Source organism: Podarcis bocagei, assembly GCF_964188305.1.
Source record: "Podarcis bocagei genome assembly, chromosome: 3".
Classification (NCBI taxonomy): Eukaryota; Metazoa; Chordata; class Lepidosauria; order Squamata; family Lacertidae; genus Podarcis; species Podarcis bocagei.
The window spans coordinates 59,285,153-59,547,803 of NC_138127.1; the positions used below are offsets into that span (position 1 = coordinate 59,285,153).

At 42.0% G+C, this 262,651-nt stretch overlaps 2 protein-coding genes and 2 long non-coding RNA genes across 23 annotated transcripts; 3 read left to right on the top strand and 1 right to left on the bottom strand.

The window, feature by feature from the left end:
- Nucleotides 1-72,560: 72,560 nt before the first annotated feature.
- LOC308583907 lies at nucleotides 72,561-99,686 on the bottom strand. Of its 3 annotated transcripts, XR_014006479.1 has the most exons (5): nucleotides 96,547-99,686; nucleotides 87,051-87,206; nucleotides 80,806-80,886; nucleotides 75,713-75,930; nucleotides 72,561-74,236 (listed from the first exon to the last, which is right to left on the bottom strand). It is a non-coding gene; the product is annotated as an uncharacterized lncRNA (long non-coding RNA). The 3 variants fall into 3 exon arrangements; XR_014006478.1 differs by lacking the exon at nucleotides 80,806-80,886; XR_014006480.1 differs by lacking the exons at nucleotides 72,561-74,236; nucleotides 80,806-80,886 and having other exon boundaries at nucleotides 74,889-75,930.
- Nucleotides 99,687-99,925: 239 nt separating this feature from the next.
- AFDN (afadin, adherens junction formation factor) lies at nucleotides 99,926-189,995 on the top strand. Of its 17 annotated transcripts, none has more exons than XM_081188166.1 (35): nucleotides 99,926-100,343; nucleotides 120,814-121,009; nucleotides 123,207-123,322; nucleotides 124,301-124,461; nucleotides 126,441-126,601; nucleotides 126,842-126,999; nucleotides 129,098-129,209; nucleotides 130,126-130,293; nucleotides 135,705-135,749; nucleotides 143,357-143,451; nucleotides 144,657-144,916; nucleotides 146,935-147,004; nucleotides 147,931-148,043; nucleotides 149,999-150,060; nucleotides 151,416-151,621; nucleotides 154,740-154,760; nucleotides 155,508-155,653; nucleotides 156,803-156,897; nucleotides 158,012-158,277; nucleotides 158,930-159,073; nucleotides 160,097-160,295; nucleotides 160,698-160,801; nucleotides 161,102-161,188; nucleotides 169,409-169,474; nucleotides 169,607-169,680; nucleotides 170,536-170,654; nucleotides 171,753-171,947; nucleotides 172,799-172,890; nucleotides 172,996-173,184; nucleotides 174,577-175,605; nucleotides 177,072-177,107; nucleotides 180,339-180,473; nucleotides 182,420-182,933; nucleotides 186,030-186,111; nucleotides 187,865-189,995. In XM_081188166.1, the coding sequence occupies exons 1-35, from the start codon at nucleotides 100,227-100,229 to the stop codon at nucleotides 188,007-188,009; spliced, it is 5,778 nt and encodes a 1,925-aa protein (XP_081044292.1). In that variant the 5' UTR covers nucleotides 99,926-100,226; the 3' UTR covers nucleotides 188,010-189,995. The 17 variants fall into 17 exon arrangements, with proteins under 17 accessions (XP_081044292.1, XP_081044303.1, XP_081044304.1 ...); XM_081188177.1 differs by having other exon boundaries at nucleotides 180,345-180,473; XM_081188178.1 differs by having other exon boundaries at nucleotides 171,759-171,947.
- LOC308583911 lies at nucleotides 164,582-169,294 on the top strand. Its single transcript, XR_014006485.1, has 3 exons — nucleotides 164,582-164,931; nucleotides 165,880-168,034; nucleotides 168,455-169,294. It is a non-coding gene; the product is annotated as an uncharacterized lncRNA (long non-coding RNA).
- A 2,212-nt stretch (nucleotides 189,996-192,207) lies between the features above and the next one.
- KIF25 (kinesin family member 25) lies at nucleotides 192,208-239,337 on the top strand. 2 transcript variants are annotated; one of them, XM_081188247.1, is made up of 15 exons: nucleotides 192,209-192,374; nucleotides 194,796-194,861; nucleotides 198,678-198,800; nucleotides 209,223-209,361; nucleotides 211,046-211,149; nucleotides 211,727-211,815; nucleotides 215,651-215,693; nucleotides 220,224-220,291; nucleotides 223,413-223,487; nucleotides 225,598-225,747; nucleotides 228,358-228,534; nucleotides 232,783-232,937; nucleotides 233,508-233,711; nucleotides 237,550-237,705; nucleotides 239,058-239,337. In XM_081188247.1, the coding sequence occupies exons 1-15, from the start codon at nucleotides 192,300-192,302 to the stop codon at nucleotides 239,213-239,215; spliced, it is 1,782 nt and encodes a 593-aa protein (XP_081044373.1). In that variant the 5' UTR covers nucleotides 192,209-192,299; the 3' UTR covers nucleotides 239,216-239,337. The 2 variants fall into 2 exon arrangements, with proteins under 2 accessions (XP_081044374.1, XP_081044373.1); XM_081188248.1 differs by lacking the exon at nucleotides 194,796-194,861 and having other exon boundaries at nucleotides 192,208-192,374.
- Nucleotides 239,338-262,651: the final 23,314 nt, after the last annotated feature.

Here is a 262,651-nt window from a genome sequence, read left to right on the forward strand (position 1 = left end):
TGCTCTGAGTTCACAAGGTAGTTCTTCTTGCAGATTAGGGGGTCAAAACTTCAGCAAAGTAAACTCTGTACTTCTGAGAAGATTTCCAATGCAACTTGCTACAGCCGGGCAAAACCAAATTCTCTTTGAGCATCTGGAGATGGTGTTTCTTCCATGTGCTTTTTATTATCCCATGTGGGTAGCAGGGAGTGTTCTTTCTCGAAACTGGCTGACCTTCCTAATAAGGTTAAGTAGAGGATGCTTAAATCACTTTTCATTTGGGTATTGTTTCTCAGCTCTTGTGCAAGAAAAGAAACCACTCTCTTATTGGAAGTAGGGCAGCCATAAGCAGAGCTTGTATGACGATTTTTAATTGACATATTAGTGGCCTTTTGGACTGTGGTCTATGATTTTGGATTCTGTCTCCACCTCCTTTGACATTACATTTATCAACAAATATTTATTTAGCAGCATGCTGGGTAGTATGCAGAATACAGAAGTACTATGAGTTGGCCAAAGATGGGTGGAAGGGGCATGGTTTGATAGTTTGGGGTAAGATCTGCAATATGAACATGAGTGCCTACCTTACAGAGTTGTTGTACGGATTATTGAAGAAATTGTAAAGCAGTTTGAATATATAAAATTTGCCTTGTAAATACTATTTCAGTGGTACCTCGGGTTACAGACGCTTCAGGTTACAGAAGCTTCAGGTTACAGATTCCGCTAATCCAGAAATTATCCAGAAACCTCGGGTTAAGAACTTTGCTTCAGGATGAGAACAGAAATTGGGCGGCAGCAGTGGCAGCAGCAACGGGAGGCCCCATTAGCTAAAGTGGTACCTCAGGCTAAGAACAGTTTCAGGTTAAGAACAGACCTCCAGAATGAATTAAGTTCTTTACCTGAGGTACCACTGTACTATAAACTGGTAGAAAATTGTCACAGGTAGAACTGAGATGCTTGGAATGCTCTACCCAAGCAAGAAAAGGAAAAGGAAAACACAAAAAACCCACAAAAACTATGAAGAATACTGTTTTGCACACTTTCATTTTAACTGATCAGCATTTGGGAGGAATTTTGCTCCAGTTCACTGATAAGTCTTGGCAGCAGTTGCCCCTTTCTATAACACATGCCATAACATAAGGTGTCAGAATGGTCCAAATGGCAGTCTAGTCTTGTTTTGTTTGATGAATTTTAGTTATTGACACCTGAAAGACATGGAAACAGTGGTTGGAGGGAAGTATATGTGCCCCTCCTTGCTTATAATATGCAGCTGGAGAAAGATCACTGGTTAGGTCCAGAAAATGTTTAATGCTTCTTTGAAAGAGGTAATGGTTCTAGCTGCCTTGCAATATGCAGATGTGAGGCTGCTCCCAAAAAAGATTTTCCCGTCAATCCTGTTCAAGCAGCCAGTCATAAATCTTCCTTTAATAGTGTTTGAGCACTTGGTTGCAGAGCATCTCCTCTAGACCATCTTGGATGATGCTGAATACCTGAATCCATTTGAATCCGGTTTCTGGCTTGGCTTTGGTACTGAAACTGCCTGGGTCACCTTAAGGAGTAGCCTGTGCTAGGAGAAAGACTAAGGGAGTGCGACTCTGTGGAATGCCTCCTGACTACTTTTGATGCAATAAACTGTGGTACCCTCCAGCACCAGCCATCTTGGACATTAAAGATTGGAGTTTAGGGATGCTGCATTCTAGCGAGTCTGTTCTTATGGTCTCTTCAGAAAGGTGGTGCTGGGAGACAACTGCTCTGCTCTGTGATACTTATGCTGTGAAGTCTGTTCTTACATGCTGCATGAATGTAGAAAGGTGCCTTAGACCCTTGGTCCATCTAGTTCAATGTTGTCTACACTGACTAGCAACAACTTTCCAGGGGGCATTCTCAGCCCTGGGGGCATTTCCAACCCTACTTGGAGATGCCAGGAATTGAACCTTGGACCTTCTGCTTGTAAAGCAGATGCTCTATCACTGAGCACTGAAGCTGCTCAGTGATGTTAGCTGGTGATGTGAAGTACCATCAGTTTGTTGGTAACACCAAGCTCTTCACATTTTCATCTAATTCAATTGAGGTTGTTGATGGAGTTGACTCCATGATGGACTGAAGCCCAGTCCAGGCTAGGCAGGTGGAGGGCACACCTGCCTGGGGAGGTGGTATTCAACCCATTCTGTATGGACTTGGACTACTACTAGAAGCTTGCAGGTGCTTTCCTATCTAGTCCTCAATAGATGCCTAAATGGCATCAATGCTATGAAGCTCTTTCTACCAGGTGAGGTTGGTGCACCTATTATGATTCCTCCTACACATAGATAGCCTGGCCACCATTATGCATGCTCTGGTAACATCCAGATTGGACTACTGTGACATTTTAAAGGGTTTCTCTTTGAAGACTACTCAGACTGCAGTTTAGTTCAGAATACAGCTGATGTGAACTGGGAGCGGCAGTATGTAACATGTCTTGCTAGTTCTTAAGTGACATCACTGGGTTTTTGAACACAATTCAAACTTCTGGTTTTGAGACGCCATATGGTTTAAGAGCTGGAAGATTGTTTACTTCCACATTAAGCTTCCTCACTGCCAATTCCTCCAGTACATCCCTCCCAGTACATCCCTCCCAAGCTGTTCTCTGGTGCCCTTGTTTTCTGAGGTTAGGTGGAGGGCTTAGCAATAAAAAAACCTTAGCAGTCCTGGCTTCTTTTAATGTTTTTGTGATGTTTTTGGGTGATTTCCAGGTTTGGCGTGATGCGCGTGTGCACTGTCACACACATAAATGGGAGGTTAATAATAATAATAATAATAAATTTATTATTTATGTGACTCTGTTGTGTGTAGTATTTTTATTTGTTGTTGGATTCGTATATATATATTGTTCTTTTTGAAAAAAAATCCAGAGCATTTCACAAATTAAAAACTATAAAACACAAATTAAAAACCATAAAATACAATAAACAAACATGTTCACAAAAACAACTGAAGCCTATGCAAGACACACCATCAGTCTATATAACACAGCAAATCCTACAGCTATATACCAACAGAAAATGGAGTGTCTAAAGCCCAGGTCAGCAGGTTCCCTTTAAGCTGGCACTGAAACAGAGTCACTGTTGACAGCCTGGTGCATCCCCCAGAGGCCAGGAGTTCCACAGATGAGGTGCTACAATGGAGAAGGGCCTATTTCAGGTCACCAGCTGGTGAGCATTTCCCAATGGCAGCACTACAAGAAGGGCTCCCTCTGCAGTTCTCAACTGCTAGATCTGCACATATGGGGAGAGGCACTCCTGCAAATATTTGCTCCTTAAGGCCCTCCTTAAGGACCTTCTGTGTTGATGTCCACATCTTAAGTGGGCCCAGAAATGAAGAGGCTGACAACACTGGTCACTGGAGAGTAGGTTTAATACAATTTCATTTTAGCTGACCTCTCAGTAAATGGGTGGCTGCATCCTGCACTAGGCAAAACTTCCAGACAGTCATCAAAACCAAGTTCCAAAACCAAATGTTGAAGTATAAATGTGTCTACTAAAAATGAATGAATGAATGAATGAATGAATGTGTGCTTACTGTACCCATGCATAATGCTAAATTAACTTTAGGCTATACATGAGTGGTGCATTTTGGTTAGGGATGAGGAAGAAATGCAATTTCAGTTCCTGTTTAACAGTGAACCCACCCAGTTTCTTTTTCCCAGGACAATATGCAAACTGAAAGGTCATATTTCAAAATTCCTACTTTTCTGAATCTTGCAGTGGAGATCTCCAGCCAAGTAATAGTTACATGATAAAGCGTGTATAAAATGCACATATTAGTGAAAATAATATTTAAATGCAATATATCAGGGAATATTATTTTACACAATGTATATTAGGCAAAGGTGCATATAAAAGCGCTAATATCAGGGGAATTTTACATTTAAATGTTGATGATGGCATTTGAAAAATTCACAAACTGATGTGGAAATGTGAAGAGCTGAGCTTAAGATTGAAAAAAATGAGGCAAAACCAAAATTGACAAAACCAAAATTTACTTTGACCTTGACTCCTTTTGCAGGCACAAAATGTTGGGGGTGGCACAGGTTAAAAACATGGTATGTTGGGCACAGACAGTTGTGTATCAAATGGCCTGGATGGGCCAGGGTGCAGGATGCAGAAGACACATAGCACAAGACAACACATGAAACAAAACAAATGCTTGATTGGGAGACTGCCTTCGAGAGAACTCTCTTGAGAAACAGCAGGGTAAGAAATAAAAAAGTTGTTTCTAGAGATTCTATGGACCAGATTTCCTGTATCTGCTGGGGATAGGACTGGATTAGCTCGTGAAGTCCCTTCTCATTCTGATTCTATGGGTCCAGGTATCCGGCTCTCTGCTGAGGCTGCCAACCTCCCAAAGTTCAATAACCTGATACAAACCTCCAATTCTCCTGCAGCTGCACTCCCACACCATCTTTTTCAATGCCATTACGGGAAATTTGCATGATGCTGAGCTAGTAATTGGTACATGAATCAGCTCCACATTAGCATTCTGCTGCTTCAAGCTTTTAAAGAATTACAGAAATAGAAATGGCAAAGGAGGAGTAGCCCTAAGTTCATCTCGCCCGCCCGCCCCCACAAATTTGCTCCTTCTAGACCCAGTACACTGAGCGGAGAACACAGCTGCCTAATCTGAGCGGGCGAGTCAAGTTTTAATATGCCAGCAGAAAGATAAAATGTCCCCACTGGCAGCTGAGGAGGCTTTTATAACATTGAACTGATACGGAATTTTGTGGAATTAAGACAGGAGGACAGTATGTTGTAAAAAGAGATAATTGCACACAGGCCACACGTTTTCCAGAATCCACTACAAAGCCGAATTCCCCAAAACAAAAACAACCTGGTTTCTGAGACAAGTCTTCAGGCCACTTGGTGGCTTGTGAACATGAAAGACATTGCTGGTTAGTGGCATACCACTGCTGAGCAGTGCATTTCCTGTGTACAAGTCTTCAAGCGGCTTGTACATTTCCTCGGATTTAAACTATGTTGTATGCAAAATATATTGTGCAAAAAGAGTGCCATACTTTTTGCCGCACAATGGTTAATTGAACAGCAACAGCTTTTGGATTAACACCTTGTGTTAAGGCGAGCGTGGCGAACCCCTCCAGATGCTGTCGAACTACAACTCCCAAATAACCCCCCCAGCAAGCATGGCCAATAACCAGAGATCATGGGAGTTGTAGTTTAGCAACCTCTGGAAGGTCAAGCATTCTCCACGCCTGCTTTAAGGGCTTCATTTGTTTACTCAAGATCCAGAACTCCAGGAAACCACAGCTCTTAAGGGCCGCACTCTTAACAGATGCATTATTTAGGCAATATTGATGTGGTACAGTATCCCACGCTGTGGTTAGCTCCAGTTCCACCGCCGTCTTGAAGCTGGATGGTTGTCAGTGGTGGATCTAAGCCCCGGATTTGTCCATTCACTGGACACATGGAAGCCTGATGGGCCCCAACCCCAGTGACTAAAAATAAATGAGTGGTGGCAAGAAAATAGCTGCATGACTGTAGAGACATTGCCAGTGGGTTTCCTTATTGGGTTTGTGCTGGAATGAGGCAGTTGCCATTCATGGCAGGGTAACATGAGGGTTAGCACGCAAACTGTCAGGAGCTTGTCCGACTCTCGAGTAGGACCCTGATAGAGACACACGGCCGACTGGCAAGTTCCCTCCCTCCTGGTGGATCGTTTGGGAGCTTCAAAGCTTTCTCCAGCCCGAACATCACAGCAACCGATGCCAACAGACACCGGCACACTTAGGGACCCGCAGAGTCTTCGCAGTTTGTGTAACAGACCTCAGCAATTCAGCATTTTAGCTAATCTACTTTATTTACATATAAACACACACAGAGCACTGCAACATGGCTCCCTCTCTCTCTAGCATCAGACAGCAAGGAGAGTGAACAAAGGACCACTTCACGGAACACAGTAACACAAACATCCTGTCTCTGTCACATCCCACTATGTGGAGTCAAAACATATACCGTCATGTGATAGACAAAAATCCCATGACTGCAGACATGGGGGATGAATCTTCAACACAGACAGGGTACGTAATATGGAAGAGGTTCTGCAGTCCACACAAACAGAAAAAGGCACATTGACCCAAGTGAAAACAGAAGGAACCATACGAAGTGGAAGAAGATGGCCCTTTCCTGCAACTGCAGCAAACCTCTACCTCTGAATCCACAAAGTCTAATCAAAAAAGGCAGTGATGAGTTTTAAAATAACAAACAAGACACCAAGCAGTCCTATAATTAAGCATGTCCTGAAGGATAAACAGAAAGCTGTGGAAATGAGCTTTTTTACTGAGAACACCCATACTTCATACATAATGTTAAATAGCAATCTATCTTGTGCATGATGAAAAACACAGACGTTCAAGCATGGATTCTGATGTGGACCAACACACAAGACAGTAATTTGCTAATCAGGATGTGTCATGGTTACCCTTTTCTTCCCTACCAGCACAGCAGAAACAGTCAAAGAATTTTGTGGTTGGGATCCTCTGGTGTTTCTCCCCCTGTTTTATGACTGGCTGAGTTACATTTTCTGAAATTCCTTTCCTTTCCTTTATAGAGATGCTTAGCTACTCTTCAGATTTACATGTCAAAGGCTTCATGGAAATGGGAGTGGGGAGTAATTTAAAGGATTTAATTTTAAAAAGGAGTTTTCAAAGTACAAAGTGAATATTAAAAAAAACCAAAAACTCATTGGGAGTGTCTCTTGGGAGTGCAGAGTTTAATCTTTTCTCCTTAACTGACCATTACACAATTGTCCTTGTCCTCCCAATGTTAGCTAGCCCTGTCTGCTCAATCCTGTTCTGTTATCAGGCTCGGAATACTAACTCAAGGAGAAGGTTGCCTCTCCCCACACCCTGCATAAGAGGAAAAAACCACATTGCATCAAATTGTGGTTCCTCAGGGGCCATCCTTCAGCATTAAATGCCTATGAGAGTGCCAAAAAGCCTGCAAAACAATCCAAGGGGGGGGGGGAATCTGAGGTATTATGAAGCCTGCTGTAGCCTATTTGGTGGTGGTGTGTGACCCACAATTATTATTTTTTAAATGGAAATTCATTTTCTTTTTTTGTGCTAGCCAAAGGCCATGGCAACATCCCAAGAAGGGAGGGGGTGAAACAGCAGTCGCTACATATGCAGTAAAACCATGGTCAAATCCACAGAAATTATAGAAAAAATCCAACACGAAAAGGAAAAAATGAAACAAGGAGACAACAATGAAATAGCAGCAACAATCATAGTAATACCCCACCCCATCTGCTGGTTTCCCCAGCAATGCATACACTGGGCCCACCTTTTAAAATAAGATGGTAAGGCAGGTAACGGTAAATGTTTAATGTGTGTATGCACTGAAGTGTTTTTTGTCGTTTTTTAAAACTTATGTAAAGGTTTGCATTTGCAAAGAGAGGTTTGCATTAGACATACGAGGTTTGTCTCTAGGTAAATGCAGCAAGGGCACTGTTTAAGCCTAATTGATTACTCATCCCTGGAAACACCAGCATATATTTCTCAGTCAGAGATGAAATCTGAGAACTTTGCATCTTAGCCAGTCCTTGGAGCAGTAGAAGCTCAGCTCAGTGATCCGGAACAAGGAAGATGCTTGTTTAGGATCTCTCTCTAGGACCAGAGAGAGGAAAGTTACAGAACTGTATTAAGGACTTGAAGAAGATGGGGCTGCATTGCTAGTTTGTTTAAGAGCAATGTGTTACTTTGAATTTTTTTCAATGTTTCATCTTGTAACTAGTTCAAGACTGTTTCCAGCAAAACGTTTCGGAACTCATTCTTGTGGTGGAGCTCATTCATTTCTACTCTGTACAACATGGGTAGGGAAACTAAGGCCTGGGGGTTGGATCTGGCCCAATCGCCTTCTAAATCCAGCCCATGGATGGTCCAGTGTGCATCAGCGTGTATTTACATGAGTAGAATGCGCCCTTTTATTTAAAAGGTATCTCTCGGTTATTTGTGGGGCCTGCCTGGTGTTTTTACATGAGTAAAATGTGTGCTTTTATTTAAAATGCATCTCTGGGTTATTTGTGGGGCATAGGAATCTGTTCATTTCCCCCCCCCCCAAAAAAAATATAGTCTGCCCTCCCACAAAGTCTGAGGGACAGTGGACCGGGCCCTGCTGAAAAAGTTTGCTGACCCCTGCTGTGCGAGGTTCAGATCAGGAATTCCACCTGCAGCAACTCTGCAATGCTGCCTGCCGCTGAATGCCACCTCTGAGTATAATACCAATCATGTGCAGAGAAGCCCCCAGGAAACATCCAATAGGGAAGAAGGGGTGCCATCTTTTCCTCAGGATTGTGGGAGCCTGCCACCAAAACGCATGCCATGCCATGCACACACCTGCACTTAGTGTGTGTGACATCACATGCACAATGTGCAGGCATGTGCATGTGACATCACACATCCACATTGTGGTGGCGACTCCTCTTCCTCCTGCCTCCATGTCCATCGGAGCCTCACTCCCCAGAAAAGGGTGCCTCACTTTCGGGCTGAGCTGAGCTGCTTCTCTTTCTGAGACAACATTGTTGCCACCTGCCGGCTTTCTTCATTGACTTTGGGGGTGCCTGGCCCCCACAATTATATTATTGTGGGTGCCCAAGCACCTACAGCCCCCTGGAGCTGCCTCCTATGTAGGGAAATGTGGACTGTGACAAAATTATAGTGGGGTTGCTTTAGACAAAGTCTTCTGTTTGACCCATTGAAATGTGTGTGTTTCTCTTTAAGGTACCACCCTCCTCTGTCACTTTTATCATCAGACTACTTGTGACATTCCCCACACCATGCATGCAAGACAAAGCTGCATTTGTGCAGTCCACCTTATGTGCCATCCCACCACGCATCATGGGTGCCAACTCTTTCTTGAAGGGAAAAAAACTTTATTGGTTATTATAGCCGAAGGTCATCACAACCCACAATTAAAATTGTAATAAAATGAGATAAAATTATTTACAAAACCAAATAAGCAGAAAATAACAAAAAGTGTGAATGGGAACCCAAGATATATTTGCTCTATAGATTAGAAACCAAATGCTAAACCGAGTGTACAGATATTCTACCATAATATTTAGCACTCAATAAGTTATTTGACATCAAACAAGACGGTTAAGTATGCAGAGTACCTAGTTTTGTAAACAACTTCTTGCTGCTATTTACGCAGGTGTAGGGCATGCTGGAGTAAAATCACAAAAACAAAAATTCCATCCCGAGATCAAGGGTACTTCCTGAGCACAAGTAACTGGCATGGCATTCCTTATGTACAGTAACAGACCAAGACAGAATTAAACTCCGGCCCTTTTCATTTAACTTTTGGGTTGTTTTCTTTGGAAGAATCATGCAGAAATGCTGTCAGGCTTATTAATCAATCTAAAAGAAGTTCATTTTTCAGAGATGCTGAGCTTACTAAATCAATTTCAGGTTCTTGGGCTGACTGCATAATATTCAGCTTCATGTACCTGAGCAGCTGGTAGGGCACAATGCTTTCCTACCCTCCAGCACTAACCTCATAAAAACAGGGATGCATGCTGCATTACGGTACGTTGTAGGAGGTCATCAGACTTGTCTCTGTGTTCACCTGTCATTATAGCAAGGATGGGGAGCCTGTGGCCCTTCAGATGCTGATGAATTCCCCTCAGCCACAGCCAGTGTGGCCAATGGTCACAGATGATGGGAGTTGTGGTCCAGCAACATCTGGAGGGCCCAGTAATAATACATATATTTCCAGCTAAGGCAGTTTCACACATAGTTGAGGGAGCCAGGAATAAGGCTGTGCATACAGCATTTCCCCATGTGCATGTGTCAACTGTAATAATGCTGGATCTAAAAAGGAAGGGAGCTATTTTTAAATTATAGGAACATTTTAGAAACAGCAGGTCAGCTTCTGTTGTATTCATTATGGTGGAGTCTGCCTAATTGCTTATTTACTGGTATCTTTTTATTCAGCCCTTCGTCTCATGATCTCAGAGCAGGTTATGAATCAATTCAAATACAAAGAACCTCAATGACAGACAAGTAGATAAAACATACCTAAAATCTATCAGAGATCAACCATAAAAAACATCCTATTGGCCTGACACACAACAGCAACTGATGCTAGCAACTTTACAAAGGTAGAACTTAACTTGGCACTGAAATATCAGCAGAGTCAGTGACAGGCCTACTCCCCACTGGGGCACAACCACAAAGCACAGCACTCGTCAGGCAAATGAGTAGGATGAGCCTATTAAGTTGGTCTATTTCCAGAGCTTGTTATTTCTTCTTGTGTTAATCCATAAATGTTTTCCATCCCAGTTATTCATAGACCTGTGGGTTTTAAAAAGAGTTCTGCACACGGTGCATGTCTTTAAAATGGTATTTTAAATGTATATACTCTCAAAATGTGTGTTTTTAAAACGTTTTTTCTCAAAATATGCATAGTAATCACATTTTAGGACTGCACGAAAACATCGCAGTGTTATACTCTGAACATTTTTGGGAGGCAGGTGGTGGATCAAGTCAATTCATGTTCATGACGGTCAACTTAGTCAAGGATTCTTACTCCAGTGTTACTTTCTCTTGCCCAGTTGTCTCAGAAGTTCTAGTCAGCCCTCTCATGGTGGCATGATGGCTTCAAACACTCAACCACATGTAGCATAAGAGAAACCCCTGAACTGGAAGCATTTTGGTGTGTTTCTATCCCTAGGTTACAAAATACAGACGATGAAGAATCTAATTTGAACCATCTGTAACTCACTGGTAGAGCACATGCATTGCAGATAGAAGATCCCAGGTTCAGTCTCAGGCACCTTCTCTGAAGCCCTGAAGATTTTCTGCCAGTCATGGTAGACAATACCGAGGTAGATGGACCAGTGATCTGACTTGGTGTAAGACAGTTTCCTATACAAAGCTCGTTTAAGCAAAGAAGTGATGCATTTCCATCTTCATCCGTAATTCATACTTAAGCCTTACATTACACTGAACTACATTTTATTAAAAATCTGTGCCTGTCCTTTTCTGTCCAACACTGACAGCTTTTGTAAGTGGCTCATTCCAGTGGTACCATGAAAATACCCAAAGAGTACTATAGCAACTTGGAAACTAATTGGTTGATTATTTGAATTCACACTGCCAAAAATTATTGCAACCATAAGCTAGTGAGTCTCTGTAGGCACTCTTTCTCTCTCCATGTTGAAGGACAAAAAGCCAAGCAACACAAAAGAATCACACAGAGATCCAACCATGCTATCTTCAGCTGCTCTTCTCCCCTTGTTTACACATTGGGGGACAATTTCCCCTTTGTTGGTGATCACCCCGCCTGCGTTATGAAGGTTATGAACCACCCACCATTACCAGGCTTTTCATTGTTCCACCTTCCAGCACCCTCTCCACCGAAGCACAATCTCTTTCATGATGGAGAAGTACAAACAGTGCTAAGTCTTTGTTTATTATCTGTCTGTGTTGATACAGATCTCATGTTCTTTTCCCTCTCCAATCTCCAGAGTCTGGTGGGAGGGGGACGGGACATGTGCTTGCAGATTAATAAGGGTAAAACGTTATTTAAGCAGAAACACTGCCAGTGTTTTGTTATGTGGCTCTAGAAACACAACAATACAGTGTGTCATCACAGCAAACATTTGTGAGGGAAAGATAGCTGTGCTGATCTATCTGAAGGAGATGAGCAAGTCGGTTTCAGGGTATTAGCTCATCATTTGGAGTCTGTCACTTATGGATCCCGGACTTCGCCTTAGTGGAAAATGCATATGCTCATGCACATCAGGGCCCCCACTCAGAGCTGGATTTAGGTTTGATGAGGCCCTAAGCTACTGAAGGTAATGGGGCTCTTTATATGTCCAGCTGTCCTTTGTCAACAACAAATTGTCATTGTTTTTTTTTGTGTTGAATATATGCTATATGGTAATTTATGGACCTAATTACATCATAGGAGCCTACACAACACAAAACACTGTTGCTGTATGTAGGTTTTATTTTATTTGTTTTTTATCTTATATTTTGGAAATGTACATCCAGTTTCCCCCCCCCCCGGATTTTTTTTTTTGGTCCCCCAAGAGAGTGGGGCCCTAAGCTATAGCTTGTTTAGGTAAAGGTAAAGGTACCCCTGCCCGCACGGGCCAGTCGTGTCCGACTCTAGGGTTGTGTGCTCATCTCACTCTAGAGGCCGGGAGCCAGCGCTGTCCGCAGACACTTCCGGGTCACGTGGCCAGCGTGACGAAGCTGCTCTGGCGAGCCAGCACCAGCGCAGCACACGGAAACGCCGTTTACCTTCCCGCTATAAAGCGGTACCTATTTATCTACTTGCACTTGAGGGTGCTTTCGAACTGCTAGGTGGGCAGGAGCTGGGACCGAACGACGGGAGTTCACCCCGCCGCGGGGATTCGAACTGCCGACCATACGATCGGCAAGTCCTAGGCACTGAGGTTTTACCCACAGCGCCACCCGCGTCCCTTGTTTAGCTTATACCTAAATCTGGAACTGCCCCCACCACTGATGCCCCCCAAAAACTGCTTCTGAGGGATGGAAGAACAGGATGGGATATGGTACAGAGGGTATGAAGTAGTTAGAGAGCCAGTGTGGTGTAGTGGTTAAGAGCGGTAGTCACGTAATCTGGGTAACCGGGTTCGCGTCTCCGCTCCTCCACATGCAGCTGCTGGGTGACCTTGGGCCAGTCACACTTCTCTGAAGTCTCTCAGCCCCACTCACCTCACAGAGTGTTTGTTGTGGGGGAGGAAGGGAAAGGAGATTGTTAGCCGCTTTGAGACTCCTGAAGGGGAGTGAAAGGCGGGATATCAAATCCAAACTCTTCTTCTTCTTCTTCTTATGGGGTGGTGGCGGCAAAAAATAGGGGTCTCGATGGAAGATTTTGTGCTATAGTGAAGCTCCCATTGGTTTCAACCTCCTGTGGTCTGATATTATATTAGGCTCTATACCATGGGACTAATAATTAATATCATCCCTAGAAAGACTAAAGATGAAAACCAACTACCATCTGCCAAAGTGTACTAGTGACTTTCTAGTAAAGTAGCAGTAAAAGCTAAAGCTTTGCTGCAGCAGTACAGGGATGGAAAACTTTTTTCAGCCCCCTTGGGGAGGGGAACTGCATTCCCTTCTGTGCAACCTTCCGGGGTCACATTCCAGTGGCAAAGTGGGCAAAGCAAGGAATGTGAAGTTTATGTGGCAGGCTAGTTTCTACCCGCACATCCCTCTTGTTCCTTCATCCAGGCAAGCAGGAAGCATGATCAAAGTTCAAGGGCACATTCCAGGCAGGCAAAAACACTCAAGGAGGGTGCCAAAGTAGAGCCAGTAAAGGCTGTGGCCTGGAGAGACGGGTTTGGTTGGGAAGCAGGTATGTCTCCAAGGGACAGGTAAAAAGGCTACACCTGGCCCCTGGGCTTTTTCATATTTTTATTCAGCTTATTTTCCAGATAATTCAGTGTTTATTTTTTAAAAGAAGACAGCTTGCCTAAAGCATCAAAGGGAAGGGCCAGACACATAGCCAGGGTTCAGTTTGCTCAACATCCTGTATCTCCTGGTCTGTCATTTCAGTTGTGAGGCTGGACTCACACCTCAGCTGAAGAATTTACTGTGAATTCTGGTTTTCTATTACAGCTGTGCTCACCCTGAGATGAAAAGAACTCACCGGCATCTGAACTATGTTTGACATGAAGGTTAATTATAAGTTTCTAGTAAAGTGAGATTGATCGACTAGGCCAAAGAAGAGCTGTCATATTTCTTATTGTCAATTAGGCAAAAGGTTGGTTACACCCTCCCATATACTGCAGGGAAGAATTTCTTTCAGCAGAAGGCATATCCATCCCAGTTTTGGCATTTTTCGGTATGCTCAATCTTTACAAAAGTGAAGACACCCAGGTTGCTCCCATGCCGATCCCATCTGCCACTCAGTAGTCCACAGGTTGTAGGCATGTGGAAAATGCATATGCTCAAAATAACTCCCAAGCACAGCTAAAACTGATATTTTTATTATTATGCTGTCTGGGGGCATCAAAACAGGAGTGGGGCAAGTTCTCATATGGACATGCCCAATGTGGCCCTTAAGAATGCAAGAAGGGCTCTTACCAAAGGCTTATCTAGTCCAGCATTCATTTTGCACAGCAATCAGCCATAAGCAGACATAAGAATAAGATGCCCATAAGCAGGTCCTGAGGACAACAGCCCTCACCCCCTCTTGCTCCCCTGCAATCCAAATTCAATCGCTCTACAATAGCTTTATGTGATGTGGTCACAAAATTGAGAGTGGATTATAGATTTCAAATGAAGACATTATGATACCCCTTTCCCCATCATCCCTCGCTTGAAAGTAATTGCTGATTGAGTTGATGTCTTCACTGAGCTACCCACTATGATTGCAAGATTCATATTTGGGATAGCTCAGTTGGTAGAGCATGAGACTCTTAATCTCAGGGTTGTGGGTTCAAGCCTCATGTTGGGCAAAAGATTCCTTGCATTGAAGGGGGCTGGACTAGATGACCCTTGTGCTTCCTTTCAAACTCTATAATTCTATGATTCAATTCATATCACACGTGTGCACACTGTGAAGTTAATATTTATTTTATTTTCTTATCCCAATGTGTATCTTTTTATTCTTATGCTGAGATTTACAGCTCATCCATGCTCCCGTTTCTAATTTGTTGTTGTTATTTGATTGTAGCCTAAACCTTCCCTTCCATTCCCCAAGGTGTTTGTGTGTGAGGGGAGAACGTACCTCACTGGCAGAAGTTGGCAATAACTGGCATGCCTCTTTCCCCACCAGGGATTATATTTCAAGCCTACTGTTACTCCTTTCTCTCATGTTTTTTTTGTTCCCCTTGAGGAGCGGAGACTGACAAGGAGCAGCAGAGGTGGCTCGTAGGCCAACGGGGTGCCAATCTGAGGCAGATTGGCTCAAGAAAATTTGTGCACATTTAGAATCATCATCCTGGATAATTTAATGACATCCACAAATTTGGCCACTTCATTAAAGGTAAAGGTACTCCTGACCATTAGGTCCAGTCGCGGACGACTCTGGGGTTGCACACTCATCTCACTCTATAGGCCGAGGGAGCCGGCATTTGTCCGCAGACAGCTTGTGGGTCATGTGGCCAGCATGACTAAGCTGCTTCTGGCGAACCAGAGCAGCACACAGAAAAGCCATTTACCTTCCTGCTGGAGCGGTACCTATTTTTCTACTTGCACTTTGACGTGCTTTCGAACTGCTAGGTTGGCAGGAGCTGGGACCGAACTTCATTAGTTGCTCCTAATTCTATATCACTTATGAACACATTCAGTCGCACTGGTTCAAATACAGATGGTTAAGGGACTACATTTCTTATTTTCCTTCATTGTCTATTGATTCCTACTCTCTGCTTCCTGGTGCTTAACCAGTCACTGATCCAGAAAAGAACTTTCTTCATATTCCAGCAGTGCTGCTTACACAGGAGCGTTTGATGAGGAGCTTGGTGAAATGCTTTTTGGAGGCCCAAATATACAATCTTTGCCAGAACCTCCCAATTGACGTGTGTGTTGATACCCTCAAAGAACTCCAGAAGGTTGATGAGGACGGACGGATGAACAGACGTCCCTGTGCAGAAGCCTTGTGATTTGTAAAAGGAATTTGAGATCACAGCAGCTTGATATAGTGAAAACAGGCAACGTAAAAGCAACTATAATTTCCCTTGTTTCCAGATGACACTTCAAAAGCTTTCCTGATGCAAGAAGATTGCCAAGGATGTGGACATGGCAATCAACCATTGCCAATGATTCATTTGACTTGTTTCTTGAACTGTAAGGAAATGGAGTGCTTTTGGAGTAGTGCCTTGATTTGTCTGTCGATTGGCTAAGCTCACTTCTTCCCACATGGCTGGGCTTTGAGCTATTAGTTAATGACTACTTCAAACCTTCTGCACCGCCATTGAAACAAAAGGACAAAAAATGGAATGTTGCCGTGACATTGCCAGGTAGGATGGGAGAGGTATTATGGAGAATGCCAATGAGTGGGGTGGGTGTGTGTTTGTGTGTGTTTGTAGGGGTGGGGAGAGAATCTGAACAGAAACCTGACACACCAGTTTCATTTTCTTCCAGCTACTGGGTTTATTACCTCAGAGGGGAAGAATGGGCACTATTTCACAAAGCTATTGTGTAGATGAATGTGACTGCATTCAGGCTGCATCCTGGCTAGAAATGAGTCATGCAACAAATATTTACTAGTGATACGCCCAAGTCAAATAGTTCAAAATCAAGTTCAGAATGAGTATCTGGATGCTCCCAGAAGAGAGGAAGTTGATGGATTGGGGGGGGTGTTGTGTTGCTTCAGCATTCAGCAGAGGAAAGAGAACAAAGCAGAGATTGATTTCTCTGTGACTGCACCATTCAGTGGGTGTGAAGATACAGATTCTGATGACTTCCATTTGCTTTCCACCATACTTGATGAATGAAGCTAGGCTGATTTATTGTCCGCGGAAGCAATTGCATCCCTATGTATTGAAGAAAGTAGATTCAGCATAAAATGCTGTTGGATGACGAAACACTAAACGTTCCGGGTGGTTTTTGTTTATTCCTTTATTATTATGTTTCTTCCTCCAAGGAACTCATTTTAGCCATGCAACATCTCTTTGAAGCCAGTTAAGCAGAAATGTAAGCTGCACACGCCCTGTCCTTTTAAAGCACACGCTTTCCCACAAAGAAAGGGGACTGGAGTTACAAACCCCTGCAACATAGTTAAGCAATGGAACTCACTGCCACAGGAGGCAGTGGGGGCAGTGAAGAGGAGGGGGGCTTGTTTGGCTGGTTTATGCCCCTCCTTTCCGTCTCATGGTGGAGGGTCTAGTTGTCAAAAAGCCCATTAGCTCTATTCATCCTTGAGATGCTTATGTCCCTGTGCAGTTATGGAGTCACTCCTTCATGAGAAGAACGGAAAGAAATCATTCAACTTTGTCCAGAAACATATCAAATCCTCACTTGAATCCTGAGATGTTCTTTGCCCAATACAACTGTTCCAGGGAAACCGGGTCATTAAAACAGAGACATCATGTAACTCCCCTTGAGGACACAACACTGGGGCCAAGGCACGCACCCCAGTACTATGGGCCACAGGCAGCGTGCAGTGGTACCTCGGTTTAAATACGCTTCAGGTTACATACGCTTCAGGTTACAAACTCTGCTAACCCAGAAATAGTACCTCAGGTTAAGAACTTTGCTTCAGGATGAGAACAGAAATCGTGCTCCGGCGGCGCGGCAGCAGCAGGAGGCCCCAATAGCTAAAGTGGTGCTTCAGGTTAAGAACAGTTTCAGGTTAAGAACGGACCTCCGGAACGAATTAAGTACTTAACCTGAGGTACCACTGTACTCTTTTTGTCCCTCCACAACCGAAGCCACCTCATCTGGCTATGTAACTGTGCCTTGACAAACAGGCCCTTGAAAGCCATGGTTTTCTCACCTTATCTTTTTGACAGTTCCAAGAGCTCTGCAGGCCAAGCATGCCTAGCAGATGCAGAGGGTTCTCCCATCACAGTGAGTCAGGAGACAGAACTGGTAGCCGAAGGGTTCACACAACTCTCATCCAAAGTGAAAGTACAAGGGAAAACGAGGGCTCTAAAAATATCCCCTTGACAGTGTTAATTTATTTGAAAAGGAAGCTCCTTTGGCTTGAAAACGGAGACTTTCAGGATTTTTGAACAATGCATAATCACGGTTTCACACCTGTCCGGCCCTATATTTCTCTGCCTTGTTAAAGCAGAACAAAACAAGAATCCCAACGTTCTATTCCTAAATATAGGATAATCGCTCTGTCGGCTCTTGTTTCTTTCTGTGTGTATTATAAATGCCCGCACGAGCTAGGGGGGGAAATAAGCTATGACATGGCAAGGCAATGACTGCAGCGCATTAGGTGTCCCAGATTGACCTATCGGGCCTCTCCAAACTAATAAAAAGCTTTGCGAATGATTTCTAGCCTTCAGTGCTGCTACATGAAAATGAAAGGGGACTCAAAGTTGTGGGGTTTCCATGAAGCCACAGACCAACATAGCTGATATGAGACTGGCCTGGTTAATGTTAAGCATCTTGTACCATCTTCAAAGGTCTCTTGGAACCTTGTTGACTTGTCAGGTGTAAGAAGAGACAGGAGAGGAATAGCCCAAATAGGACCCCTGGAAAGGGGAGGAGAGGCAGCTATAGCAGTCCCTAAGATTAGCGAGGAGCTCAATCCCCTCCACCCAGGAATGATCAGGGGAAAAACGGAAGAAGAGGAAGAAGCTGTTGTTATTTTTGTCAAATCTAGTTGACAAAGAGGGGGAAGTGTGTGCAACCCATTTTGTAGGATTCACATCGCCTTGCTGTGCTTCCTTGGGAGCAAAGCTGGGCTTTGGAGAGAGTCAAGTTTGGCTGAGAAGAAAGACAATCTGTGGCAAGAGAAAGGGGGGAGGTGGTGAGGCAGAAGTGAGGCTGAAGTAGGAGATGCTGAGCCCTGAACAGTGAGAGACCTTCTAGAGATCTTTTTGGGTGTCGATGATAAGCAGAACACTAAATATGTGAAAGGGGGGAGGAGATGAGGAGGCCAGCTCTATCTCTCCCCCCTCCAAAATTATCTTCAACTTGTGGAGGCAACTGTCTGCTCTGCAGTGTTGAGACTTATGAAAACTCCTAGCACATTTCAGGCCCTGGGGTGCTATTCAGCTAAGCTTTACTCAGAGGCAGTGGCGTAGCGTGGGTTGTCATCACCCGGGGCAAGGCAAGTAATTTGCGCCCCCTAACCCGTGGATTTTGCGCCCCCTAACCCGTGGAGCGCGGGCCCCCAGATGTTGCGCCCGGTGTGGCCGGCCCAGCCTGCACCCCCCACGCTACGCCACTGTAGCACAGAACACCATCCCTAATCCTGCAACTGCAAAAAGTTCTGCAACACAGCACAACAGACCGTGCAAAAGGATCGTTGTTGATGCTTTTATTAAAAAAATGTAAACAACAGCCATCTTTATTTACACTATGAGCTAACTGTCTGAGATGGGTAAAACCAATCCCAAAGGGCCCTTACAAACAGTAGATTATGCTACATTTTCCTTGTTTAAATCCACAATGTTTTGGTTTTTTTAAATGCACTCTACCTCCCCACCCTTATACCCTTTCCACCCAAGACGTACACCTGATGCCTTTGTCACACATTAAATGCACCCAACCCCTTCCCTGCAGTCAGCTAGATTTCCCTCGCAATAAACGTGGGTGGGTAGGTACCGGAGAAGGGAAACCTGAAAAGAGGAAGTGGCTGCTTTCCTGCATTCTGCCTCAGGGTCTTACTGCCCACCCTGCTCTGTTTCGTTGCTGTGTTTGCTCAAACGGAACAAAGAGCAGGGAAAGCCCCTCCCCTCCAGGCAGAGAGAGAGAGAGAGAGAGAGAGAGAGAGAGAGAGAGAGAGAGAGAGGCGCCCTCCACGAGTTGTCGAGCTTGGGCAACGGCTGCGCCGCCGACGGCGAGGCGCTAAGGTGCCGGCTCCCCAGGCTGCAGCGCTTGGCCAGGCGCTGCGCTTGCATGCCTGGCCACGCCCAGCTCGCCTCAGCGCAGCGGAAAACAGAAGCAGTGGCGGAGACGACGACCCCCCACCCCAACCAAGCCTCGATTGCTTGTCCCTTCCCTCTGGACTCGCGCCCCCCCAGGTGTTGCGCCCGGTGCGGCTGGCACCCCTGGCACCCCCCACGCTACGCCACTGCTCAGAGGAGACTCCTTGAAATTAAGAAACATGACTAAGTTAGGCCCATTAATTTCAATGAGTCCACTCTGAGTAAAACTTGGCTGAATGCCACCCCTGGTTTTCCATGGTTCTTACGAGTTGAAGAGAATAATGATGGGAGCAGAACTACTGCATTTGACCCTACTGCCCCCCAACACTGATGTGTTAGAGTGTACTCTTTATTGTAACAACTGAGTTTTGGCATTCTGCAAACATTCACAAGCTGTGCAATTTAGTATATTTTGGATCCATTTTGAATTCAAGTTTTAACTTAATATTGGGCCACCTTAAGTTTTCCCTACATTAAAAAAACCACTTCCGGAGTTGGACTGTGATGGGCAACAGGCAAGATGGCTGTCCACTGTCCAGTGGGTTGTGCCACACGAAACAGCTGCCTTGCCTGAGTGTACAGTCAAGCTGGCTTTGATTATATTGTTAGATAGCTCCCTGCATTCCTTGTGTTCAGTTTGTTGAATGTGAAGGACTGAATTACTGAAGAAATGAGTTGCTTTCCAACGGAGCAGAAGACCTGATAAACCTGGTGAAAGGAACCCTTTGACAACACAAGCTTCATATTGTGAGCAAATGTGCATCTTTGTTCAATTTGGTGTAACTATGCAATTATTGTGGCTTCACATTATGATCATTACATTGTGAATCAGACCCCATTACTGAACCACCACATTTTTTATTCATGTGGCTTGTTCATTTATGCATTTTAGATCTCTTTCACCGCTGGAGTATTTGTAAATTTGAGCGGGGAGCCTGTTGTTTCCTCACAGCACATATTTTATGGTCTCATAAAGCAGCAATCATCAAGCATCACAGATGAGGATATCTTGGTTTCTAGGCACATTAAGAAAAAGGCTATAAGATTAAAGGCAGCAAGATATAATATGGCAGAACACCACAGTAAACTACTACAGGCATGAAGATTGGCACCATCTTGCCCAGGTGCAAGAGGGGCCACTGAGAGTGCAGGAACTGGGAAAGAAGGAAATCCAGGAAGTAGGGTTCAGAGAATGAAGGGTTATGTGGCAATGGACTTGGGCTAGACTAAAGCAGCCCCGTGCACAGTTATTTCCCATCAGTCCCAACAGGCATGTGGGTTACTTCCAGACAACCTGTTTACTGAACATTCATACCAATTTATTTTCAAGGAGTAGGGCTGGTTGAGAATTCTGATCAGTTTGCATTTAAAGCCAGAATTATCAAACCCACACTTTCTGAAAGATCCTCTGCTGATTGGCTGCATTCATGTGATGGTATGGAATGCTCACAATTCAAACGTTCCAGCTGCTCAGAGAACAAAGCTGTCAGAATGTACACATACTTACACTGAACTACATGTGCCATTTTAATGCCCATTCATGTGGGATTATTATTGTTTTATTGAAGCAGTCAGAGCTGCCAATTTTCTAATTGACATTGGGTTTGCTACAACATACAATAGTCACACAGGTCCCATTGAAATCAATGGAATAAGTTATTTACCGGTACTTATTTCAATGGGAACTAAGTGCAACTAACTTAGTCTGGATCCAGCCCAATGCCAATCTGAATTTCTGGTTTTTTGTTTTCAGCTGCCAGGATTAAGATTGTGATGTTGCAAAAGCTTGCAATCTTCTTTAAACAGAATCCCTTGGTTCCTGTTTATATTATTGCCAAATTATTTATTGTGAACCTCATACATAAAAGTTCTATATCTCATGCATATGGCAGATCAAATGCAGAAAGCTATGAATTTGAGTGGGCTGAGTGCTAATTTACTGTTACTGCCAAAATAGTTGCTGTTCATTACTGCCTCCCACTCTGGCTGGAACAGGCAGCCTGAATATCACATATACTGCATTTATAATGCCACATTAAACTCTGGAGAAGGTCATCTTCATTTGCAGATGCTGTAGACAAAGTGGCTGATCACTTGAGATGCAGTCATTGCAGGGTGCTAAATAGTTTTGAGATTATTATTTAAATAAAGCAGTCTTTCAGAGCTGCCAGTCAAAATTCTTCCATTGGCAGCCCTCCAGATTAAAACACCTGGCAATTAACACTTAACCAAGGATAGCTAACACTTAGCAAGGGGCACTCAGCTGATATGCTTTCTTGGCAACATTGCTGGGTCACCTGCTTTGCATAAAATGGAGCAGTTTAACATAATCTTCACCATGGAGACACATTCTTCAAAGGCTTTATATTCCAGTTTGCAAGGCAGCATCCAAATCTAGTCATATGTTGGACTTGTTCCAAATGAACCACATTCGTTGCAGAGACCTATCATCTGATCCTCACAATACACTATATCATTTTCAAACATTTAACATCCATTAAGAATCATTGAGATTATTAAATAGATTGTAACATAGCATAGTTAAAACCAGTAACTGAAAATATATCATTTTTGCAGAATTTGGATCCACTAGCAGCTTTTACAGCATGAGTGATGGTCCATCTCTTTCTATACTGTATTTACTCTAGATTATTGTCACACTTTCCCCCCAGCTTCTAAAGGCATTGGGTGGGATGCTTCATTGCCACAGCTGTGCGGTTGTGCATGCTATTGCTTATGCTGCAGGTGTGGTGCTCCTGCAGATCGGGCCTGGCAGCCTCACACAGACCTCCTCTGCCAAAGCTGTTCTGCACAGCTCCCTGGAGCCATGCCCAATGCGAGCCATGAAAGGGGGGGCCTACAGGATGCTAAACGCATATGTGCATCCCATCTCAAATGCACAACAAGAGATACACGGGAGTCCAGTCCTGCTAGAAGTCTCATGATTAGGCCTCCTTTTGCTCATGGCCCAAACTCCATATATACAACACAACACAACACAACACAACACAACACAACACGCACAGGGCAACATCCCTTATTTATCCAGTTGATCAGCTGCCTCACTTCTTTCATGTTTTCTGAGTTTCCATCAGGAACTTCTGAAAGAGAGGCATGTAGAGCCTGTTAGTGTACAGCAGACATCCACAAACTCGGCCCTCCCATCATCCCTAGCTAACAGGACCCGTGGTCAGGTATGATGGGAACGGTAGTCCCAAAACAGCTGGAGGGCCAAGTTTGGCCATGCCTGGTGTATAGGCTCTATTGAGACTTCCAGGTGAATGCATGGAGGCTGAGAGAGTGGGCTTTTGATGTTAACATGCAAAACGATTTATGTTCAAGATAGCAAGTGATATTTGCAATTAACAAAGGGCAGACATAATATATATGGACTATTTGCCCATGACCCATTCAAGCAAAACAGTTAACGGGGAGTAACTAATGTAACACAACTGAAATATATTTTCAGACATATCCCTCAAGATGGACTTAGCACGGAAAATTTGTTCATGCCCAGCTCCCTGGTCCCACCACTCTATAACAGTGGTGGACATACAGATAGAAACGTAGTTTGTCCCATTTGTAGGGCTGCCTTTTAAAAATTATTTTTTTTATCATTATATTGTGGAGTGGTTTTGCTTGATGCCTCAAGGTACATGCAAAATGCAAATGGGCATTCCTAAAACTAACACCTATGCCCCTGACCCCAATTCAGATACAATTAGTTGCATTCAAAGCCCATTGCTTTAAATAGGAGTTAAACATAGCTATCTCTAGACTAGGGCTGTTGAAATTTTATAAATTAAGAAGTTGGAACTGCAATAAAATGCTTCAGTTCTCCCTGTTCTGAATTCCAGCTACTCTATTCCCCTGCCCCCATTTTTCTGCTGCCCCCCCCACTTCAGTCAACATTTTATGGAAACAGTGTAGCCTCAGGACTCATTGGGCTTCTTTGCAGGGATGGTGGTGTAGGAAATTTCCCCCTCAGGACTTTTTTTTTTGGCTAGTAAAACTGTACTTTTGCAAACCCTGCCCCCCTCTCCATCTGCTGATATTGTCCACTTGTATGTGGCTGTCACTGTTTGGGATATAAAAGTAATGGCACTTGGAGAATTGAGAAAGAATTAGGATATATGATGGCATTCTCCCTGGGAAGGAGAGGGCAGATTCACATGAACCATTTGCTCGCCTCCCCCTCTTCTTGAAGGTGACAGGACCAGATCTCCTCATACCCCAGCAGTTAATTAAAAAACATGAATCAGCAACGAATGGTGTTTTTCTCACATGACACAAAGTCTGTAATTTAAATGCAGTGCTGTCAGCAAGAATGAATATTCAATGTGAAAATAGCTTTCAGTCTCTTAGTGACAAGAGTTGTTCCTCACAAATCCACTGTGTGCATCGCTACAATTGAAAGGGAAACATGAATCAATTAACTTGGGTCTCCAGCAGTTTTTGGACTACAACTCCCATCATCCATAGCTCACTAGTGATCAGGGATGGTGGAAATTGTAGCCCCAAAACAGCTGAAGACCCAAGTTTAGGAAACACTGATTAGCACATGGGGGGACACAATGTATGAGGAAGCCATGATCCATGTCCCGCCATTCCCTGCTGTAGTTCAGGGGTTGCATTTCCTCGTGGGCACCTTTCTGCAGGAAACGTGGGCAGAGAGACCAATGCAGTTCTGACCTTTGTTGAGTAGGCTACATACCAGGGTGTGGAATTCCTGAAGTCCAGACAGAGAGGCCTGGAGGGTTGCATCCTTGGTTAACAGAAACACATCTGCGCATAAAACATTGTGGTGTTCATGATGCAAAGTAACGGTAAAGGCATGGAGCAGAAAACACACCTGCTATATAATGTATTGTTATGAGTTTGGGGTGCCAGACTCCCCTAAATTCCTGGCTCCATTTAATGTTAGAATTTAATCAAGCCTCCTGAACCCCTGGATCCAGCAAGGGTTAAAATGCAAGCCTGGTCAGTCTCTTGATGAGGTAATCACCTGGGAGATGTGCCATTAAGAAGACAAAAGGAAGGTCATGGCTCATTAAGAAAGCTATGGAGAGGGGCTCGGTGCCAGATGGCAAGTGGGTGAGACCCCTCCTTCAGCTCTTAGATAGTTAGTGAGGAAACAAAAGCAGAGTCTGAAGTAGAATCTTTAGAGTTGTGTGATGTGACCAAGGAGAAAGGCAACAGCAGCGACCTGGAGAGAGGGTCTGAGCCATGGCTGATGTCTGTTTGAATCCACAGCTGCAGCTATGGGAGAAGCAAGACCCACTTGGGGCGTTGATGCTGTGAATTCATCCATCATAGACTCATATATGTTGTATGTATGTGGGACCATGGGTGGCACTGTGGTCTAAACCACTGAGCCTCTTGGGCTTGCTGATTGGAAGGTTGGCGATTTGAATCTGCGTGAGGAGGTGAGCTCCCGTTGCTCTGTCCCAGCTTCTGCCAACCTAGCAGTTCAAAAGCATACTAGTGCAAGTAGATAAATAGGTACCGCTGCAGCAGGAAGGCAAACAGTGTTTCTGAGCGCTCTGGCACTCGTCACGGTCCTCCGTGCACCAGTAGTGGTTTAATCATGGTGGCCACATGACCCTCAAAGCTGTCTGTGGACAAATGCCAGTGCCCTTGGCCTGAAAAGCGAGATGAGCGCCACACCCTATAGTTGCCTTTGACTGGACTTAACCGCCGAGGGGTCCTTTACCTATATATATGTATGTAAATAAATCATATATCATAAAGAAACCACAGTCTCCATTGTGCTTCATTTCCAAAAGGAAATCCAGGCCCTGGGTATCGCACACTGTTCGGAGATTGGGGTAGCATGCAACACTATACAGCTGATGCTGATGACTGCCCAACCGTTTTGCAAATAAGTACAAACTTGGGGGACATCTTCAAGGCATTCTGCTAGCTTTGCATTAATTTGCTGCCTAGGAGAAAGACTGAAAAAAGGCAACAAATGGCACACAAATCCTAGTAGTTAGTGCACTTTAATTATTTCTTTGATTGGCGCCTGTGTGTGTGTGTGTGTGTGTGTGTGTGTGTGTGTGTATGCATATGTTGTTTTGCTTTAAGGAAAGAAGAGGCCAAAATGTCAAGAGTATTTCCATTATTGTCCCTGGAATTTAGATTGGTTTTTTTGGAAGCATTTAGCGTTTTCTTTAAATGAGCCTGCACAAACTTGCATTTTAACCATCTGGAAGCAAACTGAAGGCAGCAACAACAACAATTCTAAGAGGCACAGAAGTATAATATGGGCAGGAGCTGTTTTTTGAAGGATGAATTTCCGGAGCAGAGCCAGGCTGCACAGACTCAGCCTCTTGCATGGAGCTGTCACCATGATCTAATTACTATACGTAAAGTATGTGACATCTGGAGATGCGCCAGAGCTTCAAAGTGACTTAGGCACTCAGTGAACCATACAATCCATGGTTCATGAAGACTGCCAATACTTACTCATCTGCAGGCTGCACTCTCTAGGAAGGAAGGGCTGATTTAAGCACAGGGCATTTTTACAGCATGCTCAGCCGTCAATCTGTAGCCCAGTTCCCTGAGCAAGTTCTCTGAACTACAACTTTCTGCAATTCGTTTTCCCCTGCACAGGAGTCTGCTGAAGGGTTTTACCTTTTCCTTCCCTAAGGGAGCACTATGTTCAGCAATGAATGCAGGTCCTGTTTTAAGACACTTGCAAGGACCTTTCGTAGCCTGGTACATTCTGCATTTAATTCAGAGAGTCTCCGTGACAGATATAGTCTCTAGTATCAGAAATCAACCTCACCACATGTTCAAATGGGGAACGAAGGAGAGGCAGAGAAGAACTGCCCATCCTTTCTGTGTGTGCCCCCCCCCCCGCATTTTTGTTACTTACAGCCTCAATTAGCTCCCCAGTTCTTCTCCTTATGGTCGTAGGAAGCTGCCTTCTACCGAACATCTAGCTCAGGCACCTTCCACATGTTGTTGAACTCCCAACTCCTATGAGCCCCAGCCAGCATTGCCAATGGTCTGGGAACTGATGGCTATTACCGTAAATTATGCTCTATGACACGCAGATTTTTTCTCCTAAAAAGTAAGGGGAAATGTCTGTGCATGCTATTGAGCGAATGTGTGGTCCCTGGAGCTGACTCGCCGGAGCGCAAGGGCAAAAATAGGCAAAAATCAGGCAAAAATAAGATTGGGCGGGCGGAGGGAAGGCGGAAGCTGCTGCTTTCCTGCATTCTGCCTCAGGGTCTTACTGCCCACCCGCTTCTGTTGCTGCGTTTGCTCAAACTCAACAAAGAGCAGGGAATCCCCTGCCCTCCTGGCAAGCAGAGGGTTAAGGAAAGGATCGAGTCCTTCCTTCTAATTCTTTCCTAGTCACACTGCGTGCAGGCTCCAGCCCACCACCTCCTCCTCTCCGTGCTCTAGGGACTCGCAGGCAGCCGAAAAACATGCAGGTGGGAGAGAGAGAGAGAGGGCTGGCTTGGGTGGGTGGGGGAACTTTTGCTTTCCTTTCCTCCCCCCCCCACCCCGTTAAACCCCTCTCCTGCATTGTTAGCCAGCTGCTTCTCCGCACACCCCTCTTGTGCTCCTTGTCCCTTCTGTGTTTTTCCTTCCCTCCCCATTTAAAACGTGGTGACAAAGCACGGATCCACATGGATCCTCAGGATTTTTGCATTGGGTCACCCCAAATTCACCATCAGATCACATTACATGTCCATGGCTACAGTCTGTACCAAAAAAATCACGCACCCACTGTTGCCTGGGGCTGCAATGGTGCAAAAACGTGGTTACAAAGCATGGATCCACAGGATCTTTGCACTGGGTCACCCCAAATTCACCATCAGATAACATAGCATGTCCATGGCTACAGCCTGCACCAAAGAAATCACGCACCCACTGTGGCCTGGGGCCACAATGGTGCAAAAACGTGGTTACAAAGCACGGATCCACATGGATCCTCAAGATTTTTGCATTGGGTCACCCCAAATTCACCATCAGATCACATAGCATGTCCATGGCTACATCTTGCACCAAAAAAATCACGCACCCACTGTTGCCTAGGGTCGCAGTGGTGCAAAAACGTGGTTACAAAGCATGGATCCACCTGGATCCTCAGGATTTTTGCATTGGGCTACTCCAAACTCACTGTCAGATCACATGTCTGTGGCCACAGCATGAACCACAAAAATCATACATCCACTGTTTCATTTAGAATATTTTTTTTCTTGTTTTCCTCCTCTAAAAACTACGTGCGTGTTATGGTGTGGTGCGTGTTATAGAGCGAAAAATACGGTAAGATTTGGTATCCAACTCCTAAGAGTCATTCATTCTCATAAGGCTAGTTTGGGGGGACAAATCCATTGAAAGGATGCCAGTCTCTAATGCATGATGTTTCATTGGCAATCAGTGTGTGGGGGTCACATGTTTATCTATTTCCAGTTTAACTTTTGAGTTAGTGAAAGTCACCTGAAACTTAGCTAAGAATAAGCCTGTGAGAATATGTGCAGAATTTATCGAAGGAGCTTTTTTCTATATTTGCTCTGTGGAAAGGAAGTTAATATGTATCAGTATGTTGTTTTAGTTACAATGGCTGCCTATTCATTTGCATGTCCAATTCAAAGTGCTTTTTTTAACCTATGGAGCCTTGTATTGCTCAGGACTCCAATATCTAATGGAGGACCTCTGCTTTAAAACAATGGTGCTCTTCCGCAACTGAAATTATTTCATAGGGTTCTGCAGTCAAATGGCAACCATTTCCCCATCTTCAGGGTTTGTACATAGCTGATCTGCTCATCCACAAATTCCATTTTCATGCTGCTTTCTTTGGCTATACCTTACTTCAAGCCAGTTGAGTGCAATGATGTATCAGCAAGTGATGGATTAATCAGCCTCTCAACAAGTCAAGATGTCTCATCAAGCCAGAATATATCTCAGAGCAGTTAGGTTTCCTTTTGACTTAGACTCCCTGAGAGGTGTTTAATTAGGAGCTCTTGATCAGATGAAGCTCAAATGGAGCCTGAGAGGAGAGAGACACACAGATTGGATTAGATGAGAACTAGCAAGCTGCTGTTTGCAAGGGGTAGTAAGGCTCGGAGGGGTGTTTTCCTGCAAATGATTCAAAGATCGCATCTGGGAATTGCCAAAATGTGAACGTTACATTTGTCCCAGCCTCTTTCAACTTAAATTAGCAAATCTGAAATCGGCTAAGCCAAAATTGCAAATAGGACTTGACAGCAAGCCTTGCTGCAGGGGTTGAACAGTGTTCAGTAGGAGGTCACATAACAAGGAATTAAAATTTTGTTTAGAGGAAAGAATTCATTTCTTGAAAAAGGAAATTGGAAGAATGGAATGACGCCCCAAGTTTAGGTATGGAAGAGGAAAGCGATGGATGTATATTATATGGTCCAACAGACTGAATGAGAACAGTTTTGAGTAAGGCACCACCATATAACATGATCAGGCAAATACCAGGACTTAAGGCATAAGAACATAAGAACATAGAATGGCCCATCTACTCCAGCACCCTGTTCTCAGAGCAGTCAACCAGATATCTGTGGGAAGCCTGCAACCTGGACATGAGCACAACAGACGCTGTTGACACCAGTGAGAGGCCCACTGTGGTCTCCTTGATGGCCACAGTTTCAGCTGCCATCATTATTTCCCCAAAATACCATGCAGCTGAAGTTCCCATCACACCATATTGTGAGTAGAAAACATGCATGCAGTCACAGAAAGTTTAAGGAGGCTTTTTATGGGTCTTCATCTTGTTTCTCTTCCTTTCAGTTTATTTCAACCATCATACATCTATGGATAGTGAACTCAGCTGCAGAGCGATGACAGGGTTGTAGCCAAAAGAGGGCCACAAGGAAATGAAAGGGAGGTGTCTGCATGCTTACAGGAACCTCAAGATTTGCGGAACGAGGAAAAAATATTTAGGGAACGGAGCCTATGGAGGCAAACACACACACACACACACACACACACCTCGGTGAGGACTGAGCATGCTCAGTCAACATGGAATGCTGACTAGAAGAGAGTGAAGGAACAACAGAAAACAGAGGAATGAAGGAGAAGTAGAATGCAGCATTCTGAAAGAAAATATGGCTGGCACACGTAAAAGTCCATAGTGCAAAGTTTTGTTGCATGTCTCTTGTATCTTCAAATAGCAACAATTTCTTAGAAGAACTTGAGCACATTATTTGTCTTTTTATAATTCTCTCCTCAACCTGAAGGGTCACCACTACCCCCCATATTATTTATTGTACTCCACATTGGTTTTACCTACTCAGGTAAAAACATCAAATGATTTTGTCAACGAGCTGCCATGAATGACACTGAAACTGATGAGACTTCCGGGATTGATTACAATTGCAAACTCTCCATGGAATCAATGTCATCCTGGTGTAGTGTTAATTGGTTGGTTCTTGAGGTTTGCATTGAAATGAATCAGGAGATCAGAGTGAACATTTTGAAAAGCATAATAATGTTGATTTGTTTTTAACATTTCATTTTATCAGTATTTTCAGTGAATATTTTATATTGTTTTATGTGCTTAGCTGTTTTTGTTAATTAAGAGGTATATAAATCTTAAGAAATGAATAGATAAATAGAGAAACCATTTTGATCTGCAGGTGGGGCTCACATGTTGGAAGACTCCAGCCCAAAACACAGTGCCTCACAAAGAAAAATAGCATGTCAAGGGGAATCCAGGAGAGACCATTCTTCTTGACATCTCGTTTTCTATGTGGAGGGGATTTATTTGTAAATGAGCCCCCCATGTGCAGACTGATGTGGTATAGCCAAAACACAAATATCCTACCTCAGGGACAACCAGGCCCTTAATTAAGTACTTTTTGCTGACATGACATGACATGATTTTTGTTTGCTTCAGGCTAAAGAAAAACTTGCCTGTGCCATTGTCATTCAAACCCAATCAAAAGACTTACAAAATCCCATAAGACTCAAAAGCTTGAACTGCCAGTAGTTTGGCTCAAGCTGAAACAATCCTAAACACACTTATTAAATAAGCCTGAATACACAGTGAGGATTACTTCTGAGTAAAGGATTACATTTAGACGGCCAGCAAATGATACTCTTTTTCTTGCCTTTACGTTTACCCTACGAGTTTTCACATGTGATCGCTCAATAGTGATATTTAAATACTCAATGGCTACTAGCCGCCATGGCTCTGCTCTGCTTCCACAGTCAGAGGCATTATGCTTCTGAATGCCACAGACATCTGACTGGCCAATGTGAGAAGAGGATGCCGGACTAGCTAGGCCACCGATTTAGAAGCGCTATTCTTAGGTTCTTAACCAATTCCTGAAATTCCCATATCTGTGATTTGAGGAAGATTATACATTCAGTTTAGGGCATATGATTATCAGGGGCCTGCTTGAGCACACCAAAGGCCCATCTCTTCTCACAGTGGCAAAGCAGATACTCGTGGGAAGCTCGCAGCAGGACATGAGAGCAATGGCACTCTCATACTCTTGCTCCCCAGCAGCTGAAATCCACAGGCATACTGCCTCTGACCCTGAAGGTAACAAACAACCGTCATGACAAGTAGCCATTGATTGTCATATCTTTTATCCACTTTTTCCATACTAGGCATAATTTTATACACCCCAGTCATGTCCCCGACCCGTTGCTCACCTGTGTCCTAAAGTAAAAACCCTCAGAGGTGTAACCTTTCATCATAAGGGAGCTGCTCCAGCCTCTTGATCATTTTGGCCACCCTTTTCTACTCCTCTCTTCTGCTTCTTTCTTTTTATTATTGTTATTCCACATTAACAACCATCATTGGTCTTGCTGAAGGTCATTTGGCGACATTCGATGAATTAGAAGTCTTAAAAGGTTAGTGCTAGCTATTTGTATAAAAAATGGAACTCTCGTGTAAGCCAATACCCACTTACCTATGAGTAAATCCCATTGAACACAATGAGATTTGCTTCTGAGACAACCTGTGTAGGTTATACCATACAACAGCTTAAATGAAGAACGTTTGTCCTCAGGTGTTCTGGCTAACAGGTTGCAGATTGTAGATTTTTTTTTTATTTATGTAGCAAATTGGTATTTTAAATCCATTGACACTGTAAGAAAATAATCAGATAATATTAAAAGAAAGCTAAAATTCAGAAAGTCAAATGCTATGCAAGTCAGTTGTGCATTGTATTGTTTTACTGTGTACTATTTTTCTGCTGTTTCAGGTTTTTTTCATGTGAACTGCTTTGTTAAAAAGTGATGTGGAATTGTAGGAAATAAAATAGGATACAACCGTTGGCAACCAGTGGCAGCCTTCCACAAACAGAAGGAGTTCTTTGATTTGTATAGATGAGCCTGTGACCTAAAAGAGGACTCTGCAAATAGAAGCAGGGAGGCAATTTTTGCTGATTTCCTCCTTCTCCCCACAGCTCCCCTTGCAAACATCCATTCTGTTCTGGAAGGTCTCCAATCCTCTTGAGCAGATTTTCAGAGCGCTGCAGGGGGAAATATAGGGGAAATGTATCTCTTCTCTTCCATCTTCTGTTTATTAAGGTGTCTGCTAGATCAAAAAATCTTCCACAGGGCAAATTTGGATCCAACCCAATAATTAGAAGTGCTTTTAATCAACAGAGCTGTACAGGAAATTATCAGTATAGAGAAGAGGATTACTTATTTAATATCGGTGCTAGTAATGTTATCGCCTACAAATTATTTCTTGAGTATTTCCTGTAGTGAATTGTTATGTACAGATGCCCCAAGGAGCAACAGGGAACTGTTGTGGGCAAGTATATTGATAAATTCAGCAGATGGCACTCTTCTGTTTGATTCAAGCACAAAGCATTGCTTACTTGCATCCTAGGAAGGCCATGCTAGCCTTTGGTGAGTAAAAGAAATGTGTTTGATGGCACCTTGAGAGTGTTAATAGGCTTTTCATGACAGGGTGACAGGATTTTTTTCACTGGTGACAACCTACGGTACTTCTTCAAGTGCTCAGTTGGAACAGGGGAAAGCAAGGCAGAATAGTTAGCTGGAAGCTGGTCAACCTTGTAAAGTTATTAAAGAGGCAGTGACAGTACAAGTTATACAGAATTTTACAGCATTGTGGGAAATGATGCCACTTCATTGCAAATGCTTACTTTGGGCCCAAGCTATAAATCAGCAACCAATTTGTTTTGTTTTGTTTTAATTAATGAACAGTAGTTGTGTACAGTGCTATTTTTCTAGAAAAATAGGTGCTGGAACTCACCATGAACACCTCCCTCATTCTCTTACAATGGCAATGGTGCCCACCTGAGAGGTGCCAAAACTGAGTTCTGGCAAATTCTGGCTGGGAAATGTTATCACTGGTTGTGTACGTTATCACTAGGGGTTGTGTGGAAGGGGGATGGACCACCAAGAACCTCTCTCATGGCCTTGACTCTGCTGGCACCTTTGATTATGCAAAGCTGGCTATGGGTCAAAGTGCCCCACTGTATTTGTCTTTCTACCCCAGTGGGGAAGGTGTCTGAATGTGGGGGCAGTCTAGGCATACCAGCCTTCTTGTTTCTCTTGAGGCCCGGCTTCTGCAGAGAGCACCCTTGTCTGTTCCTCCTGCAGAGAGCAATGGCATCCACACAACATAACCAGTCCAATGAAGTTGATGTTGAAGAATCATTGCTTCGACACTGGTGATATTTGCTTCTTCCAGTACACTGGCATTAGCTCACCTGTCTTCCCAAGTGATGTGTAAATTTTTTTGGAGACACCGTTGATGGAATCTTTCATGAAGTTTGAGATGGCGTTGATAAGTGGTCCACGTTTCACAAACATACAGTAAGGTCGCTAGTACAATAGCTTTGTAAACAAGCATTTTGGTTTCCCTTTAAATGTCCTGGTCCTCAAACACCCTGCACTTCAATTGGGAGAAAGCTGCACTTGCAGAGCTCAGGCGATGCTGGATTTCGGCATCAGTGTTGGCCTTTGTGGGAAGATAACTGCCTACAGCAGGTAGGAGAAGTGATCAACATTTTTCAACCTTACACCATTGAGTTGGAGTTGTGGTGCTGCAGAGGGGTTGTTTTGTGCTTGTTAGTGCAGCACTTTGGTTTTTCCCTATGGCACCATTCGCATAACAAAAACTACCATAGATATCAACATTTTCAAAAGTAGGGAGTTCATGGCTTGGCTTTTGAAAAACAGGGGCTCCACACAGTACTTAGCTAATTGGGAACCACTAGTATAGGGAGAACATAGCCCTAGGCAGACTTGAGTCTGGCAACTTTCGCTTTAGTAACATAAACACTGGCAAAAAAAAAAAACCAACCCCCACCAACTTTACACTATCAGGGAACTGGAGAAGTAACTGAATTTCTCTCTCTTTCTCTCTGTTGTACATACTAGTAAGAAAGTTCTAAATTATGCCTTTTTTATATTTTAAAAAAATCAATGGAACATGATCTTTTATCTAAACTAAATTCTAACAATAGTTCCAGGCAGTCACTGAGACCTATTGTTGTAAACTGTAAACTGACACAGCACATTTAGGTTAATTGGTCTGATTCTCTGCCAAATCTAATCTGTCTACAAACTAACAATAGGGAAACCAATGCAGGGAAAGGTATAAGAATGTAACTGTTGGCAGCTCACAGCAATCAATGTTTGTACTTGTGTCAACTGTGCAGTTCACACAGCAGAAGAATGGCAATAGCTTTATCCCATATTCAGTAATGGTAGATGAAAGCTCAGTTGAATTTATTTATTCATTATCGCATCTCTACCCCAACTTTTTCTCCAAGGAGCTCAAGATGGCATACATGGTTCTCCACTTTGTAAATTAATCCCCACAACAGCTCTGTGAGGTAAATTAGGCTGAGAGACAGTGATTGGCCCAAAGTCATCTAGTGAGCTTCATGGCTGAGTGGGGATTTGAACCCTGGTCTCCCAGGTCCTAGTATGACCCTTTAACCACTGCACCACACTGAGACGCTGGCCTACAGCAATGGAATATGAACATGGGTGGACTTTGGTCTTTCAAATTTCAGTGGCACTCAGTGCAAGGCCAAAATTCACTGCCCACCCCCACCTCTCACCCTTCTGTTCAGCTCAATTCACTACATCATTGTTGCAACGCCCCCTAGATTTGTTGCCCAATGCGGCAGAATCGGCTGCGCTGCCTTAATTCCGCCTCTGATACGAAACATTTCACTCATTATTGGAGGGGGGGCTGGAGGGAGAGAGGCAAAGCGATACTGTGTGCATGTGTAAAAAGATTTACATCAGGATTCAAAAGCTCGCTTTTTATTATATTCAAGATTATGTTGCAAAAATGGTGCATTTTGAGAACTTTATATTATCTTAAAATACATACTGCAAAATCATCTGCACATGACAATGGCAACCACATGCACATTTTTTACACAAATGGGGTGTGTCTTTGGCATTTCTAGAATTGTGCAACAGGAGCTGTTCTGTCCAACTTCCCCCTCAGTGCAGTAAATCACCAACAGAGAGAGTCTCTGCTTGAAGACCTTCAAAGGGAGAGCCCACCCGCCCACCCCCCCACCTCTTGCACTTGGTTCCATCTTGCCATTAAGAAGTTTCTCCTGAAGTCCAACCAAAATCATCCCTGCTGTACCTTAAGGCTATTACAACTGTGCCTGTTGAATGCTACCTCTAGAATCAGAGACAGCTCATATACAAGCATTTTGTGGGAAGATGATGTTCTTCTAGAGCATGGGTAGGCAAACTAAGGTCCGGGGGCTGGATCCGGCCCAATTGCCTTCTGAATCTGGCCAGCAGACAGTCCGGGAATCAGCGTGTTTTTACATGAGTCGAATGTGTCCTTTTATTTAAAATGCTTCTCTGGGTTATTTGTGGGGCATAGGAATTTGTTCATTTCCCCAAAAAAATATAGTCCGGCCCCCCACAAGGTCTGAGGGACAGTGGACCGGCCCCCTGCTGAAAAAGTTTGCTGACTCTTGTTCTAGAGTCTCTAGATGGCTCTGTGGTCTGTTCCTGTAGGATGCTTCTTACATTCTATGAGAAAGCCCTTTGGGTATTTGAACAGAGTGATCATGTTCCCACTCAGCCTCCCTTTCTCCAGAATAAACATACCCAGTTCCTTCAACCTTTTCCTCACAGCTCTTGTTTGCCATACCCCTGACAATTTTCACTGCTCTCCACTGAATCTGTTCCAATTTCTCTATATTCTTCTCCCTGCAGACAAGACGCGACTAGAATTCAGTTACGCCTCATCTACAGTCTTCATATTCCAGGTGAGGTGTGCACAAAATGTAAAACGGAATGACTACTTCTCATGACTTGGGAACCAACCATGGCTCTATTAATGCAGCCTAATATTGCATTAGTCTTTTTCTTTTTCTTTGGGTAGCCCCTTTGCACCACTGACTCACGCCCAGTTTGTCACCAACTGCAACTCCAAGACCTATGAAGATGCAGCTACCTACTAGGTCCCTCCTTTTTGTGTCATTTCTCCTTTTTCTTATGCCAGCTTCTTTTTCCTGCCTCATGCGCCACCCGCTGAAACCCCAGAAGGCTCTAGGAACCTCAGCCTGACCTCAACTCACCCTGGGTTGAGATCTGGAGCTATCTCAACTCAAATGAGGCTCAGATTCTTCCACATAGGCCCAATTTGGCTCAGGATTTGGGTCGTGGCCAATCCAGTATGGAGTCCTACTGCAAAGGAATAACCAGGAGTGCGCTCTAATGCTTGAAAGTATTCTCCTATTTGTTTCTTTGCTGATATAGCTTGACTTTTCTGCAGTTTGAATTGAGGGGCTTTTCTGTTGCACTGCTTCTGGCAGTGAGTGAATCTGATCCCTGCAGCATGACAGAAAATGGCACCAAATTCACACAGCATCAAATTCAAGCTGTGGCTGCAAAGGAAGAATGGGGAGTGCACTCTAAGCCACAATTGTTCCATTACAGCTGTGGCATTACATTTTTTTATACCAGCCATCATATGGCACCTGGTGATTGTCCCCACCCACCATGAGAATGTGGCCATCAGAAGGCTGGTTGGCCCTTGGTCCAAAAGAGTTTCCCCATTCCAGGTTTTAGATGAACCCCTGTAGTATCCCACTTCAAATGACTCTCTAGTGTTATGACCAGCACTCTTTGAGTACTGTTTTTCAAGTAGCTGGCAGGATTTATTTTTGACAAAATCTCAGTGGTGTCTACTGATCATTGCATTGCTGCCAGGATAACTATTTGGGTCCTAATAAGGACTCCAAGAAGAAGATGCTATGAGAAGAAATAGGTTAAATTCCTTGTTCTATCCCACCATATCTTGCCTCTTACAGATTAAAAGTTTCATATACTAAGCACAAAAATACATGCGTCTCAAAAGCTTCTCAAGAGTTTGAGGAGAAGGAAAACATTGATTGTTCCTTATGGGTGAGATGAGAAATGACTTTGACCCACTTTATGTAAATATCCCTCAACCAGTGGAATGTTCACTGAAGGATGAAAAGCGCTGTTAGCTCAGGGAATTAGCAAGTGTTTGAGTTGGAAGTAATTGTAATGATTTTGGGTTACTGTTTGTTACCCTTTACCTTGTTTAATTGAGTCAAAAGTTATCGATCCAGAGTCTGTATGCAATTCTTTGCTGTAAGAAAATATTTGAATCCTTTATTCAATCAGTTCGCTGAGCGATTGAACTGCAACAGGGTTCGAAATATCTGATCAGACTTTGAAATAATTTGAAAATAGCAACTTGTGTTTTTCAGCAGAGGGAACATCATGCACATCCCTGCTGCCTTTCAAAACTACATTATATCCCCATGTGTCTGCCTTTCAGTCATGAACAGCAGAAACCCCAAGGGTCAAATCTGACAGTACATGAAATGTACGGCAACTGCTGGAATGAGTAATCGGGGCTGGAACAGCACCACAAAGAAGAGAGTTTAATTCTCTCCTTCTACATTGCTGTCCTGGTGAAAATTTGTCACCTTGCTATTTCTCCCAACAGGAAACCTTTAAGTGGTGCTAATGGAAGCTTCTATTCTGACATGAATCGCAACTTCCAGAGGCATTTTCATTAGGAAACAGCACTCCCTTACATGCTGTGGTCCTTATCCTGTTATTTGCCTACCCCCATGATTGCTGCTGAATCAGGGACATTGAATGTATATGAATAACTCATTTCATTTCTCTCTGTAGTTATTTAGTTGGGAGGGTGTACAAGAAGTGGCTATTGGAGGGATGGGAACATCTCACAAGCTATTAGCAATGATGTGATTGTCCTCCTCTGTTTAGTACAGAAATGAGTCACAAACTAGCTTGGGGGCTATAACAATACTTCTAGAGGAGTGCTACTTATGGATTAGGGTGGGTAGGCAAGGTAAGAAGAAGATGATAACAAGGAACAGGGAGATATGTTCATAAAAATTAGACATTCTAGAATGATAAATAAATATTGTTTAATAAAAAAACCACCTGCTTTTTGAGAACCTTCTTTCACAAAGCATCTTATAACCTCCAGTAAAAACCAACTCCACCTGACTATAAAATACTAAACTATAAAATACACCTAACCCACAAATGGTATCTTATCTCCAACCCCACAATGATTAGTTATTCACAAGTTGCATTTTTTGTCAGCTTCTGCTGCCAGAGAATGAAAAATGTGTATTGACTTAAGGAAGTAACTCCTTCAATGCAGCCTGTCCCTGGTGCTGCACTTGCTGCTAAATTCCATAGAAACTTTTTCATACCACAAAACTCTCTGTCTTTCTCCTCACCCATGAAGTCTAGTAAGTAGCCAGCTTCTTAGCAATATGTGCACCCTTGGGATTGCACTTCAAACGCAATTTGCTTTATATGAGCCACCAGACATCCATCAGTACCTTGGGCCATTGGTCTTTAACTGATAGACATGGAGATGAAAAGGTTTCCTATTATATTTCCATTCTCTAGAGCCAGACAGCTCCCGCATATGGATTTAGGACTGTCATAACAGTCCAGCATAATGCCTTGACGTGATGCATTGCAATAGTCAGCAGCCACTGCAATGCATCACCACCCAGAGCAGCAGATTAATGGATCTTTGTATTAAGAGCTGCAGTGATACTTCACATTGCAGCAGAGATACGCTGTCAGTGATCCCATGGCTTAACAATTCCCAGAGCAGGCATTACTAAGCAGATATGTGCCAAGTCATGAGAGCCTAGACAGATGTATTGTGCCAATATGTAGTAATAATGATTTATGCCTTAGCCTATCCAGTTATAGTTCTGCTTCTTGAGTTAGGAAATATGAGAGGATACCATAGCACAGGTGCCTTTTATTATTAAGAAGTGGTTGGACCTGGGCATGATACACTTGAATACGAGAAACAAGGGATATTCACACATGCATGGTCATCACTCCATCACTCCATCATCAAATGGGAAACTGCATATGCGCTGGTGGAGGAAGGGGGGTGCGGTACCCCCAGGGATGCTTGCTGCTTGCCGCGGGAGGCACCCCCCCGGGACTCTCGCTGCTCGCAGCACACACCTCCGGGATGCTTGCCGCTCACCACGGGTGGCACCCCCCCCGAATGCTCGCTGCTCACCGCAAGCAGCTAGCCCCGCCCCCGTGGGTGGCTAGCCCCACCCCTGCGAGTGGCTAGCCCCGCCCCGGGTGCACACCATGTGCGCCACTCCGGGTGCCAGAGCAGCTAGCTCCGCCTCTGTGCATATGTTAATGAGCTCAGACACAACAGACAAACCTTCCACATCCCCTCCAACACAATGCTTTTCAATTCAGTCAGTTCACACATTTGACTGTGCGGCATCAAGCACCAAGTAATCAAGTAGCACATGCAAGCATGGGTCGTTATCCGAGATCACTGAAAGGGCTTGGAAATATGAATGTAGATCATCTCATGTCCTCCCACCTCCTGGAAAAACAAATAGTTAGAAATACCAAGGCTGATTCCTCTTCCAATGTTGACTGTACAGTTTAAGATTTCCCAAACCGCAGGGAGTTTTCTGAACGAGCATTTTGCCAGAGATCAAAGCTGTGTTTTTTAATTGGACAAATGATCAAGACAAAGTGCAAGGTTAAGAAGAGTTGCATGGCAATGAAGTTGGGATATATGAAACAAAACCCCAAAAATGTCGAGTCGCTTACTATTATCCTGAGTAGTTCATTCTTTCTTTCCCAAGGCAAAAGTAATTTATGGCCTAACTGGTCTGATCACTAAACCCAAGTCACAATGATGCAGCCACACATTCCTATTACTGAGCTTGCTATCCATCATAATTGGTTGATGGGATGTTTGGAAACTGCATTAATCATCATGTTGGCAGAAAGCAAATTAGAATCTCTCTTTCTCTCTCTCTCTCCTACAAGCCAGCCTCCCATACAAAGCATATGTCACCGGTATCAGTGATTTCAAAAGTGGGTGTTTCCCTTGAGCTACACGGTATTTAATAACGTTCCATCGCTGACTGAAACCAAGGCACACCCTTCCACAAAGCTGCACCACAGTTTAATTAAATTTTACTCAACCTTAACTCAATAGTATCAGATGACTTTCAGATTAACTCTTCAAACAGTCATAGCGGGACACTGTTTGTCTGTAAAGGAAAACCTCACAGCAGGTGCCTCTGAGGTGATTTCATCTCTCATTGGCCTAAAAATGGATCTCCTAAGGCGTTCCAGCAGCAGAGACAGTTACTGCCCCTTCCATTGCTCAATATAACTGCAACAGACATTGGGAAGGACCAAGAGGGCAGAAAGCCAAGAGACTTTTGTCAAGAGTTTTTAATCAGCTAGAATTGTGTAATATTCGAATCCAGCCAGAAGTTTTCATGAAACACGCATTCAGGTCAGAGGCACGCTGTTAATTATTACCGTCCTCATTAGAGCTTGCGAGTTACTCATTACACAAATAGGTTTCCAAAAAACTTGCAACACATTTAAGAACATTAGAATGCATTATCGTAAAAGCACATTTACACAAAACAAATGCCATTCATAAAACACACATGAAGCAACTCCTAATAACAGTAGCAGAAAGCTTTGGCAACATGACTAACAGTAAGCAACATCATGGAGGTACATCAAAAGCCTGAGGTGAAGGTGAGTTGTTACCCGGCAACAAAAAGGTGCCAGTCATGCCCCATTGGGGAGAGTGTTCTACAAATGGGGTGTTGTTGTTGTTTAGTAGTTAGAAAGTCTGCTCCAAGCCAGAAAATGTCAGAATGCCATTATACAAACCAGTGGCGAAGCACATTACATATTTCCCAAGTGCCCTGGAAAAAAGGGACATCCTATTTTTCCATGCAAGGTCTCAGCAGCCATTTTTGGTGCCGCAATCTCTTGCACCCTCATACCACATTTTCACCCAAAAAAAGCACTTTGTTTTTTTTCCGATTTAAAAAAGTTTTTATTATAATCCAACATCTAAAAAGACATATACATTATTAATAGTAAAACAAAAACACAACAAAGATAATAAAATAATTCAAGAATCAGTATACAATATTTCCGTTCTTTGACTTCCCACCACCACGACGAGACCTCTATCTCAGCCGTATTTACAGCAGTGTCTTTTACTAACTATCGTGTTTTACCTCGCAGTTTTTAAATTATACCTACTGTGACTTTGGTGCTTCCTAAAGTCGTCTCTATGTATGAAAAAAATTTGTTCCAGTCCTTAATAAATTTAGTGTTTTCCTGATGCCTAATTTTCTGCGTCATTATTGCTAAGTCAATGTATTCAATTAGTTTAGTTCGCCAATCCGTGATTGTTGGAATACTGGGGTTTTTCCATTTCTGCGCTAACAGTACCCTAGCGGCTACTGTTGCATACTGGAATAGAGTTTGGTCGTCCTTGCTGATCTCACTACCCGCCATTCCTAAAAGGAATGCTTCGGGCTTTTTTGGAAAGGTATACTTTAACATCTTTTTTAGTTCATCGTAGATGGAGCCCCAGAACTTCTTTACTACATCACAGGACCACCACATATGAAAGAAGTCTCCCTCTTTCTTTTTACACTTCCAACAGGTCTTATCTCCGGTTTTATACATTTTAACTAATTTTGTTGGGGTGATGTACCAGCGATACATCATCTTCTCCATGTTCTCTCGGAGGCCGACACATGCTGAAAATTTCCAGTCTTTGGTCCATAGTTTTTTCCATTTTTCATATTCTAAAGGATGTCCTATATCTATGGCCCACTTGATCATAACTTCTTTGACTTCCTCATCCATAGTGTCCCAGTCTAGTAGTTGGTTATACATTTTAGTTAGGAGCTTAGACTTCCCTTCTATTATTTCTAACTGGAATTGGGATTTATTTTTACTCATACCAGCTTTTTTGTGTTCATTCCAAAAAAAGCACTTTGGGGGGTGAGAGAGAGGGTCACATGATGCACTTGGGAGTGCGTCCTGGAAGACGCACATCCTGGTTTGGGACTTGAAAAAGTTGGATGGTATGACATGGACTTCTTGTCTTAATGCCAAAGTACACATTATGGTAAATGGGTACATAGCTGCCATACAAAATGGCAGCCCTGTGTCTAGTTCTGCCTGCCCCCACCTCCCATAATGACTAGTAGAACATATTGTGCCATGTGTCGTGTTTGTTTTCAAGTCATTCCAGTTGAATTCAATAGAACTGAATACTGTAGCCCTAAGCATGCTTAACTGAAAGTATTTCACTGAAGTTCTGAGTAAGTGGGTTTCACACAAAACTAAAGACTAGATTGGTCTGGTATAGCCATGTCCACAGAATAGAAGATGGCAGGATCCCCAAGGACGTGCTGTATGGGGAGCTGGCTTCAGGCACCAGGCCCATTGGCAGACCAACTCTGTGTTACAAAGATTCTGCAAATGTGACGTGAAGGCTGGCAACATTAACCCCATCATGTGAGAATCCCTTGCAGATGACCACAGTGGCTGGAGACAGACAGTCAGGCCAGCATCCATAGCAGTGACCAGAGGTGGAATGACAGCTGGGAGGAGTGTAGAGAGAAGAAGCATTGTGCTGCATCTGCAACAGCTGTCTCACCGGCAACAAAACATGTCTCTCCCATTTCAGTCTCTACACCCACAGCAGGTACTGTAACCTTCCAACAGTTTGACTTCACCCCCAAAGGCACACTCTTCCATTGTCTCCCAAGACAGATGGGTGCCAATCAAAAACTAGATTAGAAGCGAGTTTTTCACCATCCAAACGAGGCACAATAAATGACTGTCCATCTGTCATATTTTAGTTGGGATTCCTGTGTTCCAGGGGGTTGGAACAGATGATCCTTGGGCTCCCTTCCAACTCATTCTATGATTCTACATCATACAACACTGAGTTCAGGAAGTGGTTTCAAATTCCTTGATCTAATTTTGTGACATTGACATCTATGTAATAGGTAAAAGGATCAGTCCAAACCTAATTAAAGTAAATGTATTTTCCACTCTCTGGCTCTAAGATTTTCATCAAAACTGAGTGTAGCTTGGACTATTTCGTGGGTTTTAATTTTTGCTAATGCACTTCTAATGGAATCCAGCTATTAAAAAGAGCAGTAAACTGCTTGAAAGTGTACCACTTGCATCTGATTCATTTTCGCTAGATTTCAAGAATACTGAACAGTCTGCTGATAAGCTCCAGGAGCCTGTTGCAAGGAAAATTTTGAAAGGCTGAGACTGTCATACCTACAAGCATCTGACTAATGAATTTTCTGGGATCAATCAGAAAGAGGCAGAGTGTTCCAGCAGTTAGTATGGTCAAGAGGCTACAAGGAACAGCCATGTCCATTTAGTACTTGAGGAGGGAAATTCCCTCTCCTAGTAACTATTCGCTGCCTTTCATAACACTCAAAATCACCTGCCCAAGGCAACTGCCTCACTCTCCCTAATTTAGGGCTGGCACTGCATGTGCACCATTCACATAAAAAGCAAGGGGGGGTGCGCCTTACTTTTAACACTTGTCACATGGATAAAGGGGGAACTCATTCTCATGCGTTATTGTCTCCATTCTGTTTGTTGCTTCAGCCCAATCTAAGGGCTGTCATCAATGAAGCCCAGAGAAAAACCACTGAAATTAATTAACCTGAATTAGTCACCTATGTTAACGTCCGTAGGTCTACTCTGAGCTATCACTGAATATCACATGTGTGTTGTGACCATAGGGTGCGATTTAGGAAATCTCCTATCACTACCATTGTTTAAATAAAGACAATAGTTTAGTGTAGTGCTTAGAGTGTCTGACCATGACTGAGGAGGACCCGGGTTCGTATCCCACTAGGCACTGAAGCTCATTTTGGCTCAGTCACACTTGCGCAGTCTAACCTGCCTCACAGGGTTGCCCTGAGGATGAAATGAGGGGTGGGATGCGACCATTTATGCTGCCTCAAATTTGTCGGGAGAAGGGTGGGATTTAAATGTGACTAATAATAAACAAACAACCAATTATTCATAGTAAAAAGAAATAAACTGTGGGGCTACTTCACTATCACCTTGTCTTTCCTTATTTTTCTGCTTATTGTTTAAGAACATAAGAACATAAGATGAGCCTTCTGGGTCAAGCCAATAGCCCATCTAGTGCAGTATCTTGCTTTCACAGTGACCGACCAGATGCCTATGGGAAGCCCAGAGCAGGACCCAAGCACAACAGCACTCTGTCCAAGTGGGGAAGTAGAAGAGAGCCATCGTTCTCACCTTATATTAGGCCAGAACGGGATGTGACAAGAGTGATAGGACTGCCACTGAAAAGAGTAGGGGAAAGGATACAAGCAGTCCTGTAGTGTCAGATAATGACACATGGTTGCATTCGATGCTAGTTCTACTTAGAAGAGACCCAATGAAATCAACAAACCTAAGTTAGTTATATCCACTAACTTCAATGGGTTCATTCTTAGTAGGACTAGCATTGAATACCACCCATGGTGCCCTGTGGTGTATTATGATGCTAGGACTTTGGAGACCTGGGTTCAAATGCCCACTCATCCATAAAGATCACTGAGTGGTATTGACTCAGTCGCTATCTTTCAGTACAATAGACCTCACAGGATTACTGTGAGGAGTAAATGGAGTAGTGGAGGGCAAGAACTGCGTACGCCACCTTGAGCTCATAGTGTGTTTTCTAATTCTAGCTGTTTCCAGGACAAAGAGGAGGCGATGCTGAGTTGCTGGTTGTGACACCAGCCAACTATCTGCCATTATGTCAGTTCTGGCAGCTCGAATGTAGAACGGACACTTTATTAATCTGAAGACACTTTCTCAAGCTCATTTTTCTGATTTTTATCTATTCATCTGTAGCGGACTCTGCTTCAGAGAAAAGGCTCCCTAAGCAAGATTCAGTCGAACCAAGCAGGGCCTTTCAGCCTTGAGGTTATTTAAAACGGCTTTCACCTTTCCAAAGAAAATGTGTTCTTGTCTACAGTTGCAGGCATTGCGCCCCCAGGTGATATCCACATTCCGTTCTGCTGAAGTGCAAGAATTTATTCCTCCCCTTCAGGGTAATCCATACCTACTCACTCCTTTGACAACTGATAAAAATAGAAAGCAGATATCACATTCTCCCCAATGCCGCGCAGGTGGAGAAACAGCGTAGGGACACAGGCTAAGAATGGGACATTTCTTTCTTCGCTTTATTGAAATAGTTTGCAGCACATACATTACTATGGATGTCAACTCAGACGTAAGCCCCATTGAATTCAGTGAGACTTGCTCCCAGGGAAGTGTACGTGGAATTGCAGCCTTAAGGTGGCACAGTGAAGCAGGTGGAAGAGGCCTGGGGGTGCCACTGAGGCACCGTGTTTCAAGTACCAGGGGAGCTTCTTGAAATGTGAAGAAACTGTCAGATCTGATCAGCTGGTTTTGTGAAGGTGGGGAATGTCAAGACAGTGCTGCTAATTTCCCGGGGACTGAGGCTGTCAGATAAAGGGCAGTTGGGGACAGGGACACCTGTGCATCTGAGAGAAAACACTTTGCAGTTTGGACAGAGGAATTGGCAATCCTTTTTACAATGCTCTGTAAATCAAGGATAGGGAGCTCCCATCACCTTTAGCAATGTTGGCAGGTGCTGAAGGGAACTGGAGGCAGAGGGCCACAGATTCCCATCCCTGCTGTGAGATTCCTCACTTCCATTCTGCAGTCAAAGTGGGAAGTATTTATTTAAATCTAGGGCTGCCTTCTCTCACTTCTCTGTCACACTTGCATCCCCACACTTTCTCCAAGGAGATCAGGGCAGCATTTACAGTGCAGCCTCTACTTGTGACCACAATCAGTTCCAGAGGTCTGTCCGGAGGTCGGAACGGGTCGCTGGGAGAGGCGCTGTTATGTGCAGGCAGGGGCAGCGATTGCCTGCTTCTGCGCATGTGCGAATGGCAATCGCCACTTCTGTGCATGCATTGTCATAATCCCCTATCAGATAATGGTATAGCATTCCAAGAACCCCAGGGGGCAGGTTGGTCTGAGAGAGAGAGAGAGAGAGAGAGAGAGAGAGAGAGAGAGAGAGAAATTTGCCAGAGGCAATCTAGTGAGTTTCATGACTGAGCAGGGATTTGAACCTGGGTTTTTCCAGTACCAAAACTCTGCCCACTGCACCACACATCTTTGCTGAACTCCATTGTCTGCTTCAGTTATGGTATAAAACGAGATGTTTGCTTATAGTGCAAATGCATATACAGCTTCCCCACGGAAAATAACAAAGTGAAGCACAATACAAAATGTGCCATAAAACTCAGTGCAAAGATTCAAGTCCCATTTGTCAATGGTATACATATCTGGGTCACACTTCAGTTCAAATACAGAGTCAATAATGAAATCAGCTTTGCCTTGAGCAGGGTAGAGAGCTTCACAATGTTGTCAGGAGATTATACACTATTAACTGAGCTGCACTGCTGCTACCACATGGAATATCCCTTGCTGGGATAGTTTTGGGGTCGACTGGTATGGTCAGTGCTTTTTTTCTTTAAAAATGTTTCAGGGTACTCTCATTTTGACTCAGGAAAATCACCATTTTTTTAGTTCAAACCAGGGAAAATAAATACAGTAAATGGACAAAAGTACAAAGACCATGCATTACCTCATATTACCTCATATTATCACACATCCACATTCCACACTGCTTCACACATTAAACGCTCGCTTCCGTCTGAGACTCAGGAAACACTGTGACAGGAAATGAGGCCACTATCGGGGGTAGCAGCGGAACTGACGATTCACCCTGCTAGAGAAGAAATTATTATTTTTTTAGTTTCTTCTCCTGTTAGATTCACAAAATGTTTAGGGGTACGCGTCCCCCCAGAAAAAAGCACTGGGTATGGTCAACACTTCATGTTCACATTTACCAATGCCATCATAGAAACCCTACACAAGATGAAGCAATTTTGGCAGCCACAGTATTGCAGTATGTATAATCTGAACCACACTGTTGCATGTGACACAGCTCTCAGATAACAAGGTAGCACAATGCAGGGAGAGGCGAAGCAGACAGTAACCCCAACTGCCCATAAAAACACTATCTTCCTTCACTCTTTATAGCCATAGTTTTCCTGGGCTGCAAAGACAGGGGCCCCTTTTGCTCCCTGCTTCTCCCTTCATCAAAGAGAGCTCCGATTCTTTGAGATGTGTGATTCATCCGTTAGCATCTGCTTCAGAAACTGCAGTGACAGGCTGATGCTGTTAGCTGGTGATGAAACAGCAAAACAATCTCTGCTTGTCGTGTTTAGATGGCACAAACCGCTGGGTCAGCAAATTCTGCAGAGTTAAGTCTACACAGGTACTGAACCAGAAAAACCAGCTTCTCCTCCTCCTCAAGATTATAGAGTGTTTCTCTGCTGCTTGAATGAAATGTCCAAGACAAATGTTTGTTTTGGAGTCGGTGTGCGAATTTGAATTTTAGATCTTCCCCACCCCACTTAGCATACAGTAGAATCTCTAGGACTGTGTCAAAGAATAGCCAAGTTACGTCTGGTTTGGGGTCATGCTACAGCCATTCAGAAAGGGACGAGGGAGAGCTGTCTTCAAAAACGGCTTTTCATTAGGAACACACTATACGAGCAAAATTAAAGAGTAGGCGCCCAGTTTTGCAGGTTTATTGCCTATCTTGCTCTACAACCAGAATACAATGCTGACTGCAAACGTTGGTGATGTCAGACCATACTTAAGAGCAATTCCCTCCAAGCTTCAGGCAACTCAACATATGCTCAAGGATCAAAGCAGTCCATTGCACTGATTTATTACATTTTTGTCTCACCCTTCCTCCAACAAAGTCAGGGAGGTATGCAGGGATTTATGCTAGTTTATCCTCACAAAAGCTCTGTCAGGTTGGTTAAGCTGAGATACTGGCTCACCCAAGGTTACACAGAGAGCTTCCTAGCTGAGTGAGATTTGATCACAGGCCTTCCTCACCCACACCTCTCTAGTTGGGCAAGCCAAAGGCAACCAGGAAGAAAAATGAAAACATTCCTTAGGGTGCATCCATTTCAAAGGATCTTTGGGAAACAGAAACCCCTTGCAAAATTTCAGCAGCTTCTCTGAAAAATGTTTATATCTCTGCATGGGGAAATAATAACTTGAATAGGGCATGAAGTGATATTATTTACATTTGCTCAGCAAACGGCGCAAGAAACGACTGTAGATGCCAAACTAATTTGTCACAAGAATGTGCCCAGTTTGACTTGGGCTTAGTTCTGGTTTGGCAAGCTAATTTTACATAAGTACAGAACCCCACCTCCATTAGCGGAGACACTCCTATGTCTCACCAATAATGGCTTCAGATGCCCTGATAGCCACCCATTCAGCTGTGATCATTCATCCTGTGGGAGCTTTCCTTCCATTGCTGGTAACTGCCTACACTGCTAGCCCAGCCCAGCCCAGCCGAAATGCCCCAGTTAACGGGGCTGCCAGGGCCACCCTTGCTGCCTGCACCTGTATTATACTGCGTCTTGGGGCCAATTTACAAACCGTTCTGACTAAATCTGGCCTACTGGTGTGGAAAGGAGAGCTGTTAGGGCTGCTCCTTCAGCATCATGTAGACATGCAGCTGCTAGGTGGGCAACAACTGGACCACAGATACCATTATCTCAGCACATCCTCAGGGCCATTGCTGCTGGAGCTCTGAGCAGTTCTCTCGGAGGACTAAATAGACTTGGCTTAATTTATACAGCAGCATTTGCCAATTGCACAGAGATTCCTTCTCCAGTGTTTATAAACAGCCCTGGGAACCTTGCCACTGAAGGTGGAGTATATAAATCATTTAAATAAAATAAGTAAAATCAATCTGAGTATAACATGCTTAGAATTAGGATCTTGCTCTCCTGCTATTCACCTCAGAATGCAATTTCGCAGGATTCTCCCGAAGGTTAATTTCATGAATATCTGGAAGCTGAGACTTGAAATGAACTCTGCTTTCTTCTTTTTGTACGATGGTGGGTTCATCGCATGACAAGCACGATTCCAGCTATAACGCTGGTGGCAGAATTGCTGAACTGCAGATGACCTGTAGTTTGAAAGAGACGTGGAAATTGCCCTGGCATGATAACTGCTTGTCCACAAGTCTTAGCCACTTGCATGACATTCTTGGGATCCCTATTTCATTCAACTCAACAAAGGATTCAAAATCTGGCAAGTAAAAAGGACTTAGGTGAAAGCCTTTCCAAATGATTGATATGCAGAGCAACACACACACACACACACACACACACACACACACACACACACTACACATTTGATTGGAGAAGGGGGAAGCCAGTATTTCCCTGAAATGTACATTGTAGCATTTTTATTATGGGGATATCTCTGTTTACCTGGCCCTGAACTGCGACATGTATCTGAGCACAAGGTGTGCCAGAATATCCACTACTATTCTCAGCACTATGTGAGTGGCATAATCCCCTATCAGATAATAGTGCCCACGACATAATTGTAAGCAAATTTCAAGATGTTAGAAAAGACAATTGTATAGCTTCGTATTAAACCGCGAGAGCAGCAATCCTATGCATACTTCCTTACTAAGGCATAAGTCCCGTTGAACCTGCACGGGTCAGGCTGCCGGAATAATCCTTACACTGTAAAGAAGGATGTGGTATTGATGCCGCAGTTTTAGGAGAGCTGCCTGTTTAATTCTTGAAATAAATACACAGGCTCATGTTCCTTACAGAGCATTAGCCTTCCTGCTGCCTTCTTAACACTTATGCAAGAGGACGGTCCGTGGACTTTTGCCCTACCTACCAAGCCATTGCACCACACTGATCTCTGTGACATCTTCTTTAACTGTGTCTTTAGGTCAATTTGAGGCGGTTCTGCCTGACGGCTAATTGCAAGGTCATATGACTGTCCCAGCGAATATGCAGCTGAAGTGGGTGGGGGTGGGTGGGTGGGAAGTGACAAGGCAAGTCACACAGCCTGGGATATGGGGTCACTGAGCTATTGTCCTTTTGGTTTTAGTCATTTCCTTTCAGAACATGACACGGGCATGGCTTGATGCAGTGGTGCCTCGCACCATCTCTCTAATTGCATTGGTTCGTTCTGCACCACTCGATTAGGCCCCAAGTGACTTTTTTTTTTAGAAACCTCCTGTTTTGTTTTTAATTCCACACTTTCAAGCAGCCCACACCAACCTTTAAGCAATGTGGATTGAGGGAAAGGGCTTGATTGGATCAGGATTCGCATTGCTGGCAGTTGCGAGCCTTGATCCTTTCTAGGCAAGTGGTACTGTAACCCTCCAGATGTTGTTGGAATCCGACTCCCACAACTAGCGTGGTCAATGATCAAGGATGAAGGGAGTTGAGAGCCAACAACTTTCTTCCTCGGAGAGCAGCTCAGCGGTACTGAATCTGCTTCACATGCAAAATGTACAGTGGTACCTTGGGTTACAAATGCTTCAGGTTACAGACTCCGCTAATCCGGAAGTAGTACCTCGGGTTAAGAACTTTACCTCAGGATGAGAACAGAAATCGCACGATGGCGGTGCGGCGGCAGTGAGAGGCCCCATTAGCTAAAGTGGTACCTCAGGCTAAGAACAGTTTCAGGTTAAGAACTGACCTCCAGAACGAATTAAGTTCACAACCAGAGGTACCACTGTACCTGGTTCAATCTCTGGCATCTCCAGGGTGGGGCTTGGAAAAACTCCCCATCTGATACCTTGGAGAGCTGCTGCCATTCAGTGTAGACAATACTGAGCTATATGAATTTCTGGTCTAATTTGTTCCTAATAACTGAAGGACCAGAGGCTCCCCTTCCCTGTTTTCCAGCTGCCCCTGTAAGCTCATTTGTGTGTACATGTGCGTTATGTCCCTGAAAGACATTGCAAGACATTAAAGCATTAGCACCCTTTCATACCCTCCAACATTTCTCCGATGAAAATAGGGATGTCCTATTCCATCGTCATCATTTTATTCTTTATATCCCACCCATCTGACTGGGTTTCCCCAGCCACTCTGGGCGCCTTCCTAAATATATAAAAGCATAATAAAACATTAAACATTTTTTAAAAACTTCGCCATAAGGGTTGCCCAGATGTCTTCTAAAGGTTGTATAGTTACATATCTCCTTGGCTCAAGGGTCGCATAACTCCACACCCTCCAATATTTCTCTGATGAAAATAGGGACATCCTAAGGAAAAGTGAGACATTCTAGGGTCAAATCAGAAACTGAGTCAGCTTCTGTAAATCCAGGACTGTCCCTGGAAAATAGAGACACTTAGAGGGGCTGCCCTATAGGCTGAGGGGGAGAGACAGGTGGGTTCAGGAAAAGGGAGAAAAAGGTCAGGGACAGAAAGTGGCTCTGTCTCCACCTATCACCAGCATGGTGTCCCCTCACCCTACCCCAAGGGTATTTGACAGAGACAGAGTTAAATGTGGTTAAAAAAGTGAAATACCTAGGGGTTAATTTGTCTGCTAAAAATTTGAATTTATTCAAAGATAATTATGAAAAATGTTGGTCAGAAATCAAAAAGGATTTAGAAATTTGGTCAAGATTAAAACTTTCCTTGTTGGGTCGAATCGCAGCTGTAAAAATGAATGTATTGCCAAAGATGTTGTTTCTGTTTCAAACCCTACAGATTGTGGACAGAGTGGAATGTTTCGGAAAGTGGCAGAAAGATATCTCTAAGTTTGTCTGGCAGGGCAAAAAGCCCAGGATAAAATTTAAAATACTAACTGATGCAAAAGAAAGAGGGGGATTTGCCCTGCCGGACTTAAGGTTATATTATGAAGCTGCAGCTTTCTGCTGGATGAAAGATTGGTTTCTATTAGAAAACGCTGATGTCCTAGATCTGGAAGGGTTCAATAATGCTTTTGGATGGCATGCATATTTGTGGTACGACAAGGTAAAGGTTCACAAAATGTTTAAAAACCATATTGTCAGAAAAGCATTATTTATTGTCTGGACTAAATACAAGGACTTATTAGAAAACAAAACCCCGAGGTGGTTATCACCAATAGAGGCTAAGGCCCGAAAAAGACTCAATATGGAGGCCGGTTGGCGAAAATATTGGGAGATAATAGAAAAGATTGGAGACAATTGGAGGCTGCAGAGCCTGGACAAATTAAAGAACAAGGTGCGAGATTGGTTACATTATGCTCAAATCCAAGAGGTCTTTAAAATGGACAAAAAAAATAGGATTCCAGGTGGAAAAATCGAAGTTAGAAACAGAACTGCTTGAACCAAAGACTAAGGTACTTTCAAGAATGTATAACTTGCTGCTTAAATGGAATACCCAGGATGAGACAGTCAAATCAGCCATGATAAAATGGGCGCAGGATATTGGGTATAACATCATGTTTGAGGACTGGGAAAGGTTATGGACCACCGGAATGAAATTCACGGCATGTAATGCCTTGAAAGAAAATATTATGAAAATTATATATAGGTGGTACATGACCCCAGTCAAGCTTGCAAAGATATATCACCTGTCTGATAACAAATGTTGGAAATGTAAGGAGGCTGAAGGGACATTCTTTCACCTCTGGTGGACCTGTCCAAAAGTGAAGGCCTTCTGGGAAATGATTTACAATGAGTTAAAAAAGGTATTTAAGTATACCTTTCCCAAGAAACCAGAGGCCTTCCTCCTGGGCATTGTCGGCCAGAAAGTGTTAAAGAAGGATAGAACTTTCTTTATGTACGCAACTACAGCAGCAAGAATTCTCATCGCTAAATACTGGAAGACACAAGATTTACCCACACTGGAAGAGTGGCAGACGCAATTGATGGACTATATGGAATTGGCTGAAATGACTGGCAGAATCCGAGATTTGGGAGAAGAAACAATGGAGGAGGACTGGAAAAAATTTAAGGACTATTTACAAAAATATTATAAGTTATATGAATGTTAAGAATTTGCATGATTTGGAAAATCTAGCTTCAGCAATAAGATTTGGTGATATGGGAAATTAAGTTACAATTATGAAGGGACTAAAGTTTAAAGTAACACTATATTTATTTTAGGGTAAAAGTAAATTGACAACAAGTATTTTAAATCTAAAATATAATTATTTGGAATTACAAAGAAACGCACGAAACAAGGTAATAATTTGCTGATAATTTTATTGTAAAGAATGCAGGGTGAGGGAGATGTGGGGAAGTCCGGTTGGTTATGAAAAAATGTCTTGGAGATATGGATTTCTTTTTTTCTTTTTCTCTTTTCTGTTATTTCTTTTATATATCTGTCTTTACATCTGTACCTGGAAAAAAGCAATAAAAATATTTTTTTTTTAAAAAAAAATAATTTCACAATTTATAACCTGCTTTGCATTCAGAGAATCCCCAAGTGATATACGGAAATGAAATATAAAACATAATAAAAATAACAAAACAGTATTTTAAAAACCCCAACCAGAATTAAAAACAACAGAAATGCAACCCGGCCCTCAACAGAGGAAAAGTGTCCAATTGAGCAGCAGCCTTCCTCCAGGATATTGCTAAGCATCCTCACAGTCTATAGCAATATTCATTCATCTGAGGTTTTAAGTTTGCTAGCTCACCCAACTCAGTGCACACAAATCCTTTCGAAGGTGGGGGTGAGGAGATAGTTTATCCCCCCACCCTTCTTGCCATATGCCTGCAGAGTACAGAAAAGAACACTGGCCCCAGGCAAGTTGGTGACCTCTGTCTGTAAGTCCCTAAACTGGGATTTAATCTTCAGGTATGCAACCAATGCCCTAACAAAACCCAGTGCACTGAAACCTTAGAGAGAGGGCTGTCTCTTTAATCTTCCATGGGTTTTAAGAAGCATTATAATAAATCAGGCACATCTGAATTTTGATAAAACTAAAATAGCAGAAGGCATACCGTATAAATGTACTTGCCCCTTCAGGAAGAAATATATGATGATGATTATAATTTTTAAATCTTTTATCTTACTACTTTCATTTTCTCTGATAATTTAAGCATATCATCAACAAATCAAATTCAGATGCTTTTGGTTTTTATATATAGATAGAATACTTTTGACCAGCAGCATGGTAGCCCAAGGCAAACTGCCTGAAATAGTCATTAGCTAATGGAGATCTACATTTACTTGTGAAAGCCTTGATAATGAATACCTAGTCTATTTGCTGTAGAAGCAGGTCCCTCAAAAGAAAATTGCACTTGAGACCTGATAAGCCTTATCAAATCCACTCCTATAGTCAGATGTTTGCTATGCCACACATTTGTTAATGTATACTTAAAAGCCATTCCGTTTATTGGTCTGTTCATCTGAAAATAAATATTCCTCTGCTCATGCCTTTAAGAAAAAGAACAAGGTGTTTTGTCCTGAAATTGTGTTTTCACATAGGTTTCGATCAAGCCTGATGAGTGATATAATCTGATGAATGGTAATTGTGAATTAACTGAAATATTTTTTCTTTCTTTACAGAATAACTTACATTTAACACTCATTGATTCTCTTCCTTCCTAATTTGTGTCAATTGGGTCGATCCCTATAACAAATAAATTTATGATGGCAGAAATAAAGAACAGCCCATGTCAAATCAATGTCCATAAACACTGGTGAGCATATTGTATGCTTCACTGACAGCAATCCATTTTAAAATTGCAAGGGAAGGGAAATAAGAAGGGGGCATCAGAAAAACACAGCGCTTCCAAATCTCCATACCATATGTTCATAATTTATTCACCTGTTTTCTTTCATAGTTTGGCCACCATTCATTAGGGGGCAAGTCACTTGCAATGGCTTAGATCCAGAGAAATGCCAGTGGAAGAGGGCTGGTGGAGCACTGACTTTCTTGCACCTCCCCCCCCCCCCACATCAGCCCCCTGAAAAGCTTCTCCAGAGGGTGGAGAAACTCCTTCCCACTCATTGGGGTGACCTGTAGCCTGGGGAGGAAAGGATGCATAAACCTTGGGTAGATGTGCCGGTACTTTCTGAAAGCAGAACATCTCTGGAATGAAGCCTACGTTTTCTAGATGTACACCTGAGATTTTAAAGTGTACACACCTAAACAGATGCTCTGGCTGCAATCCAAAATATATTTCCTAGGGAGTGAACCCTGTTGAAGGCATTCAGATTTAATTTCCCAATAAACATGCATAGGATTGTGCTGCACATGAAGGAGACAAACACATGTCTTGTAAACACATCTATTACACAGAAATCCTCGATATTCATCAGATAGTCAGGACTGACACCATTTCGTTGTTGAGCGTACAACCAATGGAATATCCAGGCTTCCTCAACACACTGGCTTCAAAGTGTTGCTTCAAAGTTTAAACCTTGGCTTACTGCACATGTTTGGGGAAAGCGAACTATAAAAGCTGCCTTTCATAGAATGAAACCACAACCTCTGATTTGTTCCCTACTGAACACTGAAGGAAGGAGTGGGTAAGGACTGATGTGTGCATTCCCCTTAAACAAAAGTTTATTTTAAATCAAGGGTGGTGAACCTGAGCTCTCCAGATTCCAACTTCCATCCACCCCAGTCAGCATGTCCAATAATCAGAAGTTATGAGGAAGGCAGTCCAACAACATCGTGGGGGGGGGCACAAGTTCCCCATCCCCATCCCCCTTTTAAACTATAATTTTAAATGATCTGTGAACCAGGCCAAAAGGTTGAGTGGCTTCTAGTGGCACATCTCTCCTCCCTACATTCTTTTTAGGTAATCTATAGTACAGTGGTACCTCAGGTTGCAAACGGGATCCGTTCCGGAGCCCCGTTCGCAACTTGAACGGAACGCAACCTGCATCTGTGCGTCTGCGCACACGCAGGTCACAATTCGCCGCTTCTGTGCATGATGTCATTTTGCGCGTCTGCGCATGCGCAAGCGGCGAAACCCGGAAGTAACCCTTTCGGTACTTCCGGGTCACCGCGGGAGGCAACCTGAAAATGTGCAACCTGAAGCGGACATAACAAGAAGTATGATTGTAATAGAATCATACATTTGTAGAGTTGGAATGCCCCCTGCAATGCAGAAATCTCAACTAAAGCATCCATGACAGGCGGCCATCCAACATCTGCTTAAAAACTTCCAGTGCGTGAGAGTTCACAACCTCCTGAGGGAGTCTGTTCCACTGTCGCACAGCTCTTACTAAACCTGTCCATTAAGACAGTTTTTTGAAAACAACAACTAGTGTACCTTTTTCTAAATGGAAATAAGAAGAGGAGGTTGTTTTGACAACAGTGCTATATCATGTTCTATTCACAATATTTGAGAGATGGAAATCTGAAACCCACCGTAACAGAAGCATCATTGCAGCCGCTAACCTGAGTAGTTAAGTCGGTGGGATTGTTGGATGAGTGGCAGTGAATCAGATCATGTTGTGATATCATTTCCTAATGGAAGTAGGTCTGCTTGGAATGTTCCAATTATGTGTTCTGCATAGGGGTTCTGGAACCTTTTCAAAATTGGAAGCAAATGCAGCCTCTTCCCTCCAGAGGATCACTAATAGATAACGGCTATTCCAAAAGGTCGTTAGCTGCCTTTCTCTTTCCCTGAAGACTGACAGCTGAATAAGACAGAACTAAGGGATCTTAGACCTTTCAGCCCTGAATTATCATTTTGGGATTACAGATTATCAATTATTCTCTCACAATTTAAGGCTGAGAGGAGTATATTCCTCATATACAGTGAGCATCTATCCCATTACGTAGTGTGCTAAGTTGTGTAAGTTGGAAGGTGGGACTGTGACCTCATACATGTGGCCTTAGTCAAGCCATTGGTCTCAACCACAGTCCTTCACCAACTCAAAAGCTGCTGTTGGAAACTAACATATCTTATAGGACTTTAAGGTTAGAAGGTAAAGTACGTGAAGTGCTTTGAACAGTGTGGTATAAATACTCAGGCTGGTATCCAACAAAGTAGTTCCATTTGGATGAGGATTTCTGACTGTTCAAGGGGACTTCACTTCCCTCTACTCTCTCCTCTCTTAAATCTCTTATCGGTCCCCGCCCCGCCCCCCACACCTTCAGAGAAGATCTGGGGATGGTGCTGGGAGATGTGGGGTAAGGAGAGGGAGGAGAAGTTCCATTGCACAAATGGAAATGGTGGTACAGCTCTGTCTGAGGTGAACCACCACAGATGCTTTCTTTCCAGGGCAACAGAGATAATAACAAAGGTTGATGGCTCTGTGGAGCTTTATGGATATGCCTCATGCCTGGGACTCAACTACATTAGTCAAAAAACAACATTTGAATGTGTTATGAACATGTAACACCAGATGGTGCCGGAGAGCAAAAAAAATTCTATGTGACTTTTTGCATAACGTTTTTTCTTCTTTTTTGAAAATAACGATTTAACTTATGGCTTATTTATAGCATTTCCCCCCTGTGTGTAGATCCACCCCTGGCTGATTTTTCAACCCACTGAAGTCATTGAGGTCATTCTCATCTTCTCAGTACAGCAATTCACTTCGATCGCCTTGGTACTTAAATGGAAATTGGCTCAGACTAGAGCACTTCTATGCAGTGCTTTTTTCCTAAAAAAAAAAAAAAAAAAGTTTAGGGGTACTCTCATTTCCCTACTCATATTGAAATACTGCCCCTCAATGAGGCCAAACTTAGATTCCCAAAATGTTTAAGGGTATGCGTACCCCCAGAAAAAGCACTGCTTCTATGGAACTGCAAAGCAGTATTGTGAGCTTGCCTGTGGTGGGTTGCACCAACAGCATCACAATCATTTTTCATGTACCAGGAACAAGGAGACCTGTCCCTTAAAAAGAGGTGTGAGGAAGTTGCTGGCCCCATTTTGCAATGTGCATTTGATGAGACTGCACACATCACTTCTGATTTCTGTTCAGGTCAACCAGCCAGTTTATGTAATAGGGACATGGTCTCTCCCCTGTGTCCACACATGTAACACAACTGACTGTCAGCTTCTCTTTCTTGTAAGCTAGAACACTGCTGATTTTAATATGGCCAAACCAGCCCTAATTTTGTGGGATTAGCTAGTATTATGCCTAAAATATTCATCTCACCATTAGCAATTAATGTGGATTGCTTAATATAGCCAACATTGAGTGATGTTTTACCCTGCTAATTTCAGGGTCAAGAATTTTAATAACAGCTCCCCAAGTCTGAGGATGCAACACATCATTTGCCTTTCTAATGAGTGGATAGTGATTAACATTGTGACCCCTGTGTATGCCTACTCAGAAGTTAGCCCCACTTAGTTCAATGGGACTTACTCTGAAGTAAGCATCAGGGTGAACCCTAAGTAGATATGCCAGTGAGTTATTCCTATTCAACTCAGAGGGACTGACCTGTAAGTAAACATGTTTATGATGGAAATGCAAGTGTTACATTCTTGCTTGTCTGAAGATGAAGTTGATTATTCGCCCACGGAGAGAGGAAATGTTTCATGGTTGCATCAACACTAGTTTATCCCTTTAAAGTATTATGCTTTCAACACATTTCATATTTCAGATGCAAATAGGAGTACATAAATTACATGTTACAATCTGGTAATCTCCTCCCATTCTATCTCCTGAGAACTGAAACATAGCCATGGAGAAGGGGTGCTGAACATAAAATGAAATCTATGCCTGAAAACTTCATAATGGGAGTGTCAGGATTATTGCTAGTAGTAAGTGCTTTTCATTAGGCTCTGTTCACACTACTGTTTAATGTGCATTCACCACATTTCCAGTCCTGTTCACGTGACGCTCTTAGGAAATGCCTGTGCATTCTGTTTCTTTTTGAAGATAGCAATTGAAGCATTTTCCCCAAAACTGGCTTCACAGCGATTGGAATTCACAAGCTGATACATATTTGTCTTTAGCTAAGATGTGAACTACTTTATCAAAGCCACCTCTTCTGCTGTGGCTGGTCCTCTAGTGATGATGTCATCACGACAGTGAACAGAACCAAACACATTGGATGGGGTAGAAACAATACCATCCCATAAACGCCTCTGGGTGTGAAATATTGAAACGAATCAGAGACTAATCAGCAACTGGGGGATGCAAGGGGATGTTTCAAAGCACAATATGAAAAACAGACCTCAGTGCGTTCTAACGTGAACATGCCTTTAGTCACCGGGGAAGTCAATATCAGGTGGGGAGTGTCTAAAGCAACACAGTGCCTTCTTTAGTGGAAGTGGGTTGGTGGTTTTGGTTCACTGCCAACCTGTGCAGTGACTGGCACCCGCATTAAGTCACAGTAGTAAGCTTGGCTGAGCAAAGCACTCATGCTTCAGTGAACTTATTCAGAATATCTGCTGAGAAGCCAAACAGCAGGCTCCTGAAGCAAAAACTGACAGGCCAGGGGGAAGCGTCTGCCTTAGTCCTCTTTTCTAGGGTTGCAAGATCTCTTTTCCAGATGGTCTTTGTGATGAGCGAGTGTTTATGCCCTGACCAATAGACCCTTCCTACCCAGCCTGTTCCTGTTCAAGGTTTTAAGGCAGACAACAGCAAGAGGGCTGGGAAGAAAAGCTACCAGTTTGACGTCTCATCTCAGGAGACATCTGGCAACCTTGGGGTGGTACCTGCCCAGGAGCAGCCTATCAATTATGAGTTTAGCAACTTATTTATCTGCTCCATCTGCAATCCGGCCTTCTTCCAAAGAGCTCAGAGCAGTGTTATAGCTTCATAGCAAACCTTACGGATTTGAGGCATTCTTGATGGAATCCTAAAACTTGTGAGACTTTGTCTTGGCTTAATATAAGAACAACCCTGACCAACATCATGTTGCCCAAAGAGATGCCTATGGGAAGTTCACAATTATGTATCTTATTTAATGTGGTGTGTCACTCACCCCCATTTAGTTGTGTTTTTACGTTTATTTCCCATCTTTTTCCCCATCATGGAACTAAAGGTGGTATACGTGTGGTTCCCAGGTGGCTTTAGCATCACATGACCTCATGTGCCCCCAGACCACACCTTGTTGACTGCAGTTACCTGCCCAGCTGATAGATTTCAGAGACACAACATGAGAATAATGAAATTTCCTGTAAATACAGGCTTATTTGGCAGATGTGAATTTTGCAATCTAAAATCTACAAATTACTTGTCAAGCTCTAGAGTAGCAAATATGAGTTCTGCTATTTCTTGGTGTTGTTTCTTCTTCTTCCTTAACCACCTTGTCAACACATGGGTGTGAGCATTCTTTCGACTGTCAGACAGACACAACCTAATCTCTCCACCACTGATAAAACAGGCTGTGTCTTTGCTTGCCCCACTGTGTCATTCCCCTTTCTATAAGGTGATGTTCGTCACTCATGGGTACAGCCTTCAGGTCCCTCTCAGAAATTTCCAAATGGTGCATTGAATATAAGGCTATAAGAAACCTTAGCTGGTCCATCTCTGCCCCACTGGTTGGCCTGAAAGTGGAGATTTGCTGATTCCCCAAGTATAAATTATTCAGTACCACATATTCTCATGAACACCTCCATATGTCATACTGAGCACAGGTAACATGACACCACAAACATGCAGTGGTATGTTATCTGTACAAGCACCACCTGATAAGTGTATTGTGTATTGGTGCATGGTACAGTATATAAGAACAGAAGAAGTGCCTGCTAGATAAGGCCTATGGGAAACCTACAAACAGGGCATGAGCACAATACTATTCTTTGCTCATGATTACCATTACCTGGTATTCAGATAGGTTGGTGAGCATCACCACACCTGGCATTAGCAGTTCCCAGAAGTCTTCTGAATTTCAGTGATAATCATTTAAGTCCTCTGGTGAACCTCATTTTGAGATACAGAATACTGTCATAAGCCAGAGGGCCAGCTCACAACATTTTGCCGCCTGAGGCAAAGAACAAGATGGCATACTACCAGCACTCATTCCACATACGGAAAGCAACTGGACTGGCAGCTGAATCTTACTTCAATGCTGGCAACAGCATATGCCACTTAAGGCAACTGCCTCATTTGACCTAATGGTAGGGCTGGCCCTGCAAAGCTGCTTTAGGTGAGAAGTGTGTTCCTTAGGTTGTCAGGTGAGCCAGATGTCTCCCACCCTAGAAAAGGAGGAGACCATCTTCAAAGAAGCATCATGGATAACAGAAAAGCCTAAACCTTTCATGTCCAGTAGGCAGGATTTGATGGGCTGTTTGGCTTCTCTTCTCTTCCCCTCTCCCCCCCCCCACCACTTTTTTTAACCTTTTCCTCTTCTCCATTAAAATATCTGGCAAACCAACAGTTTGTGCTCTTTCTGCCAGTTCTTTTGAATAAAGAGACTCAGCTTGCATTTGGCTAAAGAATATGACAACTCTATAGATATATTATTTCCCATTGTGCTGAAAACCCCCTCCGGCATGTGTACCTTGGCATTCACTTCCCTCTTATTGTAACAGCTAGGGCCAAATGTATTTGAAGAGAAAATAAAAGTTAAAGAAAATGAAATAGGTAAAGCACCATAGTTCTTTTCCCTGATGAGAGACATAAAGGCAGCTGCAGTTTTATTTGTGCATCTTACATGAAATTATCAGCTCCAAATGCAGGTGCATATCCTCATTCACACCAATAGATAACGGCCATCAAGTTCAGCAGAGCTCAGAATGGGTATCACATGGCAAACAAACATCTGCACCAGGTATACATGTAGATTTCCCTTCTTGGGTCTTGGCAAGTGTGCAAGAAAACTGCAGAGATGTTACACTGACTGTGGTGATGGCTACAACTTAGGCAGGTCCATGGAGGGTAAGGCTGTCAATGCCTACTGGTTTATGATGGCTATGGGTTACCTCCAGAATCAGAGGCAGCATGCCTCAGTGGAGAAACAGCAGTTATGGGGAACAACGGTTGCCCTAATGTCCTGCTTGTGAGCTTCCAATATCTTGGTTCAGCACTGTGGAAAACAGGATGCTGGATTAAACAGGTCCGATCCAGCAGTGCAGGGTGTTTGTCATGGGCCAGGAGCCAGCTTCACCTGCTGAACAGCAGCCTGAAGGGGGAAAGGGGGAGTGACTCCACCTGCAGCTGATCAGCCTTCAAGGACACAGAGGAGAAGGTGCTGATGAGAACCAGCTGGCTTCAGCCTTCTTAAGCAGAGCTTCCAGCAACAGTTAAATGCTTGAAACAATGCTTGTAGTTTCTGGTCTTGCTGCCGCCTGCTCATCTTGACACTTGATCATTGGATTCCCTGATACCTGGACCATTGGACCATGTGGGTTGCTGTTTGCCCACCCTTAGGACTGGACCTGACTTTGGACACTGAGCTTGTCTCCAGGCAAGTATAACTCAGAGACTCTTCTGGTCAGCTGGCTGGTCTCTCAAGCCTCTGAGCTCTGCACATTGCTGCTCAGCAATGAGACAACAACAGTGTTGGACATTGTGACTCTCAGGGTCCCTTCCAACTCTACAATTATGAATCTTTTTACTTTTTTATGCTGTGTTCTTAAGTTCTTAACTCAAAATGGGAAGGTAAAACCCTGTTTACTTCCAATGAAATCTATATTCCACCGTTCTTGTACCTGAAAATTGGTTCTCAAGTTTCAGTCTTAGAATCTGGGATTTGGTTGGTTTGTGTGTGGAATTTAAAGCTTGGCTTTTGTTGCTTCCCCCAAATGTTTCTTTGAATCATGTTCATTTCCATGCTCCCATTAAAAATACAGCACAGAATGACAAAGGCTATTTATGTTGCAAATGACTAAGAGCCTAGGTTGCCATTAGCTTCTTGGTCTCCTAGTTTATAGATCCTGCTTGACAAGAAGCACCTAACCAACATGAAAAAGAGAAACAGGTATTTTCTGCCTGCCAAATATTGTCCAGACTACCCTGATGTTTACAGATGAGAATACAAAGGCTTGGCTCAAAAGAGCAGGAAGCTGAGAAGGAAGTCAAGACCTGCAGATATCAACAGATGGGAATGAGATCACTATTTCTAGGAAGATTGGACTGAGTATTTTCACAGGAAAATAAATTAGCTATCTGAATAACACCCTCAGAATGTTCTGATATGCGGGGAAACAGAATGAAATGGTGCATTTAAAAATGGCATCAAAGTATAAGAATGTTTTTTCTATCAGCATGAGACTCCAAATCAAATTCATTTGTTGACTCTTTGCTAACATCCTTTGGCATGGTGGCCAAAATGGACACGGCTGCAGAGAGTACGTTTTTGGGCAGATAATGTATTGGATATTAGAAAACTTGGGAAAACATTTACAGCACAGCTTGAATTCAGTTCAGATATATGCTTCCATTCAGAGTTTGAGAAATGATTACTGGACCTAAACAGGATGCATTTGAGTAACACAGATGGTTCAAATATTGGCCCTGGATACATGGACTGCAGATTTGAATTCTATCCAGCACTGCCTGGACAACTGTATTTTCTAGGGAAATACGGGTTTCAGAACTTGAAACCAAATTTCAAAAATTTTAGTTGAGGAGTTCTACCCAAATAAAAAGTGTCTAGAATACTAGAATCTAGTCTTGGGTTCCAGTGAGTCGCGTTTTTTATCCTTTTACTGTGACAGTTGAAAGATGAATACTTTCCTAAGTATAAAGTAGCACGTGTTGCTTCTTTCGGGGCTTTCTGAGTTTGCTAATATTGTATGCAATATTTTCCACTGAAAAAGGTTCAGAGAGACTTGTGGCAACCTATCAGCTTTCATGAAACACTAATTTAAACATAGGCCAAGGCTGTATTCAGTGTTCCTACCTACTTTTTTTTTTTTTACTGACCATCACATTATTCTGCTACAATAAATTAATGCACTATGATGTTTGTAATTTTTTAAACCTGGGGATGGGGAAGTCTGTGGCCCTCCAAATGTTTTTGGACTAAGGGCAGAAGTGCTGCTTCCCCTCCCCATACCTAGGTTAACAAAATTACAAACATGGCAGTGCATTAATTTATTGCACTAGTGTAATGTGATGTTCAGTAAAAGGAGCAGGTAGGAACACTGAAGTACGGTGATTCATGGTTCACAGAATAGCATAACAAGAAGGTTTGGGCATGATGGGTTTGTGGGGAATTTAGTGCAATCCGTATGACACAAAGGGCACTTTCATCGCACCCAATTTCTCTGACTTCTTTCAGGCACACCCAGAGTGGCAGAGCCAGTCTTTGGTTTAAGGAAGGAACACCCACCAACCCTCCCCACTGTAATAGGATACAAAAACAGCTTTGCCTTCAGTCACTTACTCTGCATACACATCATACATTTAAACCATGGCTTTCCTCCAAAAATGTATTCTGGGAACTGTAGTTTACACCTCAGAGAGCTACCATTCCATTCCATTCCAGGCACCCTTCATAAATTACAGTTCCCAGTAATGGGGTGGGGTGGGCCTGCTTTAAATGTGTGTGGTGTGTATGCAGCTTTAGAGTATTTCCTTCCACATAAACCAGCCAATAGGACAGAAGAGAATTACGTATTCAGCATACTGGTGATTTCGGTAGAAGTGAATTAATATTTTGCATGCATTAAAAATTTGGGAAATCATGTGAATTCAAATGGGACGTGCTGCGGGTGGCGCTGTGGGTTAAAGCCTCAGCGCCTAGGGCTTGCCGATCGAAAGGTCGGCGGTTCGAATCCCCGCGGCGGGGTGCGCTCCCGCTGCTCGGTCCCAGCGCCTGCCAACCTAGCAGTTCGAAAGTACCCCCGGGTGCAAGTAGATAAATAGGTACCGCTTACCAGCGGGAAGGTAAACGGCGTTCTGTGTGCTGCGCTGGCTCGCCAGATGCAGCTTTGTCACGCTGGCCACGTGACCCGGAAGTGTCTCCGGACAGCGCTGGCCCCCGGCCAATAGATGTGAGATGGGCGCACAAACCCCAGAGTCTGTCAAGACTGGCCCGTTCGGGCAGGGGTACCTTTACCTTTACCTTTACCCCGAGTTTTACTTCAATTCCGCTTACAATAGTGAGCAATAACTAGAAATCAACACCATCATCTCTTATACCTTTGTTCCCCATGAAGATCAATGACTCAAAATATCCCTGGAAAATATTTCATGGGAATATTTCCCAAAGCTATTTTTAAAATGCAATCTAGACATTACTGCCAAAGTTTGTTTGTGTGCACACAAGCACACACACAGAGCTGAAATCCACACAAATTACAAAAATTCCAGTCAAAATGTAAAAATGAAGTATCCATATCAAAACCCATCCCATTCCAGGGCATATGCTACCATGAGGCACAGAAACAGTCAACAGAAAACGTCTGGCAGCAACTAACCCCTGAGGCATAGTCTAGAGGTAGTTTTTAGTCAGAATTTTCTTCTTCTTTGGCAATCACTCATTGCCGAGTAAGATTGTCTTTCATAAACACAGTTTTAACAATGAGTCCGTAAGTGACTGTGAAGGCCAATTACGTCCTTCCACAGTGGGGACATTGGTTCCTGGGCAGGAATTGATTACAGTGTGGATTTGCCAAATGTGCCTTCCTCCTAGCATGTTTCTGCCTTGCATCCTGAGTTCGTGTTTCTTCAAAGCCCATGGCACCTTTGGTAAAGGCTGTTATCCAACTGGAGCACTGACAGTTAAGTCCAGTTGTGAACAACTCTGGGGTTGCGGCACTCATCTCGTTTTACAGGTCGAGTGAGCTGGCATTTGTCTGCTTCCGCAGACAGTTTTTCCGGGTCATGTGGCCGGCATGACTAAGCTGCTTCTGGTGAAACCAGAGCAGTGCACAGAAATGCCGTTTACCTTCCCACCAGAGCTGTACCTATTTATCTACTTGCACTGCGTGCTTTCGAACTGCTAGGTTGGCAGGAGCTGGGACCGAACAACGGGAGCTCACCCTGTTGTGTGGCCTTGAACTGCCGACCTTCCAATCGGCAAGTCCAAGTGGCACAGTGGTTTAAGCCACAGCTCCACCCGCGTCTGTACACATTCTACTCATGTAAAAACACAGATTCCTGGACCATCCGCGGGCCAGATTTAGAAGGTGATTGGGCCAGATCCGGCCCAATCTTGGCCATATTGAACTTGTTTATTATTTATTTTATTGGCTTACTTTTATTGGTTGCCTCATGACATAAACTCTACAGGTGGCATGCAAACATTAGATATAAAACAGGATTGAAAACGCCAACCAAACTACACTGAGTTCTGTGCTACGAAGCAACATGAAAAAGAAAACACTAAAACCGAGTGCCAGCTGCAGGTAAGCAGAATCATTTAATACATAGGAAGGGGGGGGCACACATAAGAATAGTTAAAAAGCCAACTGGATTCAAAAAGAATTTGGGTTCACGGATGAGTACGGTTTGTTTGATGTTTATTTTTCTGCATTTTGGAGCACTAAAGTATAACTCTGCTTCAGTTCATCGACCATTAACAATGACTGTATTTACTGTCATAGGAGTCTCTTGACAGCTCTCCTATTGATGCCAGAAAGTGATGTGCCTGTACATCACGAGGATTTTAGCTTACTGCCTTCACTCATAACCTCTCTGTCAGGAAACTTTTCAGATTTGGCAGTCAGCTCCTCTGTTCGACTCTGCCTTTCATACATACAGAATGAGAACAGGTCAGACTTGATTTCTGGGACACACTTATTCCAAAACATAACACTGCTATCTTCCCCTTGGGAGTCTACCAGCAGAACAAAAATGTGAATAAAATTACTGGGTTGCAGTTATTCTACCCCCAATCTCTTTCCTGCCTGCTCAGAGAATGGATTTTATGTAGCTTGACTCCTTGGTATAGTTTTAATCAGAGTCTGTTATTCCATGTGGTGACATGTGTCATTCGGGGTCACAGCCATGTCATATATTTAAAGCACTCTTATCACTTTAATGATCATGTCTTCCCACCCCCATAAGAATCCTGGGAACTGTAGCTTATTAAGGGCGCTGAGCTACAATTCCCAGCACCCTTAACAAACTACAGGTCCCAGGATTCTTTGTGGGGAAGATGTGACTGCTAAAGTGGAGTAAGAGTACTTTGAATGTATGGTGTGGATGTGCTCTAAGTGATTTTCCTGATTCCCAGAACCACCACCAGTTGGGCTGACTATTGGTGGTTCAGATAGGTTCAACTCAAAATGGCAGCCAGTGAATTAATTTGGGTCTTGCACTCTTGAGTGAACATGTTTCTCAGTTAGAAGGCATAAGAGAAAACAAAACTCTGGATTCCAACTTAGTCATCTGACTCATCCCTGAACATTCTCAGAATGCAAACTTCCACCGTACAAGGTGAATGAGCTAATTCATTCATTCATTCAAGAGAGGGGCATTGCATTACATCTGCTGACTCCCCCCACCCCCGTATCAGAGGTGATTCATATTACACATGGGGTCTGATTCATAACAACCTGTGTGATAACTGAACACACGGTATGACCGTCACATCAACATTAGCTTTGCACAGGAGCATTTCCTTTTTCTCAGCTCTCATCTTGTGTTCAAATAAGCCACATAGCCTGGCACTTCCCAGAAAGTCTCAGTATGGTTTAAAGGAGCATAGCCAGCCTATTCTTTGCAAGTTGCATTGACCAACCAGTTACCTTCTGGGCCCAAATCAAGATACAGTACTGTTTGAAATGCAACATCCACTGTAGTCTAGGCCTGGCAATTCTTCTGCAGGAGCATAAACATTCTTTTTCTCATCTAAATCACCTTATCTGGTAGCTGCTTACAGCTATCAGCCAATTGTTAATTATATAATTTACTATTGTATTTTATTTTTTGCCAGGGAGAGGTGATTGTGGGAATTTCTGACTCGAGCCAGAATGACTTAGCTGACCCATATGCTTTGACATTGGGGGTTGGGCATTTCTGCTCCACCTCAGGCAGCGAAATGTCTTGGGCTGTGCCTATGCAGCACTAACACAAAGTTCCATGCACATGGACCTCAGCGTTGGAGAAAAATCACATACCTAGATTCATCAATCAATCCTGAACCCACTTTCATTAAGTCTCATTCATAATCGAGAGAGCAAAGAAAACATGGCATCTGTGTTTGATGAAACTACTAAGAACTATGTTTATAAGAGGTTATGATGAATCTTTAGAAGACTTGTGGTAAATAAATGGCTGTCCTACGGAGCTGTTGGCTCTTGCTTTCTCGTGCTCAGTTTCATTCTGGGGTTTTTTTCAGTTAATGCCTAATAATTATCTTCAGAATGATGATCAAATGTAAGTTACTATTTTAATTCCTTCATGGCAAGAGCTTGTTATTATTATCCAGTTTCACATGTACTGCAAACATCTTTCACAACTCTCAACCCAAATGTGTGACTTTGACTGACATTGCCAAAATACAGCAGAGAACGTTTCTCCACAGAAAGCTGTCTAGGAAATTCTATTTCATTTATCAAAATGGTTCTCCTTTCCAGTTCTTATCACTCGTCTTTTGAAGGTGATGCCACATTTCTATTAGAAAAACTGAATTAAGAAATGCAATTAAGATAAGCTAATTGGCTATCCTATGGAATGAAGAGGCACACATATAAAAATACAGGCGTCTTCAGGGAGAGAATACTATTGCTTATGTAGGCAAAATAGTAGCACACACACCCTGCAAGAGGGAGATATCAGCAGGCTTTGGGGGACCTGGAGATTTGCAGAAGTACCAAAGCATCTTCAGAGCCTCCCTCCCTGCAAATAAACAGACCAATGAGGGCTGTTTGCTCAGCAGCCTTGCCTATTGGGACTGGGATGGAAAACTGTCACCAGGGCAATGGAGTGGAGAGGCTGGGATCCCAAACAGGGAGCATTTCACACAGCAACATTTTGTTGTTGGTCCCACTTATACAGCTGGTGGTTGTGCTGATGACATACACAGAAATTGCAATTAAACTTATCAACTAGCATTTGCAATGCACATCGAAAAAGGGAAGGCTTCCTTGATCAGGTACCATGGTTTCTTTTCTATTGAAATCGCATCCCCCAAGGATGAACATGATGGATTTTATCGGCTGATCTATCCTGTCAGGAGCAGATTTTCTTTCCTCGGGCTTCTGCCTAATACTGTTCAGAATGATATGCTGCATGTGATGCCTTGTGGGACACCATATTGCCAAGTAATATTCCCTTATGAACTGATGCATATGAATGTGAAAATTAGCCCACAACCTTTAGGCTACTAATGCATTTGCGAGTTATGGGAAAGTGACTAAGTAATGGATGCAAATAAGATCAGAGCCTTAATTTCCCATTGAACGTCAACCTTCCAACCCTTTTAGGTGGCCCACAGGCTTTTCATTATAAACTTAAGAGCCTCACTTTAATAAATGATTGTGTGCCTCAAGCCTTAATGTTTTTTGAAGACCCAAGCCTTCATGCCTGGTCTGAAGAGAGATGAAGTCAGAAATCAAATTTAAGGAGCACCCCAAACATATGTTACCCACTCTGTCCTAAACAAATAGGATCAGGTTGCAGCATATATTCTTCATCTCTCTATAGCTCTGTAAGCAGTACTGTAGCTCGGGTGTGTGTATGTCCTACAGAACTCTAGCCCCCTCCAGGGATGATCTAGCCTTCTCCTTCCCAGAACTTTGTGCTTTCATTTCAAAAAGTGCAAGTTCTCCATCACTTTGCCTACACCAGGGTTGGGAAACCTGTGGCTCTTCCAGCTGTTCCAGGACTACAACTCCCACCATCCCTGACCATTGGCCATGTTGACTGGGACTCATGGGTGCTGGAGCCCACCATCATTTGGAGGGCGGCAGGTTCCCCACCCCTGACCTACAGAGAAACAATAGAAAACATGCAAGCAGTATTCGACGCCTATAAATAATCATTAACCTGTTCTCCCATTCCAAGATGATGATGAAGCACTTTTTTTAAAAAGCATTTACACTGGACTTGCATGTATTAGCATTATTTATTTATTTATTTATTTATCTGGCGTGTGTATAACCTCCGACTCATTAACAAGGTCCTTTTTTTATTGGCTTCAAACAGATCAGGCTTCTTATACTTAGGCATTTGCTATTTCACATTGACATCCAATGGGCTTGCTTTGTATTATTTATCTTATTTTTCACTGTTGGATCACCCACCTTAAAATGCTACCCTATGAGATAGGTTAGAGTGTTAGTCTAAGAGATATTATTATTATTATTATTATTATTATTATTATTATTATTATTACTATTATCTCAATGAATGTTTCAGAAGCAAGAAACATACACTGGGTGGATGAATGGGAGATAGAGGCAAGGAAGTGGTCTAGGCTAGCTAAGATTATTGAGAAAGGCCAACTCCTGCCAACTATAGGGGTGGGCTACCTGAAAAGTAGCAGAAAGGAGCCTTCTGGGATGATTGCAAAAAGCCTAAGAAAACTAGGATCTGAGGTGCCCTTTTATGGGAAATCTTATCATACAACCTCACCCTCAAAATAGCTTTCAAAAAGAGTCTCCTATACTCTAAATCTCTCTATTTTCTTTCACATATTAATGGATGCAATGTGGTTGTTTTGCTGTTTTTACTGAGTTGCCAACTCAGCCACGTTTAGAAAAATAGTTTTCCTTCATATTCCAATTCTTGCAAGTTTTATTATTTGTGAAGGATGCCCGTTTTCAGTTTCAGGTTTGAAAAGAAGAGCTTGGCAATGGTTCAAAATAGGACACAATCACCAGCGATTATAGGAGAGAGTAGATCTTAGCTCCATTTCATCTCTCCCTCTTTCTGGGACAAGCATCACAACAATCCTCGAGGCCAAATTTCCCGTAACATGTTGCCTGTGGTTTCTCCTACCTGGATCTGCTTCAAAGGAGACTCCTCCTACTTCTTCTTCTTCTTCAAAAAGGCATGAGCAAGTGACAACAAATGTTTATGATGAAATGCACCTTGCAACTTGCAATGGAAGTGTTGGTGTGCTGACAGCTGCGTTATTGTTGAATGCTTCTGAGATTTATAATAGAAACAAACTATTGCATGAATGTGAGTCACTGAATTTCAGCGCCAATCTCGGTCCAGTTCATGGGTTAAAAATACATACTGCTGAAGAGACCACTGGGTCCTGACTCAGTGCTTTGTGAATCAGTGTTGTAGCTGTCAGGTGCTCAGGCCTGCAGACTGGCTGGCTCTCAGGCAAGCGGCCTAGAGGAATAGCCGGGTCAGCAACAAGTTGCTCAGACTGAGAGAGGGACTGCAGTGGCTCTGGGAGCTTAATGGGAGACAATGCAACTGGAATCGCCTAATTCACAAGACCAGGAGGATTCTGGGCTGTTATGCTATCTCCCAAACAGCCCTCATGATAAGAAATAAGAAATCATAGAATCATCTAGTCCAACCCCCTGGACCCCCCTAGTCCAACCACGTGGCTGATTTACCAAACTGACTAGGTCAAAGCCTGAGGTGTCTGATGCTGCTCTAGATCAGGGGTGGGAAACCGGTTGCCTTTCAGATGTTGTTGGACTCCAACTTCCATCAAACCTAGCTGATAAAAAAGGTAAAGGACCTCCGGACAGTTTAGTCCAGACAAAGGTGACTATGGAGTTGCAGCACTCATCTCGCTTTCAGGCTGAGGGAACTGGCGTTTGTCCACAGACAGCTTTCCGGGTCATGTGGCCAGCATGACTAAACCGCTTCTGGCACACTGGAACACTGTGACAGGAACCAGAGCGCACGGAAACACCGATTACCTTCCCGCTGCAGTGGTGCCTATTTATCTACTTGCACTGGCATGCTTTCGAACTGCTAAGTTGGCAGGAGGTGGGACAGAGCAATGGGAGCTCACCCCATCATGGGGATTTGAACCACCAACTTTCTGATTGGCAAGCCCAAGAGGCTCAGTGGTTTAGACCACAGCAGCACCCGTGGCCACTAGTCAGTGATGATGGAGTCCAATGATGACTGGAGAGAGACAGGTTCCCCACCTCTGCTCCAGGAAATCTTCAATGCGGCATTTTAAGCCAGATTGTTTGTGGACCATTTATGGCTTTCTGGCTATTCCTCTCTCAGGCTCCATTCCCACCTGAAGAGTGAGATTATTAGTGACTTGCTTCAAATGACTGTTGTAAGAAGGAATACTACAAGAAAATGTTGACACAGTGTGTGTGTGTGGGGGGAGGTGTCCTGTGTAATATATGAAGCAGCTAAACATTTTCTCATGAATGAGGCATGGCAAGTCCATAAAACAAGCCTGACTCTATGGAACGCTGCTTTTCCTCTTTGAAAGCTTCCTTTGTGTTTTGTGCAGGAAATCACAAGAGTTCTTTGTTAGTACTGCTTGCAAAGTTTTCTTAGGTGTGTCTTCATGTCTCTCTTGGCAGCACAGTTTTAAACCTGTGCCACACTGGCTGTCTAATTCAGAAGTGTATTCTCTACAGAATTGCTCATCACTATTCTGCGTTGGTGGCGCTTTGTCATGGAGGTTAGGCTGTTTTCACTGCTACCAGGAAGCAGCACGGTGATAGGAACAGAATCCTTATCTTATAAGTCTGTTTCATGCAGCAAGTGGTTCTTATGAACTAGCTCATCACACATCGCTTCCATCTTGCTGCATATTTGTATTGTTGCATGCTACCCCAATCTCCGAGTGGTGGTGTATTCCTGGGGTTCTCGGTGCTTACCCAGGGTGGTTTCCTTGGAATGAGGGTCAGCAGAGACTGGAGTCTTTAAGATACATGGTTTATTTGCACATACATACAACCTGAGCCTCCAATGGAGGGCCTCCTCCAAGATCTTGCTTCTCCCTTAGTCACAGCCTTGGATTCAAGCAGAAATCAAGCAAGACTACCTGCTTCCAGCCCAGCTCACAAACACAACTCTATGGCTATTGTCCTCACTACCAGCCAGATCCATTTGCCTTCTGGTACAGAGCAGCTTTCTTTCTTGTACTAACAACCCATGCTTAGGGGCCATTATGGCCCCTGCCTGGCTAATTCAACGATGGTATCTTCCATTAGGTTTTAATCCTTGCTAGATCCAGGAATTAGAAGGGGCTCAGGCATCATACATCCTAACCCGCCTCCCAAAACTCACAACACTATTTATTCATTTATGAAATTGTTTATAGGCTGCTCAAGTTGGGCCCATAAAAAAACAACAAGAAATGAAAACAATCCTAAAGTGACAAAGGCAGCAATATTGACAGCTGTCTAAAAACATATATCTGTTCAAATAAAAGACTTGACCACTAACAGAGCAATGTTCTCTAATACATATACAGTGGTACCTCAGGTTAAGTACTTAATTCATTCTGGAGATCCGTTCTTAACCTGAAACTGTTCTTAACCTGAAGCACCACTTTAGCTAATGGGGCCTCCTGATGCCGCTGCGCCGCCGGAGCACGATTTCTGTTCTCCTCCTGAAGCAAAGTTCTTAACCTGAAGCACTATTTCTGGGTTAGTGGAGTGTGTAACCTGAAGCGTATGTAATCTGAAGCGTATGTAACCCAAGGTACCACTGTGGCTCCTTGGAAACACTCTTATTTTTTTAAAAGGTAGTTTTTAAAAGGTAAAACACATTAAAAATAGCTCCAGTAAATGGTACAAATATCTTTCAGGGACTGAGAATACTCTCCCTGGTGTGAGTCATTCCTTGCATGAACTTGGGTGTCATATGAAACTGCCTTGTACTGAGTCAGACTATTGGTCCATCCAGCTGAGTATTGGTTGCACTGACAAGAGTGGCTCACCCAGGTTTCATGCTTGAGTCTCTCTCAGCCTATGTGGAGATGCTGCAGATGGAACCTGGGACCTTCTGCATGTGGTGAACATGCATGTGGTGACCCTGAGCTCTGGCAGTGTGGCAGAATATGGGCTCTCAAATTTCAGTGGCACCCTGCATGATGCTAAAATTTGGCACCACTCCACCTCTTGTGCTCGTTCTACAGCATTGTTGTGGCGGCCCCTGCAGCATGGCGTCCAGTGCTACCCGAAAACCACCTCTGGCTCTGACCCTTGGATGATTACATTCCGCTCTCCATTTGCCACATCTCTAATTTGAATTCTCTGTTGTGGTTGTCTGTGGAACAAGTACAACCCTTTTTAAGGTCTCTCTCCTGAGGGGGTTCTCTCATGTACAAACAGAGTTGCACTCCAAAATCTTTTACTCCCAGGCTTGTTTCCCTTCTCTTTTGAGGCTTATCAAGGGACAGTGAAAATGGCCAGAGAAGGCCGGTTCACACATACAGTGCAATGTAAGGGCCAGCTTCTCCATGTCTTCGTTTCAAGCCACAAGAGACTGCTGTTTTGTAATATGTTTACACCGTGTACATAAATAAGGTTTTAGAGTATGAACTCTTAGAGGCTAATACTGGGTGGTTATATTTCTGAAAGACTAAGGGGTGGCTAAACTTTCGACTCCCAACTCCCATCATCCCTGATCACTCTGGCCGGAGCTGATAGTTAAGATTAATCACAGTCTGTCCATGGTGTTCTGACATAATGAAAAGCTGCAGTCAGTCAAAGACAGTAGAAGTTGTTTCTGATCTCTTCCACATGGCCACGCCAGGCTCGCTTAAATTAATTCCTGTAATGACAAACCATAGAAGCTTGTGTATAGTGTTACTACCTTGACATTATCCCTTCAGGATTTTTTAAAAAAGTTTCATTTGATTGTTTCCAGCAACTGGTAATTAACATGTATATCTTTGTTTGTTGGTTGGTCATGCTTTCTCCCCAGACTGTAGCCACTACAGTCTTTGGTATGGACAATCCAGGGCTGGCACAGTGTTATGACTTAAACCATGTTCACAGTTCGATTGAAGTCCTGCTCTTTGAGGAAAATGACTCTTTTAGCTGGCCACGAGTTTCTGAGCAGTAGGGCAGTTCTGTGCTGCAGCTAACATCACTATAAAAATGTTCATGAGAGCTCTGCATGAATAAAAGTGAGGCATTCAGCCTGTGGCACACCTTGCACTCTTGAATACATTACAAATCATTCCAAAGTTTGGAAGACATGCTTAGCCAGCTTCTCTGCTTTTACTGCTTGGTGTGAGATGCTAGCTAATTACGCCTAGATTATGATGTTGATGCATAGGTTAGATAAGAGAATAATTTGCTGCTACTTCCCCACCCAAGCCAGTATCCCAGACATTTCCCTTCAAGTTATGGCCTATTAAGCAGGCTTTATATCTAAATGTTAGCGTTGGTTAATTCAGTGAGACAATGAAGAAGGGCTATTTGCATTTTGCTCTTTAAAATATATGAATGCATGAAAATGCAGAATAAATGCATCTCTTTTGAGAAAAAGTTGTCTGGTTGGAATAGTGCCCGGGCTTTTCCTGCAGTAATGCTGCTATACCTGCAGCAAACATGATTGTAAAGTGTTTATTGGAGTTGCTGTCAGACATGTGCCCAAAAGCACTGTCTGTCTCCATCTTGAAAGGGCAGATGGAGGTCTGGTTTAATGAAAATGCAAGTCAGTCAGATTTTTGTTAGCTCTAATCAATATTTCCAATAAGTTGTAGGGCTTCTCATCTCTAGCCAAGTGGCATACACTCAAGCAGGTGAGAAATTCTATCTTGGTGCGTAAACATCCCCAAATAATTGATGTGAAATATTTTCTCAGACTCCATAGCTCTCCACAGAATAATACCGTAGTTCCAGAATATCTCATCTAGGATACAAATCAGTCATGACTATGCTCACATTGTACCCCACAAGAGATCAATAACTTATAAAGTAACAAAGCAAAGCTTCCATTTGTGGCACTAATGCTGCAATGCTATGAACTTTCCGGAAAGTAAGCCCCAGTTAACAGAGACAGACTTTCTTCTGAGTACACATGCATAGGATCACACTGTAAATTAAACCCAGAGAGTAATCAAGAAAGTGGACTTTAGAAACAGGTGCTTGTACTGGGAGGGAATAAGTGCAGATGAGAAAATGACTGCAATTCATTAACAGGCAGGAATAACAACCTGTTCTCCTTCTCCAAGTTGGGGTGTGTTTCAAAAATAACTCATCACATCATCCATCAACATATTGGCGAAAGGTTTCATACCATTCCTCCCACATTATGACAGTGAAGAAAATGGAAACGTTGATATGACTGCATGATTTGCAAGTTACACCCGAAGCTGTTCCAAGGTAAGTATGCTCTTTGGTTAATTATAGGAAGCCAATGAACAAGGTCCAGTGTCTAATGCCAGGACAGAAAGATGTTCCTACCACTTTATGAACACTGCTAACTTGTAGATCCTTTCCAGCGTGTAACTGTGTCTGAGGAGGAGAAAAAATGTAAAGATGAAAGCAAATACCAGTGACTCTCAATTTTGGATACGTTGATCCAATCTATCAAAAGAAATCAGTGGGCATCTTCACATTTCACCATCTAGCCTCTCTTGTACTCTGTGAATGCTGTTAATGTGCAGAATAGAGCTAATTTTATACTGAATGAAGAGCTTTTGCACTCAAATTGCAGAAGCAGAAAACGCAAAGAAAGTTGATTTAAGGGTCACTTAATGGTCCAAATTAAGCCTCTCTGACACAGATTGGAAACCCCCTGAACGATTGTATGATTAACTCAGAAGTTAAGTCAGAGTTAACTCAGAAGAACATTTGCATAATCACAAGCAGTAATAAGGAATGTGGTGATGAGCACTGAACAATGCTAAAATCATCCTGCAGACTACAGTACAGTAATCTAGCAGTTCTTTAATAAAAAAGTGGGAATGGCAAATGTTTTTAATTAATGAAAAGTCTGACTCTATTCTCTTTCAGGCAATGTGGTTGCTCATCGATCTGTTCCCATTCATTTTCTTAAATAAATCACCCCCTCTTCCTTCTCATTTAATAATATTGATGAGGCTACTGATAAATGTTGATTAGGGTGTGCCTGAACCTTAAGATTTGTCTTGTATCAGTTTTGGTTTTTGCTGTAAAAAAAATTAGATCTATTTCTGAGTCAAAACTGTTTCTTGATCTAATCTTATATTTCCCCAATCCATTCAAGTGCTTATTAAATCAGTGCATATTTCCAATGAATAGAGAGCATTCTGGCAATTTTCTTGGAAAAAGACACATTCCCTTTTGAGAAATGCATCCTTGACTCTAGTCTCTGGAAAGTTTATTAAGAGGCTTTATATCTATGATCTCCTTGATTTCTGACTTATCATCCCTAGTTTATTGCATACATTGGTGAAAGAAGGGGATTTCTTTATGAGCACGTGAAAGGAATATATTACATGTGAGGAAATATAAAGCCTGACCTTTTAAAGGTCTTCAGTGAATCCATAAAACTGAAAATTCATCCGAAGCCTAAGAGGTCCAGTTTGCACTCCCCATGCAAAGCTCAAATAAACATGGATTCTATATATATTGTAATGGGTCACCAGGTAAAGTCATTATTCTTTGCCCTCATCTGCTGCTTTATATAGGCGACACTGCTAGACAGAAAATAAAATTGTACCAAGAGGATCCAAGCCTGCAGGACTGGGGTAGGGAATCCTACTAAGAAGCTGCAGGAGTACAATTTTTTTTAAAAAAAAAAAATGATCACGAGTGAAGGCCTCTCCTATATATCTTCCCTGAAAGTGAGGCATCAGTGATGTTCTGATTCACATAGGGTCATAATAATCTCTTGCCACAAATTACACTACAGTTTTAAGAATGAAAAGCTTAAGCCCCCCCCCTTCTGTCTTGTGTCTACAATAATAACAGAGTTTTACGTTTGGTGCCTTTTCAGAGCGCGCAGATAATCACAAACAATAAGCAGGTTTTCGCTGGTTTAAGTAAACAGTAACAGAAAGCCAAACCTGAAGATTACACAAAGGCTGGAGGATAATAACGGGTTCTCTGATCTCAGCTAGACCATGGAAATCAAGCAGCAACAAGGCAGAAGGTACCATATTTTTCGCCCCATAAGGCGCACCGGCCCATAGGATGCACCTAGTTTTTTTGGGGGGAAATAAAGAAAAAAATTTTATTTCCCCCCCCCAGGCGCGGGGCTGGGGCGGGAAGCTGCCCCCCGAGTTTGCGGGGCTGGCGGTGGGGAGGAGCAGGCTTCTCACGCCGCCAGCCTTCTAACCAAGTCGGCGGACAGCGGGAAAGGCGTGCCGCGCCTCTCCCGCTATCCCCCAAGTTTGCAGGGCTGGCGACGGGGAGGAGCAGGCTTCTCCCCGCCGCCAGCCTCCAAACCAGGTCGGGGGACAGCGGGATGGCGGCGCTCTGCCTCCCCGCTGTCCCCTGAGCTTGTGGGGCTGGCCGTGGGGCTCTCCTGAAGCCTGCATTCGCCCCATAGGACGCACACACATTTCCCCTTCATTTTTGGAGGGGAAAAAGTGCGTCCTATAGGGCGAAAAATACGGTAAATCTATTTAGGAAATAAGACTATGATCCCCCACCCACCCATTTACCTAGGCACATTATTTTATAGCCAAAATCTCAGTTTTTGTTTCACTCATGTATGTGAAAGCACATCCCGCCTCCGAATCTTAGAAACTGTAGTTTTACACACACAGAGGTAAAATTCCCAGCACCATTAACAAACTGCAGTTCCCAGGATACTTTGGTGGCTCGGAGATGTGCTTTAAATGTACAGTGGTACCTTGGTTCTCAAACGTTTTGGTACTCAAACAACCTGGAACCCAAACCCGGCCAACCTGGAAGTGTTCCGGTTGTGAATGTTTTTTGGAAGCTGAACGTGTTCCATTTTGAGTGCCACAATTCCAATTTGAGTGCCACACTTTCATTTTGAGTGTTACTCTGAGGTCTGTCTGTTTTTGCTATTTATCTTGCACTTTTGTGGCTTTTTTGTTTTGTTTTTGTGACTGTGTGGAACCCAGTTCAGCTACTGATTGATTGATTGTGTGTGTGACTGCAGTACAGTGTTTATTCCTTTCATTTCATGGATCAATGGTCTTGTGAGATAGTAAAATTCATGTAAAATTCCTGTTTTAGGTTTTTTTTTTAAAGTCTGGAACGGATAAATCTATTTTGCATTACTTTCTATGGGAAAGCGCGCCTTGGTTTTGGAACACTTTGGTTTTAGAATGGACTTCCGGAACGGATTAAATTTGAGAACCAAGGTGTATGGGGTGTACACAACCAAGATGCCAGTCTTATCTGAATATGGAAACATTTCTACAAAATCTGTTGGAGGTAATTACACAGCAGGTAGGGGACACTTCACAAAGAGTGGAAGGGTGTAGTGTTGGGAAGAAATTGTGTGGAGGGTGCACCACAGGAAGTAAAACTGTAGATCAAAGATGTACAAAGCTCCAGAGCCTCATGGCATTCCTATTGGTCGCTTCAGCTTGGCGGGTCACAAGTTGTGCAGACACGTGATAGATTATATATATCACCTAGGTTTTGAATATATCAAAATATGTTACAGCCTTTCTATCTGACGGACTAACACCAATATAAATACCAGTATCTTTCTCCAGATGTAAAAAAATCCACATAACTTTATAACCCTCCTCAATGTAATGGCTTATTCCAACAGTTATTGTAATATTTATCAAGAACAGTAATCCTTCTGGGTGTTTTCTGACTGTCCTTATTCAACTGATTGCCTTATTTTAAAAAAGGCCGCTTTCCAGTGTTTTTTATGTTATCATCTCAGGCCCAATCGCTTATCTGCTTCTTAATATGCTTCTTAACTAAGCATATTCTGGAAATATTTGTTTGAGTGAAACAGATTTGCAGTACATGTATGCTTACAAAATAGCTTGGCAGGGAAGGATCACACTTGCTCCTTCCATGTGGAAAGAATAGAGCTTGTCACCAGAATGTTCTAAGCACAGCTAACTGGAGGTTGTGCCGTGCGGCAAAATTACACCTCACAGCTGGAGCAGCCCAAGGCTGCTTACAGATGGCCAGGTGTGGGTGGAACAGGAGATGTGAAGCAATGGTGGAACAGTCAGATCATTTAGTATCCAGGATTAGACCTCCCCTCAAAGCTGAAGGTGCTTTTCTTGAACATCTCCCCCCCCCCCCCCGTTTCATTGTCCAGTCTAGTCCTTTCTGTCTACCTCTCTGCCCTTCCTTCCTGCTTGCTGTCAGAAGGGGGTGAAAATGCCTGCATATTCAGAATGAGGGCAGGCAGCCTGAATTGGCTTCATTTGTCCTCAGTGATGCCTGTAGCTGTACCTAGCCAAATCTGGCTATGTTGCATCACTATGTGAGTTCCAGGGAGCTCAATTAATCAAAGAAGAAGACAGTACATAATCACAAGGGAAAATGGCACCAAATCGGCAGCAGAGAAGGAAAATAAGGACAGAGAAAAGGACTGGTTAAAAAAAAAAAATTACAGTCAGTCAGGAAATATTTCATCTGCCCTGAAAGCACTATTTTTTACAGGAACATCCACAGAGTAGAATATTTGGAACCCTGTTTAAAATGAGGGAGAAAAATGTGCATGAAAACCACTGCACGTTGTTTGAAAACAAGCTGCCCCTAACTAGTTGTGAAATGTCAACAGGCAGCAACTTATGTTGGTTATACAGTGGTACCTCGGGTTACAGATGCTTCAGGTTACAGACTCCGCTAGCCCAGAAATAGTACCTCCGGTTAAGAACTTTGCTTCAGGATGAGAACAGAAATCGCGCGGCGGCAGCGGAAGGCCCCATTAGCTAAAGTGGTACCTCAGGTTAAGAACAGTTTCAGGTTAAGAACGGACCTCAGGAACAAATTAAGTTCTTAACCCGAGGTACCACTATATAACATACACTTAATGCATATCTCCCTTCCCCCACATCCTGGGTTCTATGGTTTACCTCTCAGAGCTACAATTCCCAGTGCTCTTAATCCTCATTGGAGGACAGGATGTGGATAAATGCAATAGCCAATTGTACCAAAGCAAGCAGGAATAAAGCTGTCAACCCTAATATAATGCAAGGCGCCAGAGGGCTCAGTTTGGGGCTAATGGTAAGGAAGGACTCAGCTGCCTTCCTTGCTGCATTGCCAAAGTAGGTTGCTGCTAGCCTGCTTTTCCTCTGCGCTTCAGATGACCAGAGGATGTCATTCCAGCTAGGGAGCCTACATTTCCTTATAAATTCTAACTCTGGCATGGTTATTCAGTATCAACTGTGTTCAAGCTGTCCATCATTGCTTGGCAGCTTGAGGGCATGATAGCCGTCCCAGTTTGGTTACCTTCCTGATAAGTTGCTTGCTGACACCCAGATTTCAATCTGTGACATTCAGGACCGTTCACAGCCAGGCAACAGGCTCCTTCTAAAAGAAATGTAATAATGAAGTTCATATTTCAAGTCTTTGGTAATAGATGTGAACATGCTAGAGATGCATTTAATTAAAGGAACATGAGAGATTTGAGAGGGAATCCTGCAGAGTTTGCAGTGGCTGAACATAATGTCCTCTCTAGCACTCTTTCTGCCCTAAAATGTCAGACAGTAAAGTCAAAATTGGATCCAATAGTAATATAGTGGCTGGTACAAAATCTGATACATTTGAAATTCAGCTCCTTTAAGTGACATTCATTGACTCTGCACAAAGAGATTGCATAGGTTGTCAAACATCTTCAAGTAGGTCATCTTTTGGGGATTAGACTAAGTTGCTATCTGTTGACATTTCACAACTGACATCATAAGCTTCTTATAAATTGAATGAATTCTGCTTCTCTTTTCTTGGGGGCTAAAAGCAGATGATAGCTGAAATTTTGCCATTTAAAAGGGTGATTTGGTTTCTTAAAAGTAACTACTGTAGCAGTTTGGGGGAGCCCAACCTCTGATAAGTGCATCTCCCCACACAAATTTGCCACCCAGTAGGTATGAAGATCTACTCTGGAAATATGACACACATTTCTTAAACAGAGAGGGGCTGCTGGGTTTTCACATGGGATGTGTGGTTTGAAGTCCTGACCAATGACCTGTAAACCTGCACCCCTAATCCCAGACTCATGGGGACTGTCTGGCCATGATTACACAGTAGCAAGGGAAAGGCATTCCTTTCTTATTACATCATTTTTCATGTCTGAGCCCAGAGATGAAAATAGGACGTGAATCCTGGGGAGCTATGGCTTTAAAAAGGCCCTAGGTCCTGATAGTCACAAACACAATCTGTGACACCAACGAGTCACTCATAAACTTCAACCAAAGAGGTATAAGCATGGAGTTTCAAAAGTGTTTAATTTTGACCTAAATCTGCTCATATGGCAACCTTTTGAATGCAAGGCGTGTACTCTGCCACTGAATTACAGGCCATAATTCCTGGGTGTTTCAAATAAAAGGCAAATGTCTGGTTGTCCTTAAGTTGCTTTGGCCTATGGAAATTTTAAGAGTTCCAGTCTGGTCTCTTACTATAGGCAGGGCTCAAATGTAATCTTTTTTTTTTTAAGGGCCATAATTGCAACTTAAGTATGGTTAGGGCAAACTGGATAATAAGTGGCAGGTGCAGAAATTAAGCAGATGGAAAAAGAGAGAAACAGACAGAAAGATGTCAGCAACATCAATAGATTTTGTTTATTAAGAGGATTTGTATCCCACCCTTCCAGTTGCCCAGAACAGCTTACATTAAATAAAATAAAAATAAAATAAAAACAATAGTATGGAACATATAATATTAAACAATATTTCTCGGTCACCCTATAGCACTGGGCTCAAAGAGGCTTACAAATATAAAACAATGAAGCAAATATAGGTGCAGCGAAAAACGACAAGTTTGGGTTGCTTGGTGACTGTTCTCCTATGTGAAGTGGCACTATCTGAACATAGTGGGTTACACATTCTGTTGAATTTGTGGATTGTAACCATAGATGTCCAACTTATGTAATCTTTCAGGCTTCTTTGCTCACACATCTGGAGTCATGTATGTTTCTTTCGTGTATGCATGCCAACCGTATGCCATCTTTCTCATTGCTTATCCTATTTTGTCAAATAAGCAAGAGCAACGATGTATGGATGATGAATCTCCAATGAGATTATGAGAGCTGAACATATTTGTGCCTTCAGTGTAGCATTCCGATCTCCACATTTCAATCGCATGTTTAGATTCCTCTTTAGTAACTAAATAGTTTTCAAATCCTGCCTTTCATGATTATAGAGCATCCGTAAGGGCAGAGATCCTTTAAATACCATGCATATTTTTCACCTTTAAAACATGTTCATAAGAACTGTCTTCACTGCTGTCACAACTTTAAAAATAAATAAATCACAAAAATACTTAATCATAAGACATTTTAGTGCGTTGGCCCGTTAGAGCTAATGAGATGACCTTCAAGTCTCCCTCTTCCTGGAATAGTTTAACTATTTGCCTCATACTCCTTTTGCATGCAATTCTTCACTCTCTGAGAGACTGCTAAGATCAGGTGCAGAGTACCTGCCCACTATTAATACTATTCACTATCTTATACCTAGCTCTTCATTGGTATTGATCAACTGAACATTCACTCTTACCATTTTTAACAGATGGTCTCCTCTCTGCCTTTAATTGATTGTTAATCCATCACCATTTACCCGTTGTCTCGTGCCATTTGCTGCCTGTAATTAATTGCCTTTTCTACATTGCCATTAATTGTCATTTATCTACATTGTATCTCTTTTTTATATTCAGCAGCAGGAAAAGAGAAAAAGTTTGCTTATCTCTAACAGCATCTGCCCCTTCCATCTTTGCTTATTGCAGCCTCCAGGACTGCTTCCTGTATTATATTTAGGAGCAGGGAAATACCACCATGTTTCACTCCTTTTTGAAATCTAGTTCACACGTGTGGTTTCACACTAGTCCTCTATTGCAGCAATTTATATAAGATAATCACTGCCCTTGTTTTCCAGAGGGTGCCATCATCTGCGGTACTGTCCATAAAGAATCATTTGCAATTGCAGATCCATGATTAGCAGCCTTCCAGGAACATATGGCTGTGTTTCATAAAATTCCTTCATAGTCAAATTGAAGGACATATTTTGTGTGAAATGGCCCTCCAATGGGTGCTCAAGTAGCTATGTAGCAAGAGGAAGGATATTGCAATCACATGCTGTTAAGTTTACCATTTTGTGTCTTGGGGGGGGACACAAACATTTCTATGATTCCAGGTACAGTTTTCTCTAACGTTGGGAATGTTTAGTTTTGGCTTGAAGGCTGCTATTAATGGTGAAAAGCCTGCATGAAAACGGGCTGCGATACTACCGGCTATACCCTAACATCATCTACTGGGATTTGACAATCTTTAATCATTTAACAATGTGTATTTGGATGATGCAAGGGCAAGAAGATAAATGTGTTTGAAAAAAGAGTGAAATGTTTAAAGAAAAACATTGGAAGTACAAGTGTTGAAGTGAATTGTTTTCCTTTACTGCCATTATAAAGCCAATCAGGAGGATTACAGTACTTTGAAAATTCAGGATGAAATCCTATATTGTACACACGTACTTTGCAATAAATCCCACTAAACTCAACAGGATTTACTACTGAGTAAACATGTATTGGATTGCATCATAAGCATGTTACCTACGTAAGTCTTATTTTATAACATTTGGGAAAGTACAGGCCCCTATCCCGAGAAACTTGCTATCTACAATTCAACACAGTGGAGACCAGAGAGAAATAAGAGAGATGGAGTCACAGGAGAAGGACATGTGTTTATTTCATGCATCCATATGATTAGCCTTATTTACAGCAGGCACAGGGTAGCCAATGTGGTGTTCTACAGATGTTGCTGATCTAATCTTTTTGTCATTCCTGGCCAATGATCATGCTGACTGAGGCTGATGGGAGTTATAGTTGAACAACATCTGGACGGCCCCAGGTACCCCTGCAGTACCATATGACTAAGGGACTGGGCCAAAGGACTGTATCCAACACTGCTCTTCCACTTGTGCAGAAAACTCCAGTTTACACAAGGGAACTCCCCCCTCATCTCCCCTGCATTGCCCCTTGCATCTTCAAAATCTGCTCCAGAAGGTTGGGGAACCCTCTGCATCAGATATTGGGGGTCTGAAGAAAGAGGAGAGGAAGGGGAACTCCCTATAGTGCGAAGGGAACTCTGCTTATACAACATTGGATGCAACCCACAGAGAGAAACTGGAAGGAAGATTTGAGGGAATATTCTTCTGAATATAATGTCTCTATCCCATATAATTTATCAATAAGACATGAAGCTACATAATTTTAAATGGTTAAGACGTGATGCTCCGAAGGAGTCTATTTTTTGGGCAGGAACACTATTTTGCACACACTGAGGCCACATGCTGCTTGATCCTTAATCTTGCACCTGTTGTTTAAGAGCTAAACAACAATTGAGCCATAACACGATGCTTTAAAGCACTTGTAGATATGATGCAAAAGGCCACCATGCTTCGGAAAAGTACTGAGATTGGGGTCAGGTGTCAAAATGCATCCAACATGAAAGTGCACCTGCAGCAATGTTGTGTGAACAGAAATGTCTCTGAGATTATGGCACTGCTGGAACTGATGCCGAAAAACCCAGTACATTATAAAAATTTAAGAGACGGAGAGGGATTAATTATAAACAGCAGGGACCCATTGGGTGGTGGTCCCATATTTATCGAATTCTCTCGCTAGTGAGAAAGATATGGGCTAGCTACTACTGGTGTAAAGGACTGCAGACTGAAATGGGTAAGGAATCAAAAACAAACCATAGCATTTACACTTTGGGAAACTGGTTTCTGACAGTTGGAGCAATGTAATCCTAGTTTGGACAAAGTTTTGTTGACGGTATGTAAGACATGGGCCTAGAGTCACATGAAACATCATACCCCATTGTTATTGGATAAATCCTCCCTTCCGTCTGCAAACCTATTTTTAAAAGTGTAAGTTGTCCAGCCTCCATGACAGACATCTGTAAGTTACATAAATAGTAAATTAAACAATCTCTGTTGTTAGGAGTTAATTCTGGCCATAAAGTGCTCCAGGTGAACTGGAAGGGGGATATTGTAAATAGGTTTTGTGATGGCTACATTACATTTAAAGTACAAAATATCCGGGCAAATCCTGAATGATTTAGGTTACAATCCTATAAGCACATTTACCAGAAAAGTAAATCCTATTGAATGCAGTGAAATGTATTTCCATGTAACTATGTTTGGGATTGGTCTATAAATCTGGATTAATACGGTGCAAGAGTGTTCTAAGAACAAGGTTAGATTGAGTGTGACCAAAAATTATGGCATTTCGGTTACATTAAGCAGAGTGTTCTGCAGGGAGTTTCATATATCCCATCTCTTATCTAAACTGAAGCTTGTTTAGCAAATTGCCTGTCAGAAAGATAGGCTTTTGGTTCCACAGTTCTGTAGTTAGGAATAGCTGTCTATGTTACACACAGAGGGACTTGCAATTTTGTGGGGTTCACCAGCAATTCTGTGCTCACTTAATTAGTTTATGTCATGACTGAAAGCCTTTAAGTCAGTGTATAGGTGAACAGCCTCCAAGCCTATTTCCCACCTGCTCCTGTTGCTAATTTCTTCATTAACAAACTCTAAGAATTTATTTGTTTGTTTAAATTTGTATACCAGAATTTGTATACCTGAAGATCACAGAGTGGTTCACAACATAAAAATATAAAACGAGAACACAAAATACATAATAAAACAAAAGCAAACCAATAACTTGATGCATGCTATTGAATTAAGAACATTAAAAATTAAGAACATAAAAAAGTAAATATGATAGTTAAAAAACAAAGAGGTTTTGCATGCAACAAAAATTCAATAAAAAGTTGGGGGGACTCATAAGTAATAATCCACAGGAAGTTTTTGTCTGAAACCTCTTGCTTTCTCACAAATGAGTAATGGGGCAAAAAGCTCTGCACTGCAATATTAACCCACTGCAGTAGACAGGAAAACGAAACTTCAGTTGGTTATTATGGTTTCCTGCTGTGGCTTTCACTTGTACATGGATTTATTCTTGTCTAAAAATTTTGAAGGCAATCTGGATTGCTTACTTGACGTTATCATTTACCTCTACTTTTCAGTTGATTCAAAAGCGCCATGAACTAAATGGTTTAAATGGCAAGTGGAAACAGAGAAGATGCTGTTCTCATTTAGTTATTCCTTATACACATGTGCACATATTACAATCCATAAACTTATTCTAATGGCATGATTGGTCCCTCCAACCCTATGGGCTTGAAACAAATCTTTATAAAATGAAAGTGGATCTTTTTGGATGTTCAGTCCTGTGCCTGGAACCAAATTACAGTGGAATCTTGGGTTGCAGACGTAATCCATGACGGAGGCACGTCCACAACCTGCAGCGTTCACATCCTGAAGCGTCGTGTCTGCGCAGGTGCCAGCGCGATTTGCCGCTTCTGCGCATGCGGCGAAACCCGGAAGTAACCCGTTCTGGTACTTCCGGGTTTCCCACGGTCCGTAACCCGAAAGCCTGAAGCCTCCGTAACATGAGGTATGACTGTATGTGATTTTGCTTACATTGAATACATGGCATCTTAATGGCAGAAGTGGCTGGGTGCTGACGGCTCAGAGATTCTTCTACACCTGTGTAATTTTGTCCCATGTATCCAGTGGACAGCCTGGTCCTACAGCTGAAGCGAAGAGAGGTAGGATTGTGCATAAGCATGGAGAGTCCTGAAAGAAAAGGAATTTGCATATTACTTTATAGGGAACACTTAGTTTTGCTTAGTTTTTTATGGGTTAAATGCCCGTTTTTATATTGGAATACTCAAAGCAGAACGTGAAGATTTGGAGAAGCTCTCAAAATGCACGATTCATTAATCATGTTTATTTAGAATTTGATTACAGTCATACCTTGGGTTACAGCTGCTTCAGGTTGCATTTTTTTGGGTTGTGGACCGCCGAAACCTGGAAATACTGGAAAGGATTACTTCTGGGTTTCGGTGGTCACGCATGCGCAGAAGCGCCGAATCGCAACCTGCGCGTGGGCAGACGTGGGTTGCGAACGTGCATCCCGCATGGATTACGTTCACAACCTGAGCGTCCACTGTATTAAAAATTTTACATTAAAATTAGAAAGTTGATTTAAAATCTAAGAGCACATTTCTTAAGATTATAAATAATCTACTGTTTTAATACTAAAGGAACTGACTATACAAGAGATTCCTCAGCCACATATATTTGTATCTCGTGCCAGCTTTATAGTCTGTCACGTTAATCCAGATGGCTAAATTTCTGCTTCCTCAATGGTTCCTGGCAGAACGATTGGCTTTAGATATTCCAGATTTAGAAGAAAGTGGGAAGGATGACCACATCTAGGATGTCCTTATCAGGCTGCTGCTATTGATACTGTGAAGCAAGCCTTGCAAAAGGAAGTCCATTAGATGCTAGGAAACTTGGGAATATATGGATAGTAGCTTTACTATCAAGAGGAGACTCTTGAGAGTCCCATGGACTGCAAGAAGATCAAACCTCTCCATTCTGAAGGAAATCAGCCCTGAGCGCTCACTGGAAGGACAGATCGTGAAGCTGAGGCTCCAATACTTTGGCCACCTCATGAGAAGAGAAGACTCCCTGGAAAAGACCCTGATGCTGGGAAAGATGGAGGGCATAAGGAGAAGGGGACGACAGAGAATGAGATGGTTGGATGGTGTTCTTGAAGCTACCAGCATGAGTTTGATCAAACTGCGGGAGGCAGTGGAGGACAGAAGTGCCTGGCGTGCTCTGGTCCATGGGATCACGAAGAGTCGGACACGACTAAACGACTAAACAACAACAACAACAACAACAGCTTTATTAGCGCATAATCAAAGAATTGCAGTCTATTCTGAAAGACAATCTATCCTTCTCACATGACTTGAATATCCTTAAAGACAATTGCCCAAACTGAAGAAACTATGTACCAGCAGCAATGGCCCACTCAACAGGGATGCATATCTAGGCCCAGCAATTGCTCCTGTAATAAGGAGGTGGCGGCAGCGGGGGTAAGGAATGGGGATGGACCATTTTCTGTTCTGCCTCAAGTGCCAAAAACATTCTGGGCCAGCCCTGTATATGCCCACTTGAAACTATCAGATTTATGATCAGTAGAGACTGGGAGGAGCAAGCTCAATATGGAAAGTAACTGTCCCTTGTTAATGTTTATATGTTAATCAGGGCTACCAATTCAATACCAGTACTGAGTGATCAACTCTGCACATGCTCTGATCAGCGGTGGAGCATATGCCCTCGCTGCACAGGGTGGGCACGCTCCCGAGGGGGGTGGGGTGCTGAGGGTGCCCTCCCAGGCGCAGGATAGCCGCTCAGGTGCCTGGAGCGGTGCGTGTGCCCTGCAGCCGGGGACGGAGCAAGCTGCCGATGGCATTCACCGCGCCGCCCATCCGCAACTCCCAAGCCTCCCCTAGCTGTCAAAATGAAGAGGGAAGGGGGGAATGCCGTCGGCAAAGTGGCACAGCTCCCCCCCCCCGACAGCTCGGGGTAGGCTTGGAAGTTGGGGGTCGGTAGTGCGCCAAATGTCACCCCCCCTCAGGGATGACACCCGGGGCGAACCGCCCCCACTGCACCCCCTTCCTCCGCCACTGGCTCTGATTGGATCTTTTGCCCCCTGGTGTTCCTCGTCTGCCCAGTCTTCTGTTTAGACATGTATGCGTAAAATTTGCCAATTGACAACAGGCACGAAAGCTGATGATACAAATATATTTGTTTTAAAGGTTCCATTAAGCTCTTTATTCCTGCCCACCTAGCAGTTCGAAAGCACATCAAGTGCTTCCCAGCGGGAAGGTAAACAGCGTTTCCGTGCGCTGCTCTGGTTTGCCAGAAGTGGCTTATTTTTTATTTTTTTAAATAAAATATTTATTAAGATTTTACAAATTATATCAGACAAAACAATACACACAAACACAAACAAAAAAGAACAAGTATAATTTCAAAACCTTATTTTCTTAAAACTTACTTCACCGACCTCCTCATACCTCCCCTATCTGCATTCCCATTTCAAATATTTAGTTCAGCAAATCCTCACCCTTAATTTTATCTAATTGTCAACCTTTCTTTTCTTTTAACTTAATCTTTACAGCTGTACTCCATTTAATTTCTCACACCACATCATTCTAGCACTCATTAATTTTACAATGTTTCTTAAGATAGTTCTTAAATTTCTTCCAATCTTCTTCCGCCGTTTCTTTTCCCTGGTCTCGGATTCTGCCAGTCATTTTTGCTAGTCCCATATAGTCTATCACCTTCACCTGCCATTCTTCCAGAGTGGGTAGATCTTGTGTCTTCCAATACTTTGCGATGAGTATTCTTGCTGCTGTTGTAGCATACATAAAGAATGTTCTGTCTTTCTTTGGCACCAATTGGCCGACAATGCCCAGGAGAAAGGCCTCTGGTTTCTTAAGGAAGGTATATTTAAATACCTTTTTCATTTCATTATATATCATTTCCCAGAAAGCCTTAATCTTTGGGCACGTCCACCAAAGGTGAAAAAAGTACCTTCAGTTTCTTTACATTTCCAGCATTTATTATCAGGCAAGTGGTAAATTTTTGCAAGCTTGACTGGGGTCATGTACCACCTATAAATCATTTTCATAATATTTTCCTTTAAGGCATTACATGCCGTAAATTTCATACCGGTGGTCCACAACTGTTCCCAGTCAGCAAACATAATGTTATGACCAATATCTTGTGCCCACTTTATCATAGCTGATTTCACTGTTTCATCTTGTGTATTCCATTTCAACAGCAAGTTATACATTCTCGACAAGTTCTTAGTATTCGGTTCTATCAGTTCTGTTTCTAATTTTGATTTTTCCACCTGGAAGCCAATTTTCCTGTCCAACTTATAAACCTCCATTATTTGGTAATAATGGAGCCAGTCTCGCACTTTGTCTTTTAAATTCTCAAAACTCTGCAATTTCAGTTTATCCCCCTCTTGTTCCAAAATTTCCCAATATTTCGGCCATTTGGCCTCCATATTGAGTTTTTTCACAGCCTTAGCTTCCATTGGCGACAACCACCTTGGGGTTTTATTTTCCAACAGGTCTTTATATCTAATCCAGACATTATATAATGCTTTCCTGACAATATGATTTTTTAAAGCTTTGTGTGCTTTAACCTTGTCATACCATAATGGTTTGCCAGAAGTGGCTTAGTCATGCCTGCCAAATGACCCGGAAGTTGTACGTCGGCTCCCTTGGCCAATAAAGCGAGATGAGTGCCGCAACCCCAGAGTCGGCCATGACTGGATCTAATGGTCAGGGGTCCCTTTACCTTTAAGCTGTTTATTCTATTAGTAAATAAACAAGAGTTATGGTTTTTAGCAACTAAAAAGGCCAACATTTAAATTGAATGTACACACATTCCCCTCTCCCCTTCAAAACTTTACAAATAAGTACATTAAAAAATAACTGAACCTTTTATATCATATGTGCTTGAGACAAACAGCTTGGCTCCAGATTTCTAGATTTCAAGCACATAGAAGAAGGTGTACTTATGGGTCAGGCTGCACAATGTGATGAAGCACGATTTTATTTTATGCTGACATGGCAGGGACATCATAAAAGAATAACAACAGGATATGCTGAGGCAAAAGTCGGGAATTGAGATGCCACGGATGAATCCTGACATCAGCTTTTTCCAGGTGTTGAAAGCACTATGGTAGGTGAGTGTCTCGCAAACTGATTCAGACTAGTGAACACCAACAAACCAAGCATTCAAGGGGAGAGATGGGGTTGATCTGTTTCAATGTGGACTACTAACAGGGTAAGACAGGGCAGAGGGAATTAGGAGAGCTACTGCATCTAAACAGAAATGGTAGCCCCAAATCCCTGCAACAGGGATTTGTTCAATATTTTCTGTTTTAGACACTACTAGCTACTGCTGCCCTAGTAGCAATGTTTGGAAGCTCCAGTGTCAGAAATTCTGTTCTATATCTTTGTTCCAGTGATGAGCAATCTTAGCTGGCATTAGAATGGAGGTGAAAGAGTTAAGTACACTGATTTTAAGTGGTACTGTGATTCCCAGATTAAATGGTGGGCTGCAAATTAATAGTGCCTGTGAAAGCCTTCTCACGAGCTGAATGTGTCATGCTGCCAGCAGAGGATACCGGCAACTTTGCAGCATAATGTGCTAAAGAGGTTTCACTTCTGGTCAAAGGTTTGAACTGGCAGGTATGTTAGGATCATCCAAAAATGTACATCATACCAAGATACTGGTGAGGTGCAAAATGAGGCCTTTAATGAACATGGCTACCAGATGTTTTACAAATGGGAGAAATCAAACAGGAAAAACATAGCTCTTTAGTTATGTCAATTCTTCATCTAGCTAACAATTTAACTTTGTTTTAAAAAAACTTTTAAAAGGAATTACGGTACTTTTAACTGCACAAACACATATTTCATGAACTACTCCAAAACTGATATTTTAAACAGCAAAAATCAATAAAGCGTGGAAGCATGCACTAGCAACAAAATACTTTCTGGCTATTTGTACTAATTGCCTAGTAAGGCATCCACACCCTCTCATGGCTTGTTACAAGAAATATACTTTACTATGCCTCAATTGCTTTATAAAGGGGGGTGCAGGAAGAAGCAACATTTACATTTATTTGTCTCAGAGGGCTGCTGAGCCGTAATTAATTAATTCTTGGTGGGGACTTTTCCTTCTTCAAAAACCAGGTGCCTTACATATGCCTGCATATTTTGAAGATTTTCATATCAGCTAATTAGAACAGTGGGACACATACTATGCTACTGGTTCTAAATATCAATTTTTGATCATACATTACTGTCATTAAACTAAATGTTTAGCTTGAATCAATTTAGAAATCATCCTACATTTGGTGAAATAAAATTACTTTGGGTAGAGTATTTACTTTCCCAGTGTTATCAGTATCATAGAAATCCCAAATGGTATATATCTGCTTCTCTGTTGCAGGGTGCTTTATTTTTGAGCAGTTAATATACTTTTGAGTGAAGTGAAATGAGCTATTCACATACATCTGGGGTTGGTTCAACTAAATTGTTGCATGAGCAGAACAAGGTCCACTCACACAACTGGCCTTTTTGTCCTGTCCTTCCTCCATGCCCCCTAAATCTGCTCTGGTGGGTTGAGGGAAAACCCAGAACAGGCAGGGGGGGGTGTGGAGTCCCACTGCATGACCAGAACTTTTTGCTCCTGTACACTCCATTGAAAATTATGCTGAGTTCCTCCCAGGGATATGCACAAGTAGCTTGATGAACTGAGGCCAAGGCTTGTCGGGAACATTTTGAAACCATAAAAACAGCATCTACGGCTGTGTACATATTATTGTACTGTCTTAAAATGCAGTGAAGTTGTTCCGTTTTTCTCAAAACACAGTATTTAATAAGAAAGAACAGGATAGGGGGTAGATATGAATTGTGGCTAACGTCATGGGTGCACCATTTTCCAAACAAGTCATGGAAGTACACTGGAGGCAAAGTAGTATGTATTTTGAATCCCAGTTCACTTTTTTTTGGGGGGGGGGAGGGCTCTGGAAACTGACCTATACTGAGTCAGACTATTGGTCTGTCATCTTCAATTGCTATTTTATAATTTAGCTTTTTTTGCAGTTGGTAAATAAGTCTACTTGAATTAGGCTGGAATCCTAACTCCACTTAACTGAGAGTAAACTCCACTGGATTCAAAAGGACTTAATTCTGAGCATACATGGTTAGGATTGTGCTGTAAGTTGTGATTCTTTTGGCATACCATTATATAATTGTTTGCAACTCATGGGAATGGGCGTGAAATAAGAAATAACTAAATTTAAAACCCCAGGACTTTTTGATAGTTGGCCCATTAATTTCAACAGGCTTAGGCTGCAATCCAATACTCAATTAAGTGGAGGATGCTCTACTCAACTCAATGGCCCTTCTGATTACTCACATCAGTGACTGCACTTTAGGCATCTAACTTTGCATAGGATTGATATGGCTTTAAACACATATATAGGGTCTCAATGCAATTGATATGAATTACATGTGTAGAATTAGGAAGCTGAAGGCCATCAAATATATTAGTAATTCTCATTGGTGTAATAAAGTCCACCCCGCCCCCTCATATTGGAAAACCGCATGTTAAATCTAATTAGCTGGCTTAAATGATACTTCGATACATGTAATCTACACAACAAATGAGGATGGGTTAATTTTGCAAGGGAAGTTTTTATTTCCTAGTTTGTGTTAACACTGTCCAAACATGTCATTCTTATTCAGGAAAAGTATTTTACTTCAACAGTGTTTTACCACAGTACAAAGAGCAACAGCAGAATTAAATGTATTTTTCTCCCTTTCCTGAAAGATTTACCGGTAACTTCTCTTTTAGACTGATTGAGGGTATGGAACGGGGAAAGTTGACAGAAGCTGAGGAGTATCTGGTTGGGAACAAACTATCCCCCAGGTATGAAGATATTTTTTTATGATTGACCAAATGAAAAAGGGAAAGACATTGGCACCAAAAGTACAGGGGCACACCATAACAATTCAAAGTGGACTGAGCACTGAGGGTAAAAAGTGAAAGAGACATATGGAGAGAAATACTGTGCATAGATGTATATATGCTAGTATAGCAACATCTGAAGCAAGGTAAGACAACTGTTCTTTAAAAAAAGTATATAGTGGGTACAACAGAAAACTGGTATAATTGAGAGAACTCTTATCTCTAGATACAAATGCTATGGGAAAAACAGGAAAGTTGTTGCTTCTTCATCCCAGAATCATAGTGTGTAACCTGGGAGGGATTTACTCAGTCTGCAATCTCCTTCTTGGAACTGTGTCTACAAGTTGACCTCATCAATACTGTATTTATGTAATACTGTTTTATGTAATATTTTGTCTGATGAGTTATGGAGAACTCAAAAGCTTGTCACACTTTAGTGACAATTTTAGTTGGTTCTAATAAAGATTATGTGGATTTTGGAGTTTTTTTCTTTTCGTGAACCAACATGGCAACATTAGCTTTTTGGTAAAGTGAGGACTATAAACAAAGGCTCCCCCCCCCCCCCCAATCTTTCCCATGTACTATGCCCGACTGCAAGGGAGATCACAGGACATTGGCACAAAGCAAAACAGTAAGAGAGTTTGTTAGTTATTTCAGGTGTACTGCTGATTCTAATTCCAGAAAACCTGTTGAGTGAGTATCTATCTTTGAAAGGTACTTTCTGGCCTTTAAATTCAGTGACCCAGAAATCTGATCCTGATCCGAGTTCTGAAGTCATTTCATTGTACATGTTAACATTACAAATGTGCAACATTTATTCTGGTTGTAAGATTACTGAGAAATTATGCAGGCACAGAATAGCAGAGGGAAATTAGTTGTGACGACCAATGAGAGCCAGTGGTAAGTTGAAGCTATATTACAGAATTATGGAAATGATTCGAAGTAGCTGACACATCCTTCAGGCGAGAGTAGGGTATGAAAAAATAGTTGAGGAGCAAAATTACTGAGAATGCTGCAGACCCCATAAGACCCAGTCACATGTCTACTGAAGCTGTTAAGTTTCTGGATAAGTAGACGATAATTTTTTCAAGTTTATCTCTACAACAATGAGGACTAGGGTCTGACCTTTATATTTGGCACAAGATATTCTGTCACCACACCATGTACTAGAAAATAAGTTCCAATACTGTAGAGTGTTGGCAAAGGAATTCAATAAATTTTAGATATGAGCCTACCTCAGCTAAGCTTAAGTGGATCCTTTTAGAGCACTGTGGCAGTTAGCTAAATACATATATAAATAGCAAATAACTAAAAGGACAGGCCCTCAACTCATCCTTTCCTTGATTTTATATTGGCTTTCAGATACTTCTGATTATTTGAACTATCCCTTCCAGCCGTTGTGGATTTTATGGTAATTTCTGCATCTTTTAGAAATGAAATTCCTTAAAAAGAAAACAAGGTACAGTATAATTTTACAGATTATAATAGTACAATAAAATCTACATAAGCCTTAGAGAAGTTGTGGGAATCTGTGGCCCTTCAGATGTTGCTGGACCACTCTTGTTATCCCTGGCCAGTGGCCATACTGACTGGGGATGAAGTCCAGCAACATCTGCAGGGCCGCAGATTTTCCTACCTTTGGCTTAGAGGTATCCTACAAACATGCAACTTTCTTGCATAAAAGTTCAGGAGAAGCTTTGGATCAGATTAGTTATCTATTATAGGACTTCAGCAAGTGAGTGAGAGCCAGTGTGGTGTAGTGGTTAAGAGCGGTAGTCACGTAATCTGGGAAACCGGGTTCGTGTCTCCGCTCCTCCACATGCAGCTGCTGGGTGACCTTGGGCCAGTCACACTTCTGTGAAGTCTCTCAGCCCCACTCACCTCACAGAGTGTTTGTTGTGGGGGAGGAAGGGAAAGGAGAATGTTAGCCGCTTTGAGACTCCTGAAGGGGAGTGAAAGGCGGGATATCAAATCCAAACTCTTCTTCTTCTTCTTCTTCCTCTGGACTTTCTAACCACAGATGAATGCACATGGAACAGTGACTATAATAGGCTTTTGTGCATGGCTTTAAGAATGCTAAGGGCTTTGTTTCTTTTTTGGCTGTTACCACATTTGCAAAGCTGTGATCTGAGTACACTTTCCCCACCTTATTTTTAAAAAGTAAATGAGAAAAAAATGTAACCAAAAAAGTACAAAGATAAGGTCCACCCAACTGTTCAGATAGCTCGCAGTTGGAACAAGTAACTTGTACCAATGACAGGGTAGGTATTGTAGGAGGAAAATATAAAGCCCCGTGGCCCACGTGTGTGGGGTAAATTACAAAAGAATCTGCTGGGCACCTGGATTCAAAACATGGGGCTAAACAGACTCTCCAGCAGGAGAGAACCCTTGGTAACAGAGTTTAAATTCACATAACTCAAGCAGCAGTGTAGTATGGAAATGTAGACTGTTAAATCTTTTTATCCTGTTTAGTTCGATTGCAAAGTATTCCCCTCTTTCTATCCCTTGCAATGAACAGACCACACACTTTTAAGTAAATTTAAAATGCTTTACTTACAAAACATTCAAAAGGTCAGATTCATGCATTTATCCAAGCAGCAGCAAGAACACAGGCAAAATACCCTTGGCTAGAAAATACAGAAAGTTAGCTTCAAATATAAGCTCTAAAGTTGCTGTTTGCTTAGACACGTCTTCCTTAATCAGTTACATGGAACGGAGAGAGATGTAACAGGAAGAGAATACTTCACTTCCTCCCTCATCAGAGAAGGGGGCCGAGTCTAGAAATCCAGCTCTATTATCTTAACCCCTTCTTGCACTAACTAGCACTCATGCATGGTTATGCTTGACAGCAATTTCCCAAAGGTATTACATGAGCTTTTTACATTTGTGGTTTCTGATTCTTGAGATGCATATGAGAATGCTAGCTAAATACCTTCTTGTGGCCTCTTCAGAGGCACATGAACATATCCATAGTTTTTGTGCAAAACTCTCATGGAACGGGAGGCCCCCAACAACTGAATTATAAAGTTTATTAAAATAATTCTATTACGCCTTTTACATTGGCTGATGAAACACATTTTTGAAACCCATATTTAAATACAACTAAAGCACTCAAGTAAACAAACAGAAATCCAATCAAAACATGTACTGAATTATTAACTTTTGGATTTTCCTACCTCCCCAAAATAATGAATGGGTTATCTGGGGAAAAGGCTTGAATTTTCTTTGTGCAAAGATATCCCTGTAACAGAAACACAGATTTAACACAATACAAGAGGATAATGACCAAGAAAAGGAAGTAAAATTTATGTATTTTTACAGTTCAGTGATTGTATAATAAAGACTAAAAATAGAGTTCCTGAAGAATCAGTATTATTTTCCACATTTTTAAAAACAAGGCTTTTCAAAGAGTTTCCTGGAATAACTACTTCACGTACCTGCAAAGAGTATGCAACTAAAAGGGTTGGCACTGCAAGAAAGATGAACAGAGAAAAACAAAGTGGCATAAAAAACACATATACCCCTATGCCCTGACCCCTGCATTAAGAGGAGCACCAGTCACTAGAGGAAATTGGGTAAGCCTGGCTGCATGGAAGACAATGTTGGGGAATACACAGAGCTCACTGGATCCTGACCAGGGTTTTTTTTTTAGGGACAGAAAACCCTCCTATACCCACAGCAGTTCTCTGCTAATATTGACACTGGGGTCAAATAAAGCAATAGCTTTAAAAATGCCAAAGTACTTGAGACATAAATGGGAGATAGCATGGATTGAACCCAAGAGGTTATGCACATGCTCTGTTATGGAGTCTTTGATTAATGGAGGAACTTAAGTGACTAGAACTACAATCCTGTGGGAATACTCTTAGGGAAAGACCCACCATTAACAAACTGAGGCATACCTCTTATGTGAGTTGACAATCAATTTATTTAATTTACTAATTCCTTCCCACCACTTTTATTATGCTTTACTGAATTTCCTAGGGCTCAGTGCAGCTCAACACTTAGAAACATGCTATCCAAACACTTAAATATACGTAGACTAAAAGTTATCCTTAAAAAATCCTCCAATACCCAGCCACAAAATGCTTGCCCTGAACAGTGAAGGCTTACGGTACTCCCAGAAAATTGGCAAGCTTAGCATTTTTCTGGTATCTGGGAAAGCAAGTTCCAAAACTGGAGAGCTTTATTATGAAACAAATGAGAATGGAGAGAATGTGTATGAAAACATTGCCTAAGGACAGATGAATATTGTACAATGAGCAGAGCCCTATTCTCCCCCCCCTACTTTTATCTACTTCCCTTGCTCCAAGAGATGACTCATTCCCCAAACCGGTCTGATGGGCATGGCCTCTCTTGCTTTTTCTCCATACCAATCACAGGCTCTCAGCTGCTCTGTAAAGTCTCTACATGCTTATCTTGTTTGCATGCATGTGCCCATGTACACCTCCACTCCGTTCCCTGCTCCAAGACACCTGCTATCTCTCCTAGCCTCTCACCACCAGACTAGTGTAAGCCTAAGAGTGGTCCATGCATCTGGATAAACTAATTTATTTCAATCAGCTTAATACATTTTTAGCTGTCCTCTGGGGAAATGGTAAAATCTTCAATTTTAGACAGAAAGAAGCCAGGCTTATTCATTCTCACAAGCACATAATGTGAACAGGGAGCTGCATTTTACAATATCCTGATGCCAACCCTCCCGCTTGTGTCACTCAACAGAGATTCTTACTGTGCAGTTTTTCATCCTAAGTGCTGCTGGCGGATTCTGCAAGGAAGCAACAACTTTGGCAGGGCCTACTTTGCCAGGGCTGTGCCAGGTCCCTGTGCTTAGAAGTACTATCATTCCTTGGGAAGTATTTCCCGTAGCACTTCCAGTCCTAGTGCAAGAGCTGCTGGAGGCAACTGTGCAGCAAAACCCACCTGCGATCAATGGGCCTTACTCCTAATAAGTGATATTTAACACAGCAATACTATGCCTGTCTACAAAGAAGGCAGCCTCGCTGATTTCCATGGGACCAACTCTCAGTGCATAGGATTACTGCAAAGATGACCTATTTCAACACTACCTTCTCAAACCTTACCTAGTTAAATATTTTGGGTAACCCTACTCTCAAACTGCTGTCCTAAACATAATTTCTGAGGAGAAACCTCCCGTGCCTATTATAGCGGGGCTGACTTCCCAGCAAAAACTTGCATAGCAATTTCCCTATTATTCCCATTTTAAACATGAAGCATTGCAGGTGGGTGACCAGGACTTGCCAAAACTCTCGCAGGCAGAGAAGAGGGTTTATTTCAGCAAGTTTCACCCTGCTTCTATTTACACTTTTTTTGAAGAAAACATAATTATATACATGCACACGCTTAGGAAGGCTGCAATCCTCCCTTCTGAGTCCCCAGAGAGCACCATGGCTAAACAACAATTAATCCCTTCACGCGATTGCCATCCTCCACAGCGCCTGCCTCCGTAGCCCGCCGCCACGCACAAACCCAGCCCCCTTCAGCCGCCACCCTTCATTGTTCTTGCCGCCACGGCAGTTTACCCCGCGCGGCTCTCTACCCGTCCTCGCTTAGTTCAAACCAAAACGCCCTCAACTGCTAATTTCCCCCTCACACACGGGGGGAGAGAGAGAGAGAGAGAAGCGGGAGGAGGCGCGAGCACCGTGCGCTCGGCCCTCTCTCCGCGCGCGCGCTCGCCGGGCTGTTGACCTGACACCCGAGCATTAGAGAAGCACAGAGGAGGCACGCACGCGCACGCGCGCAAGGAAGGATGGGTGGGGGGAGGAGGAGGAGGAGAGCGGCGTTTGTGACGCGCTCGCGAAAGAACGGCTGAGCGGCCGCGCGCACGGAACGGTGTCTCTCCCTCCCTCTCTCTGTGTGTGTGTGTGTGTGTGTGTGAGAGAGAGAGAGAGAGAGAAAAGGCGGGGAGGGAGGAAAGGAGACAACCGGGGCGGGGAAGGAGGCGGCGGCGAGGGCTTTCCGCGAGGCGGAGGACTGAGAGACGCTACCGAACAGGAAGCGCTGCCACCGAGCCAGGAGCCGCTCCGCGCTTCCCTCAGCAAGCGAGAAGAAGAGGGCAAAGTCTGGGCTGGTGAGAGCGAGGAGGGGCGGCACCAGCGACCGGATTCCTCCCTCCTTCGGACCCCTCCGCCCCCTTACAAATCCGCCGGGAACTCCGCGCGGCCCTCCCGCCGTGTAGCTCCTGGCTCCGGGAGCCCCGGAGGGCTGCTGAGGAGGATGTCGGGTGGCGGCGGCGGCGGCAGCCGGGAAGAGGAGCGGCGCAAGCTGGCCGACATCATCAACCACTGGAACGCGAACCGGCTGGACCTGTTCGAGATCAGCCCCCCCACCGAGGTGAGCGCCCGCCCGCCCGGCCGGCATTCTCCCCTCCCTCCCTCCCCGGGCGGAGGGGGAGGGGATCAACGTCTGCACACGCAGCCCCACACGGACAGATCTCCCGGCCAGCTACTGCCCCCCCCTTCCCTTCCCTTCCTTACGGAGGTGAGGCCGGCGGTGGCGGCGGCGCTTCCTACAGACGCCTCCATCCTCGCGCAGGGGAGGCTCCGCCCCTTCCCGAGGTGAGGGACCCGGCAGCCCCCCGCTCGCCCCCCCTCCGGGAAAAGAGATCCTTCATTACACTATTGCCTTCCTCGTGCCCACTTCACTGGCACGATCACATGGAGGGAGATTATGTCCAGCGCCCCCTAAAATCCCCTTTGGATGCGGGGCATGCAGGCAGGCCGGCCGACCTGCACGGGCCCTCAATTGCTCTGGGCGACGAGATAAGCCTCCCGTACCTGCACCCGCCGTGTCTCCCTTCTTTTGTAAAGACAGTATCCCTCCCCCTGCCCCAATCTGACTATTTACACCCTGCGAGGAAGAGTCGCTGCTCTCGTTTTTCTCTTTGATATGAGCTCTCTCCCCCCCCCCATGTCTTGCAGCCCCCAGCCCGGCAAGGTACGGGACTCGCCCACCCCGCCCCCTCCAGGGCTTGGCTCAGCCTTTCTTTCTAGCGATTGCTAGTGTTTGCTGAACCCTCCCCGTCATCCTCACTATCACCGCTGGTCGTCGATTCCAACCCCCCCCCCCCAAAGTACTCCTTTGATTCGAAGTGGTCTCGCGGACTAGTGGCATGTATGGAAACAGGCTGCCCCTTTTGCCGTGCCCTGAAACATCGTGGCTTAGGAGGAAATGTCGCAGGGGATCGTTTGTTTGTTTCTCTCTGTGTGTGTGTTTGGCGGGGAAAACATTGGCGTGTATCGAATAAGAATAGGCTTGTTGTGTAGGCATCCGGGCTGAAAGGGGAGGGAGGGTTATCAGGGAATTACTCTTAATTGAAAGGGATGGTGTGGTGTAGAGATCAAGACCTGGAAAAGAGATGTAATTTATCATCATCTAACCGAAATAAAGGAGTACAAAAATCGTCTACTTTATCCCAACCCGTTTTGGAAACTAACCTGTAAAAAAGTGTTGCATCTGTCCACAAATAATTTTCTTGAAATGAGCTGCTGAGCTTTAAAAGGGGAGGGGAGCTTTCCTTTCCTATGATATTAGCAGAATGGTTTTGAAAATGCTCATAAAACTAGTATTATGAGCAAGTTTCACAATTATGGGAACAAGTTCTACAGGAAAAACTTAGATTTCCTACTAAAACTTTTTTTAAATGAAAAAGATTGGATACTTTTTTAAAATTTAAAAAGTTAAAGCCACACCCCAATAGGTTGTTGTCAACATTCTTTTTGGCTGGTCAGTCTGTATGCTTGGGTTAAGTATGAAAGGTGGTGTGGGGGAAGTTTTGATAGGTAGATTGTTCTCTGCTGGCAAAACAAGACTGTGCTCTCTGCTTATTGGGTGGAGGCTGATCATGTGCCCGTTCCCAAGGAAAAGAAGGAAATTTACACTTGATTTTGGCTCCGGTTAGTCTTTAGTTGTTAACAAAAGCCCAGCGATGAATAATTGATTTATTTTCATTAGTGTTAAATAGTTAACATCTAGAGAGAATTATTTCAGATTTATTTTCAAAGATCCTGAACTCATTTTAGCTTTAAAGGAAATACCCTTATGTTCCCTTACACATTTGTGCAGTGTTTAAATTTACATTTTATGTAATAATAAGCCTTCCATGGTCTTCTGCTGAAACAAAAATGTATGTGATCTATCTCCATTTCAGAAAGTGTTAGCACTAATATAGTTGGAAGTGGGTTGTTATTAGAGTTCTTTTTATATCTGATCATTTGGCTCTCCTCATTTTATGACAGGTTAGAGTTGTGCAGTCACGTTGTTGATAGCTGCCAACATAGGAGCTTGAAGATCCAGTTGTCTTAGATTAGCTATTCAAATCTATTGTGATATTCCTGTTCAAATCTGTTTTAGATAATGGGACTGGTAGAACTAGAAAAATGACCTGTCAAATGGGCCAGGGCTCAGTCATTTGTAGACTTATTTTGATTCTTATCTTACTACACATAATGCTAAAATATCTATGCTTCTGATTGGAGCATTGAGACCTACATGTTCCTCTGATGGTTTCTTAGTCTAATTTCATTATTTATTATGGAGCTTGTTTTAAGCTTCATCTTTAATGCCTTTTTTATCAACCTTCCATGTTTGAATGAACACACACACACACACACACACACACACACACACAATTCCAGGTGCAGCCAGAACTTTGTTGTGGTTGTTGGGTGTGCCATGAGATGACTTCTGGTGAACCTGACTGCCTTTGTGCATGTTTGAACTATTTAAAAAAAGCTTTGCTTTGGCAATACAGAAATGTTTCTTGGGTGTTTGTGTCCAGTAAGGCTTCCACCTGAGCCATGTTGTGACTTTCTTCTCATTTCCTCCAAACTGCCATTTACACACAAGCCTTGCACTTCCTTCACAGTGGTTCCACTATCTCCTCCTGTCTGACTGTGGTGCAGGAGTGTCTCCACCACTGTGGCAACTGGACTGCTCATTGTGTACCCTCTCTACCTCCTTCCCACAGCTCTATTTTTTTATGCTCTACTACACTTTTATATGTTGTGGGTGGTATAACTGCCGGTCTGCTACGGACAAACATCATGTATCCAGTTAATTGGGCATAAGTTGTGAAAATGGGCATGTTGTGAAAGCATAGTTTAGCTGAAATATCCCAGATAGGTGTCGAAAAGGTGTTTCAGAGAAGACTCCACAATTACGCTCACTGCTGAATTATTTTACAGAAACAACTAAGGTATAAACTGAAGTAGTAACAATTTAGTGATTCATACTGCATGCCACACTAAGGTGAATGGTGAATTGTTTACTTTGATTGCACCTAAGAGGTCAATTTAAATTCTCCCTTCTCCCCCTACCCCCCAGTGCTGGAGGAAGCAAACCATAGTCCCTGGATTTGTGTTATGTCCGAAACAGGAATTCACTCACAAGAAACAATGATATGTAGCCAAGGTTTGTTATTGGCATACTGTTTGCAGTTTGTTGGCATGAAATAAATCATGATCCCAGGTATAGACATGGCATGAAGCCAGGGAATCATGCCCTGTTTTCTCTGTATACTAGTAAGAAGGAGTGAAAGAATATTCTTAGATGTCATCGCTGTAAATTATTAACTGTGATGTGCAATCCGGGGCAGTGCTCTTCAAGTTTTCAAAGTGTTTTACAAATATTACCTCAGTAGTTCTTACAACAGTCTGAAAAGCATAACTATCTGTATATTGCAGATGGACTGAGACTGAAAGTGGCTTCCCTAATGCCTCTTAGTAAGTTCACAGCTGATGTATGGTTTGATGCTACTAGGAAGTACATTTGACTCACAATAATGACTAGATAATGTAGCCAGATTCCTTTTATGGGAATCACTTCTGTAATATTTAGTTCATAAGGGCCCAAATTTTGCATTGCTTTTTATGCCATCTTTTCATGGACTTTCTTGTAAGAGTTATTCCTTGACTGGAAAATGAAGTGTGTTGATCTGTGTAAGTCAGGAGCAGAAAAATGACAATTCAAATTCAGAATAAGCAGGAGTCATGCCCTCAGAAAACATTAGAGGCAAAATAAGTAGAATTCCTTGAACCCCAGTGAGTGTCATATGTTGCTACAGTTTGCAACCTGCCCTGCCCTGCTTCTACAGTGGTACCTCGCAAGATGAATGCCTCGCAAGACGAAAAACAGGCAAGACGAAAGAGTTTTCCGTTTTTTGAGTTGTTCCGCAAGACGAATTTCCCTATGGGCTTGCTTCGCAAGACGAAACGTCTTGCGAGTTCTTGCGAGTTTGTTTCCTTTTTCTTTAAGCCGCTAATAGCCGTGCTTCGCAAGACGAAGAGACTCGTGGAACGGATTAATTTCGTCTTGCGAGGCACCACTGTACTTTAGGGTTACGGACGCTTTAGGTTACATACTGTCAGAGCCGCCCGAGGTCCCAGCTCACAAAGGACCAACGCCGGTTTGTTCTTATATACAAAAGTCTTTATTGAAGTTCAGTTTTGCTTTCACAGTCGCAGCGTGCAGCTCTACGTCTGAAACTCTAGACCACTGAAGCTCCGTCTGAATCTCCTCCCCCCAGACACCAGTTTAAGACTCTAGCCTTGTTCCACCTCTTCCTTTGCTCTTTCCTCCTCTGGCTCCGCCTGTCAGCTGGGGTCTCGCCCTTCCTAGACTCTTCTGACGCTGAATCCCCTGAGTCTTCTCCCTGCCTCCGGCGGGCTTTAGGACCTGGTTCCCAATCCGGGTTTTCTGCTGTCCCACGCGCCTGTACATTCGAACTTGGCGCGCGCGCCCAGCCGGCAACCTTCCTCCTGACCGTTATACTGCTCCTGTCACTGCTTCCCCCTTCGGGGAGGCTGGCTGGACCCGACCTCCCCTCCGTTCCCCCACTCTCCGATGGAGGCGTGGTCAGCCCTGACTCATCTTCTCTCCCTGACACATGGGACTCTTCCCCCCCACTACGCTTTGGTGGGGAAGCCGGTCCTGATTTCCAGCTGCTGCTTTGGGAGTCCCCGCTGGCCCCTTGTTTCTGGTGTGTACCCCCTGGGACCCCCCTCGCCCTGACCATCGGCGCCTCCTTCTGGGAATCTTCTGATTCGCTGGAGAAGCTCATGGAATCTCTCGGGTCACTGCCATACTCCCCTACGCTGCCCTCAGATTCTTCCCCTTCGCTCTCCATTTCCTCTCTCCCCTGTGCCTCTGTTCCTGAGCCCCTGACACATACGCTTCAGGTTACAGACTCCGCTAACCCAGAAATAGTACCTCAGATTAAGAACTTTGCTTCAGGATGAGAACAGAAATCGTGCTCTGGCAGTGCGGCAGCAGCGGGAGGCCCCATTACCTAAAGTGGTGCTTCAGGTTAAGAACAGTTTCAGGTTAAGAACGGACCTCCGGAACGAATTAAGTACTTAACCCAAGGTACCACTGTACCTTTTTTCTTTGGCCAGTCTTTTTTCTACCCCTGAGTGATCCCAGCCAATCAGGAATAGTTTGGGAGTGTGATAATGTCATAACGTGAATCAGATCTGGACATGTAGTGATGTGCTTCCAGACCCAAAAAGGTTGTGGAGCCTAATATAAGCAAATAGTATATAACTGAATAAAGATGTCTTCTGGGAGAATGCTGTTGTGCTCAGGTCTTGCTTGTGTGCTTCTTATGGGCATGTTGTTGGCCACTATGAGAACAGGATACTAGACAATATGGGCCTTTGGTCTGATCCAGCAAGACTCTTGTGTTCTTATGATATGAATACAGTGGTGCCTCGCAAGACGAAATTAATTCGTTCCGCGAGTTTTGTCGTCTTGCGATTTTTTTCGTCTTGCGAAGCACGGTGTCGGGAAAGTTTTGGAAAAGCTTCAAAAATCACCAAAGTCTTTAAAAACTTCAAAAAAGGCTACCACACCGCGTTCTATGAGTTGCTCCTCGAAGTCAAGTCACAACTGTATTAACGGTGTTAAGAAAAAGGAAACAAACTTGCAAGACGTTTCCGTCTTGCGAAGCAAGCCCATAGGGAAAATCATCTTGCGAAGCAACTCAAAAAACCAAAAACCCTTTCGTCTAGCGAGTTTTTTGTCTTGCGAGGCATTCGTCTTGCGAGGTACCACTGTACTTCCTTTATATGCCATAGCCTATCATAATAGCCTGCCTTTCCCTTACTCTCATTTATTTTTCTGGGGAAATGTGCATGGTCAGTCAAGAAGAGAATGCTAGTAGTGCTATCTGATTGTGAGAATGGGGTCTATAGAATTTTCACCATTGTGTTACATTACATTTTTGATGTGGGTATGCTTGATCAAATAGTTCAAGCATATAAATTGAAAGTTTTTTGGGAGAGGGGAAATCACAAGTATATGGTTGCCTAAGGAGAAACAACTTTATTTCATAAATGTTATTCATTCATTTGATAACATTTATGTACCACTTGATTGTAAAAAAATTCCACAAGGTGGTTCACAAAAAGAACAAAACAATAAAATTATTGATAAAAGCTGTTAAAACAACTATTTGAATCCTTCAAAAAAATAAAACTTGCAACAAACTAAATCACACCCTATAAGTTTCTTCTTGGAAGTATACTTTTCTCTCTGCTTTGTTTAGGTCTGGCTTCTAATTATTTGAAAGATTCTTCCAGGTGTGTTTGGTCATGTGGGCAGTGCAATTTATTTGTCCTTCACATAAAGGTTAATAGCAGTGGGGCTACTTTTTGTATGACCATGAAACTTGCACGTAAGTATTTTCAGGAGTTGTTGGGGACCTTTGTTTACTGGACACTTTTTTCACATTCCCAGAGCTATGTGTGTGATTTCACTTTGCTCTAAGCAGTGAAGCCATTGAGGAAAGCCCCTATGGTTCAAGCCAGGGCTGATTTAAGCATGTAACAGCCACAATCGGGAGGTTACAATTGCCCTAATTAGTTGCAGAACCCCAAGTCTTATCTAATGCAAGTTACCGGTATATTTATAAGTTAGCCATTAATCAAATCACCCCTTGTGAAGGAATGGTGTCAGCTGGTAAGCATACTCCACCATAATTGAACTCATTACTTTTTTGCACATCTTGAAAAGTCCAAGCTCACCACTCTTTTATCAAGAGCAAGACCACCTTATTAGAATAAGGTTTGAGGAGTGAAATGCTCTTATGACTTGGCTTTTGCTGTGTGGCATAGCGTGTAATTGATGTCACTTGGGATTGTCTCAGAAACACTAGTACATAGGTAATGATACTCTGGTCCAAACCAGAGGAAAGGCTGTAGTTCCATGGTAGAACATCTGCTTTTTATGCAGAAGGCCACAGTTCCAGTCCCTGGCATCTCCAGGTACAGGTATGAGAGACCTCCTCAGGAAACCCTGGAGAGCTGCTGCCAGTCAGTGTAAGCAGTACTGAGCTATATGTACCAACAGTGATGTTTTATAAGGTGACTGCTTTTTATGTTGGATTTCTGTGAAAAGGCTTTTTTTGAGAGTGAGGTAATATGATAGGTTTTTTCCTGTTACAGATAGGTAGCCGTGTTGGTCTGCCATAGTCAAAATAAAAAAATTCCTTCCAGTAGCACCTTAAAGACCAACTAAGTTAGTTCTTGGTATGAGCTTTCGTGTGCATGCACACTTCTTCAGATACACTGAAACAGAAGTTGCCAGATCCTTCTATATAGTGAGAAGGTGGGGAGGGGTATTACTCAGAAGGGTGGTGGGAATGGGAGATTGGCAGATAGCTGAGTTTTTTCCTATAACTGAGGGTGCACCACATCCTCATTTATTTAGCTTTTTGGAACCATCCCTGGAGTCTTCTTTGTGCCATTCTTTCAAACAGTCTATACTGCAGGAGTTGGCTTTTCTCCCTCATCTTGGTTATAATAATAATAATTTATTATTTATACCCCGCCCATCTGGCTGAGTTTCCCCAGCCACTCTGGTTAGACCCCTTCCTTGCCTCCACATCCCCTACCCACATTCTTTGTTTCTGAAACATGTACAGTGGTACCTCGGGTTAAGAACTTAATTCATTCTTAATTCGTTCTTAATTCTTAATTCTGTTCTTAACCCGAAACTGTTCTTAACCTGAAGCACCACTTTAGCTAATGGGGCCTCCCGCTGCCGCGGTGGCAAAATTTCTCTTCCCATCCTGAAGCAAAGTTCTTAACCCAAGGTACTATTTCTGGGTTAGCGGCGTATGTAACCTGAAGCGTATGTAACCCAAGGTACCACTATACCTTGTTTTGCATCAGGAGTAGGCAGAACACTCACCAGTATCTTTCTAAAAGGGGGAGGGGTGTTTATTCTTGTGTTGCCACCCTTTGGACCTCTTGTGGGGCATCATGATGATCACAGGGTCTGGGTTGATGATCTTTATATGATTAGCACTAATTTTAAATATATTTTTATCTGTTGCACCTGAATTCTTTTATGTTTTAGCTATTTAATGTTCTTTTTAAAATATTGTAAGGTAGCCTGAGCAGTTCAAATACATAGAAATAAATTGAAAGAATGGGGTATACATTCCATAAATAATAATAAAGTCATCTCTAAAAGTAAATACTTGAGATTGCCCATGACATTTGCATCATGTAAGTGCTATATCAAAGATTGAAAGAGGAATGCTTTTATTGTATTCCATACAGCCTATCATTTAACAGTCTGATTATATGAATCTATGACCCGCTTTTGAATATTGCATATGATATAAGAGGATGTATTGTATCCCTTGTTCTAGATCTAAAAGAGTGACTGTGACACAACAGTCCCATTTTCTGCTTTTGCCTCTTTCTATTGTGTCATTATATAGGCTCTTTGGCCAAAGAGATGGGCACAAGGCTGTTCTCACTAAAATTAATAAGAAGTTTTTGGAGAAACAGGTTGATTCCTGCACTCCTCTGACCTGGTCACATACACTGATTTGCTGTTTACCTGCAGTAGCACAAGCTCATAATTGTGCTGCTACACATTATGCTCAAGATAGCATTTCAATGCAAATATTATTAGTAACTAAGAAGTAATAGTTTGGCTGATTACTCTTCCTGACAGTAAGAGCTGTTTGACAGTGGAATTTGCTGCCAAGGAGTGTGGTGGAGTCTCCTTCTTTGGAGGTCTTTAAGCAGAGGCTTGACAACCATATGTCAGGAGTGCTCTGATGGTGTTTCCTGCTTGGCAGGGGGTTGGACTCGATGGCCCTTGTGGTCTCTTCCAACTCTATGATTCTATGCCTTAGTGGTCTGTAATGCTTATATCACTCAGTTATTTCTAATATAGGGGATGGTACTTCAGCCTTTTAAACATGATTGGGGGGTGAATATTGGGTTTTTTGTGTTATGTATATTGTGCTCTCATTTTGTTTTTTTTATTTTGTGAACTGCCCTGTGATCTTCGTATGAATTAAAATAAGTAAGTTCTACTGAGTTTGGCGGGATTTATTCTCTGAAATGTCTGTGCAAGATTGCAACGTTAATCAAGTAATCATTTTAAATGTGAATATGAAAGAAATTGTAACGCCTCTGAAGTAAAAAAGCACATTTTTTTATATTTTCAGAATGTGCGTGCATGTTGTAGCAGTTGCCATAGGGGTGAATGCCTCTTTTAAGGTGATGCTTGTCATTCATAGTGTTTATATGTAAGTCTAATAACAGCCTTTTAAAATAGGCAGCAGATGTTTATACATTGGGACTCCCCTGCATATCAATCAGATGTTGCTGTTTTTTTAAACTAGGCTAATCTAACTGATTAAACACTTCATACAGGGATAATGTGTGATTCAGAGATTCAGATCCTTATTCAGAAACTTCTACAATTGCCTGACAATCCTGAAATTATTGGGCAGAACAATCCTAATGAAGTGGGGAGGGAAAACCTGTGGCCAAGCAACTGCCAAATCTGACTTCTAATTGCTGGGTGGATGGTGAGGGAGAGTGGATGAAGAGAAAATGAAGGCACCATCTCCAGGGCTGGCATATTTTCCCTCCTGTGTCAAGTGAATAGGAGCCCTCAGGTCCAAAGCCTCCCTAGATCTACTCGTGACGTACCCTTTTAATCTTGAGGAGGCCTCTGGAGGTGGACCTCCCTCTCTCCCTGTGGACAGGTAGATTTGTAATATCCTGTGGCAGCTGCAAAGTGTCATAGGATTGTGTCCTGACTGATTTTAGTAATTATTCATTGAAAGGATCACACTTTGAAAATGTTTATGGAGTGATGCTAACTGATGCTTCTTTTTAAGTAAATTGGTAATCTATGAAAACTAAGGTATGTTTCAAGGTTTCTGAACCTATAAGGCTAGAGCTCGTGGTTAGAATAGTAAAAAAATTGGGCTTAGAAATAAAGGAACTACTGTATTGTGTATCTTTGTTTATAAAATGGGAAACCTTAAGAGATTGTAAGATGCCAGTGTATCTGAAATGTTGTATGTGCTTTGCTGTAGTTTATCAGAATAACCTTCCATGCCATAATTTTGTTCAAAATTTTAGTTGAGATAACTTAGGAAAAGACAGGTATCAACTGATTAAAAAAAAGTTTACCCAACCTTAAATTTTTCACTAGGTATGGTGATTGCTAAGCTTTTGGAATGGAAGCATTATGGTTGATTCTTGGAACATATCTTTAGCATCTCTAAATAATAATAATAATAATAATAATAATAATAATAATAATAATAATAATAATAATAAATTTTATTTATACCCTGCCCTCCCCAGCCAAGGCTGGGCTCAGGGCAGCTAATAACCAATAATAAAAACAAGTTGAATGAATACAAGGTTAAAATAAAACATTAAAACATTAAAATACAGCCTCGTCACAGGAGGAGAAACGAAAAAAGAAAGAGGGGGAGGGAATCAAATTGACTCTAAACCAAAGGCCAGGCGGAACAACTCTTACAGGCCCTGCGGAAAGAAATCAGATCCTGCAGGGCCCTGGTCTCATGAGAGAGAGCGTTCTACCAGGCTGGAGCCAGTGTTGAAAAAGCCCTGGCTCTGGTTGAGGCTAATCTAATTTCCTTAGGGCCCAGGACCTCTAGGGTGTTGCTATTTATGGACCTTAAAGTCTTCCGTGGGGCATACCGGGAGAGGCGGCCCCATAGGTATGAAGGTCCTATGCTGTGAAGGGCTTTAAAGGTAAAAACCAGCACCTCAAATCTGACCCTGTACTCCACCGGGAGCCAGTGCAGCTGGAAAAGCACTAGGTGAATATGCTCCCATGGCAGAGACCCCCTGAGGAGCTTCGCTGAGGCATTCTGCACCCGCTGGAGTTTCTGGGACACCTTCAAGGGCAGAGCAAATTACAGTAGTCAAGCCAGGAGGTGACCGTCGCATGGATCACTGTGGCCAGGTCGGGGAGGGAAAGGTAAGGGACCAACTGCTTGATGTAGCGAAGGTGGAAAAATGTCGCCTTGGCTGTTGCTGTAACCTGCGCCTCCATGGAAAGGGAGGTGTCAAGGATTACACCCAAACTCTTAACGGAAGGCAATGGCACTAATTGGGCCCCCGCAAGAGAAGGGAGTTGGTCCCTCATCCCCATATCATCCCAACCCAGCCAGAGGACCTCTGTCTTCTAAGGATTTAGTTTCATTCGGCTCCCATGAAACCATCCAGCCACAGCTTCCAAGCATCTGGTCAATGTGTCTGGGGCAGGGTTGGTATGGCCATCCATCAGCAGATAGATCTGAGTGTCATCAGCATATTGGTGACAGCCCAGCCCAAAGCTCCGGACAATCTGGGCAAGGTGTTAAAAGATGTTAAAAAGAATCGGGGAGAGGATTGCACCCTGCGGCACTCCACACATTAAGGAGTGGCGCGACAATATCTCCTTCTCTAGCGTCACCCTCTGTTCCCGACCAGAGATAAAAGAGCACAGCCATTTACGGGCTATGCCCTGTATCCCCATCGTCAGCAAGGCTGTGGTCCAGAAGATCATGATCGACCATGTCAAAGGCTGCTGACAAATCTAAAAGAATCAGCAGTCACGACCCGCCTCGATCCAGTTGTCTACTGAGATCATCTGTTAGGACAACCAGAGCCGTCTCGGATTGTGATTGAAATCTTGGCTGTATATTGTATTTATATCATAGCCTGTCCTGACACTAGGTTTTATAACACAAGTACTGTAACAGCAATGTGACCAAGACAAAAGGATCCCTCATGCTTCAGCACTGTGAAAATTCTTCAGCAGGTAGTAATCTATATCCTGCTCCACCTACCTGAGCTTCCTCCCACTTTGTTTTTTTCTCTTGCTGCTGCTAAGATGCATAAGAATCATATTGAAAAATATACATTGGGTTTTTGTATTAGTTTATTATGTCAATTAGAAAAAACTTTCACAATCCAGTCTAATATAAACATGTTAAATTTCAAATTTATTAACTAAAATCCATTGTCCTCCTGTTAAACAGGAGTAAGACAGCTTTCTATGTAAAAGAATAAACAAAATATCTGACTTCAGGATCAAACAAAGGTGATTTATTAGTTCAAGGATGTGTTGTGAACTTTCTAGTGGAACCAGGGGCTGCACGTCATCAAAGGTATTAAATAAGATCCAAGATATGTCATTTTGGATCTCATTAGGGTCATCTGCTGACACCCTGCCCCCGGTAATCTTTTATTCCTATTTTATGGCATCCAACTACAATGGTACCTCGGGTTACATGCGCTTCAGGTTACATACGCTTCAGGTTACAGACTCCGCTAACCCAGAAATATTACCTCGGATTAAGAACTTTGCTTCAGGATGAGAACAGAAATCGTGCAGCGGCAGCAGGAGGCCCCATTAGCTAAATTGGTCTTCAGGTTAAGAACCATTTCAGGTTAAGAACAGACCTCCAGAACGAATTAAGTTCTTAACCCGAGGAACTACTGTACCTGAGTTCTGTAGTATGTTGATTTCTCAAATTATAAATAAATATGGGTTAGTCACAGTATAGTCTTAGTGACATTTTCAATTAGTAAATGATCTTACTGCAGGGGTAGGGAACTTGTTCCCGCTCAGGGGCAAACTTCTTGGGGCCACCTGCCAGAGGTGCTGGTTTTGCCCAAAGCAAAAATGGGTGAAGCAACAAATAACAGTTTTTTAAATCTTTGTGCAGTAGGCTAGTTTCTCTCCGTCTCTATTAGAGGTCGAAAGGATAAGTGTGGGCCAGCTTCAAAGAACAGTACTGGGAGAAACAGTTTACTTTGAATGGAAACTACTTTCCCAGCAATTAGACTAAAAATGTGTTTTAGCTTTTTCAATCCTTTTTTGTCTTTTTGCAGGGTGGGGGAGTGGTCTTCAACAAGAGTGCTGCTGGGACAGGAAGGGTTGGGCAGTTCTGGATCTAGCCCTTAGACTCAAAATGGTATCCCACCCCCCGTTCTTATGCATTAATATTTTCTTGTGGCAAAATGCATCATAGCTGTTACCTTAATATTTTTGTTGAATATTTATGAAAGAAGAAAAACTTTTGAGAAAGCAGTTTTGTCCTGAATAACTTAATAGTTAGCTTCTCATTTGGGTTGATAATTTCAAAGTTTGCATTCTGTTTTGCCACAATAAACTGGCTTAGCAAATTCCCTATAAAAGGTGGCTACTGTGGTCTCTGATCCGAAGGAAAACATAGATTCATTGAGTGTTATCTGTTTTAAATCTGAGCAGCTGTTTTGATTGTATTATAAAAGGAAGTAAGATGATGACTCATACAACCCAGAGAGGTGTTGTAAAAAATAGTTTCTGGTTTGGCCTGTGTAACTGAAGGTGGGGTAGGAAGCTGTGTAATGAAGTAATAACTTTGAGACTGGTATGCTGTGATGCTGTAGAGATCTAGAGAATTGAGAGACTGATGTATGGAGATGGTGTTAACTGGTTTTCATTATGATAATTTTAAGATTTCTTATCAGTAAAACATTTTATGAGTAGTGCTCAAATAAACTCTCTCCCTGATTCTTGAGATTGAAAGTTTAACGTTTGCTACTTTTTGATTCATTGGTACCTCCTCTTCCAAAATAAATTGAAGTTTTGTCAATAGCATGCTGAGGATATCCATTCCATCTGAATAAGGAGAGGCAGTGCAGATGCTGAATCAGTGTTAGGAGACAGTATTGCATTGTTGCCATTGGCATTTTTGACCTGGCTTAAGGTGCTCATGATGACGTATAAAACCCTACATAATTTAAGTCACCAATACCTGAAAAAAACACCTTCTTCCCCTGTGCTTGCTTGCCTTGCCTGCCTGTTAAAATCTGCAGAGGAGGCACTCTTCGTCTCCACCCCCCATTGCAGAGGTGTGGAGGAAGGTTTTCTCTTTTGAAACCTCTATACCATTTTCAAGGGCAGCCCCTCATAGAATATATTATTGTAGTCTAGATTATCCTTCCTATTCTTGGTTCAGGCCTGGATATAGGACTGAATCAGCCTTTGTTGCCCTAATTTCTTGATTGAGGGTGGGACATGGGGAATGTTACTGTTCTTGATTTTTCTGTGGCTTTTGATACCATCTACCATTGCATCTTCCTGGACCCACTCTGAGATTGCTATTGGAGACACTGTACTGTAGTGGTTGTGATCCTCTCTGTAGGGGCAAATCTAGAGAGTAGCATTGGGAAAGTGCTTATTGCTTATTGGCCACTGAAGCCATGTTGACTTTAAGTGACAGATATGGCTCATGCAGTACCCACAAGCTACACACCTGCTTATTTAGGGGAATGCAACATTATCTAGATCAGGCTGTTCCTTCAAACCCCAGAGAAAGAGTTGAGTGTCACCATTGTACTGACAACACATCACCCCAGGTTCTCTGATAACCCCTCCTGGTGGCTTCATATAGGTGTTAAAAAGTATGGGAGACAAAATCAAACTCTGTGGGACAACACATGTGCTCCTATGGGACATCATATGAACAGGTCATTATATGAACAGGATGCAACTTTAAATGTGCAGTAGTTGAAGGTTTTTTAAAAAATAATCCTGGGCTTCAGTAGGTTAGAAAGAATCACTCTCAGCCAGGATTTAATCTTGTATGTGTCCAATAGTAAATAAACTTTCATAATCCTTATGAGCATTCTGTGGTTTTGTGGCCTGCCTTTGTATACCACTACACTTGAATTAATGGTTTAATAACCTGTTACATTCAGTAGATAGTTGTATTGCTACTCCATGGAATTGCAGACATGTTATAGAACAATAGACTTCAGTTCAAGGCTGTAGAAATAAATCTGTTGCAAGCTTCAAAACGATGCTATTTGTTCTGCTTCAGCCTTCTGGTCTGGAGTGAAAACAGGTATAAGAGAGGTTTATGTGATTGGCCATCAAGAAGTGGCAGAGAAAGTGAAAGGAAGGGAGGCTCTCCCCACTTCAGCAATTATGGGCAGATTTGGCCTTTGGCTTTCAGTCAGAATACCCTGACCTAGTGATCTGAAAATGAGATTGAAATTCTTGCACTGCATATTATTAGAATGGATGAAACATATTTAAGATGACCTGCATTATTACTGATATGTCATGGTATTTCTGCCTGTGGAATGTGGTATGGTAGAATGCTGTTCATTCAAATTTTATTTAAGGCAACGTGCTGATTCATCTGAGGCAAGTGACAGCATTTCCTTCTGAGTATGTACCGGAGCTGACCAGAGTTGCCACACAAGTTTTCTTGTCATACACAGGATATGCATATATATTTATTCAGAGAAGTGTTGGTGAAAGGGTGTTGAGAGAAAGTGGCTTTTTCACCTCCTTATCCCTTTCTGAACCCCTAAAATAGGATGGGCTATATCACAACAGGAAAAAGGGGGAGATGGTCAAAATTTGGGCAGAAAACCTTCCATTGAACATACCATGATGGTATTAATTATATGTGACATAATTAGGTGAACCCCAACATGCTAGCCACAGTCATGAAGAAGTATTTCCTTGAGAAAATCTTATTTTGGTTCATTAGAACATTAAAAATCATCCATGCAAAATGTGACAAGTTTGTTAGCTTGTACAACTGAATTACTGTCTAAGCAATAAAGCGCTCAGAGTGGTTTATGTATATAATTCTCTTTGTACAGTAATATACTTGATTGCTTTTCTTTTTAGTTTTATTTATTTAAAACTTGCTGCCTTTCAGTTTAAATATTTTTCAGGCTAACTTATAAAATTAAACAAATATAACAAGATTAAATAGCGAACTATGAACTCTCAAAATACCATTACAGCAGTGATTTTTTAAAGTTGTATTGTGGTGGTTTGCTTGTTTTTTGCAAGCCGCAATACAAATGGAACATGTTGTAGCCTGCAAATAATAAGCAAACAAAGCAGTATAGTAAGCATGAATATAAATATACAAAGGTGTGTTGATTTGTTCAAGCTCTGTCAAATAATCAGCGTGCATAAGAATTTGACTTTGAATTCATGGGCTTTACAAGCACAATCCTGTTGTCATTCCCTCTGGGATCAATGTCCAGGTTGTGAGCGCAGTGTCTTGTGTAACCAACTTGACATAAAGAAAGGTGGATCAAAAGACAGTTGGGCACGGTGGGCTCTTGTTTCTCTTCTTCTTGACCAGGGTTTCCCCAATTTTGGTCTCCAGCTGTTTTTGAACTACAACTCGCATCATCCCTAGCTAGCATGACCAGTGGTCAGGGATGATTGGAACTGTAATTCAAAAACAGCTGGACACTCAAGTTTCGGAAACCCCGCTCTAGAAAAACCACAAACTGTAACCAATATTTGTTTTGTGGTTTGCAGCTCATGGTTTGTTTGGAGAAGACAATGCACAAACCTGGGTTTGGATAACATGCTTGGCCAAACCATGGCTTAGCTTGCAGCAGTGTAGGAGGAGGTCTGGGCCAGGAATGCAGCAGCTGCAGTCTCCTCTCTGGGATCCCTTACTGTCATATCAAGCTGTTTCTTTCTTGCTCTTTTTTGTAATCAGATGGCAGGAATGTGTGCTCAAAGCAAACATGGATAAGCTTAGATTCTTATGATCCTTAACACATTTGTAGAATTTTCATAACAACCAAAGCACTGAATTATTAGTTTATGGAATATTTCATTGGCACTATTTCTCAACAATACAGTGGATGCTCAGGTTGCAAACGTGATCCTTTCGGGATGCACGTTCGACACCTGCAGCGTTCGCAACCCACAGTGGTGCGTCTGCGCACGCACGGGTTGCGATTCAGCACTTCTGTGCATGTGCAACCGCCGAAACCCGGAAGTAACCTGTTCTGGTAGCATATATTTTGTCATTGTTACTCTTGTGTTCTCTTGGGCATAATATTAATATATGTTATTGTTTGATAGCATCTAGAAGGTGATGTTTCTGTTTTCTTCTTGCTAGCATTTAGTAGGGGTAAAAGCTGGTCCAGTAATAAAATGGGAGATTAGACAACTTTATTGAAGATAAAGCTATCAGTGACTACTAGGAACAAATGGCAGAGGAATGCTGCCTTCATGTTCTGCTTTTGAGCTTCCCATGTGCATTTGGCTGGTCGCCGAGAGCAGAGAGCAAAAGGGTGTTAGAGAAGAGGCTTTTTTATGATCTTCCATGGCTCTTCTTTATGTCTGTCTACCCAATCTAAAAAGCCAGTTCCCAACATTTCGTGGCACTCTACCAAAAAATAGAATTCAGAATAGTGCTGTCTAAATAGAAACAGGCATTATGATAAAGCACTGTATTTAGGACTGGAAAAATTTGTGATGAGAGCCCCTTCTTCCCAACACTGGGTACTCAGCCTTCATTGAAAGAGATTCCACAGGGGGATCTTTCTGCAGAGGGCCTGAGTAGCCTTTACAATATGCAGAAGTTCTTTGTCTGTGCATGCAACTTAGCTATTGAAACAACAGGCATTTTGTTGTAGTTCTTAAGACATTCAAATTGGAACCTTTGCTCATAACTCTGCATTGTATATATAAACATAAAACTTTATAACAGTGCTTCAGACAGTTCCTAATGCCAATGGAGAAAATAGAGCCATAATTTATATGGAACTCCCTGCCACAGGAGGTTAGGTTATCTCATCCTTTGCTGGTGTTCATTCAACTAGAAAGTTCTTTTATAAAAAGCTTTTGACTTTTGTGGTTTTAGGGGGTTTTATAGTCTGGCTCTCTTGTGTTCAGTTATTGGATTTTTTGTTGTGGTGGAGGTTTTTTAAAATGAAATATCATTGCTATGTTGTTGGTGTATTGCTTTAGCTGTTTTGGGCATCTCTATTCAGAGAGGAAATGTGAGTTATAAATTATAAATGTTCAGCTTTTGCCACACCTTTTCTGTTGTGGAATGCTCTCCCCTGAGAGTCCTATGTGCCTAGATCTATTCTTGCCTTTTAGAAAGTAGATGAAGACTAGGGCAGAGAGCCAATGAGTCTTCCTGCATTTGCGTATCTGAATTTGGTTTAGTGAATTGCAGGGAGAGAGATCAAGAGAAAGTATGTGCTTAGTTTCTGAAGAGCTGCTCACATGCCACAACCTTTTCTCTCTGGCCCATGAAAAAATGTTGGCATTCATAACTTGGATGGGGTGGTGAGGACTAGTGGGAGGGACTGCTGTTAGTATTGCACTGTAAAACAGTACAGTGTAAATCAGGGGTAGACAACCTAAGGCCCGTGGGCCAGATGCGGCCCAGTCGCCTTCTCAATCCCGCCCACGGACGGTCCGGGAATCAGCGTGTTTTTACATGAGTAGAATGTGTCCTTTTATTTAAAATGCATCTCTGGATTATTTGTGGGGCATAGGAATTAGTTCACCCCCCCCCAAAAAAAAATGGTCTGAGGGACGATGGACCCGGCCCATGGCTGGAAAAGGTTGCTGACCCCTGGTGTAAATGATGATTTCTCTTTTTACTCCTGGAAGTATGTGGGGTATGTGGTGAGCAAATGGGGTAAGTTATGGGGTGAGCAAATCACATGAGTAAATAGGAAGGTGGGGATCATTGCTTGATTATTATTTTTGCAAGGCTAACCAGTCTGTTTTTACATACAATTTATGAGTGGCTCCCATATTTATTTATTTAGTTAGTTCTCACTTTGACCCAGGAGTTCTCAGGAGGACTTCTGCCCCCTCCCTTCTTCCGTGCTCCTTCCCCTGGCTAGGGCACTACTCCTCGGTGGAAGGGGGCATATATGTGAGTGCATGTCTTGTTGCTTAGCTGCTGAGTTAGCACTTATGCATTAGTTTTGTACTGTGGAGAAAATGTGGAGGTTTCCAGTGTACCCTAGCAAGTAAGACCTAGAGATTCCTGTCATGGGTTTCAGTATGTTACTTGTTGCTTAGTGTTTGGATGTTCACAAGATGCTTGTGGATTTAAGTAGGATATCATTATCCTAGTTACGATAAACATTCCTGTGAAACAATGAAAGTCCTATGTTGTGCATGTATATGAATTATCTTGCATTCCCTTTATCAGATAATTCCCTAGAATTTCACATGGCAACTACTACGATAACTTGAATTTAGGGCTCCAAAGGTTAAAGCTAGCGCTTTGAATTGAGCCCAGAAGTGGACTGGGAGCCAGTGCAGATGATGAAGCAGTGGTGTAATGGGATGGTATTTATCGATCATGCTCAAATAATGTGGCCATCTTAGTTTGGACCAACTGAAGAGATTCTGGACTGTTTTCAGAGGCAGACCCACACATTATAGTAATCGAACTGAGAGGTTACAAGAACTGGGTGAACTCCAACAAGCCTTTATTTGTCCATGTAGGGTCACAGTTGTTACATCAGCCCAAGTTGATAAATGTGCATTAATGTAAGAATGCAGCTATTACAGATCATGTACCTTGGCTGTCTGAAGAAGATAGACTGCTTTGTGAGGGTAATGCTCCTTTAAGAGATGAGCTAGAAAGAACCACTTGAAATATACTAGAAGTGAAGGGATGTTGCCAGTAGCAGTCCGAGTGTGTGAGAGAACTAAGATGGACTGATATTGTGCTAAAGCATGTAATAAGTTTCTAGCATTGTGAAATAATGCAGGGATCTATTTTCATAACTACAATTTTTTGGTGGACATTCTAAATATTTTAGGATACATAATTTTGAAAATATAAAAAATAACCCTGCTGCATTTGCCTGAAGTTTTTTCTCCTTTCTGTACTTACTCATGGTTTATGAAGCTTAGGATGATCATAATACAATTAACCAGTTGTAATCAAACCTGAAGCAGTGGTGCAGTTAATACACTGTGTTTAAACACCAGTCTATAAAGTCTATATATACCTTGTGTATTGTTTTCAAATAATACAGATTTCATTCTTGAAATTTTATAGCACGGACCCCAGTTTATTCTCTCTTGGCGGGTATGGGGGCGGATTCCATAAGTGGGAATCATCACCAAGAAGGCCCTTTCTCTGGTTGACACCACCTCATGTCACATGGGGAAACCTGAAAAAAGAGCATCTGATGAAAATCTCAAGGAAAAGGCATATATATATGGCAGAAGACGTAATTTGGAACTATTATGATACAGATCATCCAATTGTGGAATCTTAATGTGATGCATTCACCATGATAAATGTTGTTTTAGGATCAGTGAACATGCTGTTCATGAAAAGTGCTAAAATTTAAAACATTGCAGTAGTCAAGTTTCAAATGCAGCTCACTTGGAGTTATTTGTTTAAACTGTTTCTGATACAGAACTAAGCATATTTAAAATCAAAGCACTCCAGTTTATATAGGTGTATGGGTATGAAGAAGAGTTATTTGCTATGGCAGTTACCTGCTATTTCCAGTTGTAGGGAAAGTAAACATAAGAGACTATTTCCTCCACTCATACACTTTTTTTCTTGGAGTGTGTTGAATATGTAATAATAACTTGGTGTATTAGAGAGGCAAAATCATTGATAAATGTATAGAAATAAATTATTACATAAGAAAGCAAGTGAATTGACAAAATGTCATTGATTCTATTTTATTTTATTTCATTACAGGATCTGGAATTCCATGGAGTTATGAGATTTTATTTTCAAGACAAAGCAGCTGGGAATTTTGCAACAAAATGTATCCGTGTGTCTAGCACTGCTACAACTCAGGATGTGATAGAAACACTTGCGGAGAAATTTCGGCCGGATATGCGGATGTTATCATCCCCTAAATACTCACTTTATGAAGTGCACGTCAGTGGAGGTTAGTGTATTAAGTTTGAGACTACTCAAAACTTAAAACTGTATCTATATTAATTGCAGAGAGCGAGGGAGTAAAATTTGGCTTAGAAGATTAAGTAATTTCCAATCACTGCTTGGCAGTTACATTGCTTGGCAGTTTCCCTTGGCAGTTACATTGATTAGAGACAACAAAATTGTCAGTTAAAATGACATATTGAAAACTTTGCAAAATAAAAACATAACCAAGACACACACTCAAAAATTACAATATAAAAAAATTCAGATTCAAAATGTAAGACCTCAAGATGTGGCCTCAGAAAAAAAGTCTCCCAATGCCCTAATGAAGAGGAAGATCTTGCATTGGTTTTTGAAGGCTTGGAGACTTGTTCTGAGATTTGTTTTTTAAAGAAGCATGTCCACCATGCTGGGTTTACAGTAGTGTAGAATGATTTTTCATTAACTGATGCCAGCTATTAGTCCACACAGTAATGATAATATGAATTATGGTATTCTCAATGATTGATTGATTAATTAATAGAATGCTTTTGAACATGGATTGTAAATTTCAGCTGGCTCAGAATGTGGTACCTCACCTCTTAAAGAGAGTTGGTATTAAGCAATATACACAACTACTTTCTTTCATTTGCACTGGCTACTGATTTCTTTCTAGGGCCCTGCTTGCTAGAAACAACGTGTAATCTTAATATAATCATGCAGGAAAACGGTTTCTACAGAAAGCTCAGAATTGCGCATCTGACCAGAATAACCAATCATTGTCTTAGAAACAACAGTAGAATGATTGTTAAGCCAAACTCTGAAATAGTCCTTAATGCTCTCTTCCATTGACATCTTTTTCTTCAGGCTGTAATATACCAAGCAGTACATGTACATATAGCGTACAGACATTGCTTTTCATAATTATTTTAAAGTATTTTACTCATTTGTGTATTTCTATTTTGGAAATTATACAAATTTTCTAGAAAAGAAAAACTGAAGTTTTTCTTCAGGCTTCATGTCAGGGTTAACATTGTATACCAGGAACTTCATTAGGTTTTCTAGGACTGCTTGTAATAAGTGTTTTTTGTGTGCATATCTGCTTTTCTGTGGGTTCTGTTTATTCTTGACTGGTTGGAACTGTTAAGTGTCTACTGTTTCAGCTTTTAAGAAGTAACCTTGACATAAAATGCTTTGGGCTTCTGTCTTGTTAGTACTGTTTTTAATTTTTTTTATAATCTGTTAGATGTTGATGTCTGGATATCTGGAGTTTGGTATCATCACTGTGTTTATGACACTCCATTTTCTTTCATTCTTGACTGGTTTAGGAATGTGAATATTGACTATGAACTAGTTTGTGTTTTGATTTGGTAGTGGATTGGATATGTCTTGGTAAACTCAAGCTGAATTGAGAGTCAGCATGGTCTAGGGAAAGTGCTATTTTGTTTTATTGGTTTTAAAAGCTGTTTCAGGCTTACAAATTTATCTTAATCTCTTACCATAAAATTTTAATCCACATTCCCCATTTCTTATAGAGATGTTCAAAAGTGTCTTACAAAATCTAACAGAACTTCCAGAATTTTAAAAAGTTATATTACATGTTCTTGAATTTAAATTGGATATTTCCTAAATATGTTTTTGTAACTATATATTGAGAGGCTACTTCTTAGCAGAAGGATGACTTTAAAAATGAAGTAATGGCTAACCTGTCAGTTTCTAGCTTTGGCTGTGTGAGCAATATTTATCTGAAATGGTAGTGAGGAAATGGCTTTAATAACTGTGTTGTTTAAAAAAATAAAAAATAGGAGCCGTAGAGGAGCCCCTCCTTTCACTTATGGAAGGAACTTTGAAATGAATAACTATTAGTATCATCTGAGTAGCCTGCTGGTACAGCTTGCCAGTGGTTCATATTCTGCTCTGATTTTAAAACAGGGCAGCTAACCAGGTATCCTCCAAATGTTATGGACTGCAATTCCCATCAGCTCTAGCCAGCATGACCAATGAGTAGGAATGATAGGAGCTGACATCCACAACATCTGGAGGGTACCATGTCAGCTACCACTGCTTTGAAAGATCTGATAGGGTCTTCTGCTTTAGAAGTGCAATAAATTAAATCATGAATTAAATCTTGTTGTTTGATTAATAAGTTAACCGTCAATGTACTGCAATTGTTGATCTTGAAATAGTAAGTAACCACTAGTTATGTTTTATTTCATATTTTGAAGAAGAAAGAAGATTGGATATAGACGAGAAACCTTTAGTTGTACAATTAAATTGGAACAAAGATGATCGAGAAGGAAGATTTGTACTCAAGAATGAAAATGATGCACTTCCTCCAAAGGTAAAAGAAAGCAGTATTACTGTATATTTTTGACACTACTGTAAATGCATTTGAGTTTTCATAAATTGCCTTTGGGCTTGCAACAACAAATCTGGCAATGTATTATGGGTACATATGACAGAGTTTTGGATAATCCTCCATTATATTCACATTCTACAGCCTATTAGTGTGTGTCATCAGACAGTCTGCTCTGATTTATTGTCACTGCTGGGCAGCCAGCAGGGATCACAACTCTGCTAGCTACTGACTTGACTGATGAGGCTAGGCAGTTGATTGTGAAATGGTTCTCGGGTATCTTCCATAGTCAACAAAGTAAGTTAAAATATCATAGTATTGCTCACAGTCAATGGATTTTCAACTGACACTTGCTGAGGTGGCTAGTTGGTCAGATTACTCCAGAGGTCCTGGTTGATGCAAGTGATTTTACCCTTAAAATTCTGTGCAAAGAAATTACAGTGAGCCACCATCAGTTCTGCGTATTGCTTTGGGCCAAGCTGTAAAAGAACCATGCTACGTGGAAAAGCTCTGCTTGACAGCACACTGAGGCTGCAATGGAGGCAGCTAAGTATGTCTTTTTTGCTGCTTTCACTGCCACTCAGTAGGCTTGATACTGAGCATTCAGCATTCCCTCCTCTTGCATTGAAGCTTGTTTTATTGCATTAAGTTCTGGTGTACACCAAGGAGCCAAACTGGTGCTATCAAGCAGATAGAGTGCTCAGGGACACACATCAACAGCCTGAGCCATTTGCATATTCCACACTTCAGTCGGGGCTTCAATGGGAACACCAGTCATATCAGCCAGAAGATCACCCAGGCTGCCAGGAGACCAATTGGATCCATTGCCTCCAAGGACAGACTGTCCTAATACGTCGCCTGACTCGGCACACATGTTTCAAATAAGATGAAATAAGTTTTTATTTGGAAATTAATGTGGTCAGAGTTGCAGTAGATCATAATACTAAACACTGTTTGTTTCAGAAGGCTCAAAGCAATGGCCCTGAAAAACAAGAGAAAGAAGGAGTGATTCAGAACTTCAAACGGACTTTATCAAAAAAAGAAAAGAAGGAAAAAAAGAGGCGGGATAAAGAAGCATCACGGCAAGCTTTAGATGGTGATGGGCTGTTTCATGGGGATGATATGTGAGTATCAGTGCATCAAATAGTACAATGTCTAATCTGTACATAGAAGAATACTTTAACTTGGGGAGACAAGTCTCTTAAAATATATGAATAGTTTTTGTATTGTACTTCCTTCATGGTTGGTGTATACAAGTTTTCATTCAACGCTGTCACATAACTTAAGGTTTATAAATTGCATCAAAAGGTAGTTTACATAATCAGAGTGAATGAGTTAACTATTCTCTTCCACAGCTAGTGCGTGAGGGAAATGCAGATTGGCAGGCTAATGTGACCATCAATGCTTTTTTAAAAAAATGTGGCCAAACTACACATTGTATTAGACATGCACAGGTAAACAATCAGGCTTAACCTGGTCACTTCTGTTTTGGGGGAATGCAGGCATAGGGTCCCAATCCAGAATGTGTTCCTGATCCTGGCAGTGCTTTTTACTGTAGACACCAGTAAAAGCAAAAGCAGTCAAGAGAAAGTGATTTTCAGTAGAAACTGGTGTGGACTCCCAATCCAGACCAGACCACCACACCAGGATAAGCATGCTCGTTTCACTACATATGAATGGGCCTGAATAACACAGTTTTCAGATTCTCGGGAATGTCTCTTTTCATTTTGACAAAATTCCTTTATCTGGTTCTGTAAATTGCCCATTGAATGTATGTATTTCATCTGGTCAAATATGACTTCTCCCAAATGGGGAGATGCAGTTTAGTGTTACTTTTCTTCTGTTTAAAGCTTATAGTTACAGCAGCAAAGAGAAGATGATTCTATGTAGCTTCCTTTTTCGAGGTAGTATATTTGTGTGTGTGCACGCGCACAGGCAAAAATGGAATTTGGAACACTATGGGAAATCCATCTCAAGCTTTCTGAAGAAGGTTGGGAATATTAAATCTCCTTGATTATAATCAGCAGAGACTTTTTTCCTCTGTAGATGACGGATGCCTAATACTGTAAGCATGTCATCAATCCTCTGCTGGATAGAAATAGCCCTTTTGTGCATGGAAGTCTTAAGTTTGGCTCTACCCCAACATGTAGATGTTTACTTCAGGGTATAGAATTGTTGAAGGTTGTGTTTTATGTATGTTTTATGTTTCTTGTTTTGTACCTTTTAAGGGATATGCACTTGTATGCTTCAAGAGCAGGTTCATTGTTTAGGGTTGCCCCTGGATCCATCTTTGTTACTGGAGGCTTAGTTAGCCTTGGTAACTAGGAGTACCTTTTACCAGCTACAGCTGGTATACCAACTATAGCTGTTTTGGGACAGAAAAAGCCTGACCACAGTGATTCATGTATGGGTCACCTCAAGACTCAATTATTGCAGGTCACTCTGTAGTGTAGGCATGACAAACTCCGGCCCTCCAGATATTTGGGACTACAATTCCCATCATCCCTAGCTAATGGGACCAGTGGTCAGGGATGATGGGAATTGTAGTCCCAAACATCTGGAGGGCCGGAGTTTGCCTATGCCTGCTGTAGAGCAAGTTGCAAGCCTGTTCTGGAAGCACCAGCTTGTGCAAACAAACTGTAGCTAGACTTTTGGTTCAAACTGACCATATTCTGCTAGGTCAAATCAAGGCTCTTGTTTTAATTTACATGTTTTAACAGCTTGGATCTGGGAAACCTTAAGGAGTGCCTGACTCCCTATATCCCTGACCAGTCACTGAGGTCTCAAGGGGATCATTGTTAGTGGTCCCCCTTGGCTTGTATCCACAAGAAGTGTACATTCAGTCTTGTGGGCCCAACTCTGTGGAACTCCCTCCTAGCTGAGATTAGAGAAACCACCCTCCCATTTTTGTTGAACTTGCAGCTCCTAGTAAAGACCTTTTTATTTTAGCAGTCATTTTAAATATGTTAGATTTAACTGAATAATATTTATTGTACAGTAAGGTTATAAGGATACAGCCTATCTTAGACTATGGTGTTAGGCGGTATAAAAATTGCTGAAATAAATAAGCTATTTCATTATTACCTTAAATTACTCTTGGCAGTGAGAATTCTCGCCTTGCCGCAGAGGTCTACAAAGATATGCCTGAGACCAGTTTCACACGAACAATATCTAATCCAGAGGTGGTAATGAAACGACGGAGACAGCAAAAGCTAGAAAAGAGAATGCAAGAGTTCCGGAGCTCTGATGGCAGACCAGATTCAGGTGGTAATTTAGAGTAAATCAATGATATTCATTGGATGGGTGGAACTTACAGAATGTGCGCTGGCTTCCATTAGTCTTCCTGGGGACACTTCAGGGGCTTTTGAAGTATAAATACGCAAATACCTAAGTTCCTTCTTTTTGCTGTTTTAGTGGATACTGAAAATCAGTTCAAGTGCTTAGGTTGTGTCACTTACATTTCATTATATTTTTAATTTAAGTTACAAATTATGTATTTTTCAGGTGGTACATTGAGGATTTATGCAGACAGTTTGAAACCAAATATACCATACAAGACAATCCTGCTATCTACCACAGATACAGCAGACTTTGCAGTTATTGAAGCACTGGAGAAGTATGGTCTCGAAAAGGAAAACCCCAAGGACTACTGTATTGCTCGTGTGAGTAAATTGATTAAAGAAAATAGTTCTTGAAAAAATCCTGCTGCTTGGGTTTTTAAAATGATGATGTTCTGGTGGGGAGATTCCCCACTCAGCTTATTTATAATTTATTGTCTGTATCAACATAAGTTGGTTCCTCAGGCTCTTCAGATCTTAGGGTTGGTATGGTTGGGCTGTAATCTTAGTTCTAGCGTCATATAACTTTATTATCCTGTCCAGTGATTTTATCTGCTGGGTTCTTGGCTAACTTGGTTGGCGTCTTGCCCTGAAGAAAGTAGCAGAAATTAGTGAAGGCTAACAGTGCTGAATAGTATTTGCCATCTGTTTTTAAAGCAAACTAAGGTTTTGACTAAAAGGCCTCAAGTTCCAATCAGATGCCACCACAGCCTCAGACAGCTGTTATTGCTAGCAAATGCTGACATTCAGCTGTAGTACCATGAGCAAAAGTGGTATAGTCCTGTTGACTGGCATGGATAGACATCTCTGTGGGCTTTATTTTGACGGTTGATTAAAGTTGTTGTTACCTAACTCATTGCAGTAGGGGCAGAAGCTAAAATGGGTCATCAAGAGGAACTCTTGTTACAATCTCAGACAATTCTAAGATTGAATCCTTGAAGTACCTTACATACTATGAACATAATTTATCAGACTTCTGAAAACATAGTACAAAAATTCCTGAGTATGGATTGACTTTTTTCACCACATCATTGGCAGATATCTCTTTAAAGGTTTGTGTATGTAGCCAATTATTTTTCACTGTCAGTGCCATTTTCTCTAAAGTTTCTGGTCTTCCCATCTAGTAGATGCCCTGAATTGTAGTAGTACACTTCTCTCTGTTAAAAGTTGCAAGGGCTGTTTCATTCCTATAAGAAGCCTGAATTTAGGCCTGTAGGCACTGGAGCTAGGGTTTTCCTTGATATCGATATCAACTATGGCAGGAAAGAGGAAGGTTTGCTGTCTAGCAGCATTCTGAATTGTTGCCTTTACTAAGTGAAGGTGGAAGGAAGATAGGGTGCCTATCGTGTAGCAGAAAGAAGATGCACAGGTAAAAACTAATTTCACTGTAACCCTGAGTAACCTGAAGTGAGGTCTTCTGTATTGTGGTCACTTGGGTGCTGACTCGGATGCTGATTTCCTTTCCGTGCTAGTTAGTAAAATCTTTTTATTTATGGTTTGATTTATTATTTGGTAGTAGAATTCATATACCGTATATCTAGCCAAATCTTAGATTTGTGGAAGCATATTATTGTATTTGTGTACATATTTTTCTGGCATATTGAAGCAGAAGTCATAATATAAAGTTATTTGTGTCATTCCTAAATTGTCAGCCATGGTCTCCCCCACAGCTTCTTGAGCATGATACACAACTTGGCAGGTATTTCAGAGTTTAGTCTTGTTTAAATGTAAACATGAAACCATGGTTTTCTGTTCTGTGAATGTCTCACAGCAAGCCTGGGCATTTAGTCCTTCTTTCTTGTGATAGGGAGGAAGGCATTGAGAGCTTTTGCATTTGAATAAGTGACCCTTCCCCATTACATCTGAATTTGGCAAACTATGATTAGTTAACATCAGATTATGGTTTCATAATCCTGGTTTGTTAACTAGTCACATTTATAACAGATTGCAGTTGATCAAATTAAGATGCAATGGGGAATGGTGATTGGTTAAAAAATGAAAACTTTCCATCTTCTGTTGTACAAAGGATCATGGGAGCCCAAGGTTTCTGCAGTCTTGTTCCCACAACAGAAAAACCATGATTTCTCATTATGGCTGAACAGGCCATGAATATGTGATACTATCCTACCAGCCGTGATGCAGGCATAAAATTTCACTGCCTACTTTGTAATATCAAAGTAATAAAATTTGAAAGGATGCATTCTTACTACCTTTTGGTTGAGCAGTGGGCACAGGTAATATAATAATAATAAATTTTTATTTGTAGTCCGCCCTCCCAAATAATATGACATGGTGTACTTTGTACCAACAGAATTATGTACTGCTTACGTTTGGAGAAAGGAAAGGAGAGGGTGGTTTGGCCTTTGAGTGTTTATCCTTGGGTAACTGCTCTGTTAAAACTCATAGTTTATCTTTTCTGTAGGTCATGCTTCCTCCTGGTGCTCAACATTCTGATGATAAAGGTGCTAAAGAATCTATTCTTGATGATGATGAGTGCCCACTTCAGATATTCAGGGAATGGCCAAGTGACAAAGGTAATTTTAGTTGTTCATAATATGTAATAAAACCCAATAGTCACATACTGGCAAGGCACTGTGAGCAAGCCAGGAGGAGGAGTGGGTTATTAACCTTAAACCTAAAACTTGTGCACTTTGTTTCTCCCCTTGGACATGGATGCGTCCCTGTTGTCTGATCCTGTTATGGTTTGCCTCAGTGTCTGAATGATCAGGCTGTTTGTATGATCTTGTTAATCAGGATTTGAAACAATTGTTTGTTGACAGGCAGTCATCATGCATGAGGGGAGAAAGGAGTCATGAGACCAAGGCTCCTCCAGGTATATTCATGAAGCACCAAACAATGGCTGATGGAAAGTCATAAAACTTGGCTTACATTGCAGAAGTTAATTGCTTCCACTTTGCTCCTTTCTGCTCACCTGGGAGAAAACAAACCATGATCTCTGGCTTAGCATTACATTTGAACCAGGAGTTCATGGTTTGTTTTGCTCCAACAATCCATTGTTTGTACCCAAGGCTTTGTATCCAGTAGTGTTGCTCAGTGAATGGTGAGGCTTCAGTCAGCAGGATGCAAAGGAAAGCAGATCCCCCCCCCCCGCGATCCTCTCTCCTGCCCCTGGCCTGCAAAGACTTGTTATTGGCTTACTGATTGTGGTTTGTTTAGAATGAAAAAGGCTATCCATTTGAATATAAAATATGATCTAATGTACTCTAGAGCACTGGATTCTGGAGAACAGTAATAAATTATGTTGAATACAAAACATTACAGTTCTTTAATCCTCATATTTAATCCTAATTTTCAATTCGATGATTACTGTTTAGGAGAGCACAGTCAAATCAGTATAGTTAATAATGTACAATTTAATATGAATTTTATTTATTTAAACCTTGAGGACAGGACGGACCTCATATGTTTTGTTTGTGGTTTTGTGTTTAGGGATACTGGTCTTTCAGTTGAAAAGGCGACCACCTGATTATGTTCCAAAGAAGTTGAAGAAACAATTTGATGGAAAGCCATTAAAGGGGAAGGAAAGAGTTGACGGGTCTGGTTATGGCTCTTCCCTTCCTCCAGAGAAGCTACCTTATCTGGTTGAACTAAGTCCCGGTAAGAATTTCTTTTACAATAATGTTCATCCATTTTTTGAATCACTTGCTTTCAGGTCAACCCTGATGGACTCTAATACTTTGGAGTTCACTATCCTCCATTTATTGTGCTTTATAGAATACAGTTGGTAGGGATGGGTTATTTTGATTGCAGTTTCCAACGAAGTTTTAAGATTTCTGGATCTTTAGTCAAAAGTAATTTAGGATAAGTTGGATAAAGCAACTTCATCAGATAGTTTTTGAAGCAAGAAGATAAGATGTTTGATATAGTCATCCATGAAATCACTGAGGTAACAAAAAACACATAATAGTAAAGAAAATAAGACGTATATTTCAGTATTCCATTAGAATAAAACTTCATAGATTTTCATTTTTGAAGTGTTTTGTTTCAAATTGTATACATAGGTACCACATTAAAGATAAATGTATATGAAGATAGATTTGCACCATGGAAAAAAAGTTTGTACAAGGATTCACAGGGTGCTGTAATAAGTAGCTTCTGTGTTGGATCTCAGGCTTCTGCTTCCGTAACAACATCTTTTGGCTTTTGTTTCACATTTCTTACACAACACTTTAGAGTGAGGTATAATATTTCTGGGAGGGGTTGAGATTTTGACTCTCATGTTTTTATTGCCTGCTTAATATGTTATTGATGCTCTGCTTGTATTAATGTGGTATTTTATTATATAGCATTTGTATTTTTATGAGTTTTTATGATGTATTTGCCCTGAGACCAGATGATAAAGGGCAGGGCGAAAATAAGATGAATAAGTTAAACAGAATAGTCCTTCCCAGAGTGGAGTGCACCTTTTACGTAAATTTGGCCATATTTGTATCTAAACTGTTGTTTTTAGTAATGGGAGCATAGGAAGCTGCCTTATACAGTGGTACCTCAGTTTAAGAACAGTCTTGTTTACAAACGATTCGGTTTACTAACTCTGCAAAACCAAAAGTATTGTTCCGGTTTGAGAACTTTACCTCAGTCTAAGAATGGAATCCGAACGGTGGAAGGGCACCAGCAGTGGGAGGCCTCATTAGGGAAAGCGCGTCTCGGTTTAAGAACGGTTTCGGTTTAAGAACGGACTACCAGAATGGATTAAGTTTGTAAACCAAGGTACCACTGTACATAGCTGTCAACTTACAGATTTGAAAATATGGGACCAGCAGCCTTGAAAATAAGGGACCGGCAGCCAAAATAAGGGACCTGCAGCCTCACCTGTTCCAGGCACTCCAGTATTCCTGTCCTCCTGCAGTCTGGTCAAACTCATGCTGGTAGCTTCGAGAACACTGTCCAACCAACTTTGTAACCAGAGGTTCAACTGAATAGAATCTGAATCACATGCACCACAAGGCCTATGCAGCCTCAGCTTAAGATGGCTCCCCGGCCTGGCTTTGCACTGCAAAGTTTGCAGCAGGACGTGCAACAAAATGGCGTCCAACATTCAAATAACCCCTTCGCTTGCATTAACTAGCCACACACAAGGCATGCAAGCTCCACCCCCCCCCCCAGTCGTTCTTAGACTTCTTATTTGGGTAAGCAAGACAGCCAAGCAACACAGTTGGAGCCTCCCTCCTCCCTGGCCGGCAGGGAAGGAGGGAGAGGAGCTGCTTCCTTTGAAATTAAGGCACATCATTTAAGGGACATTTAAGGGACATCCATCAATAAGGGACAGCAGCGGGACATGGCCCTGGAATAAGGGACACTTGACAGCTATGCCACTGTACTTAGTCCAATGGTCAATATAGCTCAGAAATGTCTCCACTGACTGGCAACAGCTCTGCAAGGTTTCGGATCAGGAATTTTTCCCCAGTCCTACCTGGAAATGCCAGGAATTGAACCTGGGACCCTCTGCATGCAAAGCAGGTGCTCAACCACTGATGCCACAGTGCTTCCTATATATTACAGCCCTTTCTATAAGCTACTGTCCTTATTTCTCTATCTTTTTTTATACCAGCTGCTCACACTGTTCTCACAGACGCTAATACCAGTCTGTGAAAGCAAATCTTCTCTAACCAGTATTTGGAAAAAATAGCTTTTAACAGCATTTATAGGCAAATGCTTCATATTAAGGAATGCTGCAAGTTTCCCCAAGGTTTTTTAAGAACATGAACAGCCAAAGCCAGCTCCTCTACCCTTGCATTCTCACCTTTGCACCCCCACAAGTCCAAAAGCCACAAGAAGCATGGGGTTCCTTATGATCAAGGTATGAACTTATATGACCTTGCTAATATAGACTTGGCAACAGATAAGTGCAGAGCGCAGAAGAGTATATGACTTACAAAGCTGATACGATTTGATTTAAAGATTTTCAGATTTAAAATTGGGGACACAAATCCACTCTTACATTTGCAAAGGTTTACTTTTACAATGTGTAAGATAACTGTCCTCAGAGGAGCTCACCCCTTATTTTAGTAATAATTGTAATAGTAATAATTGCTGATTAGAACAAGCTTTATAAGAAGGAGGGAATTCAGTGATTCATTCACAGTGTTAATGGGCAGCTACTTCTAAAGGCAGATAGTTCTGTGCATCAGGAGTGATTGATCCAGTTGCACCAAATGCAGAGATGTAGCAGAATGACTTGCTGTGGTGGAGGTAAAGCCAAAACAATGAATCCTGCAGGCATAGTGTTGACAGACTTTTCTGTGGGTGAGTAGTTTAGGTTCATGTAATTTAATTAATTCCTGTAATTTAATTAATTCCTGGTGACACAACACAGTAGTTCTCTTGTGATGCACTAGTGTACAGCTTACGGCTTATTGTTGCCTGAGAGCCAGTGTTGCATCATGAATAGTGTTGTTGTTAGACCTGGGTTCATGTCCTTGTTCAGGCATAAGTCTCATTGGGTAAACCTTAAAAAAGGTAAAGGGACCCCTGATCCTTAAGTCCAGTCGCGGACGCCTCGGGGGTTGTGGCGCCTCGGGGGTTGTGGGAGCCGGGGTTTGTCCGGAGACAGCTTCCAGGTCATGTGGCCAACATGACAAAGCCGCTTCTGGCGAACCGGAGCAGCGCACAGATACACATTTACCTTTCTGTTGGAGTGGTACCTATTTATCTACTTGCACTGTGTGCTTTTGAACTGCTAGGTTGGCAGGAGCTGGGACCGAACAATGGGAGCTCACCCCGGCGTGGGGATTCGAACCACCGATCTTCTGATCAGCAAGCCCTATATTCCTAAATCAATACTTTATTCTAATAACTTTCCTTGAATATGCTGACAAATACAGAGCACATAAACTGTTTAGTATATCAGTTTTTACTGTATGCTTGATTTCTGTTCTTTTAAAATAACACAAAGTTTGGTGTAGCAGGGAAGCACAAAAAGAAAGCTTTTTTAAAAATGAAATGCCAAGTTTTGTTCTGAAACTGTAGCTTCTTGGTTGCTAATTGCTGTCACACAATGGTAATGCATCGTGCCAGTGCTATGTAAACAACTGAACTGGCTCCTGGTTTGTTTCCTGGGGCCTGATTCTAAACCCCTAAATATCTTGGGGCCTGGATACTTAAAGGATTACCTTCTCTGCCTGGCCTATACTCTGGAGGTCATCTTCTGATGCCCCACAGGAGGGGAGGGGAGGTGGGTGGGTGAGTGCGTGCGTGCTATTCACCGGTGCCACCCTGCATGTGGAATGCTCTCCCTAGGGAGACTTGCCTGGTTCCTATTCTGATAATTTGTCAGCACTATGCAAAATTTTTTATTTCCTTTTCAATTCTCAGTCTTATCTGTACTGTTTTGTGCTGCTTTTACCTGCTGCTTTTTGCTGTTTTATCATGTGATTTATTTGCAAGCCAACCCGAAAATATTATTATTAAGGGTGGCATATAAATAAGCATGCCACTATACATAAACCGCAGGTGGAAAACATATTCTGGGTTTACAGTGTGGAAATCAAAGTACACAGAAATGTCTGCAGTGATGGGTCAATGGTTTTCCAGTGTAGTAATTGTGACTAGTAGACTTTTGGAGTCTCACCACCTATCAGCCATGTATGCAAATGTTCTGTTGTAGAACTAGATTCAGGTTATGCTGAAGGATGTAATCGGAAAATATTGAAATCAGCCTGTGTCATTGTAAACACATATGGTTTGGAGTTCTGGATTGTAGCTCGAATTTTATGATAATATGAAATGTGATCTTTATACTTGGAGTTATTTGTTATGTGGCTTTTGTGTCACAAGCAGTGGCGTAGCGTGGGTTGTCAGCACCCGGGGCAAGGCAAGTAATTTGCGCCCCCTAACCCGTGGATTTTAGTAGGGGCAGAGAGCTGCGACCCCCCCCCCCCCGATGTTGCGCCCAGTGCGGCCGGCCCCCCCTGCACCCCCCACGCTACGCCACTGGTCACAAGTAGAATATGGTAAATACAACAAAAGTAGTACCACTGTTCTAATCCTTTAAGAGTATGTGTCAAGCGTATTCTGATTTTCATATAGTTTGCCTCCGCTTGGGAACCATAGGGAGCAGTTCTTTATCCTTTGGAAACATGTTTTGCTCCAGCCTCCTGTCAGTGAATCTTACTATGCATATAGATTTCTTCCTAAAAGAGGAAATTTTTTTCTTGTGGTTCTTTCACTATTATTCACTTTCATTTGTCTGAAATTAAGGTATGGGAGAGGAGGGTTGAGGCAGTCACAGTGTTTCCAACAAGAACTCTTCTTACCAGAAGGAATATGCAGTTTTGAATGTGCAAGATACTGAGGGCTGCTGCTTCATTTGCACTATCTTTCATATGGGGATAATACGTGTGGAGGTTTTGTACAGCAACCAGTTATCATGTGGGGTGCCCAGTTCATATACTGGCAACAATATAAAATTTAACCTCCAGCATATGTGATAGTGCACATGATTGTATTTGCACACAGATTGTCTGGATATAGGGAAAATATTTCACATGACAGCATATTGGTGGACTGCTACTCTGCCATTTAATTCCAGCTTTACTTAATATTTGAAAGCAGAGTTGTGAGTGGACGTACCTTGGCATCATATTCTGTGCGTTTGTAATGGGTATGATGGTACCCACCCATAGACAGTGAATGAATAGAAGTCACAATATTTCTAAATTAAAATGGAAGTCTTATATGAATTAAGGTTTTAGTTTGTGTACAGCTAATGATGGCCTTTCCACTTTGCTTGGTGATTTTTCTGTGCTTTCTTCTAGCAGCTTGCTGCCAACTACTTAACAATCGTATTAATCCATCCACAACACCAATGTCTCTATATTCTGTGCAGTATTTAAAGTTGAAAGCGTTAAAAGCACTTCATCCTTTTAAATTGAGTAAGTGTTGTTGGCTTACAGTTTCACTCTTTCCTATCTTTTCTTTTCTCTGCCCTCCTCCGCATGTTCTGCATGGTATCTGTTCTGCTGATGCTGCCTTCACCTGGGTCCTGTGCATGTGTTTTCTAATCCCAGGGAGAAGGAATCACTTTGCCTACTTCAACTATCACACTTATGAAGGTAATGCTGTTATTTAATACTGTTCTTTCTCACTAGTCACTAAAATCTGTGCTCGCAAAAAAGGCTTTTGTCAGTTTTGAAAACGGATCTTGCATTTTTCTTCCTTAATGAACAGAAGCTCAGATCTAACCTTATTTCTAGTCTATATCTTCAGGTGTGGAGGAAAGGAATAATTCAAAGTTAAGCTTTTTAAAAATCCCTAGTATGCTCTAAACAATATCATCTGGGGGCCACATATATCAGTATTAGTACTTATGTAAAATTTGGGTACTCGTATATCTAGTAAGGCCATGTGGTGAGGGTTTGGGATCACACATCTAAGTTCAATTTCTACATGCACATGTACCATCCACTGAGATAACTGACAGTTTATAATCTGAGACTGGATAGCGTGGGCTGGATTCAGCTTCCAGGAAGCTGCCTTCTCCCAAATAGATGGATGAGCATTGTTAAAAATCCTCTGATCAAGGTTATACACATGTAGCAGCCCACTACAGCATATTCATGCAGTTGGCTTGTGGCCAATAACTTGAACAATATGCTTTACATTTCTAATTGCAATTAGAAACCTCTTTCACAAATCAGAAGATGACATTGTTTTTCTTTGACTACCTAGAGTTTTAGTTTGAACAAGCAGCAGTATATGTGTGTCTGTAGAGAATGAACACGATTTCTTTTGTAACAGCTGTTAATGAAAAATGTTTATGAATCCTTTGTTTCCCAGTTATGTTGGTAGCTAATCTGTTTTTGTTTTTTGCAAAAGAGAAACAGTGGTAATATACTTAGTTAAACATGGTGTTTGAAATATAGTAGTGTTGCATCTTCTTCTGAAATACCACCCATTTCTGTAAGTTGGCTGCCAGCTGCAGTGTTTTCATAAACTTGTTCTGTGGGCGGGGGGGGGGGGCGGGCGGGGAGAGAATGTATTTGTGTACCAGCAGAAAATGTAAACTCTTAGGCTTAATCTCAGTTAAAGCAGCAGACTGTTTTCTTGCTGCTACTAAGGTATTCAATCCATTATGAAGCATACTTAATGCCTGTTCTGTCAATTCTTGCTTTTTTAAACCACTTTTAAAATAATGCATGAATCCTTTTTGGTGGTACAGGAAAAGCCCTAAAGCTCTTGAGTTCTCTTAAGTAGGTCACATAATTTTATATACATCTTTATAATGTGGAATTGTCAAGAGTTGTCTGTAGTTTCCAAGATGTCATTGCATTGGCAGTTCTATTAAGCTTTAATTCATGAGTGGGCAATTTACACCCCCCAACCCCATATCGTTGGGCTCCCAGCTCACATTGGTTCCAACCAGCATGTCACAAGTTTCCCCGGCCCTTATTTAGGTCATCTGTTCATAAGTAAAAATAAGAAAGTTACTGATAGTTCTCAGTTATTGTTGAGCTAGTAAAGAGCTTGCAGTAGATAATTCCTCTTCAGATCAGTTGTCAGGGCTATAACAGTTGTTACTTCTGGAGAGAAGGCTGATTTCTGGCTCAGCTTTTGTCCAGGAAGCAGGGCTGCTGCTATTCCTTAGCCTCTGTCTGGGAGCACAGCCTACTTTTCAAATTTTATTTATTAACAACATTTGTAGCCATAATATAAAGCCTTCAGGGAGGCTTTACAATAAATAAGTAATAAAAAATTAAATGAAAAATAAAAGGAACCTGAATATAAGGAAAAAGAAACTTGTCAGAACCCCAAAGTTAGAAATGCAGATTTAAAAACTGAGAGGGCCAGTGTATATAAAGGCCTAGGTGAACAGAGGTCTTTACCTGGTGTCAAAAAACCATAAGGATGGCACCAAGTGGATGTTCCTGGGAAGGCTGTTGGATAGAGAATGAGTGACAAAGAGGAACCACGATGGTAAGTGACTCTAGATCTTGTAACGCTCATCTTGTTGAGCATAGGGATGGGCTTCCCACGGCTAGACCTGCAGGATTGCTGGAGATAATAATTGGGTGCAGACAAACACATGGTCATGGTGAAGGAAATGCTCTGCTTCAATTTCATTGCGTTAATAAAGTAGATTGTAGTGCTTATTGAAAATGCAAGGCCTGCAGAAGAGGGAGCTTTTAGCTACTTCTAATGCCATCATCTAGCCTTTTTTTAAAAAGTAGAATGGCCAGAGGTGATGTGCTAGTGTATGGGAGGTATGCCTCTCCCATGTCCCTCTCTAGTTTCCACTTTACTGGCTGTGCTGGGGGAAGGGGTGTATGCTTGTATGTTCAGGTTGCTGAGGAGAGGTGCATCTGCTGTGTGAACAGGTCAGCCTGTGTTGCCATCTGTTATAGGGCTGGTAGCAGGTATCTGCATGGTTGGACATTGCTTAAGGTCCACATCCCAGCAGAATGCCCACTGGCAAGAGTCTCCTGGACCTGCTCCTTCTCTTCACCACTGCACCCTGCTTATTCAGCTGCTGCTTGCTTTTCTGCACAGTGCAGACTGAGGTCTTCTCTATTAAGACAGTTATTGTTAACTTTTACCTTTCTCCATGGTTTTAGTGGTGCTGTAGAACCTCATGGTCTATAGAGGTTCTACTGGGTTCACAGATCTTTGGAAGGGCCTCAACAAACTAGCTAGAGTGACAGATTCATCTGTGGATCTGCTACATGAATTTATCTATTCCTCTTTTAAAGCCATCCATGTTGGTGACAATCACTACCTCCTGGAGGAACAAGTATCATAGTTTGACTATCTGCTGCATGAAGAAATGCTTTTTAATCTGTCCTGAGTCTTCCACCATTCAGCTTGTTTAGATGTTAGACTCATAGAATTGTCAAGTTGGAAGGGACCCTGAGGATCATCTAGTCCAACCCCCTGCAATGCAGAAACATGCAGCTGTCCCATACGGGGATCGAACCTGCCACCTTGGCATTACCAGCACCAACTGAGCTATCCATGAGTTCTAGTATTACAAGAGGAGAAAAACTTTTCTCCATCCACTTTCTCAGTGCCATGCATTCTTTTTGTTTTTTCCCCCATCTGTGATTCTTTTACCCCACTCCCTCCCTTCCAGACTTGCTATTCCATGCTTCCATATATTTTCTCTCTATGCTGGCAGACAGGTTCACCATATTGCAGTGAAATGAGGTGGTGGTTGTTTTGCCGGGGGCGGGGGGGGGCGGGCAGGACACTCTGAAATTTCACTTGAAACAATTTCACTGATTTAAATTGATGGAGAGCCAATTTAGCATGATTAATTTAGTACAAACAACTTTAATAATTAAAAAGCCATGTTAATATTTTGTGTCACTTACATATCTGAAGAGTTTTCCTAATAGCTAAGAGTAGTTTAGCTGTTAAGTTTAAACAAATGCAAAGCTTTGGTTGAATGTTATTTGTACCTGAATACAAGTAAATAATTTAAGGCCTCTCAGTTCATTAGCATACTCTTCCCTTATGTTATTTACCTTTTTAAGGGGGAAAATGGAGGTCCAGAAAGCTGTTAACGTACTAATCTTATCCTACCTGAAGAGTTGTGTGCACAAATATATGTACTTCTTATAAAAAGACATTTTTTAAAAAAATAAAAGTTAATTGTAACCTTTTTTGTATTTGAATAGCACTGTGTCAATCCCAGTTGGGCAATTTGACTTATGTTGTAATCATTCATTATGCTTCTAATTAATTTTATGCAGCAGTGCATTTCTAAAATTGGAGCATTACTGTGGCAAAATATAGCACTTCGCTGTTTAGAAGCTCTTTTCCAAAGAGTGTTGTGTAACAACACATCATAGGAATGGCTTTGTTTTTCTATACAGCATAATCTGGGGTAACCAACATGGTGCCTGCCAGATATTGTTGGACTACAGTTCTTATCAACCCAGGTCAGCATGACCAGTGGTCAGGTGGAGGACACAATGTTAGCTACCCCTTTTGTAATCTTATGCCTGTCTGTTCTGGAGCAAGTCCTACTATTTTCTATAGGAGTAAATGTTTGTTTGTTTATTTTTTGTAATAAATTTATACTCTGCCTTTCACAAAAATTTCCTCACAAGGTGGGAAGTGTATATAGACTGAGCAACATACAACTGCAACATATAAGCACATAATTTAAAACATTTAAGTTAAAAGCAACAAATAACATCACAATAGCCAGCACATTGAAGCAGCAATCAGCCCAGTAAGACCCTGCAATGCAGTATACAATGGTTCCTTGGTACTCAAATGGCTTGGCTCCCGAACAAATCAGCTCCTGAAAGCTGCAAACCCAGAAGTAAGTGCTCCGGTTTGCAAACATTTTTCAGAAGCCAAATGTCCAACGCAGCTACCGTGGCGTTGTTTTTCTGACGTCTTCGATGTTGTGTTGCGAACCCTCTGTATTATTTTGGCATTTGGTGCTGGGGCTGCAGTGGGAAGGTGGAATGTGAAATGTGCAAAACAACAACAACCCTCCCTTTTTCCACTCTAATGATTAAATACACAGCTGGAAGAATGATTCACACACCCGGCCGTCACCTAACTAGGAACTGCCTATTGAGGGATGATGAGGACCATAGCATGAACGAACCCTTCTCCCCACTTAGTCTGTTTCTTCAGTGTAAATTGTCCTTCGCCCTCATTTGCCTCAGGAAAGTTATCATGAGCACAAATAGCAGTTATGGGGTGACTTTCATGGGTGAGGAAAAGTATGGAGAAAGGAGAGATAAACCTCCCCTTTTTCCTGTCCTGTGTCTCCAACCAGATCAGGTTGTCATTCGTTGCTGTTTTTAAACAACATTTTCTTATTACATTCTCTCCTTTTAAAAAATCTCCTGCCACCAGCTGTCTCTGTTCCAGCTCCTCAGTTTGTTGTCTTTTGGTTTGCTCTTCCCTCAAACAATTGCATAGCACACCACAAGCTGACAGCAGATAAAAGCTTATTATAGCCCAGCTAAATGATTTAAAAATAAATTTTCCCATCTCTCATTTTCCTTCCTGTTTCTGTCATCCCTTCACCACCAAGACCTTGTGCAATAGCTTTTGAAAGCCTGGCACATGACCCCTGGCCTGAACATTATAGGTAGCATTCAACTAAGTTTTACTCAAAGTAGACCTGTTGAAATTACCGGACAAACTCATGGACATTGATTTCAATGGGTCAATTCTGAGTAAAACTTAGTTTAATAGCACCCTTATACAGTAAGGGAGCAGGGTACATCCGGCATGTGCTACATGATAGCACAGTTATATTTGAAACCTTTTAAAAAACGGAATTGTCTCCTTTGGTTCCCGCCCCTCATTCTTTTTGTACTAGTACATACCTTGGGATTGGTCCAAGCATGCTGTTATTTCCCTCTTATTGCTCAGTGAGCCTATTTTGGCTATAATGATGTTGGTGCACTGGGACTGACTAATTCAGCATTAGAAGGAACAATGCTCCCTAGTCTTGCTGTTGCTCTTATAAGTAGAAATCCTACACACACACACGCGCGCACACACACACACACACACACACACACACACACTGCCCTTCCTCCAAGTACCTAAAGTGTGGTGTACATAAAATGATATTGAGCTACCTTTTATATAATCAGGTTAAACGTGTTTGTTTCTCTTAAGGGAAATTCAGCATTTTTTATATTAAAAGTTCTGCTTTTAATGTAGGTTTTATCCGGGCAGATCTTTGTGATCTCTCCACTGCCTCCTGTGACTGCTTAATTAGTACATATTGTTGCTTATGCTTATGTATTGAATGCAGTGAGAGCGAGAAGGCTGCTTAATAACTGAAACAAAGACTCATGTTGAGGCAGCTACTTGTGTAAGTGCTGCAGCAAGAATAGATCAACATAAGAGCATCTTAATATTACTTCCCTAAACTGGAATTGATCCGGGTTGTTCTTAATGAATACTGCTTTACTATGTAACTATATGGTTGGTGTGAATGTTCAGTGGAATCCAGTGCATGCTCAGTTGGGGAAAAGGAATTCAACATGTATGGAAAAATGCTACATCAGGGGTGGGGCACCTCTGGCCCACAGTAGCATTTGGAACACCATGCTGTTTTCACCCAACCGTCAGCTGGGATCACTGGTGGTGTCAGGCAGTGGGTGGAAGGACAGGATTTAATCTTGTATTGGCTGCACAGCATAGAGAGAAGTAAAGTATTTCTGCACAGCATATTTATCCCTTTTTCAAGGGCTTTCAGACACTGCCCCCCACCAGTTTGAGCTTCAAATGGGCATAGAGGGTGTTAAAAGCAGTGCCTTTTGCAAACAATGGCTACTTGCGCACAGGCAATGCTTTCAAAAGACAGCTTTCTTTTGAAATCATTGCCTGCACATGGGATTTCTAACTTTCACAAAGGGCTCTCTCTTTCTCTCATGAGCGCTCTCTCTCTCTCTCTCTCTCTCTCTCTCTCTCTCTCTCTCTCTCTCACACACACACACACACACACAGATGTTTGAGCTCTGTCAAACAGGAGCATAGGGGTTGTTAGAAAGCCGCTTGCAAACAGCAGCAGGGCTTTCAAATCTTGCTGTGCTAGCTTTGAAGTCCCAGCAATCCTGATTTTAAAGCCCAGTGTCAGTTGATTGCCCACCTGTCAAATTTGGCCTGCCAGGGGGGTAAGGAGATAAGGATCTGGCCTGTTGTGTCACTAGAAGCACCCCTCTGCTACATTTCTTTTCACCTGTACCAATAGCCTCAAAATACTTCTGACAGTCTCTCAGGATAATTGATCCATGAATTACACTTTTAGATATGTGAACAATTCTCCCCAGCAGCAAAGTTCGGAGGTGTGGTGCACATCATCACTACTTATATGCAGTTAGTGTGAGAATGAGAAACCATGAACAGTAATTTATTAAAATGTGAAGAATATTTTTTTTAAAAAAGAAAATCCACTAAATGGAATATTTTATTTGTTTATTTATGATATTTCTAACTTGCCCTTTATCCATAGATCCTAAGGAAGGGAAATATGCACATCAGCAGCTACTGAAAGATAAAATCAGGGATAATTTAGTGCACAAACCCAGTGTTTCTTTTTTGGCGCAGTGGGAGGTAGCCCTTCTTAAAACATTATGTTTGCACTCTTTAAATTGTATGTATGTACATTTGTGCATTCTATACTGCCCTTCATTCAAAAATCACAAGGCAGTTTATACAAATTGGAAATTGTGGTAAGGAAAACAATTGGATTCTATTATACCAACTTATACTCAGGGTAGGCATGTTGAAACCAACTGAAGTCCATTGATTTAAATGTTATACTCCAAGCATCACTTAATTTGAGACAACCAGGTAATGATATCTAGTTCAGAGTAGACCAGTTGAAATAAAGGGATTTAACTTAACTTGATTGATTTCGTTGTGTCTACTTTAAGTGTGACTTAGTTGGATGTCATCCAGTATATTTAATGTTTCTTCTTGTATTATCTCAAATTTTCCAGTGCTAGTATGTCTTTATATGTTTATAGTGTTAGTTATTTGAAGAACTCCTGGATTTATGTATAATAACATAAACATAATTACTGAAATAAATACTATTTTAAAGCTTAATTGAAATATGCTTTGGAATTCCAGCAATGGTATTTTGTTATGCAATGTCCTTGTGTATATTCAATTTTTTAAAAATTTACATGCTTTAATTACTTTTGCAAACAAAATAACTTGTTCTTACTTGCAGATGGCTCTGACTCAAGAGATAAACCAAAGCTCTATCGTCTGCAGTTAAGTGTGACAGAAGTTGGTACAGAAAAATTTGATGACAACTCTATACAGGTAGGAAACATTTATTGAGTCAAGAAAGAGAGTTTGGTTTATACAAGCTGCAGTCTCCCATATTTGGATCAGACAAAAAAATTGGTTTATTGTTAAGAGCAACTTTAGATCCTCCCCTCTAGGGGGGGAAGGAGAGTTCACAATCCTAAAGCCATTGGAACCATGAGCATAGCCTGGGGAGCAGGGAGGGGCAGTTGCCCCCCATCAATAAACATCAATAAAAATACATAGCAAACTGAGGTTCTGCACCCCCCCCCCAAACAAAAGGTCTGTACCCCCTAATAAAAATCCTGGCTACCCCCATGAATTTGCAACATGTTATCATTGCAACAACCCATCATTTGTTTTGACATTGAATTGTGCTGAAACCTTTTTTGTGACCATGGGAAGAGGAATGATATACTTTCCAGACATTCAGAACCTAGACAGTTAGTTGATCTGGGTGGTTGATTGTATCCAGTTGCTTGTATTCATTGTTAGTCTCACTCAAAGTACATACAGGCAATGGCTAATTTATGTGTGACGACCTGGAAGTAGCCAGAAAAGGAGGTGTGCCATGGGCAGAACTGGGTGCAGAGGGCTTATGCTCATTCTTCCAAAGCACGGGTTTCAGGAATGTAACTGCCATACAATTGGTCGTTGCTTGTGCTCCCATTTAAATTACTGGACATGACTACGTTAGATTTCAATGGGATCTGTTCTGAGCATGTTACTTCTGATACAGCCCAATATTTTTTAATGCTACTGGTCAACCCTTTCTATCATAACCACTTAGCTTCATGTTCATGTGTACTGAAAAATATTAATAAAGTGGGAACCAGGAAAAATATAATTAAAAAGGCTTCAGTTTTTAAAGTTGTAAACGTATGTGTGTTGACTAGCACGGATGCTGAATGGTATTGTATTATTCTACAAGATAACATAGTTATTCTTCAATTAATATTGCTATTACCCAATCATTATACTCATCACCTTACATGCATTCACAGATGGCAGCTTTTGGTGGTTTCTGAAAGATATGTGATCCCATTGCTCATGGTACATTTTGAGGAAACTGATGCTGAACTAATGCAATTAATATTGCAAAAAAGTACTTTGCTTATTTAAACCAAAACACCTATGTACATATTAGCATAGGGTTGTTTTTTTAAAAAAAAACCTGGTATCAGTTTTGCTACTTCTAAATTTTGGTTATTTATTTTCAGTTGTTTGGTCCAGGAATTCAGCCTCATCATTGTGACCTCACTAATATGGATGGAGTTGTTACAGTTACCCCAAGAAGCATTGATGCCGAGACTTATGTAGAAGGTCAGCGGATCTCAGAGACCACTATGCTGCAAAGTGGTATGAAGGTTCAGTTTGGGACCTCTCATGTATTTAAATTTGTGGATCCCATTCAAGATCACATTCCTAAAGGACGTCTAGATGCAGGACACATGGTGAAAAGTTCACGACTCAAAGCTGGGTAAATCACCATTTTCAAGCAATAATCCCAAACTCAGAAAATTATTTAAGATGGTGATGGCATAGCAATGTTTCATTTTTCAAGTGGCAACCCTGATAAGAATAATACAATTATCTTCTTACTAATGTTTAATACTCTTGCTCCATCTTGTGAAATCTTTTGGAATTTCCAGTTGCTTAATTCATACTTAAAACTAATGTTGTGTTGTAGAGTTCCATTAATAAAAGAGCAAAGTCAACATAGCTAAAGGCACCATTCTATACTATAATAAATTTATAAATGGTATAATTTTATAAAACTAAGGATACTTGGAAGAAAATGCTGCACACCTTTCATGTTGCATGCATTTAATTGTATTCTTTATATGTCATGAGGTAAGGCATGATGAAAATCACAGTGGTCCCTGAACTGTAGTAACATGAAGAAACAAGTCTTGGACTATCTTTGTATTTGAGAGAGAGGGGGGGAGTGTGAGAGTTTTGTTTATAACATTTCTACACTGCCTTTCCATAAAATGACCATGAGAGCCAACAATAAGTACAACAAATAAAATAATGGCAAGATTATCAATGAGCAGAACAGATCAAAATGTGGAAGTTTTGAAGTAACTTCCTAAATTTCTTTTAGTGACCTTTCTATAGTGTCATTTCTATAGCGGCTCCTGCCAACCTAGCAGTTCGAAAGCACGTCAGAAGTGCAAGTACCGACCGTATTTTTCGCACCATAGGACGCACTTTTTCCCTCCTAAAAAGCAAGGGAAAATGTGTGTGCGTCCTATGGAACGAATGCAGGGGGGAGGCAGGCGGGGAAAGCCCTCAAGAGCCACACACAAGCTCCGTGCGCTCTTGCAGGCTTTTCCACAGGAGGGAGAAGGGACTGACTGGCGGCATCAGTCCCTTCTCCCACCTCCCAGAAAAGCCAGGAGAAGCCGCGATCTCTTTAAAGGGGTTGCACGGCTTCTGCGGGCTTTTGCGAGAGGTGAGGGAATCCCCCCACCTCCCAGAAAAGCCAGGAGAAGCCGTGCAGCCCTTTTAAAGTGTGTGCGGCTTCTGCCGGTTTTGCAGGAGGTGAGGGAATCCCCCCACCTCCCAGGAAAGCCAGGAGAAGCCGTGCAGCCCTTTTAAAGTGTGTGCGGCTTCTGCCGGTTTTGCAGGAGGTGAGCGAATCCCCCCCACCTCCCAGGAAAGCCAGGAGAAGCCGTGCAGCCCTTTTAAAGTGTGTGCGGCTTCTGCCGGTTTTGCGGGAGGTGAGGGGATGGATTCTGCTCACTGCCTTGGCTTGATCCATAGCTGCGCGCAACCCCTCCGCCAAGGAGAGGCTGCACGGGGCTAAAGGGGAAGCCAAAACAGTGAGCAGAATCCATCCCGCTCGCTGCCTTGGCTTGATCCATAGCTGCGCGCAACCCCTCCGCCAAGGGGAGGCTGCACGGGGCTAAAGGGGAAGGCAAAACAGTGAGTGGAATCCATCCCGCTCGCTGCCTTGGCTTGTTCCATAGCTGCACGCAACCCCTCCGGCAGGGAGAGGTTGTGTGCAGCCTGTACGCTGCTCTTTGGGGCTGGGGGGGGAATATTTTTTTTCTTGAATCCCCCCCTAAAAACTGGGTGCGCCCTATGGTCCGGTGCGCCCTATGGTGCGAAAAATATGGTAGATAAATAGGTACCGCTCCGTCGGGAAGGTAAACGGTGTTTCCGTGCGCTGCTCTGGTTCGCCAGAAGTGGCTTAGTCATGCTGGCCACATAACCCGGAAGCTGTATGCTGGCTCCCTCGGCCAATAAAGCGAGATGAGTGCCGCAACCCCAGAGTCGGTCACGACTGGACTTAATGGTCAGGGGTCCCTTTACCTTTACCTATAGTGTCATTCTTTGAAAATGAGATAAAATCTTTCTGTGTGTAAACATAATGTATATTTGCAGCTAGTAACGAATTCCAGAAGTGATTAGTCGAAACATTGTTGTGCTGTGTTTCTGGATATTATATGTTGCTAATAATTAGTTCTTGAATGTATGTTGTCTTTTTAGAGCTGTACAGGAAACTACATTTGATTTGGAAGGAGATGTCCATAGTGGAACAGGATTGCCTGCAAGCAAGGTAACAAATTGTCACCAGACCTAGAAATGTGCTAAGTCATTTTACAACTGATAATTTAAATACGTTTTAGTAATATATACTGAAAATCTGGCCATGAAGTCAATCAGTAAGCTTTCTTTAAAGAGTAGTAAGCCTCTACTCTTTGAAAGAAAGCTTACTGACTGACTTCATGGCCAGATTTTTAGTATATATTACTAAAACGTATTTAGGGCTTCATGACCCCATGGACCAGAGCACACCAGGCACTTCTGTCTTCCACTGCCTCCGGCAGTTTGGTCAAACTCATGCTGGTAGCTTCGAGAACACTGTCCAACCATCTCGTCCTCTGATGTCCCCTCCTCCTTGTGTTATCATAGTTTTATTTTATATGAACAAGCCTCAGCCGTTCATATTTCCTCCTTTTTCTTTCCTCTTTGGATGTATATATACAAGAGAAGGAGATTGAAAGCTTCTGATGGGATATTATGACACTTCCCTGTGACATCCAAACTTGGAACTGTGGTCAGTTTAAACTATGGAGAGTCAGAACTAGGCAGGATCAGAACAAGGTTTCATAACTTCATTAATCATAACTTACCAAACCACATTTCCCTAGGTTTAGCCATCATAGGAAGTTTTGCTTAATTTAAAGTATGGTTTCTCATTCTATATGAACTTTGCTTAGGTCTTGTAAAACAAAGCATTTTTTAACTGAAAACCAACCTTTTCCGATAGTTTTATCAAGGAACCTCTTTATTGAATTTCTGTACCTTTCAAAGTAGTAGTGGATCACTGTCCTGGAGTGCACTGTGGGAACTCACTTCTCACATGAATAGAGAGTACACCCTAAATGTGTCCAACATTAACTTATAGTTGCAGAGAAAGGGTGGGCAAGGCAAATCTCTGATATGTTTTGTGATAAATGCTTCTGATCTTGTGTGGAACAGAGTACCAACAGATTGGACAGTGACAGAATGTCGGCATCCAGCACAGCTGAACGTGGCATGGTCAAGCCCATGATCAGAATAGAACAGCAGGATTACCACAGGCAGGATGGCAGGTACCAAATAACGTTTTTCAATTTATAAGGTTGATATGGGCAGACTGTATATTTTGATAATCAACTTCATTTTACCACAAAAGCAGGACAGAATATGGTAGGATGTATATGTAAGATGTAGAATTGTGTGATTGTTTTTTTTAATGGCAAAATACTTGATTTCGAAGGATTCCATGGGTGTTGGTTTTTTTGTATAAAGCAACACATGGTTCATTTCATTTTTAGCAAAAGAGCATTAAAATATGTATAAATATCAGGCTGTCTGGCAAATCTTTAGACGCAGGTGTGGTAATAGGACAATGTAACTTTTCGGAAACAAGTGGGCCTTTTGCATTATTTGGATTGGGGAAAGCCTTTTTACTTTCAGAACTACATTTGCATTAGCATTACATGTTTTGAATACTGTACTGTATTAGGTTTCAAACCACTTCAGGAATTTCTCATGTAAAAGAGATAGCAAAACAAGAATCACAATTTCATAGTCCTGCCAATAGTCATGATTCAGATTGTGTTCAAATTTAATGTGAAATCTGTCTGAGCTAAGGCAGTCATTATATTGCTTTAAAAGTGGAGGGGGGAGGAGTTGTGCAATTCAGACATATATTTAAGTGTAACTGGCAGCAGAATAGCTGGGGAAGCCATTGCCATATTAAATTATGGTCAAAAGAGGGAATGAAGGCAGATCTAATTAAATGTTCCCAAGTACAAATTTAACTGAGTTGAAAGAGGTTAGTGAGCAGAGACCATGATGATAAACGTCTTGCTGCATCTATTTTCAAATGGGCATTTTCAGGTTGTCAGTTTCTTATGCAATGTCAAGAGAAATATATGCTTATTTCCGATTTAAATTCAGTACATATTTTGAAATGGCTGGCAATAGCCTTGTGTTACTGGAGAAAATGGGGAAACCTTTACTGGTAATGGAAAAGTGTGACCACATAAGGTTTCAAGTTGCAGGGTAGTACTGTTGGATTGATTTTTTAAAAATAGTAATTTTTATTAGTTTTCAATTACAATTCAATAATAGCCTCATTATAACAATACCAGTTTATAACACAATTAATAATACCAATCATTTGAATACCGAATTATAAAATTTAGATGATGTGGCCTCCCGCATGCTAGGATTGATGGCTTGATTATTTGCTTTATTTCTGTGTTCCAAAATCTTATTAATCTCCATTACATTCCAGTCATCATAATAATCCCTTATACAACAACTGCAATATTAATAACTTCTGTTCGTGTGGAGCTGTTGGATTGATTTTTTTAAAATGGCTTGCCCTCCAGTCAGTAGGCCCATAGTGTATGTCACTTCCGTAACAGACACATACTTCATTTTGTAACCAGAGACTCTCTGGTTTACACATTTGAAAGTGATAACGGGCTGTTTAAAGTATAAAACCACAGTTAATTTTCCCTGTCACTTTATGTCACATTAGTTCACATATTAAGCTATTAGTCATTCATTAAGTGACCTACTTGCATATGACCCAGCCTTCCAGGTCTCATAAAAACATAGTTTTCAAAATGGTTGTATCTATTACATTGTAGTAGCACCTGTGGATTTAGTGTGGTGCTAGTAAGCTAACCTCTCGTTCTTCTTTTATGTAGCCTCATGCAGGGGTCTGTGTGTGTAACATGAGCTGTTTACAGCAGCTGACAGGCTGCCTTGTGCACTGCAAATTCATTAAAATTTCATATTCATCTATAATGCAGACCTTCAGTTCATGATCTATCTTGTTAATGATCAAGTAGAACTTGAGAGTGAATCTAACAAGAGGGGAGAATCAATATCTCCCCGCCCCCCAGTACTGTATTTTTCAGTTCATGTGAACAAAAATGGTGTATAAAGTCCCAGAAGCGAAGCCTTTGGAAAAGTCTGTATCTTTTGATAGTGGAATTAATTTTCACTCTTTAAACTGGACTTTTAAAGATCTGCTTTCTGTCTGTAGACCTCAGGACGCACATGGACCTGAATTGATATTACCTGCAAGCATTGAATTCAGGGAAAGCTGTAAGTATTAACATTTCAAACAAAATCTGGTTAGGTGTGACAATTTTTTATTAACAGTTTTTATTTCATTCTTATAGATAACTTCAAATACGCAAGCAGTTTGAAAAGTTACAGTGGTCACATTTTCCCCTCAGTCCCAGTCATACTCCTTACAAAAGCCAGTGAAATGCTACAAAGTGTAATAGTTGTTAAAGGTTATAGCTATCAATCCTATTCCTTTCCCATGGGACCACAAAGTAGAAGTAAGAGATGAAGGCAGAAATAGAAGCAGCTCTTGCGCTAAATAAAGGCACCGGTTTTATCAAGAATTTTAAACTACTTTGGAAGTTTAACTACTTAGGTTTTACTAAGTGAACTTGTAAACTACTTAGGTTTTACTAAAATCAACCGGTATATAAATTTTGTTGAAAATAATAATTTTAAAAAATCGAGAGAGAAAAAATCCTAATGTTGCATATTTGCAGAGCCATTTGTCGGAAGGTTCCTTTGTGCACCTTCAAAATATTTCTACACCCTCCCCCAAAGGTCACAAGAATCACTCCCAGGTATTTTTCTAAGTTCAGATAAGTCACACTTTCTTTGGCATAAAGAGCTCAACCTATTAAAAAGTTAGCCTCATGCAAATAACTATACTGTAGTGGTCCGTTTTCTTCAGTGGCCTGCTCTGCAAATTAGAGCAACATCTGGCCACTCTACACTTTGCAGTAGGCCAGTGTGTTCTATATGGACTGTCCTGCAAGACAATTTAAGATATTCAACTGGTCCAAAATATAGCAGCCAGATTACTGGTTGGGGTTCATATAACCCCTGTTTTGAAATAGCTGCACTAGTTGCCAGTTTGTTTCCAAACCCAGTTCAAGGTGTTCACATTGCAGTTTAAAGCAATAAACAACTTAGGCCCCAAGTATCTGCAAAACCATCTTCAGAGGTCTTTGGATATGCAGAGAGAGCTCTCAGAACTTCTTGCTACCCTTAGAAATGGAGGGTATGATGTCCCAGGAGAGGGCTTTCTCTGTAGCAGCCCCTGAACTGTGGACCTTCCTCCCCACAGAAATGTGTCCAGCATCTTCCTTGTACGCCTTTTGCTCTATGTTGAAGATGCACATCTTTACCTTGGCCTTTGACAGTTAAGGTACTTTGTACTGAGGGACCAACCTCTTTTGCTGAATCTATATTGTTCTGTTCCACTTGGAACAGTTTTATGTGTTTTTTAATTGAAATGATTTAAGCTGTTTATATAATTGTATATTATGTGACCCATCCTGGGACTTGGTGGTGAAGGGCACAGAATAAACCTTGCTTATAAATAGAACAAGTTATGAATTCATCTGATCTTGGTTTATCTTGTTTTGCAGCTGAAGATTCCTTTTTGTCTGCCATTATAAATTACACCAATAGCTCAACAGTTCATTTTAAGCTGTCTCCTACATATGTTTTGTATATGGCATGTCGGTATGTATTGTCAAGCCAGTACAGACCTGACATCAGTCCTGCTGAACGTACTCACAAAGTCATTGCAATAGTCAACAAGATGGTGAGCATGATGGAAGGAGTTATACAGGTGAGCTGCAGTTTTAAGAGAATTTCTGTGAATACATTTTCATAGCTTAACTTTTTTTTATTACAAAAAATACTTCGCTTTTAGCAGGCTTGTTTAACTTTATAGCTGTGGCTGCAATCACATAGCCAATATGATAGTGCATATCACAGGGCAGTTTATAAATACCACACAAAATGATTTCAATTGCAGTGTAAAACAAACAAACAAAAAACTAATCAAGGTCCTCTAAAACAAAAATAAGATCAGTAACAGGATTCTCTTACTTGCGTATAGATCTTTATGTCAGATATTGAACAAGAGATTCAGATAATCATGGTTTTAGAAAACTAGAAAGCACCTGAATTTTAGCATTTTAATTGGCATTTAGCTAGGTTCTACTCAGAGTAAATTAATAAACCTTAGTCTTTTCCATTAACTTCCATTGGTCTACTCTTGAGTAGGACTGGTGTCGTACACCAACCTTTAGGTTTCATTTGTTGCCTAAGTCCATTAATTTCAATAGGTTTAATCTGAGTAGGACTCAGATTGGGTAACACTCTTTGCCAGCATGGGTCTTGAGCTCAAAATTTGGTCCCATGCTGTTGTCTACAGGAGGGGTAGTCAACATGATGCTTTCAGGTAGTGGTGGACTACAACTCCAGTCATCCCTGACCACCATACATACCGGCTAGAGTTGGAGTCCAGCAACATCTGGAAGGCCCCACATTGGCTACACCTCTTTCCTATGTGTTGAATCCAGAATTCTCATGGATGGAGCTCTGTTGGAGGAAGACACTTTTTATGGGATCCTCCTTCCCCTTGCAGCCTTGTGTATGCCTTGTAAACTACTGTGAAGAGTTAAGAAAACCTCAGTGTGGGAAGTGGCATGTGGATTGTAGGGGAGGCTCCTCTGATTCACAATTATTTTCAGGAACAGAAAGAGTTCTGAACGTGGAGGAGGAACTGGATCCAACCCACTGTCTTCTATATATGCTCATTTATGCATTCATATTAAAACCAGATGTTTTTTGAATGATTGGAAGTAATTATGTTTAAAAGAAATTCAGGCGTTCAACTGCAAATAGCTTGCTCGTCACTCAGTTTTTATTTTTGGTACACGTGGTGCCAAAGTGAGCAGCAGCATCACTCAGGGTTTTTATTTTTTAGTTTTTTGTGTCCAAGATTTAATTTTTCAATTAAAACATACTTGTCTGTGAAAGCAATTCATTTTATTATGGCTCCACTTGTATTTTCCTTTAAATGGTCCTATTTCTGTCTTCACCTGTCTCCCTGTTACGTTAGTAGTGCTATAGATTTGGCACGCAGTTCTGCCTGTCCTACACTCTCTGAATAATATGGAGATCTATCCCATTGAAGCCAGTAGAACCTTCCTGACAGCAGCAGTGATTGAGGGTTGTATGGGGCGGTAGCAGCACCTTCCTGGTGGTGGTGGTCTTGTGCACCGGTATGCGGCAGGGCAGTGGTGAGGTCAGGGGAGCTCTGGGTTGGTGTCATCAGCATCTCGCAGGTGCGTGTACCTACAAGACACTGATCTCAACCTGGAATGCCCTCAGTCCATCCCTGTTGTGAGCGCAGTGCTGCTGGGAGGTAGGATTCCCTCTTCCAAGCAACATGCTACTGCTGCCTCCTGGCACTAGGCTATAACTCTTCCAGAAAGTGTATTGTGCCACACCACGCATTTTGAGGCAGACAATTCCACACCTTCCTTTACAAGATTGTAGCATCTAGGTTTCTTGGAATGGCAGTCCCTACCATCATTTAGCAATTTTGAGTGCATATCTGCAAATCTCACAGTAGATTGTGGAATAGTTTATGATAGATTGAATGTTATCAGTTTGGCTTTGATTGCAAAAAATCTGATCAGCCCTTTATTGAACAGAAATGTAATACAAAACATAATTATTTTTAAGTACAGAAATATACACCTATCATATTCCCTTTGGCCTCTGTTAAATTTAGGCTGTAATTCTATATTCCTACATGGGAGTAAGCTTCAGTAAATACAGTAGTAATTATTTGTGAGTAAACATGCATAGGATTTCACTGTATAGTTTTCAACCTGATCTTTGCATGCAAATGCTGTAATTTCCATGGAGCTTGAGCGAAACTTTTATTTTAATTATGTTTATGTTTCCCTTCAATCATATTTCCAGGGTATTAGGCAAGAAAGTCAAATGTAAATCCATTCTTAAATATGAAGTACAGTCGTATCTCTACTTACGTATCCCTCTGGATACGGAATCTTTGGGTTACAGTTACAGCAAACCCAGAAGTGTATACTTGCGTGTTTTGCTGCATGCGCAGAAGCGCTTAATTGCGCCGTGCGCATGCGCAAAAACATGCCTCTAGCGAACAGACCCCCGGAACGAATTAAGTTCATATTCGGAGAGTCCACTGTAAAATAGAAGGAAGAACTTCAGAATTTCAATTAATCACTGGAGTTCTGTTTGCAGAGACCCTCCTAGATAGTAATTCAAGTAATTAGATTCAAAACATTTTTAAAATAAGCTATTATACAAGCAGTATCTATCTCAGTGAAAATCCAGAAAAGACAGCCAACTTTATAGGTTTTTGTGGGTGATATAATCAAACACATATTGAGGGGTATACATATGTCCAAACTTAGAAAGGAAATTCATGATACAACACTCCATGAGAGTCCATTAAGAAGCACTGTAAGATTATTTAACAAATTTTGTAAAAAGAGTGTAGGTATCAGATGGATTAATTGTCACTGCACAAATTCTAGTGGCGAAATTACTGGAAATAAAACACTCACAACCATAGAAGAGTGCTCTTAAACTGGCATTTCTACTAGTTCTGTTTAATATATGAAAACTGAACTGACCTGGCTACACTGCTACATGTCTGGCTGTCTGGTGTAAAGCTGACTTCTCATGGAAAGGAAAAGCTCTGTTGTCTTCTGTGGAGCAGATCTCCATGTTACTCTTTGCAGGATTGCGCAAAGTTTTCTCAGTTGTATCACATCTGGTGGTGAAATGTTTTAATGTGACTGAGCATAAGTCTTGTGCCTTCATATTTAGTGTTTAATTTCGAAAACTACCATGAATGTTCACAAGTTTCTTTCTTCTGTTTGATTTCCTTCGTTTTTCTCCAGGAGGTAGACCAGGTTGATCAGGTAGGATATATTGCTGGGAACTGATCCTAGCTGTGTTGGCTTAGCTCAGTTTCTCATGCTGCTTCCATGTAAAAATACAATATTTCTACAGCTGGATTGAACAGTTCATAACCCTCATTCAGCAGCTGGAACATGCAGTACTAAAATCCTTTTTTGACTGCGCAGCCTATCAGCATTCCATAATTTCTGCTTAACGCACTTCAGTATGGAGACATAATGACAAAAGTTCTTTTTCTTCCCTTTTTTTTGTTTTGTCTGTGGTTCTGTTCTTTGGATCTCATCTGAGGTTGCCTGGCCTAGCATTTGTGGTCGGGAAATGGTGAGATAGATCAGTACTCGATACTGAGTTGCTTGGTGTCAAAGCCAGTGGCTAGCAGTATCTGGGTGACAATGGGCATTAGTTAACATGTGCTTGCGCACATACAGATTACCAGATAATGCATACATCTAAGCTTTCCGCATTTCATGACAACATGCTAACTCCATTTCACAAATGGCATTTGGAATATTTAATAATTTATCATTAAAATATCACTTGTAATTTGAAGCAATTGCAAGATGTCCAGCATATATTACTTACAGTTTCATAGAAATTCTTTGCAAATATCTGGTAACTGAGTTATATTTGGTAATATGGAGGGGGTACTGGTCTATCTAAACAGAGCCTTTTGATAATGAATGCAAGCTGACTTGCCAGAGGAAGACTTCCTTTTGATGTTTACACGACTTTTCGAAAAATATTTTCAGAAACAGAAGAATATTGCAGGGTCACTTGCTTTCTGGATGGCAAATGCATCTGAGCTGCTAAACTTCATTAAGCAGGATCGAGAGCTTAGCCGAATCACCTTAGATGCGCAAGATGTTTTGGCACACCTAGTTCAAATGGCATTCAAGTAAGATAATCAGATTTCTGTATATAGTACATTCATCAAATTTTTCCTTTTTCAGGAAAAGTTATACATTATTATTTCCAAATGCCTTTAAAAGCAGATATTGAATGTTATCCAATGTTAGTCATACCCAGAGTAAGCTCATTGAAATCAATGAACTTTATTGCACTTATTTCAGTGGGTCTACTCAGAGTATAATTAATTGGCTATCACCAGTGTTTTCATTTTTTAAAAAATTAAAAATTGGTTAATTCATTTGTTTATTATATCTGTTAGTTGCTCTATCTACTGGTGCATTGTGTATCTTATTATGCTCTAAGTGAGGAGGAGTTCATCCTTTTACTTGGGCACAATAAAAATTCTGACGATTCTTTATTAGAATTAATTTATATTAAGAGTGAAATGTACAAGTGACCTGTGTAATTAGAAGTAAAAAAATAAACCCCTTTTGGTGTTATTTTTCCAGTTTCAAGCAATCTGCGTTGTGTAATAGAGCTAGTAGATTATATGTTAGAATTCCACTGGAATGGGGGAAAAATATGACATCCCCCATCAAAACACGCACACAACACCCCCCCTTTTTTTTCCCTTAACAGTTTTGGGTTGAACCCGGAGGAAGTCACATTATAGTTCCACTGAAATATGTGGGACAAGTTAGTCATCACTAGCTCAAGTCTCACTGTAACTATTTCCAGTGTCAGTTGCAACAAAACAATAAAGTGCCATAAGATTGTTGTTTATCTCAGTTCTTCTCCTAACATCCCCTGGGTACAATCCCATAAAAATCATAGTCAATTTCAAAATATAACAGAAATTGACTTGGCACAGTTTGGTATTTTTAATTCAGTATTAGTGCAGCAATATTTCTTAAGGCATCTGTTTCTTGGGAAATTGCTCAGGAAACTTGGTGAATAATAGATAGTGAGCATGCAGTCCTAAGCACACTGAGGAGTAAGGCCTAGTAAACTCAGTGGGACACTGAGATATGTGCAGCATTGTGCTGAGAGTTGAATTGTTGACACTTAGGTAAATTCATTTTTTACATGTCTGCAGGTTTTCATCAGCCTAATTTCTATGTTCATGAATCTAAATCTTCTTTAAATGGGTGGAAGCCTTAATATTAATATTTATACAAAATTTTATTTTTTTCAGATATTTGGTTCATTGTCTTCAGTCAGAGCTTAACAACTACATGCCTGCATTTCTTGATGATCCAGAAGAAAATAATCCTCAAAGGCCTAAAATAGGTTAGATCACTTTATGATATAATGTACTAAGCATAAGGCCTACTGTCATGAGAGGAGCACGGTGGGAGACCTTATATTTTGCAGGGAACTGCAATGTGTTTTTGCACGTACAATAAGACATACTATACTTTGTGAGGAGTTCCTCATCAGCAAGCTGCATGGCAGCCATTGACATCTAATCCACCTTTCCCGATGTTGTATGTTAGAATGTATCCGTGCGTGTATTTGTGTGTAATAATACATTATTTGTGTGTAATAATGCATGACCCTTCCCACTTGGATAACTCCAGTAACTGCCCTAGGCATTCTTTGAGGACTTTAAGCCATGTTCTGTGGCAGTGCCCAACAATATAAATATAATATTTGTGCTAAAAACATTACCAATTATGCATATCTATTGGACCCATTAACCATTTACAGTGGTACCTTGGTTGTCAAACTTAATCCGTTCCGGGAGTTCGTTCGAAAACCAAGGCGCGGCTTCCGATTGGCTTCAGGAGCTTCCTGCATTCAATCAGAAGTTGCGTCGGATGTTCAGCTTCTGGAAAATGTTCACAAACTGGAACACTCACTTCTGGGTTTGTGGTGTTCAGGAGCCAAGGTGTTTGACAACCAAGGTTCCACTGTATAAAAATTCTAGAAAAGAAAGGTGCAGACAGGTAACCTTGAATTTATTGTAAATTTTCTATGTGCAGTCATATTGCAAATAGGAAGAATGCTGCTGCTCCTATGCTTAAGGACTGGCTTGTCTGGAAGGAATCTGTGAAATAGCTGACATTATATAATACACAAATTATTATACCCCTTCCTGAACCTAAAAACAAGTTTGTCCATCCTCACATTCTCTTAATTTATTGATGAAGATTGACATTATCTTTGTTTCTCCTTTTTCTTTGGTTTTCCTATGACAGTTGCTGCTTTTTACTCTATGCATTGGGAAATTTAAAAATTAAAAAAAAAAAATGGAGTACAAGTATTACTTCATTATGCAGATAAATACATCATTGTTATTAATGTCTTCCAGTCATAATGTAATATTTAACACTGAGTAACTTAACAGAGTAGCTCAACCTGGAATGCATAGCTGAGTAAACTATTGTATTTTTTCTTCTAGATGACGTCTTGCATACACTGACAGGAGCCATGTCCCTGCTGCGGCGATGTAGAGTGAACGCCGCACTGACCATACAGCTCTTTTCCCAGCTGTTCCACTTTATCAACATGTGGCTTTTTAACCGATTGGTTACTGATCCAGATTCAGGATTGTGTTCACATTACTGGGGAGCCATCATCCGGCAGCAGCTGGGGCACATTGAAGCTTGGGCAGAAAAACAGGGCTTGGAGCTGGCTGCTGATTGTCATCTCAGTAGGATAGTACAAGTAGGTATTTGGTAGTAATAGGAAAAATAAGTGCTTGCTTGCATGATCTTGGAAGATCTTAAGCTACTAATTTAATAATGGAAATTCAGACTTAGCCACCTGTATGAAGTCATATGAAACCAGTGTCTGCAAAGTAGGGTTTGGGGTGTTCAGTTGCTTAATTGCTTCAGTGTGGTTTTCCTCAGAGAGGTCTGTTTTCTTGCCGTACTGAGGAGAGCTGTTTTGTACCTTATTTTAAAAAAAGGTATTTTCTAGTTTAACCTGTTCTAAGAGTTTCAAACACAAAATGTGTACTCATTCAAGAGCAGGGTTCCACTCCCCAATTTGGTGTGTAGGGTCCACTGTCATGTTTCTTAATAAAATAAAGTTACAGATGGGTAGCCGTGTTGGTCTGCCATAGTCCAAATAAAAAAATTCCTTCCTGTAGCACCTTAAAGACCAACTAAGTTAGTTCTTGGTATAAGCTTTCGTGTGCATGCACACTTCTTCAGATACACACTTCTTCAGATACACAGATACTGTGTATCTGAAGAAGTGTGCATGCACACGAAAGCTTATACCAAGAACTAACTTAGTTGGTCTTTAAGGTGCTACAGGAAGGAATTTTTTTAATAAAATAAAGGTGATTCTACTAATTGTGCTTCTTTTTCAGGCAACTACTTTACTTACTATGGATAAGTATTCACGTGAAGACATTCCCAATATCAACAGTACCTGCTTTAAACTCAATTCTCTACAACTGCATGCATTGCTACAAAATTATCATTGTGCCCCAGATGAGCCATTTATTCCAACAGTGAGTTAATCTTGACATTTATTTATTTATTTATTTATTTATTTATTTATTTATTTATTTATTTATAACATAATTTCCCTATCAATTTTTATATAGAGAATGTTATGGGGTAGCGTATGAAAAAATAATGCTAACTTTATGTAATAATAAAAGGTTTGAGACATCTGAACCCCATTTTTTAAATGGTGATAGTAATTCTTAGCTTGAGTAGCCTATTCTGTCTCACATAGAGAAGGAAGAAAATACAGGCACCCCCTGTTTTTCATGGGGGTTGTGTTCCAGGTCATTGTGTATGACAGTGCTCTGCCGCAATGCTCGCATGCAGAATCACGTATCAATTGGGTGCATGCAAATCTGCTTCATTGTTTTGAGTATCAACAGATAGCTTAATGATGCATTTTCAGTGCTCTTGGACTTATTTGTGTTTCCAGTTTTGGGACACATTGCAGCATTCTGTTTATGAAACTTTCTTATTTTTCTTAGGACTACATCGATGGAGTAGCTTGCTACAAGTCCTTGAATTGTAGGTGGGAGGGTGGTGAGAGAAAAAAACCTATTAGTTCTAAAAAGTCAAACTGTAGGTTAAAAACCTAACATCTCCCTTCATTATTTTTCCTGCTCTTCAAAATACAGATTTAATCAAATATATAACATCCAGTATAAATCAATTTCTTCCTATTGCAAAAATAAATGCCTGCAATTCTTGTTTTGGTATCAGTATAATAATCCCCTTTGTATTACTCGTTGATCACAAATGTTTAATATATTTCTAATAGTTTGAAGAATTTCATTTAAAGGGCACCAGCGGGTGGGGTGGGATGAAACTAAAGTTAAACCTCACAGCTACAGTTGAACGAAAGCTTTTGCCTCTTGTATCTGCTTCAGACATCATCAACCTAAACATATCACATACATCTTTCACATTTGCTGATTTGGGGTGGCTAAAGTATAAAATGATAACTTTATATTATTGGATTCTCATGTACAGCATTGTTTACTCTCTCTCTCTCCCCGCCAAACTAGGAGTTAATAGAAAATGTTGTAGCAGTGGCAGAAAACACCGCAGATGAGCTGGCTCGAAGTGATGGTAGAGAAGTACAGTTAGAAGAGGACCCTGATCTACAGCTACCCTTTCTTCTGCCAGAAGATGGTTACTCATGTGATGTTGTCAGAAACATCCCAAATGGGCTGCAAGAATTTTTAGATCCACTTTGCCAAAGAGGTTAGTCCTTTTAGTCTTGTACTGGGACAGAAAATGCTTGCTTTGCTGTAGTTCAGCTAAGAAAAATTCATTTTGTCTTTAGATGTTTGGAAATCTCTTCTTGCCATTATTTATATGTAGGATTTCAGCAACTTTTGTTGTCATGGAGATTTTATTTGGGCATCCCTTAAATCAAGAAAAGGAGTGTCTTCTTTCCAGATTTGTATTATCATGTGATGCACATTCTGTGTTTCTTCCTTCCATCTTTTAAAAGCCCTTGTCACGTTGATGATCAACGCTGTTTTTAGTAATGAAACATTTGTATGCATGGTATTTGTTTTTTGTGGACTCTCAAATTACCTAATATGAGACCTGGAAAATACATTCAGTTATACATTGTCTTCCCCACCCTACCCCTTCTAGGTTTCTGCAGATTGACACCTCATCCACGTTCACCAGGAACTTGGACAATATATTTTGAAGGTGCAGATTATGAAAGTCATCTGTTGCAAGATAATGCTGACCTGGCAAGTACTTATCTTCTGGACATTATGGTAGAGGACATAAACTGCAGTTTAACCATATGCAGTTTGTTATTTAGGGTGGTACTAGAGAGTTAAAATGCAGATTTGGATATACTATATTTTTCCTTCGGCATAGCATATATTAGTGCTTTACTTAAGCTATTCAAAGTGCTTCATTTTGCAACATAGAAGTAAGTTGTGAGCAGAATTACCTGTAAGTGTATTAAAGTACCCAGAATGAATTCTTACTGCTGTGCTCAGTATCGTGGAATACAGAGTTTAATCTGTGCTTTGTTTCTGTAGGCTCATCCGTTAAGGAAGGAACCTGAAATAATCACTGTGACACTAAAGAAACAAAATGGAATGGGTCTGAGCATTGTGGCTGCTAAGGTATGAATATATAAATATACTAGAAAGCTCTGTCCTCCTGCTTGCTCCATTCACCCCCCCCCCACAAGGCACATTACTTGCTGAATTGTCTGCCCTATCAATATGTTTTGTAGCCCTTTTTTTACCTTCACCCCCATGCACATGCCTTCTCTCTGTAACCCTTCTCGCACACAGACCACCCTCATCTTCCTCCACACGTTGCAACTACTAAGCACCCCTTTCACCTTCCACCCAATTTTGAAGTCGCTATTTCCTCCTGTTTTGCAGCCCCTTTCGTGCCCTCACTTTCATATTCACTCCTATTTTCGTACCTCCTCCTCCTACTTCTGCAGATAAATGCTACTGTACCTTTAAGAATAGAATTTTGAAGACTGCCAGCTGGTTCAGTTAGGGATGGTTAAGTGATGGATGTTGTACATCTATGGTGTTTGCTTGTTAATAAAATACTTGTACAGTACTAAATTACTGCATTGAATCTGTACATACATGGTACCAGGAGTGAGTAATATTTGTGGGCTCCTTTATCTCATACACGAGGTAGCTGAGGAATGAAAGAGGGAGACAACAATGGAGAGACGTAAGGGGGGAAAGTGGCAATTTAAAGCAAGCCTTGAGTACTGTAAGAAGGGAGTTGAGAAAGGCTTTGTTGTGTTAGCTTTTTCATGTTGACCTCTGTGTTGTACCCATTTCCATTATTTCTCCTTGTTTTTTCCCCAATCCTCAGTGTTCCTCCCTTCAGATATCCCCCATTGTCTTAAACCATCCCTTTCCCCCCTCCCAGTGTCCCTCTCTTCTCATTTTGATTTTGTCCACGATAGCCATAAAGTGAGTAACTGAATTGCATCTCATCCTATTGACTGTGGTGTGGGGAGTGAACAGGCAGCAGAGAGTCTCACCCTGATGACTTTTCATTCTAATGTGAATTATTGTGCCACCAGTTTCCAACCACCAGATGGTGCACTGTACCAGTATTGTAAAGCTGCCACATATTTAACAAATGTAAAGAGCTAGTTGGTAGGTGGCAGTGTTCTAAAACAGCATTTATATTTCAGGGAAGAAATTTTAAGATCTGTACTGTTGAATTCATTAATGATCTTGCATCATTTAAGCCAGAAGCAAGTCATTCACTTTTGTGTTCTGCTATTAAGATACAAATGAACAGCTTGCTATGTCAGCACTGACCACTGTCATAAGTGACATTGCCGAATTTGAAAGAGTCTCTGGCAGGAATACATGTGTAGTAGCCTTCCCCACCCCCTTCTGCAGTCATAATTCATCTTAACAAAAAATAAACCTATACAAGCTATAGGTGGTTGCAAGAGGGAAATGACAATTTTTAATGGGACTAATCTGCGACCTCAGTGGTGGTCTTTTAAAGTCTCTTTAAATGTATAGCATTTTTGACTATTAAGGACATGGTGCTTCTGGTTTCCAAAGTATTGTATCTTTGCTTTGTTCCAGAAGGGAAGAAAGAACTGGCTCTTCTGAGTGGTTTATATGTATCAAGTGTAAAAGAATGAGAGTGATCTTCTAGCTTTATTATTAATCGTATTTTAGAAGATGTGCAAATACCTGCAATTTTTAATTGGTGACTGATTCAGACTATTCTTATGCACCTTTAGTGATATTTTTGCTGATTGATTCATTTTTTACTTAGGACATGGTAGTTGCCCCAGAGTATGAATGTGGGCAGGGCTGTTTCTGGCAGGTGAAACACACAGGGCAAATTTGCACACTGGGAATCTCTAGAGGGGAGACCTTTAACTTTTTAAGGGCTCTGGACAGATTTAGATTTTTGAGTGAGTGCTGTGGACATCATGCCCTCTGGCCGCTTCTTTTCTACCTTCCCTGAATCAGGAAATCACACAATCTATCTCCGGAGAGAGTACATGCACACACTTCACTTTTTCAGTGAATCTCTGTAAAAGTCATATTCAGTAGAAAAACACTTAGAGCAGAAAGAGGAAGTGAGAAAATACACCATTTTTCTAACTTTCTCCTTTGGCTCTGTATACTTTTCAAGGGAGAAAAAGAAAACCTACCTCATGGTGAAAGGGTTGCTGAATGGGAGGAAGGCCTCAGAGGCTTGGTGAGCCCTAAGGGAAGACCTCAAGGGCACCACTGTACCCATGGTCACAATTCTGGCAACCTCCACTCAAGCGTTCCCTCTGGATGGTCATGGTTGCTACCACTGCCACTCCCATGCCTCTTCCTCACCTCAACTCCCAAATTGCTTTGCCATTTTAACACAACATCAGTGCTGGTGCACTTTCCTCCCCTTTATCTGAAGAAAGGGTTGCTTCCTCAGAAGCTAAGCAATCGGGGTAAGGTGGTCCAGGAAAGGGACTGTGTTGGTCAAAGGATTGAGTTCCAGAGCAATTTGCTAGGTACGGTCCTGAATTTCTATGCATGTCCAAACTACACCCAAAAATTATCCCAGCCGGAATGCGTTCTGAAGCCTGCTTCCACATAAAGGTTGCATTCTCTGGATCCAGGCAAATAGAAAAGTTCTGGTCATCTCATCTGCAATGGAGAAAGCAAGAGCCCCAAATATAGACTTTTAAACTTATGTATGAGTTTCAGCCTCACATTATTAATGTTTTTCATTTTTCTGAGGTGATAAAATCTTATATTGTTGCTGCTAACATCTTTATGGTGTTGTGAAATAACCAGTTGTCTTATCAGTGGTAGTCTGGCCTCTTGACTAGAGTGCTGGCTTGACAGATCCCTGCAGCCATGTCCCAGAATTAGTTCTAGGAACAGGCCGAGGTAAATCAGTATAAATTAGTTTCGAGAGGAATTTAGTGATTCCCTAGGAACTTCAAATTATCTGATAGGCATGGTTCCAGAGGGCAAACAGAAACCATTCACCTATTGCCAAGAGATTGGGACTTCCAGTTCAAATCTTGTCTGTGTTTTCCAGGAGGTGTAGTAATAATCCTTCTAGCTGTTAGGAACATGAGCTGTTCTCTGTGATAGTACCAGTGAGCATAGCCACACTGGCTTGAAAAGGCGATAGCCACATTTCCAGTACCGCATTAGGAACAGAATAAATTGCCTACCATTGATGTAATGGTTTCCAGTAGTGGTCTTGCTGATGCTTCATTTCTGTTGCAAGACTTTTCTATAGCAGGAGTACTTTTTTGGTGGTAGTGGCTGGATTGCTTGGGGGTCAGGGGGGCAGTAATACTAAGAGACTAAGGGCAGAATTTAGTGCTTTAAGCCTGAAAGATGTTTCGATGTTAAATGCTGCCTGACTTCCAACCACACTGTGGTTACATTTTATGAAATCCAGATGATTTGGAAGCAGTGTGTGCATGCAGTTTACTTTAAAAATATATCACGGGGTGGGATGGGGAGTGAGGGGAGGGGTTAGCATACGACTTCTTCCCATCTGTGGGCCAGCACTTACTTCCTGTTTAATTTGGATTTTCTGTATCTTACTGAAAAGGCCGCCTTGATTTTTCTAGGCAGTGCCTATAGTTTAATAAAGCTCTTAATGATAAACTAAAGGCAGAGTAGCATAACTGATTGTGCAAAGAGTTGGAATATTGTATTGGTTGTAACTAGTGTTGATAAATGCTGTGCTATATCAGTGTCAAGTTCAGAGCTGTCTTGCTGGGTGTTTTGGAAAATCTGGCAGACTGATGTTTGGGTTGTAGTCGAAGGCTGAGAAAGAATTGAAGAGTTGTATTTCTGGAGTTAAAATGTGGTTTTCTGTCGTTGGAAGAACAGAATCCTCGGTAAGTCTGTTCAAAAAGTGCTTTTCTATAAATGTTTAAAGTTGTCGGTGACTACTTCATTTGGCACTACTTCTTGTTGCATGCAGCTAAGTGATGTTCTTTTTAAAAGTTAGCACAATATTTTTTTTACCTTAAGCCAGTTCCTTTTCTGTGCTTTTTAAATGACAAACATAGTGAGAGGTTTTAATCTACTGTAGTCTGCCAAGTGAACAATTGCTTCATTTACTATTGAAAGATTATGAATAATGTAAGATGTGCGCTTTTCCTTCTATCTATAATCCAGAAATATCTTTATAAATCTTGTGATTTCACCGTGTGAAGAATGTTAAAACATATTAAAATTGACATTCTAAACACTAAGTAAGAATAAAATTAACTGACTAAAATTAACTAATTATTTATTTCTGTAGAGGTTCCTTTAGCTAATTTGCATGCCATTTCAATTGCTGTAAGTATTGACATTGAACTACTTGACAGCATAGTTGACCTAAACACAATCATAGTTGAAACACACATTTTTCTCTCAGTGTCAGTCACCACTCTTCACAAGGAAAAGTCAAAACATTCGCTATAAAGCAGTGTTTTGTTTTCATGCCTGTACTTTGATATTGGAAAGGAAAACTCAATAACTCTTTCAAGTAATGATGGAGAAAATATCTATTATCAATGACAATAGTAGAAATAAAATCATTGCCCTAGGAAAGTGCAATACAGCATTAAACCACTGATTTATGTAAAAATGGATTTTTCAACAAACAGCTTTCATCTAACCTTTAATGTATTGTTGATGTTCACAGTCTAACAGTTCTGCATACTTACAAGCAATCCTATGTATGTTTACTTAAAAGTAATATGTTAAAGTAATGATAGTAATGTAAAGTAATGATAGCTGCATTTTGGATTGCAGCCTCAAGCACCTAATTCTTTTATGAATTATAACTAATATAGCTACCGTTATTCTGGATTCCGAAGCTTATGTTAAGATGGGATAAAAGAAGAACCAAGCTTGAGTTGGAAGGGACCCTGAGGATCATCTAGTCCACCCCCCTGCAGGAATATGCAGCTGTCCCATATGGGGAGCAAACCTGCAACCTTGGTGTTATCAGCACCATGCTCTCACCAACTCCAGCTTCCACTACTTCAAATTTTCAAATAAGATTAGTGGCTGATATTGTCACATCCTACTGTTTAGCAGTTTCTTGAAGAAGAATGTATAGAAAGGATGGGGAAAGCTTTATATCATTCCCACTTTCTGTTCTGCTATGTCTCAGAAACAAACTTTTATGAGAGCCACTATAGCCCAAATGGGAAAAGTAAATGGCCTGATTACAGTGTGAATTGAGTGCTTTTGATCCAGAGATCTATGAGCAACGTTACACTCACAGAACACTCCATCTCGAATAAGGAGAATAGAAGAGAGGTGGTTTTCCCCAGTTGCCCTTTCCCTCACTGACTCTGAACATTTGTTCTGGAGGATAGCAGTGAGACAGGGAATTTGCAAAAAATCACAAACCACTTCCATGAATGGGAGCCTCCACTGAATTGCAACTCCTTTCCATGAATGGAAGGATTTGTAACATTTACAGGACATCAGGCTACTCTTCTCTGACACTTGAGAGATCACTCAGAGTTCTATTTTCCACATGGAGATTTAAAAAATGGACAAAACATACAAGTGCCCCTCTGACAGTTAGATGCACAGTCCTTTCTACCTTCTATGTAGACAAAAGTTATGCAGCAAATTGAGCATGCATATATAGAGGGGGAAGGTTCCTAGCTAGAGAAAGTCAATAGTCCAGTGGTTGAGCACATGCTTTGCATGCAAATAATCCCACATTCAATCCCCAGCATTTCTAGGTAGGGCTGTGATGGAGTCTACAGTTGGGTGTCTACAGTATTGGGCTAAAGAGACCAGTGGTCTGACTTATACATATAGTACATATGGAACTATATGTATATGTATGCCCATACTTATACCACATGTATACATGTATGTATGGAAGTAAATTTGTTACAGATGAGTTCTCTTGCTTTAGAATCTATTTTAATACTTACAAAGTATAAAAAGTGTTCTAAGTGTTGTATAGATATTAAAGATAAGATTGGTATATTGAGGGTTGGGCACTACTACTACTAATAATAATAAATATAAATTTATTTTTTATACCCTGCCCATCTGGCTGGGTTTCCCCAGCCACTCTGGGTGGCTCCCAACCGACTGTTAAAAACACAATACAGCATTAAACATTAAAAACTTCCCTAAACAGGGCTGCCTTCAGATGTCTTTTAGAAGTAAGATAGTTGCTTATTTCCTTGACATCTGATGGGAGGGCGCGCCACAGGGCAGGCGCCACTACTGAGAAGGCCCTTTGCCTGGTTCCCTGTAACTTCACTTTTCGCAGTGAGGGAACCTTCATAACATATATTTTATTGAAATCACCTGTGGCTAAAGTCTGTTTAGATAAGCAGACACACATCTACTTGCCTGCCCTATCATCAACTCACATTATGTCTTCTGGAAGAAGGGCAGCATTGGTGTCCTGTCATGATTTTAGAACTTCAAAGAATTAGGTTTGACCAAGAATGCTATGCAAGATGCAACTAGCTCAAATCAAGGCACGTTTTACCTCACCTTCCGCAACTTCTTCCTTCTGCTTCACATTTCTTAACAAAGCTTTTGCTTCTGCCACACTTGTTGCGGTTTATGAAATCAAAGGTTCTGTTAAGGAATTTGAAGCAAAAGGAAGAAGATGTGGAAAGTTGGGATTAATACTTGTTGCAAATGTACCATTCACAGAAGTATATTCTTGCATTTCAGCTTTAGAAGCCATTGAACAATACACATGCTATGCAACTCACATAAATTCAGCAGGGCTTCTGTTTAAGAAATTGCAGGCTAACAAAATAACCAGGGATATAGTGTGATGTAGCTGTTGAAGAGTCTGAATTAAGAGTTGGCAGTACTTGTTCACCTCACAGTTCAACTATGAACTTGCATTGTCTTGCCCTGGACCACCTAATATCTTCCCCTCAGTTCCTCTGACTACCAGCCAATCAGTAATATAAGTATTGTGATACAGGCTGCCCTTACAGGGATGTAGTAGTAGATAGGTAGCCGTGTTGGTCTGCCATAGTCAAAATAAAAAAATTCCTTCCAGTAGCACCTTAAAGACCAACTAAGTTAGTTCTTGGTATGAGCTTTCGTGTGCATGCACACTTCTTCAGATACACTGAAACAGAAGTTGCCAGATCCTTCTATATAGTGAGAAGGTGGGGAGGGGTGTTACTCAGAAGGGTGGTGGGAATGGGAGGCTCTCTCAGCTATCTGCCTATCTCCCATTCCCACCACCCTTCTGAGTAACACCCCTCCCCACCTTCTCACTATATAGAAGGATCTGGCAACTTCTGTTTCAGTGTATCTGAAGAAGTGTGCATGCACACGAAAGCTCATACCAAGAACTAACTTAGTTGGTCTTTAAGGTGCTACTGGAAGGAATTTTTTTATTCTTACAGGGATGGTCAGAGATGTCAGTGAGATATTTATATCAAATAGTTTTATATTTTAGTTATCAGTGGGTAAACTGTTAAGCGAAACTGCAATATCATCACACTCCTATATTTCAATTTGTATAATAAAACAAAATGTAAAGAATGTCACCACACAGCCATGGTTGTAGGATTTGTAGTTTTGTGTCTCAATCCTGAATGTGCATTAATTTGGGATGGGATAAGGGAGCAAATATGAAGTGGTGGTCTAAAGCAACAGAAGTTTGAGTTAAGCAAGGTAGGAGGGAGGTGACAGGAAAATGGGGTATTTAATCAAGCAAACACTCATATGTGTGCAATATCAATCAACTGAACTTAACATTCTCCAGCTGACAGGCTTAAGATTCTGTTCATCTTAAAGGTACAGTAACATACATTATCATGAAGGAGGGGGAAATGCAAAGGGGGCTTTTAACTAGGAGGAGGCATGGAAATGGGATGATCTATGTGCAAAGGAGAGTTGAAATAAGGAGGAAGAGGGAGATAGGAAAAAGAAGATGAAGGTGAAAATGGGAATGCAGAGAGCTGCGAAAAGAGGACTAAGAGGTGTGGGAATGCAGGTGAAGATGAAAGCATTTGCATGAAAGGTCTGTGGAATAGGAGGGGATGATGGCTTCATAATGGGGTGGGAAGCGAAAAGGGTGCTTAGTAGTTGCAATGTGTAGAAAGAGGAAGATGCAGGTTAGCAGGATGTGCAGTGGTGTTACACGAATGGAGGGGGAAGAGGAGGAGGCATGGATCTGGGAGTGAAGATGAAAATGGTTGCAAAGCAGAACAGAAGAGAGTGGCTTCAAAAGTGTGGCTGGGAAGGTGAAAAGCAAGCATGGGGTGGGAAGGGATTAATGCGGGGAGAACGGCAAGATTTGCTGCTTGTCAGAAAAGGCAACCTTTATTGTGCATTTGTAATAAGAATTGCTTTATCTCTTTCTAGGGCGCTGGTCAAGATAAACTTGGAATCTATGTCAAGTCTGTGGTCAAAGGTGGTGCTGCAGATGTGGTTAGTAGTACCTTTAATTATTAAATTACTAAAATTTCAGTGATTAATTTTGAATAGTTATAAACTACATAGGTTAGCTTGGCTAATCTCCTAATGTATAATGTACCTTTGTCTTATGAAACATTTAACCAGGATGGCCGACTGGCTGCAGGGGATCAGTTACTTAGTGTGGATGGACGCAGTTTGGTTGGACTGTCCCAAGAGAGGTAAGTCATGCTTTCATGTGTTTGTAGAAGAGTGGTGTGGTTATAAATCACATAGGACTTTCCCTCTCATCTTTTACACCCCTTGATTTGATTGACATATATTCCATTCTCAACCTCCTCTGTCTTTAATCACTGGTCATGCCATAGATGTTGAGACACATTTGCTCACCCAGACATGTGTAGTGTAGTGCTGTGACTTGCAATGGCTCTGGATTTTTTGAATTGTAGGAGGCATTTGGTTTGTCATGAGAAAAGTGACTGCGCTTTTCACCTCTATGCTATCTGGTCTGCCAGACTGTTTCACAGACTTGTAGTGCTTCTATTAGAGCCATACGGGGGAAATTGAGCCCTTTTGCCACAGTTGCAGAAGTGGGATTGCACAGATTTGCAACCCAGCCAATCAAAACAACAACAACACTAGTGTACCCTTTTCTGCCGCAGTACCACTGATAGTAGCTCAGAGTGCCTCATCAAAGAAAATTCTGATTCCCAAAGTCTGTGATTAAATCCTGTATTTGATTTAAAGCTTGCAGTCCTTGCACTTTTAAAGACAGTCATTTGTGCCATTTCTACTTTAGAAAATAAACTGGCAATTTTTTGTGTGGTGTGTGGGTTTTTTTTAACTTAGAGAAAGTTTGGATGAGTTGTTTAGCGTGCAAGACATTAGATGAAATTTTATTCTATTCATGGTTCATAAAAAGGCCCTTATTCCAAATATTACTATTTTAAACAAATTAGTTTTATCTTTTATCTGGAAAACTTATATTTTGTGTACTTTCTTTTTGATCTTTAATACTATTTTGCTGCTGTCAATTGTAGTATTTTTAAATTAATTTTATTTAATTCTTACCTCAGGGCAGCAGAGCTGATGACAAGAACAGGATCAGTAGTGACGCTAGAAGTAGCAAAACAAGGAGCAATTTATCATGGTTTAGCAACTTTGCTTAACCAGCCGTCTCCAATGATGCAAAGAGGTAAACAACTTGAAATATTTTTGTCCGCATACATTTTTGGGTGAAAACCAATCTTAAATCTCCATGCTTTCTTGAAATTGTGTTTGAATAAACATAGTACAGCCTAATTCACTCATTATTCTTTCTCTGAAGGAGAGGCTTATAAAATCCTTAAAGTCTAGTACAATACGGTCCTGTGGATGTCTACTCAGAAAGTCTCACTAATGGGGCTTACTATTGGACAAATTTGCATAGGACTGCAGTGTTAAGTGTGTTGAGGGTTGTTCCCCAAAAGTAATGAGAACACAGACTATTTCGTAATCTGTTTCCTTCTGTGTTAAATGATAATGACTTGTTGAAAGGACAAAACAGTCAAGATTGTCAAGCGTTTTGAAGATTAGATGAAAACATTTTCTATGGGTTGGTACTGTTTGGCAAACATATATTGAGCCTGACCTCTGATCCATCTGGCCTAGTACTGCCTGCTCTGACTGGCAGCAACTCTGCAGATACCCGCTGCATAATATCCTATTAGCTGGAGATGCTGGGGTTGAACATAGAACACCATACATGCAACACCTGAGCTTTTGTGCTGACTATGTGCTTCCCCAACCTGGATAGGAGTGAGAATACTGCATTTCATTTCTTTTGGCCCAGTAAATACAGATTGTGTGGCAGCCCTGTTCATTTGTTAATTTCACTGGCTTGGAAGGAGCTGTAATTCAAGTGATTCCTGATTCATCTCTCATTCAGAGGCCCCGGGCAAGCCACTTTCATTTCGCGTGAGATACTACAACCTCAGCATTAATTCACCTTAAGAAGGAAGCAGGAGGTGCTTCATAGTTTAGCCTCTGTCTGAGCTTGTCTTCAAAGAACCTTCCTCCTAGTAAATAGAGAGTGTCCAGTGACTAAAGCCCCATTTGACCAGCACATAGCAGGCAAATTCACAGTTAAGTCCAAATTCTCAATTCACTTCCCTTCACCCAATTTCATTCATCTGGGATTAGGGGCATGACTTCGAGATCACATACCAGGTTCCGGCAGCTTTGAATCCAAGCAGTAATCATATGAGAAGTTAAGCAATGATTGTTCTCATACAACTTCTCTCTCTTTCTGGAGTTTCAGACCGCCGTGGCTCAGGTAAACCCCGACCAAAGAGTGAAGGATTTGAGCTATATAACAACTCCGCTCAGAATGGATCCCCTGAGAGCCCCCAGTTGCCTTGGACAGAATATAATGAACCAAAGAAATTGCCAGGGGATGACAGACTGATGAAAAACCGAGCTGATCACCGATCTAGTCCCAATGTAGCAAGTAAGCAGGAAATGGTTTAAAGATGTTTATATGGACCATGTTTCTGTAGAGGACTGAAATGCTCTGAAAACGAATGGAATAAAAATTTGATAGTTAGCTACAGGGGCTAAATTCTAAAGAAGGTAGGCCTCCACAGATGTTATGAAACACCCAACGCATTACCATCAGACTGTGAGTCCTCACAGGCCATCATTCAGCTTGTAAGTGCCTGGGACAAGAGGTGAGCCAAAGAAGAAGAAACCAGAGGCTTTCAGGAACCTGCTGTAGTGGGTATATGTATATGTAAAATTATGTACAGTGGTACCTCAGGTTACAAACGCTTTGGGTTACAGACGCTTCAGGTTACAGACTCCGCTAACCCAGAAATAGTACCTCGGATTAAGGACTTTACTTCAGGATGAGAACAGAAATCAGGCAGCGGCAGCACAGCAGCAGCGGGAGGCCCCATTAGCTAAAGTGGTACCTCAGGTTAAGAACAGTTTCAGGTTAAGAACAGACCTCCGGAACGAATTAAGTTCTTAACCGAGGTACCACTGTACTGAGACCCCTAAGTACATGCATACATCATTTGATTTGTATGCTGCCTTTCCATAGTTAAAACTATGCTCAAGGCAGCTTACAACATGAAGAAATATACATAATATAACAAAAATACAGTAGTCATAAATATGTACAGTAGGCTAGTTATTCCACCCTTGAATAGCTAGCTGTGAAACAAATTATATATACTTTTTTCCTTACATTATTTAAGAGGAGCAAACAAGTTTATCAGCCTTGTTATTTCTCTTAGTTTGAATTAGTTCTCTTGTGTAGGCAACAAAGGTGGTTTAATTTTTTTTCCCCCTCAACAGACCAGCCTCCAAGTCCTGGGACCAAGAATGCATATGCAGCTGGAACCACTAACAAGATAACATCAGTCTCTACGGGAAATCTTTGCACAGAGGTTAGAAGTAGCAAGCAAAAAAACATTTACCATATATATATATATATCAGTGTGGTGTGTTTTAATAGGTACAAAAGTGTAAATGATCTTTCTATATTTATACAGGAACAGATACTACCATCCAGACCTGAAGCATATCCTATCCCAACACAAACTTACACCAGAGAATATTTCACATTCCCAGCCTCCAAATCCCAGGATCGAATGGGTCCTGCTCAGAATCAGTGGTCGAGTTATGAAGAGAAACCCCAAATTCCACCTGAAAGTAATCATTATATCAGTGTTGCAATGCAGGTTAGAAATTTGCTTTTATCAACTAAGTTAACTGAATGGTTTTGGTGTTGTGGTATGGAATAATAAGATTGGTCCCTTAATATTTAGTACTTGTAAAAATATCTCTGGTTTGTTACAGCTGCTATTTGTTATTTGGTTAGCTTTAAAATTAGAAATTAAAGGTTCACAGTATATCTAAATTGCTAAGAAAAGGTTCCATACATACTGGCGTCTTGTATGAAAACTTGACAATATATATTTATGATGTTTGAAACATAGCAATAGTAAATAATATTGGGAACATTACTTTTGCCAAAGGTTTGTGTCTTAAGGGTGACTGTAAATGCAGTTTAGTATTCAAAGACTGCATTAACTATTGTCAAACCATAAAATGCCTGTTTAAGTTGTGTTCGCTTTTAAATACCCAAGTCATTAGCAATCTGCTAGTAGCGTTTTCACAGTGCATCTTACACAAGTTGCTTTGTGTTCAGTGCTTCTGGACTAATAGAGCATAAGAAATGCTTTCATTCCAAACAATGCATTCTTTCTAGGTCATGGTTAAGGTCATTGATAGAGAAGCACCAAATAAGTTGCCTTTGTTCAAAGTTTCTAACTACGATTCTTTTGCATCTGGTCAACTTTGTGCCTAAAATAAATCTTGGAAGGAACACTTAAGGAATTTTGAATTCAAATTAAAATTTATAGATGGTTTCATTGGAGCTTCTAAGGTATGTGGTGCCTTATTATCAAATGGTATTACATGCTGTGCAGTGGTTGTGTTTTTCACTTAATGCTGGAGAACTTCACAGTGATCTAATCAAAATGCAGCATATCTGTGAAGATGGAATATTTTACCAGGGATTTAATGATCAGATGTTCTCCTGCCCTATATAACTATGAAAAGGAGTGGGGAAATACAGTAAAGTGAACAGATGGTTCCACTTCCTGTGCTGCTCTTAGGGTTAATTGTGATTATAATAAAAGCTTGTCACAGCAGTTGGAGGCAGGACTAGATAAGTTACTGTGCTTCAGTTCTTCTTGTAAGCTGCTAGCCCTACATCTTCTTTGGGAATACGTTTCAGAGCTGGAAGTAGTTTCAGTTTGGCATTGTTGTGAGTTCTGTGTGAGAATGGGTATACAGCCTAAATTAGGTTGCTGTTCTTTCTCCTCCCAAAGTAATTTCGTAATCGTGTATCAAAGCTCACAGACCTCTAGAGCTTGCATAACTTGTTTGGAATGAAAGCCTGTATGCAGTACTTGGAACTGTTGCAACATGCTGTTTATTAAAGTGTTGATTTTACAGGAAAGTGAGTAAGCATTTCATTATCACTCTAGAATGCTATAAACTGTCATTTAGTAATTTTTTTCTGTATATGAATTCTAACATGTGAAAACTTTTTTTCCTTCTTCAAGCGTGTAACACGTTCTCAGGAGGAACTACGAGATGATAAAGTTTATCAGCCAGAAAGGAGTCGACTAGAAGTTGCCATACGAAAAGATGTGGAATACATTGATCGCAAATCAGACAGTGATCCATGGATGAATTCTTCTGTGGATTCTAGCACATCAAGCCAAGAGCATCTAAACCATTCCTCTAAATCTATTCCCCCTGGTTCTTCTTTAACCAAAACTGGACCTGGTCGCTGGAAAACTCCTATTGTTTCTCAACCAGTCTCACTAGTGACTTCCCAGTCCACCAGAACAGACCTCCCTCCCCCTCCCCCTCCTCCACCAGTGCACTATGCAACTGACTTTGATGGGCTGCAAATGGATTTGCCTCTTCCGCCCCCGCCGCCACCCCCAAGCCAGTTGGGGCCACAGTCATCATCTCAGGTTGCTGCTGCAGAACGCAAAAAGAGAGAAGAACATCAAAGGTGGTATGAAAAAGAGAAAGCCCGTTTAGAGGAAGAGCGAGACAGGAAGCGTCGGGAGCAGGAAAGAAAACTGGGGCAAATGCGTTCTCAGCCACTAATTCCTGCGCAGTCCCTACTTCCTCCAGTTTCAGTTCAGCAGGTGAAACCAGAAAAGCCTTCAACATTGCAGAGACCCCAGGAAACCGTCATTAGAGAATTACAGCCCCAGCAGCAACCCCGAACCATTGAGCGAAGAGATCTGCAGTACATCACCATCAGCAAAGAAGAGTTGTCCTCTACTGATAGTTTATCTCCTGACCCTTGGAAACGAGATGCGAAGGAGAAGCTGGAGAAGCAGCAGCAGATGCACATTGCAGACATGCTGAGCAAAGAGATTCAGGATCTTCAGAATAAGCCAGATAGAACAGCTGAAGAGAATGACCGCCTGCGCAAGCTCATGCTGGAGTGGCAGTTCCAGAAACGACTCCAAGAGTCAAAGCAAAAAGATGATGATGAGGACGATGAAGAAGATGATGATATTGATACTATGCTGATTATGCAGCGACTGGAAGCTGAGAGAAGAGCAAGGGTAAAATGAGAGAATCATTTTAATAAGCTGTTTTTATTCTAAAATGTCTGTTAGCCTAAACCCCCCCCCACCTTAGATATCACCACAGGATAAAGGAGGACTGGACTCTCTTATTGTCCCTGTCTTTCATTGTATATAATGAAGTTTGGTCTAATCTGTTTTGACTTTGTCCAAGTAAGTGGTGTATTATAAGCTACTAACTGGAAAGCTTGAGCTGAAGATAGCTCTATTTCCAGTTCCCTCCCTACCCCCAGCCCCCCAAATAGCAAGGGAATGACAGGAAAATTAGACATCCTTTCTAATAAATAGATGTTGATCCCTGCTTTGTTTAAGTCTAGTATATGATTGCATACATATATAGTTGTCCATAAGGGCAAAAAGTGAAGGACTGTCATCTGTATTTTTTTAAGTAAGCCTAGTTTTAATTCTGCTTAATTTTTGTACATTCATGAAGCCAGTGCCACAACATATTTTATGTTCATGTTTCATCTGTCAAAATGCATAGCATGATTTGGATTTTTACTTCTACAAGAGTGATGACGAGGTTCTTTCATTGGTGAAAATACAAAACTACAGAAACTGATTAAAAACGTATAGAAACTTTTTTCACGCAGCAGCATATAAACTAACTCAATGATGATGATTGTATATTTGACAGTGATGAAAGTTAAAAGTGGTGCAATTCTTTATTTAAAGATTTGTAAATAATTGGTCTATAAATTATGCTGCTTTTGCCACAGTGAAAAGCATTTGCTTTCCAAGGCAACCATTTTATGCATTTTCTCAATGAAAGCATTGCTTTCTTTTTATTTTTCTGTTGTGGCTCACTTTTCTACACTGCAACTTAAATCAGTTTCTTAAAGGCTAAGTGTGTCCTCGACAGATTCATTATATGGTATCTTGTGGTTGCTGCCTCTTGTTTTGTCACACAGCTTTATTAACTACATTAATATATCATTTAAAAACAAAATTCTTTATTTTGGGTTATCTAACACATTAATCTTGTTGTTTTAAAATCTGCATTATAATTATTTGTTAGGTGGTCATCTCTGTTGCATAACATCTGCTAAATCATTCCTTTCCACTAGGACTGATAAATTTACATTTTGTACGTTTTAGAAATATTATCCCCCATCTCTAATAACCAAATATTTTTAAAATGAGGTAACTAATTGGCTGCTTTTTTGCCATAAAAATTGTATAGCTCTTTATCCACTTATAGATGGACTGTGTGTTCTATCTTAAAGGACACAGTTTACAGAAATAACTTGCTTTTTAAAACTATTTTTTTACTGATTTATTTAGAAATGTTCACCAATTCCACATTAGCTTATCAAACAGTGCTTTTCATTTTTCCTTTTATACAGCTGTAGTAACAAATCAAAGTGCTTTTGGCATAGTGCAAATCTAAATTTATCCTTATTTTCACTGAGCATCTTTCTTTTTCCTTCTCTTATTACCTGCAGCAGACTGCTATGCCAGCAATCTCTGTTCTAGATTTGGTATGTTCTTATTTCTTTCTCTTCAATGCCTTTTTCTTACTGCTTTTTATCCTTTTCTTCTTTTTAATTAATAATGATCCAATATGCATTGGATATTGCTTTCTAAGTGCTTTATGGCAGGGTGTAATGTGTTAAAGGGCTGTAAGCAAGCACACAGCCGTTGCTTGAGGTATGTTCCTAGCTTTTCCCCACTCCTGCCTTTATTCTTTAAAAGTTGTGTTCTGTTTGCATCTTTGAATTGTTTGCAGCTGTGTCCAACCATTCATAGGAATAATATATCTAACATTTTCCAAAAATAACCCTTAGCTTTGATAAACATTATATGTAGCTGGGACTGAATGGCTCCCTTCTTTTTTATTGTTGTTACTCCCTTGTCCCGCAAACCATAGATTTAATTAAATTTATTCTAACCATTTCAATATTCAACTTCTAAACCATTTGTTGTTTCTTGCTCCCATGATGGATAGTTTGGCATTCACATTAATTTCCTAGAAACTATTTGCTTTACCGCTTTGCTTTTTGGAACGCTACCTTGAAGTAAAAAGTTTGGAACTCATTTATAGTTATTCTAAATATCTATATAAAAATAATTCCTTAGTTGATCAGTAAGGGATATGCTGCTGGTAAGTAGCAATATTGTGTCAGAAGCTAACAGCATTATAATATAGACAAGACTATGCATCTCAGCAGGCTTTCCATGACATATAGCTGTTTTATGAGGCTGAAATGAGGTTCTCTGTACCCTGATCACCTGATCATTTCTTACTTCTGTTTGCCCTGTGATACAGCTTGTGATCTGGCTAGCACATTGTAGTTTCCTTACACAAGCATTTTTTATTTTTAGTTTTCCTCAAACAAAACCAGCGTATAGACGTTAAAATAACTCTCAAGCTATAAAAAAAATTCTGTTTCTGGATTTTTGAAGACAATCTAACCTATGTCACTCCACATATTTATAGGGAAGAGATTTAAGCACCTGTTTCACTGTCTTACTGGAATCCATAGAACTTAAAACTACCTAACATTGGTAGGCTCATGATGATGAATTATATAAAATAGAATTATAGTTAAAAACTTTTGTCTCCCTATCCCATTTAATTTATTTTGAAGCTTCTCTTTAGAGTAACACCACTATGACATTTTGGCATTGACAATTTGAGTCTCTTCAGTAGTGTGGGACATAGTCCAGTAGTTCTCCTTTATTCTTTCATCACATTTTCTGACAGGTTCTTAACTAGATAATATCCACAAATCTCTTCAAGGACACTTTCTGAAATCATTTTACTTCTGTAAAATCTTCCCAGTAATGTAAGATGATCTGTTGTGCAGAAATAGGCCCTTCTTGAGTGAATACCTTTGCACTTACCATGCACTTTATTCACATGATTTTTTCCATGTTAAATGACTGCAAATGGTTCTTTCAGTATGGAAATCCTTATGCAATGTCAAGAAGAACCAAAGATATTACTTTAAATAGCTATTCACTTGGGAAGGCTGTCAAGGCCAGATTCTAGTGCCATTTTTTAAAACTCAGTAGGCAAAGGGACCTGTGCCTTTTGACTTGCATACCTGGTGGACAAACACATGTAATTCTTGTTTTTAAACAAGTTCCCCCCCCCTAATTTATACTGTAAAGTACATAGCTGGTTCTTTAGTAGGATTAGTGCCATTTTCAAAAGCTGAGTAGAGCTAGAAGCAAACCTTCCCTCTAACACTTTATGCCTGTTGACCACAGACCAGTTTTTTTTTTGGGGGGGGGCGCAATTGAGAGAAAAGAGATAGATTTACCAAAATATTGTACACCTCTACATTTACACTACAAATGTATTTCACTGCTCATTCAGCTAGCTCGTCAGCACTTTAGGAAAGGGGTGGCTAATATGCTGTGCTCCTGATGTTGTTGAATTGCAGCTCCGATCATTTGTACCCATTAGCCACACTGGCCGAGGCTGATGGAGGTGTAATCCAGCAACATCTGGTAGACCATAGTCTTGCAATCCCTGGTTTAAGTTGAGGTGAAATGAGGGGATGAAAAAGTTGAGAGGGAATTTTTTGAATTATTATATATAATAGATATATAGAGAGAATGGGCCTTTTCTGTGGTGGCTCCTCAATTGTGGAATGCTCTCTCCAGAGAGGCTCTTCTAGTGCCATCATTACATGTCTTTAGACACCAGGCAAATTCCTCTTTACCCAGGCCTATGGCTATTAAATAATCTGTGGCCTGTAAAATTGTGGGGGAGAGGACTGTTAGTATTATGTTTATTAGGTGCCTGTCAGTATGCTTTTTACTATGTTTTATTATGTTTTATTATGTTTTTATCATTGGTGTTTTGTAATGTGTTTCTAATATTGTACACTGCCCTGAGATCTTTTGATAAAGGGTGGTATAGATATTGACATGATGGTGATGATCACTACAGCATTTGTGTGCCTTTTGAACCTTCCAAATCCACATTGATTTAGAAGTCCTAATTTTCCCCTGTCCTTACGTTCTGTTTTCAAGTGGACCAGCAATTTCATAAAGAGATGTTGATTTCAAACTGAGATTAGCTCTGAGAATTTCACCATTACAAACGAGTAAAAAACAGCAAGTGCCTGGTTCTTCTTGTGTTTGTATCATTGTGCTCTCCAACATGGACCTTTGGTATCTTCTTTCGTGGGGAGCAGAAACTTGCCCCACATTAGATGTTTGTTTGGGTGGGGAGATGCTGCAAGCCTCCAGCCATCACAGCAATGTAGTGGTATAGAAAACAAGTGTAAGTCGCTTGCATTCCCTTCCCACAAATTTAGCCAAAGTGCTGCTCTCCAGATGCTGTTGAACTTCAACTCCCATCATGCCTAATTGTGGCCATGCTGCCTGGGGTTGATGGCAGTTGTAGTATAATGACACCTGAAGGGCATCACATTAACAACCTTCACAAATGACTGAAGTTAAACTGTGGAGAAGAAACATGCATGTTCTCTAGGGACTGGAGGAAGAAAAGAAATTCCTCTGCACATTTCTTTTCTCTCAGTAAAAAACAGTAGTAATTTTCCAGAATTTTAAGATGAAATACTGATCCTCATCCCATGACCAAAATTTTCCGCTTTAGCAGTGACAAAATAACACCTGTGTTGGACTATGGGTTTTTTTAAAATGAACAAACCAAGAGTTTCTCTTCATAATTTCTGTCCTGAGGATTCATTTGCCCTTATTTGGGGAAAAAATTGAAGACAGATCTTTGTTAGCTACAGGATGAAGAGCGTAGACGGCAGCAGCAGTTGGAAGAAATGCGTAAAAGGGAAGCAGAAGACAGGGCCAGGCAAGAAGAAGAGCGCCGGCGCCAAGAGGAGGAGCGGACAAAGCGAGAGGCTGAACAAAAGGTTATGACCCCCTGAGTGGAGCAAAAAATCTTTGTATGCTTGGCTGCTAAGAATTCAATTTTTAATGAATGGTGGATGGACACCCTATTTTATGCTACTGTAGAACAGGTTGGCTCTATGCGCACAAACCTTGAGAGTTACTGCATTGCTTGCTACTTTTATAGTGCTTAACACGTATTGGATGCTGTATGCTAGCTAAAACCAGTAAGCAGATCCCCATTGGCAGGCTTAATAAATGGCAAGATATATAGGACAAATGCAAAAATAAATATATCACAGTCATATCTCAAGTTAAATATGCTTCAGGTTGAGCATTTTCAGGTTACGCTCCGCGGTGACCCGGAAGTGACACGGTCCGTTACTTCCGGGTCGCCGCGGAGCGTAACCTGGAAGTAACGGAATATGTTACTTCCAGGTTTTGCCACTTGCGCATACGCAGATGCTCAAAATGACGTCATTCACAGATGCGGCGACCCAGACGCAGACGCAGGTTGCGTTATAATCAGGATGCAAATGGGGCTCTGGAATGGGTCCCGTTCGCATCCAGAGGTACCAGTGTACAAAGTTGTTGAATATTTAGTACAATGAGAGAGATTCAAGATGAAATTCAGTCCAGGTGGTTAGAACAAAAGAATGAAAGTGGCAAAAAGGTTAAAAATGATTTAAAAATTAAGAGAAAAAATATTTTAAAGCTTTTCAAAGGAGGGAAGAGCCATCAGGCAAGGTATGAAGTTGTAGAATTCCATGCGAAGGGCACATAGGTGCTCTTTTCTTCACCGTTCACTTCCCTCTTGTGTGCAAGTTCTCCATAACCACCCACTGCCAATATGATTCAGAATTTTGTTGGGCCATTCTCACCATAGCTAGCAGGATCTTTAACCATGTAGTTTCACTGATTAAAAGTTTTGAGCTGTTAGCAACAATCTCATAAGGAGCAGTGCAGATGTAACAACCATGGTTTAGGGAGTAGGCTGAATCCCTACTTATATATGAACAACTCTTTCCCATCTCAAAAAACGTTCACTGAATTGGCCTGTAGTTAACCATGGTTAGCAATGGACAAATGTAAAATTGAACCATGGCTGAATAGCACTGCTTCGATGGCTCCCTTTACTGTTCCAAAGAATGATTGAGGGAGATGGAGGATTTTTGTATTAGAAAGGAATGAAGGGGTATGTGCTCATGCCAGGTCCTCAGTCCATTGTGTGGATTGTCTCTTATGAGGATGCAGGTAACAAAGCTCATTAAGTATAAAACTTCTCACTATCAGTTGAATGGTAAACTGAATCGTAATGTTTGTTTTCATTGGTCTGGTACGTATGTGCAAGTTAAAGTTTGGCATTAACTTTCACTCTATATTGAATATATGTTCAGTATGTTATTTGTCAATAGAGACAGGAAATATTATTTGCCTTCAGTATCAGCTTAAATAAGGGAGTAATATCTGTCCAATCATTTAAATTCAAAGAAGTTGTACTGTATATACAGTGCTTCAGACACCTTAGAATACAGTTCAAGAAGCTCTACAGAATTGACAGGGTAGAGTGATACCTAATTTCTAGGGCAGTATACTGTCAAAACAATGAATGCCAATACAATTTTAAAGTGATAACTTGAAAAGGATGGGTAAACTTTAGTGAGCTATTGGTTTTCTTCGCATTAAAAGCAAGGTAGAATTCTACATCAGTTGTACTCGGCCTTATGTGTGCCTGTAAACTCTGCAATGTTTGGTAATGTTTAAGTTTAATTTTCTCTGTGAAAATATGTACCATGTCTAAGTTAAAAGATTACTCAACATTTGAAGAAGCTTGTAAATAATTTATAATAGTAAGCATTGCAAATTTACTGGGTATAAGAGACGAAATTGTAACTGAGTTTTGTTTTGTTGGTATAAAAATGGCCTTCTCCGACGTTTGTTTGACCATTTGTTTCCTTTGGGCCCACAGAGGCGACAAGAAGAAGAATATTACAATCGCTTGGAAGCTGAAAGGCGCCGTCAGCATGATGAGGCAGAACGGAGATTGCTGGAGCCCGATGAGCCTGGTCTGTACAGACCTCCGCTTCCACGGGAATATGAATTCCCACCCTTGCCCCCTTCATCTAATGCTCCTCCTCCCCCACCTCAGCGAAACACCTCTTACCTCAAAACACAGGTCCTCTCCCCAGATACGCTTTATACTGCCAAGTTTGTTTCATACAATGATGAGGAGGAGGAGGATTCCTGTCTAGCAGCAGGTCAGGATAAGTACTCCAGTACAAGAAAGTCTTATGGTGACCTTCCTCCTGCCAGCCTTAAGCCACAGCAGCCCTCACGCCAGCCACGCCCAGCCTCAGATGGCATATTTCTTTCCAACTCATTCCAGCCATCCTCGGTCAATGCCAACAGTACTGCTTTCAAAACGAGCCAGCCCCCTCCCCTACCAAACAAACCGAGTTTCATCAATCCCAGCAGCTCAAAAGGTAGACGCAAAATTTTAATTAAGAATCTTTTCTGTATGAAACTCTCTCCACGTTTCCCGCTATGGTGTTCTGAACAAAATCACTTCATGATTATATCTCACTTGATCACTGTCCTAAGCATGGTGGTCCGACTTCAGTGCTGATGTGCTACTGTAAATCCTATTTTTAAATGTGTGTGGTCTTTCCATTTTCTTACCAAACTCTCTGTAATTCCTACTTTCATATAATGAAAGAAAAGTGATTTTTTTTTATTGAAAAAAATCCCCATCCAACCAGCTAAAAGTACTGTTGGTTTTGGCTTTTGTTCTGTATCTCTTTTCAGCTACTGTTTCTTATTTTCACTGGGTCCATGGTGCTTTCACATTTCTGAGCCACATGTTTCTCATGATAATAGGACATGTGTGTCTGGTTTGTTAATAATGGGAAGATGTTTTCCTTCTGCTTATTTGGCATGTATCTCATGTGCAAATGGCTTTAAGAGTATACTACCCAACAACAGTATTTGAAATGTTAGGAGTGTATATTTGAAGATTCAGGGGAGAGAGGTAAATTAACTTATAAACAATATCAATAAGCATATATTGATGCTTCTAGCACTGGCTGCCTAGAGTTGAAGCAGAAGCCTATTTTTCCATTTCTAGTGCTTCCTCCCTAACTTTCTCCCATAACTTACTTTTCCTGACTTTATTCTCAATAGCATAAATGAATAAACCTAATAACCTTGGCAGAAAATAGTTCCATTATCTGCAGAGCACGAAATTCTAGTGTAAAAGAATTGGGGTGCCACACTGACAGAAGGTTGTGGTTGGTTTAGCTTTTGATAATTTGGAAGATGAAAACCAATTTATTAAAACAGTTACTTTTCTAAGTATTCTCCCAATTTAATTTTGGTAAGCAGGGCTCTTTGAATGTTTTGCCCTTTAAACCACCATGTGTAGTGAGAAGCGGGAGGTCAGCAAGGCTTCTTCAGTTGCTCTTAATGTTATAATAGCAGTAACCCAAAATAGACACCCACCCACTGATGTTATGTACTTATTTGAGTACCAACAGGAAACCTATTTTTGAACCTCCAATTTATGTGAACTGGTTACTAGATTGTGTTGCTATGTAGCCGCCACACCTATTTATGTTACACAGTGCTCACCTACTACATACACTGTAAGAGTTGAGTGCAAACTTAATTAACAAATAGGTAGCTATAATATTTGCTAAAATGAGGGATACACTATTCCAGCCCTGATGCCATTTAATAAAAATGAATTATTAAAGTAGTTTTTTGTACTTCCTCTACTGATACTAATTTAACAGAAACTGAATACATCTGCTTGAGTAATTTAATTCATGCAAATGATCAGTTGCCAAGTTCCAGAATAAAATTTGTTTGAATATTATAGTGTACATATAAATACTTAATTTCAGCCTGAAAGTGGTCAGTTGGTGGCCATCTTTTTCTAATGGTTGACAGGGAGTCAGTGTAGCACAACATAATTAAACTGAGTTGTTCAAAAAAATACTGCCAATCTTAATCCTTACCCAACCCTTTTCATATTTGTGAGAGGCAGCTACATCCTCCAATAAACTACTAGCACCACATTTTAAGATACAAATAAATGTGGGTACATTTTGGTAATATTGAGGAATGCTATGTAATATGATTCTTCACCTTCATTTCAGCACATTCTTAAAATCCTATAAAACAGGTCACACATTTCTCTTAAATATTTAGTCAATACTGCCTGCATAAAATACAAAGCTCTTTGCACAAATGCAGAATTCACTATACAGCTTGTCATCTCACCATCTCACTAACACATTTCTGTCCTTTAATGAACACTACTAACATATGGCAAATTGTGCTTCTGCAAAACTCCAGTTCTTAAGCTCCTTCCACTGGATCATTTGGAATCACTTCAAACATTGGTGGTCACAAATTTGGGAATAAAGCTTGATCAGCCTTGATTAAATATACAAATGTAGGTTAGGTGCATTTTTCTGCTGTGCAGATCTTTCAACATTGAAAAAAATGTTTTTTGGCTTTAAAATTTGGCATAGGACAGAATAATTGTTTGTTATAAATATTTAGTTAACATGCATGGTAGATTCTCTGCATTTTTATTCAGACTGCATTCTTAGTTTATTGGAGAATCTATAGAGTTGAATTAAAAATACTATTGGAAGGAGCATGCATTTGTTTTTGTGTAGATTAAGGCTCACAAGACACAACGCAGATTATCAAGAGACTTTAAAAAATATCAGTGGAAAACGGACAAGGATTTGTGGCGACTCTAGTGTTTTTCTTAACAGAACAAAAAGCAAAAGTGAGGGAGACCTTTAAATGTGGGCATGGTGTTGCTATTTCACATATAAATTATGTGTTTTGTCTTGTGGCCTTTGGAGAAGATCAGTCTACTTTGTGGGAATTTTATGTGTGAGAACTAAATATAAAGGTGCAGTGCTGTAAAACATATAGAAACTTAGAGAAAGATAGGACAAATTCCCCATCTCTGAATATATTCTATAAAATTACTAAATAATTTTGCAGCCTTAGAATACCAGAAAAGTGTCCACACCTTTACAATCCATATATTCTTACATGCCATAAAGCTGGTCAGTGGGTAATCTTTAAGCACAAAAAAGCAATAATTCTAGTTCTTTGCCCTCCCTTGAAACTGGAGAGATAATAATCTTGCACCACAGGCTGCTTAAATTCGTAAGCTTAATTGGGGTTTAAGCAGTCTAACTGTATACTGAATTTCCACATTTCAATTTGGAATTCTTAGTTGATTTTGTTGCTTTGTGATGATCATTCAAATGTGCATTTGATTTGATTTTATCACAATTGTATTTAAAAAGTAAAGTCTTAAGGCAAAAGCATTTGACAATTATTTGTTTTAGTAGGATATGTCTCTCATTTTAGTAATCAAGACAGAAATGTATGCTTTGAATCATCTTACAGGATAGAAAGCACAGATTGAGCCATCTTACTCTATCGAAAAAGCACTGCAGCTTTGTGTGTGTTTGTGGTGGTGGGGAGTAATATTGCCTTGTGGCACTGAACAGAGATTTCATTTGGCCTTGTACTTTTTCTTGCATAAGGCTCAAACTACACTGGATCTACTGGAGCAATTGCAGGCCCACATGAACCCTTCCGGGACCTGAGAGAGAAAAAAGCAAAAAGGTGAAATGAAAAATGCCTTTAATAATAATGGTGAATGTATGTAAGCAGTTTATGTAATCTTGGTTTGAATATTAGATACTTGAAGTCTCAAAAGCGTTTGAACATAAACTTTGTGGTCCCTCTTGTTAAAGGAAATTATTATTTGAAACTTAGAGAATGCCTGACATTTTCTAAATGCTATACATTTATGTGTAAGAACTAAATATAAAGCTGCATTGCCGTAAAACACAGAAACCCCTGCAACTAAGCTGGTATTGCTCTGCTTTCCTTTGGACCACATTAGTGAGGCCAAAAGTGGGGTTCTTGTCGTCCGGGCAGCCCAGGAACTCCATACACGCTGCCCAGGTTTGTGCCCCAAAGAGGTCATTTGGCTGCTGCTAACGCAGTGGTTTGACTTCACCCCGCACTCCATTGTCTCTCAAGACAGGCAGATGTCAACAACCATACATTTGTCAAAAGATAAGACTGACTGTTTCCACAGCCTCACTACAAAAGGAAAAAGGAGGCCGTGGTAAAATCATTCCTCAAGAAACCTTCCCTGAATTCAGAAAATCTTAAGTAATTACAAACCAGTGGCCAGTCTCACCTTCTTGGGCCAAGGTTGAGTGGGATAGTCGCAGACCAGACCCAGGCACTTTTGGAGGAAACTTATTTTCTAGATCCATTTCATTTGGGGTTTAGGCCCTGTTTTGGTTGCCCTGTATGATGATATCGGTTGGGAGAGTGACCTTTCAGCAGCTTTTGATACCATTGATCATGTTATCTTTCTGCAGCAGCTATCCCAGTTAGGGGTGGCTGGCACCACTTTGTGGTGGTTCTGGTCTTACTTGGATGGTCTCTTCCAGAAAGCGATGCTTGTGTAGTGCGCTTCAGTCCTGTGGAGCCTTCAATGTGGGGTTACTCAGGGTTCCATTTTAACCCCTATGCTGTTTAACATCTATATGATGCCACTGATTGGGGACATCTGGAGCTTTGGAGTACATTGTCCGCAATATGCTGATGAAACACAGCCCTATTTTACTACATCTGCAGATGTGGCAGTGGATGTGTTGGATCGTTGTCTTGCCTTGGTAATGGACTGGATGAGAGCCAACAAACTGAAGCTCAATCCGCATAATACTGAGGCACTGTTCCTTGGCCAGATGGATGGGAGATTGCCTGCTCTTAAAGGGGTTATACTCCCTTTGAAGTAGCAAGTTTCATAGCTTGGGAGTTCCTCCTGTTCCATTGCTTCCACTTGAGGCTCCGGTGGCCTCAGTGGTGCTGAGTTCCTTCCACCAGCTTCAGCTGGTGGCCCAACTCTGTCCCTATCTGAACAGGGATATCTATGGACTTTTAAACTCTGGAGAGGGTCATTGGTTTGTTTGTTTTTGTCGCTATAGTATGTATTATTGTGTTTTTATATTCTAAGCCACCTGTGATCTTTGGATGAAGTGTGGTATAGAATTTTTAATAACAATAATAACAACAACAAAGTATGAACTAATTTTGTATAAAACATTGTAGCAGTCTTTACAACAGGACGGACATTTGTACATAATCTGATACAACGTGGACAAAATTGTCTGTGCAAAAATAAAGACTAACAACCCAATCCTAATCTGGTTTACTTGGAAATAGGCTTCTTTTATTTCTATGGGATTTACAAATACATATGCAAGTGATTGCAGACCCCAGCTAAAAATTATGCAAAGCATCTAGATTTCTGGCAATGTAATACTTCTGTAACATTGACATATTTCTTTCTTTGCAGTCAAGATGCAGATTTACCTGGTGCACCAGAAAACTTGACTTTTCGGGAACGTCAGAGACTCTTTTCCCAGGGTCAGGATGTGTCCAACAAAGTTAAGGCATCTAGGAAATTAATGGAATTGGAAAATGAATTAAACACAAAATAGGATTAAAGGCACCTTATGAAACATAATCCGAAGAATATCTGTGGGACTAGGGAAGGGGCTGTTCAAGAAGGAAGAAGTGTCCTCTGACAATTGAGATGGAATCTCAACATCTGGATGGTTGAGATTTAGATATGTTGCAATAGCAAGACAAACATTTTTTCCCCAAGAGCTTGTGTTTATACAATGAAAGCACTGTAAAATGTATTTTAATTATATGAATCAAGTGTCATTATGTCCTTTCTCCACACCCTTTCCTTTCTTTGAGGGTTTAACTACTTCTGCAAAGGTCCTGGGTCACACTTACTGAAGAATTGTTGCTTCCTTGTCTTACAAAAAATACTTTGTTAGCTGCTAAACAGAAAAAGTGGCTATAGCTTGAACTGCCTAAACTAAACTCTGCACTGGCTTGTTGCACTCTAGATTGTTTGATTCAAAGTATGAGGTGGTAAACAAACAATTTACTAGCATATCACTGAAAACTTGTGGTTCGAGTCTGGGTTTCCTTGGATATTCTCTTGCAGTAAAAACAGAATTGAATACTCTGAAACTAAAAGGGCTGTGTTAGCACATTTAATCCTTAGACACAGAGTGATATCTATATTCATACAGTTATGGGGACATGAAATACTTGACTTGATTTATATTGGTGGCAGTCCAGTGATGTGATAAAACCTGCACCCTGGATTTTCCAGCTCTTCTTCCTTCATCACTACACTTGAGCTGTAAACCACTTTTAAAACTTGAGTTGTGAAATCCTTGGTAAGAGCTGAAGGAAGGGATTGGTAAAATATAGATGATGGACGCATAGGAATGGTGTGTGTGTGTGTGTGTGTGTGTGTGTGTACGTGTAGATTGAGAATACAATGTTTTAAAACTATGTAGAAATTCCAGACTTAAGCAATAGGGAATAAGTTTCTTCTGGTAGCTCCCGTTGTAGCTAAGACAAAACCAAAGTTAGATGTTAAAAGGACTAGAAGATTTCCAGTACTAATAGATAGCATATTAAGTACTACTTGCAGAGGGACATGGTTACTATTACTGTGATGAGAAACATGAAAGTATTGTCTGCCAAAAATAGTTTTACTGCAGTGGCCTGGCAGCGCATCACTTGGTCCTTCATGTTGAGAAGTGCTAGTCAAGCAGCCTTTGGTTTACTAGCATCCTCTTTCTATATATTGTAGAAAATATTGGCAGTTCAAGCTATCTTTCACACAATACTGCAGCATTATTTAATTTTTAAGCAGTTGAAATCTTTTTTTCTCCCACTGTTCCTGTATGGCTGATGTTGAGAATAAGGACCTCATTAGAGTTTGTTTCTCATTGTGTGATGTTTAAAACAATATATTATATTGTGATTCTAAGCAAATTTTCTATTTGATAAAGCCCTTAATTGGGTTTTAGATGATTTTTCTGTATAATATGTTATCTTATAAATATATATTTAGGGAATTATGCACACTTCCAAATGCAGAGGGTAGACTTTCACTGCCTTAGAAATCACTTTTAATAAGAGTTGTATGATAAATAAATGCAAGTTAATGATATTAAAATTGGAGTGTAAATATTTTTTTTACATATTTCAGGTTTCTTATTTGAAAGTGTGCTTTTACCGTTCACCTGTTAAATATGAAGTAGGAGATGAAATTGGTTGAAAGTGTTAATGAAGGATTTGCATGCTTGCTATATCTGTTAATCAGGAAAAGCAAGCCTCCCCCAATTTATCTTGAGAACACTAGATATTCTGTGGCTGGAATACTGTTGCTGCTAGAACCTAAGCAAAGAAATATCACTTACCGTGGAGTGGATTTGACTGCTACTGGGCATTCAGGCCACATGTGAATATGAGTAAAAGTGCTTTTCATAACTGTCTGTGCATTATTATGAAAAAGAAACATCAAAACTGCTGTAGTTTCCCATTTCTACTGTATTTCACTTGCAACCTATTTTTAATAAACTTTGTATTGTATTTAACTTTGCACTGCATAATGTCTGTATCAAGAGTATTTGTTCAAATCACAAATGTCAATATCTAGTTATTTTGTTACACATTTACCTAAAATATAATCAGAGACACAAAGTACGTAATTGAACTTTAGCTTTTGATAACACTATAGAATCTATAGCATAGTATAGATTATCAGTAAACTAGATGGGCAGTGAGCTGTTTTTGCCACTTAAGAACTTGTAAACTACCAAATTATTGGTTTACATATTAGAGCAGGAGTGGGGAACTGGGTAAAGCAAGTGGCCGGATCCTGGGTTCCTTAACTGTCAGCAGGTCGTATTGGATGAGTGAGTTCTGCCCACCTGTCAATCCCCTGGTGTCACTATGTCATTTTTCCCCATTTGTAGCATGACAAGCTACACCACAAAGGAAAATCCAGGCCCAGCAAAGTGGGCTTAAAGTTACCACTGACAGGTGCAGACTTCAAGCTCTACTTTCTACTGGGATTGGCTGAACTGCAGAGTTTCTAATGGTGAACTCTATAGTGCAGCCAATCTCAGCTGGCGGGTTCACAGTGCCAGTCAGCTAATTGACAAGGGAGGCTTGCCAATGCATAATGAAGAGGGCACTTTAAGGTTTCTGATGTGCATTGGCAGCCACGTCTCCACCTGCCCCACCACCTGACATATAATGACATCAGGTGTGGTGTAGGTGGCCACAGTTGAAGAAATTGGCCTCACAGACAAAATTGTGCTGGACCTAATAAGACTCATGGGCTAAAGGTTTCCCACTGAATTTAGAGGTAGAAAATTCTTATATACAGCATATTTAATTGCAGTTTGGCTATAAACCAGGGGTGGAGACCAGGGAGCCTCCAACCCGCAGACCAAATTTGGCCTTCGAGGCCATTTTTCCTGGTGATATCAGCTGAGGTACTTTCTCCTTCAAGCAAGCAAGGGACAAGCAAGTGGAGAAAATATTAAAGGAGCCAGTACAATATGCCTCAGTCTCTTTCTTTTCCCCCATCCAATGCCTGGTTCAAAGGAGTATTTTAAGGAGGTCTGTGCTCAGATGGGAGAGTGGGGAATGACTTGAAGCTAACAGTGTTTGAGGCAATCTCTACCCACACATATACCTTAAAGATAGCGCTGAACTGGAGGTTCTAAGAATCGGCCTGGGGCAGGCTTTGAAAGCAGGAGGGATTTGGACAGGTGAGCGGGACAACTCACATCTCATGTGATTGACAGGTGACTTGTTCGCATCCACCTGTCCAAGTTAAGTCCACCACTGAAAATTTTCCTTTCAAAAAATAAGTGTGTGCACATCTTTGGACAGCAAGTATAGCTATAGGGGCTTCAGGGCAGTTCTATCTAGCATTGGGATTTGCCAAGAAAGTTCTACTAGTTATCTAGTCTCGATAGAAGATAGAATCTGGGAGATCTCAAAGTGCTGGAGGATCTTAAGGTAGAAACAAACTCCAAGATCCACATAAACATAAAGTCATTTTCATGCACATTTAAATAACCCAGCTACACTGTCTCATGCCTACCCAAGGTTCCTGATCTAGGCTTTGGTAACAGGAGGTGTGAAACTAGCCCCCTGTGCCTCACATCCTACTCATTCCTTTGTCAACTTCCTGGCTGGGCTTAAGCTTTTGCTAGAACGAGGGGAAATCCGAACTGAACAAGCGTGGAGAAGAATCCTCTTCTCATTGTCCTGCTACCTGCCCACTGCCAGCTATTGCTCAAGGGGAGAGGGGTTGAAGCAGGCATAGGCAAACTCGGCCCTCCAGATGCTTTGGGACTACAACTCCCATCATCCCTGACCCCTGGTCCTGTTAGCTAGGGATGGTGGGAGTTGTAGTCCCAAAACATCTGGAGGGCCGAGTTTGCCTATGCCCGGGTTAAAGGATTGAGAGCCTATTTTGCCTAGTTGAAAAAAAGAGGTAAAATGCAGGAGGCAGCTGCTTCCTCTCGCTTTGCAGGCACCACCCTACTCATTATATTTTAAACCCAAGTATTGACAATATCCTTGAAATGCAAACGTTGCTCCGGCTTGGCCGATGCCCCTCTCTGTGCCTCCTGGGCAAAGGGTCTCCGCTGGAATCACCAGCAGGGAAATCACAAGCAGCTTCTTTAATCCCCACTCGGCTGTGTCCCTCCCCTTTCCAAGCCCGGCCAATCGCGACGCTCGCCCTTCCCGGAAGCGGAGACGGGTAACCGTGGCAACCGCTGCGAAGCTATGTCCTTGGCTGCAATTGGTCGATTCAAACGGGCTTGCCAGAAAGAGTGCGGCAGGGAGAAGAGGCTTCCACCCCACCCCTCCTGGACCAGCAAACTTGCAGGATGCGGCCCGGGGATGGGATAAGCCTGAGCTTTGCGTCGCAGCAGCGGATCCGGCAGCTGGAGCAGAAGCTGCGCGTGAGTCTCTGGGAAAGGGGTGCTTGGCAAGGGCGAAACTTCTCGGGCTTAGAGAGGGGAGTGACCAACTTGTCCTTGTGGCTAATACACCCTGGGTTTAGCGCCATCATCTCTTCCTTCCTTCTTTCCTTCCTTCCCTCCCTCCCTTCTTTTATAATATCGCAGTGAGATGAGACAGGGCAAGAACTCCTGCAGCAGCTCCCTGCCTGCATAATGCCGGATTTACTTATAAGCTAAACAAGCTATAGTTTAGGGCCCCACTCTCTTGGGGCCCCAAAAAAATTTAAAGGGAAAAAATAACTGCATGTACGTTTCCAAAATGTAAAAACAAACTTTTGTTATTGCCAAACGCAAATGTGTTTGCATTATTAAGTTTGTTATGAATAAAAAAATCATTTTAAGTTAAAGATTAATAATAATTTCACTATTAATATACTTCTTCTTAATTGTATTTCAGTTCAACAATTACTTTGATGAAATACATATTTTTAATATGCAAATGGCTTTAGATACCTATTAGGTCCATAAATTACCATATAGCATATATTAAACACAAAAACCAGCGATAATTTGTTGTTGACAAAGGACAGCTGGACATATAAAAGGCCCCATTGCCTTCAGTAGCTTCGGGCCTTATCAAACCTAAATCTGGCCCTGCCTGCATTTGCTCATTTTTGAAGGGAAAATGAACCATAGCATGCTGATCTTTCATATGGAGAACTGTGTTCTGGATCCTGGTTAAGGCCAAAGCGTACTGAGGCTTATGTGTGTCAGAGAAACAGAGTTTATATTGAAGAGTTTTGTCTGCTTCATTTTAGTGCACCAATTAGTACACCTGTGACAAAATGTTGCAATGTGGAGCACTCCTGTTCAGCTTTCCAGCCTGCTATTCTTGCCCCATTCTAGGATATTCCATTCACACCCCTGCAGCCAACACATTTTGTGGCCACTGAACAGGCTCAGTCCTTATTGGGTTAATGCCATGGGGTGCCTCCTTAAAGTCCCCCCCCCTAAATATTTTTTGTACCTCTGTCTCTTTGGGTCCCCCCCTAGACATTTTGATACTTCCTTCTTGCTTTCGAATGACCCTCTCTGGACTACACTGTTGCTGGCAGTCTCATAGAATCATAGTGTTGGGAGGTACCCTGAGGATCATCTAGTCCAACCCGCTGCAATGCAAGAATATGCAGCTGATCGAACTTGCAACCTTGGCATTGTCAGCACCACGCTATCCAGTCAGTGGCTTAGTTCACAATTGGAAGAGGTAACGCTTTGAAGGGGTTCACGGTTCCTCTAGCTATAGTTAGTGTGCTGCTCACACAACTGTTTCGTATAACATATTGAGTGGAGAGTGAGTTTGCACTTGTTGGTAGCGCCCTCTTCACACTGGTCTGAGCAAAGTTTATGTTCATACAAGTTCTGTGCATAGACTCTCCTTGTGTGATCTGCACCCTGCTTGATGAAGATACTCAATATCTGCAGGTCAGGAAGCTGGGCATCAGACGCATTCCTCTTCCATATGTTAAGGGTATGTGGTATTGCTGTGCAGAAAGGACTCGTGGAAAGCTGCAACAAGACCCCAGTGTCATGCCAAACACTTTTGGAACAATGACGTGCACATTTCAATGTGATTCTGGCATCTTTTGGACAGAGACAATGAGGATGAACACACTTTTTCCTACCCCATCCATGTATGCTTTTGGAGTTGTTACATTTTAAATACACAAATGAATGGATATTTCCTCTTTGGAGTAGAACTGAACAAATCTGCTGACAATCTAATCAATTCCCTTTTGTAATCCCTTCATATTTTCTGGGGCTACCATTCTAGAATCCTAAAGGGCAATGCAATTAAATAGATGGGGCCCAATGAGGCTTTTTTCCACACTTCCTTCTCCAATATGTTGTACAGTTGCCAGTGGCAGTTCAGAAATAATATTACTGAAAAAGGGGAAAGCACAAAGAGGTGGATGCAGTGATGGCACACACATTTTTATGGGGAAAGATTTTTAATAATGATTTAGAGCTGTTGTGATTTTTGTTATTAAAATGTTCTGCGAAAGTAGTGATTTAAATCAATGCAGAATAATACTTGGCCCCTGTCTTAAATTGTTTCCATGTTACAGGTGTCAGTTAACGCCCCCCCCCCCAATACTCCCTTCCCAAATTGTGTGATAAGAGCTGAGCTTTAAACTACGTATCAAATAGCTGATTCTTAGTGTATACCAAAGGGTTCCTCATACAAATTGTCCCTGAGGCAAGGATGACCAGATAGTTTGGTGTATTGTAATGTGTGGCTTGGCTCTTAGAGTGAGAAACAGATACAGTTTGGGATCAGAGGAGTTGCTAGCAGTAAATTAAATTGGCTTCTTGTATAACTTACTTTATCCATTTAAGTTCAGGCTTACCATGTTTTCCCAGACAAAGCAAGAACGGATCATAGTGCTAGAAACAGAAAATGCCCTTCTGCATCTCAAGCTGGCAAAAGTAAGTACAGCATAATGTACTCCATTTCCCCATCCCACTGTAGTATATACATCCCCCCCCCAAGCTTTCAATTTCAACTTATTAATGGGTCAGACCTATGTAAATAAACACACTGATCCAGGAAGCATAGTTCCACAATCTGAATTCACTTTACAAATGACTTCCATCTAATATCCATTGACCAGGAAGATGTGCTTGCCAAAAGAGAGTAACTGACAGGTTGCTGGGGAATGGCCATATCTCCAGGTAGGGCTGGGAGACACCCCAGTCTGAAATTGTGAAAAGCTGCTGCCAGTTAGTGGAGGCAATCCTGGACTAGATGAATGAGTGGTTTGATTCAGCATAAAGCACCTTCTGATGTTCCCAGGTTTCTGAAAAATGTGTATCCTGCATCTAGTTCCTGATATTAGATCAGGTATCCAGCTGATGGGGACTGAATGTGCTACAACAGGTGATCTGACTGGTGCAATTCAGCATAATACAACTTGAATGGAGATGTATCTTCTTATTGGATTTGATATCCCGCCTTTCACTCCCTTTAAGGAGTCTCAAAGCGGCTAACATTCTCCTTTCCCTTCCTCCCCCACAACAAACACTCTGTGAGGTGAGTGGGGCTGAGAGACTTCAGAGAAGTGTGACTGGCCCCAGGTCACCCAGCAGCTGCATGTGGAGGAGCGGAGACGCGAACCCGGTTCCCCAGATTATGAGTCTACCGCTCTTAACCACTACACCACACTGGCTCTCTTATCCATCTTGCAGCATAGATTTGAAAGTATATTCTCATCAGTTCCCCTGGGTTGCTATGCATATTTGTGTGTATTACTACATCTTTCAGTTTAAGCAGAGTAAAAGCCATCTGTCAACCTACAGGCACAACTAAAACATTAATTACTGTAATTATCACCTGACACAGCTCTTCCTGAACAGTTGCTGCTACCTAGAATAGACAAGGGCCTAACTCACAAGTCTTTGGATTTATCTACGAACATTATTATACTGGCTGTTTCGTTTTCAATCCCTTCCTCATTATCTCCAGCGTAGAATAGGCATTTTTTTCACTGCCAGTTCTGTGAGTTGTAATTTAAATAAATGCTTGTTAAGTGTTTTGGCAATCTAATCCAAATCAACCACCTTATTTTCAACATTATGCTCCTTTTTCTCCTCATAAGGGCAAGACACCTACTTTTTACAGAAAGTGCTCCTGCCTTTTATAGATAGCTACCTTGAGCCTTCTCATTAACCATATTGGCATCCTCTTGAATTCATTTGTATGTTTTCTTACATGTGGAACACATTTTACCTGACATTCTATTAGAGAGAATTCAAGGCTACTGGAAATTATTTTATATTTGATCCTCCCCTTTAATTAATACTGTCATTTTTAGGAAGTGCAACATTTCAACATTTTCTGCTATGCTGGTGCAAATGAAAATCTGTGGAGCTACATGGAGAGACACTATTAATGCAAACATTTTGCTATGTGGCGTAGCTTCTTTGCAGCTGTGTTTCAAGTGATTGCTTGCAAGAATGAATAAGTGATGGGCCACATGTTACAGATTTTGCATGTACCCTCTTCTACCGGAAAACACATGAGGCAGATTATCCATGTTTATTTCGCTATGGAAAAACAATTCGGCTATGAAAACACATTGTAGTGCGCTGGTGCTAAGCATGGGTCTCTGCAGTAAAGTTTCTCTATGTCCACATGATGTAATAAATACCTGCTTCCTAGGTTACCAGGTTCAGATTGCATAACTATTATAATGGTAACTTATGCAGTGGTCCACTGATCTGAAGTAGTAATCTTAATTGTCTCATTCAGCATAGTATTTTTGTTGTTCTTGTTAAGCGGAAGAGGAAGAAAAGGTCTAGTGGAAACCACCAGTGTCTGAGAAACCTTTAAAAGATGACAATATGTTGCTTCTTTTTTTATAGCTGCCTTAATTTAATTTTCAAGCCATTGTTGAGTATAGTTGACACTTACCCTTGCTGAGGGATTTTGCAGCTTGCACTGCAACACTGCTAGAGATTTAGAAAACTTGGAACAGTTGGAGGCTGGGCCCGCATTAGGGCAGACTGCAGGGATTAGTGTTAATAGCAACTGCCAGCCAAGAGGTTCTAATCTAATGTGAGGCTGTAAATTGCTGGGTGACCTCATGAAAGTCTCTTGCCTTTGTGGAGGCTTGGTTAGCTCTTTAAGGATAAAAACGGGGATCAACTGAAACAAAATAGAACTTGACTGAAAACCAGATGTTGCCTTTTGAGCTTCCCTGCGAGTACTTACCAGAATAATGTGGTGGAGAAATATGATGACTGCAGTGCTTCAAAGTCTTCACATGTATCTCTTCAGGAGCTTACAATTTTATCTCAGATGAAACCATGTGTGACATGGACTGCTTGCATCTTGACACTTAGCTTGCAAGAAACAACCATCAAAGGCAGGTAGCAGCTCTGACGCACACCCAAAAGACACTGACTTGCCGAGCCAGAAAAGGATGGTGAGCAGCTGAAGAAATGACTTATGCTTGTAGCTGGATACTAAGAGGTTGCATTTAGCTGTCATGGCAATAGATCTAGTTTATTGGGGGGGTGATTTAAACCATAATTTTTCCACCGCTGCCTTCTCTCATTACAACCTCTTGTCTTAATGCATATGTTGTGTAACATAATACTTCCCTTCTGTCCCTTTTGAACCTGCTGTCAATCATTTTCACCCAATTGCCTACAGCAGTGGTTTCCAACTGGTGGTCCACAGACCCCAGGGGGTCTGTGACACCATTCACAAAGCAAAAACTACCATAGAGGTATCAATGTTTTCAAAAGTAGGGGGCTTTGTTTTTTAAAAACAGGAGGTTCGCAATACTTAGCTAATTGTGAACTACTGGCCTACAGCATTTACTCTGGTTTTGATCATAGCCAGTCACCTTACTGAAAAAACAAACACACACCAGAACCTTTTATTTGATCTTCAGCTGTAAGCCACAGACCACTTCAGAAAAAGAACAATATCAAATCCGTTGGCCTTTTCAGCAGTAGGGTATGCAGGGGGTAGCAGAGGCTTACTATGGCTTACAGCTGTCATAAATGCCTGCATCTCATCAGATTTGTTACATGAAAGTTAAAAAAGAAATTGTCAGGGGGTTGACACAGATGCACCTCACACAGGGCACGGGAGCTATGCAACAGAAACAATTTTGTGCACAGCTGCGTATATCTTGATGGAAATCTACCAGAAAAAATTAATGTATGTATTGAGCATGAGAGTTTCTACATATTGGAAAATATACCAACCTTCATTGTCCATGATAATGTGGAGTAAAAGATTAAATGACAACAGACACTTGGAAAGTGGCAAGAATGTTAGGGTTAAATGAACTCATCTGCTCTCAAAATTGATTTTCATTTCCCCTCTCTTATGAATAGAAATGGGATTTCAGAACTTTTTAATATAAGAAGTCAAATGTTAATCAATTCATTGTGTCTACAGCTATAATCTCCCACTGCTGACTTAAGTGGAAGACTGTCATTCATTCAAATAGACAACCTTTTGTGAGAACCTACTTAGAAGCTGAAGGTGATCAAACATTTCATGCATAAAGGAAAATAGAAAAACTAGGGGTGGTAGAAAACCATTTCTTCATGTGAAAAAATTCAATTCCTCACATCTAGCCTTTGCATAAAAATACAGTGAACTTTTGTGGGTTATAACACTTGACTTTCTGAATGTTTACATTTTATGTTGTTGGGCTTTGTAGAAATCTCCAATTCCCAGTCTGTTTGTCTTTTTGAACTATCTGGGTTTTTATTTTTAAACAGAATCAAGGAATTATTGGGAAAATCTCAGGTGAAGAAGCAAATGATAGCTTTGCTTATTACAAGCAGCAGAAGTGTCATGGAAGTGTCAGATCGGTTATAATCCAGCTGCATGAAGCCATACAGGTAAAAGCACTCAGACTGCAGTCCTACAAGCAAGCTTGTTTTCTGCTGCTCCAGAGAATAGGACCCAAACCAATTCATTCAAATTACAGTGGTACCTCGGGTTACATATGCTTCAGGTTACATATGCTTCAGGTTACAGAAATAGTACCTTGGGTTAAGAACTTTGCCTCAGGATGAGAACAGAAATCGTGCTCCGGCGGTGCAGCAGCAGCAGCAGGAGGCCCCATTAGCTAAAGTGGTGCTTCAGGTTAAGAACAGTTTCAGGTTAAGTACGGACCTCTGGAACAATTTAAGTACTTAACCCAAGGTGCCACTGTACAAGAAATGAGATTCTGACTAAACTTCAGGAAGAACTTTCTGGCAGTAGGAACTGTTCAACAGTGGAATCGACTTCCTCCGGAGGTGGTGGGCTCTCCTTCCTAGGAGGTTTTAAAGCAGAATTTGGATGGCCATCTGTCATGGATGCTTTAGTTGAGATTCCTACATTGCAAGGGGGTTGGGCTAGATGACCCACAGTGTCTCTTCCAACTCAAGAATTCTATTCCACCTGGGAGTAAGCCCTATGGAATTCAATAGAACTTACCTTCTGAGTACACATACAAATGCTGCACCATCAGAATTTGAAAGACTCTGTACGCAGAGAATTTTTAAAATGTAACTTGACCTTTAGGAGCCTCTTATTATTTTGTTGTTTTTCTTCTTTATAAAGGTCTTGGGTTTGGGCGCAGGTGATTTAATTGATTGATTAGACAGTTTTATACCACAAAGCAGTTTACATGAAACATCAGTAAATTATTATTTAATCTGAACGTAGACCAAAATGGGTCCAGATAATTCTGCTGGAAGAGGCCCAGTGTAAATAGTCCCCAGTGGGAAATCATATTGCTTGTGAAACACCTGGACGGAGGATGGGTTACAGTAATAATAAATAATACATGCCCCCACAGCTTATCTTGGGAATCGTTGGCATGCAGTTCCAATATATACTCACACTGGGAATCCTAGTGCAGTGATAGTCTGTGAAAGGTCGTATAAATCCCATCTGAGTTAGTAGGAATTAAATTAGTGTAGAACTGCAGCCATATGAAGGAATTAAAAGTTGCACCAAGGTAAGTGTTCTGTCAGTGCAGGAATTTCAGCTTGCCGGACAGAATGATCTCCCCTCTCCTCTCCATGTGCTGTTCTGGGGGCTATCCCACCCCATTCCTGTCTGAACCTGGCCAGATCCAGTTCCCAATCCCTGCAATAAGGGGATGGGGATATATATAGGGGATATATATATATATATATATGCAGGTTTTGGTGTCTTCGGGTATCTTCCCGTGTAAGAGTTGGGGTGTCTAGGCGACGTTTCGACGAGGTCTCACTCGTCATCTTCAGGCTGGTGCTTTCGGCTTCTTGTTACTAGAACAGAGCAGGATCTCAGTGTTTGAGTTCCTATAAATACTGTTGAGGGGGTGTGGTGTATGGCCTCCAACGTTCTGGGCAGAGAGGAAGTTCCCAGGTTATTGTGCCTTTTCTTCTTTTGTTCATTAATTACTTGAGGGATATCTTGAGTGATTTCTTGAGTGATATTCTGAGTACCACTTAGGAGGGTCATTAGGTGTGGATTAGTTGCTAAAGCTTTCGTGTCTTGACCTCTTGAGCTTGTAAAGAGTTTTTCTGAGAAGATGGCTGTACTGCACTTAGTTGTGCTCTGGCTTGGCTTCGTGTATAGGGGCGAGCTGTGGTTTTGTGCCCTGTGCCAGCCAGATCTGTGTTGGGATTGCAGGGGGGTGCAGCATCCGGAGGTGCCACTATGGTTTGGCTACTGGATGGTGTCTGTAATTTATCTGTGGAGAGGGTCTGGGTTTGGGTCTGGTGTGGTTGATTGGAGATGGCGTTCTGTGTGCCTCTGGTTCTGGTGTCGGTTTTTGTGGGGAGGGCTAATTTCCAGATGTCTGGCAGGCGGGACGTGTCGTCACGCTTGTTCATGTTGTGAGGGTGTTTCTCTATCTCGATGGCTTCCATGATTATTCTCTTGTGGTGATGTTCCATGTTAAAGAGCAATTTGGAATCTGCAAAATTAATTTCGTGTCCTGTTTCTTTCATGTGTTGGTAAAGAGAGGAAGTTTTTTCTTCTTTTTTGACGGCATTCTTGTGTTCTGCGATACGTGCATTTATTCGTCTGTTTGTTTGTCCAATGTACGTGGCTGGGCAGACTTTGCAGGGTATTTCATAGACCCCTTGGTTTTCTAACTGGATTTTATCTTTTGGGTTTCTGAGGATATTGGCTATTTTTTGGTTGGTGCAAAAGGCTGTTTTGATATTGTGTTTATGGAGGATTTTGCTAATTTTATCTGTAGTGCCCTTGATATAAGGAAGGAGGGCCATGCCATTGTTTTCTTCTGTGTCTTGGTTTTTGGGGGGTGTTTCTTTTTGGATTAGCTTCGTAACCCTGTTTTGCTGGTATCCGTTGGCGATTAACACATTTGAGAGATTCTGTAACTCAGTTGTCAAGTGGTCTTTGTCAGCCAGGCGTTTGGTTCTGGAGATGAGAGTCTTGGCTACGGAGTTTATTTGTGCAGGGTGGTGGTGTGATTGTGCATGTAAGTAGCGGTTGGTGTGTGTTTTTTTCCGGTAGATAGTGTGTCCTAGGGAGCCATCAGGTTTTTTGTAGATTAGGACGTCAAGGAAGGGAAGTTGGTTGTTGGCTTCTATTTCCATAGTGAATTGTATTTTGGGGTGTAGGCTGTTGAGATGTGTGAGGAAGCTATCTAGTTTTTCCTTCCCGTGTGGCCAAATTACAAAGGTGTCGTCAACATATCTGAGCCAAAGTTTGGGTTTGTGTTCTGACTTGTCTAAAGCATTGGTTTCAAAGTGTTCCATGTACAGATTTGCGATGACCGGTGAGAGGGGTGATCCCATAGGTGCTCCTTCTATCTGTTTGTATCTTTGTCCATTGTGGATGAAGTACGTGTTGGTTAGGCAGTGGTTGGTCAGGTCCAGGATGTATTCGGGGGGATTGTATTTGTTTTGAATGGCTGTCAAGGCTTCATTAATGGGCACTTGTGTGAAGAGAGATACAACATCGAAGCTCACAAGTAGGTCATCGGGATGTAGGTTTTGCTTCTTTATTGTTTCTATGAACTGGAAGGAGTTTGTAACGTGTGAAGCGATAGATTCTGCATAGGGCTGAAGTTGCTTAGCGAGGAATTTAGCGAGATTTTGTAGAGGTGAGCCTATGGAGCTGACTATTGGTCTGAGTGGTGTTCCTTCTTTGTGTATCTTGGGGAGACCGTAGAGTTTGGGGCATCTGGATCGCCTAGACACCCCAACTCTTACACGGGAAGATACCCGAAGACACCAAAACCTGCATTCCTGTACCCGTGAAAATCTACGAAAGCAAATATCTCACCTCTACGGGGAGGAAACCTTCCAGCTGACAAGAACCTACGAGAAACTAGAAATCCGAAGAGCCACCATCTTATGTGATCTCTTGTTCCTACGCAACTGCCGAGACAACAACTTAATTCCCACATGCTTCCAACTTAAATTCCACTCTAAAACCCCAGCTACCGAAAGGATCCTGAAACGAACTGAACTATCCCTAATCAGAAACGAACTACATAAGAAAAGATACCTACTAAACCAAACCAACAAAGATCTGCTCACTCTTCACCTCAAACTCTGTAACAAAATCCACCCTGCACTCTGGGACAAATGCAAACAACTAGCCGTTTGGAGAGCTGAAACAGAGTCCTCACATAAGACAGACACACACACCAACAAACTCCACAAACTAGAGAAACGCCAGAAGCCCAGCCACCCTCCACAACAACCCATGAAACAAACAGTACATAACATATCAGACAGGATCCTCACCTCAACTGAAACCAAAGTACTCTCCAAAGGCTTCAACTTTGCAGTCGCCCCGAGACGCATCCCCACGGAAAACATCATATGCGGAGTCGAAGCTAGCCTAACCAAAATCAACCCAGATGAAGCCAATAAAATCAGACTCGAAGTCACCAACATCCTCTGCTCCAGCAAACCACCCAGAAGCAATTTACACAAAGAAGAACAAAAAGCACTCACCAACCTGAGGAAAGACAACAACATAATCATTCTCCCAGCAGACAAAGGTAATGCCACTGTTGTGATGAACACATCGGACTACCAAGCAAAACTATCAAATCTACTCCAAGACCCTACCTACCAACCTATAAAAACAGATCCCACCACCTATCTGGAAAAAACCACCAAATCCAAAATAAAAGCCTCTCCTATCAGTGAAGAAATCCAGCTAAGAATCATCCCCAGAGAAAAATCATCCAGATGCCCCAAACTCTACGGTCTCCCCAAGATACACAAAGAAGGAACACCACTCAGACCAATAGTCAGCTCCATAGGCTCACCTCTACAAAATCTCGCTAAATTCCTCGCTAAGCAACTTCAGCCCTATGCAGAATCTATCGCTTCACACGTTACAAACTCCTTCCAGTTCATAGAAACAATAAAGAAGCAAAACCTACATCCCGATGACCTACTTGTGAGCTTCGATGTTGTATCTCTCTTCACACAAGTGCCCATTAATGAAGCCTTGACAGCCATTCAAAACAAATACAATCCCCCCGAATACATCCTGGACCTGACCAACCACTGCCTAACCAACACGTACTTCATCCACAATGGACAAAGATACAAACAGATAGAAGGAGCACCTATGGGATCACCCCTCTCACCGGTCATCGCAAATCTGTACATGGAACACTTTGAAACCAATGCTTTAGACAAGTCAGAACACAAACCCAAACTTTGGCTCAGATATGTTGACGACACCTTTGTAATTTGGCCACACGGGAAGGAAAAACTAGATAGCTTCCTCACACATCTCAACAGCCTACACCCCAAAATACAATTCACTATGGAAATAGAAGCCAACAACCAACTTCCCTTCCTTGACGTCCTAATCTACAAAAAACCTGATGGCTCCCTAGGACACACTATCTACCGGAAAAAAACACACACCAACCGCTACTTACATGCACAATCACACCACCACCCTGCACAAATAAACTCCGTAGCCAAGACTCTCATCTCCAGAACCAAACGCCTGGCTGACAAAGACCACTTGACAACTGAGTTACAGAATCTCTCAAATGTGTTAATCGCCAACGGATACCAGCAAAACAGGGTTACGAAGCTAATCCAAAAAGAAACACCCCCCAAAAACCAAGACACAGAAGAAAACAATGGCATGGCCCTCCTTCCTTATATCAAGGGCACTACAGATAAAATTAGCAAAATCCTCCATAAACACAATATCAAAACAGCCTTTTGCACCAACCAAAAAATAGCCAATATCCTCAGAAACCCAAAAGATAAAATCCAGTTAGAAAACCAAGGGGTCTATGAAATACCCTGCAAAGTCTGCCCAGCCACGTACATTGGACAAACAAACAGACGAATAAATGCACGTATCGCAGAACACAAGAATGCCGTCAAAAAAGAAGAAAAAACTTCCTCTCTTTACCAACACATGAAAGAAACAGGACACGAAATTAATTTTGCAGATTCCAAATTGCTCTTTAACATGGAACATCACCACAAGAGAATAATCATGGAAGCCATCGAGATAGAGAAACACCCTCACAACATGAACAAGCGTGACGACACGTCCCGCCTGCCAGACATCTGGAAATTAGCCCTCCCCACAAAAACCGACACCAGAACCAGAGGCACACAGAACGCCATCTCCAATCAACCACACCAGACCCAAACCCAGACCCTCTCCACAGATAAATTACAGACACCATCCAGTAGCCAAACCATAGTGGCACCTCCGGATGCTGCACCCCCCTGCAATCCCAACACAGATCTGGCTGGCACAGGGCACAAAACCACAGCTCGCCCCTATACACGAAGCCAAGCCAGAGCACAACTAAGTGCAGTACAGCCATCTTCTCAGAAAAACTCTTTACAAGCTCAAGAGGTCAAGACACGAAAGCTTTAGCAACTAATCCACACCTAATGACCCTCCTAAGTGGTACTCAGAATATCACTCAAGAAATCACTCAAGATATCCCTCAAGTAATTAATGAACAAAAGAAGAAAAGGCACAATAACCTGGGAACTTCCTCTCTGCCCAGAACGTTGGAGGCCATACACCACACCCCCTCAACAGTATTTATAGGAACTCAAACACTGAGATCCTGCTCTGTTCTAGTAACAAGAAGCCGAAAGCACCAGCCTGAAGATGACGAGTGAGACCTCGTCGAAACGTCGCCTAGACACCCCAACTCTTACACGGGAAGATACCCGAAGACACCAAAACCTGCATTCCTGTACCCGTGAAAATCTACGAAAGCAAATATCTCACCTCTACGGGGAGGAAACCTTCCAGCTGACAAGAACCTACGAGAAACTAGAAATCCGAAGAGCCACCATCTTATGTGATCTCTTGTTCCTACGCAACTGCCGAGACAACAACTTAATTCCCACATGCTTCCAACTTAAATTCCACTCTAAAACCCCAGCTACCGAAAGGATCCTGAAACGAACTGAACTATCCCTAATCAGAAACGAACTACATAAGAAAAGATACCTACTAAACCAAACCAACAAAGATCTGCTCACTCTTCACCTCAAACTCTGTAACAAAATCCACCCTGCACTCTGGGACAAATGCAAACAACTAGCCGTTTGGAGAGCTGAAACAGAGTCCTCACATAAGACAGACACACACACCAACAAACTCCACAAACTAGAGAAACGCCAGAAGCCCAGCCACCCTCCACAACAACCCATGAAACAAACAGTACATAACATATCAGACAGGATCCTCACCTCAACTGAAACCAAAGTACTCTCCAAAGGCTTCAACTTTGCAGTCGCCCCGAGACGCATCCCCACGGAAAACATCATATGCGGAGTCGAAGCTAGCCTAACCAAAATCAACCCAGATGAAGCCAATAAAATCAGACTCGAAGTCACCAACATCCTCTGCTCCAGCAAACCACCCAGAAGCAATTTACACAAAGAAGAACAAAAAGCACTCACCAACCTGAGGAAAGACAACAACATAATCATTCTCCCAGCAGACAAAGGTAATGCCACTGTTGTGATGAACACATCGGACTACCAAGCAAAACTATCAAATCTACTCCAAGACCCTACCTACCAACCTATAAAAACAGATCCCACCACCTATCTGGAAAAAACCACCAAATCCAAAATAAAAGCCTCTCCTATCAGTGAAGAAATCCAGCTAAGAATCATCCCCAGAGAAAAATCATCCAGATGCCCCAAACTCTACGGTCTCCCCAAGATACACAAAGAAGGAACACCACTCAGACCAATAGTCAGCTCCATAGGCTCACCTCTACAAAATCTCGCTAAATTCCTCGCTAAGCAACTTCAGCCCTATGCAGAATCTATCGCTTCACACGTTACAAACTCCTTCCAGTTCATAGAAACAATAAAGAAGCAAAACCTACATCCCGATGACCTACTTGTGAGCTTCGATGTTGTATCTCTCTTCACACAAGTGCCCATTAATGAAGCCTTGACAGCCATTCAAAACAAATACAATCCCCCCGAATACATCCTGGACCTGACCAACCACTGCCTAACCAACACGTACTTCATCCACAATGGACAAAGATACAAACAGATAGAAGGAGCACCTATGGGATCACCCCTCTCACCGGTCATCGCAAATCTGTACATGGAACACTTTGAAACCAATGCTTTAGACAAGTCAGAACACAAACCCAAACTTTGGCTCAGATATGTTGACGACACCTTTGTAATTTGGCCACACGGGAAGGAAAAACTAGATAGCTTCCTCACACATCTCAACAGCCTACACCCCAAAATACAATTCACTATGGAAATAGAAGCCAACAACCAACTTCCCTTCCTTGACGTCCTAATCTACAAAAAACCTGATGGCTCCCTAGGACACACTATCTACCGGAAAAAAACACACACCAACCGCTACTTACATGCACAATCACACCACCACCCTGCACAAATAAACTCCGTAGCCAAGACTCTCATCTCCAGAACCAAACGCCTGGCTGACAAAGACCACTTGACAACTGAGTTACAGAATCTCTCAAATGTGTTAATCGCCAACGGATACCAGCAAAACAGGGTTACGAAGCTAATCCAAAAAGAAACACCCCCCAAAAACCAAGACACAGAAGAAAACAATGGCATGGCCCTCCTTCCTTATATCAAGGGCACTACAGATAAAATTAGCAAAATCCTCCATAAACACAATATCAAAACAGCCTTTTGCACCAACCAAAAAATAGCCAATATCCTCAGAAACCCAAAAGATAAAATCCAGTTAGAAAACCAAGGGGTCTATGAAATACCCTGCAAAGTCTGCCCAGCCACGTACATTGGACAAACAAACAGACGAATAAATGCACGTATCGCAGAACACAAGAATGCCGTCAAAAAAGAAGAAAAAACTTCCTCTCTTTACCAACACATGAAAGAAACAGGACACGAAATTAATTTTGCAGATTCCAAATTGCTCTTTAACATGGAACATCACCACAAGAGAATAATCATGGAAGCCATCGAGATAGAGAAACACCCTCACAACATGAACAAGCGTGACGACACGTCCCGCCTGCCAGACATCTGGAAATTAGCCCTCCCCACAAAAACCGACACCAGAACCAGAGGCACACAGAACGCCATCTCCAATCAACCACACCAGACCCAAACCCAGACCCTCTCCACAGATAAATTACAGACACCATCCAGTAGCCAAACCATAGTGGCACCTCCGGATGCTGCACCCCCCTGCAATCCCAACACAGATCTGGCTGGCACAGGGCACAAAACCACAGCTCGCCCCTATACACGAAGCCAAGCCAGAGCACAACTAAGTGCAGTACAGCCATCTTCTCAGAAAAACTCTTTACAAGCTCAAGAGGTCAAGACACGAAAGCTTTAGCAACTAATCCACACCTAATGACCCTCCTAAGTGGTACTCAGAATATCACTCAAGAAATCACTCAAGATATCCCTCAAGTAATTAATGAACAAAAGAAGAAAAGGCACAATAACCTGGGAACTTCCTCTCTGCCCAGAACGTTGGAGGCCATACACCACACCCCCTCAACAGTATTTATAGGAACTCAAACACTGAGATCCTGCTCTGTTCTAGTAACAAGAAGCCGAAAGCACCAGCCTGAAGATGACGAGTGAGACCTCGTCGAAACGTCGCCTAGACACCCCAACTCTTACACGGGAAGACACCCGAAGACACCAAAACCTACATTCCTGTACCCGTGAAAATCTACGAAAGCAAATATATATATATATATATATATGCAGGTTTTGGTGTTTTCGGGTATCTTCCCGTGTAAGAGTTGGGGTGTCTAGGCGACGTTTCGACGAGGTCTCACTCGTCATCTTCAGGCTGGTGCCTGAAGTGAGACCTCGTCGAAACGAGTGAGACCTCGTCGAAACGTCGCCTAGACACCCCAACTCTTACACGGGAAGATACCCGAAAACACCAAAACCTGCATTCCTGTACCCGTGAAAATCTACGAAAGCAAATATATATATATATATATATATATATATAGTGGTACCTCGCAAGACGAATGCCTCGCAAGACAAAAAACTCGCTAGACGAAAGGGTTTTTTGTTTTTTGAGCTGCTTTGTAAGACGATTTTCCCTATGGGCTTGCTTCACAAGACGGAAACGTCTTGCAAGTTTGTTTCCTTTTTCTTAACACCGTTAATACAGTTGCGACTTGACTTCGAGGAGCAACTCATAGAACGCGGTGTGGTAGCCTTTTTTGAGGTTTTTAAAGACTTTGGTGATTTTTGAAGCTTTTCCAAAACTTTCCCGACACCGTGCTTCGTAAGATGAAAAAAATCGCAAGACGACAAAACTCGCGGAACAAATTAATTTTGTCTTGCAAGGCACCACTGTATACACATGAAGCTGCTCCTTTGCTTTTACTCTCCCAATACCCTGAAGAGTGTTCATAGGGATGCTGATGGTGCTGTGGTCTAAACCACTGAGCCTCTTGGGCTTGCTGATCAGAAGGTTGGTGGTTTGAATCCCCACAATGTAGTGAGCTCCTGTTGCTCTGTCCCAGCTCCTGCCAACCTAGCAGTTCAAAAGCACACCAGTGCAAGTAGATGAATAGGTACCACTGCGACGGGAAGGTAAATGGCATTTCCGTGTGCTCTGGCTTCCATCATGGTGTTTCATTGTGCCAGAAGCGGTTTAGTCATGCTGGTCACATGACCCGGAAAGCTATCTGGACAAATGCTGGCTCCCTCGGCCTGAAAGCGAGATGAGCACCACAACCCCATAGTCGCCTTTGACTGGACTTAACCATGCAGGGGTCCTTTACCTTACTTTTACCTTAAATACTGTTCTTTCTGTTTCTTAAATAGAAATTAAAGCAAGAAGTGAAGAATCTCCGTTTGTCTGCCCTCACATTCTCCAGAGATGTCCAGCATCAGAGCAAAACTTACCTTGGTCAGATTTTGGCTGCTGTCCAAAGGCTTCAGATGCATAATGAGGCTATGCAAAGTAAGAGATGAGTACCTTTGAAAGCTTATCAGGCTGGCATCTAAGGTGCTTGAACCATATGAGCAGTGCCACTGTTGGTAGCAGCTCGCAGAATTTGCAATGAAAGTTCTGGCTTTGGGTTGAGAGGCAACTTTTTGCTGCTGCCAGGACTTCACACGAAGCAGATGTACTGCACCAAGAGCATACTACATCTCTGGTCCACTCAGAGAGTGGATGGGTTGTCTTCCTGTCCCCTTGGAATAAGAGTTACAGGGGTTAGGCAAAAGCACCTAGCCATAACTAAAAGTAGTGATAAGGTTAAAACTTACTGGGAAATGATATATAATGAAATAAAAAGTATGCTTAAAATAACCTTTGTAAAAAACCCAGAAGCTTTTCTTTTGGGAATTATAGGGACAGAACTTCCTAAACTATATAGAAGCGTATTCATGTATGCTACTACAGCGGCAAGAATGTTACTTGCCCCAAAATGGAAAGAGGCAGAAGTCCCAGCAGAGGAAGAATGGATACAAAAACTTATAGAATATGCAGAAATGGCAAAACTTAGCAGAAGAATAAGAAATCAAGTTAACATTTTTTTAATATAAAAAAATGGAAACGGTTTATTGAATATTTACAGATAAACAGATAAAAACATTGGCAGGATTATTGTAATAACCTGCAGTTTCATAAGATAGTATATTTAAAGAAGATGAATAAATGAGCAAATTAAGTTAATTTGGATATGTAGAAGATATTAAAAACAAATTTAAGGAACCACAAAAAGGGGGAAGGAAGTCAGGTTTTGAAATGCCAAAATGATTGTAAAATTAGTGAAATGTATAAAATTAGTGAAATGTATAAACTTTAAAAGTAGGAATTTGAAAAAATTAATTTTTTTAATGAAAGTAGTGATGAGGTGGAGCATGTTTCTATGGAAACTGAGCAATGAAAATACAAGCACAGGTCTGGACAGCCTGTGGTTTTTGAAATGATGCTGGAGAACACTGCCTATGGCTACCAGCCACAATGGCAATGGTCTTCCTTCACTGTCAGAGGCAGTAGGCCTCTGAAAACCAGTTGCACAAGTTGTCACAAGTGAGGAGAGCACTGTTGCATTCATGTCCATCTTATGACCAGCTGCTGTGAGAACAGGATGCTAGCTAGATGGGCCTTTTGCCGGATTGAGCAGGGCTCTTTTTATGGCCTTCCATTAGACTCAAATTCCCAATTGCCCCAGTCAGAATTGCCAATAGTCCAGGATGATGGGAGTTGTAGTCCAGTGACATCTGAAGGACCACAGCTGCCCTACCTTTAATATAAACATTGCCCAGGTACTTCGGTTCAAGGTCCATCTTGCCCAGCACTCTGTTCCCAGCAGCAGCTGACTGAATATCCCTGGACGCTCCCAAGCAAGGCACAAAGCAGCAGCAAAGTGCAATTTGGGTAGAGCTGTGGCATACCACCATGATGCACTCATGGCAGAGCTTCTCTACCCATGGACCATATGAATGTTTTCAGTGCAGAGAACAAAGTCTCAAATGAGAGTGCTGGACTTGAGGAGTCTCTCTGTGATAATATTTGCATATTCCATTTTTATATGGCTTCTTGTTTGGAGGCATCAGTGTGCAGATGCTCTCAGGCCCATGCCTGAGGGGGAAATAGCCTAACAGTTCTGTGAACATTTGTGAAAATGTCTTTTCAGCCTTTCAGACCAGAGCCTTTGAACTTGAGCAGTCCTTGCATGAAGTAAACGAGCGATACCAGAAAGAAAAACAAAGGAGAAAAGTACTTCATAACAGTTTAATTGTAAGTGTCCTGGTAACTGAGTCTCCAATGTCTTTTAAAAGATCTACATAAATATCGGAGTTGCCAGTGTGCAACTTGAGATGACTTTCCAGTTCCTTTTTATCAGTTCCTGTATCTGCATGGGAGGTTGTGCTCATGGCTTCTCTTGTCTGCTCTTTCCAAGGCCTGTTGCCTTCCCTTTATTCCCAGCTGCCTCTTCAAACTGTGGGGCTTTTTAAACAAACAGTTGGGTTGTCTGAATTGCAACCTTTTAAAATATGTTTTGACTTCATGTGCTGTGTAAGAACATTTACTTTCACTAGTGCATCAGTCAGATTACAGTGGCTAAAAAAATGGGGAAAGAAAGGCAGACTTAAGGAGATTAAGACCATCATCTTTCATCAAAATCCTGGTCGGAGTAAAACCAACTTGGACACTTTTTCACTCTCTGTGGTAATTTAATGAGGCAGAGCTTCAATAGTCATGAGGCAAGATAGCAACACCACAACTTTCTGTATTTTCTTACCGCATCTGATTCACACCATTTCATTCACAGGTTTTTAAAACTGCTGACTATGTTTCTGTGTTGCATCCTCAGGAACTAAGGGGAAATATCAGAGTCCATTGCAGGATCCGCCCCCTGTTACCATTTGATACACTTCCTGGAGAGTCGGACTTAAAAGACAGGTAATTTATTTCATGAATATAGTTATGCTAACTGACACTCGGATGTCTTTCTGGCGCCAGGAAAAGACCTTTTTATTTTCCTAGGCTTTTAAACTTTTGTTGGTCTGTTTTATTTGGGTGTTGCTTTTATAGAGTTGCTGTTTTTGGCTGAATTTATGGGTGTTAGATATTTATTGTAAGCCACGCAGATAATGTGTTTGACAGCTCAGATACAAATCTGAATCATAAACAGTCTAATTGTTCTCCTTCTATTTTAAAATGTTGGTTAGATTCTGCATTTTTACATACTTTGGAAGACATTTCCACTTTACAAGTGGGATCTGCAACAAACTTGCATTGTATCCTCACACCCTAACAGGAATGTTCCTGTTTAGAATTCCAGCCAGTCAGATGTGTTCTCCTCCAAGGCAGTAGTGGGATCAAGCAAGCCAGTTTACTCCTCTGTCTCCCAGTTGTCCATTTTTCCTCAACAAACATTCAACATTCTTTAGCTCAAGCCATTGAGCACGATGAATCCTCTTTTGGCTGAGGAGGTTTTTGGTGGGTGGAGGGGGAGGTTGTCATGTCCCTTTTGGTTTTTAAAAATGTTTTGCATTTTTGTGTGCTCATGGGCTCATCCACGCATATTAATGGTTCCCTCTTGCTTCTCCAATTCTGTAGGCACTCAACCATCTGAATTCTCTGTTAGAGGAAATTAGGGTGATTTTTACTCATGTCTCCTTTTATAGCCTTCCAGCTTCTTAGATCTGGAGGATTCTGACATCACCATTGTCGGGTTCAGATTACAGGAGGTAACAACGTGCTTGGGCTCTGACATTCAAGCCCTGCCCCCAGCATCCCCATACGTGTGGCCCTCCCCACTCCATCCCCAACCTTCCTCAGGCTGAACAAGGAAGAGCTGCAAGAGGGCTTTTATTTGCCTTTCCTTGGAATGCCATGCATGACTGGGGACTCTGTTTCATGCCCCTGTCTCCATTCATTGATTCAACGTTTTGTCTTTATCTTCTGATTAGCTTTCATGAAGGTGGAAGCGCCTCTGAAACATCCTTTTGTATCCTCTGAGCTTGGCAGATCTTGTGCATAACTCAGTATGGAAGATGCTGTGAGGGCAGAAAAGAAAGCCGAGATGCTTTCTGCCTGGCTTGCTCGCATAATCCTCCCCGTACTCCAGGCTTGGTGGGGCCCCAGGAAACAGTTTGGGGGCTAAACAAAGCCCTTTCCAGACTGCTAGCTATCCTTTTTCCTTTAGAGAAAGTAATAGGACTTTCTTCCCAATGAATCTGTGAGTACACTATCAACACAGACAATGAAAGATGGAGCCACAAAAGTGATATTGAAAGTAGGCAATTCCCCTTCCTTATTGGCTCTTCCAGGTGACCTGCTTGTTGAGCATGTATCACGATGTACATGAAAGCTACATCATAATTGGTCTTTTGTTCTGATTTGTTTATGGCCTGGTTAGATGACAGTGATCAATCATCCCACATTCATCCTGATTTCCTTACAGGGTGCTTGTACATCTTCCATTAATCATGTCTTCCTTTCACACACCTTAATGCACATCCTTGTCACTTTGCAAACTGCAAGAAGTCCCATTCTTTTCAAAAGTGGATCTCTTGGGTGACAGAGCACTTTAATACACTTTAATTGTGCAAACTTGAATCCCTCCTGCAAAACATTGACAGTCTGGAGGCACCCAGAATGACTATTGAGTGTTTGTTTTTCTTACGCTGCTCACCAAACTGTCTTGCTGTTCAGGTTCCATTAACTCAGACACCCTTTTCCCATGTCACATCCTTCTCGAAGGCTGAAAGAAAAGAAGGGATAGCCTGATGTAGCAAGCCTATACTGCTACTTTATAATCTGTTGCTTTGTAATCAACCCTGATGTAGGGAAATCAATCCCAGAAAGCCACAAGAAGTGTCTCTTTATGTTTGCTTGTATTTGGGTTTAAGAAGGTTGTATTTATTTCTGTTTGCTAAGGTTTGGGAAGGGGGAGGAATAAAATACTGCTGCAATTTGAAAAGCAATTACAACTGTGTAATCTAGGATTTTTATGGCTCCAAGGAACACAATTGTTTTTCTGAGGCTCTCCAAATAGCGGTACATTTATCTACAAAACTGCAGCGCAAAGCAGAGTGGTCAGTGCTCCAGCACAGGTCTAAGCATCCTGTGTTTCTCTGCTCTCCCCGTACATTTCTCAGCAAAACTTCCTTTTCTCCCAGCACTTACACAGGTAGGTCCACACAGCTACAGCTGCACACTCACACTTCCATTTCCTTTAATGTAGTGCTCTGTTCTTCATGTTGTCCAAGTTGCTAGCGCTCACACTGTGTTACGAGCTGAGGGTGGAATTCAATGTAGCACTAAGGGATGTGCATGTGAGGAACGAGGTCTGTTGGCACCACAGGATTGTCCCCTCTCTTCTCCCTGTACCACCTAAACCTGTCCTGGGCATTTCCCCACATCTTCAGGAGCAGATTTAGGGGGGAAGGATGGGGGAGAGCGGACCTTGTTTTCCATATGCAACAATTAGTTGACTCCTGCCCATAGTTTGAGCCTGCATGTTTATTATTTTTCATTTGGAAATAGCAGCGGGGGGTGGGCGTTGATCAGAATTGGGATCATAGAGGGGATAGAAGGTTTTTTAAACCATTTTAACCCACAAACCAAGGTCCTGACAAAGATCCTCCCCACTTGCTGTTTCTTTCTTTCTAATACCTGCTCCCAACAGTAGAGGAGCTTCGTGAGCAAATTCTGAGACGGTTGCTGATGACCCAAATGGGTTGGGTAACATCTCTCTTCACGTGATGGTGGCAGGAGAAAAGCATCTATACCCCACGCTTCAGCCTGAAAAGCTCTCAGGGTGGCTTGCATATCAATAAAAACAACACAGCCCCTGCCCTCTGTCTAAAAAGACACAGCACATAAGGAAAAAGGAATGGGGAAGGAAGAGGAAAACATGCATACTCCGGCATCAAATTCTTAATGTTGCAAGGTTCTTATAGTGACTAGCTTGGATGGGAAGAGACTGCTTACAGTACAAAAGCAGACCTTGCTGACCCCTGAGAAATACTCTTCCTGGAAGTGACTGTAATGTGGGAAGTTGTTGACCTTATAGGGGCGGGGTCTTCACTTGGCCTAGCTGGAATTGCTTCTTGTAAGTCGCATCATGACAGGGAGGCTCATAGTGGCCCAGCTGATGCCACCATTCTCAGAGGAGATGGTCCTCTCTTTCTCCTCAGAGGACAGCTGGACCTGGTAGTCTCTGGGGGAAGCAGCAGCGAATGAAGGTGGCTGTTCTTGTTTGGATACCATCTGCATATTTTATTACCAGGCATATGGCCTCTGCTTTCCTCTGTCCTGGCGAGGCAGTCACAGTATTCAGAACTCTAGGGAATTTTATTATGTAAGGAACGGGAAAAGGTGGTGTTTGCACATGGTATCGCAACTATTTGGCAATTTCCACACCTGGGGTCACAGTCTGAGCTCAAGACCATTCCTGCAGCTTGCTTATCTTTGTGGTTATTCTAGCCCTGACTGTGTCTCTGCCTCCTGGTTGTCAGGTTCACTCCAAGGGTGAGTAGCAGTCAATGTGAGCCTAGGAGAATAATCAGAAAACTCTTCCCCCTCTAGCCAGAAGGCCAGCATAGGTTCTACAGGGAGAAGCAAGGGGCACACATTTTGCCACTAACCTGTGGCATAGCATTGGGCCTTAGGCCCCTAGGTTTCTTGGGCATTTGTGCAATTGGCTGTTTATGTTAAAGTTTATGCAAATTGCTGGTTGTGTTCTTCTTGAATGTTTTGTAAGTTAATACATTTTGTTGTCAAAAAGGCAGAGAAACATCCCAGAAAATGTGGTGTGTGAAGCTGATGATGTGAGTATATTTAAGTTTCTATGGCTTTTAATGCTTGTGTTTTTTGTTTTTATTGCTGTAAACTGCTTATTCCTTGTGGGATAAGAATGAGTGGACCGTGATATCTTCACTTTCCAAGAGCTTTGCATCCTCACATGCAGAATTCACTTTATGACTGACTCCCCATCCCCCTCTGATATCCTGAAGGCTTGGACTATTGATGTTACCCTCCCCATTTCTCCATCACACTGCACAGCCTCCTTAGTGACTGTGGCTAGGAAGTTATTTCTGGCACTGTGAAGTGAGTTCTGGCCATCCCTTGTTAATCATTTTCTTCTAGTATATCAATGTGCAAAAGGCTTTGTTTGCCCTCACTGTAACTCCGCATGTGCATCTGTGTAAGTGTAATGGGTTACAGTCGTACCTTGGAAGTGGAAGGGAATCCGTTCTGGAAGTCTGTTCAACTTCCAAAACGTTCAGAAACCAAAGTGTGGTTTCTGATTGGCTGCAGGAAGCTCCTGCAGCCAATCAGAAGCCCCGTCAGACATTTGGCTTCCAAAAATAGTTTGCAAACTGGAACAGTCACTTCTGGGTTTGTGGCGTTCGGAAGCCAAAACCTTTGAGAACTAAGCTGTTTGAAAACCAAGGTACAGCTGTATTCTTATTCCAGTTTTTCAGCTAGAGCAAGGCTGAGAGGGTTACTTGTGATGACACAATGATATGTGAGCATTCCCAGCATTCGAATCCAGCGCTTGGCCCACCAGATCATATGCCTGAGTTTTGTCAGTGGCACTTCAGCTCCAATAATAATAGTTATTTCCTGCCTTAAAACTACTTGTAGTTGCTTCACTGATGCCTTGCCAGAGGCTAGAAATACAGTGTCTAAAATGTAGCTGCCTACCAAGCCTTGCTTTCAAGTGCATTAAAGGGAACCTAGCTTAAGTCCACCAAAGCAGGGGGGCTTGAGAGCTGAGCTGCAAATCCAGATGGCATTCCAGTATTAATTAAGCCCATTACCAAGAAATAACATTGGAAAGGCATGGAGCTAAGATGGAGTTTTAAATTCAGGTTTTGCGGTAATTTTCTTGACTATTGGGGCTTTTTTCAGATACTCTTCATTATTTACACTTCATGCAAGTGTGCAGCCAATTTTCCTTTTATGGTAGCATATAAAATGCAGCAAAAGAGCACATGAACATATGTAGCTGTGTTATATTTGCTCAGGCCTTCTGTCCACCTAGCCCAGTGCTGTCTGCTTGGCTTTCAGCATCTGTTACAGGATTTCAGATTGCAATCTTTCCCATCATTTCTTTCTTCCTTTTGTGTAAGTGATGACACTCATCACCTGAATTTGCTATTTATCATATGAAAATCATCTGTGCAAATGCTTGATTTTGAAGATTGCATTTTAGAATATGTGCTTTTGACACTGACCAAACGGAAAGTTCTGGGTTTTAATTCACAGAGTTCAATTCATCTAGAGTCTAGATTCTAGACCAACTGCTGAAATAAAACATGATAGCCTCTAGGGCTGAGCGATGTCTGGTTTTCAACATGGTGATATATCACTAACTAAACATCACAATATATCAAAATGTACCAATATATCACGATGTCTGAAATAAGATGGAACTATGTAGAGGCAAACAGTAGGACAGGACGATATCTGGTTTTCAACTTTGTGATATATCACCAACTAAACATCACAATATACTGATATAGCACAATGTCTTTAATATGGATGGAACTATGTAGAGGGGAGCAGGGTAGTGTCCTGGCAACTGCTACTACATAAGGTTCTAAAACTACATTTTTACTTACCTTTAACATATTGTTACAACTGTTATTTTATAGTAGAGTGCAACTGGGATGGCAAAACTCGAGAGAAGCTATGACTGGCTTCACGGTTTTCCCATACAGTAGAACCTTGTGTTACATACTGTCCTCCTTGCGAACGCTGTGGGTTACGAGCTCCGCTAACCCGGAAGTAGATGCCCCTTGTTGCAAACTTTGCTCTGGGATGTGAGCAGAAGTCGCGTGTGGCAGCAGCGGGAGGCGCCATTAGCGAAAGCGCGCCTCATGTTACGGCTTAGGAATGAACCTCCGGAACAAATTAAGTTAATAACCGGAGGTACCACTGTATTGCATTTTTTTTACGTAGCGCGCGTGCACACACACACACACACACACACACTGTGATTCTCGATATACCACCATGTCAAATATTGTGAAACCGTTACCGCGATGTGGACCGATTTTGGATGATGTATTGATACATCTCCCAGCCCTAATAGCCTCCACCAAATACATACCTAGCAAATCCTTGACTAAGGAAGGAGATTCTTCAGTTAGAGTCAGAAGCTAGCATCACTGGGACACATCCAGCACCTTGTTAGTTACCATTTGGACTTCTAATGACATTTGCATCTGAATCAGTAGAATGTAGATGAGGGCTGGTTTGGTATAGTGGTTAGTATTTTGGACCTAGGTTCAAATCCTCATTTAGCCATGACATTCACTGAGTGACTTTCGGCAAGTCACCCTTTCAGCCCAACCTACCTCCATTGTAATGGCCATTGATTTATTGCTGAAATCAGACTGGGTATATTCCAGTGGGATTTGTCAAGCATTTGTAGAACTGCAATTGCTGCATGATTTCAAATGGAATGTAATTTGAAAACAACAGCACTGGACCAAAATTACTTCAGATTTGGGGAGGCTTGAAAGCTGTCAAAAGACTGTGGTAAATAAAAAGTCTGTTTGTTTAGAGATTCTTGCCTTGAAATTTGCTAGAGGGGCAAGTGATCTCTTTTTTCGCCCCCTTTGAGTCTTGTAAATCTTGGCTTGAGAACTATCACTTCAGTTCCAAGGCCTAAAAAAGGTTTTAGGTTTTTATTGCAAGTAAAGCACAGTATTTCATTTCACCGTTTTGAGTTCCTTCGTCCTTATAAAGCCTTGGAATCTTTTTCATATGGATGATTTTGGCTACTGGCATTGGAGGTATGAGAGCGTGGTTATTGTCATGGCAACTGCTTGCTTTACTAATTGGTTTGAAATGTGAAATTGGTTTTATCAGTTTAAAAGAGCAGATGTTTGGCTTTCCTTTCCACTTTTTCTAGTTCATAACATTTACTTTGCAGTTCTACTTCTTGGTTTGCTAGTATGTAGTTAATATTGCCACCTACCTGAGCCTTGAAGCAGATGGTGTGACTGCACTCATTATTTTCTGTAACCAAAATGTATCGTGTCAATCAAGCTTGGGATGGAAGAGGATGTTGGCAGTCTACCAAGTTGACTCGGCATATGCAAAATAGGTCAGGAGATGTGTAGATGAAGAGTCTTCTACTGGTGGGTCAGGACACTGCTGATCCACTACTGATTTACTGTTTGGGTAAAAGGTGGGTCATGCAGATTGAAGTCTACTGATCTAGCTCATTCCATATGAGAGAGCATCATTGTTTGTGGCAAGGATGGAAAAGAGCTGGTTTCATACTGATAGTAAACTGGAGGTCACAGAAACGTGTGTGTGTTTTCATGTGGTATTTGCAGTGCAATCTCATGCATGTTTACTCAGACATAACTGAGACATAACTCAGCACTTTAACTGGTATGGTGTGAATGTGACTCAATGGAAGTTCTAAGAATACAATGCCCAAGTGGCAGCAGGATGACTCAACTGTGATTACCTTGTTCAACATGCCAGCCAGCTAACCCATAGCATAATAATCTAGAGTCAAACTTATACTGCACAATTAAAAAATGTAGTTGGACTGGTCACATCTCTGTTAAAACAAGGACTGCTGTATCGTGACTGGAACTACAGCAGCATAGGGAAAGTGAGTTTAACACTTCCCTCCTGTGCCATTTTCAGCAATTAAAGTTACTCCCCTGTGCACGGCTTCTGTTGGTTGAGATGCTATATAATATAAGCAATAGGACAAATACTTCCCCGAACAGCAGGTTTAATTCCATAGAATATAAGTCACAGAAGTGCCATGACAGCAATGCCTCTTGTTTCTTGTTATTGTCATCCCCACAACAAGCAGAAATGTATTTTCAGGCTTTCCTCTATAATTGGCTTTCAAAAAAATTACTTAGGATTAAACTGATTGATTCCACAACACAAATCCAAAAGTTTGGATGAAACCCCCCTGTCCTTTCTGAGTGCTGAGAGAGCATACTAAGAAGAGCAGAATACAAGGCCTTGTGTCACTTCCTCTTCCCCCTCCTGAGTCACATTCTTTGGATATGGGTATAGATATTGGGCTATCTATTCATCTCTCTAGTTGCTATCTAGATTTCTGCTAGATGGACCAACTGCATACAGCTGTGTGTGTGGCAGCCCAAGGGCTCAGTTCACTGCACTCCCGCCCCTCCAGACTGTGCCATTGAGGAACCATATATTAAAGGCAGGATATGGCTATGTGGTTTTTGCTGTTTGGAAGGTCTAAACATCCCACTTTGAGGTGAACCTTTAAGCATACATTTTCTTTTCGTTTAGACTTATATGATGTATATGTTTTAATTGTTACCACCCTTGTTTTCTGTTAGGAAACCGTCTTTGTAAAATGCAGCCGTCCCGGTCATGCTTTGATAAACAAGACATTCCAGTATGAAAGGTGGGTGGTCTTGAGAACCATTGTGGCTTTGACTAAAATATATATGATTTTTAATACAAGTTGATAATGGGACTCTTACTGTTCTGAAGACATCTTGCATTTGCTACTTCCTCAAGACTTACAACTATGAAACAAAATGAAATTCTGAATTCTCTCTGGAGGAAGAAATGTTTTATTCTTCTATATTTGAAAAGTAGATTGTTGCCACTAGGGTTAATCTGGTGCCCAGATGAAGTTTCCCTTCACATACATGCTGTTTCTCCATGATGTTTCCCCATGGAGCTATTACTATTGCAGTCACATAGGGGACAGTGATAATCTAAGAGGATTTAGGGAACAGTGTGGCTTAAAATACCAATACAGTGGTACCTCGGGTTAAGTACTTAATTTGTTCTGGAGGTCCGTTCTCAACCTGAAACTGTTCTTAACCTGAAGCACCACTTTAGCTAATGGGGCCTCCTGCTGCTGCGCTGCTGGAGCACGATTTCTGTTCTCATCCTGAAGCAAAGTTCTTAACCCGAGATACTATTTCTGGGTTAGCGGAGTCTGTAACCTGAAGCATATGTAACCTGAAGTGTATGTAACCCAAGGTACCACTGTAGATCGATGCATGGGGATAACAACCAAAGGCACACATATTTTGGTATCTGCCCTCAGTTAATGGGTTAGAAATAGTTGTCCTTCTATTCAGCTTTCTTAGTGCTTTTTACCAGTGCTGTTTACCAGTAAATAAATGTCTTCACACATTCTAAGTATCTCATTTTCTGATAACAACTGAAAAATATTACTATGCCAAGCTCCAGCTGCCATATATTCCCTGATCAGTTCATATGGATGAAGGACCCAGTTCTTTATATTTTAATACAGGAGACTGTGTTAACAGTTCAAAATATTGTTACATGACGTTTCCGTGTGCTCTGGCACTCGTCATCATGTCCTATTGCTCCAGAAGTGGTTTAGTCATGCTTGCCACATGGCCTGGAAAACTCTCTGTGGACAAACACCGGCTCCCTCGGCCTGAAAGCGAGATGAGCACTGCAACCCCATAGTCGCCTTTGACTGGACTAAACCATCCAGGAGTCCTTTACCTTTTTACCCTTTTACCTTTACAGAACATGCCATATGTGCAGCAGTGTGTGTTTAGTTCCTTTCCCCACCACCCGCCAAAAAAGATGAAGGTTAGAATAGTAAATCCTTTCAAAGAATGTAGCTCTTGGAAGTGTGTTTTTCAGTGTCCCCACGCAGCTTATTCTTATAAGCAGAAGAGCATATGGTTCTTATGAACTTCAAATGTCTATTTTTTTAGCAGCTTTTTAGTGGAACTAATAAATGTCGAAATGCTTGGTTCTATTTCAGCAGGAAAAAAAGATATAGCTTTTCAGTATTTTATGTTTTTTTCAGATACTTTTATTAGTGGATAGTAAATAAAACAATAATGAAACAAACTAAAAACGGCTTTCAATCTTCAGGATCAAATTAACATTAAAGAGCATGCGGCTGGAAGAGGGAGGTAGACCAGTGTCATTTTGCACGAGCAAGTCGCTTGAGATTGCTTTGCGTTCATTAACTGGAGCAGGAAAGCAGATCTGAATTGTTAATTGACACAAAATGAAGCTAGTGTGCCTAATTACATCCCATTTAAACACCCATCAGACAGAACCTTAATGAAGCAAGTTCCATATCACCATGCGAGCATAACCCCTTAGAAAATGTACTGGTATTTAAGAAAGTAAAGTTTTATCCTGTGAATACTCTCAATAGTTTTGTGGGAAAACTTGCCCCCATTAAATATTGCACCAACCCTAAAACACATACTGCTGCTGTGCCCTATTACTGAGAGATTTAAGTGGCAATCACTCATTTGAACTCATGGGATTCCTAGCAGAGATCAGCTCTTGAAGACTATGTTGTCTTATTACCTTGGGCAGCTACCTAATAATGGCATGGTGTTAAATTACCATTTTGTCTTTAGGGATGGGTGGCTGTCAGTTTAGGTTTCTCTCAAGTTTCTCATTTTTGCAGTATTAAGTTCCGTTCTCCACATCTGTTTGTAAGGGTGTGTTTTTTTTAATCCTCATGAATTTTCATCAGCATTTTAGTACACATTTCTCCTAATATGCACATTTGTGTAAGCACTTTTTCCTGATATATGCATTTTTGCCAAGCAGTTTTCCCTAATAAAATGCATTTTTGGTTTTAGCTTTGTTAGTAAATGCATTTCATGTACACTTTACCCTTTGTACACATTTCTTGGCAAAAGTCCATTGCAAAATTCAGAGGAGTGCCAATTTATAAAGTTGGCTGTGTTTTGGTTTGCTTATTGTTCGGGAAACTGTGGCATTAGATAGGTTCACATTGAAATGCAAACTGAATTAAATTTCTCCCCCCCCCCTTTCTATTTGTCCCACCTCATCATGAGTTCTGCAGCAAGCCTCTGACATTGTGTTGGCCCATAATCTGAATCCACATCTGTCTATTTCCATTGTGGTGTGGCGACCATATGATATGAAGCAGCCATATGATATTCCACTTATTTCCCCACCATGGAAGGCAAGCCGGGTGTTGATGAATACTGACTGATCCATATACATCATCTAGATTCTTGCAAAACTACCAACTTGGTCATAACTATGGTACCTAACTGTAGGCCTCCCCGCCCCCAGCCACAGAATTCCTTCCAAAATCTCAGCAAAGCCACCACAGCACAGATGTTAAAAATGAAGCTAGAATCCAAGTAACATGCTTCTGTGTGCAGACATTAAAATAAAAACAATGGGGGGGGGGGGTTGAATGAAAACATATCACAGCCTAGTCTGTGTCTCTAGAAATAGCTAGGATTTGACAAGGTCCTCCTTGGCAATGTCCAGAACACTTGAGACTCCTTGCATCTGGCTACTGGAATAGAATTGTGGCTCAACTCTGTTTAATTTCCTGGTGTCTAAACCAGCTTAAGAGTAGGCATGAGTAATTCCCTTCCATAGGTCTTAGTGCTTCTGAAGAAATTGTTTCACAATATTGGAGATTTCAGTGAATAATGCTGCTCTGTTCTTTGTTCTTTCTTCACTGCAAACATTCCCAAACCATTTTGCCACAATGACTGATTTGTATTTTACATCTACAGAGTTTACAGTGCTTCTGATTCTCAAGTGACAGTGTTTGCAGATGTAGCCCCTTTGCTAACATCTCTGTTGGATGGGTGAGTTGAAAAGGGAAGGGAAGTGCTTCTAACAGGGTATCAACAGTCTCAAAGATAGTCTGTTTCTTAAAGAGAGAGAGAGAGAGAGAACACAAAGGCGTAAACCCTACCAAGGAGTTAATGCACCTGCCACAAAAGTAGGGAGTCCTTCTTTTCTCCTAGACTTTGATATGGTACATTAAAACTATGATGAATCAGAAGAAACAGCAAATCTGGTGTCTTGCTACAGGGATTCATTAGTTGCCTCTTTTGGGTCCATTTAGAAAACAACAGCACCGTGTCCTAGAAGGGAGGGGAGGAGGTGTTAAATGTTCTTTCCAAAATTCGTACTACCAAGTTTTCTGCTAACTCCAGTGCAGTTATGCACGCAGATTAGGGAAGCATCTTCCGCCTTAAGCCAGTTTCTGTTTAAAATTGGTTCCCTGAAACATGGCTTTTTTTCTTTGCTTCTCCCCCCTTCAGCCATTCAGGAAATGTTCTGTTATTGGAAACAAAAGTACTTCATGCCTTTTCAGGACACACCATTTAAACAAAAGCAGATTGTTTGTCTGGAAAAGATGAGGTCCCTCTACCAGCCATGTTTTTGATCAATCTCCCATCTGTAAAATGTGGAACAGGCGCAGTGTTTTGACTTTGAGCTTGCTGCCTCTTCTGACCGTTTGTGGTATGAGCCATGAGTGATCTGTAACATCACCTTATGAGAAAGCTGGTGAACATTTCTGCACTAAAGGTGTAAGCGGGGGTGGGGGGAATTGTGTGGTTGATGCTGGATGTTTTAAATTTTGATAGTCACCTGGAACTAACCTGTTTGAAGTGTAGTGGAATTGGATGTAGTGGTTCTCTCCATATCTTAGATTAAATTCTGGATCCCTCTCTCAATAGGCAGTCATGATTCACAAACTGGTCCAAATAAACAACGGCGCATAAAAGGAGCCTACTATTTTTTTCTTCTTCAAGCCGTGCCTAGCCTTACTTTCAGAAATGAGCTTGAATATGTGGTTTCTGCTTCCTGAGTTCACAATGCTGGATCTGCAATACATTGTAGATTCTTATCCCTTTCCCAGGACCAGATCCACACATTTTCTTTCCTCTGTACCAGCATCCTCCTCATCTCTCATTTTAAGGGGCTATCTGGAACACCGCCAGGAGATATTTTAAAAAGGCAAAACTATCTAAATTTAATGTTCAGCTGAGTTTTGCAATCTGGGTCAAAACAATGGGAAAAGGTGGAATCTTATATTGGGGCAGGGATGGCCTGTTAAATCTTGTGAGCTGTACAATACAGTTCTAGCTGTGCCTTAAATGTTTTGCTCACAATGTCTGTTTCATTTGAAATGGTAAAAAACTGGTTTCAAAAGTTTATGAGGGATTGAGCAATGTAATGTTATGCCCCCCTCTCTGTCCCCTTCTCTCTCTCTCTCCCTCCGTCTCTCTCTCTCTCTCTCTCTCTCTCTCTCTCTCACACACACACACACACACACACACACACATTCTAGCTATGTGAAAATCCTGGCTGCTAGGCATAGCTAACTTCAAAGGTACTGCTACTAGGCTTCCATTTAAAGAACAGAGAATGCTCCTGAGATTGCAGAGAGCTCTTGAAAAGTATCCCTTCCCAGTAACACTGATCATCTTAAACTGGCCCATACTACGAGCAGATGATTCTGCAGAGTTCTGTGGCTGCTAAATTGTATTCCACAATTTGCCTCCATCAAAAGTAAACCAAGGACTCTTGTTACAAAAGGAAACAGCCCTGTTCTGGAGCAATTGTCTGTCTTTGCTTCTGCCCTCCCTTGCTTCCCTCACCCTGCTCCCATTTTCCTGTTTTCTCCATAGAAGGGAAGGGAAAAAAGGATTTTGCCCATCCATTCCAAGTGGATTTCTTCTCCCCACTGTGGAATTTCCAGGAGGGGTGGAGGGAGAGAGAGAGAGAGAGAGAGAGAGAGAGAGAGAGAGCGCGCATATATTGCAGTGTTTTGGAATTAGCAAGTTCTGTGAACTTTTGTGTGAAGTTATTAGAAAACTGGAAAATGAATTTTCTTCTCAACAGTTTTCAGCTTCGATCAATAGTAGCTGTTGGCTTTGAGAATCTTGCTTTTCTTCTTTGCAGGTACAATGTGTGTATTATGGCTTACGGACAGACTGGAAGTGGGAAAACACACACAATGTTGGGTCCACAGTCTGAGAGTAATTTCACTTTCTCCATGGAAGACGAGCAAGACTTAGGAATCATTCCTAGAGCTAGTGAAGAAGTATTCAGGTATGGATGGCAGCAGATGACAGTGTTATATTTATTTATTTCATCTGTTTAGTCCACTTAGTATCTTCCTCTCAATTCAGCATTTCTCAATGTGCAGTACAGCAGTTGCAGCCGGGGAGACGAGAAGCAGAAAAAAGCTAAATGCAGTCTTAATAGGTTCATCTCTTACACAGAGTGTTCCACAACTTCAGGACCATTATGGAGGATTCCTGCTCTCCTGTGGTCACCAACCCAATGACTGGTGGATCTCAGTACTCTGAGTAATCCATAGAATGGAAAGACAAAAAGGGTGGGACTTCATTTCCTGTGGCTTTTAATTTTAAATAATTATGAAAGCCCATTTAGAAAATGCCAGAATAGACATTTAAGCCAATCATCAATCTGCACAGATAAATCAGTTGACGGCAAATTCTTTCTATTTTCAGTGTACAAAATTAATTACAATTCTTATTTCAGAGTATTTCTGCACAAGCCCATCTCTGTTGCAGTGTCTGATATTTCCCCTCCTTCCTCATTGTTCTTTGTGGTTCTCAGTCAGGGCTTTGTGCATTTACTGTACATATGTTCTTCCTTCTCTTACAATTATGAGGCTGTTCTTTGAATTTTGGGGGCAGGCTTATTTAAAAAATAAAAAAGCCATATGTGCACACAGGAAGCCACATGCCCCTTCAGATATAGCCAGGAGCATGCAGGATTACTGGCAGTTAAAATGGAAATGAGTTTATGTCACTGAGGCCTGGTGAATCACGGCATTTGTGCATAAATAGGCTGAAATGTATGTTGAAAAGATAATGAGTTGCATCCAGAGATCCACCAACAGAATAAATTTTGGTAGTTGTGCTGTGCTGTAAACTATTGCACAAGAGCTAGTAGAAGACTTTGCACAACACAGACTTAGCTCAAGCATACAACTTGAGCTCTTGTGCAAGAGATTGCACAATACCTGGTTGCTAACAGACCCCGTATAAAACTTTACACTAGTATACACCTTGAGAAAACCCCTTCTGCTCGAGCCAGTGTGGTGTAGTGGTTAAGAGCGGTAGTCTTGTAATCTGGGGAACCGGGTTCGCGTCTCCGCTCCTCCACATGCAGCTGCTGGGTGACCTTGGGCTAGTCACACTTTTCTGAAGTCTCTCAGCCCCACTCACCTCACAGAGTGTTTGTTGTGGGGGAGGAAGGGAAAGGAGAATGTTAGTCGCTTTGAGACTCCTTTGGGTAGTGATAAAGCGGGATATCAAATCCAAACTCCTCTTCTTCATCTATTTCACTTACAAAAGGGCATGTTTGGATCCAACCCAATATGTTCTGATCAAAGTGAAGGTAACTGGTATCAAAAATCAGATTAACTGGACAGATTACAGCAAATTACATGGGCTACTGGTACTATAAAATACCATGCAAAAAATTGGTTAGTGTAAATATAACCAGATTTATCCTCACAGGATCCCTAAGAATGGTTTATTCTTGGTAATAAGTTCATTGTGAATATTCCCTCCTGGTTGTCCCATATGTGAAATGGAGAGGGGGCAGGAACTGAAAGAACTCTAAGCCACCATGCAGTCTGTTGTACGGGCAGACAAGTAAAGTCTGTGGCACAGAAAGGATTCATTACATATCTAGTGGTTGTTTGAATTTTTAAATGGCGTTTAGAGACACGGGGCTGTATTCCAAATAAGTTCTAATTGGAGTAGACCCTTTGAAATTAATGGACCTAAGTGAGCCATGTCCATTAAGTGGATCTACTCTGAGTATGACTAACATGGGATACAGCCCATAATATGCTAATATGTTTTCAATCCCTTCCACATGTGCAGTAAGGCCTGCCTCTTTTGCATCCATGCCGCACCTAGGATGGGTTTCCCGTACACAGGACAGTGCAACTTTGCTTGTCATCCATTACTTCATTGCCAGCAGTAGCCTGATGACCCACCAATGCCATTTGGAAATGGCTGAGAACAGGCGTGGAAGAAAGGGGTGCGGCGGGTGTTGTCTGCCCTGGGTGTCACCACAGAGGGGGTGACAGAATGCCGGGGGGCACTCAACGTGGGGCCTGCAGTGTGCCCGAGCCACACATCTCTCCTAAGAGAGGTGCACTTGGGTGCACGCAAGCTCTGTGCTGCCCAAACGGTCCGTCCGCTGCCTCCCCCCCCAGCTGTAGGGCGGCTGAGTGGAAGGAGGCAGGCAGACTCCGGAGGTCCTGCAGTGCACCCTGCCCCTATGGGCGGCTCGCCCCGCCCCTGGGTGTGCCACCCCTGGCACCCAAACAGTTTCTTCCGCCGCTGGCTGGGAATGTAAACATTAAAGATCTTGCAGATGTCGTTGGCATTGCTAATTTCATCAACAAATCTCTTTTCCTTTTCAAGTTCTACTTTTTGCACAGATATTGCAACTGTGGAGCCTGTGCAACTGAAGCGTATTGTCAACAGAGTTGTCCCAGCATATCGCAGCCGCAACATAATGGGCTGGGTTTCTCATGCATGCTCATGGTTAGGAAGTTTGGGGTATTTAGATAAGCGCTTAAGTCGGGCTTTTAATAGTCCCCTGGATCACAAGCCTAGTTTATTCAGGGTTTTGTTTCAGTCGCTAAAGCTCTCCCCACTCCTTTTTCAGACTCCTTTCAGAAAAGCCGCCAGGAAGCCATTGGGTTGAGGTTTCTGTCGTGGAAGTATATAATAATGAAGTTTTTGATCTTCTGGCCAAAGACAGCTATGGAAGAATGAGTGGTGTCAAAAGGGACATAATCACAAATAAGGAAGGAAAAAGCGATATCCCACTTCTTACCCATGAGTGAGTACTCTTGTGCATTTGTGACCAAGAAGTCATGCAGCCTGTGTCGGTGACAAAAAATGCTAATCTGTGTAACATTGTTAATATCAACTTGCTTTTCATACTCATTTGTTACTCGTTAGCATCACTGCAATATGACTTTTTCTGCCCACGCACTGTGTGTGTGTGTGTGTGTGTGTGTGTGTGTGTGTGTGTGTGAAGACATATTTTCTGAATGTTCCCCCACCTGGGGATCTCTTGCCAGCTAATGTTTTTCAGGATTTGGAGTGTCTCAATCTTATTTGCTCTCTAGGTGGGGAGGGGAGGGGAGGGGGACATATTGTAACTTTGCCTGTACTTGGAAATTCATTATAGTTGAAAGCAGGAAAGGGTTTCAGGGTTTTGTTTTGGTTTTTTGCTTTGAAAACAGTTTCAGATGGTAAAATTCCACAGAAAACCATAACTGTTTTTATTCCCAGTGGAAATGTGATTTCCCCCCTCTCTTCTTAAACTCCTGTAGTCACAATACACAACACAAGCATTTCTTATGCTTTTTTTTTTTGAGAGGGGAGGCCTAGAAGGCAGACACAACAGACCTTTTATTTCCTTCATAAACTATAATATACTACACCCACAAAAGAGATAATTTAAGACAGTATTTTTGTCTGTGGGTTTCTCTAACATAAGCAAACCACTCAAGCTTTGTTTATGTGGTTCTGTATTATTGCCAAAAATCCTTGATTAAAAATACACCAAATGTGCTGGAGGGTTGAGCTGACATAATTCCCTCCGTTTGGTTTTGTATTCTGCATAAATTGATCACCCCACAGAAAATTGGGGACCACTGAGAATTTTTTTTAATGGCTCTTTCTGCAATCAGGGATCTGAACGTTTCTGAAGTCTAATATTCTGGTTCAGTGGATTTTCTTCATAATGTTTATACCTAAGGACAAAAAGTTTAGGATTCAGTGTAATAAAAACCAATTTTAAAACAATAAATTCATGATTTATTTGGAAGAAGGGGGAAATCAGACTTTGTAGAGTTGGAAGGGACCCCAAGGTAACAGCTGAGCAGACCAAGTTATCACAATATTGAGAAAGCATAGCTGTTGTCATCAACTAATACCATAATTTCTAGTGCCTGATCACATGTTACATTTTTCCTTCTTGGTTTGCTCTGCCAAGAGAGAACTCTTACATTTATTTCTTATTGGCTGAAAGGGTCTGACTTGGTTTGAATGGTCATATTTTGGCTTATTAAAGTGAGATCTGCTCAACCCTTTGGTTATGCATGGAGCCCCTTCACTCAAGCCATGTTTAAACCAAGAACCCTCCAATCAATCAAAGCATGGCTACCTACTTTGGAAAAAGGCAGGCTATTATACCAACTTCAAGCTGTGGTTTAATATTTTAGTTTGTTCTGAAGCTGGGAACCATCATTTCCTAATTAAGATGAAACAGGAAACTGGTTAATTAGAGGCTTTCTGATCTAATCTGGTTCCTGGCAAAGGGAATAGTTCAAAAGCTCCTCTTGCATATCTCAGCTAAATAAGCTAAGATATGGTCATCCAAACATGGTCAGTGGCTAAGCAGTGACTACAGAATTCACTAAAAGAATCTATACAGTGACTGTAGCCTATATTTTGTGTATTATGAGGAAAGATGGCAGTTGCCATTTGATAAAACTAATTTACCAGAGTAATAGATTCCCAAAGTCTTACTTATCATCTTTCTCACCAAATTGACCTACCCCAGTTCCACACAGCCATAGGTCAATTAACTAAAGTATTCAACTTCTGTGATCCTCCTAAAATCCATTGCCCATGCTTTCTCTCCAAGAAAGTTATGGCTTGTATTTGAAATCTTGAGGCCTGTAGTATCACTCTTGAGTCATCCTTGTCCTGCGATTTAGCGAGGGAGAAATCTGCTGCAAGCTGGAATATGTGTCATGCGGTAGAAAACTGGCAAGCATAAGATCCCCTTTTTCTTCCCATTGTTTGGGAGACTTTGGTTTTATTGCAGTTTTTTTATTATGCAGTTTTTAGAAATTTCAGGGAAGAAAAAGCTCCTTTTATAGAAACGTTTATGTGTCCAAGACTCACTTTCTCGCTCTCTCTCTCTATATATATACACCATCCTGCTAGATGTATAAAAAATGTGTCTTAAATTCAGTGCATTTAGGGAAAACATTAATAAACACATAATATTAAGTATTTATACAAAAAAGCTGGAAAATGAAAGACAAATCAAAACAAAATAAGGGAACCATGGTGATTGGCCACCCTTACTCTAAAGAGTCGAAAGTAAGTTATGGGGGTTTTGAGTAGTGTTTCATCTATAGCCAAGGAAGAATGGTTGTGCTTTTCCTTCGGAGACATTGCACGCTGGGAGTTTGTTCTTGAAACCTTCTGGCACATAGGCTACCATACTGGTTACATTCTCCTAACCTGATTATAGAAATAGCATGTTGATATCCAGTGGGAACCAAAGGTGTGCTGTTTGGTTTTTTTGGCTATGCAAAGCAGGTGGGTGCTTTTCTTTGTGTTTAGCCTTTGAGTACGTTCCCTCTGAGCGAACGTTTGCCACCATCGTGAAAGGGAGCTGCCTTTGAAAGAAGAGCCAGTTCTTTCTTTTATAGATTGAGCAATCTGTAATACCAGTCAATGGGTATTGAGTCCCATTTGACTCTCATGTGGACCCAGAATGTAACTCCTCAGAAACTAAACTCGCAGCCGTCTCCCACCCCTTGTGGCAGATGCTTTTCATGCTGTCTTCAAGCTGCTGATTTTGCATGCAGGCAACTCTATGCAGCACCCTGGTCATGTTGACCTTGAATGTTGAATGCTCAGCTCCAAGCTACCTTAAACTGAAGTGTCTGAGAGTTGAGGGGAGAGATGCCTGCTCCTCCAGAAATGAAAATAGGACACTGACTTCCTGGCCTCAGAGGAGGGTCTTCCTCCCATCCTCCTTCCCTTGAGAAAAAATGAAATTCTGTTAAAAACATAGAATTTCTCTTTCTAAATGTTGGTGTGCTGTCAGTTTCTCAATGACATTTCTTCCTTCTTGGGTATTATTAGGTATTCAGATGATATTTTGGACATATGAATAGCTAAGTCTCACTACATAGGTAAAAAATAGAATAATTCCTTCCAATAGCACCTTAGAGACCAACTAAGTTTGTTATTGGTATGAGCTTTCGTGTGCATGCACACTTCTTCAGATACCATGCACACGAAAGCTCATACCAATAATAAACTTAGTTGGTCTCTAAGGTGCTACTGGAAGGAATTATTTTATTTTGTTTCGACTATGGCAGACCAATATGACTACCTACCTGTAACTAGTACTTAGGAAAAATTAGTTTAGAAAACAAATCTAACTAGGGCGAAGTCAGAAAAAGTGATGAGAAAAATCTGACCAGTTTTATTTGGGTTGGCATCCATGACAGAAGAGTGATGCTCTCTCCAGACTGAGATGCTAGTTTGTAGCTGGCAACACATCATACAATATTATCTTTTTTTAACAGCCGACAGTCTCCATATAATTAGGTTGTTTCACAATTCCTGTTAAACCCTGCATTTCAGTTGGAGGTGCTGTGCATAATTCAAAGCAGGGAGGAAACAAGATGAACCACGCACTGCAATTGTTTTTGCATGTTTAGCGACGTCTGTTTCACCTTTAATCTCTCTCTGTGCCAGGTTCCCAGGATGAACAAAAATCCCGAGATTTCTTTTGAATACATACATTCATTCATCTTAGATGCAGAAATGGTTTTTTTGCGTGGCATGTGCTTCCTTTTGAGCTTCTCAGATCTGGATTTCCTCGTCCTTGGTTAAATTAAATGAATACTGTTGTAGGAATGTTCTCAGAATTTGTGTTGCAAAAGATGGTTCCACTGTTATTAATCTAAATTACAGTTCTACAAAACTATAGTGTCTTGATGGACAATGAAAATATTCAAGATTGACACCTAAAACTGTCAAAATGTTATTCATAGTTACCCAGATGTTGTTTATCATTGAACATGATTGTTACAATTTACATCAAAGCATCAAGGTATAAAATTGACCCCTGTATCTTAATAACTGAGTTGTTTTACAAATGCACCATATAACACATGCAGTTTTAGTACAGATGCTTTAGGTGGTGGTGGGGAAATGGAAACAATATTTAGGACAATATGAGACTCCTGGGGAAGTGAGCACATCTGTACTCATGCTTAAGTTGCAGCATTTTTAAAAATCCTGCAAAAATGTTTTGTTTTGTAAGGCCTGTTGAAGATGCTGTGGAGTTTTTGGAACTAGTTAATAAGGGCTTACAACTGAGAGTCAAACACCCGACACTTGTCCACGCTCATTCCTCTCGTTCTCATCTTGTGATAACCTTGACAGTAACCACAAAGGCTGACTCAGAGGATAACTTGGGTAAGTTGCCTGTTTCTAGAATACCTCTAGGATTGTCATGGAAGCCACTACCCATACAAAGTATTTGCTTTGCTTTTACTTCATATCCAGCCTTTAAAAAAGCAGATCAGAAATGTAATTGGCTAGTCTGCTTTAATGCTGACATTGAATTCCAATCTGAAACTCGCTGCAACCATTTCCTATTATTTAAATTCAAGCTGGAGAAAAACCTGAGAGCCACTGGCTAGGAGAAATTCTGGGACTAACATGTGGGTGCTCCTTCCTAGCTATACACTACATTGTATAGTGTACATCTTATGACTCCTGCTTTTCCAGTTTTAAGTTAGGTTTATTAAATTTATACCTCTCCTCTTCTTGTCAAAGGCCTAGACAGCTCATTTCTATAGAATTCCATCACAAAAATGGAACTATAATAAAATAATATTATAAACTGTTATAATTACTGGATCCACCCTTAGTCCTAACCCAGAAACTGAACTGAACAGATTCCCCACCCCTCCTGCATGTCTTACTTTGCTTCTGCAGGGTCAGAAATAAACTTTTCTCATTATTTTTCTTTCCTTCACCCAGCAACTCCCTGGGCAGGTGACCGTTCGAGTCCAAAGATGGGTAGAAAACATTTCCTCACTTCTCCTTGCTCAGTGAAAGATGACAAGCCCTCCCTTCCTTCTAGAGCTTCTTCTCCAACGCTGTTTTTCAATGAATCTACAGAAAAACTTAAGCGAATGAGAACGAAACTGCAGCTGGTGGATTTGGCTGGCAGCGAATGTGCTGGTAAAGTAACCTTTGGGACAAAACATATTTATGCTTGTGAAGGTGGAAACCTACCTTGGGATCAGTTTGCACTGAGTAAATTTAGCTAGTGCATGTAGAAGCTGTGGACAACATGTTCCACTCCAAGGACCACATCTGAAATGGATCTGGTTAAACTGTTAATGTCAGGCCCGTGTGCCTGTTGAGTGTGGACTGGTTACTTAAGATCCATAAAGAGCTTAGCCTGCAAAGAACAGCTACAGAGCTCCCAAGTGGGGCTCTTAAACTTTATTAACATACCTTCAAGGTTTTATTTAGTTACAATCTTTCTGATCTTTTGCTAAATTACCGTTGTGTTTTGAGGCATTCCATATCACACCAGAGTCATTCATTTGCCTTTTAACTCCCCCTCTTCCATTTTTCCTAGAATCCACTGATACCCTCTTTCCTGATCTTTAAAAGCTGGTCTGGGTAGAGGCCCTGGTACCAAATATTCCTCGAGTGCTCCCCACCCCTCCTAAATTGAGTATTTACTGTATTTTTTGCCCTATAGGACGCACTTTTTCCCCTCCAAAAATGAAGGGGAAATGTGTGTGCATCCTATGGGGTGAATGCAGGCTTCAGGAAGCTATCCCCCCCCAGCCCGGCAAGCTCCCAGAGCGATGCCGAAGCTGTGCACACCTGTTCTGGGGGCTGGGGTAGGGGGAAGCTTAGGCTTCCCCCGCCCCAGCCCCATGCCTGGGGGGGGAAAAATATTTTTTCCCCCTTTATTTCCCCCCCCCCAATCTAGGTACGTCCTATGAGCCGGTGCGTCCTATAGGGCGAAAAATGCGGTAGTTAGTAATTCACCAAATACCAGTGACATGTTGCATGAAAATTTGTAGCAGTCTCCGTCTCTAGAGGAAGTGTTTTGTATTCAAACAATGGAGGAGAAAATACTCCATTTTTAAGATGGATTCTCCCCTCTCCATGGACTTCAAGGCATCTTTGAAGCTTTGCCCCCAACACTAATAAGCTAATTGGCACTGAAATCACATATTCAGAAGATGTTGCTCTTAGCACCGTTCAACTGACAGGTGTCAGTCACCTGATATCATTATGGCATCAGGTGATGGGTGCAACCACACACTTGTCAATTTTGATCCTTGAGGCAGATAAGTATCTGGCCCAAAGTCAGATTCAGTTCCCAACCCCTGCAATACAATGAGGTTTCTTGGTTAGTTTTGGAGCAAAGTGGCATTTACTTTGTCCATTCGCAATGCACACCATATACACTTTGAAGATTCTTCAGGCATCCTCACTTTTGACTTTCAGGCATCTTTCAAAAACTTTCTAGTGCCAAGAGGCCTTAGCAGTTGTTGTTGTTGTTTAAAAAAGCATAGCCATTAATTTTAATTTTTGAACGGTATTGCATTGAACTGTTGTTTTGCGTAAATTTAAGGCCCAGCTCCTGACCGTCACTGATCTTGGAGCATAAGCACTCAGTGACATAGCTGTTAAGAGGAGCCTGAATTCCCCAGTTCCTCTCCTACCTTGATGCACAGTCACAGTTCAGCACAAAGTTTGTTCAGGCTGCTGCTTAATAGGTATTACCTTTCTGGTGCTAAACCACCTAGGAATGCCTGCAATTTAAAGCTCACAAATGATTTAAATACATCAAATATTTGTCCAGATCAACATAATTCAGTGTGGCTTCTTCAGCCTGCTTATGAAAAACAATACCAGGAGGGATGTTGATGCATCCTGTAAGCAATTTCCTGTTTTCTTTGGCTCCCTCCTCCCTCCCCCCATGCTTTCTTCCTCTTCAAACGCAGTCCTTTCAGAAACCTGATTATTTATTTCCTAAAGGACAAGCTTCCTTACCAAGAAAAGCCTCTCAGTCAAATGCAACATTCCAGAAATAATGTTTTGAAAACTGAACCTATGTTATGAAAGAGCTCTTTACGTTGCTGCCAAGAGTTCTTTTCACTGGTCACATTTTAAAAAAAACACTATTAAAAGATAAGCATATTATTTGTTGTGGGTGTTAAAGCTTTCTTCTACTTCCCCCCCTTTTAGCCAATATACAGTTGAGCAATCCTGAGATGTTTCCACTGCTTCTTGAGGGCAACCATTTGTTGGTCTGTTCTTTTGAAAGACCAGATCTCCAGGTGGCACCACTCGGCATCATTAATGAACTGCAGTGATTATCGCCAATTTGTCTCCGCTAATATTTTACATAATAAATAGGTTAACACTGCAATCCTAAGCATGTTTATTCAAAATTAAATCCATCTGTGTTCAGTGGGACTCACTCCCAAGTAAATGGGTTTAGAACTGTAGCCTAAACTCTGCTCAATTTCTGGAAGACATTTTTTTGCTTGGATAAAATCACATCAGCTTTTCCGTTTAGACAACAATGGTACCTCAGGTTAAGTACTTAATTCGTTCCGGAGGTCCGTTCTTAACCTGAAACTGTTCTTAACCTGAAGCACCACTTTAACTAATGGGGCCTCCTGCTGCTGCCACGCCGCCGGAGCACGATTTCTGTTCTCATCCTGAAGCAAAGTTCTTAACCTGAGGTACTATTTCAGGGTTAGCGGAGTCTGTAACCTGAAGTGTATGTAACCTGAAGCGTATGTAACCCGAGGTACCACAGTACAGTGGTACCTTGGGTTAAGAACGTAATTCATTCTGGAGGTCCATTCTTAACCTGAAACTGTTCTTAACCTGAGGTACCACTTTAGCTAATGGGGCCTCCTGCTGCCGCCGCACCACTGCTGAGCAATTTCTGTTCTCATCCTGAAGTAAAGTTCTTAACCCAAGGTACTATTTCAGGGTTAGCGGAGTCTGTAACCTGAAGAGTCTGTAACCTGAAGCGTCTGTAACCCGAGGTATCACTGTATTTAATTTTAATGTGTCATCATCATCAACTTGTGAGACTGGTATATATGTCTTATCAGAGTCAATATTGGTTTATTATTTATTTAAGATGTATACATGATGCTTTTCAGGTGAATGTCACAAGGCGACTTATAAAAAAGCGTTTAAAAATATTAATTAAAACTTCATAATAAAAGCAAAAAAATGCAATGACTACAAAAGCTTTTTTTAAAAAAAGAAGGGCAAGTGTATTCATTTGTAGTGTATTTTTTGAAAGCTAGATCTCCTCCTTCAGTAGGGGAGGGAAAGACCTCAGCAGAATCACTATAAGCTAGATCAGGCTTCCTCAAACTCGTCCCTCCAGATGTTTTTGGCCTACAACTCCCATGATCCCTAGCTAGCAGGACCAGTGGTCAGGGATGATGGGAATTGTAGTCTCAAAACATCTGGAGGGCTGAATTTGAGGAAGTCTGAGCTAGATGGTGAGTGGCTCTCTAAGCTTGTCTGTCTTTTCTTTCCATAGCTGTAATTCCTCCCCTCAGGAAAAATGGTCCTCAGGTATCCCTGTAGGTTGTGGGAGGGAAAGGTCAACAGTGGCGTAGCGTGGGGGGTGCAGGGGGGGGAGCCGGCCGCACCAGGCACAACATCTGGGGGTTAGGGTTAGGGTGCGCAAATCCACGGGTTAGGGGGCGCAAATCCATGGGTTAGGGGGCGCAAATTACTTGCCTTGCCCCGGGTGCTGACAACCCACGCTACGCCACTGAAGGTCAATTCAGCTGAAACAGGTTTTGTTTTATTTTAAGTGGGTTTGTCCCATGTTGTCAGTGCCAACTTTCACCCCTTGTGAATGTATTAAAATAAAATGAAGTTGACCTGGTAGAATCACTTCAAAAAGTAATGAGAACCTCTGTATGAGAAGTGTACCGTATATCCAGGTGTCTGGAAGCATGGAGTTGTGCTTGTTCTCACTGCTCTGTTTTCTTTTCCTGTGCACTAGGCATGTCTGGTGTGACCGGGTCAGTCCTGAGAGAGACATCCTTCATTAACCGCAGCTTGTCTGCTTTGGCTGATGTGCTTGGAGCCATATCAGAACAGCGCTCTCATGTGCCATATCGAAACAGCAAACTTACCCATTTACTTCAGGATTCCATAGGTGAGGAGAGCTGGCTTTAATAACTCCTGCGTTCAGCCTTTCTTCCATTCAGTTTGAAATTCATCTGTGTGAGATATTTATCACCTTGATCTTAAATTCAAGAAACCCAGATGGTGATAAAACAGGATGCTGAGTCAGAAGTCTTCTGGCTTTGGGGTGTGCTTTCCTCCCTGCTTAAGCATGACTCTTCAAACTGTGGCAGCTATGCAGCAAGCATGCATTCACCAGGTAAAGATTTGTCCACCACTGCATTGCATTGGTGAGGAAAGCTGCACCTGTTGAAGGTTTACCTGTTTGGTACCTACTAAAGACATGGAAGCCTTTCCACACATGCCAAAAATTAGCATATGCATATTCTATCTATTTGGCTGTTTCTTTATCTTGTGCACAAGCCCATAATTAAGCCAAAGAACTTGAACTGAGAAAAGGACTGAAGTAACTATACTCAGGTTGAAACAAGCCCAAAACAGTGCTTGTGTGAACTGAGATGTGCATGTGTAACCACCTTTCATTACTAGGCATACATGTTTTTCTATCCTGCTCCTGGAAAATGTGAAATTATGAATAAATTTATAATTTCATGAGGTGAGAACACAATGAAAAGCGTCCTCTCAAATTTAAAATGTGATTATCAGGAAGCCTGGGTTCACTCAAACTTTTGAAAGAGTGTCGCCTTTGGCATGTTCCTTAAATCCAGCAAAGTTCTTTGTTTAACTTTATACTTAAGCTGCTATTTCCCCTGCCCACACCATTTGTGGGACCAGCCTTATTAAAAGACACAACCCAGCAATTTCCACTAGGTCTACGGCTTCCATTACGAGGCCCCTGGAATTTAATCTTTGCACTCTGATTCGGAGGTGTACAATTTTCTCACAAACCTTACTATCTCTTCTGCCAACACTCCCCTGCAGATGCAGACACCTACAAATACAGTCATATAGATATGAAAGAGCTGCCGTCTGCATACACCAATATTGTTCTGCCCCTGGAATCTTCTTCCTCGAAGGCAGTCGTTTTCTGTGCATGCCATTGTGGCTGGCCTGCTAGCCATTTCAGTCATCTTCCAGTTAGAAATATGTCTTTGGGGAAACCTGCACTCCTGCAAATTTTATCGAATGAGCCCCCATGTAAAAAGAAAAGGGTTACATTGGGATTCACATAGATAATCATGCCAGAGTTAGATTATGGCCTTGCACAGCAGCTTACTTAAAAATAGTGTTTATTTAGCCCTTCCAACCCTACCCTAAATAAATGCTTTGCCTTGTGAAATGGACAAGATCCACTCTGGTTGGCATTTTGCAATTTATTGGAAAAAAATCTGTGCATATGTATGTCTTGTTTGTTCTTCTTAGGGGGCGATGCGAAGTTGCTGGTGGTGCTGTGTGTCTCCCCCAGCCAAAAGTATATCACAGAGTCACTGCAAACCCTGGGTTTCGGATCTCGCGCACGGCAAGTTCAGAGAGGGCACACAAAGAAAAGAAACCAACCAGCGCTGAGCAAGTCCAAATAAGAAACACGACTCCTGTGGATTGAAGCATTATTAATGAGTTCCTCAGACTGAAATGTATCTTGTTGTCATAAAGCTGAAAACTGCCAGTTAAAATAAGCACTCCATATTGGCAAGCCCTAAAATTGCTTGGCAGTGTGTCTTTGTTCCAAGAATAATTGCATGAGTTAACAAACAGCTACCACTAAGGGTAGATGAGCATGTCTATCATTCCTTTTTGGGAGAGCAGTGGGATGATAATGGTTTACAAGGCAAATCATTTTGGGATAGCAAAACAAGGGCAGAACCCCCCACGGCTGAAATCTCTGTTACTTAGTGCTGCTAGCTAACAAAGCAGAGCGACAGGAGAATGCCAGACACATTGCGTGGCATCGACCATGAAGAATTCAATCAGGCTAGCTGCTACAACCCCTAGATCACTTCCCGTTTGGACCCCAAATGTATATATGTGAAGTTAGGATTCTTTGTCCCTGTGTACAACGCTTGACAATTGCTTATTCTGAATCACGCCTGCCATTCTAATTACAATTCACCCAGGTTGGAGATATCCTTTTGGAGCTCCTCACAATCTCTTTTTATTTTAACCACCCCAAACAGTTTGATATTACCAGCAAACTTGGCTACTTCACTGCTCACCGCCAGCGTAAGTAAGGAAATCTGTTGTGTAATTTCCCTTGGCAGTGAGCACAGGGGAGTAAACATTTGCTTGGATATTTTTATTAAGGAGAAAACACTTAATTAAAATTCAGCTTCAGAAGAGAGAATATTCCTGCTCAGAGCTTTACAACACATCAGGGTCTCAAGTGATTTTTAAAAATATTTTGGTCACAAAATAAATTGGCTGTAATTTCCTCATGTCTAATTTCCTTAATATGCTTTAAGGATACTTTGACATCTTGAATAATAAGGACATTGTTTCTGAGTTGCCACAAGGGGCTAGTCCAGGGATGAGGAAACTCAGACCCCTCCAGACCTCGCTGTATGACCTCTGGGAGGTTTCCCAGGTCATGTTTTTTGTTTGCTTGCTTGCTTAAATTTCTACCGTGCCCTTCTTCCAAGAATCACAGGGTAGTTTACAATATAAAAACACAAAAATACATAGCATAGTAGTCAGCAAAAACAATAACCACCACACCACCTTTTAGTGTGTGTGTGTGTGTGTGTGTGTGTGTGTGTGTGTGTGTGTGTGTGTGTTTTTGCCTGGCTGTAACATGTCCTTGAACTCTTGCTTTTCTGTAAGAAAGATGGGAGTCTGCATGGAAACCTCTGGCTGCTTTTGTGTAGCTGTAATGTAACCTACTGTGCAAAGGTAAGAGTCACATCCATTGTTATGTCCACTTTTGCATCTGGCTCTTCCCACCGCTGTTATGTGGTTCCCTACCCCTGGATTAGTCCATATCACATGCCACTTCTCTCCATATGGAGTCACATGGACAAAAATAAATGATGTTGGCCATATATGACCATCTGATTCACAGGTTGCATTTGGTGACATGACAGTCGATGAACCAAGGACTGCATCAGTAACCAGAATGGATGAAATTAATCTTTCCATAATCAGAATTGTCATGACAACTCCATGAGGTTGGTTAGATGAAGGGTGGGGATTGGCCTAAGGCAAGTATCACAGCTATACCGTATTTTTCGCTCTATAAGATGCACCAGATCACAAGGCGCACCTAGTTTTTGGAGGAAGAAAACAAGAAAAAAAATCTGAATCTCAGAAGCCAGACCAGCAAGAGGGATTGCTGTGCAGTGAAAGCAGCAATCCCTCTTGCTGTTCTGGCTTCTGGGATAGCTGCGCAGCCTGCATTTGCTCCATAAGACGCACACACATTTCCCCTTACTTTTTAGGAGGGAAAAAGTCTTATAGAGCAAAAAATACGGTATGTGATTTCATTCTCCTTGATCCAAATCTGCCATTCAGTTCACACGATGCTCAAAGCAGAACATCACCTAATACCATTTTAACATTTCTGTAGCAACTTTCAGCAAGAGAACCACCAAATCCTTCTGTATGTTGGGTTGCACATTTGTGGCAAGGAGAGAATTGGCAGAAACAGGCAATAACTCTCCCTGCCTAAGTACTTTCTGCTGCCATCTTTTCTGCACATGGTGATTTAGAGCATGTGGACAATATGACGGCAGGGAAACGGTACTAAGCAACTTTAAAGATCAAGAGATTCGGTGGTATGTGGTGGGACTTTAATAACATCTCATTTGTTTTATGTTCTGTTTTAATGCTCTATGGAGGCCCATGATTCATTCTTTTAAAAAAATATTTTAAAAACGCCTCAAGTGATCACAACTGCCTCCAGACTTGGGATAGGGGTCATTGGCGGGTCGCTGCAAGGAGACTTAAATTGCAGTTTGCCGACCCAGAAGGCTGGAGCTTATAGCACTCCAAGTCTCTTAACCTTCTTGAGCATAAATATTTACCCAGAAATTTTATAGCATGCTCCAATTGGAATTTCACCCTTCAACATGTACCAGCTGCTGCATTATGCAGGGAGCTGTATGTGGTATGGTCTCTGACCTTTTGGAGTGTTTGAATTGCGGTGACATGAATGTACACCGCAATGTAAGGAATGGCTGCCTACCTCAAATACATGTAAGCATAGTCTCAAGAAAGTGTGCAAAGGTTGCCATTTCCCCATAATTCCAATGAATGTAGCATACATAGCACTGAAGAGGAATAGACAACATTTTGGCAGATTCTCTGGATCACAAACAAGCACATTTCGCTACTTAAGAGTTTTTCTTTTTGTCTAATGGTGATAAATGGATTTATCCATTTGACTCCTTTGTTATGCCCTGGGTCGAAAGCATTCCTCCTCCCCTCAGTCTATTTCTAGCCAGTAAGATATTTTAAGAGAAAAGTTTCAAAATATGGGCATTGCCTGCTTAAATCTCAGGAGCGTTATAACTCTCTCATTCACACTCTGGGCTGCTGAAATGCCCACTTTGCTTCTAGTTGCTCCAAGAGATGCAACAACTCTCTAGACCGCGCGGCTGTCTCAGGCAGTCTTTGTGTGGCTTTGATGTCTTGGTGTGAATGGCCCAGCTAGGCGTGAGTGAGTGTTTTTTCTCTCCTCCTTTAGCCCTGCTGATGGTGTACCTATTTTTATCCTGGGATGAAAGGCTTAATCTTTCTTCCACTAGATTATCACCTCCAGCATCTGTTCTGCTTCACTTACTTCTTCTTACAATGGGACTGGGATACCTACAATCGTCTGCTAGCACTCTGCTGTGTGCAAGAGTTCTTCAGAGCGACAATGCAAGCTGCCATTTCTGCCTCTTCCCATCACCGATTCAGCCATTTGCAAAGGAATGCAAAAGGCCAAAATGTGATGTTGGGGGGGAAATGTAGCATCTTGAGAAGTTTGAGCCTCTATTAATAGCTCTTCTGAATGAAATGATGCAGGCAGTGCCTGATGGAATGTCAGAAGTGACAGGACTCCAGGGTTGGTTGGTACTTCTTGTTGTTGTTTATAGTCGTTTAGTCGTGTCCTTCTCTTCGTGACCCCATGGACCAGAGCACGCCAGGCCCTCCTGTCTTCCACTGCCTCCCACAGTTTGGTCAGACTCATGCTGGTAGCTTCAAGAACACTGTCCAACCATCTCGTCCTCTGCCGTCCCCTTCTCCTTGTGCCCTCCATCTTTCCCAACATCAGGTTCTTTTCCAGGGAGTCTTCTCTTCTCATGAGGTGGCCAAAGTAGTGTAGCTTCAGCTTCATGATCTGTCCTTCTAGTGAGCACTCAGGGCTGATTTCCTTAAGAATGGATAGGTTTGATCTTCTTGCAGTCCATGGGACTCTCAAGAGTCTCCTCCAGCACCATAATTCAAAAGCATCAATTCTTCGGCAATCAGCCTTCTGATGGTTGGTACTATGCACCCCATAATATGCAGATGTTTTAGATTAGCATACTATACTTTAGGGAAGTTTTTAATATTTAATGCTGTATTGTTTTTAACACTCAATTGGGAGCTGCCCAGAGTGGCTGGGGAAACTCAGCCAGATGGGCGGGGTATAAATAAATTATTATTATTGTTATTATTACGCATAGAACATAAATTTCATGGGTATAGATTGTGCAGTGTGTTTATGTGTAGGGTATAAAGTGACCTGAAGGCAGAACTCCAGAAACAGAAGGGCAGTAACATAGTATTTCACCAAGTGGCAGTTTCTACTTAAATTGTAGCGTACAAAGATCAGTGTATTTTAGGCTTGCTGAGCCAAGGTTGCATGGGGGACCCAGAAGTGATGGGATGTCTCCAGCGATTTCTGGATCCAGTGTGGTGTCCTGGTCAGAGTGTTGGACTAGGACCTGGAAGGCCAGGGTCCAACTCTCCACTCAGCTGTGAAGCTCACAGGATGACACTTTCAGCTGAATTTACCTCACAGGGTTGTTGTGAGGACAAAACAGGGAAGACAAGAACTATATATGCCACCTTGAGCTCCTTGGAGGAAAGGAGGAATATAGCTGCAATTAATACATCATGACTTAACTAGTGGGCCAGTTTTGACTGGGCAGGAACAAAGCAGACATAGAGGATTCCCTATTTTCCACAGACTCCTGTTAAGATGGGGTACATGCTTGAGCAGAATCGCCTACACTTGTGTCTTAAGTCCATAAAAGATCCCAGTGTGGACAGATGGCTGAATCTTAAGCAAAATGAGGTGGAACTCAACTAGAGTAGATGTGACTGAATGCTGGACATATGCATAAAGTCAAAGACAAATGTCAGGGCAGAATTCTCTGGTTGTGTTGGAGTGTAGTCTGAGCCTAAATGATACTGGCACATGCTATATGTGGAATGAGTCATATACTATGGCTCACTATTTATCCAATAGCACCCTGGAATTCTGATAAGGAAAAAGGTTTTACCAATACCCGAAATGGGCTGGAGTTTTAAGGTGCTTGTCAGTGCTGCTCCAAACCATTAATTCACATGGATGTGCTTCTATCAACTCTGTGCACATGTGTTGTCCATCTGTCTTCTATGGGAAGTGGGTTCTAATCCTACATTCATTCATACCAAGGTATCACTAGAGCACTGTACACTGACAAAAATTTGAAGAGTTGCTGTCACTCAGAATAGATCGCATCAGGTTTGATGGAGCAATGGTCTGATTCCATGGGTCTATTTGGAACCTACTGTTGCCTGTTTGGATTAAATAGTCTCTTGGTCCTTACAAGTTTTTGTGTTCAGGAAACTACTACAGCTGTAGCAGGTTTTGTACACTATTTTACTGCCTTTGTCCTTCAGGCAGCATCTCCTTCCAATATCATAGCTCTGAATTTACTGTCCTATTATTACTTGGTAGCTACTGCTAAACGGCTCGTGGTTTGAAGCGCTTTACACCTCTTGCCTGTTTTCTGTTGCTCCTCTTTCCACCCTCCCATTCCGACTCTTTGTTCAGAGTTACTAGCACTAAGAAAAAGAAAAAGCCCTTAGACATTGGAACTTGTGCCAGATGCTTTGAAGATGGAATGGAACAAGAAGTTAAAAGGAAGTTTCCTTTTCAGGGAATATTTTTAAATGATCATGGGTCTTTCTGGTGGATTTCTTCACTAGGCAACACAGTGACCTGATCCCAGAGTATAAGTGTTTGCAATTGTGATGTCGACAGTCGCCCTCCAGTCCACCCTACCGTTACATGTTAATTATGCCCCAGGCCTTCATTATGACCCTTCTGGATGCAGTAAGCTGGTCTACACAATCTGCTTTGGGTGTGCATCAAACTGCTCTAGTGGCTTTCATCTTTGCCTGCAATCCAATTGTCTGACAACGCTCCAAGCATTATGTTGAGCAGAAGGCCGGTTGCCCTCGAGAAGATTCTCTGGGGGAGGGGAAACCCTACATGAAAAGTAAGTCCTCTTTAGGGATGGCTAATGTACGTGAATGTATGTAGCAGAGGGGCTCTCTGCCACTCTGTAAAATAATAAAAGGAAAAGCTAGAAACAGCATACTTTGCTAATGGACTTTGGAGTGATCTAGCTTTAAGAAGTGCTTTGTGTTCAAGAGAAGTATATTAAACTTGCATTTGTCTTCCATCAACATAATAAGTGTTGGAATAAAAGCCCACTGATGTGTTTACAAATTCTGAGATTTTGAAACATCGGGGATTCTTTTTGTGTATTTTATACAAGCCTTTCAAATCAACCATAAACATTTCGTTATAGCTTTTCCCTACTTTCATGAGGGCTAGAGTCTTTGGAAGCATGAGCTGCATGTCTGATCCTTCCAACAGAAGCTCATCTGGCAGGCTTGTGACCACCCTTGTTGAGGGGATCGCATAAGCACTTCTAGGTGTTCAGTCAAGATCAAGACCGAGAAAGCCGACCGGTTGGTGCTTAATGAACGCAGAGCCCTCTCTTCATGGGCCAGTAACAATACTTTATTTTTCAGCACTAATTTAGCTTGAGCTGTGGAAGTGGGTTGCTTTGAAGTAAATTAGAAAGAGCTGTTTTATGTACTGGGGATTATTTGTAGTGCAAATGTTTAAGCAAGATTGGATCCAGCTGCTGAAGCCACATTGCATTCTGCTGTTAATCAGAGGACAGAGCAAAGCTGCCTCAATGAAAGCCAAGCGCATTGAGAAGCATCAACATAAGCAGAAAGTGATTCCCAAACCCTCAAATGATATATTCAAGCAAAATATCGGCAAGACTGGCATCAAAAATGGATAGAGTTATCACTCCCCTCCTTTTTTACTGGCTCTGCTGCAGGTGATGCTTTTGTTAAAGGCACAAGATTGGGGCAATTTAAAAAATTGCAGTTAGCATGAAATAAGCTGTATTTCTGGAGTAACAACATCCAATGAAAACAAAATAGCCTTGATGAACTTACTAGCCATGAACTCAACTAGCCATGTCTATTTAGAAGTAAGTCCTATTGAATTCAGTGGGGTTAACTCTCAGTTAAGTATGGCTAGGATTGCAATTTTAATGTTCGAATGCCAGACCTGAGTCCAAGAACCAGTGAATGAATTTATTTCCTTGGCTATCTAGGATTAGAAAATAGGGCTTGGTACCCACACTGGCCAAAAAACCCCTGCTCCCAGCAGGACCATTAATTGATTGTCATAGCTAGTCACAAATTTTAGCTAATAGAGAAGTCAGGATGACCATAAGTAAAGATGAAAGTTTCTGCAGCCTGCCAACACAACTAGTCATGCCTCTCTTTTTTGGCCATTCAGTCAGAATGAAACAAAGCCACCACATAAGAAAGTTCAATAACAAATTTGGAGGGGGTGGGGGAGTGAAAACAAAAGCCATTGGAGAAGCAGCAGCTGTGACTAAATGCTTTAGGAGGAGTCACAGATCATCTGGAAAAAATGACACTTCTAGTTTAGAATAGGAAACATTTGTGCATAGATAATAGAACACTTGGCTGCAGAGTCACAGAGGAACTCAGAAATTTGCCCTGGACATGAGGCAACAAGGGAATCCATCCAACATACAATCTTCCCTTCAAAAATTCCCTTCAACCACTTTAACACTAGGAGGGATGAAGGAAGGGAAAGCTCACAGAGATTGTGTGTGATGACTGATCTCTCTGGTGCAGATATTTTCAAAAGGGTAGCCCATAAATGCTCCTTCAGTGAGATTTGGGAGAATTAAGTTGTGGGACTGTAAGTCTTGAACAAACTGAATTAGCATTGCCTGGTCTTTCTCTTCTGCATATCAAAAACCCGATTTAAGATTCATTTCAAGCTGAATTTTTCACCAAGTGTTAGGCAGCAAGTGGTATGCACATAGCCCAATCAAGTCAAATTGCACATTGCTCAAGGCTGGCCAAGTTACATTGACACCTGAAGCCCAAAATCCAGCGAGTGCTTCCCTCTCAGTCAGTAAAAACACAACAATGAATCAAATAACTCACAATTTGCTGCCCTGCCAATGATTACACTCAAAACGAGCCACCTTGTTCCTGACTCTGGAATGTAGCAGACATTTGCAGAAGGTGACCTTACTGCAGCTAGGGATGTATCTTAACTTCCATGGAAGAAACTGCAGTTTGGGGAGAAGGAGGAAGCATGTTCAGGCATGCGTCTGAACATGTGAATGTTGTATCCCTGGATGGGAGGCAGGAGTTTGACATGCAAGCCCCATCTCCCAACTCTCCCATCTGCAGTGCCTCACATGTTCAGTCCCCAACCTTCACTGTGTGCTCATGGTAGGTTTGAACTGGGGGGGGGGGGGTGTGGATCATATTTGCTTGGAAGGGAATAGACTTCTGTTTGGGGATGCCAATAAGGAGGCTCTGCATGTGTTCAAAGGAACACACAGACAAACCTCCTATAGCTTGTGGAAAGCTGGGGCTTGCAGGAGCACCTCTGCCTCCTGTCTACAGATACAGAGTTCATGCGCAGAGGCTGACTTGGATGAAAATCCCACTCAGCTCAGTGAGGCTGACTTCTGTGTAATTTCACAGAGATTATAGGATGGTTCTCCACAGATTTAAAAATGATAAATTAAGATATAGAGATTAGGAACTGCATAGGGTTAAAAGGAAGACATAAAATTAATCAGGGTATCAAACCAGAAATCATGTACAGAGAAGAAAGTGAGAAATGCAAGAGAGAGAAAAGAGAAAAAAACAAGGAAAAGGCAAAGTGAGTTCTTACTGGAAATAAGTGTTTATAATATTATCGATGATGGTTTGTATTCCTTAAATAGTTGTATGTACTGGACAAGGCTTTTCGTGAGCTTTTCTTTGTTTCTATTTTATCTTTTTCATTTAGTTTTTTTAAAATATTGTTTTATTAGTTTCTTCTTCTTTTTGTATTAAGAATAATGTGTTTTTTATTGCATCAATCAAATTGTAAATACAGTTAAAAAAATAAAGAATACTTGCACCACAACACAATTCATTTCCATTGATTTTTCAGTGGGTTTTAGTCATAACTAGCCTTGTGTGGATCAGACCATCGTATAGCACATAACAATGTTGTTATTACCAAGCTTCCAGCTCAAAGTCTATCACTGTTTCTGTTTTATAGGTTATATTGTTGTGTGATGTCTTGAGAGGACTTTGTCCACAAAGGTAGTCTTAAAAATGCTTAATAGAAATAAATAAATGTGTGCTGCCTTTTCTGAATCCCAGAACGCTTCCCAAACTTTTATGATTGTTCATGTGCTGCTTGTGTAACCAGGAAAGCTCCTGAAGAAAGACAGCCTTCCCTACCATGATGAAGCTAATGGCATATCATTTGCATTGCACCCGAGTGCCGGCAGTGAAAGGGTTACGTCACCACGGCTACCAATAAAAGACGCCATTTTTCCAAGGGACTTTCAGAGGTCAGCACCGGGGTGCTAGACTCTAAGAAGTTACAAGAGAAAGTTATTGGCACAGGAAGCAGACGGCATTAAACAATTTAAAGGCATTCTTGTGCCTCTGTGTTCTCTAATGAGGATTGATAACGGATGCCAGAAAGAGAGCCGTCTGTCTGTGTGAAGGGAGGACAAATACTGAAGTCAGCCCAAATCACAACTGAGAAACTGTCAGGATCGAGGGAGTCTGGCATTGCCTTCCAGAACATCTCAGAGATGAAAGGAGAGAACAATCTTTCCACTGGGAAACTTTTGATGTGGAATACAATATATTTCTAGGGTACAGGGTACTTTTTTTAAAAAAAGGGATAGCCTTTAAAAAGTATATTAAATCATCTAAAATTACCATTATTTATTTGCTTTTAAAAAATTTGAACTCTTTTCCTTTAAAAAGGTCAGACAATGTTATTAATAGGGTCAACTCAAAGATATTTTGCTGCCTAAAGTGAAGGATGAAATGCTGCTCCCCCTCCATGTACAGAAACTAGCCAGACTGGCAATTTAATCTTATTTCAGCACTAGCAGCTATGCAGCTGCCCCCACTGGAGAATAGCTTGGGCACAGAATAGGCTATACAAAATCTGCCTTTGCCAGAGCCAGCTGCCTGGGACAAAGGACAAAATGGTGCATGCCAAAACTAAGGTTGCCATATCTGGTAAGAGGGTTTCCAAATCCATGTGGACATTAGATGGTCATACCCTCAAACAAGTACATAGATTTAAATACCCAGGGTTACTTATGGACGAAAAGCTTTCATGGAAACCCCACCTGGATGCAACCAAGTTATTATCTGCCTGCTCTACTGGACAGCTATTCAGGTTCTTCCATTTGAAGATTGGGGGAGGCAGTTAATCAATCCAGCCATCAAGATCTATGTGTCAAAGATCATTGCACAAATGCTTTGCGGGGCTGAGATCTGGGGAACTGGTATCAAATCTGAACTAGAAATCCAACTAGGTCTCCCCTCGATAAGAGCCAGAATCGATCTAGCCTACCTCAGATACTGGCACAGACTAAATGCCTCCAAGGACTACATTCCTACTCATGAGAGTAACTAAGTGTCATGATAGTCTTAGGGCTTTACAATCTCCAAATGGAGGCACATTTAGCCCTCAGTCCACGTGATCTAAGAAATGGGATATTATTATTATTAGGCTAAGCACAGACTAGGGACATGGGTGGCGCTGTGGGTTAAACCACAGAGCCTAGGACTTGCCGATCAGAAGGTCGGCGGTTCGAATCCCCATGACGGGGTGATCACCTGTTGCTTGGTCCCTGCTCCTGCCAACCTAGCAGTTCAAAAGCACATCAAGTGCAAGTAGAGAAATAGGTACTGCTCTGACGGGAAGGTACACAGTGTTTCCGTGCACTGCTCTGATTCGCCAGAAGCGGCTTAGTCATGCTGGCCACATGACCCGGAAGCTGTACACCGGCTCCCTCGGCCAATAAAGCGAGATGAGCGCCGCAACCCCAGAATTGGTCACGACTGGACCTAATGGTCAGGGGTCCCTTTACCTTTACTAAGCACAGACTAAATGGAAAACACCTCAGTGCCACTCCATGCCCCTCACTGCAAGGGTTGCCAGAGGTAGGTGCTTCACTTTGTCTAATGGCTGTGCCAGCCCCTGTTGTTGCACTTCTGATAGGGTGAACCCTCCTGTTCCTATTCTGCATGCACAGAAGAAGCCTTATTCTTCATAGTCTTCCTTTCTATTTGTATGTGTGAGTGAGGATGTGCAAAATCCACCAGCATCTGAATTTGGGGAGTGGGAAGCTGCTGCCTGCCTGAATTTATGTGTGGTGGGCATTGGCCATGCCTACTGCCAGCATGTGGCCCTCAGAGTGGCAGCTGTCAATGCAGCCCTCATTGCCCCTGCCCTGGGAATTTAATACATGGTTTAATACTGCATGGTCCCCCCCCCCACAAGCCAAGGATAAAATCAGGGCTGCAAAGAGCAGGTGCTCAGCAAGAAAAATAGGGAGCCTCTTCCTTCAGAAAATACCTGCGGTACACACTGGAATGCTGTTTTCAGTCACTGACTTGAATGAAGGTGATTTTAAATGGCCTTGATGAAAGCTAATGCACCATTAAAAACTATAGCTTAGCCGTCAGGATCGCTAGTAGAGAATATATTTAAGGGCCCTGCTCTTGCCACTTACCATCTGGCTTGGGGCGGGGCCTGGGGCCTCACAAGGACTGCTCTGCTGCCCAGGAAGACTCCCCTGTGGTGAGTGCCTGAGGGCCCCGCTCTTGCCACTTACCATCTGGCTTGGGGCGGGGCCTGGGGCCTCACAAGGACTGCTCTGCTGCCCAGGAAGACTCCCCTGTGGTGAGTGCCTGAGGGCCCTGCTCTTGCCACTTACCATCTGGCTTGGGGCGGGGCCTGGGGCCTCACAAGGACTGCTCTGCTGCCCAGGAAGACTCCCCTGTGGTGAGTGCCTGAGGGCCCTGCTCTTGCCACTTACCATCTGGCTTGGGGCGGGGCCTGGGGCCTCACAAGGACTGCTCTGCTGCCCAGGAAGACTCCCCTGTGGTGAGTGCCTGAGGGCCCTGCTCTTGCCACTTACCATCTGGCTTGGGGCGGGGCCTGGGGCCTCACAAGGACTGCTCTGCTGCCCAGGAAGACTCTCCTGCGTGAGTGCCTGAGGGCCCTGCTCCTTCTTGCCACTTACCACCTGGCCTAGGGAGGGCCTGACAGGCCTCACAAGGACTGCTCCTGCCACTTACTATCTGGCCCAGGGTGGGGCCTCACAAGGATGGTTGTTGCCACTGATGCTGCTACTGCCCAGGAGGACCCGGAGGAGTGCAGAGCTCTTTTTAACATGTTTTGTTTTGTTTTTGTTTTTTAATATTTCCCTTTCCCTTTCGATTCTATATATGGGGGTGGGATGGATGTTTGGGTGGGCTGGGGAATTTGTTAGATTTTGATGAATTTGTAATTTTTGCAGTTTTGTTTGTATTGTTTTATTGTTTTCTGGGTTGTTTTTGTTTTTTGTTTTTATTGTTTTAAGGTTTTATTGTTCTAGGCTGCGAAAGAATAATATTAATTGCCATCAATGGAGGCCACTATGAGGCCTGGGATTGCTACCGTGGAGGGGCGAGGGAGGTATGGCGGTGGGGGCAGATGTTACAGGCGAAGGGGATCGAGATATGGATACGCTCGTACCCTTTCCAATCTGCGCCCCATCCCGAGGGACGAGGGTAGGGTGAGCAAGGATTACTCACCTCCGTCACTGGTGCTGTGCAATGCCAGGTCTATAGGCAATAAAACCGCCACCCTGCGAGATTTCTTTATCTCGCAGGGGGTCGACCTGGCTTGTGTGACGGAGACCTGGGTGCGCGAAGGGGCAACAGTTACCTTACGAGAGATGGCGCCCCCGGGTTTCTCTGTCCTCCACCAGTCGCGGACTGTGGGCCGGGGGGGAGGGGTGGCATTATTAATCCGGGAAGATTGTACTTTCAGGGCTCTGCCATCGCCATCGATTCCCGGCATTGAATGTGTTGGCCTAGTGTGGGGCTCCGAGGTGAGCTTGGCTGTCTGGCTGGTGTACCGGCCACCTAGCGCACCAGCAGCCACCCTGTCAGGCCTATTGGAGGCGGTGGCCGGCTGGGCCTTGGAGTTCCCTAACCTATTGGTATTGGGGGACTTCAACATCCATGCTGATGCCACTCCCTCCTCACAGGCTCTGGACCTGGTGTCTTCCATGGCGACACTAGGGCTCTCCCAGTTTGTTTCGGGCCCCACACATCAAGCAGGCCACACGCTGGATTTGATCTTTGGCGTTGGTATAGATGTGATCATGTCTCCTTCGATTAAGGTGCCATGGTCTGATCACTACGCTCTGAAAGCCAGGATTGACTTTCCACCCCCACCCTGCTTAGGTGGCGAGCCAATTTGGGCTTGCCCGCAGAGGCTGATGGACCCTGAGAGATTCCGCCAAGCCTTGCGGGACCTTGCTCCCCCTGGCGACTCATTGACTGAGCTTGTTGAGGACTGGAATGCCCAGCTCCTGGCAGCCATCGATGAGATCGCACCTAAGCGCCCTCTGCGACCCCGCAGAAACCGGGCTCCCTGGTTTACCGAGGAGCTCCGGAAAATGAAGCGGGACCTCAGACGGCTAGAGCGAGTATGGCGGGGTGCCCGTGACGGAGCCTCAAGAACATCTTATAGGGCTTTTATGAAAACCTACGAGATGGCGGTGAAGGCTGCTAAGAAGTCCTACTTCTCGGCCTCCATTGCATCCGCTAGCTCTCGCCCAGCGCAATTATTTAGTATAATCAGGTCTTTAACGTCCCTTGAGGGACAGCCAAATTTAAATAACAAATTGACACACGGCTGTGAGGCATTTGCGAGCTTTTTTGCGGAGAAGGTCTTGTCGCTCCGCCATGACCTCCCTGCCAATTTGGATACAATAAAGGAACTGGAGGCCCCTCGACTGTCCTCGGGTCCAGTATTGGACCACTTCGACCAGATATCCCCAGCCGATGTGGACAGACTCCTCCGAGCTGGAAAGCCCACCACCTGTCCTCTCGACCCGTGCCCGTCTTGGCTGATTAGAGCGTGTCCAGACGAGGTGCGGGCCCTCCTGGGGGATATCATCAATTTGTCCCTTGGCACGGGGACATTCCCAGGGGAACTGAAGGAGGCAGTGGTGCGCCCGCTCTTAAAGAAAACATCATTAGATCCTTTAGATCTATCCAATTACCGCCCGGTTTCGAATCTTCCGTTCCTGGGTAAGGTGATTGAGAGAGCGGTTGCTGAACAGCTTGGTGGGTTTCTGGATGAAACATCGGCTCTGGATCCATTCCAGTCCGGCTTCCGCGCTGGTCATGGGACCGAGACGGCTCTGGTCGCCCTAACAGATGACCTTCGTAGACAGCTGGATCGAGGCGGGTCGGGGCTGCTGATTCTTCTAGATCTATCAGCAGCTTTCGACATGGTCGATCACGAACTTCTGGACCACCGCCTTGCCGACGTGGGGATCCAGGGCACAGTCCTTCAATGGCTGCGCTCGTTTCTCTCTGGTCGGGGACAGAGGGTGGCGCTTGGGGGGGAATTGTCATCGCGCCACTCCTTGGTGTGTGGAGTACCTCAGGGTGCGATACTCTCCCCGATGCTTTTCAACATCTTTATGCGCCCCCTCGCCCAGCTTGTTCGGAGTTTTGGGCTGGGTTGTCATCAGTATGCCGATGACACCCAACTCTATCTGTTGATGGATGGCCATCCTGACTCGGCCCCAGACACACTGACCAGATGTTTGGAAGCTGTGGCTGGATGGTTACGTGGGAGCCGGTTGAAGCTAAATCCTTCGAAGACAGAGGTCCTGTGGCTGGGACGGGGCGATATGGGATTGGGGGGGCAACTCCCATCTCTTGCGGGGGCGCAATTAGTGCCAGCACCGTCCGTTAAGAGTTTGGGTGTAATCTTCGACACCTCCCTTTCCATGGAGGCGCAGATTACAGCTATAACAAAGGCGGCATTTTTCCATCTCCGCCAAGCTAAGCAGTTGGCTCCTTACCTCTCTCGCCCTGACCTAGCCACTGTGATCCACGCGACGGTCACCTCCAGACTGGATTATTGTAACTCGCTCTACGTGGGGCTGCCCTTGAGACTGACCCAGAAACTCCAGCGGGTGCAGAATGCTGCAGCGAGACTCCTTACGAGGTCTTCGCTGCGAGATCACATTCACCCGGTGCTATACCAGCTGCACTGGCTCCCGGTGGAGTACAGGATCAGGTTTAAGGTGCTGGTTTTAACCTTTAAAGCCCTATATGGCCTAGGACCCTCGTACCTACGGGACCGCCTCTCCTGGTATGCCCCACAGAGAAACCTACGGTCTTCAAATAAAAACATCTTGAAGGTCCCAGGCCTCAGAGAGGTTAGGCTGGCCTCAACTAGAGCCAGGGCTTTTTCGGCTGTGGCTCCGATCTGGTGGAACGCTCTGTCACAAGAGACCAGGGCCTTGCGGGACTTGACATCTTTCCGCAGGGCCTGCAAGACAGAGCTGTTCCACCAGGCCTTTGGCCAGGGCACAGCCTGACTCCCTCCCTCGGCAATCTTCGCAGAGCTCTGGCCCAATGGTTGCCAGTGGCTTGAATTAATTAATTTTTATAATGAATGATTTTAGAATGTTGTTTATGTTGTACTTTTGTACTGTTTTATTGTTGTTAGCCGCCCTGAGCCCGGCTTCGGCTGGGGAGGGCGGGATATAAATAAAATTTATTATTATTATTATTATTATTATAAGATGGGGAGAATGGTCTAGACAGCTGTTATGTAATTCAAATATTCTGTACTGCACATGGTTTTTATAACAATGCTTTTCTCTCTCTCTTAAGGCTGTCTTCGATTACTTTTCAGACAGCCTAATTGCGTAACACAAAGCTTTGGATGTAACTTAGCATATTTCAGCTAGGGGTAGACAGATCAGTCTATTTGCAGTCCATGTGTTATTTTGTATAACTGTGTGATTGTTCATCTTTGAGCTGTTATTCAGACTGGAGAAAGGTCAGGATATAAGAATCTCAAAGAAATAAAATGAAATGTCACTTTCACTCATTCAAAAGTCTGTTTTAGGATTATCTGCTATTTAAAACAGCAACAAATCCTCATGAAAAACCACATTTAAATGCTATTCAAATAGATATGTGAGCATGTTTTCTATAACAATACACCTTGCCAAATGATGTATTTTTTTCTAAAAAGACACCTTTTAAAATGTATTTTTTTATTTTTTGAGGCATGAGTAGCACAACAAAATTAGGAGAAGTGCAAATATCCTAAGGAAAATCGTTTTCCAATCTGTACATTAGTTTGGGAAGTGTGCATCGGGATCTGTTTGTATCAGAATTTACACAGACCGAATTCCTCACATGCCCCTAATGTCATCTGAGAACCTTACTGCTCCTGGCAAGGTTGTCTTTGGAGAGAGGCTGCAGAGGATTTTAAAGATAAATGGGCACACACTTTGCCAGCTGTTCTAAGCAAAAGCAATTGCCCTTTCAAGCGAGAACTATGCTTGATTATGCTCAGTGATAAACAGACAATGCCATTATGCAAGCAACCAGGGATCAGCAAACTTCTTCAGCAGGGGGCCAGTCCACTGTCCCTAAGACCTTGTGGGGGGCCAGACTATATCTTTGAAGAAAAAAAATGAACAAATTCCTATGCCCCACAAATAACCCAGAGATGCATTTTAAATAAAAGGACACATTCTACTCATGTAAAAACATGCTGATTCCCGGACTGTCCACTGGCCAGATTTAGAAGGCGATTGGGCCGGATCTGGCCCCCGGACCTTAGTTTGCCTACCCATGAACTAATCTATAGCAGGCTCCCCTATCTCACTCATATGGCAGCCTACCCCACAAGAACGATGAGCAAAAGCAGCCGTTCACTTGCCATCTCCCAGATGAGGCCACACCTCAGGGGCAGAGAGCACATGCTTGCTGGTGTTGAGGTCCCTGGAGTCCTGCTTAAAGTTCCTGACCTGAGAAAGACCTCAGACTTCAGAGCATCGCTGCCAGAGTAGACCGTGTTCAGGTACAAAAGGGAAGGGGAACCTGTGGCTCTCCAGATTTCGATGGACTCCAGCTCCCATCAGCCCTCACCAGGATGGTCAATGGTGATGGATGATGGGAGTTGGAGCCCAATTACCATCACCCAAAGATGGCAGAAGGGCCATTGGGTCGAGCCAAGCTCCATTTCGAAGCAACACCAAATTTAAGGCAAGAGCAGCCAATGTGAAGCCTCTCAGATGCTGTTGGACTCCAAAACGTCCATTATCAGCCTCTGCTGGGACAGGCATCCCCAAACTTGGCCCTCCAGCTGTTTTGGGACTACAATTTCCATCATCCCTAGCTAACAGGACCAGTGGTCAGGGGTGATGGGAATTGTAGTCCCAAAACAGCTGGAGGGCCAAGTTTGGGGGTGCCTGGTCAAGGATGATGGAGGTTGCAACACTTTTGCTACCCTGATCTTAGTGCTATAAGAGCAAGCCTCTTACACATTCTCCCTTCCTCTCTTCTGCTCTGGGGCAGCCTTGAGGTTGGAAGCAACTGCTTCTGTTTACAATGGACTTTGGTTTGCTACTCTGTAGGGACACATTGTGGTTTGTTTTATATATTGTTTGTCCGGACTCTTATTTTTGAACCTATGCTGACTTGACTGGATAAACCCAAGTTGAAACTATTGGCATTTCTGAGATTGGGCAGAAAGGCAAACTTTGGTTAGCTGAAAAAAACAAGAGGATGTTTCCTGTCACCCTCGGAGCCATGCCAGACATGAAGACAGGGGGAAGGAGCAGCCTTGTGCAGGTAACCCTAAACTGTAGTTTAATATTACACCCAAACACATTCTGGGAATGTAGCTTAATAAGTAGAGGAGCTACAGAAGTTCAGCGGTTTTGCCCAAATTGTGAGGGGGATCGGTGATGAGTTGTAGCTGATACTTACAAGGGAGCAGTGCTGATAGTAGAGAGGGATGGGGTGGGATGCCATCCCAATTCTTTAGAGGTGGACCAGTCTAGCCTAACCATTCCACTTTAGTTTTCTCCCACTTTGGAACCATTCCGTTTTCTTCCAAGCTTAGGGTACTGCTTGGGAGCAAACCTTGTAGTACTAAATGGGGCTTACTTCTGACTAAACATGCTTAGGACTGGTTGCACAGTTCATCAACAAATGATCTGCTGCTCCTGTATATTTAAAATTCCGGTGACTGCAAAAGCAAAGGTCTAAGTCCCTGTTGAAATTTGCAGTGCGAAAGCAACTGCCTGTGGAGACAGATATTCTGAATTTGAATATTCTGAATATTTGGCTTATTGTGGCTGAAGTGTGTTAGCTGAGTTGAAACGAGCATCTGCTTCACTCACTCCCTGCTTTTCCCCCACCTCCTGCAGCTTCTGGTAATCTTGTTCCACACAGAACATAATGGTAAGCAGCTTCAATGGGGCGTGAGAGCAGGGGATGGCCCACTGTCATGAACTAGCAGGAAGACAGGGAGGAGGAAGAGAATTCCATTGAGGGGTGTAGCTGGGACTGGGACACACAGGGACAAGCAGGGGAAGGAAGTACTCACAGGGTGATGAAGGGGCACAGGAACCAGAGTAGCAGGACCCATCAGCCAGAGGGGCCCCTGTCTCCACAAACACGGCAGGGTCTAAGGTATAGGGAGCCGTAGGCAGGGCGCTCCAGGAGGCTGAGGCAAGCAAGGGCCCACAGTCCAGCTCCCTAGCTGGCCAGGTGGGGCTCTGAGAGGAAGTTGTGATTCCTCAGCTGGAGTAGGCTCAGGTCAGGTGTGGGTCACATGCCTAATCAAGCCCAGGTGTTGCAATCAGCATGCAAAATACAAAAGGGAAGCAGAGCTGAAGCGCTGGGTCTGCTCAACTGCCCATGTTGGTGGACCTCGGCTTGGATGCTCCTGGACCTCTATGGGTCTGTGCTTTGGACTGTGTCCTGACTGCTGGGCTTCAGACTTGGTCTCCTTGGATTGACCCTGCACTGTGTTCCCTAACCTCAGACTTTGAACTTTGGGCTCAACATACTGACTTGCTGCCAGGTAAGCCAGGGGTTCAGGACACCAACTATAGATCTCTAGCTGATCACTTACACACCCAATAGCTACACTGTGAGCTCAGCAGATTCCAGCTCATCAGGACATTTGTTCCCTATGATGTAGGAATCTGATTTTTCGTGTGATGGCACCTACCCTTTAGAAATCCTCCCCAATATACTTAAGACAGGTGCGGTCTTCATTATCTTTCAGCACTTATCAAATACTATTTATTCCTTTGCGTGTCTCTCACAAGTGAATTGTCCCTGTTACTTTTATACAGCTGTGCAATTTACCGTGGCATGGAACATGTAAGGCATGAGTAGGAAAACTAAGGCCCAATCACCTTCTAAATCCGGCCTGAGGACGGTCTGGGAATGTGTGTTTTGACATGAGTAGAATGTGTCCTTTTATTTAAAATGCATCTCTGGGTTATTTGTGGGGCCTGCCTGGTGTTTTTACATGAGTAGAATGTGTGCTTTTATTTAAAATGCATCTCTGGGTTACTTGTGGGGCATAGGAATTCTTTCTTTTTTTCTTTCTTTTCCAAAATATAGTCCAGCCCTCCACAAGGTCTGAGGGACAGTGGACCGGCCCCCTGCTGAAAAAGTTTGCCGACCCCTGATGTAAGGAGAGGGGAAATAGTGGATAAGCAAATACCCACATTGATGTGGGATGAAAAGTTACATGCATCACTGTGGGAGCAAGTGTTTTGGCAGGGGTGGAATTGCTGCTGCGTGAAAATGGAGCTTGCTTTGTATTTGGCAGCAGCTAAAAATGTGTCTGTTGGGAAACAAAAGGCGCCCGAATGCCATACCAACATTAGTGAGGTTTTGAGCAGCAAGGCAGACGAGTCCTAAGTAAGTTGCCAAACAGCACTTGAGAGTTTTCACTACAGCCCAGAATGCTCTCTGGTTGTTTAGTTAGGCTTTTGGGGCCTTGCCAGGTGCTGTGGTTTGCTGAAGTGTGTGCGTGCATCTATGGGCAACTGCCACTAATCCATCCCTGTTGTCTGGGGAGATGACGAGGATGTCCCTAGATGCATTGCTGTTCTTGGCGTGCCACTTTCCCAGCTAAATGGGGTGGCTAGTAAACAGCAGTTCTTATCCTTGCAACAGGCTTGTGGCCAAGAGACTGATCTACAAACCAGAAAATCTCTGGTTCAAATTTCATTTCAGTCATGAAATCCACAGCCCTGGATCAACTGAGATGTCTTTCTCGATCTGGCCCAATGCCTCTTGGGAGTCAGTGTGCACAGCCTCTCCCAGCCTGACTGGTGCATGAGCCTCTGCCATCCCCCAAATGGGACAAAACATCAAAATGTACACGTGTACAGTTCAGCTCACAAAGGTGGAAATTGTGGGCTTTGATGCACTACCTCATTGTAATGATATTTTTCTTCCTATGCTTGTGGAACTACCGTATTTTTTGCACCATAACACTCACTTTTTTCCTCCTATAAAGTAAGGGGAAATGTCTGTGCATGTTATGGAGGAAATGCCTACGGGTGGCATGCCTACGGATTTTCCTCCTCTAAAAACTACGTGCGTGTTATGGTCGGGTGCGTGTTATAGAGTGAAAAATACGGTATATGTGCACCAATGTCGCGTTTCTGTGCAAACATACAAGGCTGATGGAGATGTGGGCTGTTGTGCAGTGTGGGCTGCATGAATTTGGTTCTCTTCACTGCTTTAGTCAGGACTGTTGAACTGTTGGGATGTCAACAGTAGCAATTTTGTCATAATAAGAGAGGAGCTGCGTCTTTAAATGACACCTTTTAGGCTGTGCATTGTCATTCTGTAAACTGAGCTGCGCATAGTGGAGAGCTGTGGGTTTTCAATGTTTGATTTTTATTTTTATTTATTTTGGTATTGTTGGAAGCTGCCCAGAGTGGCTGGGGCACCCCAGTCAGATGGGCAGGGTAGAAGAAACATAGTATTATTATTATTATTTGTCTTGCCTCCTGCTTGTTCTTTGCATTTTCTGTCTTCAGATGAACTTAGTTTGAAACCTCCTGAAGTCTCCTACTGGAAACATTTTTTTAACTCCGTGTGCTCCTGTGTGTTTTAACAGCGTTATAGAGCTTGGGGCTGGTGCAACAGAATGATTCTGATGTTATGTTGCTGCAATTTTCACAGGAGTAAATGTGCACTGACATAGACTCCCCAAAGAAAGAGAGAGAGAGAGAGAGAGAGAGAGAGAAAGAAAGAAAGAAAGAAAGAAAGAAAGAAAGAAAGAAAGAAAGAAAGAGAAAGAAAGATTCAAGGTAGATCATGCACTTCAAGTTGGTTTAGGTGTTAACAGAGCTGACATGGTACCTTTCTTTATTTAAAGTAAATTAGCAGAAACCTGCAACACAGTTTGATTTTTCGGGAGAAATGTTACAGGGAAGAGTAAGGGTTTGACCCTACGAGCTGCTTATGGTACCATGTTTCAGACTAGGTTTTCAACTTTTTTTTTTAATGAACAGAATTTCTGTGCCTTTTTATTATGAAAAAAAGCAGACAAAAATCAGCTGATGGTGTACTCCCCTGCCCCTGTTACTGCTTCTCCATATTGAGAAAGGATCTGTGTCTATATTTCCGGCTGCTATTCATCTGCTGAGGGTACAGAGCTTCATAAGAGCCTATGAAGGGCCCTGCTGGATCAGACCAAAGACCCATCTCATCCAGCATCCTGTTTTCCACACTGGCCAACCAAATGCTTCTGTGGGGAAGGCCACATGCAGGGCTTGAAGGCAGCAGCTGTCTCCTGTTTTGAATCTCCAGCGATAATCTCCAGTGGCCGGTGATAAGTGATGCTGGAGGTTGCGTACAAGCCCAGACCCTTCAAATGTCCTGATTTTCCTGGAACATTACTGGAATTACAGAAGCCACCCCGGCTTCTGATTTGATCCCAGAATGTCTCATTTTCCCCTCCAGAGCCTTCACTGTCAAACTTGGGGAGGAGGGTGAGCCAGCGCTCTTACCAACACTTGTGTTTGCAGTGTTGCCCCAAGGGTATGTTATAGTAGGCTCCGGGGGCCTTCTGGTGGTTCCCTCGCTGCGAGAGGTGAGGTTGCAGGGAACCAGGCAGAGGGCCTTCTCGGTGGTGGCGCCCGCCCTGTGGAACGCCCACCCATCAGATGTCAAGGAAATAAACAACTATTGGACTTTTAGAAGACAGCTGAAGGCAGCTCTGTTTAGGGAAGTTTTTAATGTTTGATCTTTTATTGTGTTTTTAATGTCTTATTGGGAGCCACCCAGAGTGGCTGGGGAAACCCAGACAGATGGGCAGGGTATAAATAATAAGTTGTTGTTGCTATTGGAAGCAGGCCAAGGTATGTAGTGGTGGCAAGGCAAGGCATGGGCCTCTTCTCACCACCTTCTTGGGCCCATCCCCACTTGAAGCAGAACCTGGGGGGTGGGGAGGCAGTTTGCTGCTGCAGCAGAGGCAACTGGCGCTCTTGCCAGCCCCTCTCTGCCAATGCCACCACTGTCACGGTGGCCTGAGGTGCCCCATGAGAGGAGAAAGTCAGTAAGGAGGGAAGGGAGCGAGCAGCTGCCAGGTAGGGGCTGTGGCAAGTGAAGTGGCCAACTGACTCGTGCCACAGCACGACACAAACAGACACGCCACTCAACTTTCATCTCAGGAATGTTGGAGGGTATGCAAGCATAGGAGCCAACTTCTAGGGGCTGAGGTGGCTTCAGCCCCCCCAATAAAATATTTGAGGGGGCCAGCCCCCCAAGTTGATGGTCATTGCCATTCAAATGATGTGCGTGCACCGCATCATGCAACTGATAATGTGGGACAGAGCCTATCTGGGGCCCCCAATAATTTATTCAAGTTGGCACCCCTGTATGCAAGCCATCATAACTAGTAGCTGTTGATAGCCTCACACTTCATGCATTTGTCTTGTCCCATTTAAAAACCATCCGAGCTGTAGATGGTTGCAACCTATGGCAGCAAGTGTCATAAACCAAATATACCTGGTTGTCAAGAAATGCTCCCTTTTGTCTTTCACAAATCTAATTTGTTCTAGCAGACACCTCTAAAACATGTGCCAGCCCTATTTGAGATGAAAAGCATGAGGGTGAGGCTCCTCAACACCCTTCGGTGTGTCTTGACTTTGCTACGTATGTTCAGTGAATCCCTGTACCAGCAAGAAATGGTGCTATCATGCCACATTGGTAAGGAGAGTCTCTGCACAGGTGTGGCACAAGGGGAAATACTTCTGCGCATGTGTGCTGAGGGATATGCTGTGCCCCAGGGAATTTTTGGGTCCAGGACAGGCCCATAGTGGAATCTAGACAATTCCCATTTTGTTGCCTTGTGCAGCTGCAGCCCAGCCAGAACAACAGATTGTATTCTTGATGCTGCAAACCAAAGATCATTGTGGCAGTTAGGAAGGATACATTATAATGGCAGATCACTCTTTGTGCGTGATTCTTGAACAGAACTGTACGGCTCTACACCACTTTCCATGCTTACATTCTAACTATGCCCAATTCCAAAGTTTAATTCCATCTGCTAGTCTATCTGAAATGGCTAATAAGAAATAAAGGAA

Coding starts and splice junctions, on each gene's coding strand:
- AFDN (XM_081188166.1), top strand. CDS start 100,227: ATGTCGGGTGGCGGCGGCGGCGGCAGCCGGGAAGAGGAGCGGCGCAAG. Junction 100,344..120,813: donor AGATCAGCCCCCCCACCGAG/GTGAGCGCCCGC, acceptor ATTTCATTACAG/GATCTGGAATTCCATGGAGT. Junction 169,681..170,535: donor GTTGGACTGTCCCAAGAGAG/GTAAGTCATGCT, acceptor TTCTTACCTCAG/GGCAGCAGAGCTGATGACAA.
- KIF25 (XM_081188247.1), top strand. CDS start 192,300: ATGCGGCCCGGGGATGGGATAAGCCTGAGCTTTGCGTCGCAGCAGCGG. Junction 211,150..211,726: donor TACTTCATAACAGTTTAATT/GTAAGTGTCCTG, acceptor TTGCATCCTCAG/GAACTAAGGGGAAATATCAG. Junction 233,712..237,549: donor GGCTGGCAGCGAATGTGCTG/GTAAAGTAACCT, acceptor CCTGTGCACTAG/GCATGTCTGGTGTGACCGGG.